Here is a 270,252-nt window from a genome sequence, read left to right as displayed (position 1 = left end):
TTGTGTTTGCAGGAGAAGATAGACCGTTTCCCTTTACGGTCACTTTAACTGAGCATCTAGGATGTGCAAGCGAGTCGGACCCTTTAAACAATGACAGCACAGCAAGAGAAAAGCTCGCTTAGAGGTTTTGAAGTGCCGGGAGCGGGGCGAGAGGAGAGGAGAGTTGGTCTCCGCAGAGGGCGTGACATGCGTGCCCAGGCGCCGCGAGGGCGGCGAGAATGCCCACGAAGGCGGGGGCATGGGGCGACCCGGGCTGGGTAATGAGGGGTAGGGAAGGCGGGCGGGGGTGATCGGGCGTGGGGGGTAGGGGGAGCCGGTCTGAGGGCAGGAGGGAATCTGGACCACGAACGAGCGTCTGCGAGCGCCGCGTGCCCGCTGTAGCTGACTCTGGAGGAAGACCGGAGCTAAGCTTGCTAAGACAAATAGGGCAGATCAGATTTGGAGAGTGCCATGCCAAGAAGTTTAGGAACGGTGAGCCGCGAAAGTTAATGTTTAAGCAGATGGGAGGTTATGAATAGATTTCTGTTTTATTGTTGTCAGACGTTTGAGGGTGTTTAATTGACAAGCACTGTCCTCCTTGCCTTATGTGTTAACTCATGATTCTCCCAACAATCCAGTGAAGTGGGTACTGTTTTCTCCTTTTAGTGAATGGAGAAATGAGGTACAGAAAAGTAATTTTCTCGTGGGCCCACAGCAGAGAAGAAGTAGGGCCAGGATTCAAAGGCACAACTTCTGATTCCAGAGCACCAACCCCTAACCACTATACCATACTTCCTCTGAATGCAGTCATAAGTAACCCTTTTAAGTCCGGGCTGCCTTGTGATCTGGTCCTATAAAGAATCACACTCAAAGTCTTGGGCCGGGGAGGCGGGGGGGCTGGGGAGAGGGGGGGCTGGGGTGGTGGGAGGTGGGGGGCAATTCAGTTCAGTTCAGTTCAGTCGCTCAGTCGTGTCCGACTCTTTGCGACCTCGTGAATCGCAGCACGCCAGGCCTCCCTGTCCATCACCAACTCCCAGAGTTCACTCAGACTCACGTCCATCGAGTAAGTGATGCCATCCAGCCATCTCATCCTCTGTCGTCCCCTTCTCCTCCTGCCCCCAATCCTTCCCAGCATCAGAGTCTTTTCCAATGAGTCAACTCTTCGCATGAGGTGGCCAAAGTACTGGAGTTTCAGCTTTAGCATCATTCCTTCCAAAGAAATTTTAAAGCAATATAGATCCCTACCTCACACTCTTAAGGTATCAAAGAGGGAATACACATAGTGTAGACCAAATTTCCTAAAATTTCGTTTTCCTCATCTTATTTTCAGTTTCTTTCATATGCCTAGCTCATCTCCTGTCCCCAACTCTCTGAAACCTAACCATGCCTCTCCCACCTACTCATTCATCTAAACTTCCTTTTGAGAGGTCATTCTCTTCCTTTTAAGAAGGAATTCTTATTATTCTTTACAGCTCCTGTTTCTCAAGTTTTTACTCTCGCTGATTAATGCCTGAACTTCATGATATGTTCAAAGAGAACTTGGAATAGGAAGATGGCTGGAAACAAAGAAAAGAAAGCTATGAATATTTATGTACTGATTTTTTTTTTTTTTTTTGGTTACATACATACCATGTGCTTTTAACTGTTTTGGTTATATATTTTTTATCTGAAACAATACTGGAAAAGTTGGGATAGAGCAATGAGTTTTTCATAAAACATTAAATATTTAGTTTAAAGAACTGTACTTTATTCTGAGAGTTTAGTGTTAAAATGTCCTAGCTTTTATAAATGATGCTTTTAAGTAAATGGTAGTTCGTTTTTGTTTTGTTTTAATGTCCTTATAGCAAATGACTAAGGGTAAAATTAAAAGTTGCAAACCCAATGTTGATACTCAGATTTTAAAAAACCCAAACTGGTGTATGATATTTGAAAGTCTGAAAACCTCTGAACTAAGGGAAAGATGAAGGCAAAATGTTAAGACAAAAGAGATTACAAGTGATAACTGCTTGCTTAGATAAGGAGCTTCAGGATGGTGGGACACGTCTGTATTAGTTTCCTAAGACTGCTGTAATGAAGTACCACAAACCATGTGGATTAAAACCACAGAAAGGTGCTGTCTCACACTTCTGGGGTCTAGAAATCTAAGGTATCAGCAGGGACATAATCCCTCTGAAACCTGTAGGGAAGGATTCTTCCTTGCCTCTTTCTAACCTCTGGTAGTCACTCTCAATCATAGACCTTCCTTGGTTTGTAGCCACATCACTCCAACTTCTGCCTCCATCCTCATATGGTGTCCTCCCTGTGTCTGTGTCTCTTTTCCTTTTCTTAGAAGTTCATCAGTCATATCACATTAAGGCCCACTTGCTGACCTCATCTTAACCTGTTTACAGCTGCAAAGACCTTGTGTTCAAATGTCACAATCACAGCTATTGGGCGTTAGAACTTCAGCATATCTTTTTGGGGGACACATTTCAATATATGACAAGATGCTTAATCCACTATGAAGGATATTTTAACAGAGTACCTATGACTCAGCTCAGCTCTGCTTAAGTGAGAAGTCTAGAATAGGTCCCCAGTTCTCAAGAAAGCTACCTTCAATCTTTGAAACTTTAAGAATGCAAGTTGCCATCTAGGAGAAGAGTGTAGAAAGGGAAGAGTGAGGCAGAATAGCACCCTAAAGAAACCAACTTCTAAGTGATAAAGACAGAGGAGGCTCTCATGAACGAAATGGGGAATAAATAGCCAGAGAAGTCAAAAGGGAACTGGGTGAGGGCGACGTCAAAGAAGCCGCAGGCAAAGGGGCTTTCACAGAGCGGAAGTGGTTATCAAAGCCAAGAGCCATAGAGAGGTCAGATAAGAAAAAGACCAAGAAGCAGCATCTGCTGAATTTGCAGACTAAGAGGTTATTAATGGCCTAGATTAAAATACTTAGTGGAGTGGGAGGAGGGAAGCCACAGAAGATCGAAGAATGAATAACAAGTGAGGCTGCACAGATAACATGTATACTTTACTTCTTACACAGACTTGCCCCTGAAAGGAAAGAAAAAACAGTGGCTGGAGGGGAGGAATGGCTGGGTACAGAGCAAGCTATTCTTATTCTTTTCCAGGGATGAAACTTGAACATGATTGTGGTCCTGAGGAAGAATTCAGATGAAAAGGTTAGAGATGTCTTAGTCGGTTCAGGCTACTGTAGCACTATAGGCTGGATGGTTTCTAAACAACCCACATTTATTTCTCACAGTTCTTGAGGCTGGAAGGTCTGGGTGCCAGCATGGTCAGATTCTGATGAAGACTTCTCTTGCAAGTTTCACACTGCTGACCTCTCACTGCTCCCAGAGGGAGCTCTCTGGGATCTCTTATAAGGGCATTAATTCCATTCATGAGGGCCCCACCTTCATGACCTTAGATCAAGAGCAGAAGTTCTACATCCTAACACCATCACTTTGGGGTGTGAGGATTTCAACATTTGAATTTGGACAGGGATACAAACATTTCAGTTCAGTTCAGTCCCTCAGTTGTATCCAATCAGTCCCTCAGTTGTATCCGACTCTTTGCGACTGTATGGACTGCAGCATGCCAGGCTTCCCTGTCCATCACTGACTCCCAGAGCTTGCTTAAACTCATGTCCATCGAGTTGGTAATGTCGTCCAACCATCTCATCCTTTATTTCCCGCTTCTCCTTCTGCCTTCAATCTTTCCCAGCATCAGGGTCTTTTCCAGTGAGTCAGTTCTTTGTATCAGGTGGCCAAAGTATTGGAGCTTCAGCTTCAACACCCATCCTTCTAATGAATATTCATGACCGATTTCCTTTAGGATGGACTGGTTGGATCTCCTTGCAGTCCAAGGGACTCTCAAGAGTCTTCTCCAACACCACAGTTCAAAAGCATCAATTCTTCGGTGCTCAGCTTTCTTTATAGTCCAACTCTCACATCCATACATGACTACTGGAAAAACCATAGCCTTGACTAGACAGACCTTTGTTGGCAGAGTAATGTCTCTGCTGTCTAGGTCGGTTGTAACTTTTCTTCCAAGGTATAAGCATCTTTTAATTTCATGGCTGCAGTCACCATCTGCAGTGATTTGGAGTCCAAAAAAGTACTCTATCACTGTTTCCACTGTTTCCCCATCTATTTGCCATGAAGTGACTATGAAGAAAGCTGTGCGCTGAACAATTGATGCTTTTGAACTGTGGTGTTGGAGAAGACTCTTGAGAGTCCCTTGGACTGCAAGGAGATCCAACCAGTCCATCCTAAAGGAAATCGGTCATGAATATTCATTGGAAGGACTGATGTTAAAGCTGAAATGTCAATATTTTCTCCACCTGATGTGAAGAACTGACTCATTTGAAAAGACCTTGATGCTGGGAAAGATTGAAGGCAGAAGGAGAAGGGGACGACAGAGGATGAGATGGCTGGATGGCATCACCGACTATGGACGTGTGTTTGAGTGAATTCCAGGAGTTGGTGATGGACAGGGAGGCCTGGAGTGCTGCAATTCATGGGGTCGCAAAGTGTCGGTGAGCAAATGAACTGAACTTAACTGAACTGAACTGATGGGACCAGATGCCATGATCTTCGTTTTCTGAATGTTGAGCTTTAAGCCAACTTTTTCACTCTCCTCTTTCACTTTCATCATGAGGCTCTTTAGTTCTTCACTTTCTGCCATAAGGGTGGTGTCATCTGCGTATCTGAGGTTATTGATATTTCTCCTGGCAATCTTAATTCCAGCTTGTGCTTCATCCAGCCCAGCCTTACAGCCTTGACGTACTCCTTTCCTTATTTGGAACGAGTCTGTTGTTCCATGTCCAGTCCTAACTTTGCTTCCTGACCTGCATACAGATTTCTCAGGAGGTAGGTCAGGTGGTCTGGTATTTCCATTACTTGAAGAATTTTCCAGTTTGTGGTGATCCACCACACTCAAAGGTTTTGGCATAGTCAATAAAGCAGAAATAGATGTTTTTCTGGAACTCTCTTGCTTTTTCCATGATCCACCAGATGTTGGCAATTTGATCTCTGGTTCCTCTGCCTTTTCTAAAACCAGCTTGAATATCTGGAAGTTCACGGTTCACGTACTGTTGAAGCCTGGCTTAGAGAATTTTGAGCATTACTTTACTAACGTGTGAGATGAATGCAATTGCATGGTAGTTTGAGCATTTTTTGGCATTGCCTTTCTTTGGGATTGGAATTAAAACTGATCTTTTCCAGTCCTATGGCCACTCCTGAGTTTTCCAAACTTGCTCGTATATTGAGTGCAGCACTTTGACAGCATCATCTGTTAGGATTTGAAATAGCTCAGCTGGAATTCCATCACCTCCACTAGCTTTGTTTGTAGTGATGCTTCCTAAGGCCCACTTGACTTCATATTCCAGGATGTCTGGCTCTGGGTGAGTGATAGTACCATCGTGATTATCTGGGTCTTGAAGATCTTTTTTGTATAGTTTTTCTGTATATTCTTGCCACCTCTTCTTAGTATCTTCTGCTTCTGTTAGGTCCATACCATTTCTGTCCTTTATTGAGCCCATCTTTACATGAAATGTTCCTTGGAAAAATGATAGTTTTGACTACATGGACGTTTGTTGGCAAAGTAATGTCTCTGCTTTGTAATATGCTGTCTAGGTTTGTAATAGCTTTTCTTCCAAGAAGCAAGCATCTTTTAATATCATGGCTACAGTCACCATCTGCAGTGAATTTGGAGCCTTTTAAACACAAGCGTTTAATCATAGCAAAAGAGTATGTCATTTGGAAATGCTCTCTCTTACAAGTAGCATAATATCCAACACAGTGTAGCTAAATGATATGACAATTATCTTGCACAAGAAATCTGGGGTAGGTAAGTCTAAGGTTAGCTTAGCAGTTTAACAGTGTTACAGTTCCAGGTGGCAGCTCTGAATTTCTCTCAACCTTTCCTTTGTGGTTAAAAGAAGGTTGTTGTAGCTTTGGACATTGTGTCCGCACACAACCAATGCCCAAAGGCATGACATAGGAAGACATCCAGGACAAGGAATAGAACTCTCATTTTACAAGGAGGAAAAGCATCTTACTCAGAAACCACCCAGCATACCTGCCATTAGGTTTCATTGGCCAGAACTGGGGCATTTGGTATATTAACATTACATTAGCTGGGGACTTCCCTACTGGTCCAGTGGTTAAGAATGCGCCTACCAGTGCGGGGGACACAGGTTCAGTCCTGGTCTGGGAAGACTCCACATGCCACAACTACGCTGGTTCGCCACAACTACTGGTCCTAGTGCTGCAGTAGAGTCTGTGTTCTGCAGCAAGGGAAGCCCAAGCACTGCAGTGGAGACTAGCTCCTGATCACCACAGCCAGAGAAGGCCCGAGTGCAACAATGAAGACCCAGCACAACATCTTCAAAGTGCAAAAAGAAATCTATAAATTTGGAATTCTAAAAAGACTTGAAGATTGAAAGAACAATAATAATAGTTATGTGGTCTCAGTCGAAGTATTTTCTTTGGGCTTCAAATTCTCTGTCTGTAAAATGGGAATGATGACAGCATCTATTTCTTAAGGTTATTTTGAAGATCAAATGAGATAATACATGTAAAGTACAGGCTGTGCTTGCATTGTAAGAGAGTGTAGTTCCGTGAAAATGACCACAGAAGTTGAAACCCTGCAAAGAGATCTTAGGCCATCCTGGTGGCTCAGACAGTAAAGAATCTGCCTGCAACCAGGAGGCCAATCTCCAACCAGGAGACCCAGGTTGGATCCGTGGGTCAGGAAGATCCTTTGGAGCAGGGAAGTGCTACCCACTCCAGTATTCTTGTCTGTAGAATTCCATAGACAGAGGAACCTGGTGGGCTACAGTCCATGAGTAGCATAGAGTCGGACATGGCTGAGTGACTATCATTATCACTTCTATCAAAGAAGTCTTAATTCTCAGTGGGAAAAACTACAGTTGTTCTGTTCTTGATCTTTAAAAATGTTTGTCAAAATATTTAAAGTTCTCTTGCTGTTGGTTTTAACTGTCTAAAGAAATGAAAGAATAGTAGACTTCGTATTTATTTGTTCTACTGTAATTTAAAACAGTGGACCCATTGAAGATGAAAATTAAATGTTTTGGGTTGGTTTTGTGGCATTTTTTTTTGGTACAAAACTTAACGAAGAGTTGAAGTTTTTTGGTATAAAACTTACCAAAGTTTTTTTGTTGTTGTTGTTGTTGGTATGAAACTGAGCAGTGCTTGCGTTCTTGTAATATAACATACTGTAAGGAGTAAGCATCTATTCTGTGCCTTAGAGAATGATCATATTCCTTTCTAAGTTTGGATCAGTTTCCCATATTCTATCCTTAACACTTTCAGCATCATGAAATACCTTAGAGAGTTTCTTTAATGTGAATTTTTTTTGCCTGTGTCAATCCCTCTGGAACATCTCCACCCTCATCACAACAACTTTCCTTATTTATGTTTTTAAAATCACCTTTACTCAATTTTTCTGGCTGCATAGCTAGCGTTGAATAGTGACAGTATCATCCCACAGCAGCTATTTCTTCTCTACCTCTGTTTACCTTTGATGTGAGTTTCACTCCCACCATTATCATTTGTTTGTTGTTTGCTTTGGCTTTGTTGGGTCTTCGTTGCTGCTTGCAGGCTTTCTCCAGTTGTGATGAGTTGGGGCTACTCTCTAGTTGGGGTGCGTGGGCTTCTCATTGCAGTGTCTTCTCTTGTTGTGGAGCACAGGCTGTAGGTGGGTGGGCTCAGTAGTTGCAGCTTGCAGGCTCTGGAGTGCTGATTCAGTAGTTGTGTTGCACGGTGTGGCACAGGGGGCTTGGTTGCCCCGAAGCCTGCAGAATATTAGTTTCCGGACCAGGGATCGAACCTGCATCCCTTGCATTGGCAGATGGATTCTTAACCCCTGGGCTGTCAGGTAAGTCCCCATTTTTATCTCTTTTGCTAGCTTTTTTTGTTGGCCAATTCTATTATCTGTTTTTATAGATGTCACATAAGTTTATCACTGGGAATTAAGGAAGCAATACAACTACATGCTTTGCTATCTGTACATAAATTGAATAACAACAGCCCAGTGACCAATCACTTATAGATTGTAAGAGAAGTGACATGATTGGTCACAAAATCATGCTGTTAACAGCATAATAATTTTGTGGACTGAAAAGCTAGCAGCAAAGTTTATACTTATCCAGTTACTCACAGTTGGTATACTGTGGTAACAGTTTTGAACTGTGTTGTAGGGGGACTGATGTTATTAAACTATACTGAAATGTGTAGTTTTTGTACATGGTGCCTGAAATGTATGCTGACACCGTGCACAACAAGGAAAGTTCTGTGCTTAAGCAGTGCCTGGCATGTGGTCAGCATGTGGTACATAATAGATTGTTTCATTTCTATCATTTTCATTACATTACTACTGTTTCTACTCATCCTGAGCTATAGGACAGAGGGTGGGGCTGGTGCTGAGAGGCAGCAGACAGTGCAGTATTTTCAGTTAAGAGTGTAAAATTGCCATGTCCAAGGGACACCTTAATCTCAATCGAGGACTCAGGCCAAGGGCTTATTGGCAGCAGTCTGAACCTGGGGTTTGAGGAGCACCAGCAGGTGGGCAGAGCTCAACAGCAGAGAGCGTGGGCAGGCACTGTTCCCACCATGAAGGAGGCAGATGGTGTTTGAGAGGTCTGCTCCCAGATCACAGGGCTCCAACAATGGCTAGAGCAGCAGCCAAGGCATGGAGAGGGAGGGCACTGGCAGGATCAACACAGGACTCCAGGCTAGAGAGAGGCTACACCAATGACTAGAGCAGGGAACTGGCACAGAAGCCAAGGAGGAAAAGCAGTCATCTCATGGGGGAGAAGGGGACCCCAGCATGCTAAGAGTCAAGCATAGGAGTGATTGACGCAGCTAAGGGAGTGGCAGAGAAGAGACAGCAAGTCTGAGCTCCAGACAAGGAGATGACCCATGACTGAGCCCCCATCAGCCAGGGAGAGGGAATTGAAACCCTCAGAGTCGTATTTTCTGCCCCCATGCAGCTGATCTTGGAGCCCAGCCCCAGGAGACCAAGGCAGTAAATAGAGCTCATTAGCCGGTCCCTGGAGAAGGCAATGGCACCCCACTCCAGTATTCTTGCCTGGAAAATCCCATGGATGGAGGAGCCTAGTAGGCTGTAGTCCATGGGGTCGCTAAGAGTCGGACACGACTGAAGCAACTTAGCAGCAGCAGCAGCAGCCTGTCCCAGGGCAGTAAGTCAGTGCTACTGCCAATGCTGCTGCTCCCTTTCCTTCCAGTCATGTTTATCAGCTTTTATAGACTTTATCTTACCAACTTATATACAAAGTAAAACATTCAGCTAAGGCAGGCCCATTGGGTAAAAAATGATAAACATTTGGCTTTCAACCAATAAGAAATAAACATGGAATAATAATAACTCAGATAATTGGAGTTGTGTCGACTCATGACAGCACAAATGGAAAATGCATATAGATCACACAGGGCTGGCATTCAAGCAAGTAACTGAAACCTGACCAGAGCAACTTAACTGGATCCAGGTTTATCTTCCTCACATGGTTATATGCTCCATAAATAGCTCAGGCTGCTATGGTGACTCCCAGAGCCATCAGGACTGAGGCTCCTCCTGTGTTCTTTCCTGTTGTTCTTGTTTGGTCGCTAAGTCATGTCCAACCCTCTGCAGAACCTGTGGACTGTAGCCTGCCTGGCTTCTCAGGCATGGGATTTCCCAGGCAAGAATACTGGAGTGGATTACCCTTTCCTTCTCCAGGGATCTTTCCAACCAGAAATCAATCCTGTGTCTCCCAAGTCTCCTGCATTGGCAGGTGGATTCTTTACTGCTGAACCACCAGGGAAGCCCCATTCTTGCTCAGTCCAGTTCTGTTTAGTTCCTCAGTCCTGTCTGACTCTTTGCGACCCCATGGACTGCAGCACGCCAGGCCTCCCTGTCCATCACCAACTCCCAGATCTTGCTCAAGCTCATGTCCATTGAGTCAGTGATGCCATCCAACCATCTCATTCTCTGTCGACCGCTTCTCCTTCTGCCTTCAATCTTTCCCAGCATCAGGGTCTTTTCCAATGAGTCAGTTCTTTGTATTAGGTGGCCAAAGTATTGGAGCTTCAGCTTCAGCATCAGTCCTTCCAGTAGGTATTTAGGACTGATCTCCTTTAGGATGGACTGGTTGGATCTCCTTGCAGTCCAAGGGACTCTCAAGAGCCTTCTCCAGCACCACAGTTCAAAAGCATCAATTCTTCAGTGCTCAGCCTTCTTTATGGTCCAACTCTCACATCTGTATACTTTTGCTCTGTCCTTCTTAATTATCATGTTCAGGACCACTGAATCACGCAATGGCAGGTCACAGATATTTTCCATTTGCTTGTTTGGATCTATACTCCTCTTTAACTTGCTCAGTGCCCTGAGATTGACCTAAATGTATTGCATCACCTCAACTCTCCAGGTCTCTGGTGTCCAGTTGGGTTTGGCCAATGGAAGTCACTACCCACAGAAAATTGTAAGGTTGGGGTAATGAACCTCCTCATCCCTTTCTTGGGGTGAACAGAGGCTGCTCCTCTCAGGCAGCCCTTCCCCGCAGCTGTTTTCTCTTGGTCCTGGTAACCACTCCCTTCTCGTGCCCACAGAACTGGAAATGCTCCCTGCATCGCTAACCCCAGGCTACAGCCTTGACTCTTAACTATGTTTCCTAACACCGACTACACCTTTTCAAATAGTGCCTGTTTTCCAAGTCTCCACCATCAGCCCATTGGAGTGAGCCGTGTGTGTCCTGTTGGGACCCTGACTGATTCAACATGGTGGTCTCTGCACATACCCAGCAGGGCCATAGGCAGCAGCACAGGGTGGTCCTTTCAGCCACAGGGTGTTGAGATGGCTACTCCACCTCCAGGCTCCAAGGTTGGATTTCAGACAGGAGGAAAGGGCAAAAGGCACCAAACGGCTCTTTGCCAGGAAAACAGTAGCTTTCCAGGAAGTCCCAGACAGCCGACTTCAGCTCACATGCTGCTCTGGCCGCAGGACCTTGGAGGAGGTATGAGTACTTTTCACTGGACAATCGCCACTTCAAATGAGTGTTTCTATCAGTTGGCCAAAAAGTTCCTTCAGTTTTTAAGTAAAAATGAAAGACACATTTTTCATTTTCCCCAAGAACTTTATTGAACAACATATTCTGTGTAGGTTTGTTCCACTCCCTTCTGCCATTTTTAGGCAAGTTCATAATTCTATCTTCCCAAAACTTTTTATATTTGAAAGGAAGAAGCCGAGAGGTTACTAAGTAATACCAGGCTATCAATGTTGGCAACAGCGTATAACAAATGTGGACTTTAAAACAAAGTCTCCACTAACTCACTGTTACAATGTCTTTCTTTTGTTCATACTTTGAAGTGTCTTCCTGCAACAACACTAATAATAGCTTATATCCTAACCCTAGCCCTTAGTGCTTTACATGCGTGATGTTTTTTAACCCTCACAAGAAGCTTCTTCATCTTAGAGATGAGGAAACTGAAAGTGGGCTTTTCAGGAATGTGTAAATATAACGCCTGAGTTGACACCTAGATTTCTGTCAGTCTCCAGAACCCAGGCTGGTAACCACTGCACTTCTCAGGGTGCTCCTATATCCTGCATCTCTTTCTATTCTTATTTCTTCCACAGAGGAGAATCTATGCATCCAGTGTGGAAATCCAGGTCATAGATAATAAGCCTCTTGCATCCTCAGAACATGGCCCAGCAGAAATAAAGGAGAATCTGCAGTTGGAGGCAGTAAGGGATCAGGGAGAAAGTGTACCAAGAACAATGATAGAGAGATTTGGCTCCATATGGAAGTTAGTATGATCAACAAGCAGGGTCTATGAACCAACATGATCATTATTCTGTTTCTGAGTCCCCTTCTTGGGTGCTTTGTTCTCATACTCTCTGAACCTCCTTATTCACCACCTCTTCCACTGGGTCAGGCATTTTGCTAAGTGGATGAGAGATAGGAAGGAGAGAAAAACCCAGCCTTTGGAGAAAACTGGACTGGGCAGGTGTGGAGCTTGGAGCTTCTGAAATGGCAGTGGCCAGCCCTGAGCCAGGAAATGTTGGTATTTTGTTCATGTAGTTGCAGTGAGGGTTGGAGCAAGAGTACTTAGCACACAGTACCCCAAGCTATCACCCAGAACCTTCTGGCTTCCTGCAGGTGATCAATATATAAAATGTATCTTTGCTGCAACCTAAGATAAATATCTTACAATCACAGCTGTTAGCTGAAACATTGAGGAGAGTTGTGGTTTAAAACAGGTTCCTGGAAGTAAAGAGAGAAGAGGACTAGCATGAAGTCGAGTCTGCTCCAAAGAAAGGTGGCACACTTGCTGGTGATGTAAAGGCTCTTTGTTGTTTACTTACTAACTCCTGTCTGACTCCTTTGCAGCCTCATGGACTGTAGCCCACCAGGCTCCTCAGTCCATGGAATTTTCCAGGCAAGAATACTAGAGCAGATTGCCATTTTCTACTCCAGGGGATCTTCCCAACCCAGGGATCGAACCCGGGTCCTGTGTTTCCTGCATTGGCAGGCAGATTCTTACTGCTGAGACACCAGGGAGGCCCTAGGATAGGGTAGACAAGAGAATGACACAGGGCTGCCAGTCATTCTCTACAGTGCTTCTGAAGGATGACCTTGTTGGCTTTTTTTTTTTTTTTTGGCCATGCCATGCTGCCTTCAGGATCTTAGTTCCCTGGGCCTTTGGTGGTGAAGATGCTGAGTCCCAACCTCTGGACTGCCTGGTAATTCACTTGAAGGATGACCAAGTGAGGAAATAATTATGCATACAATTTAACCCCAGAGTTGCTGCCCCAAATCCTAGTATTTGAAACACTTCTCAAGTAAGAAACAGTTGCAAAGCGCTGAACAGAAATTCCAGTTCCTGCTTCATTACTATATTGCTGTGGGAACTTGGACTTTAACTTGCTCAAAGGCTCAGCTTGCTCATTTGCAGACTGGGGCAAAAAACATCTGTTCAACTTACCTAACAAGAATGTTATACAGATAAAACAAAATAGAAGATATCAAAATGCTTTGTTAATGTTCAAAGTTCTATACAAATATACAAATATACAAATATACAAATATACAAATCTATACAAATAGATCTGGTCTGCAAGTTCAAGTCTGAAACCAGCCCGCACTAAATCCTTCAGAGCCACAGTGTTCATTACAGTAGCCACTAGCAACACTGGCTATGAGAACTTAAAATGTGACTAATGCCACTGAGGAACTGAATTTTAAATTGTACCTAGTCTTAATCAATTTCAGTTGAAAAACTGATTCATGATCCAGTGACTGGAAAAGTTTGAAGTGTGTTTGGAGCAACCTGAGCCTGCAAATCTGTTTTTTAAATCATAAATTTTATAAAATCTAAATACATATCAGTTGTTTCTGATGAAATTTAGTGTTGGAATTGAGACATGCTGCAAATGTAAAAGACACACCAGATTTTAAAGGCTTCATACAAAACAAAAAGTGTGAAATGTCTTGTTAATAAGTTTTCTGCCAATGAAATGTTGAAATAGTATTTTTAATATATTGAGTTAAATAAAATTTATCATTAAAATTAATTTGACCTCTTTGTGTTTTTCTTTTTTGTGAAGGATTTTTTAGATGCTTTATTTTTAAATTGGAGGATAACTGCATTACAATGTTATGTTAGTTTCTGCTTTGCAACAGTGTGAATCAGCTGTATGTACACATAGATCCCCTCCCTCTTAGACCTCCCTTCCACTCCCCCATCACGTGCCACCCCTCTGGGTCATCATAGAGCACCAGGCTGAGCTCCCTGTGCTGTGCACACAGCAGCTTCCCTCCAGCTAGCTATCTTACATATGGTAGTGTATATGCGTCAGTGCTGTTCTCTCAATTTGTCCCACCTTTCCCTTCGCCCATTATGTCCACAAGTCCATTCTCTGCGTCGGCATCTCTGTTCCTGCACTGCAAATAGGTTCATCAGTACTATTTTTCTAGACTCCACATATATGCGTTATTATACAATATTTGTTTTTCTCTGACTTACTTCACTATCCTTTTTTAAACTAAGAGCTTTTATTTTTTAATTATTGGAAGATCACGGCTTTACAATATTGTGTTAGTTTCTGCTACACATCAACATGAATCAGCCATAGGTATACATATGTCCCCTCCCTCCTGAACCTCCTTCCCACCTCCCATCCTATCCCACCCCTCTAGGTTGTCAGAGTACCAGGTTTGAGCTCCCTGTTTAATACAGCAATTCCCTTTGGCCATCTTTTGTACATATGGTAATGTGTATTTTTCGTTCTTACTCTTTCGGTTTGTCCCTCCTCCACCTTCCCCCACTGTATTAACGCACATATATGGAATCTAGAAAGATAGCACTGATGAACCTATTTGCAGGACAGCAGTGGAGACGCCAACACAGAGAAGAGACTTGTGGACACAATATTTTTCTTAAAGCGACTATTGGAAAATTTTAAATGGCAATGTGGCTTGCATTATATTTCTGTTGGGCAATATCATTTTAGATGGAGGCAGTGAGCAGAGGCAGACTCATTTCCTTGTAGGAACTAGGGAGAGAAGCCACTGCTGAATACATTCCACGATCCCAGGCAAAGTGCTGGCACGGTTTCCTGGGTTTCTGAGAATAAATGGCAGGAACACAGAACAGCACATAACTGGGTGGGGCTGATGCACTGCCTGATTCCTTTCCATGTTCAGGCACAAAACACACCATCTAGAAACTTTCTGTCACTATCATTGCCTTGGCAGAGGATACCACAGTTGTTATCTGGGTGTTGACTTGGACACGAATGCATTCTAATGACAAGGGCATTTCAGGTGAAGCTAGTGGCCATGAAGACAGTCTTAAAATTGGTATGCACTTAACTTCTTCACTTTCGCCCTCTCAACATGTACCTGAGCCCCAATGTGTGGTGGAAATTCACCCTCCAAGCATTTGCTTTTTTCCGGTTTTGAATCTTTACCTCCAAAGCAGCCTTGTTTTCAAAATGATTTGCGGGCTGCCGGAGGAGGCTGCAAAAGGAAGTCTGGCCCGTCGGAGCCAGCCAGCCAAGCACATCTGGAAGTGGTTTCAGAGGCCTCCTCACTCGGCCAGCACAGCGCCTGGATTCCCAGCTGCTTGGAGCAGGGGTGGAAGAAACCCGACCCGCTCCAAAGTCGACGCAAGCAAGGGAGGTACAGTGGGGGAGCAGGACTCTCTTGGAAACGGAATATTGGCCTCGAGGCTCTCCAGCCTTTTGAGATTTCCAATGGGATTTTAGAAGCAGCTGAAGCACCATGAAGGGCAGTACCCTGGGGCCAGCTACGATTTGAACGCTCTGCCCTGCAGCTCTTTGGACGGAGGAACCCAGAATCCTGATCTCACCGCTCACCAGGTAAACAGAAATTTACAACAGGGTGACAGCCTGTCTATTTCACTCTGGCCTGCTGGCAGCTGTCCTTCATTTTGCTGTAGACGCAAGAAAGTAGATCTGAGGTGGACTGTCCCATGCAAACCACCTTCAGGCGCCCCCAGCTGATGTTTGTAGCATGCCAGCGGAATCTGCTTCATTTTTTTGCCATTGCCGCAAATCCAAAATAGTGTGCAAGTTTTTCACATCCTGCATTGCTTTTCCAGACCTGGATTTATCTCCATCTCCCTACCCGCCAAAGAGTGTTGATTTACTGTTTTCCTCATATTTTCAGTGTGGAAATCATCGGTTAGCTAGGACTTGATAAATGCTAGCATTTAAGACAGGTATGTTTCTGAGCCACAAAAGATTTAACTGAGTTATGAATCTTGTTTTCGGAATCCATCCTAGGAAGCTGTTCTGAGGGCTCCAAGCACCGCCCCACTTCCCCCGCAAAGAACTAGCAATCATATGAAATCTAAATAAGGCTTATTGTAAATACAGTAGTCATAGTGTTCAGGCTGAAAAATGCTTTTTAATGTTCAAAAAATGTCCTCTTATGTTCACTTTATGAGCAAGAATAATACATTGGCTAAGCCTGATAAAAACTGATGAGTAACTTATGACATAACTTAAGAAGGGATACTTAATATAAGAGGAAAAGGAAAAGAAGAAAATATGATATCCAAACATCTGAATGTGCTGTGGAAAAGGCAGTCCCTAGCTGTTTGGCCCTGTGCAGCCAAATTTCCCAAGCGACATTGGTTTGTTTGTCTTTTCCTCCGAATGTTTTGGTGTTGCATCCATACACGGAATGCTTTTGCATGCTGCATGATGGAATTCTGGGTCTCTATCTAACTCAGAGCTGTGCAGGGCAGTGGTGAGAACATGGGCTCTGGGGTCTGACTCACAGAGATGAGTCTTTGCACTGCCACTTAGAAGCTTTGACTCTGGGTGACTCTTCCTATTTGTAAAATAGGAATTAAGGGACATCATATGTGTGAATGTGTTGTGTGCTCAGTCTCTCAGTTGTGTCCGACTCTTTGTGGTCCCACACACTGTCCATGTTCCTCTGTTTGTAGAATTTTCCAGGCAAGAATATATTCCAGGGATTCCCTGACCCAGGGATTGAACCCATGTCTCCAGAGTCTCCTGCACTGGCAGTCGCTCAGTCATGTCTGACTCTTTGCGACTTCATGGACTGTAGCCCGCCAGGCTACTCTGTCCATGGGATTCTCCAGGCAAGAATACTGCAGTTGGTAGTCATTCCCTTCTCTAGGGGATCTTCCCAACCCAGGCATCAAATCCAGGTCTCCTGCATTGCAGGCAGATTCTTTACCAGCTGAGCCATCAGGGAAGCACCAAGGCTTTGCCAAGTGACAAGTGACTACCACTTTTACTTTACTGTGTCTGGAAGGGCATAATGCAGGATCAGCAGAGTACTGAGCCCTCAGGGAGGGAGGGAAGCTTCTCTAGTGGTGCATCTCTAGTGATGATGATGCTGGGGGCAGGGAAAGTGACCACACATCCTGCACTGGGCCATAGCCCCACTTTGGATACACGGTTCCCCCTAATAGCCCAGTCACCAGACGTTCCTCACATCCACCCAAGTTGTCTCTCCAGGGCCCGACGTTCTTCCTTCTCTTCAAACACCTCTCCTTCTTTTTTCCACTCTGCCTCTCTTTAGTTCTCCTGCCTCTTCCCTTGATGAGAGAAAGATGTGCTCACCAAGCCACAGCCTTCACCATTTCATTCCTAGTTCCCAGGGAGCTTGATTCTAAAGACTTCTTTTATTTCAGCATCTGCCAAAGAATGTTCCAAAGAAGATAGTCCCATGAGGAAAATATGTTCTGTGAGCCATATCCTCCTCTCAGCACGCTCAAGTCGTGATGGCATTCTAAAAGTCCTAAGAAGTTCCACAGAAATCTGCTTCTTTGTTTAACACTGCAGGTCCCAGTTGATGCCGAGCCATTTTATCACATCACATAGCTTAACATGTTATTACTCTGCAATATACTATTTTTTTAATTTAATTTTTATTTTTGGGCCATGCCACATGGCATGTGGGATCTTAGTTCCTTGACCAGGTATTGAACTTGTGCCCCCTGCAATGGACACTTGGAGCGTTAACCCCTGGACTTCCAGGGAAGCTTGCAATATCTTCTTCTGCCCACACCTGTTTTTATCTTGGTTCCTCTTATGGATGTCCTACTTGCTACCTCTCCTGGAGAACACCCAAGATGATTGGTCATACGTAACATATTGATATGTACAAAGTCTGGCCTAAGGTGGGCAGCAGGAATCAGCAAATGTTCGTTGCAAAGGGCCATATAAGGGGCTTTGCAGGCCAGGTGGTCTCCATCATGATGGCTCTGTTCTGCGGAAGTAGTGTGGAATTGGCCATGGAAAAAACTTCAAACATCAACATCAAAGAAAAAGCCTGGCTATGTTCCCACAAAACATTATTTAGAAAAAAACAAACAGTGATGGCCAGGATCTGGCTGTAGTTTGTCGACACCTGATCTAAGGCCATGTTGTAAAAGAATGCTTGAATCCAATGCAGGAGAAAGCAGGATGGGTCCTCTGCAAAATGAAGACTTCCCTATCCTGTGTATTTTGGTGGATCTGGAGTAAGACCTTCATGCTCCGGCAAAACATAAAAGGGCCAGAGGTGTTTTGTTGAAGGTCAAATTCCTGAGTCCTGGTTTTGTCCTTTTTCTTCTCTTCAAGTGAACCCATGCTCCTGTCCTGTTGATGATTCTGTAGCCTGCCTGGTTTAAGCTGAAGTGCCCTACTGACTGTGTTTTATGCACCTATGAACTCCAGAGTCGAGTCTTATAGAATTCTGTAAAATCACAGATCTTCTTGGCAGTTCTCTTGACCTCTCTGAGATTCAGTTTCCTGGAATAAACTAGGAAGAATAACCTTATAGGGTTGTTGTGGGAATCAAATTAATTTACATGCAAAGGTCTTAGAACAATGTTTGGTTCATGGAAATTACTATGTAAATAATTATCTTTGTAATGCATTATTTCATCTAATCTGCAAAACAGTCCCATTTCACAGATCGGGTTTTGTAAATTGCCCAAGATTACACAGTAAGAAATGAGGCAGAACCAGGATTCAAAGTCACAAAGCCTGTGTTGTTTCCACTCAGGTATATGCTCTGCTGGATTTAAGTCATTCAAAAGTACATTTTAGGAGCCCTCACTTTTATCTTCCTTTTGATTCCCAGATCCTTTCCCATTACTCTTTACCTGAACCCATGGCAGACATTATTAATCAATCACAGTGCTCTCTTTCTCTTTCTTTCTTCCTTCTTTTCTCTCTCTCTCTTTCTTTCTTTTACTGAGTCTGGTGATGGCTTTAGACGCCATCTCCATTTATCAATTCTGAAAGCTCCTACCAACTGATTAGAGTTGGCATGTAAAATAAAACTTACGGGCTCTGATTTTTGGAATACTTTTCTGGAGTCCTTCCCAGTTTTGCCTTTTCTTCCAAGGCAGAGCTAATCCCCTTAGCAACTGCCAGGTCTCAAAACATTCTTTCCAGATTTGGCCGCAGCCCCAAAGTCTGGCATCTGGTAAACAACTCCCCATGCAAGATCCTCCTTGCCACCATTCAGGGCCTTTCCTAAGGATTCCCTCTTTCCAACACTGACTGTGAGGTGACACCCCAGCTGCCTCTTTCTTGCCATCCTGTAGTCAGGCCTATGGGCTCTGAATGTTCAAGGCTTGACTGTTACTATAGAGAAACCACAACACAGAAGTCACTCAGCCTAGGAGAGCTTACAGAGGTGCAGAGGATACAGTTCTGGGCATCCTTGTTGTGAAGGTAAGAGAAAGGCCAAGAATAAAAGCAGAGGGCTTGGGTCTTCTTCCTGGCCTTTCTCTTATTTTTCTTAGGTGTGATAATGGTGTTGTGATTATACAGGAGGATGTCCTTGTCCTTAAGAGATGCATGATGAAGTATTTAGGGCTGAAGATGTGTGTGTGTGTGTGCGTGTGTGTGTGTGTGTGTATGTGTGTGTAAGGAGGGAGGCGGGAAGTGGGGAGAAAGAGAGAAAGGAAAGATGGCAACATGTTACCAATTGGTGAATTTGGTGTAGGGTATATGAAAATTCATTCTTTCAGCTTTTTGTAGACTTGAAATGTTTCAAGTGATAAAGAAAAGGAAAATCAAACAAAAAATAAGGATACTAAAGCTGAGTGTATGTTTCCAATTAATTTGATATAATTATTAAACAATAAAGATAGTCACTGTGACAGCTGTACCAGTGATAGATTGGGGAAGGGGAGGGAGCAGAGATTCCAGATGTAGAAGTCTAGGCGGGAAGTTCCTGCAGAGTTAATGAGTGAGATGAGGCAGGAGAGAAAGGAGAGGGGTTAAGAAACACGAGGTGAAGCTGTCAGAATCAGAGGTTGGTTGGATAAGGGATTGGGAGGAAGCAGAGGAGGATGCCCAGAGAACACCAAAGGAGCTTCTGTGGGGCAGCTGCTGATTTCAGGTGAGAACAGATGATGTTTGATGTTCTTGTGCAGCTTCCTGGAGGAGAGGGCCACTTGCTTATCCCTCCCTCTAGGAGGAAATATTTTTGAGAGTTTATATCTCTGGTCACTTGTACTGGGCATATGGCAATGAACAAAAACAGACAAAATACCCTACATCTATGGAACTTGTAGCCTATCGTTGGATGTTGGTGGTTTAGTTGCTAAGTCGGTGTCCAACTTTTGTGACCCCATGGACTATAGCCTGCCAGGCTCCTCTGTCCATGCGATTCTACAGGCAAGAATACTGGAGTGGGTTGCCATTTCCTTCTCCAGGGGATCTTTCTGACCCAGGAATCAAACTCAGATCTCCTGCATTGCAGGCAGATTCTTTATCAACTGAGCTACGAGGGAATCCCCTGCTGTTGGCAGCAGACAGACAATAAGCCAGTGAAAAATGGGCAGCATGTTGGATGGTGGTCATTGCTGAGAAGAATATAGACTTCCCTGGCAGGCCAGTGGTTAAGACTCTGTGCTCCCAATGCAGGGGGCATTCAATCCCTGATTGGGGAAATAAGAAGTAATACATGTATTGCTGGGGTTAGGGGGTTTTTGCCTGAGTCTGAGCAAAGTGAAGAAGTGGGCCATGTGGATATCTGGGAGGAGTGTTCTGGGTGAAGGGAACATCATTCCAGGTGCCAGGAGTGTAAGGGGCTCTGAGGCAGAAGAGTGTCTGGCAAGGAGGGCAGTGTGATCGGGTGAGATCTTATAGGACACTGTATGGACTTCAGCTTCTACTCCAAGAGAAATAGAGAGGCCTCGGAGAATTCTGAACAGAAATCTAATATAAAAAATAATCAATTGAAGGGGGACAAAGACCGTATCATCTTGTCAAAGGATAATGTTGATCAGGCCAGGGCGAAGACAGTACAGGTGATGATGCTGATTAGGCCAGGGTGAAGGCAGTACAGGTGGTGAAGATTCTGGATGTATTTTGAAGGTGGAACTGACAGGCTTTGTTGTCAATCCATCTGTAGGGAAGGAGAAACAGAGGAGTCAGGGACAAAACCAAGCTTATTTTCATGAGCAATTATAAGAATGGAGTTGGGAAAGATGATGGTGGGGAAACATCAGGAGCTAAGATTTCGACATGAGGATGCCTCCAAGTGGAGATGCCCAGAGACACTTGGCTTTAGGAGTCTGGAGTCCACATGAGAGAAATGGGCTGCAGGCAGTAATTTGGGAGTAATTAGCATGTAAATGGTATCTCAAGCCAGGAGGGGCTTCCCAGGTGTGAGGTGGTAAGGAATCCACCTGCCAATGCAGGAGACGTAGGAGATGCAGTTTCAATTCCTGGGTTGGGAAGATCCTCTGGAGAAGGAAATGGCAACCCACTCCAGTATTCTTGCCTGGGGAATCCCTTGGACAGAGGAGCCTGGTGAACTTACAGTCCACGGGGTTGCAAAGACTCGGACAAAACTGAGCTACTGAGCATGCATGCATTCAATCCAGGAAACAGGGTGAGACTGCCTAAGGCAAGAGTTTAGAGAGAGAAGAAATAAAAAATTGAGTCTTGAGTTGTTCCACCATTTAGAAGTTCTGGAGATGAGGGAATAGCCGAAGAATCTGAGAATGAGTGATCACACAGTGGGTGGGAAAGCAGGCAAGTGTGGGGTTCCATAGGCTACACACAGGATGTGTGTAGAGTGGGAGAGAGCTGGCAGGTGGTCTGCACGGCCATGCAACAGGTCCTCTTCCATGTAGGAATGAGTCTTGTGATGCATTGCCTTGCTGGCAGGGGCCATATTAGCTCAGAAGAGCTCTCTCAGCCTCTGCCCCAGTTTCTCTTGGCCCCAGATCTCTGCTTCTTACTCTGTGTCTTCTTAAGGTATCCTGCAGCCGTTCCCTCTAGCTCTCGTCCCTGATCTCTCCCATTGTTCTTCTACCCCTTTACACTTCTGCTCCCTCTGCCAAATCCACACCATCAGCTCCTCTCTAAAAGATGCAAACATCTCTTGGGCACCTACTTAATTAGAACGCTTTGGCCTGCAAGTATTGGAAACACCACTTTACAGCAGCTTAAATGGAATATGCCACCATCAGAGATGAGATGAAATTGTAAAGAGAGGGAGAAAGATGCCAATCAGGCGTACTGAATCTCTATAACAATCTCATATTCTTTTTAAAAAGTAAACAAAAGAAGTTTTTTCTTGGAAACCTTCTCAAGAACTCCTCTCAGCCTTGCATTTCAAAATCACCTTAGAAGTTTTCCTATAAGAATTTGTTTCAGGAATTCCCTTCCTTGGCTCACCACTGCTGTGCCTTGCAGTTAGATGTGCCATATCAGGTTTCTGAAGCCTCTTATTTTATCTCAAACAGAGTTTAGAGTTGACAACATGCTGGACAGGAAAAGATACCACCCTTTTCAGATGTATGACCTCAGTAGTTAGAGTAACCGAGCACTCAGGGGAAAGTGGACCAACTTCCCTGGGAGCTGTGAATTTCATCAACACACATTGACATCTGTTACCTGGAGCCCACCTCCCCTGCCTTTGGCGTAGCCAAAATAGCTCTTCTAGAGTCCTGTGGTTAAAGAGCATCAGCTTTGAAGTCAGAAAGCCCTAATTTCAAATCCCTGTCACACCATTTATATACTAGCTGCGTGATTTTGAGCAAGTCACTCTCTCTAAGTCACAGTTTCCTCGTTTGAAAAATGGAATTAGTGATATATCCATCTGAGTTTATTCATAAGAATTAAAAAAGATAATAATGTACCTAAATGGTCAACATAGATCTGGGTGCAAATTAAGCTCTGTAAATGGTACCTGTTATTATCGTCTGGCCCCTGCAAGCTTCTCTCTAAATGTGCATACTGTTTTGGTTACAAGGAATGCATTTGTAAGGATCCTTGTTTGCAAGAAACGGAACGTCATTTCAAAGCTGTTTAAGGAAAAGACAGGAATTTACTGGGTTGGCTGACTGGGATATCCAGGGAGGAGCTGGCCTCAGGAATTCAGAGCCCAGAGCCTTCTGGCCTCCCTCTCATTCTCTCCCGTGGTGCTAGATGGTCTTTGGAATGGAACAGATATGTGGTCAAAGACCATGTTAGGTTGACAACGCCTCAAAAAGTTAGCTTAACACATATCATCTAGAATAGTAGGTGGATAAAAAGTACCTGAAACCAGTCTCAGAACAATCATAAATAATGTGCTTTTTGACTCAATTCTTCCCCAAGTTCATGAGGAGAAAAGGAAAAGGGCCATTGCCAATGCACTCAGAGCTCCTCGGTGTGCAGTCTGAACCCCGGGAAAATGAAAGAGGCATTGTAGCCAGTTGTTTACAGTGAATTAAAGGCTTGAATCAAATCCCTGTTGAAGCATTTCCCCAGATCACTGCCAACAAGTTCTCAAAACACTTTGGTTCATAAGGAATCCCTGGAGTACTATGATACCTTGCCTTTCCTGATTTCATCCCTTGGGGTGTCTCTGTCATGTTGCTAATTCCTAAAGGTTAATAATCTTTGTTTGCCAACTGTTACCTCTGGTCAAATATCAAGTTCAGAAGTTCCTTAGAAGGAGAAAAATTAAGAAGCATCAATTTAATTTTAAAATAAACTTTGAGTTTTCAAGACAAATTGTTATTTATGGCAAATTAGCTATTTTTCTTTCTCTTCTTTTTTTTTTTTTTAAGATAAATGAAATCAGTTTTCAGCTCTTGGAAAATGCCACAAAGAAATGATTGAATATGTGACAAATTTTAATTTTAGGTTTCCAAGCTAAAATGAATTTTAAAATCTAAAATTCTAATGATTATACTTCATGTTTTTTCATCTAACTTACCCTGCTATCTTCTGCTTCTCTTAATGCCCACTGCTTCTTCTAATGAACATATAAGATATTATGATAATCATATAGATAAATGGGGAACTGGGACAACCGGGAAGCAGAGTTATAAGAGGTATATTTTGAGAGCAGAGAGTTTGTTAGCTCTCTTGAATTTTCAGAGCACAGATAAAATACTCCAGAATATTGTGCAAAGATAGAATGGATTTGGGGAAATGTTTGGTTGAAACTTTTTAATGATATATCAGCCCTTTTCCTGTCTCCTTAAGTCTGGTGCTACTTGGAAAATGTTGAATCTTTATTTGATGATATAAGTTACTTTTTAGCCACTGATTGCTATCCAGATCTATAATTCTTGTAAAACGCATAGGAGAGAATAAGAAATCTTCTTTAGAACACATGTCATCCTTTAGATTCAAACTCCTTGACAAATTAAACATTAAAGAAAAAAAATCAATTCGAGGGAAAGGATAGTCTTCTCAACAAATGGTCCCAGAGCAACTGGACATTTATATGATTAAAAATGAAGTTTCACCTATACCTCATGCCATATAAAAAAAAAAAGACTCAAAATGGAAATATAAAACTATAAAACTCTCAGAAGGAAATGCAGGGGAAACTCATCATGACCTTGAGTTAGACTAAAGTTCTCAGATATGACATTGAAAGCATGACATGAAAAAGAAAAAAACTGATGAAATGGACATCATCAATATTGAAAACTTTTGCTTTGCAAAATTTGTTATTAGAAGATTGAAAAGAAGAGCCATCTGCTGGAGGAAAGTATTTGCAAATCACATATCTAAGAAAAGACTTGTATCCAGAATATGTAAAGAACTCTCAAAACTCAAAAATAAGAAAGGGACTTTCTTGGTGGTCCAGTGGTTAGGACCCTGTACTTTCAATGCAGGGGGGTGTGAGTTCAATCCCTGGTCAGGGAACTAAGATCCCTCATGCCACAGAGTGTGGCCAAAAAAATCAAAAGGAACAAATTATGGATACATACAACAGCAAGTATGAATCCCAAATGTCTCTTGCTAAGCAAAAGAAGAGTTTCAGGGACTTCCCTGGTGGTACAGTGGATGGGAATCCATCTGTCAATGCAGGGGACACAGGTTTGATCCCTGGTCTGGGAAGATTACGCATGCCGTGGAGCAACTAAGCCAGTACACCACAATTACTGAACCTGTGTTCTAGAGCCTGAGAGTGGCAACCACTGAGCCCTTGTGCCCTAAAGCCTGTGTTCCGCAACCAGAGAAGCCACTGCATTGAGAAGCCCACACACTGCCACTAGAGAGTAGCCCCCGATTGCCACAACTAGAAAAAAGCCCACTCAGCAGCAAAGACCCAGCACAGCCAAAAATAACTAACTAAAGAAGAGTCTCAAAAGACTGTAAAGTGTGTGATTCCATTCATATGATGTTCTGGACGTGGCAAAACTATAGGGACAGAGACTAGATCAGGGGTTACCAGGGGCTAGGTGTCAGGTTGAGTCCATCTGCGAGAGGGCAATGCAGGGGAATTCCTTGGAGGTGCTGGAATTGTTCTTTATTGCATTTGCTGGGATTATCACAAGAATTTCTGCATGTGTTAAGAATCACAGAATGGTACAACTAGAAAAGTGAATTTTACTATAAGTAAAAATTTAAACATGAAAAAAAAATCAACAAATCAAATTTTGAAGCTGATCTGATATGCCTTTAATCACTGACATGTCACAAGAAGGAAGTCTTTTTTTTTTAAAAAAAAGCAAGTATACTGAATTTTATTATATGTCACCGGTTGTGTTTCCCTGAGTGAAGCGCTCTTTCTAATTATGGAAGTTGACAATAGGAAATTTATGGAAATCTAGGACACTACAAAGAAATGACCTTGTCAACATATTTCAAGTATCTTGGCAGAATAGTTCTTATAAGGCCAATTCTTTATTCTTTGAAGAGGTAGTTGCCTCTCCTGTTAAAAGAAATTGTTCCTGTAATATATCTAGCTGATAGATGGCTTGGAATTTGCTATGCATTTGTCTCAAGCAAAAGAAGTAAGAAGTTGTTCTGGGAGAAGATAAGGATGGTTGATGATGTGACAGCCACTCTTTGTTGTGTGTGTGTGTGCGTGCGCACGTGTGCGCATGTGTGTTTAGCTTCTCTTGTACTTAACTATTTATTTGACTGAGTAGATAATGCGTTTATGTCATTCAACATTCTAGGGGTGCCAAGGCTTCTGTTTAACAGTCAGAACAGACCAGTGGGACATCAGTGTTGCCCATTTTAATTGATTGGTGTTGAGAGCCATATTGGTTATTTAGTAAGTCCTGTAAGATTACCAAGTGAAAAGTCTCCTTCTGTTTGTGTCCTGGGCCCTTTTTTATTTTCTATAATGTTCAGTGGAGAGGCAGGTGTTTCAACACTGGTCTATATGAAGTTGTGAAAAGACAGATATTGTACTTACTCCTGGCAGTGTACAGCTATGAAAAACAGGCAAATCCTATCCCAGATCAGTCTCTGGCATGCCTTCAGCCTTCCTTTGAGGGCTTTCTTTTTCATTTGTGCTCCTCACCCCTGGCAGTCACCTTGAGAATCAACCTGCTCCTCTCCTACTGTTTGCCTGGGACACTTTCTCATTCTGCAGTGCACAACAGGCCACCCCCGAGTTCCTCCCCAGCCCACCCCCATTCCCTGCCACACACACACACACACACACACACACACACACACTCTGTGAGTCTGGGGCTACAAAAAGCTACAGCACAAACCTGGCAAATCTTCCCAAAGAAGCAATTTTACTAGATGAAGTGAAACATTAAAAACGTCAGTTTTCTCTGACACCTTAACCTAGCTGTCCATTGAATCAGCCCCAGAAATTCTGTAATCTTTAACCTAAAATGTGCAGATGCTTAAAGTGTCCATAGATACATTTCATTTTCTCAGGCACTTAGATGAGAAAAAATGAATCTTTAATTTCACTAATCTCTCCTTAAAATTGAGCATTTCCTTCCCTTGTGAATATAGGCAACAAATCACAAAAATTGTGGTACCTGTGACTTCATTATCAGTATAAATCAGATGTTTTCATATTACATTACACTTGTTACAAATATCTCACATTTTTAAAAGTTCGTCACTACCTCAAGTTACAGTAAGTATTCTACCTGCTAATATTCCTTGTTATTTAATAAAGAAGTGTGTTTGTTGGTAGATCACAAATATGTTTTTTTCCCCCAATATTCTGATGGCTTGCTTTAAAATTTTATCATTGATTTTCTTTGTAACAAAATGTACCTTTTAAGCTTTTAAAGATATTCTGGGAAGAGATCTGTAGGATTCACCAAACTTCTGAGATATTTGTGTCAAAAAAGGTTAAGATTCTAGCCATCTACCATTGATTTGGCGATTCAGAGGAAATTAACTCTCCTTTCCCTGATGCAATATTCCCTCCAAACTTTATACCAGTCCTTGACGGCTTCCATTCTCCTGTCCAATACCCACAGAGCTTTATAGATCAGTTGCTTCTCTCTCCCACCCTCCATGTTCAAAATAAAGAACATGCCCTCTTCCCTTGATTCCTCTCAAATACAGCAACATGTGTCTTTAGATTCATGGGAAAAGCAGTGTGGAGGCAGGGTGGGGATTAGAAGGTGCAGAGCATGGCAGAGGCTGCAGACTGAGTATTGAAAATTCCAGTTCTTTGAAAGTCCTGAGAGCCCATCTGTACAGGGAAAGAAGTTCTTTTTGTTGCTGTTAATTTATTTTTTAATTGAAGGATAATTGCTTTACAGAATTTTTTGTTTTCTGTCAAACATCAACATGAATCAGCCATAGGTATACATATATCCCCTCCCTTTTGAACCTCACTCCCATCTCCCTCCCCACCCCACCCCTCTAGGTTGATACAGAGCCCCTGTTTGAGTTTCCTGAGCCATACAGCAAATTCCCGTTGGCTATCTATTTTACATATGGTAATGTAACTTTTCCGTGTTACTCTTCCCATACTTCTCACCCTCTCCTCCCCTCTCCCCATGTCCATAAGTCTATTCTCTATGTCTGTTTCTTCATTGCTGCCCTGTAAATAAATTTTTCAGTACCATTTTTCTAGATTCCATATATATATATATATGTATATGTGTGTTAGAATACAATATTTATCTTTCTTTTTCTGATTCACTTCACTCTGTATAACAGGTTCTAGATTCATTCATCCACCTCATCAGAACTAACTCAAATGCATTCCTGAGGCCTGGCGTGCTGTGATTCATAGGGTTGCAAAGAGTCAGACACCACTGAGCTACTGAACTGAACTGAACTGAATATTCCATTGTGTATATGTACCACAACTTCTTTATCCATTCATCCGTCAGTGGACATCTAGGTTGCTTCCATGTTCTGGCTATTGTAAATAGTGCTGCAATGAACAATGGGATACATATGTCTTTTTCAATTTTAGTTTCCTCAGGGTATATGCCTAGGAGTGGGATTGCTGGGTCATATGGTGGTTTTATTCCTGGTTTTTAAAAAATCTCCATACCGTCTTCCATAGTGGCTGTATCAGTTTACACTCCCACCAACAGTGCAAGAGCGTTCCCTTTTCTCCACACCCTCTCCAGCACTTATTGTTTGTAGATTTTTTGATGATGGCCATTCTGACTGGTGTGAGATGACATCTCATTGCGGTTTTGATTTGCATTTCTCTAATAATGAGCAATGTTGAGCATCTTTTCATGTGTTTGTTAGCCATCTCTGTGTCTTCTTTGGAGAAATGTCTGTTTAGGTCTTTTCCCCACTTTTTGATTGGGTTGTTTGTTTTCCTGGTATTGAGTTGTATGAGCTGCTTGTATATTTTGGAAATTAATCCTTTGTCAGTTGTTTCATTTGCTATTATTTCTTCCCATTCTGAGGGTTGTCTTTTCACCTTGCTTATAGTGTCATTTGCTGTGCAGAAGCTTTTAAGTTTAATCAGGTCCCACTTGTTTACTTTTGTTTTTATTTCCATCACTCTAGGAGGTGGGTAATAGAGGATCTTGCTTTGATTTATGTCATCGAGTGTTTTGCCTACGTTTTCCTCTAAGAGTTTTATAGTTTCTGGTCTTACATTTAGTTCTTTAGTCCATTTTGAGTTTATCTTTGTGTATGGTGTTAGGAAGTGTTCTAATTTCATTCTTTTACATGTAGCTGTCCAGTTTTCCCATCACCATTTATTGAAGAGGCTGTCTTTGCCCCATTGTGTATTCTTGCCTCCCTTGTCAAAAATAAGGTACCCATAGGTGCATGGATTTATTTCTGGGCTTTCTATCTTGTTCCATTGGTCTATATTGTTGTTTTTGTGCCAGTATCATACTGTTTTGATGACTGTAGCTTTGTAGTATAATCTGAAGTCAGGAAGGTTGATTCCTCCAGTTCCATTCTTCTTTCTCAAAACTGCTTTGGCTATTTGGGGTCTTTTGTGTTTCCATATGAATTGTAAAATTTTTTGTTCTAGTTCTGTGAAAAATGCCATTGGTAATTTGATCACATTGAATCTGTAGATTGCATTTGATAGTATAGTCATTTTCACAATATTGACTCTTCCTACCCAGGAAGATTGACTATCTCTCTGTTTATGTCATCTTTCATTTCTTTCATCAGTGTCTTATCATTTTCTGTATAAAGTTCTTTTGTCTCCTTAGGTAAGTTTATTCCTAGATATTTAATTCTTTTTGTTGCGTGGTGAATGCAATTGATTCCTTCATTTCTCTTTCTGATTTTTCATTGTTAGTGTATAGAAATGCAAGTGATTTATGTGTATTGCTTTTGTATTCTGCAACTTTGCTGAATTCACTGAGTAGCTCTAGCAATTTTCTGATACTATCTTTAGGGTTTTCTATGTACATCTGCAAACAGTGAGAGCTTTACTTCTTCTTTTCTGATCTAGATTCCTTTTATTTCTTTTTCTTCTCTGATTGCTGTAGCTAGGACTTCTAGAACTATGTTGAATAATAGTGGTGGAAGTGGATACCCTTATCTTGTTCCTGATCTTAGGGGGAATGCTTTCAGTTTTTCACCATTGAGAATAATGTTTGCTGTAGGCTTATCATATATGGCCTTTACTATGTTGAGGTAGGTTCCTTCTATGCCCATTTTTTGCAGAGTTTTCTTGAGAAATCTGTATGCAGGTCAGCAAGCAACAGTTAGAAATGGACATGGAACAACAGACTGGTTCCAAATAGGAAAAGGAGTACGTCAAGGCTGTATATTGTCACCCTGCTTATTTAACTTCTATGCAGAGTACATCATGAGAAATGCTGGACTGGAAGAAACACAAGCTGGAATCAAGATTGCTGGGAGAAATATCAACAACCTCAGATATGCAGATGACACCACCCTTATGGCAGAAAGTGAAGAGGAACTAAAAAGCCTCTTGATGAAAGTGAAAGTGGAAAGTGAAAAAGTTGGCTTAAAGCTCAACATTCAGAAAATGAAGATCATGGCATCTGGTCCCATCACTTCATGGGAAATAGATGGGGAAACAGTGGAAACAGTGTCAGACTTTATTTTTTTGGGCTCCAAAATCACTGCAGATGGTGATTACAGCCATGAAATTAAAAGATGTTTACTCCTTGGAAGGAAAGTTATGAGCAACCTAGATAGCATATGCAAAAGCAGAGACATTACTTTGCCAACAAAGGTCCATCTAGTCAAGGCTATGGTTTTTCCAGTGGTCATGTATGGATGTGAGAGTTGGACTGTGAAGAAGGCTGAGTGCTGAAGAATTGATGCTTTTGAACTGTGGTGTTGGAGAAGACTCTTGAGAGTCCCTTGGACTGCAAGGAGATCCAACCAGTCCATTCTGAAGATCAGCCCTGGGATTTCTTTGGAAGGAAGGATGCTAAAGCTGAAACTCCAGTACTTTGGCCACCTCATGTGAAGAGTTGACTCATTGGAAAAGACTCTGATGCTGGGAGGGATCGGGGGCAGGAAGAAAAGGGGACGACAGAGGATGAGATGGCTGGATGGCATCACTGACTCGATGGACGTGAGTCTGAGTGAACTCCAGGAGTTGGTGATGGACAGGGAGGCCTGGCGTGCTGCGATTTACGGGGTCGCAAAGAGTCGGACACGACTGAGCGACTGAAGTGAACTGAATCATAAATGGGTGCTGAATTTTGTCAAAGGCTTTTTCTGCATCTATTGAGATGATCATATGGTTTTTATCTTTCAATTTGTTAATATAATGTAACACATTGATTGATTTGTGTATATTGAAGAATCCTTGCATCCCTGTAATAAACCCAACTTGATCATGGTGTATGAGCTTTTTGATGTGTTGCTGAATTCTGTTTGCTAAAATTTTGTTGAGGATTTTTGCATCTATGTTCATCAGTGATATTGGCCTGTAGTTTTCTTATTTTGTGTTGTCTTTGTCTGGTTTTAGTATCAGGGTGATGGTGGCCTCATAGAATGAGTTTGGAAGTGTTCCTCTGCAATTTTTTGAAAGAGACTTAGAAGGATAGGCATTAGCCCTTCTCTAAATGTTTGATTAAATTCTCCTGTGAAACCATCTGGTCCTGTGCTTTTGCTTTTTGGGAGATTTTTGATCACAGCTTCAATTTCAGTGCTTGTACTTGGGTTGTTCATAATTTTTATTTCTTCCTGGTTCAGTCTTGGAAGATTGAACTTATATAAGAATCTGTCCATTTCTTCCAGGTTTTCCATTTTATTGTCATATAGTTGTTCATAATAGTCTCATAATCCTTTAAATTTCTGCATTGTCTGTTGTAACCTCTTCTTTTTCATTTCTAATTTTGTTGATTTCATTCCTCTCTCTTTTGTTCTTGATGAGTCTGGCTAAGGGTTTGTCAATTTTGTTTATCTTCTCAAAGAAATAGCTTTTAGTTTTATTAATCTTTACTATTATTTCTTTCATTTCTTTTTCATTTATTTCTGCTTGGATCTTTATGATTTTCCTTCCATTAATTTTGGGGTTTTTTTTTTCTTCTTTTTCCAGTTGTTTTAGGTATAAAGTTAGGTTGTCTATTTGATGTTTTTCTTGTTTCTTGAGGTAGGATTGTATTGCTATACACTTCCCTCTTAGAACTGCTTTTGCTGCATCCCATAGGTTTTGAGTTGTGTTTTCATTGTCATTTGTTTCTAGAAATTTTTTGATTTCCCTTTTGATTTCTTCAGTAACCTGTTGGTTATTTAGAAATGTGTTGTTTAGTAAGTTCTAATGGGTGGTTGACAGCTCCTGTCCCAGGACCTTTCTCCACCTTACATGCTGTTCTTCTGGGGCTGTGGCCAAACCACCAGATTCCAGCTCATCATTTACTCTTAGCTTTCTTCTTCTCTTACCTCTATCCATTCATCTATGCATAGAAAACCTGGATTTCACAATGAAAAGTTTTCTTCCCAAAAAGAGCTCTTCTGACAATGAAAGGAACTATTTTTTCAGATATTTTTGTAACAGTTGACATGAATTTAAAGGTAAAGCAAGAAACTTGTTAGATATTTTCAACTCACTGTGGATGACTTTGAGTGTCTGCTTTCCTTTATCATAAGAATCTCTGTGGGAATGTTTGAAAAACATTACTTTAGGGATTTAAGGAAGACAAAGGTGGATGAAGGGGGCTACATGCACTTAAAATAAAATCCATACTCCTTTACTGACCCCCACAGTTTGTCTTCAGCCTCTTCTGGTCAGTCTTTCCCTTAGTCCGCTATGTTCCAGCTACACTGAGCCTCTTGTGATACTTAGGATCCTCAGCCCCAGGGCCTTTGCACTTGCTGTTCCCTTTGCCTGGTATGCTCTTCTGCATTCTCTCCACTGGCTCCTGCTCTTTCTCCTGATCAAATGTCATCTCCTCAAGGCTTTTCCTGATTTGTCTTCAAGATGCTTCCCTACCTCTATTCATCTTTATTACAGCAGCTCTGTTGTTTCCTTTATGTCTAATTATTTCAGTCATAATCTACTGATAAGTATTTTGTTTGTTACATTTTAATATCTGTTTTTCCCACTGAATATAGCTTCATGATGTTAGGGACCAGGACTAGTTTGTTCATTATTGCATCCCCAGGACATAGCACAGTGCTGGACTTTTAGTAGGATCTCAGTAAATGTTTACTGAATGAATGATTGAATGGGGTGTAAAGTGTACTCCTCTAAGGATGGTTCTGTTTTCTTACTGTTTCTTAAAGATGTAGGAGCATCCTTATCAAAGGAAGGAAGTTATGATAGCAGAGGAAAAGGCATGGAATTTATAGTTTATATCAAGGAAACTTTCTTATGTGACATTTCTTTTAGTTAGTGCCATCTGACCTGCTAACCCAGGGAACTCACATGGCTGTTCTTTCTTTCTTTCTTTCTTTAGTTATTTATTTGGAGGCTAATTGCTTTACAATATTGTGGTGGTTTTTGCCATACATTGACATGAATCAGCCATGGGTGTACATGTGTCCCCCATCCTGAACCCTCCTCCCACCTCCCTCCCCATCCCATCCCTCAGGGTCATCCCAGTAAACCGGCCCAAGCGCCCTGTCTCATGCATCGAACCTGGACTGGCAATCTATTTCACATATGGTAATATACATGTTTCAATGCTATTCTCTCAAATCATCCCACCCTTGCCTTCTCCCACAAAGCCCAAAAGTCTGTTCTTTACCTCTGTGTCTCTTTTGCTGTCTCACATATAGGGTTATTGTTACCATCTTTCTAAATTCCACTATATGCATTAATATACTTATTGCTGTTTTTCTTTCTGACTTATTTCACTCTGTATAATAGGCTCCAGTTTCACTCATCTCATTGCTGCTGCTGCTGCTGCTAAGTCGCTTCAGTCGTGTCCGACTCTGTGCAACCCCAGAGACAGCAGCCCACCAGACTCCCCTGTCCCTGGGATTCTCCAGGCAAGAACACTGGAGTGGGTTGCCATTTCCTTCTCCAATGCAGGAAAGTGAACAGTGAAAGTGAAGTCACTCAGTCTTGTCCGACTCTTCACGACCCCATGGACTGCAGCCTACCAGGCTCCTCCATCCATGGGATTTTCCAGGCAAGAGTACTGGAGTGGGGTGCCATTGCCTTCTCCGATCCACCTCATTAGAACTAGTTCAAATGCATTCTTTTTAATAGCTGAGTAATACATTGTGTATATGTACCACAGCTTCTTGAAGAAGGTAAAAGATTCCCATTGGGGGCTTTTTGCACATTTTGTACAACCAGAGAAATCAATCTGAAGAGGTGAGATCTACATTCATGAAATAGTTTCCAAAATTCTAAATTCAGAACAGTTAAGAATGATTATAAAATTTGCCATATATCAAACAGTCAAAGACATAGTCCTTAATAATTGTATTATGACTTTCGGGTTGATTATCTCTTAAACAAAATTTTATTCTTTAATCCACAGGTCACAGTTTTTATCCACGTGAACCCACATGGCTTTGTTACGAAAAAGTAAGATTACAAACTTTGGAAAGTTATGATTTAAAATAGATATTTTGGAGGACTGTTTTGATGCTGGGTCTTCTTCTGTGTCTTCTTTTATTTATTTATTTTTGAATTTTCTTTGATTTTCATGGATAGTTTTCCAAAGGCAATTCTTAGCATTATCATAGGAGGATGATTTCTGTAGAAAGTTAAGTGTTTTGCTCAGGGGTAGATTTTTCATGAGAGTGGTCTGATGGTTCTATAAAAGTTGCAAATATGGTTTATTTTCTCATTTTAAATAAATATTCATGTTTGTGTCTAATTTGTAATTTGTCTTCTTATTCTTAAAGAGTCATCTCAAATTATTTAATCTTATGACACCATTAAAACCTGGATTTGCCTCTGATTTTATATCCATTTGTTTGTGAATCTAGTGGGAAAATAATAACCTAGTTGTGTTACTGTTACCCTCAGAGTAGAGCTGCCCAATGTAGCAGATAAAAAGATGAAATATCCAGTTAGACTTGAATTTCTAATAAACTATGAATAATTTTTTAGTGTAAGTATATCCCCAATACTGAATGGGATATACTTATACTAAAAAAGGGTCAGATGGTAGAGGCATTGGGCTGCTTCCCCAAACTGGCTGTGGGATGGGAATGTTAATCAGTTGTATTGACAAACTCTAAATTTTGTCTCTTGTCTTCTGCTTCTCTGTATTTCTGTTTTAAACTGAGTATAGTACCTGCTTGTCTCTGTCTGAATCTGATAACCCAGAAAGGCAGAGAGGAGATGGTGGGTGTCAGTAAGGCAGAACAACTGAGCTTTAGGAGGTAGCTCTGAAAGGCATCCATGAAGACTGTCCAACTCCTTCCTTTTCCAAATGTGAAGACAAATGCCTAGAGGCCAGAAAATAGATCAGTATGAAGCCAATAAATGAATATCTTGATGCACAAAAATAGTAAATGATAATACATAAGAGTTTTAAAGTCTTTATTGGGCCTTCATGGGCTTTGTTAACTCTCAAAACACCTCTGAAAGGTAATGATTATTATTACAATCCCCATTTAGCAGATGAGCAAACTGAGGCTCAGGGAGGTTAAGTAATCTGTACATCAGACTGCCTGGGAAGAGCCCTGTCTCTTCTTAAACTACACCTGACATCCTTGAGTATCATCAGTATCGTAGATTAACCCTTTACTCCAAATGCTGTCTGCTTAGAGAAAGGTTCTAGATCTGTACTGACATACTGTGTATGTCAGAAATGTCAGGGAGCACATGTGTTCACACTGGCTATTCTAAACTTAATCCACAATTTCAGTTTGACAGGTTAGACTTGAACATGTTTCTATCTTTATTTCAGTTAACCAGGTGTTGCTGTTCCTTCTGATTGTGACCCTCTGTGGGATTCTGTATAAGAAAGTTCATAAGGGGACCATGCTCAGGAATGAAGCAGGTATGAAAAGTGATGCAAGCCAATCACAAAAAGATGAATACTGTGTGATTCCACTAATATGAGACAGAATAGTCAAATTCATGATGACAGAAAACACAGTGATGACTGCCAGGAGCTGAGTGGGTGGGGGAGGGAATTAGTGTTTACTGGGTATAGAGTTTCTGTTTTACAAGATGAAAAGTGTTATGGGGATGGATGATACTGATGGTTGTACAACAGTTGTGAATGTATTTAATACCATTGAACTGTACACTTGAAAATGGTTAAGATGGTAAGATTTTTTTGTAATATATTTATTTGGCTACACCAGATCTTAATTGCAACATGTGAATTCTTAGTTGAGGAATGTGGGATCAAGTTCCCTGACCAGGGATCAAACCCCCAGCCCCCTGCATTGGGCGAACAGAGTCTTAGCCACTGGACCATCAGGGAAGTCCAAGATGGTAAATTTCATGTTGCATATTTTACCACAGTAAAAATGAATATAGAAAAGAATGAAGCAGGTAAGCAGGCACGTAGTCTACCAAGAAGACATACCTAATTGGGACTTCCCTGGCCCAGTGGCCAAGACTCTGAGCTTCCAAATGCAGGGGGCCTGGGTTCAATCCCTGGTCAGGGAACTAGATCCCACATGCCACAACTAAGAGTTTGCATGCCATAACTGATGATGAGCTAAATGAGTGGGATGGGGGAGGCAGTGGAAGGGAGGTCCAAGAGGGGATACATGTATACATGTATACATATAGCTGATTTGCTTTATGGTACAGCAGAAGCTAACACTGAAAAACAGTTATACTCCAATAAATAATAATAATAAAATTTAGACTCTGCATGCCACAACGAAGACCCAGGACAGCTAAATAAAGGAATGAATGAGATGAAATACTTAAGGACACAATTTTAGTCTTTTCAATAGGTGGGTTCAGAGACAAGCAAAAATTTGGTCAGTTTCCCAGGACTTGTTTGTAGAAAACCCACCAAGACTAACATTTTAGTTGTGTTCTAGAGTTATTACTCCTACTCAAACTTTAACACTTATAAGAACCACACAGAGGGTGTGTTAAAACACACTCCTGGCCCCAAGTTTGTTTGTTTGTTTCTTGTTTTTTTTTCCCCAATCTATCTTTTTAAAATTAATTAATTTATTTTTGGCTGTGCTGGGTCTTCGCTGCTGTGCAGGCTTTTCTCTAGTTGCAGAGAGCAGGGGCTGCTTTTCGTTAAGTGCGGTGGCTTCTCTTGTTGCAGAGTGAGGGCTCTGTGCTGGCGTCAGTAGTTGTGGTTTGAGGGCTCTAGAGCACAGGCTCAATAGCTGTGGCGCATAGGCTTAGTTGTACCATGGCCTGTGGGATCTTCCTGGACCAGGGATCAAACCTACGTCTCCTGCATTGGCAGGTGGGTTCTTTATCACCCACCCACCAGGGAAACACCATTTGTCACTTTTTAATCAGCAAAAATAGCCTCATTTAGGGCTTTCCAGGTGATGCTAGTGGTAAAGAATCTGCCTGCCAATACAGGAGATGCAAGAAATCGCTGGGTCAGGAAGATCCCCTGCAGAAGGAAATGGCACCCTACTCCTGTATTCTTGCCTGGAAAATTCCGTGGGCAGAGGAGCCTGGCAGACTACAGTCCTTGGGGTTGCAAAAAGTTGGACATGAGTGACTGAACACGCAAATGGCCTCATTTAACTTAATACTAGGGGGTTAGGGCTTCAGCATCATGCATTTTAGGGATATACAATTCAGTCCACAATAGTATGGAAAGAATGACTCAGTAAATTGCTTTGAGAAAGAGAGAAGGTCATATAAGGCCAAATGTTTTCGAACTTCAAGCTCTTTACTCCTCACATTTCATTTCCTGCCCACAGGCCAACACATTCAGCTGGCTGATGCCACTGCAAACTCCTTTCTCCATGGAAAGAAATGAGTTGCTTTTATAATAGCTGTTAAAAGAATTGTGGTCCACTGGAGAAGGGAATGGCAAACCACTTCAGTATTCTTGCCTTGAGAACCCCATGAACAGTATGAAAAAGCAAAATGATAGGATACTGAAAGAGGAACTCCCCAGGTCAGTAGGTGCCCAATATGCTACTGGAGATCAGTGGAGAAATAACTCCAGAAAGAATGAAGGGATGGAGCCAAAGCAAAAATAATACCCAGCTGTGGATGTGACTGGTGATAGAAGCAAGGTCCGATGCTGTAAAGAGCAGTATTGCATAGGAACCTGGAATGTCAGGTCCATGAATCAAGGCAAATTGGAAGTGGTCAAATAAGAGATGGAAAGAGTGAATGTCGACATTCTAGGAATCAGCGAACTAAAATAGACTGGAATGGGTGAATTTAACTCAGATGACCATTATATCTACTACTGCGGGCAGGAATCCCTCAGAAGAAATGGAGTAGCCATCATGGTCAACAAAAGAGTCCAAAATGCAGTACTTGGATGCAATCTCAAAAACGACAGAATGATCTGTGTTCGTTTTCAAGGCAAACCATTCAATATCACAGTAATCCAAGTCTATGCCCCAACCAGTAACGCTGAAGAAGCTGAAGTTGAACAGTTCTATGAAGACCTACATGACCTTTTAGAACTAACACCCAAAAAAGATGTCCTTTTCATTATAGGGGACTGGAATGCAAAAGTAGGAAGTCAAGAAATACCTGGAGTAACAGGCAAATTTGGCCTTGGAATACGGAATGAAGCAGGGCAAAGACTAATAGAGTTTTGCCAAGAAAATGCACTGGTCATAACAAATACCCTCTTCCAACAACACAAGAGAAGACTCTACACATGGACATCACCAGATGGTCAACACTGAAATCAGATTGATTATATTCTTTGCAGCCAAAGGTAGAGAAGCTCTATACAGTCAGCAAAAACAAGACCAGGAGCTGACTGTGGCTCAGATCATGAACTCCTTATTGGCAAATTCAGACTGAAATTGAAGAAAGTAGGGAAAACCACTAGACCATTCAGGTATGACCTAAATCAAATCCCTTATGATTATACAGTGGAAGTGAGAAATAGATTTAAGGGCCTAGATAGAGTACCTGATGAACTATGGAATGAAGTTCATGACATTGTACAGGAGACAGGGATCAAGACCATACCCATGGAAAAGAAATGCAAAAAAGCAAAATGGCTGTCTGGGGAGGCCTTACAAATAGCTGTGAAAAGAAGAGAAGCGAAAAGCAAAGGAGAAAAGGAAAGATATAAGCATCTGAATGCAGAGTTCCAAAGAATAGCAAGAAGAGATAAGAAAGCCTTCTTCAGCGATCAATGCAAAGAAATAGAGGAAAACAACAGAATGGGAAAGCTAGGGATCTCTTCAAGAAAATCAGAGATACCAAAGGAACATTTCGTGCAAAGATGAGCTTGATAAAGGACAGAAATGGTATGGACCTAACAGAAGCAGAAGATATTAAGAAGGGGTGGCAAGAATACACAGAAGAACTGTACAAAAAAGATCTTCATGACCAAGATAATCACGATGGTGTGATCACTCACCTAGAGCCAGACATCCTGGAATGTGAAGTCAAGTGGGCCTTAGAAAGCATCACTATGAACAAAGTTAGGGGAGGTGATGGGATTCCAGTGGAGCTATTTCAAATCCTGAAAGATGATGCTGTGAAAGTGCTGCACTCAATATGCCAGCAAATTTGGAAAACTCAGCAGTGTCCACAGCACTGGAAAAGGTCAGTTTTCATTCCAATCCCAAAGAAAGGCAATGCCAAAGAATGCTCAAATTACCACACAATTGCACTCATCTCACACGCTAGTAAAGTAGTGCTTAAAATTCTCCAAGCCAGGTTTCAGCAATATGTGAACCGTGAATTTCCTGATGTTCCAGCTGGTTTTAGAAAAGGCAGAGGAACCAGAGATCAAATTGCCAACATCTGCTGGATCATGGAAAAAGCAAGAGAGTTCCAGAAAAGCATCTATTTCTGCTTTATTGACTATGCCAAAGCCTTTGACTGTGTGGATCACAATGAACAGTGGAAAATTCTGAAAGAGATGGGAATACCAGACCACCTGACCTGCCTCTTGAGAAACCTGTATGCAGGTCAGGAAGCAACAGTTAGAACTGGACATGGAACAACAGACTGGTTCCAAATAGGAAAAGGAGTACGTCAAGGCTGTATATTGTCACCCTGCTTAACTTATATGCAGAGTACATCACGAGAAACGCTGGAGTGGAAGAAACACAAGCTGGAATCAAGATTGCCGGGAGAAATATCAATAACCTCAGATATGCAGATGACACCACCCTTATGGCAGAAAGTGAAGAGGAACTAAAAAGCCTCTTGATGAAGGTGAAGGTGGAGAGTGAAAAAGTTGGCTTAAAGCTCAACATTCAGAAAACGAAGATCATGGCATCTGGTCCCATCACTTCATGGGAAATAGATGGGGAAACAGTGGAAACAGTGGCTGATTTTATTTTTTTGGGCTCCAAAATCACTGCAGATGATGACTGCAGCCATGAAATTAAAAGATGTTTACTCCTTGGAAGGAAAGTTATGACCAACCTAGATAGCATATTGAAAAGCAGAGACATTACTTTGCCAACAAAGGTCCATCTAGTCAAGGCTATGGTTTTTCCTGTGGTCATGTATGAATGTGAGAGTTGGACTGTGAAGAAGGCTGAGCGCTGAAGAATTGATGCTTTTGAACTGTGGTGTTGGAGAAGACTCTTGAGAGTCCCTTGGACTGCAAGGAGATCCAACCAGTCCATTCTGAAGATCAGCCCTGGGATTTCTTTGGAAGGAAGGATGCTAAAGCTGAAACTCCAGTACTTTGGCCACCTCATGTGAAGAGTTGACTCATTGGAAAAGACTCTGATGCTGGGAGGGATTGGGGGCAGGAGGAGAAGGAGACGACAGAGGATGAGATGGCTGGATGGCATCACTGACTTGATGGACGTGAGCCTGAGTGAACTCCAGGAGTTGGTGATGGACAGGGAGGCCTGGCATGCTGCGATTCATGGGGTCGCAAAGAGTCGGACATGACTGAGCGACTGAACTGAACTGAAAAGAACTGTTAGAAAGCACATATCCTGACTATTTAATTGGCCATACATTTATATGTGATAAAGTGTTTGGACCACATAAATTTATCCAGTAGCACATTTTTATCCCATTCAGTGTTAAAATTTTAAAAAGCAATCGGTGCTATGAAATACTGCCCAAAAGAACACAATGTTGGCATTGAAAGATGGATATCTGTGGTATGTTATATGAAAAAAGCAAGTTACAGAGACTATGAAAGTATGATTTCATTTTGGTTTTAAAATAATTCATCAAATTTCATGTAATATTTATGCAGTGTGTAGTTTACATGCTTTGGGTGTACATTAAGAAGGGTTTGAGAGACACACACCCACCTGGCAGAAGGTCTGCCTTTGAAATGGAGGCTGAGAGGGCTGCAGAAAACGATCACCATTTACTGGATTCTCTTCTGTTTGGGCTGGAGTTTTTCGAGAAGTGCGTGTTGATTTTTTAATAGACTTTACTTTTTAGGGCAGTTTTAGGTTCACAGCAAAACTGAGCAGAAGGTACAGAGACTTCTCCCATTCCTCCTTCCACCACACATACACACACAGACAAACACATACATACACACACACATACGCACTGCCTCCCCCACTATTAACATCTTGCACCAGAGTGGTACATGTATTACATTCCATGGACTTACATTAACACATCATTATCACCAGTGTCCATAGTTAATTTCTTTCTTTCTTTCTTCTTCTTTTTTTTGGTCATACTACGAGGCATGCAGGATCTTTGTTCCCTGACCAGGCAACAAACCCCTTGCAGTGGAAGCTCTGAGTCCTAAGCACTGAACTTTTGGGGAATCCCCACCAGTGTTCACATTAGGGTTTACCCCTGGTGTTATTCATTCTACAGGTTTTGAGAAATTGATAATGACACTTATCTACTATCATAGAATATAGAATAGTTTCACTCAACCACTTAACCAGTGGACCACCAGGGAAATCCCCACATTCTTTTTAAAGGCAAACACAATCGTTGCACATATACTGACACCAACATCTCACTGGTCAACACTTAGTCACTTAAAGCTGCAAGGGAGTCTAGAAAAATAGTGGTTGGCTACGTGCCAGCTAAATTTCCAATGTTCTGAGAGAAGGAAAGTTGGATATTGGAGAATGATGGACAGTCCCTTCCCCACTGTGTGTCTTCCCCCTGGAGTGGGAAAGACAAGCCGGACTGTGAAATTCCTTCATGTTCCAAGACTCTGCTTCTGATGTTTCCAGATGATGACTCTGAGACCCCGGAGGAGATGGAGGATGAAATTCCGGTGGTGATCTGTGCAGCAGCAGGCAGGATGGGCGCTGCCATGGCCGCCATCAACAGCATCTACAGCAACACTGATGCCAACATCTTGTTTTATGTAGTTGGGCTCCGGAACACTCTGTCCCGAATACGGTAATATGTGTACTGTAGACTCTGGAGTTTTCTACTTCCTTTTTTTTTTTTAAATCAACTTGGTTTTTTTTTTTTGGTTGCTATTTTTGTAGCAATAATATAATAACTTTTTTTGTAGTTATTTTGAGCCCAGGTTGCTCATGGGCTTTCTGTAGTTGCTGCGAGCAGAGGCTACTTTTTGTTGTGGTGGCTTCTCTTGTGGCTGAGCACGGGCTCCAGCTGTGCAGGCTCAGTAGTCACAGCACGTAGGCTCAGTGGTTGTGGCACACAGAGTTAGTTGCTCTGGGACATGTGGAATCTTCCCAGATCAGAGATCAAAACTGTGTCCCCTGCATTGGCAGCTGGATTCTTATCCACTGCACCACCAGGGAAGTCCCTCTACTTCCTTTTAATTGTTCTTATCTTTCCTTATATGGATTCTCTTCTTTCTTGGGTTTGATAAATGTCCTTCAAATTAATGAGAGGATAACCTGAGGTTTACCTGATGGCCTGACAAATGTGTTGCCTGGCTAAGGAAATTTCAGCAAAGCCTCATTAATCTGGTAGGGCAGTGCATTGTTCTACAGAAGAGAATTATTTAATGCATGAAGGAAACCCAATCCTTAAGCCATTTACAAGAGTCTTTTTTCTCAAAGTTTCTCTTTTCTCTGCTTTTCTTAACCTGAGAGGCTATTAATGTAATCATCTAATATAGCTCAGAACCATCATTAATTATAATTCATAAACTGCAAAGTGACTTCTTTCCTATCACACACCATACTAAACCATAAATTGGAGTTGGATTTATAAGAAATAAACAGGAGATAAAATTCTAAATGTATTACTAAATTGCAGGATAGTTGTATAATTTTGGTATGGAGAGTGACTCCCAGACCTCAGGGGGAAAAATGGACAGATTTGACTGCTAATATTAAAAAAATGTTAACTGGTGAAAAACACTGAGTAAAACTGATCACACAACTGATTAGGAAAACTGTCTTCAACATGTATTGTAGAAAAAGGATTACTATCCAAAATGTATAAAGAATTCTTACCAAAAAAATTTTAAAAGACAAGCATATAGTAGAAAAATGAGCACAGAATGCAGACAATTCACAGAACAAAAAGCTATAAATGGCCAGCAAACACGAAAAGATGTTCCATGTTACTAGTAGGGAAAAACAAATTAAAACGATGACATATAGTTGTCCACTCATCAGGATGGTAAATCTAAATAGGACAGCACCATCCTGTGCAGGAAAATAGACATGCTTATTCCTTGTTTGCACAATGCACATTTCATTAATTACTAAAGCATTTTGAGAGGACAGTATGGAAATATCTAATAGAATGGCATTGTATATGTATTTTGATTCACCATTCCATTTCAACAGCTGGGAATATGTACTACAGAAATTCTAGTACATACTACCAAAATATACATACAACAATGTTAATTTCAGCATTACATGAAATAATAAAAAAAATTGCTAAGTGCTTAAATGTCCATCAATGGAATATTTAAATGAACTATGGAATATGATCCAGCTATTAACAAAGAAAGAAGGCATAGAAGATCCCCAAGGCATATTATTAAGTGGAAAATACAAGTTGCAGTACTCCTCATATACTGACCTACTTTATGAATGTCTTAATTCATTTGAATTGCTGTAACCAAATGCCACAGTCTGGATGGTTTGGCTTAAAAACAGGAGAACTTTACTTCTCAAGTTCTGGAGACCAAGAAGCCCAAGATCTAGGGGCCAGCAGATTCATGTCTGGTTAGGGCTCACCTCCTGGCTCATAGCAGGCTGCCTTCTTGCTGTGTTCTCACATGGGGAAGGGATAAGAGAGGTTCACCAGGGTCTCTTTTATAGGAGTACTAACCTCATTCATGGGGGCTCCACCCTCAAGACCTAATCACCTCCTAAAGCCACACCTCCAAATACCACCACACTTGGGATTAGGTTTCAGCATACAAATATGTGGAGGACACAGCATTCAATCTGAAGCAATGAAATGAAAAGCCCCAAACTATAAATGTGTACATGTACATGTATGTATTTCTGTAAGAAAAAAAAAAAGACCCAGAAATACCCCCCCAGCTGTAAAAAGTAATTATTTTTAAGGAGGATGAAAGAAATAGAGAGAACAGTGATGAAGAGAAGTTCAAGGTATTTTAAGTGTTGTTTCCATCATTTATAAGGAGAATGTATTCATGTTTGATTTTTATGATCAGATTTTTTTTTAACAGCACCACAGGAGGTACTAAGATATAAAACACAATTGCTCTTTATCTAAACGGTCCTTGGTTGCTGTGGGTTTTTCTGTCTCATTTCTGATTCTTCTTATCATTTATTATTTCAGATTGTTCACTTCAGTTCAGTTCAGTTCAGTCACTCAGTCATGTCCAACTCTTTGCGACCCCATGAATTGCAGCACCCCAGGCCTCCCTGTCCATCACCAACTCCCAGAGTTCACTCAAACTCATGTCCATCAAGTCGGTGAAGCCATCCAGCCATCTCATTCTCTGTTGTCCCCTTCTCCTCCTGCCCCCAATCCCTCCCAGCATCAGAGTCTTTTCCAATGAGTCAACTCTTCACATGAGGTGGCCAAAGTATTGGAGTTTCAGCTTTAGCATCCTTCCTTCCAAAGAAATCCCAGGGCTGATCTCCTTCAGAATGGACTGGTTGGATCTCCTTGCAGTCCAAGGGACTCTCAAGAGTCTTCTCCAACACCACAGTTCAAAAGCGTCAATTCTTCGGCACTCAGCTTTCTTCACAGTCCAACTTTCACATCCATGCATGACCACTGGAAAAACCATAGCCTTGACTAGATGGACCTTTGTTGGCAAAGTAATGTCTCTGCTTTTCAATATGCTATCTAGGTTGGTCATAACTTTTCCTCCAAGGAGTAAGAGTCTTTTAATTTCATGGCTGCAATCACCATCTGCAGTGATTTTGGAGCCCCCCCAAAAAATAAAGTCTGACACTGTTTCCACTGTTTTCCCATCTATTTCCCATGAAGTGATGGCACATTGTTAACAGCTCTTTAATTATCTGTGGGTATGAAAACCAGGCTTCCCAGGTGGCTCAGAGGGTATAGAATCACTTGCAATGCAGGAGAGATTCGACTGAAACGCTGCAATGCAGTAGGTTTGATCCCTGAGTCAGGAAGATCCCCTGGAGGAGGACATGGCAACCCATTCCAGTATTCTTGCTTGGAGAATCCCATGGATGGAGGAGCCTGGCAGGCTACAATCCATGGGGTCATTAAGAGTTGGACATGACTGAAGTGACTGAGCACAAGCATGCACACGTGAAAACCAGATAACCAAACCCCAAACCAGATCACCAAATTCTTCTTATCACTTACTGTTGCAGATTGTTCACTTAGCCTGTTGTTAACAGCTCTTTAATTATCTGTGGGTGTGAATACCAGATAACCAAACCAGAAGGATGGCATGTGTAATAGGAGTGAGGGTTTGTACTTGAACCAGAGGAAGGCGGTAACTACAGGGCTTCATGACGTTTAAGCAGGGGCTGTTTCTCAGCTCTTGGTTGTCATCTCCACCACCCCATTTTAAAATGTTTGGAAAATTCTTTTTTTTGCCATATAACACACAACAGAGAATTGTATAAACCCCACGTACAGCTTAATGATCATCTTTGTGGGATCCTTTGGTAAACACGCCCCTATAACACCAATGCTTGGCATGGCCATTCTGATGGTGTTCAGGGATATTGAATTGTGGTTTTAATTTGAGGTTCCTTGATTTCTAATAAGGTTGAGCCCTTTTTTCCCACATGTTTCCTTACCATTTCGATGTACTTGTTCAAATGTCTGGTCTATTTTTCTGTTGGTTGTCTCTTTTTTTCTTGTTTATATGATTTTTTCCTCCCTAGCTTTATTGAGATATATTTGATATTTAACATTGTATAAATGACTGATTTTTATGTTTCAAAATTTTCAGGTCTAAATTTTGTTTGGAAGAGTGAATCCTTCTGTCGATTTTTAAAAAGAATTTTATTTATTTATTTAGTTGTGGCCTTCATTGCTTTGTGTGGACTTTTCTCTAGTTGCGGGGAGTGGAAAAGACTCTTTGTTGCGGTGCATGGGCTTCTCATTGCAGTGTCTTCTCTTATTGTGGAACATGGGCTCAGGTCGCACAGGCTTCAGTAGCTGCGGCACATGGGCTCAGTAGTTGCAGTTCCCTGGCTCTAGAGCACTGGCTCTGTAGTTGTGGCACACGGGCTTAGATGCTCTTCGGCATGTGGGATCTTCCTGGACCAGGGATCAAACCTGTGTCTCCTGCCTTGGCAGGTGGATTCTTTTACCACCGAGCCACTAGGGAAACCCCTCTTGTTGATTTTTAATCAGCAAAAATGTTACCATGTGTGGTTTTAAAATGTGTGGCCCACATGAAAAATAAAATTGGAAATTTAATTTTGAAATCATTTCTATGAAGAATCGTGTTACAAATTGGATAAACGCTAGGCAGAATTTCTGTAAGACGGAGCACACATAAGCGGAGAGGGTGGAGAAGAGGAGATGAAGGTGGGGAGGAAAGACAGATGAGTGAAAGATAAAGGTAAATTTAGGTCATCCTTGGAGTCCAAACAGCAGAGTAAACACGATCCAGTCAAAGGATGCCCTGCCTCCTTACAGGGCTCTTACCCCATGGCAAAGAGAACACCAACAACTACAGATGCTGCTTTATAAGAAAGGAGGAACACTGGGACTTCCCTGGTGGTCCAGTGGCTAAGAATTGGCCTTCCAATGCAGAGGACGTGGGTTTGATCCCTGGCTGGGGAACTAAAATCCCACATGCTGTTGAGCAACCAAACCTGCGTGCTGCAACCAAGACCCAAGGCAGTCTAAATAAATAAATAGTTTTTTGTTTTGTTTTTTAAAAGAAGGAACGCTTATTGTTCTTCCAGTTTCCTGCAGAGATATTATAAGGCTCTGGGGAGATATTTGGTTATTACTATTTTGCTTCATTTCCTTTGCAAAAGGAGTTATGTGAATGAAAAAAAAAAAAAAGATTCAAAACTGAACCAGATGGGGGAAAAAATCAGAAGGATTTATAGACTAGAATTGGCTAAGGCTACACACGCTGCATTTTTAATTTTCTAAGGAGGCAAGACATTGACTCCAAGGCAATAGGTGTGTTGAGGCAAGGTCGGAGGTGTGCGCTAGATGTTGTTCTTTGTTTTTGTTATCTCTTTAGGAAATGGATCGAACATTCTAAACTGAGAGAAATAAACTTTAAAATTGTGGAATTCAACCCTGTGGTCCTTAAAGGAAAGATCAGACCGGACTCCTCAAGGCCTGAGCTGCTCCAGCCTGTGAGTAGGGATTACACATGTAGGATATGGTTCTTGGTGAGATGCTTATTCAGGGTAGAGGGCCAGCCACTGGGGTGCACATGAAATGTTTCTGAAGCCTCGCAGTGTTAGATCTCCACCAAACTCTGCTTTGACCATTTATAAAGCATCTGTTGCAGAAAGGATGTAAGATGGTTTACATAATGAAGCTACATTATGAAGTTTACATAATGAAGCTATGAAAGAAGAAATGAAGCATAAGAAAATGTAGCATCCTTTTATATGTGTAAATATACCTAAGGGGTGGTTGGGGTGCCAAGTAGTGAGACCAGAAAAATATATTCCCCACCCATTGCCAGTGGTGTGTACTGTGACTGGACATTACATTTAGCTCAGAGTATCCTAGCAACTAAGGGAAAACTGTAACAAGATTGGGTATTTACTTCACAGTATTGACTAATATTTTCAGGCAACACCAACTTTTCCCCTGGCACTAGCAATCTTAAAGTGTTTCACTGCAAGAGTTCTTACAAGAAGGACACTTTCCTGAATAAAAAGTGGTGTTTTGATGGCAGGTTTACAGAAAATTCAGCTTCCTTCTATGTATGATTATTCTTTAAATACATCCTTGAAAATTTACTAAATTCTAAGTCTTCTAATGATACGATCTTTTCCAAATTCCAGATATTTATTATCAAGAGTGCTCACTGAGTTCGCATTTTGCATTATACATTATTATAGCTTCCCACATGATGCTAGTGGTAAAGAATCTGCTTGCCAGTGCAGGAGATGCAAGAGTCCTGAGTTCGATCCCTGGGTCAGGAAGATCCCCTGGAGGAAGAAATGGCAACCCACTCCAGTATTCTTGACTGGAGAATCCTATGGACAGAGGAGCCTGGCAGGCTATGGTCCACAGAGTTGCAAAGAGTTGGACACAACTAAGCAACTGAGCACAGTACATTAAAATATTAAGACACCCATCCTCAGCCCATGCATCTCTGGCTTTTCTCTGGTTCAAGGAGCTAAGACATTGAGCCTGTGTGTGTGATGTGATGATGTGAGGGATGATGCGTGTGTGTGTGTGTGTGTGTTTAAGGCTGTTTCAGTTGACCAGTGTCAAATTACTGAGTATAGAGAAAGGCTGGCAATTTGTGGCCAGAAAGGTTAATATACTCTGTGACTTCCACTGTAGCAGTTCACAGTGATGAAAATAGTGACAGTCTCAGCAGTGGGGGCGGAGGTTGGATCTAGAAGAACCTCTGATGGGTGCTGATTTCAGTCCCAGGGCCCCAAGTAAACTGGGCACTAGGAAGCTCAGGCAGGCCTCTCTGCAGTCTCTGTTTTATTCTGCTCCAAACCTAGAGCTGAGCCATGGTCACGGTCAAAGCTGACCCATGAGCACCCCTATTATACACTGGAACTTCTGTCTCTTCCTCACCATTACTTCTTTTCTTGTTTTAACAGCTGAACTTTGTTCGATTTTATCTCCCTCTGCTTATCCACCAACACGAGAAAGTCATCTATTTGGATGATGATGTAATCGTCCAAGGTATACTCGCCGATGCCAAGAATACTCAGAAAAGGAGCAGCTGATAAGTAGAATGCCCATCTCTGTTCAATTTTGAAATATCTAGTGGCTCAGTGATTTTCATGGCTCATTAAATTTGGTGGTATTATAAAAAATCAGAGAATATTTTGAAAACAAAGGTTGATATTCACTTTCTGGGACAATCGACTTTCTGAGAGCCACTCCCTGTCAAAGTCTGTAATAGGTACCCTGCAACCCTGAAACACAGAGGGATAAAGCCTCACTGATGATGTTACTAGAAGCAAGCTAAACTGTAGTGTTAAATGCTGTCTTCTCTCTTTCCCACATGCGAAATAAGATGAGCATTGGTCAAGTGCCTACAAAGCCACAGAAATAAAGAAATCTGACCAATGCAGATCGGAGCTCATTATTAAGTGGCTTTTCATATGATATGAGCTATTCTTTTCAAGCAAAATGCCAAACCACTTGAAACCACAGATTACATACTTTTCCTCCACAGTAAAATCGGGGATTGTTTATGCTCTAAGCTCTATCTAGTCCTGGAATGAGTGCTATACTATTGTAACTCCTGGTGTTTGTTAATTCAGGGGACATACAAGAGCTGTATGATACCACCTTGGCCCTGGGCCACGCAGCAGCTTTCTCCGACGACTGCGATCTGCCCTCCTCCCAGGACATACACAGACTCGTGGGGCTGCAGGTGGGCACCCGTCTTGGGAATCCTACTTTCACTCCTTCTCCTCCTAGCATCTCAGAGCAAGTGTCATTGTTACCTTTGAGAAGCCGGCCAGTCGGGCAGGACTGATGGGCAGCACACAGCCAGGAGTCTGGGTTGCCCATTCACATCCCAGTTCTGCTCCCAGTGACTCTGGGTCAAGTTACTTAACTTCTGCAAGTCCTTTCCTTATCTGGAACATGGCAACCATAGCACCTACTTGGTCGTGTTTGTGGGTTGTGATGAAATAACATGATGTCAAAGTGTCCACTAAATGCTCCAGAAATGATGGTTGTTACTTAAGTCACTTGTAACCACACTCTATGGCAGAGACTGGTGTTTTCTCTAAAAGATACTCACTGAAACTTTGGTTCTGTTTTCAGAGTTTTGACTGTCTCTCCCCCCATCCCCTTTCAGTAGAGGAAAAATATTGACTTTGTTCCAAGGTAAAGAGTTCCTTACCCTTGTAGAAATGAAGGAAGTCAAACCCAGACGTAACACTGAAATCAAAAGAATGGCTTTAAAATACAAGATGCTATTATAAATTGAATGCTGTTCTTCAAAAAAAAAAAAAAAATCCAGGAAATAATGACATATGTGTGACATTAAAGTGTGACACATTTTAAGGGCTAGACCCTGGGCCCAGACCTGCCTGTCAAAATCTTGGCTCCATCACTCAGTAGTTTTGTGACCTTGGGCAAGTTACTTAACCAGTCGTTTTCTCCCTCATTTGTCAAAAGTGGTAATAATAGAACTTGCTGGTAGGGTTATTGGGAGAGTTAACTTAGTTAATACATGTAAGTTATTGCATGCACCTAATGAGCTAGTGTGTGAAGTTCTTAGAACGGTGTCTGCACGTAGGAAAGTGCTCAGATAGTTCCATTATGTCCAGGTCTTTTGAGCATCCTGTGAGGCAGATTATGGCAGCCTCTGTGGGTGAAATAGTGTGTTTTGCCTCATGTTACTTTCACTCAACAACCAGTTATGGAGTGCTTGCTATGTGCCTGACACTGATTTAGGTGCTAGTAACACGGAGAAGGCAATGGCAACCCACTCCAGTACTCTTGCCTGGAAAATCCCATGGACGGAGGAGCCTGGTAGGCTGCAGTCCATGGGGTCGCGAAGAGTCAGACACGACTGAGAGACTTCACTTTCACTTTTCATTTTCATGCATTGGAGAAGGAAATGGCAATCCACTCCAGTGTTCTTGCCTGGAGAATCCCAGGGACGGGGGAGCCTGGTGGGCTGCCGTCTATGGGGTCGCACAGAGTCGGACACGACTGAAGTGACTTGGCAGCAACACAGTAACAAAACTAAAATTTGTGCCTTTGTGTAGCTTCCATTCTAGTGGGAAGAGATGGTCAGCAAACAAGTAAAATATTGAACAGAGAATAAGTAAGAGGAGGTGGGGTTGAAATTTAAGCTGGGTGATCAGGGAAGTCTTTGTGGAGACGGTGTTTCTGAGCCTACACCTGAAAGACTTGAGGCAACTATCTTCACAGATATTTAGGGGAAGCCATTCCAGGAGAGGTAACAGCAAATGTGCAAGCAGGGGAGTATTTGGTATATTAAAGGAACAAGGAGGTCAGGGTGGCAGAGGGGTCACATGGGAGGGTAATAGAAGATGGAGAGGTAATGGGGACAAGGGCAGATGGTGGAAGGCATGGCAGGCATTTTAGGGAGTTTGGGATCTACTCTGAATGAGAGGGGAAGCCACTGGATGGGCTTTGAGCAGAGGAGTAACACTGAGACAGAGCAGGTTGAGAAAGGTGGAAGCAGGACACAGGTTGGGAGGATCTGGCAGAAATCCAGTGAGTGGTAATGATGGTCTGGACCAGGAAGGTAGGAGAGACGGTAAGAAGTGGTTGGCTTCTGGGGAATCCCCTGGCAGTGCAGTGGTTAGGACTCCTTGCTCTCACTGCTAAGGGCCCGGCTTTGATCCCTGGTGAGGGAACTAAGATCCCACAAGCCACATGGCAATATCCCACAAGCCATATGGTGCGGCCAAAAAAAAGAAAAAAGTTGTTGGCTTCTGAATATATTTTGGAAGATGGGACCACAGGGTTGCTGAGATCTATATGGAAAGTGAGTGAGGAGGAGGAGTCTAGGATGACCTTGTGACCCTAAGTTTTCTAACTGGAAGGATGGAGCGGCCACCAAGGTAGGGCAGGTTGTAGCAGAGCAGGTTTGGGATAGGACTGGGATCAGTTTGGGGCTCTAAGGAGACCTGCCTTACTAAGCAACCAGACAGACGAATTGAATTGGCAGATATAGTGGAGCTGGAAACCCAGAGAGGTCCCGGATGTCTGCCTGGAGAGATTTAGAGCCAGATGACGCTGTTGAGGGAGTTTGTGCTGGAGAGATGAGCAGATGCCAGTAGGGGCACCCAGCTTTTAGAGGTTGGGGAACCAAGAGAAAACTGGGAAAGCACTGGAGGAAGTGGCCAGTGCCCAGGAGGAAGCCCAGGTACTGCCTAATGGTTTCAAGAAAGTGGTTATTTTCCAGAAACAAAAGATTCCTTGGTCAAAAGCATGTGTATCCTTTTCCTTTATAGAACACATATATGGGCTATCTGGACTACCGGAAGAAGACGATAAAAGACCTTGGCATCAGCCCCAGCACTTGCTCTTTCAATCCTGGTGTGATTGTTGCCAACATGACAGAATGGAAGCACCAGCGGATCACCAAACAGTTGGAGAAATGGATGCAAAAAAATGTGGAGTATGTGTGGGCCTCTATTATTTTTTCCATGCTTAGGAACAACATTATTCCATTAATTTTCTATGCATAGCTCAGGGGTTAGAAATCTGAGGTTAGGTTTTCTTACAGAGGCACTGTTGAGAAAAAAAGGGATCAGTGGATGAAAAAGCTATTCTCAAGTGATATGTCAGAGGCAGTGAGATCCTGTGCAATCCCTTATTAATATAAACATTTTCTAATGTTGTTAAATAATGTGATTTTAAATCTTCTCCCAGAATGCCAGTGAACCTTTTCAACCACAAATCATTTATCTTAGTAGAGCTTCTCCTTACACAGATTTAAGAATTATTTTATAAAGTCGACTTTTTAAAGGTTGAATTTATTAAATCATTTTTCATTATCGAAATTTTAAGAGATAATAAAAATAACACAACCGCTGTTATCATGGCAGTGTATATCCTGTCCATCTTTTAAATCTGGATACTTTTAATATTATCATAACCTTGAATTTGTGAGTAAAGTCATTCTAAATAATGTAGGATCAGAAGTTGGGATCTTCAATGTTTGCTATAAAAAAGCCTGAGAAGTAAAATGGCAAAATACTGACATTCTGTGAATCAAGGTAAAGCATATAGGAGTTCATGGTATTCTTACAATTTTGGGTAGGTTTAACAACTTTCAAAATAAAAAGTTGGAGAAAAATCAAAGCCCATAGGCTTATTATACAGTGAGGGATTGTCTTGTGCATGCTGAGTTGTTAAGTCATGTCTGACTCTTTGCAACCCCAGTGATCTGTAGCCCACCAGGTTGCTCTGTCCATGAGATTTCCCAGGGAAGAATACTGGAGTGGGTTGTCCTTTCCTTCTCCAAGGGATCTTCCTGACCCAGGGGTTGAACTCATGTCTCCTTTTTGGCAGGCGGATTCTTTACCACTGTGCCAAACCTTTTAAACTAATTAGATTCTACTTCATCTGAGTCTGTGGGACTCCAGGCCAACTGTTGCTTTTCTATTCTGTTTCTTAGGGAAAATCTCTACAGCAGCTCGCTGGGAGGAGGGGTAGCCACCTCCCCAATGCTGATTGTGTTTCATGGGAAATACTCCACCATCAACCCCCTATGGCACATAAGGCACCTGGGTAAGTATTTTAGAACACCAGGTACATTTTATAGATGCGGTGAGGATCAAGGTGAGGCGAGTGTGACATTATACCAGCTTCCTCAATTCAAATCCTCCAGGTGACCTGAGATCTCACCTGGGACACATTATTTAACCTTCACTGCTCAGATTCTGCAACTGCAGCTGATAAAAAATGACCTGAGAGATGTTTCTAGGAAAAGCGCTTCAGGAAAAGCAACTGGAATCATGCTTAGCATATAGTATGTGCTCAATAAACACGAACTTTTGTTGAGATACAATGTTCACTGGCAGAACTTTTCCACATACCTTTATTGCTCTCTTGCAGTAACCTATAGTGGACAGAACCAAATGAATTAGCATAATAGTTGATGAATTTAGATAGCTGGCAATTTATCTTTTTTTTGGCTGTGCTGGGTGTTTGTTGCAGGGCACGGGCGTTCTCTAGTTGTGGCGTGTGGGCCTCTCATTTGCATGGCTTACCTTGTTCCAGAGCATGAACTCTAGAGCACGGGCTCAGTAATTGCAGTTAGTGGGTTTAGTTATTACCATGAGGCATGTGGGATCGTAGTTTCCTGACCAGGGATCAAACCTGTGACCCTTGCATTGCCAGGCAGATTCTTAACCACTGGACCACAAGGCAAGTTCTGTAATTTATCTTTTAGGAAAAAACTGCTTGCTGACTGTATACTATGTGAGTCCCTCAAGTCTTTTATTCACTCTTCACTACAGGAGCACAGGCTCTGGGGTATGGACTGGAATCCCAACTTTGCTATTATCTAAGACCTTAGGGAAGTTACTCAAGCCCTCTGTGCCTTAGTTTCTTCATGTGTAAATGGAAGCTAATGTAACCTTATTAAGTTTTTACAAGGATTAAATTACCTAGTATGTGTAAACTGCTTAGAACAGAGCCTGACACAGAAGACATTCACATTCTTTCAAATGTATGGCCGCACCCATTTGCCAAACCCACTGGGCCAGACCTGTTTAGAAATTAAGAAAGGTTCTGAAATTTTAAAAGGTAATGTGCATATACTTACATTATGCAATACACTGAAGGGGTTCTAGATGTTGCTGCCAAAAAAGTTATTAAAAAGCCTTTCGCTTTCAAACATTAGAGGATTGATTAGTTTAGAATTGGAGACAATGGATTGTGGGCACACACTGCCAAGCCCTGGGCTAGGCTCTGGGGGTTGATGTGAACATCACTTCTCTCAGAACAATCCTGCAAGATGGCGTGTCTCCTACTGTCCCTTGTAAAAGGGAGGTCACACAGAACTGTGGAAACTGCATGGCTGTCTCCTCTTTATGATGCTACATAAATAGTTCCTGTCTCCTCACTAGTATCACCCCTGATTTTCCTGAACATCTGTATGCATAGAAGAGTGATATGGGGACATTGAGGACACTAATATTTCATTTGATTTGCTTTATAATGCTGGGCTCACTGTTAGGTCAAGTGGTGATGAGTGTGGAGAAAATCCCATCAAAGTAGAATAGCTATAAAATATGTGTAGGAACAGTGATGTGGAGCTTAGACTGGGTTAGAGAAGTTAATGATCTTGGAAAAGAGACTCAGAATTACATTTTACAAACTACCTAATTTACTGACAAGCAGGAAGGGACAGAACCTTCTAAGGGAGAGGAGTCATCTTTTCTTATAGAACAGAGCCTGCATCTGTGCTGAAGGTTTTGGAATTGGGGGTGGTCTGCAAAGTAAAGCTACACAGAAATCATTTGAAAAATGATTTCATTTTAGAATGTTTTAGAGCAGTAAGCAGTATTAACATTAATGGCTATTAAGTTTGGGTCTAAACAGTTAAGGCTTAAGGTTTTACAAATTTATGAAACTTAGTGAAAAGCAAAGCTGCAAGTCCCTACAGAGTCCTTCGGTTGTGGGGCTGAGACTTGGTCTTCTGCTTCCTGGAGATGACCCCATGTGAAGTCTCCACTCTCCAAATGAGCATTTCCTGTGTAGATTCTGCTACATGATAATTATTCCAATGATGCTACTATAGCCCGAACACCTAGCTCCTCTTCTGCAACTTCCTACACAACTATGTTTATGAATAACAGAAGAAAGGTTTAGGGTTTTTCCCCCCTTACATCATACGTTAAAGCTATAATATTCTAGCTATTCATCCTCTCTTGCCTCAATGGACTTTTAGTTGTTTGAAAATATCACATTCTCTTTCATAGAAAGAAAATGTAACACAACAGAGGATATTTTTTAAAAATTTACATTCACAAGATCTTACTATACTTCTGGAAGATACACTCAAAATATCCTGCCACAATAACAATATCAGGGTTATGCATAGTCTCTAAGCAGTTACTTATGAAGGGAAGAATATTCAAATAGAGACAGTTGTTTGATAAAAGCAGATCTTATTCTCAGGCACATTTTATAGGATAAAAATGAGACTGCTTAAAAGAAAATGCTGCCATATTAATGACAGAAATGCAGAGAAAGAACTCCTGTGAACTCTGGGCAGGAGGGAAATGATGTAAATTCTTTGGGGGATAATTTGACACCCCCTCATCAAAATTTAAAAGACACAGACCCTTCAATCTAACAATTCCATCTACAAGATTTTATCCTACAGATACATCTGTATAGACATGCATAGAAGGCTGTTTACTGTAGCAATCTTTGTAACAACTTAGCAATCTTTGTAACAACTTTTGCCTGTGAAGGGACACAGCCTAAATGTCCTCCATAAGGAACTCAGTAAATAATCATATCCATTCTATGCAATTATTAAAAATGATTCAGTGACTTCACATGTGCTGCTGTGGAAAGTTTTCCAAGATAGTAATTTTCAACACGCAAGGTACAGTCCTATGGAAATCTAATAACAATGTATGAGATAGAAAATTTTAAATATATTTGTATAGGATATATACACATAGAAATCTATTAAATTATTAATGACATCATTCAAGATGCTATTTTTTCTGTACTTGATAAAATATTCTCAGAGAAATGTTAATATGTCTCACTATGATTATGTATTTTTTTCTTTTCCCTTATATTTCTTCTGATTTTTGCTTTATGTATCTTTGTTGTTAGGTGTCTAATGGTTTATGAAGTCTATTTTCTTTGTGAATTGTACCTTTTATCATAAAAATATTCATCTTTGAAAAAAAAGGCAAGGTACAAAAATACACACACAGGTATACAGGTAGAACATTACTGGAAGAATTTCACGAGAAACTCTTAACAGTTGTTTCTTTGAAAATCAGGGTTGGGGTAAATTCTTCATTGTATACCCATCAATTTATCCCATTTTTTTTTTTTAACAATGAACTTGTCTTCAATTTTTAATATAAAATTTTACTTTTCTAACGAATCTATTATTGTCCCCTAATCAAGGCTGGAATCCAGATACCAGATATTCAGAGCATTTTCTGCAGGAGGCAAAACTACTCCACTGGAATGGAAGACATAAACCGTGGGACTTCCCGAGTGTCCACAATGACTTATGGGAGAGCTGGTTTGTTCCTGACCCGGCAGGGATATTTAAACTCCACCACCCCAACAGCTGATATAACTTGACATTTAAAATATTTCCTGTACAAATATGTGGAACTGTCCATTTGTAGCCTATTATACCATTGTTCTTTGTGAACAGAACCTGATACAAATGATCCACAAAAACAAAAAACCCTACTGTGTACAAATAGTACCTTGAACCCTATAGGTATTGATTTAGTTCTTTAAATATGTGACAATTATAGAAGATTATGTGAGTGAAATATATTATTGCAAAGAAATAAACCCAGCTGCTGCTGCTGCTAAGTCACTTCAGTCGTGTCCGACTCTGTGCGACCCCAGAGATGGCAGCCCACCAGGCTCCCCCCGCCCTGGAACTCTCCAGGCAAGAACACTGGAGTGGGTTGCCATTTCCTTCTCCAATGCAGGAAAGTGAAAAGTGAAAGGGAAGTCGCTCAGTTGTGTCTGACCCTCAGCAACCCCATGGACTGCAGCCTACCAGGCTCCTCCGTCCATGGGATTTTCCAGGCAAGAGTACTGGAGTGGGGTGCCATTGCCTTCTCCGAAACCCAGCTAGGTTTCAGCAATTTGCTTATTAACTCTGAATGAAAATTACAGCCATAAATTTAAAAAATTTCTAAATGTATTTTTTACATGTAGGTATTTTTTTAATGAGTTGCCAATATTGTCTTCTGTAGAACAATATATTCTATTTAAAACAGGAATGTCTAAAAAAATAAAATATTCATAGACTTTTAATGATTTTCATAATCTATTATTCTACATGCTAAATATAATAGCAGGTAAACTGATCTCAGATTAACAAGGGAAAGAAAATCAGAGTCTTGCTACAGAAAACACTGCAACTTAAGGATAATCATTCTCAATATTTTTTATTGTAAAAAACAATCAGACTTTCAAATGAATTTTAAAACTTTTTCAATATTATTTAATGAAAGAGTCTCATATTCTCATGTATAGTGTATATCAACATGTACTATTCGTCTGTCATATTTAATGAAAAACACCATTATTGTATGCTTGGAAAAATCCTTAAACCCATTCTCTAGTGAGTGTCCATCATAATTTAAAGAATATTTTCTCCACTCAAAAAACAAACAAACAAAAATCTATGTAAAGATTACAATCATTAAAAACCAAAGCAATACCTAGTTACATGCTTTACATATCCCATGAAAAAATAATTAAATTGTTCCTAATCCCTGATGCAAGGCACGTAAAAGCACCCACACAAAACATCCATGTAAACGGCAATACAGTACATGATTTAAATAACATGAATGACTTTTACATGGCTTGACCTAAAGGAAAAATAAAATCCATCATGGCTACAGCTAAAAACCATGTTAAAATTCACAAGAATTTGTATCTCTTATTATAAAAAGAACAGGCTATATAATCTTTTAGAAAAAAAAAAAACTTCATAAATATTTTCATATTGAGAAACAACATGCTCCCTGGGTAAGAATAAAATCAGAATATTCAGATGTGACCAGGAGTAAATGCAAGCGGCATTTCTGAATACCCAGCTTTGATATCCACCAGGCCTAGTAGTCAGGACTATTTGTAGCACCATGGAATATGCATTAGAAAATCACAAAAGTACATTACTTCAAACTAACCTTGACATGAGGTTCACTTAGTCCACAGTAACAAACAGCAATGATGCAGATAATTGTTTTAAAATTACTGGCTTACTTGATTTATCTAGCAAGAAAAATTCTGTATTATTTATTTTAGTACATCTCATGTACATAAAGCACCAGTTTAAATAAGATTATCAAACAACCTCCAGCCTCTTGTTACTCAACCTGGAAGTTCATTTCTCATCATTTCTATGTTACATGCTAAAAGTCAAGGAGGATAAAATTAGAATGGTGGTAGATACTGAGAGAGAAGTTCAGTCTCCTTCCTATCAAATGTTATGTCTCTCAAGTAAAACACAGATGAAGTAGTGAAGTTTAAAAGGTTTTCTGCATTCTCTGGAACTTACCATCTCAGCAGAATAGTTTCTTCCTACAAGAGGATCAGCAGATGGGGGTGAGAGGACCAAAGGCAGGACTCACGCCCCGGCAGGTAAGGCTGGGTTAACCTTGCTGCTGCAAGGCCACACTCTGTATTTCTACTGCAAACAACCTCACAAATGCTCACCACTGGTAAAGCAAGGAGGCCTGAGTGTGAACACAACTCAGGAAGCCCATTAAACACTGTGAAAAACTACCAGATGAGACTCCACCAAGGGTTAACCTCACAGATGAAAATCAGCACACTTGCCTCTTTACCAGCAGGAATCTTATTAGCAGCATGCCCTTCTTAGGCATGAAAAGGGAGAATGGTGCATCTAAGTTTACGCACAGTTCATAGTCAAGTGTCAAGATGCAGACTCTTGCATTTTTAAATTACAGGTTAAAAGTGACTCCCAAAAGAAAATTAATTTCTTCATAAATGAAATACAGTTTTATAAAAAAGCTGGAATGATGGTTAATTCAAATATAAAAACTCATATACAGAAAAACCCCTTTTCCTTCCAAACTACTTAGGTCCGTACAGTTGACTTCACTGTACCTTGATCACAACACCCGAATAAAATACAAATAAAATGCTTCAGCTAGCAAACCGAGGGCCACTTGACAACTGCATTAAAACTGCAGCATTTAAGCAGGGCTGAAAAACACCATCCTTAAACGTGGTTTCCTTCTTGTTCTTGCGTCCCACAGTGATTACTAAATGAAGGGATCTGGTCTGTAAACGACTGGGTCATCCACTGTCCATTCGGAATGTCACTGAAAGTTGATTCTCCATTGTCAGCAGCTGGGATGGGGGTGTGGGAGGGAGGAGAAGAACATTACTCTATTTAAAAGCTTTAAGTGATATAATTAGGAGATTTTAACAGTCTATTATAGGAGAGTTGCTACTAAAATAGCTAAGCAAGCTTCTTGAATACAACTTAAATTTCTATTCTAAGATACAGGACTGATAAATTCTTGTTATTCAAGGAGGGAAATGCACCAAGGAGGACTTCGAGTCCGTAACTTCAAGTAAATGAGCTGTAAAAGCCTGTGTAGTTGAACATCAAATAACCATCGAATTTTCACTCTAAATCACTAAATAGACTTGTTAAAGATTTTTTTTTTGATGTGGACCATTTTTAAAGTCTTTATTAAATTTGTTACAATATTGCTTCTATTTTGGTTTCCTAGCTGCAAGGCATGTGGGATCTTAGCTCCCCAACCAGGGCTCGAACTCAGGCCCTCTGTACTGTAAGGGGATATCCTAACCACGGGACTACCAGGGAAGTCCCCCAGTCACTAAATAGATTTTTGTATTTCTATTCCCATTCTTCAGTAATTAACTCTCTCTTAAAACAAACAAACAAAAAACCCTCTTTCCCTGAATCCTGGCAAAACCAAGTCTTTGAAAGGAACAAGCAAGGGGGAGGGGACATACCCAGCCCATTTGAAGAGAATCCGCAAGGTTCACCAAGGCAGGGGTTTTCATTGTAAGCACCACCATACGCTGCTTCATAACCCGGGTCGTATTTTTCTTCCTTCACAGCCATCTTCTTTGCATCCTCTGTGAGGAGGGTAAGAGGGATTTAAAACTGACTTTATGTAACAATTTTGAAGATAGCCTTATTCAGCAATTATCAAGAATAAATCTTTTTCTTGAATTTCACATCCACGGAAACAACTTTCACATTAAACTCTTTTTAACATTAACAAAATAAACTCCTAAGAACTGTAAAAGCCTATGAGGTTTAATTTTAGGTGACCTACACTCCTGCTTGGCTTCTCAGCATGTGTAGGAACACTCATATTAGACTGGAAGCCCTTGATAAAAGGAGATTTTATAAGTGACTAACACTTGTTATCAGAACACTCTGGCTGCCAATAAATCATTTTCTTTTCTACTGCTTTTAAACTCACAACATACTTTCTATAAGGTAGATTTACATGACGTGAACAACAGGACTGATTAACGGTAACGCACCTTGGGCGAGCTGTAGGTCAAATGTATATTGCACTTCTTGAACGTCTGTGTTTCGTTCAATGCCTTTCAACTGGTCTCTTAAGTCCTTCAGCTTAATGTAGTAATGTACTTTGTCCTGGGCGCGAGGAAACTGCGCACATCTTGCACTGGATGATGGCATCACATAGCAGAGCTAGAATCATAACATTTTACAGTTACAGAAATCTTATAATGCTACTGAATCCACTCATATTGAGATTAGCTGCTAAGTCACTTCAGTCGTGTCCGACTCTGTGCGACCCCAGAGACAGCAGCCCACCAGACTCCCCCGTCCCTGGGATTCTCCAGGCAAGAACACTGGGGTGGGTTGCCATTTGCTTCTCCAATGCATGAAAGTGAAAAGTGAAAGTGAAGTCGCTCAGTCGTGTCCGACCCTCAGTGACCCCATGGACTGCAGCCTTCCAGGCTCCTCCATCCATGGGATCTTCCAGGCAAGAGTACTGGAGTGGGGTGCCATCGCCTTCTCCGTATTGAGATTAGAAACCTTCTTTTTCTTTGGATCAATAACTTGATACTTACCACATATCAATATATGCAAAATCAGTAACAGCAGTTGTGTTTGAGTTCAAATTTCTAATATTTACTTATTACAAAGTCAATAAATCAAAACCAATGAGTCTTTTCCCCCTCAGTGTTTGTACAAAAGGGCATATAATTATACAATGAAAAGTCTTTCCTCCTAATTATGTTTCTATCCACCTAGTTCTTCCCAAAGGCAATCTACACTGCTAGTTCCAGAGATAGTCCATTAATTTAGAATCAAATTAAAAAAAGAAAAAAACACACAAATGGTAACATGCTGTACTCCCTGTCCTGCACCCTGCTTTTTCACTCAACAATGTCTCTCAGAGGTAACTCTGTATCAGGTATCTACATCAGAATAAGTTCCCTTTTTTATAGCTGTGTAGTAGTTTCATAATTTATTTAACCAGCATCTACCTATGGGCATTTAGGCTGTTTCCAATCTTTTAATATTATCAACTGTAGTGAAAAACCTTGTACATATTTAAATTTGAATATATGTGACTGTAACTGTTGGATAAATTTCTAGAAATGGAATAGCCAGAAAGCAGGATATTTATCATTTTGGATGATGGTGACAAATTGTCCTTCATAGAGTATATCAAAATATATATCTTATATATAAAAGAGTGAGACTGCTCAACCATGGACTTTCCGGTTGCAATTTTTTGTACTTTTTAAATTGGCCTCTATACCATGTATTATAGAAAAAAACCCCAAACCATTATTGACTTATTTTGTTTTGCTTATGCAGTATTTAGAAAAGCCTGATTCAGAGGTACAAATGCTACCAGGTTTTTGTAATAGCACATTTTTCCCATCTCAAGACAGCCTTCAATTAAAGTGATCCAGAAACTTGAAAAAGCAGATGTTTTTCAAAGCTGGATCACTAACATCATCAATACCTATGAATATTTCATGATAAAGAGTAAATTTTATAAGACAAATGCACTCATAGATGATTCATTGTAGGAGCCAAAGCTACCTATCTCGATATGATTCCGATTCACTTATTATTGCACTACTGTGATCACACGTCCCAAGAGATATACCAAGGCTCCTCTGGCATTTCAGGGACAATAATGCTCTTTCTACAGGAAGGAGTGAATCATCTCTGAAATTTTACCCAAGGAGACAAGGGTACGCCTTTATTTAAAGAGTGATCAGTGCTACAACCTACTTTAACAATTACACATTTACTAGTTAAAAACAGAAGAAATTACAAACGAAGTTAAAATATATACTGGCGGCAGAAACTGTATTCCGAGGTCTCCACAGAAACTTGTTGGCACATTGGCTTATCATTTAAAAAATCATCTACAGCACAGAAGTCTGTGTGTGTGTATTTTTATTTCAGAAGTTGTAAACAAAACTTAAAACTATATTTAAGAAGCAAAATTTGAACCAAATGTCTGCAGAAAGTCCACAGAAATTTACATAGAGTTTTAAAACCAATGTGTTATTGTATGATGCCCTTATGTATAAGGACAACAGCACCAAATGCCAGTCAGGTTGGCAGGATGCCTGTCTGCGACTGGACTGTTCTGTTTTTATGGCTCTAATGTGAGACTGGGCCAAGATACACCAACAAAGGGTGATAAGCAGCTTCACTGATCAGGACTGTGTCTATATTTACATGTTTGTTTCACAACTGAATAAGGGCTAACCTACTGGCATTTGGCAAGAACATCCTGTTAAATGTATTTTGAATGCAGCATGTGAGCAACCTCCTCTCAATATTTTGGCCAAATAATGTAACTAATGTAATGTTATAAAGGCATTTATCTGACAAATGTTTCTTTTTCTAATGTAACTGTAAAAGTATCTGAATTAATCTGCAACTATTAGTTCAAGTTACTATGCAGATATTATTCCACAAAATACAGTGCTTTTTTTTTTTTTAATGGCAAAAATTACAATTGGACAGAACAAATAAAAAGGGAAAACCAGCTAGAAAAATTTGTATTTATCTGATTTACAAATGCAGTTTTAAGGACTTACAGTTTCTGTATCTGGGATCTTATGGGGTTGAAGTCCAAACTCTAAGTTCTTAACCTTTACGCCAAAAACTTCCTTACTAAAAATTTCGTAAATACCTAAAATGAAATACAAATATATTTACATTGCCCATAATGTTAATCAAAGAAAAAAGATAAAATTTAAAAGTAAATCTTACATTTTCCATTAAACACTGCTATTCGTGGCTGATATTTCTGTAATTTCTGCACTAGAATACGTCCTCCTTCACGAAATTCTTTACTAAAATTGAATTAAAAAGTAGTCAAAATATAAATATGGCAGTATTTATAATGTGCTAAATTCAGACAGCTTTCAATAAAAGAGCAAATCATAAAACTGCTATCCTCAGCTTGAACTAGTTAGATACCTAGCATGCTCCTGGAGTGTGTACAGCACAAGTATGGCCAAGGTACCAACCTATCAAACCGAATGTTCCATAATCACCTGGAAAGATCCTTGCTGCCTGGTGTTGTCCTTTCCACCATATTGGTAAATCCAATACCATATTTCCCTGGTAGAGTGTGATCATCCATGTGACTCAGTTGGACCTCACTCAGCCCTGACATAAATAGGCACTTCCCTGTGAACAAGAGAGTTTAATTTAGAAAAAGTTCAGTTTATTTCTGTAAGTCAAAGGTTTTTCTGCCTCATGAATTATGTGGGTCTATTCTCGAAATTAAAAAAAAAGAAAAACGATTTAGTATATTTAAAAAATTATAACACAGGTCAAATACCATACCAAGCAGTTTTATGTGCTGGGTACTACTAAGTCCTTCATATGGATTATTTCATTTAATCATCATAGCTATCTTATGAGATATCACTATTATTTATCTCTTTTTAATAGGGGGTCGAAGGAAACGCTTGTTGAGTATACAGCCAGGCAGCGTAGTAAACTCTGAAATTGTTTAGCTTTTTAACAACTGGAAGTAACACCACCTGCCCCTGGAAAACCCCAAACAGATGAAATATACACCAGTGACTCAGGGCTTCAGACATACTGACAGAGGAGAAAATAAAAAGTGAAATATCTCTAGAAATTTTTTTTTTTCAAATAATGGAGACAACATGTTATTAGTTCTAAAAATATATTACTATCATTTGTCCTAAAAGTGTTTTTCTTTTCTTTTTTCTTGGCTGCACTGCATACATGTAGGATCTTAGTTCCCTGACCATGGACTGAACCTATGGCCCCTGCAGTGTAAGTGCTGAGTCACTGGACTGCCAGGGAAGTCCCCTGTCCTAGAAGTTTTTAAATGCTGCACTAAGATAATCAGCTAGTGTTTCCTGATAATCTGTTGCACTCCTGATTGTCTGTTCAGATCAGATCAGATCAGTCGCTCAGTCGTGTCCGACTCTTCGCGACCCCATAAATCGCATAAGATGATTTATATATAAGATAATACAACAGGAGTTATACTTGGTTTTAAAGCTCACTCTAAAAGTATGAGGGTCTTAAATATTAATTTCTGCTTGATGGAAATTATCCATAGAGAATGTCTACAATCAGAGCATTTCTTAACTACTACAACTTGATGGCCAATGTATTTCATTTCTCCTAATTAATAAGATGAGTAGAACTCTGGAAAGGTATTAAGTTTTGTGTCTGCATTGGCATGATTACTGTTAATATTCTGTAGATAACAACCAAGAAAAGAAAAAATTGTTTTAAAAAAAGATAGTAAAACTCACTGAAAACAAACAAAAGAGAAAGTATTCCTTTCCATATCCCTCCACTCTTATAAACCAAAATGTTAAGTGTCAGAGGATTTCACACCTTTCATTTTTTTGTACACATACATTGAAAAGATATATGTATACTTACTCAACCAGTTTCTTTTTAAAAACATATTTTGGTTTAAAAAAAACAAACAGACAAACCCAAACTATTAACAAGGACATCTAGTTTAAAAGTAAAATAGTAAAAGAAGGTTAAGCACTTACAAAAATGGTTTCCAGGCCCAGGGTAGTGATGCCCTTTGTAAGCAGCCATCAGTCCTGGATTTATGCCAATCTACAAAACAAAATGTTTATATATTTTAGTCTTGAAAAGTAGGCTTATGTCTTAGGGCTTCTGTGGAGGAGTGGTGAATTGATTAAAATAAAAATTTAATCCAGCATCATAAGCTTTATCATCTACTCTTGACCTGAACAAAGCATTCCATTTTGAGGAAAGAGATTTCCTTTATATTAAAGTTTTGCTTTTTTTTTTCCTTTGTGGCTGCGTTGTGTGGCTTGGGGAATGTTCCCTGACCAGAGACTAACCCTGGGCCCTGATAGTGAAGGCCTGGAATCCTAACCACGAGACCAGTGGGGAACTCCTTGCTGTTGCTTTCAAAAATCAGTTTGAGTCCCTTATATCCCCAGCACCCTCACTCCCAACTGTCCTGGAACAATCAATCAACCAGAGCTCATGTCCAGCTTAAGTCTATTTCTCAGCTCCCGAAAAGCAGCTGACTCTACATCACCTACATAGTTGTCTACATGCTGATGTTTCCTACAGTTACTGACAAAAATCAAAGTTCAGAATCAGTGTTATCATTCATGGAGAAACCACAGTGTCATGCAACCTAAGTGATTCATGTGGATCATTTTGTGTAATTGCCAGAGGATCCACTCCATCCTATCATCACACCTGCTTCATCAACGAGCAAATTAAGTGTTCAGGAAGGCTAAAGCTTGTCCATGGTCATACACCCACATAGCAACATCTGAAACCAGACAGCCTTGCCCTAGAGCCCACCATCTTAAACACACCCATATGATACAACCTGAAGAAGGTGACACCATTTACCACCATAAGGATTCTCAGAAACGGTTCTTTTCAGCAAAATGCTTTTTGCAAGGATATGGTTAAGTTACGTTAATCCACCAATGCTACTTATAAACCCAAAGGAGGACAAAATCCTTACAATTACAATGTCCAGATTGAAGGTCAAAATGTCTGGTAGAGTCTTGGTCAGAAGTTCAGCTTCTGAAACACCATTGAAACGGTCCACTTTTCTTTTCACTTTAAATGTGTCTGTAATTTTTTCTTGCTTTTCTTTTGACTTTGTGGACTTGCCAGATTTTTTGGCCTCAGCAGGTTCTGGGGGCTCCACTGGCGTTTTTGGTTCTGTTGTTTTGGGTTTTCTTTTCCTTCCTTTTGGAGGAGTCTCTGAAACACAATGATTTCCAGGATATAGCTGCAGAAAACCTTAACTTACAAACTTTATGCAGCTTTCCCAGAAAAGTCACCCATCAACATCCTTAGCTTTCTCTTCTATTTCACGACATCACTCTCCTCTGTAACGTCTCCCCCTTCCGTCACTGGAGAACTGGGTCTATGTGGTCCCAACCCCACCTTCCTTCCTCTGCTGGCAGTTCTTGGGATGAGAGATCCTTAACAATCACAGATTGATTTTCCATACACTCTTACCTGGCATCATGGCTTCTCCAGGGACACAAAGTAGCTACATACCATTTATAAGAATTCTAAATGTAAATACGTAAATAACTAAATGAACAAATAGAAAAACAGGGAGGAGCAGAAACATTTTAACTCAGTTTCCCTGTAATTTCCAGCAGAAGAAAACTTCAAATGGTTTGCGGGCTTCTTTCCCCTGAACTGAGTGTATACTCTGTTCTTCACACAGTCAAGGAGGTGAATTGAGAGATGCCAGGGATGAACTCTCTGGGCTGGCAGTGTTTGTCTAAAGGTAAGACTAGGACTCTGATCTCAGGACCTTAAACAGTTTGTCAACCCTGGCCCTGCTGACATCTTAGGTGGAATAATTTAGCAACAGTGGCCTCTACTCACTAGATGCCAGCAGCATCCTGCCAGTCATGATGACCAAGTGTCTCCAGACAATGCCATAAGCCCCTCAGGGGAAAATTACCCGTGGACAAGAACCAGTGACATAAAATTATCCAACAAGAAGCCTTGCCATTTTACTCACAACTCCCCTAATACGGCTCTTCATCTCTCAGGCCCCCACCCTATTCCACTATTATTTGGCGTTTTCTCATCTGAGCCTTCCATCCATCCTCTTTTCTGTTCACATTGCTTCAGCCACTGCCTGTGCCAAGGGATCCACCTCCATCAGCTTGTAGCTGTCCTAGTGCTTCCTGCCCAGAAAAACAGAGGAGGTGGAGGCAGGGGGACCTTCAACGCAGTGGACTTACACGTGCTCTGCAACCATAAATGGAAACTCAGCACTCTCCTCACACCACACTGATGCACGGGGGAAATCATTACCCTCTCCCCACCATCCACTGCTTAATCTGTCCTTCTCTTCCAACTCTCTGTCTTGGTGAATGGTACCTCCTTCTTCCAACTGCCTGGGAGTGACTTTTAGACTCCTCTATCTTCCTCATCCCCCTGCATGAAATCCATTAACATGGCCATACCTCCAAGTTCTGCCCTGCTCTCTACCATCTTATTTTATTTACATTTTTAGATATATATTTTACATATCTCTGTTACAGTCTATTCTCTAGAATATTCAAATGTCAGTCTATTTATTAAGTCACTCTCTGTTTCCATTCTGTCTATAGCTTCCTATTGCCTTCAGAATAGAACACACATTCTTTAGGTTAAACAAGCCTTGCTTGCCCCCTATCTAGACTCTTCTCTCAGTACTTCTTTGCTCCACTCCAGTCTCCAATGACAGAGAATTAGGTTTTTCAACCATGTCATGCTTCCTCACATCTATAGTTTGATGCATGCCACTCCCTCAGCCTGGAACTTTCCTCCTCCCATTCTTCCTGTACTGCTCCCTCACCCTTGAACTTCAGAGCTCCATGAAGCTGCCTCTGAGCCTCAGTCCGAGTTAGGTGCCAGCCCCACAGCATCCTGTATTCCTCTTCACCACTTGGAGTGCTGAGGAGTTTCACATTCACTTTTATTTTCTCCTATGAGATGATTTGAGGGCAGAAGTGATGTTCTTTTATACCCCCAAACCTATCAGAGTGCCTGAAACCTAGTAAGTACTTAAAAAGTAGATTAAATTTTTTAACACAAAAACAGAGTTAAAATTCATCATTAAACCCTTTCTTAAATAAGTTGGCTGATGCCATGGCAATTTTCCAAACTATCCTGGCGAAACTACCTCGTGTGGGTTCCTGAGCAGGTGCTGGGGCGGGAACTTCGGCTGGCATTTCTTGTGCGTTTATAACTGCCATGTCAGGAGCTTCAGTCATCATTTGTTGGAGTGGAAATGTATAAAAAGCTTGAGCTTGCTGAAGAGAATAGCTGAAAGAACAATTAAGGATAAGACAGGAAGACAAAATTACCCAAATGTAAGTTTAAATGATCTGCTCTTAAAAACCCCCAGGATTCAATCATTTCTAACCAGATTATAGAATTTATTTAGAGTTGACAACAGGAGCAAAGAGAGGTGGAAGATCTATCCCCCTATATATGTTTACCCAGTCTTCACCTGGTGCCTACCAACCAACTGTAATGAACTCTTACACACTGATGTGTCATCAGTAAAACTTACCAGGCCTGTTAGGCAAGCCTATACTTTCCCTGAAATGAGATCATGGGAATTTTCCGGCAGAGCTGAAAGGCCACGAACTCATACAGAGTTGAAATATCCACAAAAATAATTTGTATTCCTACCTTCAGTATCTAATTCTCTTGTCACAGAAATCCTCTGCAATGTAACCTTTTTATGTTCAGCTTTATTGAGATATACTTGATACGTTGCAACATTGTTTAGGTTTAATGTGTACAACAGTGCTGACCTGACACACATATACTACAAAATGATCACCTCCAAAGCCTTAGCCAACACTTCCACCAGGGCACCTAATTATCATTTCTTTTTTGTGGTGAGAACGTTTCAAATCTGCTCTCAGCAGCTTTCAAGTGCATCCCTCAGGATCATCGGCTAGAATCACCACGCTGTACCATCTAGATCCCCAGAACCTGTCAATCTTATAACTTGAGCTTTGTGCCCTTTGACCACCATCTCCCCATCCTACCCCCCATCTGTTTTTTAATGGTCGCTGGATTTTTTGCCATTAAATGAGGGTTAGAAATATATCTTTCTATAAATATCTGTGAATTTATGGGAAAGACCACTCTAAACTTCTCTTCTGAACACAATTTAAACGCTGTTTAAAGTGTTTTGTTCAGTGTAAGGAACACAGGCCTTCACAATACTGCCAAAAAGTATTTCTGGGGGCTATAAATTACTACTGCAAGCTGTTGCTATCAGCACAGAGCTAGGGAAGTAAACACACGTTTTATGAAACTCGAGTGACAGCTGATGCCAAAAAATGCCATTAAACATGCAGAAGGAAGAAAAGCACTAGGAAATAAAATGAGTAACGACGTTTACCATTTGCAGAGAAAAGCCATGTTTTCTCTGACAAGCTACTCTACTTAATGGCTTTCTCTTCCTGTAACGTGTGGAGAAAGAAAACAGGGTGCTCAGAAAGCAGAGGTTAAAAAGGCGAACTTAAAAAAAAAGGGCAAACTAGTACATTGTAAACGGGTGAGCTTCACAACATGTAAATCATATCTTAATAAAATGCTTTTTGTTTTTTTAAAAAGGCAAACCAAAACATTTCCAGAAGGAACTTAAATGGGCCATGCAGACACAGGGTCACAGAATGTTGGCGGAGTAGCCAGGCTAGAGCACTGGATACTGAAACAAAGACTGGGGCCCAAACTCAAGGGACAAACCACTGGAGAAGCATTTTAGCTTCAAGCTATCTCTAAGGGGTAAGATGGTAAAGAAAAGGTGAAAAATTAGTGAGAACGATATTAAACTATCTTAAAAGAGTTTTATTTCCTTAAATATAGTTTTCGATTTATACAAAAAATAAAGACAATACGGTGATTTAGTACACTACAGAACATCAACATGAGAATACTATGCAGTTACAAAAATTAAGTTTATTAATATTTAAAAGCACAGAGAATGTTTAATATAAAGTGGAAAAGAATATAAAACGGCATTGTGAGCCAAGGCTGCATGTAGAGAAAGCATGTAGGAAAGGACTAGAAATTAAGATGTAAAATTAAAAAGAAGCGAAGGGCTTAAACCTTGCCTGGCACGAAGTCAAATGTCCTTTTTGTTCACACTTTTCTTTAGTAACACTCACAGCACTTTTGGATGAACCAGTTGTTCCATGTTAAAGACTCAGATATTCTAATGAGGAGCTAGATATAGCTGAGTTAGTCGAGCGATCTCGTGTGGCTGCTCTCTGGAAATTCTAGTAAGATATAACGTGATTTTTGATTGTGGCCAGTAACAGGGTCCTGAGACGCCAAGAGCCCCATTCAGCTTGAATATATAAAAGAACACTCCTGTGGTCATGGTGAGTGAGTGGCCAAAAGCGTGTGGGAAGGTCTGTTCTTAGCTTGTCACAGTGTCATCAGGACGGCGTCTCACTCTCCCCCATGTTTACTGTTACGGCTCTGAGTTTCACCCATCTGTCCCATTTTGAGTACTTCACAAAAATCCACTACTAAAATATATAACAGACAAGGCAATGGCAATCCACTCCAGTACTCTTGCCTGGAAAATCCCATGGACGGAGGAGCCTGGTAGGCGGCAGTCGATGGGGTCGCTAAGAGTCGGACACGACTGAGCGACTTCACTTTCACTTTTCAATTTCATGCATTGGAGAAGGAAATGGCAACCCACTCCAGTGTTCTTGCCTGGAGAATCCCAGGCTGCCATCTATGGGGTTGCACGGAGTCGGACATGACTGAAGCGACTTAGCAGCAGCAGCAGCAGCAAAATATATAAATCAGGGAAACAACGTTCACATTACAAAAGGGTTGTGAACTTAAAAAATGTCCAAAATGTGGCTCCGTTAGCATACTATCAGATCATTAAATTCTGAGGTTCAAAAACTGAAAATCGAAGTTTTAGATGTCAACTGGCTGACAAAAAAGTAAAAAAATAAGAGAAAATGTGGTCTTATTTTAGAGATGTGTATCAATTTAGGAAAAAAAATTCAGAAACTTGTCTATAATATAGATGTGTCCCTCAATTGTTCTAAAATTATCCCTGGCACTTTATCATAAGATGAATTAGAAAGGAAATAGAGAAGACTATGGATAATAGAATGTGTAAGTTCTGAGGAAATAGACTCTTTCTGAGCATTTGATTTAGCTTGATCATCTTCACAGCTTCCTAACAATAGCTGGAACAAAAGGAAAGAGGGTGGCCTACAACATTCTTACTACTTGGCAGAAGACGGCATTCCACATGTACGAAAACCTTCATGAACTGCAATTCTGGATAATTTCATTCCTATTATCTGATAAAGGTTAAGTTTGGAAGCAGCATGAACCTATTTCAAACTTAATGTGGATATAATTCCTAAATACATTTGCTGTGTATATAAACATAGGATAACTGCCCCTTCGTATCAGAATTCTGCAGTGTTTATAACAATACTTTTCTCTGTGTGAGAGACAGCAGAAGAGGCGCAGTTAGTTAAGCCATTCATCCTCTCAGGACCTCCCTTCCCTCCCCATGAAAATGAGGGGGAGATTTCTGTGATTTCCACATATAAGGAGAAAGTGCAGGAAATAGGACCAAATCTGTCCAGACTCAGAAGAGGCCCTGAAACATTGTAATTTTCTGTAATTCCCTGATATCCAACTCAAGAGCATGACAAATGATTTTACTTCCCTGTTGACTTGTCCCCTTATCATCTATGTCTGTCCTCAGGATGATGGTTTTGCACCTCTCCCCTTTGCCTGCAGTTAACCCTCTACTCTCTCCTAGCTTCCACAGAACACCCTCTTCACTTGAACAGTGCTCAAAGGACTGGTTTTCTACCACTGTCTGAAATTTGATGAACTGTGCATTTTTGAACTGTCTTTCTCAAAATACACACAAACACACATACAAACACACACAGTCGATTAAGTAAGGAGTCCAGTTAATTTGGATTTTGCTGTATTTCAAAAACTTAACACTTGGAGGTTTCTCTAAGATGAGTAACTTCTTTAATCCTCAGTCATTTTCCACTGTTCTAAAGATGTAAGTTGAAGATGTAAGTTCAATGGGAAGGGAGGTGGGAGGGGGGTTCAGGATGGGGAATACGTGTATACCCGTGGCAGATTTATGCTGATGTATGGCAAAACCAACACAATATTGTAAAGTAATTAACCTCCAATCAAAATAAGTTTATATTTTAAAAAAATAATAAAAGTCATTAAATTGAACATTTAAAGCTGGTTAAAATAATAAAATTTATTTTTAATGTATAATGAAATTTTAAAAAAAGATGTAAGTTGCTTTTTCCCTAAATATATTTGTCTTAGTCCCTTCAGGTTGCTATACAAAACACCACAGATTGAGTGGCTTATAAACAACAAATATCTGTGTCTCACAGTTCTGGGGGTTGGAAAGTTCAAGTTCAAAGTGCTGGCAGACTCAGTGTCTGGAGAGTACCTGCTTTCTGGCTCATTTTAGGTTGCCTTCTTGCTGTGTCCTCACATGGCAGAAGGGGTGAGGGGTCTCTCTGGGACCTCTTTCACTACTCCCGTTTAGGTGGGCTTGGGCCTCATGGCCTCATCACCTCCAAAAGACCCCATCTCCCAATGTTCACACTGGGGCTTAGAGATTTCAACATAAGAATTCTGGATAGACACAAACAACACAGCAACATTTTATTACCTTCATTTAAACAAGCATATAAACACTGAACACTTACAAAATATCAATGTTGAATAAACTAACTGCTCAACCAAAAGGGACTATTACATAAATTATGATGAAATACTATCCTAGCTATCTAAAAGACTACAAAGCTGAGAGCCAAAGAATTGATGCTTTTGAACTGTGGTGTTGGAGAAGACTCTTGAGAGTCCCTTGGACTGCAAGGAGATCCAACCAGTCCATCCTAAAGGAAATCAGCCCAGAATATTCACTGGAAGGACTGATGCTGAAGCTGAAAATCCAATACTTTGGCCACCTGATGCAAAGAACTGACTCCCTGGAAAAGACCCTGATGCTGAGAAAGATTGAAGGGGGGAGAAGGGGACGACAGAGGATGAGATGGTTGGATGGCATCACTGACTCAATGAGTTTGAGTAAACTCTGGGACTTGGTGATGGACAGGGAAGCCTGGTGCGCTGCAGCCCATGGGGTTGCAAAGAGTCAGACATGACTGAGCGACTGAACTGAACTAAAATATCTAAAGTCTACATTCATTGCTAAGTGGGAATGTGTGCATTCACCATGCATTACGGGGTACTTGCTGTGCAGAGTCTATTTAGATACTGTGGACTTAAAAACAGAACAAGCCAGAACCCCCAATTTATTGAACTCTTCTGCATACAGCATAATTTCAAGTTTCCTCACTATATGATCATTTTTCTGGAGCTTAAGATAAAATAAAAATGCTCCATAGCCTCATTGACCTGAAACTGAGAAGAGTGATCAAATTCTTCATTCTGGAGACACATAACAAAATCCATTACATTAGCTTTCCTGGTACCCACATTATACTGTTGATTAGTACTGAGTTTACCATCAGTGAAAACTGCCCTTCACTGCTGCTCCCTCATCTCACACTAAAAGATGCTTCACATTCTAGTCAGTTGGGACTAACCTGGATTCTGACTCAGTCTATCAATTCCAGAAACCCCTCCCAGAGTTGGGTCACTCAAATATGTTATCAGCATGCCATTACCACCTCAAAGCTGTTAAACTGTGAAAAGCTGGGGTAGGAGGACTACACGGCACATCAGTATAGACCTCTCTTCCGTCTGCCTTTGATTCTCGGTAGTAAAGCAGTTTTGATTTCACCCCATATGACCACTATTGCCAACATGTGCTGGATCATCGAAAAAGCAAGAGAGTTCCAGAAAAACATCTATTTATGCTTTATTGACTATGCCAAAGCCTTTGACTGTGTGGATCACAATAAACTGTAGAAAATTTTGAAAGAGACAGGCATATCAGACCACCTGACCTGCCTCTTGAGAAACCTGTATGCAGGTCAGGAAGCAACAGTTGGAACTGGACATGGAACAACAGACTGGTTCCAAATAGGAAAAGGAGTACGTCAAGGCTGTATATTGTCACCCTGCTTATTTAACTTCTATGCAGAGTACATCATGAGAAACGCTGGGCTGGAAGAAGCACAAGTTGGAGTCAAGATTGCCGGGAGAAATATCAATAACCTCAGATATGCAGATGACACCACCCTTATGGCAGAAAGGGAAGAGGAACTAAAAAGCCTCTTGATGAAAGTGAAAGAGGAGAGTGAAAAAGTTGGCTTAAAGCTCAACATTCAGAAAAGTAAGATCATGGCATCTGGTCCCATCACTTCATGGCAAATAGATGGGGAAACAGTGGAAACAGTGGCTGACTTTATTTTTTGGGGCTCCAAAATCACTGCAGATTGTGATTGCAGCCATGAAATTAAAAGATGCTAACTCCTTGGAAGCAAAGTTATGACCAACCTAGACAGCATATTAAAAAGCAGAGAGACATTACTTTGCCAACAAAGGTCCATCTAGTCAAGGCTATGGTTTTTCCAATAGTCATGTATGGATGTGAGAGTTGGACTATAAAGAAAGCTGAGCACCGAAGAATTGATGCTTTTGAACTGTGGTGTTGGAGAAGACTCTTGAGAGTCCCTTGGACTGCAAGGAGATCCAACCAGTTCATCCTAAAGGAGATCAGTCCTGGGTGTTCATTGGAGGGACTGATGTTGAAGCTGAAACTCCAATATTTTGGCCACCTGATGCGAAGAGCTGACTCATCTGAAAAGATCCTGATGCTGGGAAAGGTGGAGGGCAGGAGGAGAAGATGACAGAGAATGAGATGGTTGGATGGCATCACCGACTCAATGGACATGGGTTTGGGTGAACTCTGGGAGTTGGTAATGGACAGGGAGGCCTGGTATGCTGCGGTTCATGGGGTTGCAAAGGGTTGGACACGACTGAGTGACTGAACTGAACTGAATATGACCACCACCATTCCATCCTCATCTTCCCACAAGAGGCAGTGGAATTAGACTTTGAAGTTACACTGCCTGGATTCAAACTTCAGGTCTGCCACTAACTAACCCTGTAGGCAGGTTCCTTAACCTTTTCACATTCTCGCTTCCACATCTGTAAAATAGGAAGAAAAGCACCTAATTTATTGATTTTGAGGATTAAATTAGTTAACACATATAGAACACTTAAAACAGAGACTGGTAGGGAATTCCCTGGTGGTCCAGTGGTTTGAACTCAGCTTCAACTGCCGATGGCAAAGGCTGGGGAACTAAGATCCCATGAGCCATGTGACCCAAAACAAAAAAGCAAACAAAATCCCCAAACAGTGCCTGGTATATAATACATTTGTCATAACAAAAACGGAGGAAACAGGAGATGATGAAATATTTTAGGTACTCCTGTCATCTCCTTCTGATGCTATCTAACCTAGTATCGTTATCAAAAGGGGAAAGAACCTAGCTGGGTAGGTCTTGCTTTATTCAACTCACATTTTTGCCTAATGATCAGTATCCTTTTAAATATGCTCAATAACCACTGAGAAATAAAAATTTTACTAAGGTTCAAAGTCAATAAATTCCATGGTAGAGTCTACTTTTGGAAAATAAAAGGGACCCATGTGTTTATATTTGGGCTTAAGGCCCCTCCGCTGTTTTCTGCAGATTCTTAAAGAATGTTGTAATCTTGTCTCTCACTTGAAATACAACTGATTTGGGCCAGGAAACATGATTTCTGCTAGAGCAGCTGAAACTTCTCTTAAATGCCCTCATTGATCTTGAGGTTTACATCTCTCTTACAGACATCCATTTGCCATTTTCCATCTACACTCAATTTTCTTAACATGAAAAGAAAAATCAAAATCAGAACTAAGTGCTTATGTTTTCTGTCATCTAATAACATGTCAGTGAACTAGGAAGAAAACCCAAACCTCTACACTAATGAAGAGTCTTAGTCTCTTTAGCATTTCTAGAAAGTTCCAATCTCATTTGAAGGTTAATCGTTCCTGTCTGTATTCTCAGTGGTCTGTTTCACACCTTTCCAGTTATTGATTCAGCATCCTACTTCCCATCTCTGGTAAATCTCTTTTTCATGCTTGAGCTCATTAGAAACATACACGGGTCCTCTTCTTCCTTTTCTTCTCTCTTGTTAGTACTTTTTAAGACTCTTGAACTCTCTTCTCATTCTTAAAAAAAAAGGGTCTACATCTGTAAGATGTAGTTTTTTGAAATTAATCTCTTCCAAAATAAAAAGGAAATTAACTATACCAAACATTCCATGATGAGCACAAAGTCAAGGATGACAAAGCACTACTTTCTCAGGATTACCAGGGGCCTGAGTCATTTCAGAATCCCCAACAAAATACTCCTTAGAGTATTAACACAGAGTTACCCATACTTCCCAAAGTGAAAATATTAAGTCAGAATAAAAAATGGTCTATAACCCAATGGATTCAGTTAAGACCAAATAGAAGTCAGACAGTTTTGAGTTAAACATTGTACCAGAGAAACCTATTACTTTGCTGTAAGACACTCCCCGTGTGCATTCTAGAACCTACACAATGGCCAACTGGACTCTGCCATTTTTTTTTAAGGTGCTTGAGCATACAGATTTTGGTGTCTCCGAATGGCCTGGAACAAATCTATGGATATAAGAGAGATGACTGCAATCTATTTGATGGTAGGCGTTTACCCAGGTTTCAATTCTGATCTGAATGAAGATTATGAAGACAGGAGAGATTTCCACAAGTTTTATTTGTAAAGTTCTTTAGGGAAAGAAATGGAGTTCTTTATTTCAGGATTTGATTCATGTGAGGATGAAGTCTGCACTTTATCTCCTTCCCTAAACTCTAAGACAATCTCTGTTGGTTACTAAAGCACTTCCCTTCCACCTAACACTGACTCACAGCATGTCAGAACCAGATTCCACAGACACTCTATTTTACAGACATCAACAGGCCCAGAGAACTTCAGTGTCTTCCCCAAGTTTAGAGCCCCAAATCAGGATAATTCTTAATGAGGTCTAACAGTATTGTATTCTGATGTAAACTTTTTTTTCCTTTATTCTTAGTTTTTCATTTGGCTTTCCATCAGAGGTTCCAATTTCGAAATCTCTGCTTTTGCAAAAGTCCCTACGCACCTCACACTCCCCAAAGGGCACATGACAAGTAAATACTTAAGATCGTCCCCAAGACCACTAGAACACAATTTTAGACAACTTATTGGAACTGTTATTCCTAGTTTAAGAATTCAAGAGCTCTAGAATGGCAACGTTATCCACCTCGTGCCCCTTAGGTACACCGTTGAGGAAGAAAGCCACAGTAAACCTACAACTCTGAGATGAAAACTCCTAGAGTGATGCATAAAGTCTACAGAGAGACTTCCCTGTAGCACAAACGGTAAAGAACCTGCCTGCCATGCAGGAAACCAGAGTTCGATTCCTGGGTTGGGAAGTTCCTCTGGAGAAGGGAATGGCAATCGCAAAGAGTCGGACACGACTGAGCGACACACACACACACACACACACGCGCGCGCGCGCGCGCACACACACACACACACAGTGATACACGTGACACTTCATCCTTACAGCTGTGCATGATAATGGAGGGTGAAGGAAATGTAGCGGAGAAAGGTATCCGGGAAGAAACATTAATTGGAGACTGCAGGTTGCTTACGACCACATTTTAATGTCAGCTAGGTGTCTGGAAGGACTTGGGTAAAAAGTGGCCTAAGCAGGCCTTCAGTGCGCATGCGCGGCCCGGACCTTGCTACAGGGACCACACGGCCTTAAGGAACCCCGGCGTGCGTGCGCGTGTGTGCGCGTGTGTGCGCGCGCGCGCGCCCGCGGCCTGCCCCGCGGCGAGGGGCGCGGGGGGAGGGGCGGTGTTCCGCCCCGGCCTTACCTGCCCGCGTTCTCTGTTTCCATTCCCTGCTGCCGCTCGCGCGCGCAGCTACTCAGGCCCGCAACCCAGCGACTCTGTAGTACCGCGGCGCACGAATGGCGGTACGGTAGTAACCAGACACTCGGACTCGATTGCTGGCAGAACTCGGACGGTGGCTGGTGCATAGGCTCCTCCCCCAAGCTTCCAATTCCCCCTCCCCCACTAGGCCAGCCCCACCCTCAGCGCTGCCCTTCCGTCTGCTCAGAGCCAAATCCCACGCCCTGTGGTTATCACGTGATGCCCAGCCATCCAGTTACGTTCGCGCTCCTCTCGTTGGTTCTTCTGGTTGCCAGTTGGCCTTTCGGGAAGGGTGGAGGATAAAAAGTCTGGGAGGGGAAGCACTCTGCTGACGTAAGCTTTTGTCCTGCCTGACTGTTCGGTGATGCCCGGGTAGGGGGGTGCTTGCGAGTTGAAGTCCTCGGCGCTGTTTAGGTGCGGCTTTTATGCTTGTTAGAACTATCCGGGCTTTTCCATCCATCATTTTATTATGATTAAAAAAGTGCTTTGCATTAATTACCAAGTAATTACTGTGATGTAAGAAAAAGAAGCGACTTTACAGTCAGAAAACGTGGGACTCCTGGGCACTGTACCATATTGGGTCTCAATATGTGAAATGACGGTGATTGTAAAAGGGTTTTGTAAAATGAAACTTTACCTGAGCTGTTCTCTGCTTTACTTCCATTGTATAGAAATATAAAAGTTCGAAGTCTATGAGAGTAGATGGCATTCAAGTATGACTTCCTCCTTTCAACCTTCTGGGCTAACCCTTCATTTCTTGATGACTTTGCCCCTCGTGTTTGTTTCATTAGTTCTCAAGTTATCACTGGTTTTTGTATAAGGACTTCATTAACTCTGCATGAAAATAGGCTTTGCTGTTTCTCTAGTTTGCATGATGGGAGACTTGGCTGCTGTATTAGCTTTCCATAGGTTATGCTGTCGTACTAGATGAGTCCAAAATCTCAGTGGTTTACAGCAGGGTTTTTGTCACTCATTGATTAATATACGAGCTGGGAAATGGTGGAAGCTCTGCTGTTTCTGTCTTCTTCATTCTAGGGTTCAGAAAAGGGCTTTCATGAGTAAATACAGAAATTTTGATTTGTATTATGAATTGCTTAAGTGAAACTTCGAACATTTTTAAACTCTTCAGAACTTACATGAATATTCTGCTTATTGGTAGATAATCACTCAGAATCTGAGTTATGGGCGGTATTCAGTGACTATCTGTTGAGTGACTAAAACAGCAACAGCCCATCCTCTTTTTCTCTCTGGGTTTGCTAACTGTTCTGGAGAAGGTTTAAAGCAACATCTCTTAAGGTATTCTTGTATTTTTTTTTTTGGCTGCCACAGCATGTGGGATCTTATCTCCCCCATGGGGATGGAACCTATACCCCCTGCAGTGGGAATGCGAGTCCTAACTTGTAAACCACCAGGAAGTTTCCCATCCTGAATATATTTGTAAATGTCTGAATTAGGTGAGAATATTGTGGAAATTAAGTAGAAGTGCAGGTTTTTAATGGGAAGCTCAAGAAGTAGGAAGCTATCATCTTGTATAGGAATCATCTCTGATGCTGGCAGGCAGGGCTAGCTTTATGGGTGTGTGATCTGTGTGGTTGAATTTATTGTTGTCTAGCTGCTAAGTTGTGACCAGCTCTTTTATGACCCCATGGACTGTAGCCGGCCAGGCTCCTCTATCCACGAGATTTTCCAGGCAAGAACACTAGAGTGGGTTGCCATTTCCTTCTTCAGGAGATCTTCCTGAGCCAGGGATTGAACCCATTAGCATTAGCAGGTGGATTCTTTACCACTGAGCCACTAGGGAGGCCCGAATAGTTGAATAGGGCCCCATAATTGACTTAACTGTTCTGCTACTGACATCTTGAAATTATTCATTTAACAGGGGCCTGCATTTTTACTTTGAACTGAGGTTTACAAATTATTACTTGACCCTGTTGACAGGTGTTAAAGAGGAAGATTAAATGTGCAGTGTCGCTGTGGAATAGGGGGGGTCTTGCAGGGTGAATGGGTACTAAAGACAGCAGTTATATTGATAACAGTGGTAATGATGATGGTAGAACTTACAGCAGCATACGTTTACTGACTGTACTGTGCACTGCTTTAAGTGCTTTCTGTGTATTAATCCTTAAAATTCTCAGGAGGAAACTCTTGAACAGATGTCACAGGTCAAATTTGAAGGCTATCAGGCTGAAGAACAGGAAGAGCCAAGGCTCCAGTTCAAATCTGAAGGCCATCTTCTTGAGAATTCCTTCTTGCTCTGTTCAAGCCATCAACTGATTGAATAAGGCCCACTCACATTATGGAAAGAAATCTGCTTTGTTAAAGTTGTAGGATAAAAGATCAATATAGGACAATCAGTTGTACTCCATATACTACCAACAAATCATCAGAAAAACACCATTCACAATAATACCAAAAATATGAAATACTTAGGGATAAATCTGGTAAAAAACATTTCCCCAAAATTAAAAAAATATTGCTGAGATAAATTAAGTAAGACCGAAATAAGTGGAGAGATACGTTGTATTCATAGATCAGAAGACAATATTGTCAAGATGATTACAGATTCAATATTATGACAATCAAAATCATTACAGCCTTTATTGTAGAAATTGAGATGATTCTAAGTCATACAGAAACTCAAAGATCTAGAATAACCAAAACATTCTTTATAAAGAAAGAACTGTATAATATCACTTATACGTGTAATCTAAAAAAAATAGAACAAAATAGTGAATATAGCAAAAAGAAAAAACTGGAGGACTACACTACCTGGTTTTTATTATAAGGCAACAGTAATCAAGATAGTGTGGTATCACAATGGAAAAAGATAGAGTGCAGAAAGACACATACATAGAGAATTAATCAGATTTTCCACAAAGGTACAAAGGCAATTCCGTGGAGAAAGCATTAGCGTCTTTTCAGCAAATGGTGCTAGAACAACTGGACAGCCGTATGCATACAGGCTTCCCAGGTGGCTCAGTGGTGATCTGCCTGCAGTGCAAAAGACTCTGGTTTGAACCCTGGGTCGGGAAGATCCCCTGGAGGAGGGCACTGCCACCCACTCCAGTTTTCTTGCCTAGAAAATCTCACAGACAGAGGAGCCTGGTGGGCTACAGTCCATGGGGTCGCAAAGAGTTGGACAGGACTGGAGTGACTAAGCACACACATGCAAACAGAACAAAACTTGGGCCCACACCTCGCACCATACAAAATGTTTTGCTCAAAATGGATCATAGACCTACTGTAAATCCTAAATCTATAAAACTTCTAGGAGAAAATACAAGAGAAAATCTATGACCTTGGGTTGAATTTCTTAGATATAACAGCAAAGCATGACCCATTAAAGAGAAAAATGGAAATGGGACTTCATTAAAATTTAAAACTTCTGCTTTTCAAAAGGTTATTAAGAAAAGTCAAAGTATAGACTGGGAAAAAGTATTTGTAGATCAGATCCATCTTATAGCTCCAATACTATAAGTACACTATTAGTTTATAATATTACAATATTTTGGCCACTTGATGCAAAGAACTGACTCAATGGAAAAGACCTGATGTTGGGAAAGATTGAAGGCAGGAGGAGAACGGGACGACAGAGAATAAGATGGTTGGATGGCATCACTGACTTGATGCACATGAGTTTGAGCAAGCTCCGGGAGTTGGTGTTGGACAGGGTAGCCTGGCGTGCTGCAGACCATGGGGTTGCAGAGTCGGACAGGACTGAGCAACTGAAGTGAAGTGATCCATAATGTATAAAGAAGATTCAAAACTCATAATTTAAAAAACCCAATTTTAAAATGTGCAAAAGACTTGAACTTACACTTCCCCAAATGGTTCTCAGCATGATTATTCATGAGATACCATTACCCACCTATTAGAATATCTAAAATTTGAAAAGAGTGCTACACTGTATTGAAGAGTATGTGGAGAAACTAGAACTCTCATACACTGTTGATGGGAATGTACAATCATATAACTACTTTGGAAAACAGTTTGGCAATTTCTTAAAAAGTTAAGCTACATACCCAGGAGAAGGCAATGGCATCCCACTCCAGTACTCTTGCCTGGAAAATCCCATGGATGGAGGAGCCAAGAAGGCTGCAGTCCATGGGGTCGCTGAGGGTCAGACACGACTGTGCGACTTCACTTTCACTTTTCACTTTCCTGCATTGGAGAAGGAAATGGCAACCCACTCCAGTGTTCTTGCCTGGAGAATCCCAGGGACGGGGGAGCCTGGTGGGCTGCCGTCTATGGGGTCGCACAGAGTCGGACACGACTGAAGTGACTTAGCAACAACAACAACATACCCACCTTGGCTGCAGCCATTCTACACCTAGGAATGTATGCAAAAAGTGGAAACATATATTCATAGATCTGTACACGTTTTTCTGGCACTCTTCACTGTTCAGAGCAGTTTTTATTCATTTTAGCCCCAAACTGGAAACAACCCACATGCCCACCAAAGGTGAATGGATAAGCCAATCGTCGTATAAACATGCTCAGCAATACAAAAGAGTCAACTGATACATGCAACAGTGTGGATGAATCTCAAAATAATTGTGCTGCATGAAATAAGCCAGGCCAAAAATAGTACATTCTGTATGACTCCATTTCTTTAACATTCTGGAAAGTGCAAACAAGTCTGTAGTGACAGAAAATAAGATCAACTGTTTCCTAAGAAATGAGGCTGTGTGGGCAGAATTAGAAGTGCAAAGAAACTTTTAAAGGTGGCGGATGTGTTCATAATCTTGATCCTCGTAATGGTTTCACAGGTGTACAAGTATGTCAGATCTCATCGAAATTGTATACTTTAAATACGTGCAGTTTATGGAATGTCAAATATACCACCATAAACTTGTTTTTAAAAATGTGACTGTATCATGATATATATTATACATAGAAGGTTGTTTGGATTGTCTTTCATTAACCTTTTGCTTAATGAAACAAAACACAATCTTTTGTTTTACTTGAAATTTACTTGATTTATAGTGTTGTGTTAGTTTCAGGTGTACAGCAAACTGATTCAGATAAACTCAAATATATAGAATATATATTCTTTTTCAGAATCTTTCCCATTATAGGTTATTACAAGATATTGAATATAGTTCCCTGGGGTATACAGTAGGACAGTAGGTCCCTGCTGTTTATCTATTTTATGTATAGTAGTGTCTGTTAATCCCAAACTCCCAATTTATCCGTCCTTCCCACCCCTTTCCTCTTTTGGTAACCATAAGTTTGTTTACTTTGTCTGCAAAACACAATCTTAAAAACACATAGGCTGAATGTTGATTTCATTCTTCCATTTTTCCAGTGGCAGCACAGCACAATGTCATAGCTGTCTGGGTGTGGCTCTGTTTCAGGTAACAAACGATGTGCAGGGTAAGGGAGTTAGAGGAGGTAAGGTTCGGAAAAAGAACGAGAGGGGCACTGTACAAGAACAGATCACCTTTAATGAGGTGAGATTAGTGAGCTGCTGCACTAACCCAAGAAATGAGTAAGTATACATAGGCATATATGTGGACATTTACTGTCTTAAGGGGGCCTGTTCTTCTCCAAGGTTGTTCGGGCTAGTTATCTCTTAACCGGCTGGGGCAAGGAATTCTGGAGATCAGCCAGAGACTGGGACCGGCTGGGAGCTGGGTGTAATCAACCTTAATGTCCATTTTTTTCCCTTCCGGTGAGAGAGTTCTGTTTTGCATAGAATGGTGGGGAGGACCCAGAGGGGAGTTTTAACTCCAGGCTATTTTGAGCGTGTAACTTTCCTTCACAGGGAACATGAGAGAATGCTTTTTAACTTCATTTGCTCCAGAGTGGCCTCATCTAAGCACGCATGGCTCAGTATGCGATTCTCCACCCGCTGGTGAAAGGTAGAAACGGGAGCAACCTCCTTTGTGCGTGGGAAAGCACACACGATGCAACAATCCAGCCAGAGCTCAGCTCAAGACTCGACATCTGCAAGGAAAATTCATTTGTAAAGAAAATGATGAGAGCGCCCAGATCCTGGGGTCCCGGGGGGTGGGGGAGGGGGCGGGGGTGGGGAGAGAAGGCGCATGCTCAGGCCGAAAGCCCCACTTCCGTCCGGGTTACGTTCCCGCGCCGGCAGTGACACCGCTTTCCGGTCCGGCGCAGCTCTTATCCCCCGCACTTTCGGTCCGGCCCGCGGCCACCCGTCCGGCTCCCCAGCGCCCTTCCGCCGTCCTCTGACCCGCTGCCGAGCGCCCGTGCAGCAGGCGGTATAGTCTCCCCCGGGGCACACGTGTAGGCTGGGCAGTGCGGTCTGTAGTCCCTCTCCTCCCTGGAGTTCCAGGGGCGCGGCAAACCATCTGGTGCGGAACCACCCCCTGCGGCCTTCCGCTCGCTCGGCTAGGGCCGCCTTTGAACGCCGAAGGACGGGTCCCCACACTCCGAACCTGTGGAGGGCTGGTCTTCCGCCTCTAGGGGGCGTTCGTGCGCCCAGCGCCCTCTTCATAATTGAAGTCCCAGGTGTTTTGACTCCGCAGCTGCGCTGCAGTCGGGCTCGTTTCCTCTCACGGCTTATTCAGGACCTTCTAACACCGGCTGCTTTCCCTCCCCGTCCAGCTCTGCGAAGATGCCCGCGGGTGTGTCTTGGTCGTCTTACCTGAAAATGTTCGCTGCCAGCCTCCTGGCCATGTGCGCCGGCGCCGAGGTGGTGCATAGGTACTACCGACCAGACCTGGTGAGTGCCGGAGAGTCCTTGCGCCTCGCTTCTGGACCACTTCATTTTCACAGCGGCAAAGTTCAGTTCAGTGGCTCAGTCATGTCCAACTCTTTGCGACCCCATGGACTGCTGCATTCAGTCTTCCCGAATGCCCATCACTAACTCCAGGAGCTTGCTCAAACTCATGTCCATCAAGTGGTGATGCCATCCAACCATCTCATCCTCTGTCATCCCCTTCTCCTCCTACCTTCAATCTTTCCCAGCATTAGGGTCTTTTCCAGTGAGTGAGTTCTTTGCATCAGGTGGCCAGTGTATCGGAGTTTCAGCTTCAGCATCAGTCCTTCCTAATAAATATTCAGGACTGATTTCCTTTAGGATTGACTGATCTCCTTGCAGTCTAAGGGACTCTCAAGAGTCTTCTCCAGCACCACAGTTCGAAAGCATCAATTCTTTGGTGCTCAGCTTTCTTTATAGTCCAACTCTCACATCCATACATGACTATTGGAAAAACCATAGCTTTGACCAGACAGACCTTTGTCAGCAAAGTTATGTCTCTGCTTTTTAATATGCTGGCTAGGTTGGTCATAGCTTTTCTTCCAAGGAGCAAGTGTCTTAATTTCATGGCTGCAGTCACTATCTGCAGTGATTTTGGAGCCCAAGAAAATAAAGTCTGTCACTGTTTCCATTGTTTCCCCATCTGTTTGCCATGAAGTAATGGGACTGGATACCATAATCTGAGTTGTTTGAATGTTGAGCTTTAAGCCAACTTTTTCGCTCTCCTCTTTCACTTTCATCTCTCCTCACTTTCGCTCTCCTCTTTGCTTTCTGCTGTAAGGGTGGTGTCCTCTGCGTATCTGAGGTTATTGATGTTTCTCCCGGCAGTCTTGATTCCAGTTTGTGCTTCAGCCCTGCATTTCACATGTTGTACTCTGCGTATGAGTTAAATAAGCGGGGTGACAATATCCAGCCTTGACATATTCCTTTCCCAATTTGGAACCAGTCCATTGTTCCATGCCTGGTTCTAACTGTTGCTTCTTGACCTGCATACAGATTTCTTAGGAGGCAGGTCAGGTGGTCTGGTATTCCCATGTCTTGAAGAATTTTCCACAGTTTGTTGTGATCCACACAGTCAAAGGTTTTGGCATAGTCAATAAAGCAGAAGTCAATGTTTTTCTGGAACTCATTTGCTTTTTCTATGATCCAGTGGATGTTGGCAATTTGATGTCTGGTTCCTCTGCCTTTTCTAAATCCAGCTTGAATATCTGGAAGTTCTCGGTTCATGTACTGTTGAAGCCTGGCTTGGAGAATTTTGAGCATTTCTAGCATGTGAGATGAGTGCAATTGTGCGGTAGTTTAAACACTCTTTGGCATTGCCTTTCTTTGGGATTGGAATGAAAACTGACCTTTTCCAATCCTGTGGCCCCTGCTAAGTTTTCCAAATTTGCTGACATATTGAGTGCAGCACTTTCACAGCGTCATCTTTTAGGATTTGAAATAGCTCAGCTGGAATTCCATCACCTCCACTAGCTTTGTTCGTAGTGATGTTTCCTAAGGCCCACTTGACTTCGGACTCCAGGATGTGTGGCTCTAGGTGAGTGATCACACCACTGTGGTTATCTGAGTCATTAAGATATTTTTTGTATAGTTCTTTTGTGTATTCTTGCCACCTCTTCTTAATATCTTCTGCTTCTGTTAGGTCCGTACCATTTCTGTCCTTTATTGAGCCCATCTTTGCATGAAATGTTCCCTTGGTAGCTCTTAATTTTCTTGAAGAGATCTGTAGTCTTTCCCATTCTATTGTTTTCCTCTCTTTTTTTGTGTTGATCACTTAGGAAGGCTTTCTTATCTCTCCTTGCTATTCTTTGGAACTCTGCAAAAGTGATGTTGAAATTAGGATTGCATCTGCCTGGGGCCTAAAACCTTACAGTGGCATCTCGTGGCCATTAGAGCAATACATGGCCTGCTCTTAAAACAGTCTACGCAGTTTTGAGGTTTTACTGGGTCTGTCACTTGCCTGCCACTGACCTTATCTTCTCCTCTTTCTTTGTTCCCTCTGTTGCAGCCACACACACTTCCTTGCTGTTTCTCCAATTCATCAAGCCTGTCCTTACCTCAGGGTCCTGCTTTTTTTCTTCTTGGAATGCCTTTTTTTCCCCCAGATTTTGTTTTGGTTTACTTCTTCAGAACTTTAAAGTCTCTGCTCAGATCTGATCTCCTCCAGCAATGAGTGTTCTTTGTATGGCCCCCAAAGAATTCCCCAAAGAATTCCATCGTAGTCCTTCGTTTCGGATAGAGCACTTGTCACAATTTGCAGTAATCTTATTCATTTGTCTCTTTACTTGTTCTTTGTTTCTTCCACTAGAGTATAATTTCCAGGGCGGGGAGGCTGTGCCTGTCTGGTTTGCTCTCCTGTCTCAATCATCTAGAAAAGATCTTAGAGTGTAGTAGATGCCCAGTGAATATTTGTTGAGTGAAGGAATGAATGTAGGCCTTCAAAGGAGGGAGGAATTTAATAAGCATTCTTTGGATTAGAACTGACAACTAGAGATACTTCTGAGGAGTTACGGTCCTGGGCAGATGAAGGCAAGGAAGTACAGTGCAAATAACTACAGGAATGTGCTTGGTGTTTTATGCTATGGATGTGAATGGGCTTCCCTGGTGGCTCAGTGGTAAAGAATCCACCTGCCGTGCAGGAGATACAGGAGACCTGGGTTGGGAGGATTCCCTAGAGGAGGGCATGGCAACCTACTCCAGTATTCTTACCTGGAGAGTTCCATGGACCAAGGAGCCTGGTGGGTTACAGTCCATAAGGTTGCAAAGAGTTGGACACGACTGAAAGCAACTTAGTATAGCACACAGACTAAAAGGGAAAACCTCCCCCACTGACGACTCCCTGTCTCCAGTCTACTCCCCAGTTAACTGCCATTTGTTGGTTGGCATATTCTTCCAGATTTACACACACACACAGAGTTTGTGGGGTGCTTTTTCCTCATATAAAGATAAACTCATATACATGTTTCTCTGTGGATTCCTTGTTTTGGTTAACGACTGTATGGATAGATTTGTTTATATTGATAGCTTTTTTTCTTTCTGGTCATTGAATAGTATTTCATAATATAGATATTCCATATATTATTTACTCAATTCTCTGTGGACATTTAGTTGGTATCTAGGTTTTGTGCAAACAATGCGGCAGTAGCTCTTTCTTACCACTTTAGACGGCTTCTCTTGAATTTTAGGGAATCATCAAGGATAGTTAGTAAAGGGGTAAGAACCTTCCACAGAAATGCAGTTTGTTTGATCTTTAGCTTGTGCAGGAATAGACATCAAACAGGTTTCACAAAGAGAGGAATGCCTGGGAATTAACCCCTCATTCTCCCATCTTGTCAGCGAGAACGTTCAAGGGTTGTTACCAGCAGCTGCCTGGACCTTGGGAGGAGGTGGCATGGGACAGAAATCTCTAGAAGGGGCATATTGACATGTCCCAGGCCACCTCATCCTGACTGGGTGGTGACATCAGCAGTGGGGGACCTCTGTAGGGACTTGATGGCCAGGGCTGGCAGGCTGTGTATAGGAGGCTGTTGGCTTTGCTGACACCTAAGGGATTTATGTTCTTTTATCTGTGTCTGTTGGCATTGTTCCAGCAGTTATTGTCACTGTTGTAACTATCACCAGCCTTTGCAGTAGGCTTTCAGCCTATACAGCTAGAAGTCGGGGTGCATTTCAGAGCAGAGGAGACCAGGAGGGCTGCCTGGGGCTTGTGCTCAGTGCTGTCTTAGGGCAGAAGCTCTAAGGCAGTTGTCCCTGAGCTCCAGGCTTTGGACCGGTACCTCCTGTCAGATCAGCAGCAGCATTCGATTAAGAAATTAAGTGCACAATAAATATAATGTGCTGAAATCATCCCGAAATCATCTCCCCCACCCCCCACCCCTGAGCTGTGGAAAAATTGTCTTCTACACAATCAGTCCCTGGTGCCAGAAAGGTTTGGGACTGCTGCTTTAAGGGGACCTTTTCCTAATCATCCAGTCCAGGAGCAGATTCAAAGACTCAAGGCAGTGTTCTGTCCTGGAATTGAGTGTTTTCTCCTCAGGCTTCCCTTTTGCATTTCCTTCTCCCCGGCATTACTTTACTTGTTCTGTTTTTCTTAACTTGTCATCTGTTTACTATTGGAGGCATAGTAGGTCAAAAGACAGTCTCTGGACTCATTTTAAAGCACTGTTTTTTTTTGTTGTTGATCATAATTTTTTTTCATCCTGAGTCATTTTAAGTAAAGTGCACTTTAGACATTTTGAATTTTACATTTCTGAATTAAAATATTGAAAGCCTTTCTCTACACCACTTACTATGATATTTTCTTTTTTTGACATCTTAATTAATTTTGTTTTGGAGTGTAGCCAGTTAACAATGTGATAGTTTCAGGTGGACAGCAGAGGGACTCAACCATACATCTACATGTATCCATTCTCCCCCAAACCCCTCTCCCATCAGGGCTGCCATATACTATTGAGCAGAGTTCCTTGTTAAAGCATTTATTTTTGGCTGTCTCCAGAAATAGCCATATATACAAAGACTGCTATTTAGGACCTGTGCCAACATTCCTAACTTTTGATGCCAAAATCATATTAAAATTGGTTATGTATTTCTATGTAAATAAGTGCTTTATTTTAATCAAAGTTGAATTGTCACTTTAGCCAAACAGTGGAAACAATCCAAATAAATATCCATTAATTGGTGCGTGGATAAATAAATGGATACATTTATTTGTATCCATGTAAATAAATGGATACATGGTGAGTGGATAAATAAATAAATACAATGGAGTTATTTTTTGGTCCTAAAAGGAAGTATTGATATAGGTGACAATATGGATGAATCTTGGAAACATGCTAAGTGAAAAAAACTAGTCATGAAAGACCACATGTTGTGTGATACATTTATATGAAATGTTCAGAAGAGGCGTGCCTATAGACAGGGCAGTGGCTTGATGATGGTGGTGGTGGTGCGAGGGTTGTGTGGAAATGCGGACAGCTGCTAATGGGTTTGGGGTTTCTTTTTGGGGTGATGAAATGTTCTCTAAATTTATTATAGTGGTGGATGTGCAACTTTGTGGCTATACCAAAGGTATTGAATATTTAAATAGGTGGTATTTAAACGATACTATGGGCTTCCCTGGTGGCTCAGAGGTTAAAGCGTCTGCCTGCAATGCAGGAGACCTAAGTTCGATCCCTGGGTCGGGAAGATCCCCTGGAGAAGGAAATGGCAACCCACTCCAGTATTCTTGCCTGGAGAATCCCATGGATGGAGGAGCCCGGTGGGCTACAGTCCACGGGGTCGCAAAGAGTTGGACACAACTGAGCAACTTCACTTTCACTTAACGATACAATACCAATATTTAAACCATACCATGGTTTGTGAATTGTCTTACTAAAGCTGTTACCAATTTGAGAAGTCACTTTTCTTGAAGGCAGTGTTGTAATTTTTTTTGCCTACTGCTTTATGCTTTGCACATAGTAGGCACTGTTTCTTAACAAAGGAATTGATTCCTGATACCTGTTTTCTGGCTAGGCGTGTTAGAGAGGTCAGTAAATAGTGCAGGAAAGAATTTCCCAGTGTGGGAAACCTTGTTCAAATTTGTGGCCTGTCAATTAATATTGATGCAAACTTTCTGTGAGTCCTTTAGTACTTAAGCTGTAGCCATGCTGATAGCTGTTAACAGAGGGCTAGAAAGTAACTTAGGTCAACAGCAGGTCCTCATAATATTTATCATTGAGTGGCAGGGGGCTTTTGTTCTTTTTTACTTTTTACTTTCTTTGATGTTTTTCAGGTCACATTCACAGTGTAAAAAAGCACGGTTATCTGTATATTTTGTTTTTGTATTTTATAGAGAATACCTGAAATTCCACCCAAACCTGGAGAACTTAAAACAGAGCTTTTGGGACTGAAAGAAAGACAACAGGAACATCAAAATTCAACTGTGCCAAGAACTCTGTGAATGAGAATTAAATATGTATTTTTAGAATTTAATGAATGAAATTGTTTGTGTTTAAGCACCTAATACAAACTGCAAGAGGAAGTGCTCAGTAGATTTAACTGATTTAGTTATGGCTTGACCAGGTAATCTTGAAAACTGCCAGTTTATATCATCAGCTTCTGTAGTTTGATAGATACCCAGAGTGTAGTTACAGTCTCTTGCCCTTATAATTTTGGCTTATTTCTCTGAATAAGCTTGACTGTAATGGCAAATGTGGATTGTAAATTAACTATAATAAAAGTGACATTGACCATATGTGCTTAGTGAGAGGTTAGTATTTCTAGGGTTTGGATTCTTTTGGAGTAAGTTTAGATTTACAGGAAAACTGCCAAGACAGCACAGTTCCCAAATCCCTCTGCATTTCCATGAATGCCCTCATGTAACATGACCATGGTACAGATCACACATGCCAGAACTAGGTCTGATTCTGGATTTCCCCAGCTTTCATCTATCCAGGCTACTATGACATTTAGTTGCCATGTCTCCTTAGTCTCCTCCTATGAGGCTTCTTTCCCTGGTTTTGTTCACATATTCTAGGTTAGGCTGAGTTTTTGAATACCACCAGAGGTGAAGTGCCCTCCTTCACATGTCAGGGGGTACATGACATCACTGGCTGATACAAACCTCGAACACTTGGTTATTAGGGTAGCATCTGCCAAGGTTCTCTGCTCTAGAGTTACTGTTTCCTGCTTTCCACACTCTAGAAGACAGTCATTAAATCCAGCCCACGTTCAAAAAGGAAAGGAGGATTCAGCTCCACTTCCTGGAAGGGGGAGCATCTACATGTACTATTTGGAATTCTGTAAAGAAGAGTATGTCCCTTCTTTCTATGAGTGATTTTTAAGAATTTTAAAAGCCACTTTTCTTAAGTATGCATTACTTTTCTAAGAAGAAAACTCAGGACACAGGATCTAAGAACTACTTTATTTTGTATCTATGAGATGATGGACGTTCACTACTTGTACCATTTCCTGATGTATGTAAGTCAAGACATTATGCTGTATATCACCAAAAAACTGCAAGAAAAATCAAGTATCAGGGAGCTCTATACAATGAATTATAAAAAGACAAGCAAGACATTGGATATTTGGGACCTTTTTTATTTTTATACACATGACAAGATTTTACACCAAGAATAGTCAGTTAAATAGTACAAATTTACATTCATGAGGAATGTTAAAAAAAATTCAACTAAAAACCCCACTTCTTCCTGTGACCACAATCCCAACATTTTACAGTGCAGAGGAGAAGGGGGCTGAGGGCATGGGGGTGGGGGACACATCCAAAACAAGTCTCTCCCAAAAGAAATAAACTTCACATTCCCTCTCCACACAGCATCCAAATGGGAAGAGTATAATTTACAGTTCATCTTTTTCAGCTGTAGATTTCTGTGAAAACAGAAAAATCAGAATACATTAAAAATCAGCACAACAAACCTTTGCTCACCAAAGGTTCATGTATGGTAAAAATGGAAATAGATCCAGCCTATTTCCATTATCGGATCTATAGGCTAGAATCTTAGCTTGCTAATCTGCAAAATAACCTAGAACCCATAAGATCAATAGTCCCTGAACAATCAAAAATTTAGAATCGGTTAATGTTACTGTAAGGCAGAAGCAAGTGGCAGAGAACATGGAAGCACAGTAGACTAAGGAGTAATCTGCTTAAAAACACCTCAAGAATGGGTGGCGAGGGCTTCCCTGGTGGTTCAGGAATAAAGAATCCATTTGCCAAGGCAGGAGACACGGGTTTGATTTCTGAGCTGGGAGTATCCCACGTGCCACAGAGCAGCTGAGCCACAACTGTCGAGTCTGTGCTTTGGAGCCTGGCAGCCCTAGCTACTGAGGGCATGTGCTGCAACTACTGAAGCCCCTGCTCTGAAACAAGAGGAGCCACCGCGATGAGGAGAGTAAGCGCCTGCTCTCCAAAGCCAGAGAAAGTCCGCACAGCAGCAAAACCCAGCACAGCCAACAAAAAGATTAAAATAAAGTTGCAGCCGCCAGTCCCTGCCTCCCTAGGCTCCTTGCCTATTTAAAAATAGAATGGATGGCTAAACTAAGGAAGTAAAGGCAGTGGGGAGGATCAAAATACACATTTAAATTGATTTGTTCCAGCTTTTGAATTTGATATTAGATGCCTATTTCTTGACTTTGGCAATAGTTCTGACTTTCAAGAACTAAAAATGCAAGTCCCCCTCTTGGTTTGCTCTACCTCTGCTGTTTCTTGTTCTTCCTCGTCTGTTCCTGCGTCCATCTCTTCCTCTTCATCTTGCTCTGTGTCTTCTGCGGTGTCCTCTGTTGTTTCCTCGGGTTCTTCTTCGGGTTCTTCTTCAACCTAAGGGCAACATTTATGAGCCCATAATGCATCAAACACCTTGGCTCTGTGTTCATTCTGTTCATTTAAATGTGTAAGATCATAATTAACTTCAATTCAGTTAATTCTGTTAACTACAAAACTATAGAGGAAACCCTGTAATTAGAGTTAACAGTCAAGCTAACAAAGGGAGACAGGCAAAAAAAGAAAATGGATGCGAAAGGGGAAATTTCTCATTCATTTTTAGCACAGAGCCTGATACCGGGACTCAAACATTCAGTAAGTTACATCAAACCTTTGCATCAGGGTCGATGTTTAAGCTGAGGCGAAGCATTCTTTCTATTCTGTCTCCATATGCTTTAGTGTCTGGCAAAAGATATCCTGACCGCAGTGTTGCTGTTTCAAACAAAACCACAGCAAGATCTGAAACAGTTTTGTCATCTTCATCTTCCTGAAATGGAAGGAGTCACACACTTTATTAATACTAAAGGGTCCAAAGAAGTCAAATTAAAAAGAGGAGTAAGGCCGTGATACTGCTCACCTTAACTCTTCGAAGCATGTCTCTGATTAGTGGGTGTCTGGGGTTAATTTCAAATGTTTTCTTCTGGCTGGCATAATAACTGTTACAGAGTAGAAATGAACGTTAACAAATAGATCAAATTTGAGGGTCCATACATTTCCCACATTCTAGTATAACTTACATAATTACAGATAACTTTTAAAAAATCAAGACATGCTTATATATTGTTAAATCACGCTTTCCCTTTTAAAGGGCAATGTGCATGGTTAGATCAAATAGTACAATAAAGAACTACTTTATTTACTAATGAATCCCAAGTGCCTTTTGTTGAGTGGATGAACTGATTTAATGTCCTGTTCATCCCCTCTTAATGCAATCACTATCATAATTGCAGCTGTGTCTCCCCAGAGTTCTGGAACAGAACAGGCTCTGGGTGCTGCTTAAGTAACACCTTCTTCATGATGCTTCAACCAATATGGTTCCAAGAAAAATGGCACTTTTCACTAAGCTCGGCTGCAATGCATTATGGGTATACCATCATCATTGTTAGCATCCTACCTGTCCTCCATGACTGCTCTCCTTCCTGCAGTTGCAGGCTGAGGACAGGAAGGAACCTTTCTCCCTACATCTTGGCATACCTATCATACACACAGGGCTTACAGAATTATGCCTTGATTTCTCAATCCTGACTAGTCTGAACATTGCAAAAGAGTAGTGATGTCTACTGTGCAGCATCAGTATATAGACACAGTAGGTGCTCAAATGTTTGTTGGATAGAAGGTACCATCCTGTTAATAAATGACTGAGAAGATGGACTTAAATGGCTACTGTACTGTTGCAATGGAATATAAGCAGAAACCCATTTTCCACCTGACATTTACAATCTAGCCAAGGTACAAGACAAATAAAACAGCACTTTGGCATCTGATTTTATAAATATTATACACTTGAGCCATGCTAATTATGAAATATAGGTATATTTTAAATGGAGTTTAGGGATTGAGACAATGTAAACTACACTTCGGATAGAAGAATCCTTAAGCTACGGTTGGGGAAAAAAAGTGTGACAATAGGTAGCTAGTTAGAAGACAGTCCAGGTAGAAGAGAGAATAAAAGCAAGGAAGAAGTCATTTTCAAAACTACGGTTGTTACATTAAAATATAAACCTGAAATACACATTTCTTAAAAATAAAGGGTACCAAAGACCTAGTGTACCTCCAGTACTTGGTCCTTGAGTTCAATTGCTGGTTGTGCATCTTCTACCCTGTATTTAGTGGAGAATACCACTTGGGGTAGAAGGGGTAATTAAAAAGGATTTAACTCATTTAAGAAATGTAACTGTCCTTAACTTCATCTTTAACTATTATCTGAAAATGTAAAGGCAGTCCAGATACAAGCAGAAAACCTAATGCTGAAAGACATTATATGTAACAGATCAAGAAAATTTCCATCTGTATATAAAATACTAAATATAAATCACAAGTGCAAGACCTTTTCTTTAGTAAATCTAATCATTTTGTCAACTTCTCTATAATGGAGAGTGGTAGACACTTAAAACCCATTAGTTCTTTGTGTAGAAGCTGTGTTATCTTCTAATGGGAGGCTGGGCGAGAGCTTACATCCTGGCAGGGCCTTCCCTGAGGATGCTTACTTGGTTGAGATGTCCTTGCCTGTCTGGTATGCCTGGGCTTTCATGATCCTCTCCATGTTGCCAGACCACCCGTACTGGCTGGCTACCAGAGCACACGGAGACTCTGTCAGGCGCTGAGACACCACAGCCTTCTCGATCTTTGGAGGAGAAAGCGAAAGTTAGTTATCTCTAAATATCAACAATAAAGGTCGTCAAGTAATTGCATTTCAACTCCTTAAGGACTCATCACTTAAGATCACAAACAGGCAGTTCAGAAAAGTACCTCTTATTCAGATTCTTAGGAAAACTGTCATTTCATAACTGAATTTCTTAGTCAGAAATACTTAAACTTTCAAAAACATATACAACTTAAGTTTAACCTGTAAAAATTTAAGCTATTGTAAAGACAATATTAAATTATGAAAAACTTTCAGTTACAAAGAAAAAAAAAGTACCTACATACAGAATAATTACTTATCCCTGTAATTCTTCAGTTCATCAATTTTAAGCTTGTCCTCCCAATAATGTAACAATATTAAGTGTTCTGTATAACTTTTAATGACTACAAAAGTAACCAGTTACAAAGTTTAATTTGCTAACAAAACAATTTTTTAAAACACAGATGCTAAAATTTTCAGTGTTTCTAATTTCTAGAATACCTTGTCCTTGAGGGCTTTATCTTTCATCCAGTTTAGCAGAGGCTCAAATTCTTTCTCAACTGCTTCACGACTCTCCTTACTTTTCTCACTTTCATCAAACTTCACTCCTTCTTTGGCAACATTCTGGAACCTCTTCCCGTCGAACTCGGGAAGAGCCTGAATGCAGTATTCGTCCACAGGTTCTGTGAGATAAATCACTTCATAGCCCTTTTTCAGAAGTCGCTCAACAAAGGGAGAAGATTCGGCCTACAAAATTAAAAGAAATAACACAAATTTCCAGTTTGGCCTTAGTATGTTTTCTTCATCCAAGTAGGTACATTTATAGAGTACCAACAATCCCATTTTATGGGTAGGGAATTAAGAGATGCAGAGAATACAAATGACTTTTCTTCCTGTCAGTAACTGACCAGGTCTCAGAACTATTTCAGTTTACAAATTTTCCTTTTTTTCTCTCTCAAGAGTTGGCTATAAATCAGTCCCTAGCTACACAGCAGACCAGTCGAAGTTCTCTCACCTCTTTCCTGCTGGCCCCAGCCATGAAGTAGATTTTGTCCTGCTTCTCCTTCATTCTTTCCACATACTGGTCTAGACTAGTCATGTCACTTGGATGGTGAGAAGACTGGAATCTAAGAAGTTTGGCAAGACGTGTTCGATTTGAGTGATCTTCTATCACACCAAGCTTGATGTTGGTACCAAATTCTTTCCAAAAAGTATCATTGTATTTCTCATCAGCAATCTTCTTGATCATGTCCAGAGTTTTACGGACAAGCTTCTTTCTAATCACCTAAACAAAATGACAGAATAACTCATTAGAGAACTTCCTCACAAACTTTTGAGAACCTACACTATGTAAGGTAGCAGGGGAGTAGTGGAGAAAGATACAAAGACACTGGTATTTACCAAGGGGGGCAGGGAATGGCCAAGTATTCCTGTGTCAGACTGAATGGAAACTTAAGTTGTCACTGGCAACAGTTACAAGATTGCTTTCATGTTTATATTCTAACTTTAGACCAGATAGTACATATATATGGGTGCTCACTGGACAGCTCTTTCAACTTCTATGTTTGAACATTTGGATTGGAGAAGGAAATGGCAATCCACTCCAGTGTTCTTGCCTGGAGAATCCCATGGATGCAGGAGCCTGGTAGGCTGCAGTCTATGGGGTCGCTAAGGGTCGGACACGACTGAAGCGACTTCACTTTACTTACCTTAAGCAGTTTATGTTGCTGAAGTGTCTCACGGGAAACATTCAAGGGGAGATCATCCGAGTCCACCTGCAGACAGCAAAAGTTCAACAAGCAATACAAACGTCAGAGAAAAACAAAACCAACCGACCAAAAAAAGCCCAATTTAAGACCCCCACTCTACTCCCCTCTTCCCCCAATAACCTCCAGATACTTACAACACCCTTGACAAAATTCAGGTACTTGGGCATCATATCATGGAAGTCGTCTGTGATGAATACTCGGCGCACATACAGCTAAAGTGGAGACCAAAAAAACAAAGGTCACTTTCTGGAAATCATGCTTCCAAATTTTAAACTCAGTTTATACTATTTAAAAACTCACCTTAATGTAATCACTCTTCTTGGATCCATATTCATCAAACAGACCACGTGGGGCAGATGTGGGTACGAATAAAATTGACTTGAAGGTAACTTCCCCTTCAGCAGTAAAGTGGATATATGCCATGGGGTCATCGCTTTCCTAGAAAGTTGGTATCTTGGGTCATTCAAAAGGCACATGGAAAAGGCAGTGCAAAGGCTAAGCAACATAGGGTGTGGTACACATGCAGTTTAACAGTCAACTAACAAAAAAGTTCCTTTACCAAATAAGTGAAGGGGAGAGGAAGGCAAAGAGGGAAGAAGAAACAGTTAAGACTGCACTTCTAACTGGCTGGACATGGCTATTCTGATGTGGCTGTCAACAGTTCTCTATTGCCTACCCCTGGGAAGGATGGCTGAGTCTAGGTTCTACACACATGAGAGGATAGGACAGGAAAACCACCATCCTGTCTAAATGACAAAATGACATAAGAAATTTTGTGAGTGTACTGTTCAGCTAAAAAAGCATTCAGCAACAGATTTCTTCCAAGAAACTTGGACTGCAGCAGTGGATCCAAGAGGTATATAAGAACAGAAAATTCCTATATTATCCATACTGAGCACCTGAAATGTAGCTAGTCCACAGTGAGATGTGTTGGTCAGTGTAAGACATACACCAGACTTTGATAATGTAGCACCAACAAATATCCCACAAAAACCCCCAATCAAACAAAAAAACCAAAAAGGACCAATTTTTTGTATTGATTACCTGTTGAAATACTATTGGAATACTGGGTTAAAAAAACATAGACTATTAAAAGTTAACTTGGCCTGTTTCAATTTTTTTTTTAATGTAGCCTCTAAAAGACTAAAATCACACACTGCTCACATATTTCTAATATAGCTGTTAAGATGTAAGTACCTCTATATATGCTAGGATTTTAGGTTACATGAGAATGAAAAAGGAGGCAGAACCAAGGGAAAGTTTTTAGAGGTAAAGCTTAAAGGTAGTTGGATGTTAACGTAAGGGAAACAAAGGTTAAGTAACAAATCAGCAGATAGAATAAAGAATACAGAACAATCAGAGTCCAGTAGCAAGATCTAGACCAGGGGTTGGCAAACTCTGGGTGCCACTCACAAGAAATTTCATCAGGACACAACCTCATCATATACTGTCTATGGCTGCTTTCAAACTATGGATAGGAGAGTTCTGACATGTCACAGATCCTATAGTTCATGAGCTTAAAATATTTACTAGCTGACCCTTTCATTAAAGGTCTGCTGATTCCTGATCTAGGCTAAAAATACAGATTAGAGAACCCCGAGAAGGAGCTGGAGCCTGAATCCACAACAGTGGTTAAGACTGCATGATGGACACAGTTTTCTCTAGCCATGCTAAGTTCATTAAATTGTTCTATTTGTACAAAATGCTGTTTGAGAAAACATTAACTTGAAACCATCTTAGTCAAAGCTAGTTTTGGATTCTAAGAGTTATAAGAAATGATCAGTAAAAAAAAAAAAAAGCAAGACAACAGATTTAGTCATCATTTCTAGGCATGGCCTCAAAATAAATGTTTGATGTTGTAAACAAGCCTTTAAGATTATGGTAAAGGACATTCAATAGCATGATTTTATGCCTTACAGGTTCTGTAGCAAAAATCAAGCATCTATTGACGTAGGTGGTTCTTAATTTTTTTTGTAGCATAGAGCCTTGGTGATCTAGTCTAGAAGCCTATAGATTCCATCTCAGAGTAAAGTTTTTAATGCATAATATAAAACACACAGGATTAAAAAGGAAACTGGTTGTGCTGAAATAGTTATAAACCTGTGTTTAAACCTATTTTTGATATAGGGATGTTTTCTTATCACATTATTTTAAAATAACATTTACCTTTGAAAATGATTTGTAGAAAGCTTTGTATTCATCCTCCTCTACTTCTTTCGATGGTCTCTGCCATATGGGTTTGATATCGTTCATCAGTTCCCAATCCCAGACAGTTTTTTCAACCTGAAGTTACAGTATTTGATTAGTTTCTCCTAAGTTACACCAATGGTATCAATAGTTATAGTACAGTAACTACAGCTTTAGAACATTTCAAAATAATATAGGGTATCTCTATTGTAATATGGTTCCTGCCAAATGGATCAAAATTTTTTTTAAAGGGCTTCTCTGGTGGTCCAGTGGTTAAGAATCTGCCTTGCAATTCAAGGGACACTGGTTTGATCCTGGTCTGGGAAGATCCCACACACCATGAAGCAACTAAGCCTGGGCTCCACAACTGAGACCCATAACAGCCAAATAAATAAATAAATATTCAAAATTTAAAAATAAATTTTTTTAAGTATCTCTCTAAATATTTAAGACTGATATTTAATACAAGAAAGGCAAATGGTTGTAATAATTGGTAACAATCCAATTAAGATTTTTTTTCAGTTATTTTTAACTAGCTAAAATGTTATTTCTTGAATATATGTTTTGAGGTTAGAAGGATATACATATTATGTATTTCTATTTCATGACTTACAGAAATCCAACATCTTATATATTTCTCACAATTCACCATTACTTCTACCTACTCTGCTACCTGAGCAGACCAGAATTAATTTAATTAATTTAATTATAATTCATATCTATGTGACAAAAGAAGATGCAAAAAGATTTCAAGATTTTAAAATTCAAGACTTATCATAAGCCACCAGTCCTGGGCAATACATAAAAGTCAGAGAATAATTCATAAAAATGATCTGCGTTTGCTACTTAAAACTTTCTAAGGAGAGAAAACGCACACAAACAGCTTGGATTTTAAAAGCTGGGCCTGCAGACAAGGCCTTGAGAAAAGATCATGAAGAACTGAAGCTTAAATCAGTCTGTGCATATCCAGGTTTCTGTGTTTTTTCTAATATAATCTAAAAAATATTTTCCACCTTTGTTCTCCCATCTCCCCTGCCTTGGTTTTACCGAGATACAATTGAGATCATTACTATATGAGTTGCAGGTGTACCACATAAAGGTTTACACATATTGTGAAAATAATGACCACAGTAAGCTAACCTCCATCATCTCATACAGATGAGAATAAAAGAATAAACAATTTTAAGAAATGGACCAAAAGAAAAAATCTCCTTATAATGAGAACTCTCAGGAATTAAGACTCTTACAGCTTTTCCATACATTCCAGAGCAGTGCTGGCCCCACCACACTGTCTCTTGTGTCCCTGGTGCTCGTTTATAACTGGAAGGCTGTAGCCTCTGACCACCTTCCTCCAACCCAAACCCCTCTCCTGCATCAAGAAATCTTACCCCTTTTTCTAGGAATCTGGTACCTTATAACCTAAACAATATTTTAAGTAGGAGGATGAACCGGGCTTACTTTTTTAGTTTTTGGTTTCTTTTCGTCTTCCTCTTCTTCTACTGCAGCTTCATCATCAGATTCTTCTTTATCTTCTTTTGCTGCTTCTTCTTCTTCGGCAGGTTCCTCAACCGTTTCAGTCTGTTTATGTAGAAAATAGAATGATGGTTAAGCTAATGTTTCATAATTCTTGATTTTATCTATAAGATATGAAAAAAAATTACAGCTCAAAAAAATAGTCTTCAGTAAGAAAATACTGAGTATCCTGCATTAGAAGAACCAGATTTAACCTTCATTCTTTATGTGTTAAATATTTAAATATGTCCAAGGTAATATACATATATAAATTTTATTCATATAAATTTACCTTGCTGCTCCATACATAAATAGGAAAGTTTATGAACTGTGAATATTTTTTCACGAGGTTTTTAATTGTATCCAATTCAAGGTAATCAGATGCTTCTTCTTTTAAAACAAGGCTGCAAGGAAAATAAGACATTTAGAGACACGTCATTATTTAAAAGTTCTGACATATAAATTTGTGTAAATATTCATTTGATTATAATAGCCAACTGTGCATAACCCACAAAGCCCCCATCATTCATGTTAAGAACTCTTATCACCAATAAAGGTTTGTGAGCTAAATGTACCAAATATGGGTATAGTAAAAGGAAGAATCTTTCTTGCACTCCCTCAAGTGGAAAACAGTCTTCATTATAAGCAAAAAATGAAAAGGTTTCCAATCTCCTCAATGTGCTGGATTTTTTTTCATTTGAAGAACAGAAATCTTAAGCTAGCCGAAGGTGGGAAGTCTGCAATATTCTGGAGAAAAGTTGAATCATACGCACTCTGCTAGCTTCCCTAGAAATCAACTGATTACATACTATAGACAGTTAACCCCTAATAAAAACACGTTCCTTAAGAAAAAGCTAGAGGGCATCTCTGATGGCTCAGCAGTAAAGAATTCACATGCCAATGCAATAGTCATGGTTTTGATCCCTGATCCAGGAAGATCCCACATGCCATGGAACAACTAAGCCTGTACATCACAACTATTGATCCTGCGCTCTAGAGCCTGGGCGCTGCAACTACTGAGCCCACGTGCCCTAGAGCCCATATTCTACAAGAGAAGCCACTGCAGTGAGAAGCCCACGCACCATGACTAGAGTAGACCCTGTTCACTGCAACTACAGAAAAGCCTGCGCAGCAACAAAGAGCCAGCACAGTCAAAAATAAATAAATGAATTTATTTAAAATAATAGCTAGAACATTAATCTGAACTACTGTTTATTTGCACTAAACAAAAAGGAGCCACCCACCTGTTACATGTGACTATTTGTTAATAGTTAAAAGTCAGTTATAGTCAGTTATAAATAGTTATAGTCGTAACAGTTAAAGTCAGTTCTTTAGTTAAATCGCCACATTCCAAGTCAACAGTCACATGTGGCAAGTGGCTGCCATACTGGACAGAGTAGTGAAAGACCATGTCTACCACAGAAAGTTCTATCAGGAACAGCACTGGCTGAGATAATAACTACAGTACCAAAAACTGAAGCACTGCTGCTTCTTCTTCCTTACCACCCTTGCTGCAAACTTCTCCTCCACCCACCAAAAATAACAGCCACATCATACTCTCAAACACAGTGGGTAGCCCATATCTTGATGTCTGTGCTCCCAATAGAAATGGATAATGTTGTATCCATGGTCCCCTCCTTGCCTCAAAAAGCGTATAGTTTAGGAGGAGTTTCCAGCAAGTACACAGTACATGATGACCCAGCCTAGTGAGGGGACTAAACTCTGGTCTCGGAGTATACATACTAGTGATCCTAGGTTGGTACCAAGTTGCATCAGTTTTGGATGCAAATTGAAGCTGATGATTAGACATCTTAGTCAGGTATTCAAGAGGCAATTAGATATATAAGCTTAGAACCCAGTAGCAAGATCTAGACCAGGGGTTGGCAAACTCTGGTTGCCACTCACAAGAAATTTCATCAGGACACAACCTCATCATATACTGTCTATGGCCGCTTTCAAACTATGGATAGGAGAGTTCTGACATGAGAAATCTCATGATCCTATAGTTCATGAGCTTAAAATATTTACTAGCTGACCCTTTAACTAAAAGTCTGCTGACTCCTGATCTTGGCTAAGAATATAGATTAGAGAAGCCCGAGAAGGAACTGGAGCCTGAATCCACAACAGTGGTTAAGACTGCATGATGGACACAGGACACAGAGGGCTAAAACTGAACTTCTGAAGAAAAGAGACTATCAACATTTAAGAAACAGGCAAAGGAAATTTAAAAAAATGATGCTAGGTACTGAGTGGATTGTTTTAAGGAGTGAGCAGTAAAATGCAAATTCTGTAGAAAACACAAAAGAAAAACTCAAAAAAAAAAAAAAAAAAAGAAAGAGAGACACTATTGCTGGGGATCACAGCAACTAAAATAAGACCGAATCCACTGGATTTAGCAACAAGGAATACTGGTAATTTATTTCCATGGAAAAGTGGTGGATAAAGTCAAAATACCGTGGGCTGAGGGGGGAACAGAAGGTGAAATAGCAGCAAAGGCAAGTCTGCTTTTTCGAAACGCCCAACAGTAGATAGGAAAGAAAACGAGAGAGCACGTGCCTGACAGCAGAAAGGTGCATCACCTGCCTGCCCCTCCTCCCAGAGAGACTTCAATACGTTTACATTTTGATGGCAAAGAGGAAGGTGTTCAGGAAAGGCTGACTTTAAAAGATGCAGTAGTACTTAATTCTCTCATCTCTGAGGAGATGGCATGAGAGACAACAGATGAGAAGCAGTGACTAGCTTTAGGGAGAAATGCAGAAGATAGAATAAGCAGGAGGGGCAGAAGCCATTTTATGTTAGCATTTACAAGATGCTGATTTCATGATCTCATTTATTCTTCACTAAATCTCTCATAAGTGGTGGCTCACTAGGGCTAAGAACAGGAGTAGGGAGCAAACACTCGTCTGACAGCCTCTACTTTACTGGCCCAGTATTAAGATGAAGTAACATGTAGGTAGGGCAAGATCTTGAACTTGCTACTTCCTTGCCTTTGCTCTTTTCCCTTTGGCCATTCTAGACTTTCAGTTCCTCAAATGTGCCTCTGAAACTGTCCAACGTGCAGTGCTTGCTGCCTAGAACATCTGAACCTAACTCAAAACCATTTCAGAAAGACCTTCTGATAAGGGGGTTGTCCCTTAGCTTCGTTTCTGGCATTTGCCATTCTGAAATTATTTCTTGTGTTTTCTTTCTTAGTTGAATGAGCCATGTGAAAGGAGGAACAGCCACTGTCTTATTCTCCACTGTAGCCCTAAACTCTAGCAGTTAATAGACATTCAAGCAAGTATCCACTGAGTGAATTGGTGGGGTAGGCCTTGAAGAAAAAAGGCAATTTTGCCCAAGGAAAGGAGAACCTGTTGTAAAGTTTCGTTTACTGACCAACCATCCATACTACTTCATGAAAACTGTCCTGATGACCCTTATCCATTCATACAAATATCTGCCAGTCACACATTAGCCACTGGGAATGGAGTATCAACAAAATGTTTGCTCATGTGGAACTTCTATCTAGACATCTCACCTGTCTCTTAGCAACACAAGACACAAACACCTCTTGGGACATCATTTTCTGTCTTTCTAGTTAAGAGATGTGATTTACCTGTATTCTCCTACCACCTAACAGAGAGGGCACTTGGGTATAACTATCAGTGATGCCTCCTAAAGAGATCAGGATATGTGAATGTTAATAACAAAGGGAGGGAAAGGTAAGTTTACAATGAAAAATTAGTAAAAATACTAAAATGCAGTTGTCTAGTTTTTATTAAAGGAAAATTTGTGACAGTGAAGGCAAAAAATGTCTTCTGGGATGAAGAAAATGTTGAAATGATAAGATATATGTTTGTTTCCTACTTGCATATTTAAAAATCAGTTATACTGAGACAATTTTAAACTGAATTAAGAAAAAAAGGAAAAAGCAGGGCTGTGGGCACATTTTCACTTGGCAGAACTGGGTAAGTCAACTGACTTCTAAATTGGAATTTCTTTATCTCTATGATGGAGATAAAAAAACAAAAGCAAGAAAGCTGTCCTGTCTCCTGTCTGCTTCACACTTCACAGTGCTGTAAGCACCAGGAGATAACTGGGCCTAAGATCTGCCTTGTTTACACCAACAATAGTTACTGGCTTGGGATTTCCCTGGAGGCCCAGTGATTAAGACTCCAAGCTTCTACTGAAGGGGATGCAGGTTTGAACCCTGGTTGGGGGCAGGAGGAAAAGGGGACGACAGAGGATGATGGCTGGATGGCATCACTGACTCGGTGGATTTAAGTCTGAGTGAACCCCAGGAGTTGGTGATGGACAGGAAGGCCTGGCGTGCTGCGATTCATGGGGTTGCAAGGAGTCGGACACGACTGAGACTGAACTGAATTGGGGAACTCAGATCAGATCCCACACGTCTTGGGGCAACTAAGTAACTAGAGAGCCCATGCACTGCAACAAGAGAAGCCCATTCATGGCAACCACTGAGCCCATGTGCTTGAGAGACGGTGCTCCACAATAAGAGAAGCCCTTGTAACTCAATGCAGCCCCTCCCGGCCCCACAAAGGTGGTGACTTAAAATTCCACTTCAAATTCGATGACTTGTAACTATCCTCAGTCATGTCTGACCCTTTGCAACCCCATGGACTGTAGCCTGCCCGGTTCCTCAGTCCATGGGATTCTCCAGGCAAGAATACTGGAGTGGGTAGCCATTCCCTCTCCAGGGGATATTCCCAACCCAGGGATTGAACAAGGGTCTCAGCATTGCAGGCAGATTCTTTACCATCTGAGCCACCAGACAAGATCTAACTATCCTCCAGTGAGACATTTTCTTCCAGAGAACTTTCATAACTCTCTTTCAGGTCCTTTATCTGTACCTCTTCTCTCTAACCTGCCCCCAACCCTAGTTACAATCTTGAATATTTTCAACGGTTACCCAGGTTACTGAGAGTCTCTTCTCAACCGCCCCTGCCACCCTCCATACCACCTTCAGAAAACTTTAAAAACTTCATTACAATTTCAATGAGTAACTGCCACTGCCTGAAATGCATTCCTTGAATCTTGTGAACACATTGTATTGCCAAGCCCTTATCCACGATGCTCCACAGACTGCCACCACTTTTCTGAGTCCTGCTTCCCTGGAAAACCTGGACAAGCCACCTGTCTGTGAGTCCTCTGACGCGCCTTCAGCTGGAAGAGCTAACCCTTCCTACTTGATGCCCTCCATCGACAGCAGCCACCATAACTCTGGGTCTGGTCCTTAGCAAGGTCTCAAAATACTTAACATGATGAGAACTGGTCTCACATTCCTCATTTTTACAGGCAAAGAAATTAAGGTCCAGAATAGGCCATTGGCTCAGAGAGCTAGAATTGGAGAGTCAAGAGCCTGGCTATGGCTATTAATTCTCATTACAAGTGAGTAATACTCACGTAATGGTTGTTCCCCGTCCGAGAGTGTTTCCTCTGGGGTCAGCGATTACAGAAAATTCATTGGAGTCGGACTCCCAGATGTGTTGCGTGTCATTGTTGTGTTTCGACGTGACAATAACTTTATCTGCCACAAGGAAGGCAGAATAGAAACCAACACCAAACTGACCGATCAGTTCCGATGTTGACTGGCCATCTTCTTGTGCCTCAGTCATTTTGTTTAAAAACTCGCTTGTTCCAGACTTGGCTATGGTGCCAAGGTTTTTCACCAACTCCTCCCGGGTCATTCCTACACCAGTGTCTGTGACATGCAGCAGGTTCTTCTCCTTGTCACACTAAAACCAAGAACAAGACAATTACACTTGCTTAATACTCACAATATGGAAAGGAAATACTCAGCTATATACTGAGAAGCTATCAGTTTTGAAGCACATCAATCCAATGCAGGAAAAAAACTGAACTCCTTCCCTCCTCCAGATAGTATTTTATGGTCTTTTCAAAAAGCGCACATCTTAAGTACAAACATCTTTCTTTATAGAGAAGAATTTTAAGTTTAGTGTATTTGATAAAATATCGATCAATGTAAGAAGGCAAGGACCAGTCTAAATGTCAATGGGCAGAGATAGACCTAAACAGAACAAGTTATTTAAGGGGAAAAACAAAAAAATCAAGAAAAATAAAATTTTATGTTTTCTCTATTTCATTGATAGAAGATAAAAGGATCTGAAACTTAAATGACTTATGTCTTTTCTGTCTTTGTAATCTGTGGGGATCAATGTTCTTCACTAAATATTCCCGGCTCTCTGCCTTCCGGAAATATTACCGGAATATATTTCCCTCACTGATAGTTGGTTAAGGCCATGTGACAAGTTCTGGCTAATGAGTTACAAGTGGGAGTCAAAAGCATGGCTTTCAGGGTGGAGCCTTTAACTGGTATGAGACCCTCCAAGCTTTCTTTGCACCATGACAACCAGCTATACGCCAGATGGCAGCTGCTCCATCAGCCTGTGTCCTAGGGTGAGGATGATGCAAAGCAGAGGCCCCAAGGCAGCCTGTGATTAATGACTTAAAGCCAGGGGTTGGCAAACTTTTTCTGGAAAAGGACCAGAGAGTATCTTAGGCTTTATAGGCCGTACGGCCTCTGTCAAAAGCAGTCACAGATAATTCACAAATGGGCATGGCTACGTTCCAATAAAACTTTATCTATAAAAACAGGCAGCAGGTTGGATTTGGCCCACAGGCCATATTTGACTGACCCCTGATTTAAGTCCCTGACAGTTGGTAATTAACTGTTACTGCCCCTAACCTAGTCTACCTTGACTGACAATGGATTCCCTATCTCTAAGAGTTCTTTCCACTTTAAAATTGTTCTAAGCTTACCTTAATTTTAACCGTCAACTCCTCATTTCCAGCAAGAGCATTTTCATCAGTCAGTGATATTAGTCTTATCTTATCTAAAGCATCAGAAGCATTTGAAATCAGTTCTCGCAGGAAAATCTAAATGGAAGCCAGATTTAACACACACTTCAATTAGCCTCAAAATACATGACATCAAACTTAACGTCAAATTCATTTCTCCTCTGTACTCTGAAAAAACTCTCTTTAAGGACTAGAGAGTATTATGGTATAAGGGTGGCTTTACTCTCTTGCTAAAAGGAGATACAGTTCTTTACACAAAGAACTGGAACAACTATATAGAACACTTGAACTGATCAGAGTAGTTACTACTCTATTTCCCTTCTTAGTGACCTTAATGTATTCAATACTTAGACTCAGTTTGTATGAATGTCCTTAAGACTCACAACTATTCAGCAAGCCATGAACACAAGTGGAGGGGAAAGGGAGAACGAAGAGAAAATGTCTCTCCCCCTTCCCACAAATACAAATAGGTATCTAGTAGCCATTCGTGCACATGCTGGGTCTTTAAACTTTGACAACTGTTTGTGTAAGCATATTAACTATTGGCTTCCCTGGTGGTTCAGTGGTAAAGAAATCTGCCTCCAAGGCAGGAGTTACAGGTGTGATTCCTCGGTCAGGAAGATTCCCTGGAGAAGGAAATGGCAACCCACTCCAGTATTTTTGCTTGGGAAATCCCATGGACAGAGGAGCCTGGTAGGCTACAGTCCATGGGGTCACAAAGAGTCACACATGGCTTAGGGACTACACAACTAAACAGCAACAAAGCACATTAACTGTGAAAGTCATCAAGTTAGCTACCATACAGAAACAAAATAACATCATAACCACAGGCTGCTTACCTCTTTATTTTTATACAATGAATTGATGATGAGTTTCATCATTCTGTTAACTTCAGCTTGGAAGGCAAACTTTTCTGATTTCTCTCTAAGTTCTCTTATTTGGGATGCATTTAATCCATCCAACTGAATAGCTTCTTCCTCTCTGAGGAAAAAAATTTGATCAACTAATATTGCATTACTTAGTTCCCTCCAAAAATACAGCATCTGTGATGAAAGCACAATGGTCTTAAAGGTTGAAAGGGTAAAAAGGAAACCTTTATATTACCAGTCTACCATCTCACTATTATTTTTCCACAATGATAGGTTACTTTTAATACCAAGCTGGAAACACTCTATGCTTAAAATTGTCAGAAAAGTGAACCCAACTTTCCTCTATTATAAAGCAAAGTCACACACATTTCTGTTCCCTCACATGGGACACATGCCAGGGAAATTCTGGTTTCTAAGGCTCTACAAAGTTTTAAGTCCTAAAAGGCTGAATGAAAACATTGCTCAACAGACGTAAATCTTTTTAATTACAAAGTGTACACACTTACTGAGCATACAACCAAAGTCTTTTCTAAGATCTTAGCAAGGCTATAGTGCTAGTATTCTGAAATAGTTACCAAAATAGTTTCCAAGGGAATTAATTCATCTTATTCTGACCAGTCATTCTTAGGGGCAAAGTCAGGAGATACTATGCATGCACACAGTTGCTACCTCTAATGTCTTTATTTTTCACCTATTTAAATTCAGAGTACTTCTGGGCCTTTGGAGAAGAGATACAAAGAAGCTACAGCCTTCCAGGTTCCCAAGGGGTTATATGTATAGGTTCAGAAGAACACAAACCTCTGTACTACTTCATCATCTGTCCTTGAGCCTTCTCTACTTTTACCCAGATCTTCTTCCACTGTCCCATCCACATCCACTTCGTCGTCAGCCCGCACTGACCCTAAAGGAAGATTTAACATCAGAAAACTCTCACACATCGTTGCTTCATGTACTTCTCATGAAGTACCAAGATGGAACAAGGCCAGGGTAGGGGTTGCAAAATTCACTTGGTAAATATTGGAGCCGGCGATGGAAGAATGGATCCACTGGTTTAAATAACCGATGTAAACCCAAGTCGGCATATTTCTTATTTCAATTCAGACAGTGAGGTCCCTCAGGAGATTTTTAAATACGGAGGTGTCCATCACCTCTAAAAGGGTAGCCCCGGGATCCTTTATAAATACTGTTTAGCCGACTTGATACCAGGTCCTTTCTACATTCACACGTGTTGCGCGCAGGCCGAGACAAGGCCTCCAAACTGACCATGCCAAAACTTAGGCCTTCAATATCACAGGTCAGAAAGCACAAAGTGTTTGTGCAACCTCTACCCAGGAGAACTGAAATTGGCCCCAGGGGCCTGAGAAAGGGAAGAGATAATAAATTTTAGGACCTTAAGGAGCTAGAGTAAAAGTGAATCAAACCGCTGACACTGCCGGTCTGCTGCCCCAGGGCCCCACGCTCCACAGCCCAACAGCTAAGAAAGGAAACTCGCGTTGGCGAGGAGACTAGGGGCGGGGGGTGGGGGTGGGGGTGCACTCAAACTCTGATGATCAAAGGTTGCGGCGTCTGACAAAAGTCCTCCGGAAAAGGCACAAGTGATGCTCTTGGGGGGGCGCGAGCCCGAGGGAGGCCCCACCCCGAGGAGGCTGAGACTGCTAGGAGCGGACACCAGATCTTACGGGATTTAAACGACTCCAGTCCCCTTTTATGCTTCCAGAAGGTGACAGAAAAGGAAATCCCCCCAACCTCTTTCGAGGAAGAGCGATGGACACCCCCATTGGCCCAAACCCTAACCCTGTTATCCCCTCCTCCCAGGCTCAACGCCCCCAGAACCTTCGAGAAGAGGCCGCGCTTGAGGAGAGGGGGGCGTCCCGGGGTGCCCTCTCCTCCAGGACCACTCACCGAAGGTCAGCAGGACGCAGCAGAGGCCCAGCACCCACAGGGCCCTCATGGCGCACGGCCGGTGAGTCTCAAGTCCCCTTTGAGCTCAGGAGCCGCCTCCGCCCCCTCCTACGCCGGAGTTCCGAGGCTTACACCTCAAGCCGCGCGATCCGCCCACTACCCCCCGAGAGGGTCCGGCCGCTTTTCACCCCCACTTCTCGCGGGCGGGGGACGGGAAACACGAACCCACCAATCGTACCGCACCACGCACCCGCTGTACCCAATGGGGACTCGTGGGGGGGACCGCAGTTCACCAATCGGAGCTGTCCAGGTGCGGTGCCCGATGCCCGAAGCGTGGCTCCTCCCGATTGGCCAGTCCTGGCCCCTTTTCTCCAATCAAATGGTTCCGCGGGCCCCTCTCACTCGGAACCGCCCCTTTACTTGGGTTCTTCTGGCCTCTAAGGGAAACCGTCCAATGAACGTCAGCACAGAACTCATCCCCACTTGTGGGGAGGTCGCGCGGAACCACTTCCGGATCCTAGAGCGCGTTTATTCCGTGCCCAGGGGAAGCGGTAGCCATGGCAACGAGTTCTCCACCTTTTCCGTGTCCACGCGTGGGGTCACGTTGGGAATGATTCCAGAGCGACTTTTCGCAGTCAGCTTTCTGTTTGACAGTGCTTCTCAGTAAAGAGACACACGTGAGAGGTTGAAAATACCCCGAAGCGCTTTTCCATGCGAGTGACGAAGAACTACAGTTCCCAGCATGCAACGTACTAGAGAGGAAACTCCGTAGCGCATGCTGGGAATCGTAGTCTTTGGTCAGCTGCGTAGTTTGGCTCTTCCTTCTGCAGTTCTACCCCCGTGTCTTTGCGGGAGCTTGCGCCGGGTGTTGTGGAATTTACCCGTCGTTCCCATTGCCGTAGAGGTCTGTACGTATTCCAGACTCTCCAGTGTACATCTTTTAGAAGCGGGCCTAGAAAGCCCCCAAGGCCTTGGCCGAGACCCCTCCGTGATCTGGGGGGCGGCCTCTCTGAGTCTGGCCCCAGCCTCGTGCTCGTTCGCGAGCCTTTTCCGAATCTGCCTTCCCGTGCGTCACTTGGGCAGCCGGAATCCCTTTTACGTCTGCTCCTTTCACGACCGGAATCCCAGGCCTCCAGATTCGATTTCCAGAAGAGAGTAGCGGGGCTCCCTCCACCTTCCCTTGAAGGAAATTGCGAGCCATTTTAATGCCCCGACTCCCTCATGAAGTTCAAAGGCGGTGACCCGGTGGTCCCAGAGTCCCTGCTGTGAGTCAGGTGGAGAGCATGGTAGTAAAGTCCAGTCTAGCACAAAAAAGAAGAAACACTTTCAGTTTGACGTGCAGGAGGATACACCTGCAGATCTTTGAAAGCAAAACCTGTGGGGCTGCAAATGAGAGAGGGAGTACAGCTTTGTAACTTCGTAGAAGTACAGAAAGACCAGGTGTCTTTCGTGTGAGGGAAGTCCCTCACCCTAAGCTTGCGCCTTGGAAAATATTTTCTCTGTCTCTTTAACCTAATCTTTACATAACCCCCCGCCCTGACTCGCACCCCAGTTTCTGATAAAAACACTGCCTTCCTTACTGCTTTCTACAGGGTAATTGAACTTCGAATTTGTTTTCAGATCATCATCCGAATTCCTGAAGGCAAGGTTTCAATGACAGGTTATCATATTTATTTATAACTTCCCCTATTTAGGTTTGCCAGTCTTAAATCTGTGGTCAGCACTTACCCATTGTGGTGGTGCTTCATTTACATCTGCCTCAATTACCTGTCTTTGTCGTTAGTAAGAAAAGTTTAGCTTACAAAGCTTTTGTCGTGCTTCTGTGCTTGCATCTTTTTTTTTTTTTTAAGAGTATACTAGGGTATGAATTACATTCATAAATCTCAGTATTTGTGTTTTGTGTGTTTCAACTCTTGTTTATTTTTTGCTTTTAGAAAAAGATGACTGCCCTGACTTTTCTGCATTTCATAACTTTGCTTCACCTTTTTCTCTAGTTCTGAACAAGTAAGCAACCAATTCTGAAATTGCAAACTCCATCTTAACTGCTCAGTGGTGGGTCACTTGTGCTGCACCTGGAGGAAACTGAGAGTGAGATGGGCCCTCCAAAATAGATCCATTGCTTGTGGGCACATGTTTCTGCAAACAATGAATGCACAAGACAGTCAGAACACAAGACAGAGTGGTGGAAAAAGATGGTTGGCTGTTGTCAGGCTCAACTCTGTCCCTTTAAGACATGATTCATGGCTGTGCACCCTGTCCAAGGGATGGGCAGCTTACCCTGTTTCCAGCCTCTCTGTTTCTCCCCTGTGGTCTCCACCTCTCCTGCCACTTGACCCATGATTGATCCTCAGGTCTTGTCCTGGCCTAGCTTCTCCAGAACTTACACTTCAGGTTCTTATTAAGCTCCTGACCTTTGGATCTGAGTCCTTTCCTTCCTAATTTTAGTTTTTCCCTTTTGACAGTGTCCACGAATACTACTGGAAAGGCTACCATTGTTGTTTGTGTTATTGTTACTGTTGCTGTTGTTAAGCTTTTTCTTGAGCACAGTTAACTCCACTAGATAGCACCTTCCTTTGCGGTTGAACTTGGGAGAGAAAAACCAGACACACACTGGGGTGTCATTAGGAACAATGGATAGCTCACCTGGTTGACAGGGGTCATCTACTGCTGAGTCAGGGAGGATGCAGACTGGGGAGATGAAGACAGGATAGCAGTTGGCATCTGAGAGCACTGATGTGTGGAGCTGAGCTCCAGGGTGAATTTCTCGGTTCATTTTTTGGTTCACTCTTTCATTTATTAATTCAGCAGTGTTGGAGATCTGGTATGTCCCTAGGATTATGCAAAGTGCTGGCAGTATAAGGGAGAGCAATATAGATATGGTCTCTGTGCAGAACTTGAAGAAATATTACCGTCATCAGTGCATGCATCTTATTTAAACTGAAGCAAAGATATAAAAGAATGCAAAAGAATGTGAGGGAATTTTGAGGCGTGGTGATGGAAATGCTCTTGATCTTGATTTTCGTGGTGATTGGAACTCATCAAACTGTAAACTTTGAAAAGAGTGAATTTTGTCATATGTTAATTATACCTCAATCCAAAAACGCTAATAGCAACTATTAATTTAAAGAACAACAACAAAGAAAAACCCAAAACAAAGAACACTAAAACCCATTTCAGTAGGAAGCAGGAACCAGACAAAGATGCCCCCAGTTGTCAGTATTGTCCCACACTGTGTAAAAGTGTCTGAGACAAAAAAATGAAGTGGGGCTTCCTGCGTAGCTCAGTTGGTAAAACATCTGCCTGCAATCCAGGAGACCTGGGTTCAATTCCTGGGTTGGGATGGCAACCCACTCCAGTATTCTTTCTTGCCTGGAGAATCCCATGGACAGAGGAGCCTGGTGGGCTGCAATTCATAGCATTAATTTTAGAACAGTTGTGGGCTTTCACTTTAAAATTCCTTCTCACTGGTGAAATAATTGCCTATCCGAAAATTCAAGAGGCTCTAGCTAGGGGGAAAATAAGCATCAATAGACTTACCCTAATCTTGCAAAGTCTCTTGGACTGCAAGGATATCCAACCAGTCCATTCTGAAGATCAGCCCTGGGATTTCTTTGGAAGGAATGATGCTAAAGCTGAAACTCCAGTACTTTGGCCACCTCATACAAAGAGTTGACTCATTGGAAAAGACTCTGATGCTGGGAGGGGTTGGGGGCAGGAGGAGAAGGGGACGACAGAGGATGAGATGGCTGGATGGCATCACTGACTCGATGGACGTGAGTCTCAGTGAACTCTGGGAGTTGGTGATGGACAGGGAGGCCTGGCGTGCTGCGATTCACGGGGTCGCAAAAAGTCGGACACAACTGAGCGGCTGAACTGAACTGAACTGAATCTTGCAGAAAACACAGAAATGGAAATTCTAACACCTTCATTCATATTAGAGACTAAAACCTTAAAATACTTAGGAATAAGCTTCAAAGACATAGTTCCAACATAAAGAAAACTGTAAAATCTTATTGAAGAATATAAAACGAATGGAGAAGTTGCGTCTGGTGCCATAACCTATAGGGTATTATTGCTGTGTAACAAATTACCCCCAAACTGTAGTTTAAAGAAATAAGCATGGATTATCTTCACAGTATCTATTGTGGGGAATGTAGGAGTGCTTAGTTGGGTAGTCCTGGTTCTGGGTCTCTCATGAAGCTGCAATCAGGATGTCAGCATCTGCTGCTGACATCAAAGGCTTGGCTGGGACTGGAGAACCTGCTCCGTGATGACTCACTCACATAGGTATTTACCAGAGTTTTCAGTTCCTCACTGCTTGGCCCTCTCCCTTAGGCTGCTTGAGTGTGCTCACAGTATGGTAGCTGGCTTTCCCCAGAGTGAGTGATCCACATCAGAAACAAGGCAGAAGCTGTGATAACTCATAACTAACCCCAGAAATTACACACTGTCATTTCTACAATTAACTCTACTTAGTGAAAGAGGCAATTATATAAAGAGGTGAATACCAGGAGTCAGAAATCACTGGGGCCAGTGTTAGAAGCTGTTAGAAGCTGGCTGTTACCATACCCTAGCTGCAAGAGAAGCTGAGAAAGGTTCTAGCTGGCATCTTCAGCTTCTTTTGTGAGTAATGGGCTCATGAAAGGGGGAGGGGGCGGGGGCAAGGGCAAGAGCCAGAAGTGGGGATTTCCCCCCAAATAGGAAGGGGATTCAAATGCTGCACAATGAAAAAGGATGATACATATCCACTACATGTTTGAATAGACAAACAGAACAGTGTAGGTAAAGAGAGAATCCAGAGATAAATTGTTTCAATTTAATACATGATAAAATAGATGTTTCAGTTTAGAGGAGAAAGGATGGTTTGTTTTATAAACGATGCTGGCCTTGACTGGTTATCCATGTAAAGAAAAATAAAGTTGACTCCTATCTTATACCATATAAAATAGAAATCCAACTTAGGAGAAAATAAGAAAGGCTGTGAGTACATAGTAGGAATGGGGGAGACCTCCTTAACTAAGATTGAGCATCCATTTTTAAAGGGGTCGCAAAGAGTCTACCACGACTTAGAAAAATTAAATTGAAATTGAATCCTTACAGACAAATAGAATAAATTCTTAACATTGAAATGCTTGATAAAAATAAATGAGTTGTGTTTAAAGGGTTTTAATACTGATAAATATCACTCTAGGAAAGCTGTACCAGTTTACATTCCCACCAAATTATGTTTTAAGAATAAAAAGCTTTAAAAAAGAAAAAGTGCAGCTTGGGGCTGTCAAACTAAAATTACTAAAGTTAGATGCTGTGATCATGAAGGGTGGGGGTGGGGGCATGTTATTTATATATAGAAATTTCTAAAAAAAAAAAAATTTCTAAGCCTAAGCATATTAAGAGAAATTTCTGGAAAAAATAAAAAGCAGAGGAAATTTTCACCAGTTTGTAAATAGTCTCATAACTTCTAGTTCTAAATTGCAGTGATAAATAGAGTAATACTACTTTGAGGCTACTTTATCACAAAATTTGAAGTCAAACATTTGCTGTAGAGGTAATGTTAACACTGACAACAGCAGTAGGAATAGCAAACATTGATTGAGGACTTTATATATACCTTGCAGATTCTAAAATGTAAACTAAGCAGTGATGATTTGCTTAACAAATCTGTTGGGAAGGCTGTTCCTTCCTCCATTCCCTCTCTCCCTCCCTCTTTGTCTCTTCATTTCTTTTTGGAAATAAGAACAGCGAATTTATTGAAGAGATGGTGAAGCAGTTCATAGAGTGGAAGGAAAAGCTAGACACCAGGCCTCAGGATCAACAGGATACCCAGGGCAGTAATGTTCATCTAGGGCACTGGAACAGGAGTCCTCATCCCTTACTAGGGCATGTGCTTTCTTAATAAGTTCATTTTTGCGATGTTAAAGAAAACAAAATTTTTTTTTTTTTTAAGAAAACAAAATTTTAAAAAAATGTTTATTAGTTGGCTATTATGCAGAGTCTCATTTAATCCTGCTATATCGGATGTGGTCATTGTTTTCAAACTCACAGCTGCAAGAGCTACCGTCAGAGTGAGATCTTGGGGGAGTTTATGTCACTCCAGAGCCCACACTCAACCTCTGTATCCCCAACAATGTGGAAGGTGCCACTCTAATGCCACTTGCTGCTATCAAGTAGGCCAGGGACAGATATTAAATAGCTTTGGTTCTCTGGCGCAGTTGTCGGGCTCTTTCCATTCTGTTTTAGTCTTCCTGATTATGCCAAGAGAAAGTCAGTTTGTCTTAAATCGCTCTCTGATAAGCACGTATTAGTCTACCTTTTCCATAACAAGAGGAATGTATCTAATAGAATTTATTCAATGCTGTTTGCTATTTAAAATTTTTTTTAACTTTTTTTATTTTGTATTGGGGTATAACCAACTAACAATGATGTGATAGTTTCAAATGGACAGCGGAGGGATTCAGTCATACATATACATGTGTCCATTCTCCCCCAAACTCCCCACCCACACAGGCTGCCAGGTAACATTGAGCAGAGTTCCCTGTGCTGTACAGTAGGTCCTTATTGGTTATCCATTTTAAATATAGCAGCACTGTTTGGTTTTTAATGCACTATTTTTATGGCTACTATCTATTTTTGACAAGTGATAAGGGTTTTGCACTTTATAGTAATCATGAAAAGTTTGTAGTTAATGTTTTTTTTTGCTTACACTGTTTTAAAGTAAAATAAAAAAATCATATCCTACTTTTATCTTTCCACTCCAAGATAACTTCTTCTTCTACTTCTGTCCACCTCCCCACTCCTGTCCCCATTAATCCTCTATTTCTACAAAAACTGGGAAGGTTCTTTATTAGCAGTTGTGGAGTTATTAACATTATTACTTGGCCATACCACAGGGATCTTAGTTCCCTGACCAGGAATCGAACTTGGGCCATCTGCACTGGAAAAATGAAGTCTTAGCTACTGGACCACCAGGGAAGTCCTAGTCCTCAGATTTTTAAAGAATCAGCTCTATTTTTGGTCTAATTTATATAAAATGCACCCATTTTAAGTGGTCAGTTGGTAAATTTTGATGAATGCCTACACCTAATTACCACTATGATTATGATAGAAAACATTCCCAGTGCTGTAAAGAGTTCTCTTCCCAGTTATTTTCTCCCCATCCTCTACCAGGCAACTAATGGTCTATTTTCTGTCACCATTCGCTGTGTTTTGTGGGTTTTTTTTTTTTTTTTTTTTTGCTTTTCTCTTTGACTCATGAGTTATTCAGAAATGTATTATTTAATTTCCAAAACTTGTCAGTTTTTCAGGTATCTTTCTGTCATCAGTTTCAAATTTAATTCCATTGGGGTTAGAGAACAGAATTTATATGATTTTAGTTCTTTCAGATTTGTTAGAGTATTGGTTTATGACCTAGGATGGACTTCAGCACACTTATTGCTTAAAAGGCCAGATAGAAAATATTTCAGGCTTTGTGGGCCAAATAATCTCTATCATGACTACTCAGCTCTGCTGTTGTAATATTAAATACTCACTATAAGTGAAAGTGGCTGAGTTCCAGTAAAATGTTCTTTATAAAAACAGGGAACAGGTAGGCCTTGGCCTTTAGGCTGCATTTTGCTGAACTTTGGCCTGGAAGCTGGTTCATTTTGGTGATTGTTCTGTGTGCACGCTAGAAAAATCTGTATTCTGCTGCTTTTGGGTGAAATGTTCAAAATCAATTTGCTTGATAGTGTTTTTCAGATCTTCTACATCTTTGCTGATTATCTGACTACTTAAACTATCGATTACTTCAGAGACAAGTTTTAAAATCTGTAACTTGTGTTATGGGTTTGTCTAGTTCTCCTGTCATTTCTACCAGTTTTGCTTTGTGTGTTTTAAAACTCTGTTGTTAGGTGCATGCATACTTAGGATTATTGTACTTTCTTCATGGACTACTTTGTCATTATGTAATGTCACTTTCTATTACCAGTGACACTTGTTCTGAAGTCTACTTTTTCTGATGATAACTCCCTTAGTTTACTTCTCTCTAGGATCACACACTTTCTACTGCCTGATGTATAATATCTGAAAATAGCTAATTAATATGTTTTGTCCAGTTTTCTAATTTTTTGAAGGGGGTAGGTAAGTCTTGTCCCTGTTATTTATCATGGCTGGAAGCAGAAGCCCACAACTTTCTTTTTTAATATATATATATATATAGCTTGCCATCAGTGACAAGTTATATCATTTGTGAAGACCATTTAGTTTGCTTTCTTTCTTTTTCTATTTTTTTCTATCATAAACAATGCAATGAACACCTAACAGTTGTAGTTTTTCACTATTTTGATTAGTTCCTTGGAGTTATATCATTTGTGAAGACCATTTAGTTTGCTTTCTTTCTTTTTCTATTTTTTTCTATCATAAACAATGCAATGAACACCTAACAGTTGTAGTTTTTCACTATTTTGATTAGTTCCTTGGAGTGATTCCCAGAAAGTAGTAATATATTTTGAAGTATATTGCTATTTACTTTCCAAACATACTTTCTAATAGCTTTCCAGAATTACCAGTTTACAATTCCATAAGTATACATAAGGTATAAATTTCACCAATATTTAGATTGTTATTGTTGTTCAGTCACTAAGCTGTGTCCAACTCTTTGGGACTCCATGGTTTCGATAGCTATACTTTCAAATATCTGTATCATTGATTATCTGTATAATAATATACAGCTATTTGATATCTGTATCAAATATCTGTATCATTTTAGATTTCTTTGAATTCTAGAAAGGTTAAATATGCTTTTATATATATTCTTGTATTTTTTTTAACTTATTTGTATCTTTTGCTTGTATATCTACTAGGATGTCAGTATTTTTCTTAGAATAAAGATAAATTTATTTGTGGCAAATATTTTTTACAGTCCATTGTTTGCCTTTACGTCTTTTAAAAATGTGGTTATTATTTGTACATCTTTTGTGATTTCTTCTATAGCTTAAAAGTTTTGGAAATCTTTTCCCAGTTTGATTAATATTTAATTATGTTTTCATTTAAAAATTATACTAAATTCTTTTGTTCAACAAATATTCACCTGTCACCTACTCTGAGCCAGTCCTTATGCTGGCTGTTTGGGGCCTGGTAGAGACCAAGATATAAATTACCTCTGATCACTTGGAAATAGGAAAAGATGGATATTTTCAAGTAATGATAATCTAATTCTAGCCTCCTAAATGGCAGGCAAAAAGTCTTTTAATAAAGTGCTCATGATGCCTCTTCAGTTATCTTTTAGATTTTGTTTGTGTGAGATTAATTGTTTCTAATTGTCACCTACTTATTACAGTATCATTTATTGTATAGGTGTTTTCTATGCATTGATCTATGGTATCTTCAAGACCTAGAGTCTTATCCATATAATATGGAGGCAGTATAATGTATGTGTCCTGGAGTCAGGCTGACTTGTGTTTAGATCCTGGCTCTTCACTTACTAGCCAAGTGACTTTGGACATGTTGCTTATCCTGTCTGAACTTTTGTTTCTTCATCAGTGAAGCGGAGTGGTAATATTATCTATTGTATGATTATTGTTACAATTAAATGCAAAAGGGTTAACACTTTTTCCAAAGATAATGCATTATTATATTCTTGTCAGGTGATCTTGATGGAAAACTGCCCTATTCATGATAACACGGTATGTTTCTCTATAGGTGAAAGCAACAAACAGTGAAGCAGCATTTGGTAAGGAAATGAGTTGCATCAAGAAAAAGCTCATAAAACTAGGTACTTTTCATTGAATCTTTTGCTTCTGAGCAAGATGCAAGCATATCTACCTCATTGTTGGAGGGTGTGTGTTTTTCCATTAGCTCAGTGGAATTGAATTACCAATGCATGTAGGTGAATGCAATGTTGTAAGAGCCCGCACAACTTGAGATAGAAATAATCACAGTACTCCATGAAGTTCTTAGATCCAGACTTCCTTGCCTCTCAGATGCCAGGTGCATTATTGGTCTTGGGCCTTATTATATTGCTATTTTAATTTATTCCTCTTTCCTGACCTCAACTTCATAACAATTTTCATTCTTGCTTCTGGTCATGGGTCTTGGCTTATTCTGTTGCTAGGTATGCTAGGCTCCTTTTCTGCATTTGCCTTCCTTTTCACACTTTAGCAAGTTCCCTTGCATAGATTCCAAATTAACAGGGAGGGGCAGAAGGAACACTGGAAAAGTAGGATGGGGGATGCTGAGGCAAACAGGGAGAACTGTATTCAGTGCCCACTTACCACCTGTGGATCTCAGCTCTTCAGCAAAAGCTTTGGGGAAACAGAGGTTCAATGAACTTCCTGGAATCCTAAAAAGAATTTCTTTTTTCTTTTTCAGTCCTGACTTAAACTCGATTGTTTTTCAAGTCTGATCTGTGCATTGTTTGGCATCAATCACATTATAGTATCTATAAGAAGAAGACATTCTGGGGAAAGATTTCAATATGTTTATAGCAAACATAATTAGGAGAAAGTTGTAGAAGCAGAGGAGGTTGGTGGCTGCACCAGAACAAAAATTGTTCCGTTTTAAGGGTTATATCATCTCTGAGCAAAGTGAAATGAAGGCAAATGAGAGTGAAGACAGGTCTGCCCAATTCCTTTTAAAGCCGCAGAAACCCATTCAGCCTTACATCTGCTCGACTCTGGGTGATTTTGAAGAAGAGAGAGACTTTTTGGCAAGCTATATCTTCCCTCAGCTGAATGAACTCTGCAATTCCCGGGGCACGTATTTCAAAGCTGTGGACCTGAGGTGGTCAGGGTTGGAGGCCCAAGTACCCTCACTCTCCAATCTGTTTAGACAGCATTTTTGTCTCCAGTCACAACACCTGAAGCTCTGTCTTGACTACGTGAACAGCTGCTTTCCTTTTTTCATCTGCTTGCTGGGTCAAACATACGGGGACTTTCTCCGTAACTACTCACCTGTCATGTTCTCCAAGGCAACTGACTTGTCAAGTTTATCCAGAGTGGAACAGAATCTCTATGTTGCTGCAAAAAACGGTTATCCTTGGGTCCTGGAGTATCCCACCTGCAGTCTGATGGAGTTAGAGGTCATCCAAGCAGCATTTCTGAATGAGTCTCAATTTCAGTATTTTTACTTTAGGAGGGGAACCATGCCGCTGAAGACTTGGGATGAGGAAAAAGAGGAGATGCTGTCTTCGGGTTGTCCGACTGACGATGAGGAGAGATTAAAGATCGGAATGCTGAAGGCCAAGATTATTAGCAAAGGGCTCCCTGTCAGGTTGTATAGAGATCTCCATGAGTTGGGTGAGCTGATTCTCAAGGACTGGTTGGTCGTGATAGAGAAACTTTGCCCAGCCACTGTAATGACGGAAAATACAGGTTAGTAAATATGGAGATAGCTAAGTCTACTGTCATAGGGTCATGTGTTTTGTGTGTCTTCCTTGTGAACGGAATTTTAAAATGGTTGAAATGTTATTTATGCATTTAAAATTGTTAGCATATTCCCGTAACATTCACTTCATATGAAGATTTTTGAAACTGAGAATAAGAGTAAATAGTAGGTCATGGAAGACGATTTAGGAAGTCAAGGAGCTTGGGGAAGACCTAAAATGTTTGGCAGTTAATGTGTAGATCCAGAGCAGAGGTTCTAGACCAAGGCTGATTTTACCCCCAGGGGACTTCTGGTTACATCTGAAGACATTTTTGGTGTCACAGTTGGGGGTGTGCTACTGGTATCTACCAGGTGGAGGTCAGGGTCACTGTTACATCCTCCAGTGCACAGAACTGCCCCTCATAATAAAGAATTTTTCAATTGCAAATGTCAATAATGCCAAGGTTGAGAAACCCTAATCTAAAGGGAAGAGAACTTTTATTGTCAGGTGATTTTTGCATGTTATCACTTTTAATCTTTAAGATTTAGACCTGCAAGGTAGATGCTATAATTGCTGTTTTACAGATGAACCAATGAAAGCTGTGTAGCAGTTAAGTGACTTACCTAATGTCACTTCACCAGTGAGGGATCATTCTAGAATTTGAACCCAGGTCCTTCTGACTTCAAAACAATGCTCATTTGCTTTCACCCTTACTACTCATGGAGTCAGTAATCCATGGACTGGTAGTCTCAGCATCACCTAGGAACTTGCTAGAAATGCATTCTGGGTCTATTGAATTAGAATTTGCATTTTAATAAAGATGACAGGTGAGTTGCATATGCATCAAAGTTTGAAAAGCACTACCTGACATCATATTGAAATGATTATAGTTATTTTGAAAGCAGTGTCTTGTAGACACGTACAGATTAAAAACGGAAGAACACCATCAGAATAGGGTGGAGATTCTTCACCTAGAATCTAGAATAGATTCTTCACCTAGAATAGACTTTGGGAGGGATCTGCGATGCCATGAAATTATATGAAAAATAGAATGTTTTAATGCATATGTGTGTTTGGTGGACGTAGGAAGACATCGATCAAAGGAAGACACTGTCTTTGATCAAAAAGGTTTAATGACACAAAAAAGATTATGAATTACCATTGTAAGGGCCCAAGTAGTGTGGGAATGCGGAATGAGGATGGTGCATTCTCACATGCTTTAGGGACCAGGCAGGCAGAGTCCTTGTAATATGATAGGGAGCGGATCTGTGGTCAGCTGAATAGGAGGGAGTTGACCTACCTAAAGTCATTCACATTCATTGTTGGGGGTGAGATGTGAAATCCCACCTGTGCTGGTCAAACTAGACTCCACCTACAAACCAAATCATTTTGGGGTCCTAGAAAAGAATATTGTATCGATCATTACTCTGGGTTGCAAATGACTTACAATGGCTTCAAGAGAAAGAATTTATTAGTTTATATAACTTGAAAGCCTAGGGATAGGTCTTGTTCAGCTCAAGCTGCATCCACTTGCTCAAAGGAGGATTCCAGGCCCTTGTTTCTCACTGTTTCTCTGATGGCTCTGCTGTCCTCCTGCTGCCTCAGTTCTTTGGCTTCTCCATTATGGAGGGAAGATGGCTGTAGTAGCTCCAGGTTCGAGTCCAGCAGTAAATGACTCAAAGTCCTACCATTAAGTCTTTCTGTTCCTGATTAGCGGGACTTGGACTATATGCTTGTATCTGACTCAATCACTGGTATTGTGATTGATGTGATATGACTCTCTGATTTGGCTAATCCTGGGTCCTGTGCCACCTCTGGAGGTGCAGGGAGTCAGACCCACTACATTAACATGAATTGAGAGTTGAGACAAGGTGGGACCTGAAATGATAGTCTGTAGCTCAATAGGGTGTTGAGCAGTGCCAAAATATCTTCAGTATTCACTACAGCCTTGGAGTTTTAGAATGTCCAAAGACAGACATGTTCTCAGATCCAAGATTTTTCAGTTTCTAGCTGTGTGACCTTGGGAAAATGACATAATATTGGTAAGCCTAGATTTCTTCTGATTTCTGGTTAGCATTAATCACCTTGTGAGTAATAACGTATATTAAGCACCGAAATGGAGAAGGCAGTGGCAACCCACTCCAGTACTCTTGCCTGGAAAATCCCATGGACAGAGGAGCCTGGTAGGCTGCAGTCCATGGAGTCGCTAAGAGTCGGACACAACTGAGCGACTTCACTTTGACTTTTCACTTTCATGCATTGGAGAAGGAAATGGCAACCCACCCCAGTGTTCTTGCCTGGAGAATCCCAGGGACAGGAGAGCCTGGTGGGCTGCCATCTGTGGGGTCACACAGAGTCGGACACGACTGAAGCGACTTAGCAGCAGCAGCAGCAAGCACCCGAAAACAGTGCCTGACATATATTATGCTAATGGGTGAATCATGAAAAAAATGAGTCCTGGGAGAATATAGTATATATTTTACTAAAGCCTGAAGTATAGTTAATAATGATATTTTTTGACTAGTCTCAGTGTGAACTGCATCCGTCAGTTAATGTTTACTAACATGTTCAAGAATTAAACCTTTCTGTGTATTTGGGTGAGAGACAAATTGTTTCTCTATAGTTTTCTCCTTAGTCTTTGATGTTGGTTACTATTGAAAGGTTAGTTTGTTTTAGACTTTAGTTTTAAATATGTAATATATGGACTACATGTCTGCAGTAGAAGGTACAGAATGGGTGAACTATTAAAAAATCTTTAGAATAGAAGGATAAATTATTTTTCTTTTGGATCTTCAGTACCCTTTAATTGCCCACATAGTTCCAAAATCTCATAGCTGGGGTAAAAATAGGCCATATGGGTAGCTGATGGTTATCATAAGGCAGTCACACTCTTGACTTTTAGAAGCACTTCTGAGGTCCTTAGAGTTAACTGAGACTGGTGAGTGAGGTTCATGGTGAGCTAAAGAGACCCATTAGGTTGTGGGATCGTCTCCAATTCTCTCTAAGATCTTGAAATTTGCAGCTGACCTTGGCCAAACTGTTGGTCCTCTAGGTCTGTTCCGGCCCTTACCTGAACCAGAGGGCAGCCCAGTTAACTATGGAAGTATAAGATGTCTTGAGACCTTACCAGGTTAAACCAGAGATGTTCATTCTCCTGCCTCATTTAAAAAACAACCCATTCCCAAACTCTGGAAGATGTAGGTATCTCTAGAGATGGGGGTACATTTTGGCAGTCCAGAATGCCTTGGCTTTAACAATGAGTTTAGAAACACATTAAATTGAAGCCAGAAGGAATCTCAGAGATCCAGTTGTCTGGCTGCCACTTATTTTACCTGAGAGTTTAAGGGACTTGCCCAATGGCAGAGTTGAAACTGTACTCATGGTTATCATTGTATTAGGGCATCTTATCCTAAAAATACACCCCACTCCCTCCCCCAACCATTGCCCTGGATAGAAACACATATGCCATGAGATTGAATTAGGTAACTTATACTTAGCTAACAATCTAAAAATACAAGAGGATATATGTAGCAAATCCAGTTTTTTTTTTTCTTTTGCCCTGTTCATTGTGAGATCATGAAATAACTTGGAATCCTAAGTAGGATTTCAGATACAAGTAGCATTGCTTGCCTGTAGCTTCCTTGCATTACAACGTAGAGTGGGTTATGAAATATTGTGCTAACATAGAAAGATGGTGGTAGGGACACAGAACACTTCCCTGGGCATTCATAATAACCATGTGAAATGGAAAATGCTAAACTACAAATCTAAGACATTAAAATATATCTTTTTGTCTCTAAAGACTTTAAGCACAACTTTGAACGTTTCTATCATGAAGAGTTCACTGAGAAGTGCAAGGAAGTGTTTGTTATTTCCAAGGAGTCTAGCAGGATCTTTGAAATCTTGGAAAGATTTGCCTTAAAGGATATGGAATCTGATTTTAACAGTCCTGCAGCAGGCTCCAGCTTAGACTCTGTTCTCAGGTACGACGTCAAGAAATCCCAAGCAAAGCAGTCTGACTTTAGTGAATAGACTCCTCCAATTTGGAATATCTTCCTTCCCTCCCCCTTTCTGCCCCTGCCTGTAAGACAGGCTTCCTAAAAAAGCCACCCCCGGGTTAGAATCTCCTCATCAGAACTCACTCTGCAACTGCTAAATTTTCCTGACTGTTTCAGTTCTTTCTTCCAGTCTCCTCAAGAAGATTATAAACCCTGGAGGACAGAGAGCTCGCCTTCTGTTTTAATCCCATAGTCCGAAGTTTGTCTAAGTTATTCCTGACAATGATGAAATGATTTTAAGGAGAAAAAGTTGGATTAGGAAACATGACTAATGCATCTGTACAGTATTGCATAATTTACAAAGAACTTCCACATACATCATCAGCTCGTTATTAAGATATTCAGCCAACACTTGTTAATGGCTGACTATGGGCCATAGCAAGGAATTGAGTTACCTTACCCAAAGTTTGCACTCCTTCACTTTTTTCAGTGTTCTCTTCATTCAGACAAAGAAGCCACCTGCAATGCAGGAGACCCTGGTTTGATTTCTTGGAAGGGAAGATCCCCTGGAGAAGGGAAAGGCTACCCACTTCAGTATTCTGGCCTGGAGAATTCCATGGACTGTATAGTCCATGGGGTCACAAAGAGTCAGACACGACTGAGTGACTTTCACTTCACTTCACCCAAAGTTTGCACTCCTTCACTTTTTCTCAGTATCCTCTTCATTCAGACCCCCATATCTTTTCCTTTTCTGGGTGGTGACGTATTCTCTTCACCACCCACAGGCATGAAAAGGCTGGGGCATGAAGAAAGCTGGGTTGTCTGTGGTGTCCTTCCCAGTTTCAACCCTAGAAATAGGGAGGTTCCTTGGACTGTTTTATTTCTTCTATTCTCATCCTCAAGTTCTTACCATAGGTATCATTTATTCTGTGAGGGTTTCAGGATTTGAGATAAACCCACGGTGGCTCAGGGCTATGCTCCACTGTCTCTGCCCCAGTCTCACCACCCACTATGACTGCAGAGCTACTAACATTCTTATGGTTCCGGGAACCCATGCCAAGAGGAAGACAGTTTATTTGGTTAAAACAGCATGGTGCTCGGGGGACTTCCCTGGTGGTCCAGTGGCTAAGACTGTGCAACAAGACAAGTTATACTGTGCTCACGCCAGTTCAGAGAAGTCATTTATTCCTTATTACAAGCCAAAACACCCCCATGGAGCAGCTGGCTACTGCTCAGAGAGTCACTGACAACTGTGGTCATTTTGTTGCATTTCTAATGTCATGGTCATCAGGATTATGGGAATCCTTGGCGTATGAGTGTTTTGATTTTTTATTCTCTCTCCTGATGGTGCAGAGTCTCCCTTCCAGGATCTTTGGGCAGGTGGGGCCCTTGACATAACCCCAGGTTCATGTTGGACAACCCTAGAGTCTATGGTAGTTGGAGGAGCCTTCCAAGGTTACCATCTTTCCACTCTCCTAATTTTATACAGGACAGAGCCGAACCCAGAGAGAGAATGTCTTGTTTGGAAGCAAGTGAGTTCACAGTGGAGAGACTGGAATTTCTTTTAACTTTTAAAAGATTGGAATATAATTGCTTTATAATGTTGTGTTAGTTTCTGCTGTACAATGAAATGAATCAGCTATATGTGTACATCCCTGGAGAAAGAAATGGCAACCTGCTCCAGTATTCTTACCTGGGAAATCCCATGGACAGAGGAGCCTGGCGGGCTATAGTTCATGGAGTTGCAAAGAGCTGGACATGACTGAACACACATGCAATATATATACATGTATTCCCTCCCTCATGAAGCTCCCTCCCAGAGAGACTAGAATTTCATCTCTCTTAGAGACAGATGTATGCAGGAAAAATTTCCCTCCCTCCCTCTTTTTGGGTAGTTATTCTTGACTACATTTCCCCCGTTTGTTTTTCAGAATAAATCCTCTTCCAGCTTACAAGTCTATTTTGCTGTTGTCTGGAGAACGTGGTTGTGGCAAGTCCACTCTACTTGCCAACTGGGTGAACTATTTCAAGACGAAATACCCGAACATGGTGCTGATCCCTCATTTTGTGGGCAGCACCTGTGAAAGCAGTGACATCATGTCCGTGATCCATTACTTCATCACAGAATTGCAGTACAAACACTATGGTAATGGAATTAGACTTTGAAATTCATTCAGAAAAATTTTGTTTAAAAGTGATCATTCTGTCTTCTGCCCACGAGGCTATTTTTCTCTTGTTCCAATCTAAACCCTTATATAGTCTTGCCTATGTATCCGCCCACCTCTTCTGCTCTCAGAATTGTTTCTTTTCTTCCTTTCTTTCTTCTTTCCTTCCCCAAATGTGAACTGAGTGCCTTATATGCCAGTGGGGATACAACCGTGAAAAAAGTGAACAGAATACGTTAGCCTCATGGGGTTTTCCTGTTATTGGAGAGCAAAGGGGACAAAGAGTTAATGACTAAAAAATATAGAATGTTTGGAAGAGGTTAAGTTCTATGAAGAAAAATAAATCAGAGAAAGAAAGTAGGCAGTGTGTATGTGTAAGGATTTTAGGACTTTAAAGGTATCGTCTGGGCAAGCTTCACTGAGGAAGGGACATTTGAATAAATACTTGAAAGAGGGAGCCAGGCAGATTATCTCAGGGAGAACATTCCGGTCAATGGGAACAGTTGCAAGGGCTCCAAGGCAGGATGTGCCTCTCAGCTATTGCTCAGGTTCAGTTCAGTTCAGTTCAGTCACTCAGTCGTGTCTGACTCTTTGCGACCCTGTGGACTGCAGCAGGCCAGGCCTCCCTGTCCATCACCAACTCCCAGAGTTCACTCAAACTCATGTCCATTGAGTCAGTGATGCCATCCAACCATCTCATCCTCTGTTGCCCCCTTCTCCTCCCACCTTCAATCTTTCCAAGCATCAGAATTTTTTCAAATGAGTCAGTTCTTCACATCAGGTGGCCAAAATATTAGAGTTTCAGCTTCAACATCAGTCCTTCCAATGAACACCCAGGACTGATTTCCTTTAGGATGGACTGGTTGGATCTCCTTGCAGTCCAAGGGGCTCTCAGGAGTCTTCTCCAACACCACAGTTCAAAAGCATCAATTCTTCAGTGCTCAGCTTTCTTTATAGTCCAACTCTCACATCCATACATGACCACTGGAAAAACCATAGCCTTGACTAGACGGACCTTTGTTGGCAAAGTAATGTCTCTGCTTCTTAATATGCTGTCTAGGTTGGTCATAATTTTCCTTCCAAGGAGTAAGCAGCTTTTAATATCATGGCTGCAGTCACCATCTGCAGTGGTTTTGGAGCCCCCCCAAAAGAGTCTGCGACTGTTTCCACTGTTTCCCCGTCTATTTGCCTTGAAGTGATGGGACCAGATGCCATGATCTTAGTTTTTTGAATGTTGAGCTTTAAGCCAACTTTTCACTCTCCTCTTTTACTTTCATCAAGAGGCTGCCATAGTTCTTCGTTTTCAGCTATTGCTCCTCCCGGTCAGTTCAGTAGCTCTCTACTAAGCATGTTTACTCACTCATTCATTACAAAGTATTTATTGGTTGCCTGTTCTGTGCCTGTCATTGGTTTGGGTTCTGGGGACATAACACTGAGTCTGGCAAACAAGATCATGACTCCCATAGGTCTAATGTTCTGTTGAGAAAGGCAGATAGCCAATAATCAAGAGATGTTTCAAATAATGATGAATGCCACACAGAGTGGTGTGCTGAGACGATGGGCTGGCTGTTGAGGTTGAGTGGTCATGAACTGTATCTCTGTATTAGTTGGAATGACTTTGGCTGCTGTTTATACATCCCATTTCAGTGGCTTCTCGAAGTTTATTTCTAGCTCGTGTTTGTGTTAGTCACTCAGTCGTGTCTGATTCTTTGAGACTCCCATGGACTGTAGTCTGCCAGGCTCCTCTGTCCATGGGATTCTCTAGGCAAGAATACTGGAGTGGGTTGCTAGTCCCTTCTCCAAGGAATCTTCCCAACCCAGGGATCGAACCCAGGTCTCCTGCACTGCAGGCAGATTCTTTACCATCTGAGCCATTTCTAGCTCATGCAACAGTTCAGTTCAGGGTTCCTAGTTAGAGAACGAGTGGCTTTTTCCCACGTGGTGATTTGGGGCCGCAGGCTCTTTCCATCTTGAGGCTGTGTCATCTTCTAGGGCCTCAGTCATCTGCTTTTGGCTAGAGGAAGAGGAAATCGAGTGGAAAAGGCACACCTTTCCTTAAAAGTCTCAGCCAGGTTGTGACATGAGTCACTTCCACCCTCATTCTTTTGGCAAGAAGTCAGCCACCCTAGGCTCCCATGGCCACAATGGGAAGGAGTCAGGTAGGAATAGAAAGCTACCCTCACCGTCTTTAAGAGGGAGCATAAACTTTCACAGGACAGGCGGCCATCTCTGCTACACTCTTGGGAGATCTCACAGACAAGAAGGAGCCAGCCATGAGGAGATCAGAACATTCCAGACAGAAGGGACAACTAAGGTCCCTAAGCTGGAAACAAAGTGGAGTGAGTCAGAAAGGGAAGGAGGCAGTGTGTCCACACTCTGGTGGGGGATGAGGGGAGTGCTACCAGACGAAGCAGGATAAGATAGAGGATGCGCCACTTTGTATCTGAGTTTTGTAGAACAGGATCTTGGGTTAGATTCTCTTGTGTGCAGTGGGAGGCCAGTGGAGGATTTTGAGCAGGGAACTGGCATGATTTGGTTGGTATTTGTCAAAGCTCAAAATCGTCTCCTGTGTAGAAATAGGTGTGGGGGAGTCAGCATGGTGGCAGTGACACTTGTTAGAGGCTATCACAGTGGTCCAAGTGGGAAGAGGTGATAGCTTGGGGGAGCGGAGGAGCAAGGGGATGGATGGGAGCACACTGAGGAATTGAATGTGAGAACTGAAGGACAGGGAGAGATTACGGATTCTCCTAGTTTTCGGCTTAAGGAAACTAGGTGGACAGTCAGGGTGGTTCACTGAAATGGGACAACGTTGATGGGGCAGCAGGTTTCGAGGGTAATCAAGAATTCTGCTTTGGTCAGGAGAGATTGAAGATGCAAGGCTTACGTGGACAGAGAGAACAATCCTATGGGATCCACCTCTGTTCTAGGAGAAGCTGGGGAGCCCGATGGCTTCTATTAGCTGTGAGACCTGGGCGAGTTATTTAACTCTCTCTGGCTCAGTTTTCCCATTTGTGAAATATAGATAGGAAGGAAAAAGATGTCTTGTAGGTAGTTGAGAGGATGAACTAAGATAAAGTCTGAGAAACAAAGACACTTAACACAATGCTTGGCATATAGTGCTGTGCTGTGCTTGGTTTCTCAATCATGTCTGACTCTTTGTGACCCCATGGACTGTAGCCCGTCAGGCTCCTCTGTCTATGGGGATTCTTCAGGCAAGAATACTGGACTGGGTTGCCATGCCCTCCTCCAGGGGCTCTTCTGATTGCAGGGATCGAACCAAGGTCTCCTGTACTGCAGGTGGATTCTTTACCATTTGAGTCACCAGGGAAGCTCAAGAATACTGGAGTGGGTAGCCTATCCCTTCTCCAGGGGATCTTCCCAACCCAGAAATTGAACCGGGGTCTCCTGCTTTTCAGGCAGATTCTTTACTGGCTGAGCTACCAGGGAAACCGCAGCACCAACAGATATTAGATATTATTATCATCATTAGGTGCCTTCTGTGTATTTGCATGTTTGTATGTGTCTGACCCTTCCTGCTTTGGAGACTTCATCCTTTCTCACCCAGGGCTTGTACCCACATGAGCCTCTGGGTACTGAGCGAGTGTCGGGGCCCTGGGGGAGTTTTGATAGGTGTAGATCATCTCTGGATGAAGGGACAAATATGTGTTCCCTTCTGCGTGTGTGTGTGTAGGTGTGTCTGTGAGTAAATAAAGTGATCACGTGGGTGTGAGTTTTTAGTGGCTGCATTTCTCAGAGTGTGCTAAGTGGGTAAAGTCAAAATCAGTAGCAGCAGGTGTGTCTGATTATAAGTGAAAGCGACTAGTACCACTCAGGCTCATCCCAAAGGTGTTCATTCTGGCAAGGCTGATGATTAGATGCTCAACTGTACACATGCAATTATGATTTTATTCCCCAAATAAATTGCTGTTTTCTTGAGTATCTTTTTAGGTATGGAAAGCGCCTAATAAAAACAGCTGCTGTCTTTCAAACAAACAAATCTTTAAGCTGACAAAGCAGAATAAATTCATTAACAGCCTGTGAACACTTGACAGTCAGGCACCACCTCTCCTTGTTAATGGGAAGGCAGTGGTTCTGGACTTGGCCCGCCCGGATTTTCAGTTCTGGCTCCACTATTTACTAGCTCTGTGATCTTAGGCAGTTCACTTAAGCAATCTGTGCCTCAGTTTCTCATCTCTAAAATGGGGATGGGAATAATAGTACCTACAGAAAGCTGTGTCAGGGTTAACAGATGATACATGTAAAGAACTTAAATGGGTCCTTGGCATAGTTTGCTGTTATTGCTTTTGTTATTATTCCTTTGAGCTGAACTGGAGAAAGAAGCAGGGAGTGGGGGACAGCTGAGGGAAACAAGAAAGTCCTATTCATTATCTAAACTAAGGGGTGCAAGGATGGAAAGCAAGAGAGTTGGTAGCTGTTCTCCAGTGTCTCCATGGTAAAGAATCCACCTGCAGCGCAGGAGATGTGGGTTCAATTCCTGGGTCAGGAAGATCCCCTGGAGAAGGAAATGGCAACCCACTCTAGTATTCTTGCCTGGAAAATCCCACGGACAGGGGAGCCTGGCAGGCTACAGTCCGTGGGGTCGCAGAGAGTCAAACATGACTGAGCACGCATGCATGCTACACGGAAGCTCAGGGGAAGCCAGGATGAGCAGGGCTGGCTGGCTCCAGCATCGTTTAGCATCACCGCCTTGGCTTGGAAGCTGGCTTTCACCTGAGGGAGGTGGACGTGGGAAGAGGAGGAGCCACTGCTGAGAGCACAGACAGGCCTGAGAGGTCACATGAAGATGCAGGCAGAGAGCATTTTCTTGTACCCAACTCAGCTGTCCGCAGCTGCAGCGCCTGTGTGGGCTGTGAGCCCTGCCCTCCCTCCCCATCATGGGGACGCTAAAACTCCCCTGGGTGAAGCTGACATTTCTGCTCCTCTGTCCCCACCCCTGCTGGCCAGGATATAGCGATCTAGCAGAGGAGAACTGCCCACCCGTGGCCAAGTATCTGACCCAAGTGCCCTTGCCTGCTAGGCAGCTGCAGCTGACGTCCCCCTCATGACAGGCTTCATAGAAGGTCAGAGAAGAGCCTCCGCCTTTCCTCTTTTCATGTTTCCTCACTGTATTACTCCAGACCCTAGCAGCAGCCCTAACTAACAAGGAGCTCCTTTTATCAAAGGCTTTCTGGGGGCCAGATGCTGTGCTGAGGGCTTCATCAACATCTCATTGTTTTTCCCCAAGAGGTCTGTCTTGATGTTAGCACAGTTATGCTTCTGTGTAATACAGTTACTCTCCCTGCTTGGACAAAATAGAGTAAATTTTTTAAAAATTAATGAATTTTTGGCTGTGCTGAGTCTTCGTTGCTGCCCCAGGGATTTCTCTAGTTGTGGGGAGCAGGAGCTATTCTCTAGTTGCAACGTATGGGCTTCTAATTGCGGTGGCTTCTCTTGTTGCAGAGCACAGGCTCTAGGCACTTGGGCTTTAGTGGTTGTAGCACGTGGGCTCAGTATTGCGGCTCAAAGGCTCTAGAGCACAGCCTCAGTAGTTGGGGCGCATGGGCTTAGTTGCTCCAAGGCATGTGGGATCTTCCCGGATCAGGGATCGAACCTGTGTCCCCTGCATTGGCAGGTGGATTCTTAAATAGATTAAATCTTCATATACTTAAGAAACTTAATCCAGTCCAGTTTCTTTGCATAACTTGATTTCTAGATCCTAACAGGTCTTAATTTATTTGAAAAATATTAGTTTTGAAAATTAAAAGCAAGGCAGAAATTGTATGTCCCAAAGTGCTCTTAGAATATTAGGTAGGTGACTACCATTTTGGGTTGCTGCTAGTGTGTCACTTAATCACATCCTGCAAGTTGGTCCTCTCAAATTACTTCCTTTAGTCTTTGCTGATTCATAACTTAATTCTTCCTAGTAATTTCCAGAATCCAAGGTTTGGAGTCCATTACTAAGGGTAGAGTTATTTAGGATCAGTTGTGTTAGGTTTAAAATGAGCCAGGACCAAAGAAACTAGGTGGTGGGTGGGAGATATTGTGTGTGTGTGTGTGTGTGTGTGCATGCACTCACACAGCTGGACCCCCAGAGTGGTGGCTGTGACCTCTAAACAGGAACTGATCTTAAGGCGGTGCAGAAACTTCACAGATCACATAGCCTGACTTCTCTTTCTTCCCATCCAGTTCTTTGTAACATGATCAATTTTTGCATTTTGGAAAGTGAGAGTAGCGCTTTGGATCATACATAATATTTTTTATATAAAATCCTGAAAATATGTAGGAGACACATGGTGGTAAATATCATTACCTCTTTAGGGTTGAATATTTTGAGACTGCTCATCACACATATGGCCTTCCCAGGTGGCTCAGTGGTAAAGCGCCCGCCTGCCAATTCAAGAGACACAGGATACTTGAGTTCGATCCCTGGGTCGAGAAGATCCCCTGGAGAAGGGAATGGCAACCCACTCGAGCATTCTTGCCTGGAAAATCCTGTGGACAGAGGACCTTGGCGGGCAGTCCATGGAGTCACAAAGAGTCAGACAAGACTGAGTGGCTGAGCATGCACACACCATCCTACACCATCTGTATGTGTCATACAGCTGTGGGTAGCACTCCTTGTTCCCAACCCCTTCTGCTTCCCCAACCCATTAACATATACCTAATTTGAGCACATTTCTATGCTGTAGGTACCCAGCTTGAAACTGATATTCTCAATGAAGATGCAAATATCTTGGCCTTTTCACTTCTTGTAGACGTATTCATTGCTTCCATCAATGTAAAGCCATGTATACTTGTACTGGACGGAATTGAAGAATTGGCTGGTATATATGGGATTTCAGGAGAGAAGGTAATCTCTTTTCAAAATAATATCCATTTTATTATTATTTAATAAAAAGAAAACCCCTTAATTAATTTTTTTGAACTTTTTATTTTGTATTGGGATATAGCCAATTAACAATGTTGTAATAATTTCAGGTGAACAGAGAAGGGACTCAGCCATACATATACATGGAGCCATTCTCCTCTAAACCCCCCTCTCCTCCAGGCTGCCACATAATATTGAGTGGAGTTCTATGTGCTATACAGTAGGTCCTTGTTGGAAAACGGCTTGATTTAGAATGTACACAATACCATTCCCTTGCATTGCATATCTATAGTTATAGGCAATGCTGCTTCTAGTTACTTCTGAATATTTTACGAAACAAATACATAACACAACAAGCCAGGCATTATTCTAGAAACTTTAGAGATATTTACATTGAATTCTCACAGCAATCCTTGATAGACTGGGATCATCATCCCTATTTATATAAATGGGATTGGACTTGGAGATATTAGACAACTTGCTGAAGGTCCTAAGGTGATGGTGGACTTGGAATTCAAGCATGGGAAGCCTGGTTCTAGAAACTGGCCATTACTGCTGCACAGTTCTGCCCTGCTAGTTTATACTTCAATCAAACATTTATCGGGCCCCTATTATATTCTTTAGCTTGTATATTTTGATTTGCCTTATCTATACTTAATTTTTCATATATCAAATTCTATCAATTGTTTGCTACCTTTAGTTTTTCTTCTGTTTGACATGATATTGGATCAATGGCACCTCCAATGCTTTTTAGTATTAGTCATTACTTTGTGAAGCATTTTCTATAAAACTTATACATGCATAATTATAAATTGTGTAATTCATGTATATTTCTCATAGAACATATAAAAAAGAAGAAGAAAATAGAAAATTAAATATCCTCACAGCCTCACCATTGTTAAACCTTCTTTTTTCTATGGATAGCTGTATACACATACATACGCTTATATAAGTGAAGTTATATACCATATTATTTTGTAATCTGCTTTTTAATTCAGTACATGGTGACCACCATACATCCAACAAATAATTATTGACCGCTTACCATGGGAAAAGCACTGTAAGCAGACAGACATAGTCTAAGAAATAGAGCTTTCATTCTAGCAGGGAATGGCAGATATTAGTAATATCATCACATAAATAAATATAAAATTACATCTGTGCTAAGTGCTGGCAGAGATCAGTATGTAGTATTGTGAAGGCCTCTAACGAAAGCATTTGACCTTTGGAAAAGGCTTCCTGGAAGAGGGGAACAGGGAGAGCTCTTCAGGAGGAGGGACTGTCAGGCAATTCCTAAGGCATCAGTGCAGTGGTGAGGAGCCAGCCCCTGCAGCCAGACCCTTAGTTTGAATCCCAGCTCTGCTGCTTACCCTCGTAATGAATTTGATAAAATGTTTAGGCCCTCTGTGCTTCAGTTTCCTCCTCGGCCTTTCTGGAGGGTTGTTAGGGGGACTGAATGAGTTAATGAAATAAAATTATACCTAGGATTTAATTTATAGGGGGATAACTGAGTTGATGTCATGGAGAAACCAATGGCATTGAAAGAATTATTTATGATTTACAGTTTTGGAGAGAAGACATGCCTTGTCATGCAGGGCTCTGGGGGGAAATATTAGGGTGTCAGAAGGCAGAAGACAGGAGCTCGGGGCCAAAGCAATGACTGACACTAAAAAGCATTAGAGGTGCCATTGATCCAGTATCCCTTTAAACAGAAGAAAAACTAAAGATAGCAACCAATCAATGGGATTTGATATATGGAAAAATCAGTATAGATAAGGCAGATCAGAATATACAACAAAATTACTTTGGGGGTTTTCATGGGAAAGGCAAGGCAGGGCAGAGGACACAGTCTCGGATTGCTAGTTTGAATCATTCTAGTGGACTTTGGGGCCTGGGGCTTTCCCTCACTGTCTGGCACCTGACCCTTGGATGACTTAGGGCAGAGGAAGTACTGGCTTGGTGAGCAAGTTGAATAAGAAGGTGAGTCGGGGTGTGGTTGGTCATGGGTTGGCTTGTCTGCACACAGAAGGTATGTTTCACGCAATCTGCCCACCGCTCCCAGGAATTGGCTGGCCTTGGGAGGAGCAATTTCCCTGGATCTGTAAATTCCCCCGAGAGATGTGGAAACAACGTAAGATACAGAAGATTTTAAAAATGTAAGTAACCAGTGCAGTTGGTCCACACTCAACACAGTGCCCGGCTCAGAGTAAGCAGTCAGGATATGAGAGCTGCTGCTGCTGCTAGGTCACTTCAGTTGTGTCCGACTCTGTGCGACCCCATAGACAGCAGCCCACCAGGCTCCCCCATCCCTGGGATTCTCCAGGCAAGAACACTGGAGTGGGTTGCCATTTCTGTCTCCAATGCATGAAATTGAAAAGTGAAAGTGAAGTCACTCAGTCGTGTCCGACTCTTAACGACCCCATGGACTGCAGCCCACCAGGCTCCTCCGTTCGTGGGATTTTCCAGGCAAGAGTACTGGAGTGGGGTGCCATTGCCTTCTCCATGAGAGTTGCTATTATTAGGCAAAGAGGGATGGGAAAGGCTGTTTGTTAAAGGAATCAAGAAAGATTTTATTAGGTGTTCCTTTTATTCCAAATGAAACCATTTAATTTATGATAGTATTGCTACCCAAAGTGACAGTTCTTCAGCACAGGATAGTATCTTCTTTTTCAGTTGAATGTTTCAATTTGTACTCTGGCCATCACTGTAGGTCATTCTTCAGAAGTCTATGATTTTGTTAAAGTACTTACTTGTAGGAACCTCTTCAGAGTCTGCATTTGTACTGTCAAATCCCTAATGGAGAGGTGAATCTGTCAATATGGAGTGTGAATTGGTATTGTCTTAGCACCATATTGCTTGCTATCCAAGTTACTGTTAATAACTGGAACCTCAATCCTTACCCTATACTTTCTTACTATATTCCACTGAATCTATTAAAAATTAAAAAAATTGAAATATAGTTGATTTACAATGTGTTAGTTTCAGGTGTACAACAAAGTGATTCAGTTATACATATATATGTATATTCTTTTCTGCATCCTCTTCCATTTTAGGTTATTACAAGATATTGAGTATAGTTCCCTGTGCTATACAGTAGGTCCTTGTTAGTTATCCATTTTATATGTAGTGGTGTGTATATTTTAATCCCAAACTCCTAATTTATCCCTCCCTCCTTCCTCCTTGGTAACTGTAAGTATATTTTCTATATCTTGTCTGTTTCTGTTTTATAAATCAGTTTATTTGTTTCTTTTTTAAAATTCCAGTTATTAGTGATATCATATTTTGTTTCTTTTTCTCTCTGATTTACTTCACTTAGTATGACAGTCTCTAGGTCCATCCAGGTTGCTGCAAATGACTTTTTTTCACTCTGTCGATGAGTGACTAATATCCCATTGTACATATGTACCACATCTTCTTTATCCTTGTATTTGTTGATGGACTTTAGGTTGCTTCCATGTCTTGGCTATTGTAAACAGTGCTGCTGTGAACACTGGGGGGCGTATATCTTTTTGAATTATGTTTTTCTCTAGATATATGCTCAGTAGTGGGGGGGCAGGATCATGTGGTAGCTCTATTTTTCGATTTTTAAAGAACCTCCATACTGTTCTCCATAGTGGAGAGGGGTTCCTCCAGCATAGGAGGGTTCCTTTTTCTCCACCACCTACACCAGCAAAGTAGTTTTAAAGTTGTGAAGTTTTCAACCGTCTTTGACTCTTTTCATCAGGTGAAAGATATCTCCTGGCTGCCAGGCTCACTGTCTCCTCACTGCAAGTTGATCGTGAGCACCGTCTCCTCCAGCCTGTCCTACAAGTCGCTGTGTGCCCGCCCTGACGTGAGGACAGTGGAGCTCGTCAGCGCAGTGGACAAAGAAGCCCAGCTACACATCTTTAGGGAGTATCTCTCTTTTACCAGTAGAGACCCCTTCCGACAGAGCAGATACAGCTTGAGGAAAAAGACAAACCTGAGTCCTTTAAAGCTCACAATCCTGGCAAATGAATACCAAGAATGCAGAATCTACCGAAACGAGTTCCAGTGCCTGAAGGAGTACTTGGGGGTGGCCTCGATTCAGGAGCTCTGGGCGTTGATTCTGAAACGCTGGGTTGAAGACTATAGTTGGACTTTGAAACAAAAAAAGGCAAATTCTGACACTGTGGCTTCAGGAGAAGGTAGGCATAAAGCAGTATTAACCACCTGGTCTGAGTCCACAGGGAGGAAGATCCCTCCCCACCCCCCCACCCCCACCCCACACCTGCCTTCGTCTCCAGGGAGGAAGGTTGAGGGAGAGGATTGTCAGAGAAAGTACAGTTCGCCCAGTTTAATTTGAATTTCAGATAAACAACAAATAATCTTTTAGTATATCCCAGATATTGCATGGGAAATATACTAAAAATTATTTAAACTACAGATAAGTAACAAATAATCTTGTATATAAGTATATCCCAAATATTGCTTGGAATATACTTATGCCAAAAATGGATTTATTGTTTACCTGAATTCAGATGTAGCTAGAGGCTCTATATTTTTATTTGCTAAATCTGGCAGCCCCACCCAGGGAGCTCTGTGTGTTGATCATAAGGAGAAATACATTAAGCACAGATTTTAGTCACATTTCTCAGAGGTCTAAGAAATGAGCCTTTATGATTTCTGTGATTCAATTTAATCTCTCTTTTGAGTCTACAGTCCCACTGATGGCAGAATCTAGGTTAATTCTGGTTAAGCTCATCCGTTTACTGTATTTTCAGTCGATTCAGGATTTTTTCAACCGTGTGAGGGTTTGTGTCCTTGCCGTGACCCCACTGGGGTGAGCTCAGATCTGAAGGCCTTGGTGCTGGGTCACCTTGGTTGTCATCCATCCCCGCTGTCTTCCACTGAGGTGGTCGTGGCTCCAGATGGTCCATGGACACTGACGTGCCCTGTTTTTGGCATCCTCGGGCATGCCTGTGTTCCCATCTGCTCTGGGGCGGTTCCATCTATGCCACCATCTGCTGCCACGTGCCCTCATCCTCATGGGCATCGTCGGCTCACTCCTTCCCTCTGCTTAAGCCTCCAGTCTTGTGGGTATCTACGTGCCCGACAGAGAACGTGGTCGTGCACTGCGCCACTCAGAGGTCCGGGGCCTATAGGTCTCCCCCGGTGTCCCCATTAGCCATTTCTCCTCCCCACTTCTTCCTGTGGCACTGGGAAATCTGTAGAGCTTTTGGAAGCTCAGGTCCTCTCTCTCATCTAGTCTCAGATGCATCCAGAGGCCGGTCTGTCTCTGCTCCAAGCTGGTTTTCTTCACAGGGAGGGCTCTGGCCCCTGTTCAGAAACCCACTTGAGCAACTTTATTGCTTTCTTTTCTCTCTTTCTTTTTTAAATCAATTTTTATTGGAGTATAGTTGCTTTACAATGTTGTGATAGTTTCTACTGTACAACAAAATGAATCAGCCATACATATATTCTCGCCCTTTTGGACTTTCTTCCCATTCAGGTCACCACAGAGCACTGAGTTCCCTGTGCCAAACAGTAGGTTCTCATTAGTCATCTATATATACATAGTATCAATAATTTATGTCAATCCCAAACTCCCACTTCCTCCCACCTACCTCCCTTTCCCTGTTGGCATCCACACATTTGTTCTCTATGACTGTGTGTCTGTTTTGCAAATTTTGCTGAACTTAGGAAGGTGTTAAAAGAGAGGCAGAGAGATCATCTAGAAAAATGAAATAGGTGATCTGTCTCTTTTTTAACACTTTTTTGAATTCAGCAAAATCTCTTTTCTTCCTGGGTGGGAAAAAAATGTCCTCTTTGCATCTTCCTGTAATTGTCTGAGGCTCTTTGTGGTTAAAAAAAAATTATTCCAAGAGTTGGCCAGGAATCTGTGGTTCAATATTCAACAATCAGGCTTTCAAAAACCCAAGTTTATTCTCACAAGCCATGGGCTCTACTATGAGCCTCAAAAGTCTCTTGAAACTTGAGTTTTTCTCTCTTCATTTCTGCTGTGACAGCTGTCTTTTAAGTGAATTAGAACGGAGCAGGGATGGGGAGGTGGAGCTCTGAGAGAGAAGCAGAAGATACTGGGAATGAAAGGCACATTGTTTGTTGCTCCAGCATATTATCCCGTACCTCCCCCCCACCCTTTTTTTTGCTCTAGAGCTTGCATTTCTGCAGAGAAAGTTAACTTCAAGTTTAGTGTGCCCTCCCTGACCCGCACAGAGGTGAAAACAAGGTCTCTGTCCCACAGGAAGAATCAAACAAAACTGCCCACAGCTGTGCCCTTGGCTAGACCCATGTCTCCAGGATTGTGCAGGAAAGCCTGGGTCCTCCCCACCCCGCACCCCATAGGGACTGTTCCTTTTATAGGCAATTTTCCTCCTCCCAGTGCTGTCTGCTAACCCGACTCAGGCCCGCCAAGTTCAACCACAGGTCCGGGAGAGCTTAGTTGAACTGGGGCAAACCTCAGAGGAAGTTTGTGCACATCAGTCTGAACAACTGCCTCTGCTGAAAGGATGCAGGCATCTGGGGCCTCATTCCCCAGTCCTAGCATAAGAAATCCATTTCGAATGGTAGACCTTGCTCTCATTTCTCTCCGTGGTCTTAAGGATCTCTTTAGAGTTGGTTGATCCAGTGGGAGATCCTACTACGGTGGAAACATCTAGGGGGTCAGGTGAGTAACAGGTGGCTGGCTTGTGTGGTGTGTATGAATTTGCAGTAGGCAGCAGCCAGACAGAAAAGCCTCTCATACCTGTACATGCAAATCTGATGTTGGAAATCTTTAAAGACTGCTCAGGGGAAATGCTAAGTGTCAGAACTGGCAAGCTTGCCACTTGGTAACCGTAGCTGACACGGATGGATTCGTTGTGACAATGTAGGTAATAATTCAATGGTCAAGAACGTGGATTCTGTAGCCACACCGTCTGCATTCAAATCCCAGTTCTGCACTGGTTTCTGTGTGACATGGGCTAAGTTACTTAACCTCTCTGGGCTTCATTTTTCTTATTTGTAAGATGGGGCAGTTATAGTATCTACCTAAAGGATGATGGAAAGAAATGAGTTGGTTGATCACACAACATGTAGAATGATGCCTGGCATGTGTGAGCCCTCCTTTGTCACCATCATCAGTGTGTTGTCTGCACAGGGTTGGACGGCTGGGTGTCTGACACCCTGTGTCTGCTGAGCATCTCGCATTGTGGGCTGGCCGAAGACGAGATATACCAGCTCTTGGACATGCTGGGCTACAAGGGGCATTACAAAGTGACCACGTTGCACTGGGCTGCCTTCCGCAATGCCACCAGACACTGGCTCCAGGAGAAGCCCAATGGCCTCCTGTACTTCCGGCACCAGTCCCTGCGAAGTGCCGTGGAACACAAGCTGCTGGGTAAGGCTCGAATCTGTGCAGACACCTGCTGGCTAAGGGGAGGTGAGAGTCGCATCCAAGGGAAAGTTATAGCTGGGATTTCTTGAGTAGAAATGAGTCTATAAATATGCATTAAAATGGTTGTATAAATTAAGATTTGTATGTGGCTGTAACAGAGACATGATTTCAATGGCTTAATATACCAGGGTTTATTCTCTCATTTGAAAGACTTCTGGAGGTCAGCAGTCCAAGCCTATGCTGTTGCTCTTCAGAGTCATCTGGAGCCCAGCTCCTTCCCTGTCCCTGATCTGTTACACTGGTTTACATTCTCAAGGTTACCTCATGTTCATGACTACTGGAAATAGTATGGCTGCTGGAGCTCCAGCCATCATATTTCAAACAATAGGAAGGACAGGGGCTGGTGTGGGAGAAGGGCTTGCATTTCCTTTTAAGGAGTTTTCCTAGAAGTTTTCCACCAACATTTTCACTTAAGTCTCTTTGACCCGTGACTTCGTCATTTGGCCATAGCTAGTTACATGGAGTCGCAAAGAGTCGGACACAACTGAGCGACTAAGCACAGCACACAGTTACAAGGGAATTTGGGGACAGAGGTTTCAACTGGGTGTATTGCTCCCCTCAACCAAAGTGGGACTCTGTCACTAAGAAAGATGAGGGAAATGGATTTAGGGTGGAATTAGCAGTCTATGCCTTTGTTCTGAAATAAAATTCTTATCCCCTCCTGAAGAGAACTGCAGATCTGAATCGGAGAAACAGCAGTCACAGAACCTTACCTGGAGTCAGAGCACTCTCTGAGCATCGCTCACACAGGGGACCTCACGTCTCAGGACTTTAAAACCCTTTAAATGACAGCCTCTGGCAAGATTCTAAGCTTAAATTTCCTTTCCAGTTTACTGTGTTCTCTCTTACTTTTTTTTTTTCAAAAAGCCCACATGAATCCTTTTTATTTTTCCCCTCCCACATTGACATCATTCCCACCATCTCTTAAGTTACATAAGGCAGAGAAGAGCAGGGTGAGGAATGAGGATGTTCTCGGATATAGTGTCAGCTTTTCTATTCACTCCATTTTATGATGGTTTACAAGGCTCTCAATCTGATCAAGAACAGTAACATTCTTGGAGGCCTAGGGATTGAAGGGGCATGGTGTTACTGGTAAAATTGTGGGTTCATGCTGTACTCCTCTGTAACATGAGCCCCAAATAAAGCACTGCTGGCACTATTCACTGTGGTTAGAACTGCAAGTTTGCTTGCTTCAGAATCAGGCTGTGAATACTAGTTTTTGTTAGAAGCACCAGGAATTGTAGTTTCAATAATTCACTTCCATGCAGCCTTGGCATAAGAAGCAAGCCCATTCCTAAAGGATGAAAAACATCCCAAAGCCTGGAGCTATAGCATTTGTCTGCTGTGATATTTTGGTGAAGGGCTACGTTTTTACGTCTTTTGTCCAGATGTCATGTCAGTCATTTTGAGGCAAACTGGTCTCTTAGACACATATACCTGCAGGCTGCTTTTGTTTGAAATTAATACTCTGCCTCTTATTGAGTGGTGCTTGTGGCTAATTCTGCCCATGAGTTGTGAGTGCTGACTGGCCATGTTCAAGATGGCGACTGCTCCATCCATCCTGGGTTGAGGAGATCCACCTGGATTTGGGGTTCCAGCCAACATGCGGTGGACATGATTAACCTTTGCTCTTTTAAGCCACTGAGAATTGGGGGGATGTTCATCCACACAGTGAAATCTAGCCTTAGCTGTGTTGGACTCTTTGTGAACGCATGAACTATACAGACCACCAGGCTCCTCTGTCCATGGGATTTTCTGGGCAAGAATACTGGAACGGGTTGCCATTTCCTTCTCCAGGGGATCTTCTGGACCCAGCAGTCAAACCTGTGTCTCTTGGGTCTCCTGAACTGGCAGGCGGATTCTTTACCACTGTGCCACCTGGGGGGCCCGTAAGAGACAATGTAAGTGTCAGCCAGTTAGTCTGTCTATGAGAACTACACTGAACTTTGTAACACAGATGATCCCGTGGTCAAGCCATTCCTCACATCCCACATGTAATTGGAAGAGCACTGACATTAAGTCAGAAGGTTTGAATCCTTCTATATTTAGAAGTGTCAATGAAAAATTAATCAGTCGATCTAAGAAAGAATTGAAAAATTTTATTCAAGTCAAATTTGAGGATTAAAACCCGGAAAGAGCATCTCAGAAGACTCTGAGAACTGTTCCACCTGTTCAGTTCAGTTCAGTCACTCAGTCGTATCCGACTCTGTGACCCCATGGACTGCAGCACACCAGACTTCCCAGTCCGTCACCAGGCACAGTTATATAAGTTTTTTGAAACAAAGTGCTATACATCAAATGTGATTTTGATGTATAGCATCAAATACATAAAAATACATAAAAAATGTATTTTTTTATTAGAGTATAATTTCTTTACAATCTGAAGCTCCAATATTTTGGCCACTTGATGGGAGAAAGTGACTCATTGGAAAAGACCCTGATGCTGGAAAAGGTTGAAGGCAAGAGGAGAAGGGGATGTCAGAGGATGAGATGGTTGGATGGCATCACCAACTTATTGGACATGAGTTTGAGCAAGCTCAAGGAGATGGTGAAGGAGAGGGAAGCCTGGCGTGCTGCAGTCCATGGGGCCATAAAGAGTCGGACATGACTGAACTGCTGTATAACAAAATGAATCAGCTATACATATACATATATCCCCTCCCTCTTGAACTTCCCTCCCACCCACCCCCATCCCACCTCTCTCGGTCATCACAGAGCACTGAGCTGAGCTCCCTGTGCTGTATAGCAGCTTCCCACTAGCTATCTATTTTACACATGGTAATGGGTATATGGGCTTCCCAGGATGGGCTTCCCAAGTGGCTCAGTTGTAGAAAAATCCACCTGCCAACGCTGGAGACTCAGGAGATGCAGGTTCAATCCTTGGGTCAGGCAGATCCTCTGGAGGAGTAAACGCCAATCTACTCTAGTATTCTTGTCTGTAAAGTCTCATGGACAGAGGAACCTGGCGGGCTTCAGTTGATAGGGTCACAAAGAATCGGGCACAACTGAGCGACTGAGCACAAGCATGACTGTAATATTAACATGTCAGTGCTACTCTCCCAATTCGTCCCACCATCCACTTCCTGCTCTGTGTCTACATGTCTGCTCTATACATCTGTATCTCTCTTCCTGCCCTGCAAACAGGTTCATCCGTACCATTTTTCTAGATTCTGCATATATGCGTAAATGGGTGCTGTGCTAAGTTGCTTCAGCCGTGTCCAACTCTTTGCAACCCTATGGACTATAGCCCATCAGGCTCCTCTGTCCGTGGGATTCTCCAGGCAAGAATATTGGAGTGGTATCAAAAGACATATTATTGACAGTTTACATAATCCAGATCTAAGCACCATTGTGGTGGGCCATGTGACCCCTTTACAAGATCAGGAAGGAATGTTATCTTTTAAGGAGCTGTCTTGTTGATGCCAGGAGAATGTTGAGCAGGTTTTCCTGCCGATGGGGGAGGTCTGGTTGGTGCATAATGCAGACACACTATGCACAGAGCAGGGAGAGAGGAGGCCTGAGGGTAGAGAACTTTTGTGTTTAAATTTTCCTTGTCTTGCCATAAAATATGAATTTTATTTCACCCAGATCATGTGCTGACCAGGGACAAGCCACTTGGTCTCTCTGATTTCAAACAGGTTTTGTTTATTATATGGGAACTGTATTAGCAAGGGTTGTCTCTCTCTCTTTTTTTTTTTGCCATGCTTCACAGCATGCGGGATCTTCATTCCCTGACCATGGACCGAATCTGTGTGCCCTGGAGTGGAAGCACAGAGTCTTAACCACTGAACCATGAGGGAAGTCCCTAGCCAGGGCTCTCCAGAGAAACAGCACCAACAGTAGACAGATAGAGTTATAGAAAGAGATTTGTTAGGAAGGCTTGGCTCATGCTATCGTGGAGGCTGAGAAGTCCTGTTATCTGCCATCTACAAGCTAGAGGCCCAGGAGAGCCCCTGGTACATACAGTTAGAGTCCAAGTTCAAAGGCCTGAGAACCAGGGGAGTCAGTGGTATAAATCCCAGTCAGAGAATGAAGGTCTGAGAACCAGGACTGCTGAGATCTGAGGGCAGGAGATATTCTAGAGAGAGCAAATTGTGCAGGCCCGCATCCCAGTTGCTTTGGTGTGAAGACTGGCCATCTTTTTTATTCAGTCTACCGATTCAAACGCTAATCTCTTCCAGAAACACCCTCACAGTACAAACCCAGAGATAAAGTTTCACCAGCTATCTGGACTCCTCTTCGCCCTGTCAGTGAACATGTAAAATTCACCAGCACAGGGGTTTCCACATCCTCCTCAAGAGATTATTCTGTAAAAGAGTAAAATTAAATGCAATGTTTGATAGGAAAACATTTTGTGCACTTTACACATTGCGTTTAACACTCCAAATCTTGGACTCAGGGTGGCATTTGTCCTAGTTTTCATTTTCTCTCATTCTCCATGCCACTTTCCCAATTTCCTACCCACAAAAATGCCTTCTCCACACCCTGTGTGGGAGGGGAGTCATCTTCCAGGGGTCTTTTAAGCACCACACATGCCATCTAGGCACATCAGCACATTTTAGACCAGCTAGCATGGCATCTCTTCAAGTGGGTAGAAGACCTAGAATTCATTTCACAAGAAATGCAGGATGATAACTTGAACAATGGGCTTCTTTTTTTGGTTACATTTCTTCTGAAGAGCTGGGCTTGGTGTGTCGTCCAGCTGTGTGTCTCATTTATCTTGCAAGAAAAAGTGTCAAGCAGAAAATTAAAAATACTTCTGCTTCAGTTTTCAAGGCTATATATCACCGAGACTGAACTAAACAAAACCGTTTTGTTTTTAAGAAGCTTGTTTATGGGGGGTATGATCTATTGGAACCCTTTCTATTTGGAAACTCAGTATCATAATCTTGACTCAAACATCCAATTTGCAATTAATTTGCTTGGCTACCCCTTGCCCTATGTGAGCTGCAGGCAGGAGATTAACTTCTCCAAAAATGCATGCCCTCTAATATTTCAAAGTGCTTATTTAAGCGGTAACCATGGTATACATTTAAAACTGCAAAGTAGGTTACAAATATTTCCTTGGGGGAGGGGGAAGACTCAACATGAAAAGTCAACATGCTCACAGAGTTTCTCAAAAGCTAGGTCAGTGATCATAGCTGTAACTAATTCTTTGGTAAACTCTTAATTGCCTTATAAGAGGATACATTTGTGATGTTGCAGTTTTTTTTTCCCCAGATACTTTGACTTTTTTTGTCTGAATATGGCCACCGAACTGTTATCTGTTTGCTATAGTGTTTTCACAGTCTTAAAAAGTCAGATTCATTCTACTGTAACTGATTTATATTTTGTTAAAAAAATTGAAGTATAGTTGATTTACTTCATAAATAATTGTTAATTTCTGCTGTACAGCAGAGTGACTCTGTAACTGATTTGTGAATAGGTGTCATCACTCCCGTCAGAGAGAGCAGTCCATATAGCTTCCAGGACCCAACGAATCACAAGAAAACACATTTCCACCGAATTTTGGTCAAATACTTCCAAAGGCAAACTGATTTCTGGAGAGTGTATCAGGAGCTTCCCTGGCACTTGAAGATGAGCGGCTGCTGGGAGGATCTGAGCAGCTTCCTCTCAAGTCCCAGGTGAGTCTCGTTTTGATGTTACATTTGGCAGATTTCTCTCTTCCTTTTGCTAAGCCCTGCACTGAGGTACGGAGAAGGCAATGGCAACCCACTCCAGTACTCTTGCCTGGAAAACCCCTGGGCAGAGGAGCCTGGTGGGCTGCAGTCCATGGGGTCTCGAAGAGTCGGACATGACTGAGCGACTTCACTTTCACTTTTCACTTTCATGCACTGGAGAAGGAAATGGCAACCCACTCCAGTGTTCTTGCCTGGAGAATCCCAGGGATGGGGGAGCCTGGTGGGCTGCTGTCTATGGGGTCGCACAGAGTCAGACACAACTGAAATGACTTAGCAGCAGTAGCAGCACTAAGGTACCATAATGCTCTTGAGCAAGACACACCCATTCATATATATTCATTCAACACCAGTTCATTCATTCAGATGGGACCATCATTTGATCTACTTCTATGGCCTGTGGATCCCTGGGGTTGCCCCATCTGGCTCTGCAGAGGGTTCTTTTCCTCTCTCAACTTCCCTGGATTCCCCTCAAAGTTAAGAGGCTTCCGAGGAGAGGAGGACCTGGAGTTGAGCAAGGATGAAGCCTAGACTGTGCTCTCCTGCTGGGCCCTCATGCCTCCTTCCCTTGTTTCTTTCCTTCTCTTCCCCTCCACCCCACTTCCTTCCGTCCCTCCCCTTTCTCCTTGTCCCCCTTGCACATTCATTCAGCAGACATCTCTCACTGACCCCTGCTGTCTCCCAGGCTGTTCCAGGCCCTGGGAATTCAGGAGTGAAGGAGCTATGGCTCTCCTTCTAGAAGGGAAGGTGTGGAGCCAGAGAATTGCTATCAATGGTGGGAAATGCTTCACACAGACCTAGGTGAGCTCAGAAGAGGGAGGGGCTGGCTCTGCTGGCAGATTCACGGAGCCTGGCCTGAGGAGGGGCCAGAGGACTGGCATTGGCTTCAGCTGGTTTATCTGGTGACCTACTAAAGTCACATTAGTGAAGAAGTTTACAGAGAGGCTAATGGGATGTGGTAAACAGAACAGCTGCCTTGAAGGCATAAAATACTAAAACAACCTCCACTAATACGTTGTGTTACAAGCATCACTGACTTTATAACAAAGACCCAAAGCCCGAGCTTCTGGACAAGGCTGCACCTCATCCACTACTGGAATGTATTATCAGAAATGGGATATGATGCTACTGAAGCCTATTTGCTCACAGCGGCCAAGATCAAAGCAGATCAGTGCCAGAAAATGAAGAAGAGATGTACGCTCTCAGGTACAGTGAGTACCAATGTCTCCATGGTCCATTCTGCTGGGCTGTAGTGTGGCCCAGGGTTACTGTTCTGTATTCACACATCATTCTGATCAACTCACCAGACCTCGGAGCCCTTCTCCCCACCACTTAAACCCACAGTTCTGAAGATAGGCAGAGTTAGTATGAAATTGGAAATGGCTCCTCTTTGTTGTCTTGTGGTGGCTATTTCTCCAAGCGTTAGTCGTGTTCTTTCTCTCTACTTTCTCATGGCTTTAGCCACACCCCTGACACCTTCCTTTTTTATCTGTGTTTGGAGTTGTGACCTTTTGTAGTATCAGGGTCCATGCCCCCTTTCCCGAGAGCTGCTAATAATTTTGTTGCTTGACCAATGGCTTTCCTGAATGACCAGTGCAAATTAAAGAGATGCAAAGCCTAAACTGTTTCAGATTGACCTGCTTCAAGCTTGCCCTCTATAGTTCCTCTGTCTACTGATGTTACCACTAATCTATCCATCACTCAGTGCTGGAAACATGCAATTGTTGTCAAGTGTGGCCTCAGTCCACACTGGGACAGTTCTTCTTTGACTTTCTGTCTATTGACTTGGGTTTAGACAACACTTTGGTTAATTTTTTTTTATTTTGCTATCCACAGTAGGCCCCTCTCGTCTCTCTCTCTCTCTCACTCTCTCATCCTTTATTTCCTGGCTTATTAAACAGTAATAACCTTCATACATGCTTTCAGCAAATAGTAACTGTGTGCCTTCCCTGGGACATGGACTCACAGGGCACTGCTGACATAGCAGCGAACAAGGCAAATGAGTTCAGAACGAGTTCAAAAGAACGAATCCCTGCTCTAAAAAAACCCCGTGGGGTTTATCATCTAGTGATCATAAGACCAAATTTTGAGCATTTCTCATATGCCAGGCTATAAGTTTAATATACTGTATGTATTATTTTAATTCTCATAAGACCTTTATAATACTATTAATATTTTTCTTGAAGTTAAGGGAACTGAGCCTTAGACAGGGTGAGGTAGGTCTCGGATAGCTAGGAATGGATTGGGGAGTTGCGTGCGTGCCTGCTAAATCGCTTTGGCCATGTCTGACTCTGTGTGACCCCATGGACTGTAGCCTGCCAGGCTCCTCAGTGGATGGGATTCTCCAGGCAAGAATACTGGAGTGGGTTGCCATGCCCTCCTCTAGGGAATCTTCCCAACCCAAGGATCAAACCTGCGGCTCCTGCATTGCAGGTGGAATCCTTACCCCTGAGCCACCAGGATTGGGGCAATACTCTATCTTCTTTTGTCCTTAGACATCTAGATTTTATTCTTATGACCGTGTATGATTTATATAATTTTGAAATTTGTCTGATCCACTCATCCTCCATGTGGAAGGTAAATAGGCTACTTATACTTTTGACCCCGACCTGCTTCTGGTAGGTTCCTTAAAAAGTGAGAGTTTTCTAAGAGTGCCCAGTGGCTTTAGTTTGATTGAGAGCGGAAGACATCTCTCCTGCCTCCACCAGGCTGTCTGTCCATTAAGGAGCGCCGGCCCGGCTTCTTCGTTATCCCTCCCTCTCGTGTGGTTTGGCTCCCCCTGGTGGCTCCGATGAGAACAAGACACCTGATTTCTTGGGTTGGTGGAACGATGTGCAGTCCTGAGTTTGGGACTCACTTCTTGGCTGATGCTTCCTGGTCGCGCTACGGTACCCAGCGGCGCTGGCTGGGAAAGCTGCATCTCTGATTGATGGGCTGGAAGAGAGGTCTTTGACTCAAAAAGACAACTTTTATAGTCAGGTCAGTTTTTATAGGTTCCCTTTGACATGATACTTTGGGTTTTGGCTGGAGTCCTGAGTCACATCAAAGTAAAGAAAACCTGTTTCTGGCTGCCGTCACATTTTAGGACAGTGCCAAAGGCAGGAAGACATGGCAGAAGGAAGAGTCCCAGCCTGGCTCCATCTTGACCACTAGATGGCTGGATGCCCTCCAGGTGGTGGCTGTGGTGGGGTTGAGGAGAGTCATATGTTTTTAAATTTAAAGGGCGGGTTTTAGGGCAAAGGGTAAATGCATTACATTACTGGATCTTGTCAGAAGTTTGTAGTAAATGGGAGAACATCAGCTTGTCATGACAAATGTGTGAAGCTTTGACCTTGATACCTTCAGAATCTCTAAATATTTTGTGGGCCAAAATAGCTCTACAGAAAAATTTAAAGTATAAAAGATACAATTTGCTATGGCCATAGAAAATATGAAATATCTAAGAATAAATTTAATAAGAAATCTGCAAATCTTTATTTTTATAAACAACTTCAGAATTACAGAAAATAAGATTTCAGTTTGTAGGGAGATATACCATATTCTAGGATAGGACAACTCAGTGTTATAAAGCTATTAATTCTTCCCCAATTGATTTATAGACATAAGATGTGTGAGTGTGTGCACGCTCAGTCATGTCCGACTCTTTGCGACCCCATGGACTGTAGCCCACCACGCTCCTCTATCCTTGGGATTTTCCAGGCAAGAATACTGGAATGGCCATTTCCTCCTCCAGGGGATCTTCCTGACGCAGGCATATAGACATAAGATGATTTTATCTAAAATCCCAATGGGATGAAGTCATTTTTGAATTTTCAAAATGATTCCGCAGTTTTTGGAGAAAAAATATACAAGAATAAGAGCTTAAAATAATGAGGGCAATTTGAATGTCAAGTTATTTAAACATATTGTGAAGCAATAATAGTTTTTAAAATACTACTGGGAGCAAAAATAGCTCAGTGGAAGAAAATAGAAAGCTCAGATTCAGTTGCAGATGTAAAAAATATAGTAAATGATAGATGCTTTTCAAATTAGATGGATTATGGAATAAATAGTGTTGTGATAATGATACACTATTTGGTAAAAAGTTGTTATCTGAAATATTGCACCAAAATAAACTCCAGGAGGATTAGAATTAAATATAAGAAAGTGAGGTTTTATATAAAGAAAACTATACACTATAAGAAAATGTAGATGAGTCTAAGCAAGAAAGCAAAAGGGTAACTCATGAAAGAGAAGATAATTGATAAATCTGCCAACATAAACACATGAAGTTTCTATGTGTAAAATAACACAAATCAACTCTGAGGAGAGCAGAAACACAACTACAAGTGCCAACTGGGAAAAATATTTGTAACATATACAACAGGCAAAGGATTAATATTTCTAATATGTAAAAATGCTTTTAAAATCAATAAGAAAATGATGAACACTTCAATAAAAATACAGAAAATCATGAACAGATCATCCAAAGAATGTTTTCAGTCCTTGTCTGACTTACTTGTTAGCATCAGTGGATACTTTTGACCTGGTCCTCCTCTAGTAAACATTCTGGTCTTGGTTTTATTGGTAATACATCCCCTGGTTCATCTTCCATCTGTCTGGCTACAGCTTTTCTGTTTCTTCTGTTCGTTCCTCCTCTTCTTCCTGGCTCCCAACTGTTAGAATTCCTTAAAGCTCTTTTCCTCTCATTGTTATTTTCACCGTAGGAATATTATCTGTGTCCATGGCTTTCGTGATTGTTCATATGCACATGACTCACAGATTTACTTGCCCAGCTACACTTATCCTCTGAGTCCCAAATCCATCTATCCAGCTACCTACTTAATTCCACTTGGCTGATGCCTTCAAAGCTCCTCAAACCCAACACATCTAAAACTGAACTCATGAACGTCTCTCCAAAACAGGATCTGTTTCAGGGGCTGTCTCTCAATTTACCACGTGGGAGTAATCCTGACACTTATCTCTCCTTTTCCTCTCCCCAAATGCATTTTATTATTGAGTCCTGGCAATTTTTACTTCTTAAATGTTTCTCAAACATGTCCACCTCTACCACTACTGCCTTTCTCTAAGCTGTCAGGAATCCTATTCACAATTGTGATTCGAATATGCATTTAAGTTTCCTTTCATGGCTTGACACTTCATTTCTTTTTAATGCTGAATATTCCAGGGTACAAATGTACCACGGTTTACCTGTTCACTTATTGAAGGACAAACATTTGCTATACACATTTGCATGCAAGTTTTTAAATCAGTTGAGTAAATACCTAGAAACATGATTGCTGGATTCATGATAAGACCGTGTTTACCTTTGTAAGAAACTGCCAGCCTCACTAGCAATGAATGAGTTTCTGTTTTTCTGTATCCTTGCTAGTATTTGGTATGTCAATTTTTAAATTTTAGACATTCTAATAAGTATGTGGTGATACCTTCCATTGTTGTTTTAATTTGCAATTACCTAATGACAATGTTGAACATCTTTACATGTCTTATTGTTGAGTTTGAGTTTTTTGTATATTTTGGATAGAAATCTTTTATCAGATATATATTTTATTAAAACATATATTTTATCCACAAATATGTGGCTTGTTTTTTCAGTCTCTTAATAGTACTTTTCACAGAGAAGAAGTTTTAAATTTTAATAAAGTCTAACAATGTTTTTTCATGAATTGTGCTTTTGATGTTGTGTTTAAAGTCATCACCAAATCCGAGGTTACATGGCCTTTCTTCAGCATTTCCTTCTAAATGTTTTCTAATATTTCATTTTATATTTAGGTCTGTTATCCATTTTGAGTAATTTTTTGTGAAAAGTGTAATGTCTGTGTCTAGATTAATTTCTTTTTACACATGGATGTTCAATTTTTCCAGCACCATTTGTTGATTATCTCTATTGAATTGTTTCTGCTACTTTGTCAAAAGTTGGTTGGACATCTATAGAAGATTTTTAATGGGATTGCATTGAATCTATTGGTCAAATATCTTAACAGTGTTGAGTATTCCAATCCATCAACATGGTATATCTATTTTTCGCCCAGTCATGTCTGACTCTTTGCAACCCCATGGACTGTAGCCTACCAGGCTACTCCGTCCATGGGATTTTCCAGGCAAGAGTACTGGAGTGGATTGCTATTTCCTTCCTCAGGGGATCTTCCCAACCCAGGGATCGAACCTGGGTCTCCTGCATTGCAGGCAGATGCTTTACTGTCTGAGCCACCAGGGAAGCCCAAATGAAAGTGAAAGCTGCTTAGTCCTGTCCAACTCTTTATGACTCCATGGATTATACCGTCCAGGGAGTTCTCCAGGCCAGAATACTGGAGTGAGTAGCTTTTTCCCTTCTCCAGGGGATCGTCCCAACCCAGGAATCAAACTGGAGTCTCCTGCATTGCGGGCAGATTCTTTACCAACTGAGCTATTAGGGAAGCTGCATCTATTTATTTAGATTTTATTTAATATCTTTGATCAGAATTTAGTAGTAGTATGCATATAGATTATATACATATTTTGTTAGATTTATACCTAAGTACTTCATTTTTGGTGTGCTAGTATGTTTTAAATGTCTAATTCCCATTGTTCATTGCTGTTTCATAAGAGAGCAATGACTTTTGAATATTAATCTTGTATCCTATAACCTTGCTATAATTGCTTTCTAGTTCCAGAAGTTTTTTTTAAATAACAACTAAGTATGGATGTGAGATTTGGACTGTGAAGAAAGCTGAGCACTGAAGAATTGATGCTTTTGAACTGTGGTGTTGGAGAAGACTCTTGAGAGTCCCTTGGACTGCAAGGAGATCCAACCAGTCCATTCTAAAGGAGATCAGTCCTGGGTGTTCTTTGGAAGGACTGATGCTAAAGCTGAAACTCCAATACTTTGGCCACTTCATGTAAAGAGTTGACTCATTGGAAAAGACTCTAATGCTGGGAGGGACTGGGGGCAGGAGAAGGGGACGACAGAGGATGAGATGGCTGGATGGCATCACCGACTCGATGGACATGAGTTTGAGTGAACTCCGGGAGCTGGTGATGGACAGGGAGGCCTGGCGTGCTGCGATTCATGGGGTCGCAGAGTTGGACACGACTGAGCAACTGAACTGAACTGAACTGAATGTGTATATCTTTTATTTCCTTTTCCTATCTTATTGCACTAGCTGGGACTCTCAGGATGCTGTTGAAGTTAGAGGGGTCATGTTAACCTCAGGTCTACAATGGGATCACTCTAATGAGTGATCACTCTAGAGTGATCACTCTAGAGGATCACCTCTCCCTTGGCCTGTTGTAACAGCCTCCTAACTGGTCTTCCTACTTCCATTTTTTGTTTTTTATTGGAGTATAATTGCTTTATAATGTTGTCAGTCTCTGCAGTGATGAGAATCAGCTATTTATATACCTACATCCCCTCCCCTTCGACCTCCCAACCCCCCATCCCTACTTTCACTGTTGTTCCTACAAAATCAATTGTCTGCATAGTCGTCAAGATGAGTTTTTAGGAACGTAAACCAGATCATGTCACGTTGCAGATTAAGAAAATTCCACTGGCCTGCTGTTGAACTTATACAAAAATCTAAACACCTCACTTTAGCCTACACTGCCTGGTACAGCCTGGCCCCCGTGTGCCTGGGTAGCATCCTTTCGTATGATTCTTCCCCTTGGCCTCAGGATGCCAGCCTCCTTGGCCTTTCTGTCCTTCAAGTACATTCTGCCTTTGGGCCTTGGCATCAGCTGTTCCCTCTGCCAGGAATGTTCTTCCCTCTGCCTGGAATGTTCCTCCCACTCATTGTAGCGCCGGTTCTTTCTGGTTCTTTAGATCTCAGCCGCAGCGTCACCGTCTCAGGGTGGCCTTCGAGTTGAACATTGTACGTGGTCATTCTCTGTTGTGTTAGCGTGTTTGAATTCTTGGCATAACTATCACAGCTGCCAGAGTTTGCCTTGTTTCCTCTTTTAATCCTGAATCTCTGTTCCCCTCTCCCCTCTCACCCTTTCAGCTGCTGCAATAGAACTCCTGGAGAGTAGGGCTCTCCTCTCTCCTGTTCACTGCTGTATCTCCAGTGCCTGGAATAGCACCAAGCACGATGGAGATGCTAAATAGTACCTTAGTGATGGACAGCATCCTTCCCAACCCGAGCTCTTGACGGGAACCTGGACTCAGTAGCCCCCTGGAGTGTGTAAGAGGCCCACTTGTGGGCAGGATCTCATCCCTTAGTTGTGTCCACACTACTCTTTTCTTTTTTTTCCCCTTTTAAAAAAAATGGTCTTATTTTAGTGGATGGAGGCAGGTGATTTATAATTTTCTTTTTTTATTGACTGTGCTGGGTCCTTGCTGCACAGCTTTGCTCTAGTTTTGGTGAGCAGGGGCTACGCTCTAGTTGCAGTGCATGGCTTCTCCTTGAGGCGGCTTCTCTTGTTGCTGCTGCTGCTGCTGCTAAGTCGCTTCAGTCTTAGCGGACTCTTAGCGGACACGTCTATGGGGACTCGTGCCGTCCCCATACATGGCAGACCACCAGGCTCCCCTGTCCCTGAGATTCTCCAGGCAAGAACACTGGAGTGGGTTCTAGAGCACAGGCTTGGTAGTTGTGGCACCCAGGCTTAGTTGCTCCATGACATGAGGGATTTTCCCGGATCAGAGATCAGACCTATGTCTGCTGCATTGGCAGGCAGATTCTTTACCACTGAGTAAATCACCAGGGACGGAAAAGGCAGTGGCACCCCACTCCAGTACTCTTGCCTGGAAAATCCCATGGACGGAGGAACCTGGAAGTCTGCAGTCCATGGGGTTGCTAAGAGTCGGACACGACTGAGCGACTTCACTTTCACTTTTCACTTTCATGCATTGGAGAAGGAAATGGCAACCCACTCCTGGAGAATCTCAGGGACAGGGGAGCCTAGTGGTCTGCCATCTATGGGGACGGCATGAGTCCCCATAGACATGTCCACTAAGAGTCTGCTAAGACTGAAGCGACTTAGCAGCAGCAGCAGCAGCAGCAAATCACCAGGGCAGCCCCCACACTGCCCTTTTCTGTCCGTTCTGAGCAGCTACTTCTGGTTCTTAGGGTTCCCCCATCACTTAGCTGAACCCCTCAGTTCTCTTACGCACCTCAGGCCACTTTGCTCAGATAACCACTGCAGACAGGCGTCTTGGACTCCGGCCCTCAGCACTCTTTCTCCCCTGGCTCTGTTTAGTTTTGCTCCCCAGCCTGAGGTACCAGAGCTGTGGTTCAGAGGCTCCTGGAGGCCGCCCAATGCTGAGGCCTACACCCTTGTTTGCTTTGCTTGGTGTTCAGAGCCTGGAATGCTGCCTGACATGTTGATGCTCACAGAACATTTATTCTGTGCATGAATGAGGATCCACCAAAAAGTTGGCAGAAAGCAAGCAAGAGGATACCCAAGGTTTGGGTGGCCAACAGTTTGTCCAGAGAAACAGATGAGGAATAAGAATATATTTATTTTAGCCTTTGGGGTTGGCCCATCCCAGGTCTTTGGAGTGTACTATCCATTGACTGTTTAATAAAAGATCTGTCTGTTTGCAAAAAAGAATTTATTTGTTCCATACACATTAGGCACAACAGTTTGAAATGTAACAAATGGACAAATGTAGCATTTAGATACTGGAATGTTTGAAAAGAGAATTTCTGACTCTTTGCTACCATGTATGTGAGTCTTCAAATTCAAAAATTCTGTATTTTTTTCATTTGTATATGATAAGGTATGGAATAGGAAATGGCAACCCACCAGTATTCTTGCCTGGAAAGTTCCATGGACAGAGGAGCCTGGTGGCCTACAGTCCATGAGGTCACAAAAGGGTTAGACACGACTGAATGACTAAGCACATGATAAGGTGTAACTGTGCGTGAGCACACGCGCGTGCACTCACACACATACACACACACACGCACACACACGTATGCTCCCTATTTTGTTCTTCTAGCATTTTGTTCTTTCTGCTAAAGCCAGTAATTCAAGACATTTGCAACAGAGGGCAGAATTGTGTAAGAAATTTAAATGCCTTTTATTTATTGCCCGAAAATCACTCCCGAATACAAATGGCAACAACATATGGATTGAGCTATAGAAATACTCTTTTTTGACTCCTTGGTTTTCAAAATTTACTTATGGAAGTTAGTCAAAGGCCTTGACTTATTTTTCATGCGGTAGTTTAAGATACTCAGTAATATATGTAAACTTTAATATTAATAAAAGCAGGTGTGCTGATCCTTTGAGAGAAAAACAGTGAAATAGAGATAAGTATTTAATGTTTAACTCTTTCATCAAGATTAAATGATAGGCATTCTTTGTTCCTCTCCAAATATGCTTTAGGATTATTGACTTTTCTTTCTATTCTAGTGTTGGAATGCAGGCTTTTTAAGGTTACTGCTGCTGACAAATGCCGATTAATATTCTTTATTGCAAGATTTCTGAAGCTTCTGGGCAAGACCAGTGAAGCGGAAGAGTTATTCTTGAGCATTGAGAACATGTTACTGCAGGTAAATTGGGAAATAATTTTTAAAATCCTCTACTGTATTTATGTTAGATATTTTCAGGTATCATTTATCTTTGTTCACTTACAATTTCATCCACAAAGAGATGAAGTAATGAATAATAAAAAATCATTACTTATGTTGATCAGTGAAGAATCTTTGATTTTAATCTGTGCCCCAAACTGTGTATTAGTGATGACAAGCAATAAATAGATGGGAGGTACGACTGAATGAATGAATACCCCTAGGTGTCATTTTGGAGAAGAGGAATGTAAAAAACAAGGGGTGAAGTGAGTAGTGATTGAAATAAACTAATAAAATACTGGTTAAAGAGTTGGTTATACTTTTCAGGAAGATGTTGGGGAAGGTTGATTATCTTGTTCCTATTATTGATTTACATTTCTCAAAATAGAAACTTTTGGGCTTGTTGAACACAATGAAACTTTCACTCATAACATAAAACTATAACTGTTCTTAGGATGACATTTAATGGCCCTTTAGAAACTATTTACCAGTTGTAGTAGTTTTTGGACCAAGGGTAGTATAACCCAAGACAAAGCTATTTTTGCTTGAAAACAAAGGCCTTCACCTTCTCATAAAGGTCTATCTGTGTCCCATCAACACACATCTTTCTAAAAGGAATTCCATCTAAAGAGATGCGTAAGACTCTAGATCTGCAAGCCCCTTTATTGCAGAGGCCGTGCTTATTTATCTTCCATGCTGTATTACAACCGCTTCAGTGCTTAGTAAATGTGACAAATGAATCAATGAGCTAACTTGAATTTGCAATACTTTGTGTCCTTAGAAGGTAGCATTGGAGTAGTGCAGGAGCCTGGGCTATTTACAGACTGACCCAAATTTAAAGTGCTTTGGCACTTAATGCTGTGCAACTTTGGCAAGAATGTGAACCTCTGACTCAGAGTTCTTCATTGTTGAGGGTTCTGAGATCTGTCTCCTGAGCTGTTAACAGGGTGAAATAAGCAGGTGCACAAAGCACTTCTCACAATGTGTGCACATAATGAGGTCTTAAGCTCTTTTTATTACCTTCCATGGGTTAAAAAGTAACCGAGGCCTAGGCTACAGATAATGCGTTTGATTTGAGCTATCTCGACCTCTCTTGCATTTTGACAGAGTAGAGTCCAGTGATTCTCTGATATCTTATGATTATGGAATTCCCCCTGCAGCAAATTTTTTTCGTCATGAGGTCTAAGTTTTCATCACTGACGTGTCTTCTTGGAAAGCACCAATTATGTTATTAGGTCATCACTGAGGGCCTGATTTCAGCCTTTCTCTCAGTCAGTCACGTATTCATTCACTCAGTCAGTCGCTCACTCACCCACTCACTCATTTTCTCACTCAGTCCTCCATTTACTCATTCATCCAGTCATTGCCTTATTTATTCACTGAGCCATTTGCTAATTCATCCACTCACTCACTCGTTCCCTCATTCATTCAGTCATCTATCCACTTAGCCAGTCACTTATTTACTCACTCATTCTCTCATTTGGCCATTCATTTATTCATTCACCTGGTCACTCAGACATTCACTCAGCAAACCTTCACTGAGGGTCTTGCCCAGCCTGAGCTCTGTGCTGGGGGTTGGGATGATAGCAGCAGGTGAGGCAGACACAGTTTCTACCCTCATAGAGCTCCTAGTCTAGCTAGAAGTCACTGCCAGCATTTCCATCAGTGATGAAGCATAACCTGTGGAGTAGGTGGGGTGAAGGGAGGCGGTGGCTGCTCAGGAAGTGTGACAAAGCTGAGACATTCAGAGAGGATTTCCCACTTCAGAGCACTCCTTTCGGAGGCATCAATCTTATGATTTTATTCTCAAAATATTTTTGCAACAGTGCTTTAGGACTAACTACCACGGAGACGAAAAGAATTATTTTTAGGCTCTGAAGGCATTTCCAAAAGAGAAGTTCTAAAACTATTTTTGGCAATAACAACTTCTTTGAAACATGTGCTGAATATTTTTGAGGGGAAAGAGCTTGTTATTTGTGCTATATACATTCTGTACCACACCACTTTTGTAATTTCTTTCGATTAGGTTATTTTAAAATCTGATGCAAGCGTCTTCCACTGGGAGACAGCTTTGTTTCTGAAGGAAGATTGGCGATGTTAAAGACATTTTTGGTGGTCACAACCTGCGAGGGGTGGTTGCTAATGGCACCCAGTGAGTAGAGGCCAGGGATGCTCTACACGTTTTACACTGCCCAGACCAGCCTGCCCCTCAGCTCACACCCACCCAGAGCAAAGTATTATATAGCACAGAAATCAATAGTGCTAAAGCTGAGAAACCCTGATTTAAAGTAGTAAGTATGCTTACTAAAAAACTAAGTCTCATGACCCTCTCTTTAGTACTTACCAGTAGGTGCACTGGGCCACAGGAAAACTAAAGGATGCTTGTGTGAAGGGGCCTCTGTTTGTGCATCAGAGGCTCACTTGTTAAGAAAAAGTGCAGAGCAGAGCTTTGGAGACAGGCTAGTCTGTGTTGGACACCCTTGTTCTCCTATTTGCTAGCCATGTGAACTCGGGTGATTGATGTAACCTCACTGAGCCTCAGCTTCCCTGCCTGTAAGAGAGAAGTAATAATCCCCATTTCCTAGGGTTTCTGTAAATATCCACTGAAGTCATGAATGGTGAGAGTTTCGCTTGGTCAGGGCTCCATAGGTGGTAGCCAGTACAGACCATGGCCCAAGAATGCTTCACAATCACTGTGCAGATCAACAAATGTTTACTGAATACCCACAAACCACAAGGCTCAATTCTTGCGCATGGGGTCTCTGCCCTCAAGAAGCAGATGGTCTGGAGCAAGAGGGAAATAAAAGGCATGTCTTCATAAAGAAGATGCTGACGGTATATAGCTGCATTTGACCAATTAGTATTTCTGGCAATGTGGTTGGGGAGAAAGGACCACCATGGCCTGGTGGTGTGTTGGGAGCTGTCATTCTCCCTGGGATACGGGGTTCTGCCCCACTCAGACTGATTGAAAACATGGCCATGACATGGGGAGAAACCAAGGAAACCCTGAGGATTTGCGTCTGGTTGATGGACTTGGGGGAATTCAAAGAGGAAGCTGGTTTTGGAGGGACGATGATGAATTTTTAAAATTTACACTGCTGAGTCTGCAGTTCAGGAAAGATATCCAGGTGGAGTGTCAAGCCAGCTGGGAAATGCAGGATTGGAAATCTGGAAAGAGACTGGAGAGATGTCTACATACATGTGGATGCTGAAACCACGGGAGGAAACAGGATCTCTGATTGACAGTAGGAACTGGTTACTGGGAAATTACTTACCCTTAAAAGGAGGAAAGGGAAAGAACCTGTACAGGAGTGAGATATTGGAAGAGAATCAGGACAGCCTTGTTCCCCCAAATCAAAGAGGGAGTGGCTGATAGCATCAGTTGCTGCTTAGAGGTCTGGATAAATGAGGACTGAAAGAAGGACCCTGGGCCTGGTGATTGAAGGTCAGTGGTAACCCCTGAGATAGAAGGGGGGTGTGGTGGGAAGAACCATTCTGCAGAGCTTAAGAGGTGAATGTGTGGTAATGAAATGGGAATGTGCATGTATTGATACCCATTTGAGAAGTGTCAGTAAAAGGTAAAAGATGAACAATCAGGATATTACCAGGTTCAGGTTAGGTTTGATCAGGTTAGGTTTGATATGTATTTGTGTGGAGCAGGAAATGACCCAGAGAGAGGGGTGGACTGGAGATGCTGGTGGGGACATGGTGAGGAGGACTTGACTCCCAAGAGCTAGGGAAGGAGCAGGCCCTTGGTAAGGAGGTTGGGTATCTCTTCCTCTGGAATAGACAGGAAGGAAGAAAATGGGTGAAAGCACTGCTAATTTTAAATTGAAAAGAAAAGGGAAGTGAGGTATACCAGAGACTGTAATTTCCCAATATCTGGCCCCCCTTTCATAGTAAGTTATGTCCCAACCCTCCTCATCAAATGACGGGAAAGAAGACTACATTTTCTATCATCCGTTGAAGCAAGATATGAGTACCTACCTAAGTTTTGGCTGATGGGATTTAAATCGAGGTGCTGAGGATAACTTCTGAGAAGTTTCCATGAAGTGAAGGGTGTGGCTTTCCTTTCCTCTTTTCTCCTTGCTGCTGTTTGGATTGTGGATGTGATGGCTGGAGATGGAGCAGCCATTTTAGACCAAGAGGCATCCTTGGGAATGGAGGTCAGGCAAGGTCAAACAGTGAGATAAGAGAAACCATGTCTCTGACATTATGGTGTGTCATCCACTTCCTGATGGTTGCATTAGAGAGAAATCAAGCCACTGTTAATATGGGTTTTCTGTTACTTGTACCCAGTCATAATCTTAATCAATATCTGAGGGCAATCTTTCAGAGTAGTCTTGATCTCAGTAAAGTCAGCATGCAGGCCATCTTAAAGTGGAGGATGGACAGTGTGAACATTAGGGCTGAGATCTAGGATGGCTGCTGAGAAGGGGGGCACTTTGAAAGATACCCATGAGGGAATGTAAAAGACTACAGGTCTATGTGCCCAGGGACTCCACACCACTCACAGCTGCCTTCAGGACTGAGGTCAGTATTTCAGAGTAGGTGTAACCTGTTTGAAGGACACTTACTGGAAAGCTCTGGGTTAAGCCGCAGAAGGTAACTTTCAATTGGTACAGGAGAGCAGAAAGAATTCCCATGATGGAGACAGGCTCAGTCAGTGAGTACATTTCAGTACAGCATGAAGTATTACATAACCATTGATAATGCTACTGCTGTCTATTTGAATAGGACCTATTAATTGCCAAACATATTCACAGATACTCTTGTTAATATAAAGTCTTCTGAAATGAGATATTAATAATAAGATAACTCATCACTAGCTCTAAAAAAGATTATAACCAACTAGTGTATTCTTAAGAGAAGGCAATGGCACCCCGCTCCAGTACTCTTGCCTGGAAAATCTCATGGACAGAGGATCCTGGTGGGCTGCGGTCCATGCTAAGGGTTGGACACGACTGAGCGACTTCACTTTCACTTTTCACTTTCCTGCATTGGAGAAGGAAATGGCAACCCACTCCAGTGTTCTTGCCTGGAGAATCCCAGGGACGGGGGAGCCTGGTGGGCTGCTGTCTATGGGGTCGCACAGAGTCGGACACGACTGATGTGACTTAGCAGCAGCAGCAGCAGCAGTGTATTCTTATGTATTGATAAGGTTTTGATAGAGGTTTGATTTACGGTAATGAAATTTAAGTATCCCTGAAATAAACATGCTAAACCAGGAAGGAGAATTGAAGTTCATGTCTTTAAGCAAAAATGTATCAAACATGAAGTTAGCAGGGACTTCCCTAGTGGTCCAGGGGTTAAGAATCTGCCTTGCAATGCAGGGTATGTGGGTTTGATCCCTGGTCAAGAAAGTAAGATTCCACTTGCCCAGAGCAACTAAGACCATGCACCACAACTAGAGAGTCCGTGTGCTGCAACGCAAGACTCTACATGCTGCAACTAAGAGCCAATTCAGCCAAAAAAAAAAAAAAACAAAACCCAAAAACATAAACAAAAAAACCCAAACCAAACAAAACCCTATAAAGTTAGCAGATCTCTGGTCACAATTGAATTCAAGAGTCATGCAGATGGTGATTTTAGGTGTTCGATTGAATTTTAGATAACACCTCCTCCGTGAGCTTTAATAGATGTGAGACATCACCATGTTATTCTCACCTTCAAAAAAAATTACCATTAACTAACAACTTGTGAAAACATGTTCCAAAGCTTAGTTTTGGTTTGCAGTGTCTCCCCATAAATGTGTCACTGTAATAATCACTCCGTAAGTATTTATAATTCCCCGAGACCTGCTGTGAAGTGTGCCATCTTTTGCGAATTCACTATGCAATGAGCTTTCTCCGGCAGGTATCTGGTGGCTGTGCCTGGTCTAATGCTGTGTCCCCTCACGAGTGTGTTCTCTTTCCTTGTGTGTAGAGTCAGTCCATGACCAAAATGCTTCCCAGAGTACAGAATGCTATTGGGGAGCTCTGTCTGGAAGTAGGGATGACTCAGGAAGGCTTCCAGTATTTCCAGAAAGCGTGGTTCAACCTGCTGGAATTTTCATCCAGAAATTTAAAAGACAACCAGGACTTGGTGAAGCAAAAAGGTAGGGTGGGCACATGGAGAGGGCATCACTTCTTCTGGTTCAGAGTCAGACTCCTGGGCTCTTACAAACCATGAAGACAGGGAACCGGGCATGCGAGCTGTGTTTGCTTGATTTTTTGGTGGGCATGTGAGGGTTGACCCTGAGCACTCCTCCTTTGACAGACCATCCTTTTGGCATGTGGGAGGCTGTTGTGACACACCTCATACTGCTTTGAGCACTAAGGGGACCACTGGCTGTGAAGCCAGCCTTTCTGTGTTCACATCCCACCTCTCCACTTACTGTCCTTTTGCTCTTATTTAATTTATCTATTATTTTTATTTTTAGGCTCTATGCTTTTATTTACTTGTTAAGTTTGTTTTTATATTTTGACTCTCAGACTTAAATTGAAGAAAGTAGGGAAAACCACTACACCATTCAGGTATGACCTAAATCAAATCCCTTATGATTACGCAGTGGAAGTGGGAAATAGATTTAAGGGACTAAATCTGATAGACAGAGTGCCTGATGAACTATGGACGGAGGTTCGTGACATTGTACAGGAGACAGGGATCAAGACCATCCCCAAGAAAAAGAAATGCAAAAAAGCAAAATGGCTGTCTGAGGAGGCCTTACAAATAGCTGTGAAAAGAAGAGAAGTGAAAAACAAAGGAGAAAAGAAAAGATATACCCATTTGAATGCAGAGTTCCAAAGAATAGCAAGGAGAGATAAGAAGTTTTCCTCAATGATCAGTGCAAAGAAATAGAGGAAAACAATAGAATGGGAAAGACTAGAGATCTCTTCAAGAAAATTAGAGATACCAAGGGAACATTTCACGCAAAGATGGGCTCCATAAAGGACAGAAACGGTATGGGCCCAACAGAAGCAGAAGATATTAAAAAGAGGAGGTGAGAATACATAGAACTGTACAAAAAAGATTTTCACGACCCAGATAATCACGATGCTGTGATCACTCACCTAGAGCCAGACATCCTGGAATGCGATGTCAAGTGAGCCTTAGGAAGTATCAATACGAACAAAGCTAGTGGAGGTGATGGAATTCCAGTTGAGCTATTTCAAATCCTAAAAGATAATGCTGTGAAAGTGCTGCACTCAATATGCCAGCAAATTTGGAAAACTCAGCAGTGGCCACAGGACTGGGAAAGGTCCATTTTCATTCCAATCCCAAAGAAAGGCAATGCCAAAGAATGCTCAAACTACCGCAATTGTACTCATCGCACACGCTAGCAAAGTAATGCTCAAAAGTCTCCAAGCCAGGCTTCAGCAATATGTGAACCATGAACTTCAAGATGTTCCAGCTGGATTTAGAAAAGGCAGAGGAACCAGAGATCAAATTGCCAACATCCGCTGGATCATCGAAAAAGCAAGAGAGTTCCAGAAAAACATCTATTTATGCTTTATTGACTATGCCAAAGCCTTTGACTGTGTGGGTCACAACGAATTGTGGAAAATTCTGAAAGAGATGGGAATACCAGACCACTTGACCTGCCTCTTGAGAAACCTATATGCAGGTCAGGAAGCAACAGTTAGAACTGGACATGGAACAACAGACTGGTTCCAAATAGGAAAAGGAGTACATCAAGGCTGTATATTGTCACCCTGCTTATTTAACTTTATTGCAGAGTACATCATGAGAAATGTTGGACTGGAAGAAGCACAAGCTGGAATCAAGATTGCTGGGAAAAATATCAATAACGTCAGATATGCAGATGACACCACCCTTATGGCAGAAAGTGAAGAAGAACCAAAGAGCGTCATGATGAAAGTGAAGGAGGAGAGTGAAAAAGTTTGCTTAAATCTCAATATTCAGAAAACTAAGATCATGGGACCCGGTCCCATCACTTCATGGCAAATAGATGGGGAAACAGTGTCAGACTTTATTTATTTGGGCTCCAAAATCACTACAGATGGTGACTGCAGCCATGACATTAAAAGATGCTTACTCCTTGGAAGGAAAGTTATGACCAACCTAGACAGCATATTAAAAAGTAGAGATATTACTTTGCCAACAAAGGTCCATCTAGTCAAAGCTATGGTTTTTCCAATAGTCATGTATGTATGTGAGAGTTGGACTATAAAGAAAGCTGAGCGCCAAAGAATTGATGCTTTTTTTTTTTTTTTAAACTTTACAATATTGTATTAGTTTTGCCAAATATCGAAATGAATCCACCACAGGTATACCTGTGTTCCCCATCCTGAACCCTCCTCCCTCCTCCCTCCCCATACCCTCCCTCTGGGTCATCCCAGTGCACCAGCCCCAAGCATCCAGTATCGTGCATCGAACCTGGACTGGCAACTCGTTTCATATATGATATTCTACATGTTTCAATGCCATTCTCCAAAATCTCCCCACCCTCTCCCTCTCCAACAGAGTCCATAAGACTGATCTATACATCAGTGTCTCTTTTGCTGTCTCGTACACAGGGTTATTGTTACCATCTTTCTAAATTCCATATATATGTGTTAGTATACTGTATTGGTGTTTTTCTTTCTGGCTTACTTCACTCTATCATAGGTTCCAGTTTCATCCACCTCATTAGAACTGATTCAAATGTATTCTTTTTAATGGCTGAGTAATACTCCATTGTGTATATGTACCACAGCTTTCTTATCCATTCATCTGCTGATGGGCATCTAGGTTGCTTCCATGTCCTGGCTATTATAAACAGTGCTGCGATGAACATTGGGGTACACGTGTGTCTTTCCCTTCTGGTTTCCTCAGTGTGTATGCCCAGCAGTGGGATTGCTGGATCATAAGGCAGTTCTATTTCCAGTTTTTTAAGGAATCTCCACACTGTTCTTCATAGTGGCTGTACTAATTTGCATTCCCACCAACAGTGTAAGAGAATTCCCTTTTCTCCACACCCTCTCCAGCATTTATTGCTTGTAGACTTTTGGATCACAGCCATTCTGACTGGCGTGAAATGGTACCTCATAGTGGTTTTGATTTGCATTTCTCTGATAATGGGTGATGTTGAGCATCTTTTCATGTGTTTGTTAGCCATCTGTATGTCTTCTTTGGAGAAATGTCTATTTAGTTCTTTGGCCCATTTTTTGATTGGGTCATTTATTTTTCTGGAGTTGAGCTGTAGGAGTTGCTTGTATATTTTTGAGATTAGTTGTTTGTCAGTTGCTTCATTTGCTATTATTTTCTCCCATTCTGAAGGCTGCCTTTTCACCTTACTAATAGTTTCCTTTGTTGTGCAGAAGCTTTTAATTTTAATTAGGTCCCATTTGTTTATTTTTGTTTGTATTTCCAATATTCTGGGAGGTGGGTCATAGAGGATCCTGCTGTGATGTATGTCGAAGAGTGTTTTGCCTATGTTCTCCTCTAGGAGTTTTATAGTTTCTGGTCTTACGTTGAGATCTTTAATCCATTTGTGTATAGTGTTAGAAAGTGTTCTAGTTTCATTCTTTTACAAGTGGTTGACCAGTTTTCCCAGCACCACTTGTTAAAGAGATTGTCTTTAATCCATTGTATATTCAGGCTCTATTACAAAGCCACAGTTATCAAGACAGTATGGTACTGGCAAAAAGACAGAAATATTGATCAATGGAACAAAATAGAAAGCCCAGAGATAAATCCACGCACATATGGACACCTTATCTTTGACAAAGGAGGCAAGAATTGATGCTTTTGAACTGTGGTGTTGGAGAAGAGTCTTAAGAGTCCCTTGGACTGCAAGGAGATCCAACCAGTCCATCCTAAAGGAGATCAGTCCTGAGTGTTCATTGGAAGGATTGATGTTGAAGCTGAAACTCCAATACTTTGGCCACCTGATGCGAAGAGCTGACTCATTTGAAAAGACTCTGATGCTGGGAAAGGTTTACAATCAGACAAGGAATAAGGACTCTAGACTTATGTCGTGTTTAAATAGCTATGTCAATTAGCTTCTGTTGTATAGCAAACCACCCTGAAACTCAACAGGTCAAAAACCAACAACCGCTTGTTGTTGCCCGTGTGTATGGGCCACCAAGCGGATCCCCTTCGTCCGGGCTGGGCTCATGCAAGCTTCTGCAACCCAGCTGGCAGGGCCAGTGGGCTCCAACTCTCAGAACACCTCACCCTGATGTCTGGTGGCAACAGGGTTCTGGGCACGAACTGCTCATCGTTCAGGAAATAGCCCAGTCCTGCTCCCCTGGGGGCCCGCAGAATTCCAAGAGTGAGAGCACATGTTTACGCCTCAACTGAGAACTGGGACAGCACCCTTTTACTCTGCATGTGGTTGGTCACAGCAAGTCGCCAGGCTTCAGTCTGGGGCCAAGAAAGAGACTCTGACCTCCTCATGGGAGGAGGTGCAGGGTGGCATTGCCAAGGGGAGAGTTGGGTACGGGTTGGCGTGGAGAATTGCAGATGTCTTCACAGTCTGATGTAAGATTTAAGGTCACCTTGGGAAAGTTACTTACCCTCTCTGCATTTCACCTGTAAATCCACCTTGACAGTAATAGTTAACATTCGTTTCGTGCTTACCAAGCACAAAGCACTTCATGTTGATGATCTCTTTTGTCTTCTGGTATACCTCCTGTGATATATATATATATATATATATATATATATATATATATACACACACACACACAGTTACTCCCATTTCACAGATGAGGAAACTGAAGGTCAGAGAGATGAAATAAAGTACGTCAGCTCCCAGCGCTGGCACCTCTGGTGCCAGGAGTCTGAGAGGCCTATCTGACTACTTATCTGGGCCTATCTGGCCCTAAGACCTGTCTGCACAACTCATTGCTGCGCAGAATCTCTTCTAGTGTTGGCCTTTATAAAGCTCTAATGCTCCACATGTAGAGGCTGGCTTCTAAGTCATCATCCTAATGCAGGCAGGCCTGGTTTCAGGCATGCTGGGACCTTGGTGAGCGGAGGAAAGCCATGTGGAAACCAGTGAGAGAGTCATTTCCTAGGCAGGTTGATAGGAAATCTAGGGGTCCCCAAGGAGAGAGGGGTCTGGAATTCTCAAGGAGGAAGAAAGGACAAACTTTTTTTCTTTCTCCACATTCCTTAGGATTGTATAACAATAATGTATCCTGCCTAAGGACAGTCTTTGGATTCAACCTTCTGTTATCTTAAAATGTTAATTATGGGAGTAGACCTGGTCTTTACAAGGATGTATCTTGCCTGAGGACCGTGTTATCTTAAAATGTAAATTATGGGAGTAGGTCTGATGAGGTCTTTACAACCTCCAGATATTCTTTGGATTATATAACTTCATTGTTAACACTAGTAAGTGGGTACTCTTTCTGCCCCCTTCTGATGCCTATGTCAGAAGCTTTCTCTATCTCCTTTATACTTTAATAAAACTTTATTACACAAAAGCTCTGAGCGATCAAGCCTCGTCTCTGGCCCCGGATTGAATTCTTCTCCTCCGGGGGCCAAGAATCCTGGTGTATTCGCGTGATTCAACAACAACCTTTCACCAGGGATACTTCTGTGGGTTCTGGGACTGGCCTCCTAGAGCCAGTTGGGCAACGAATGGAGTGCTATTGATGATGGGAAGCTTTTTTGATAATTTAATGGTAATCTTTTATAGTTAAAGCTGAATTCCATAGTATAGGGAGTTAAATCTGCCTTGTTTACTGCTAGCAATGCCCTAATAACACCTTCTGGAAGCATAATTATAGTTTTATCTCTTTGCATAATAGAGTGTGGGCTTCCCTGGTGGCTCAGATGGTTAAGCGGTAAAGCATCTATCTGCAGTGTGGGAGACCCGGGTTCGATCCCTGGGTCGGGAAGGTGGCCTGGAGAAGGAAATGGCAACCCACTCCAGTACTCTTGCCTGGAAAATTCCATGGATGGAGGAGCCTGGTAGGCTACAGTCCATGGGGTCGCAGAGTCGGACATGATTGAGCGACTTCACTTCAGTATTACAGAGTGTGGCTTGGAAAACCGTGGACTTCCCTGGTGGCTCAGCTGGTAAAGAATCTGCATGCAATGTGGGACACCTGGATTTGATCTCTGGGTTGGGAAGATTGCCTGGAGAAGTGAATGGCGGCCCACTCCAGTATTCTAGCCTGGAGAATTCCATGGACTGTATAGTTCATGGGGTCACAAAGAGTTGGACATGACTGAGTGACTTTCATTTCCACTTTGGAAAACCATAAAACCTTCTACTTTTTAGAAGTCTCTTATTGTTAGCATATCTAACTCAAAATAACTAGCAAAATCTTAGGCCTTTGCAAAGGGTACATTTGATGTGTATCTAGGTACAGCACATTATTTATTAATTAGGTTTATGGGGCTTATTCATGTGTTTCTGTCATAAGGCTGTAATGTTTTGTTGTTCCTTATTCAAGCCTGTACCAGCTGCCTTTTGTAGAACTCAGTTACCACGATGATAGTTGGTCTTACCACATCCATATTCTCTATTTCTGACCTGTTCATTTGTAAAATAGACTCTAATTCGGTTTCAATCTATTGTCTTTGTTCCTTGGCCCCATAACTGCTGCCCACATACAAAATTTGTTACTTGAAAACCAAGTCCTGTGCAATGTAGATCAGTAATTGATTTATTAAGAAAAAAACCCAACTATTGGCAGCGATGAAGAAATGCTACCAAATGCTCTGCCTAGTGACATCTTAACTCTTCTGTAGGAAAAAGCCTGGAGCATCATCTTCTTTGCCAAAATTTATTCCCTGCAGGCAGAGTACTGAACAACCTGGCAAAGTCAGCATCTGAGGAGTACTTAAAAGAAAACCATATTTTGCAATGTGCTACCGAAATTTCCAGCTTACTGGACAGCAATCCCTGCGACCAGGCCACCATGAAATACACTGAAGGTGTTCTAACGTAAGCATGTGTTTTTCTTGAAAACTGTCTTAGTTTTCTGTACTAGCTGTTATTGTTACAATTAATCTACTTAATCCATACTTGCCCATCCATGTCCCACCTGACTGACTGGGTTAAGAAAGGCTGAATTTTAGCATTTCTATCCTCGGGTTCAGTATTCTCAACCATGGGCAATTTTTTCCCCCTGGAACCTTTGGCAAAGGTCTGGAGACATGTTAGCTTGTCATGACTGGGGGCATTGCTCCTGGCAGCTAGCGGGTACAGGCCAGGAATGCTACTAAACATTATACACTGCACAGGACCCTCCACAACAAACTGTCCAACCCTAAAGGTCAATAGTAGAGATGTGGATGAACCTAGAGTCTGTCATACAAAGTGGAGTAAGTCAGAAAGAGAAAAACCAAATATTGAATGTTAATGCACATATATGGGATCTGGAAGATGGTAGAGAGGAACCTGTTTGCAGGGCAGCAGTGGAGATGCAGATGTGGAGAATGGACTTGTGGACACAGTTCGGGAAGGAGAGGGTGGGATGAGTCGAGAGAGTGCATTCATATATGTATACACTAGCAGGTGTGAAATAGATAGCTAGTGGGAACCTGCAGTTTTGCACAGGGAGCTCAGCTCGGTGCTCTGTGATGACCTAGACTGATGGGATTGGGGTGGTGGTGGAAGAGAGGCTTGAGAGGAAGGAGGAAAATAGTGTCCCAGTGTCTCATGATGTATGCACATCTTATCAATCACTTTGAAAGCCTCAAATCTCTGCTGATACAAACTATTGTGCTGTTTTGTGTCTTGAATACAAAGGACGTTTATGAGATTTGGTTTTGGAAGCACAACAAAGGTAGCCAACATGTATCGTGCCCGGTAAGTCACACACGTGTGCATTTTGTTTTCAGATTTGCTGCTGGAAACGCTTGTCTTGCAAAAATGAAACTTCAGGAATGCTTAAATATCAGGAGAAATTTGTTTGGTGAGAAAAGCATCCTAGTCGGAGAAATTATGGAATTTTTAGCAGATTTACTGTTTTTCCCACTGAGACACAGTGAAAGGTAAGTTTTTATGAAATGTTTCAAGTCATGTGTCTCCTTCCCCCCGCCCCCCTAAAAAAAGCCCACGTTTGGCAGGGAGATCTGTACTCACTCATAGGGGTATCTCACTTCTTTGGCTCCAGCCTTGTCCAGAAAATGAGAGACTCACCAGGCCTGAGATTTCGCCCTGATCTATTTGTTAGGACACTGAGCATCATGAATTTGAAAGGCACTCTTAGCTCACAAACCATGTAGAGGTTTTGGCAGGAGGAAAAGTAAAAAGGAGTACGGGGTCACACTCCCAGTATCACTCCTGGGTCTTGTGAGGAAAGGGGTTGTGCTTGAGGCCTCTGTGGAGTGTGGGTCTGTAGCATCATGCCTGCTGGTCTGTTTTGTGCAAGAGCCTGCTGCTGTCTCAGGCTGCGCTGTCCTGATACCCCTCCTCGCTGGGGAAGACCTCTTGCTCTCTTGCCATGTGTGGGGCTTTCCTCAGCTCCCCACACAAGGCACTGCTAAAGCTGTATTCATAGAACTTGTTAAAGAAAGGTAGGGCAGCCTTTATTCAGACCTTTCATGAGAGGCATATGGACCCCCGAAGTGGGGTTCTGCAGTTGAGACAGACAGGACTCAGCTCTGAATCAAGAAGGATTGGGTGGAGGAGGGGGGTGATCCATAGTGGATGGACAGTTACTAAGAGGAGACATGAAGGGCGGGGTGGGGGTAGACTCTGGGTAAACTGATCTAACAGGATTCTTGCTAAGGCAGGTCGGGGGGAGCAGAGGTCACTGTGGGACAGTGAGGGTGAGGAATCGGAGAAGGACGGTAATCAGATATCAAGCAGGGCTGACCTGACTGAGCAGGATCCTCGCTGAAGCCGGACAAGGCAGAGATGAACACAGAAGCCCAGAAGTTGAGGTCCAGTTGGGAACTGCTCAGGAGAGCCTGCGTAGAGTTTGGTCAGGAGACTGTCAGCACCTGTGTTTTAAAGCAGGTTGTAGCTATCACCCTCAGGGTCCAATTCCTGTTAGGACCTGCCAGGCAAGACCACGTCTTCCTTTGACAGGCTGGTGTGAGCGAAGGTTCTCTGTGAGTGCACAGAGAGTCCATCACACCCTTCCTTCGGCCTGGCCTGCACCGTTTCACACACAGGTGAGCTGACTGAAGGGTCAGGGATGCTCTAAGTGAAATTATAAAGTTTTGAGGTTTTGCTTTTGCAGCCTCTCCCTCTCCTCCCTATTCCCTGCCTTGCCTTTCACTTTCCGCTGTCTGCCATCCTGGAGAGCATGTTACTTACACCAGGGAGAGGACCTCTTCTGGCTTTTGCTCCCAAGAAGAATATGACATGAGTCATCTCTGGCATTGAACTGCAGATCACTATTAACCCTTTCCAAGAGTGGTGTGAATGCTCAATAGTGTCTGACTGTCTGCGACCCTATGGACTGCAGCCTGCCAGGTTCCTTTGTCCATGGGATTTCCCAGGCAAGAATACTAGAGTGAGTAGCCATTCCCTCCTCCAGGGGATCTTCCTGACCCAGGGATTTTGTGTCTCCTACATCTCCTGCATTGGCAGGTGGATTCTTTACCAGTGAGCCACCTGGGAAGCCCTTTCCAAGAGTATTTACCTTTCAAAGAGTAGTCCCTAATGGGAAAATGCTGGACAGCCCAGCAAGCTGGCTCAGTGCTCTGTGATGACCTAAAAGGAGAGAATTGGGGTGAGGGGTGGGGAGGCTCATGGGGGAGGGGAGAGATGTATACACATAACTGATTCACTTTCTTGTCAGCAGAAACTAACACAACATTGTAAAGCAATTATCCTCCAATAAACAACAAAAAAAGACTAGCTCCAATAAAGGTGCTTCTAAGAGTCGTTACCAGTGCTCTATAGCAGTGCTGAAATGTTGGGCTCTGGGGTTCAGTTGCCTGGGTTCAAATTTTGTTTCTACCGCCTGGTAACAGTGAGAACCTGGGCACATACTTAACGTGTTGGTGTCTCATTCATCTCCTTGTTGGTTAAATGAGAGCAGTGACAGTCTCTTCCTCGCAGAACGATGCTGAGAACTGAGAGATCCTCTGTGTGAAGTGCTGAGCAGAATGCCTGGCACACTGAAAGAGTTGATAAATTGAGTTCTTAGTATTATTATTTTGCTCCCCAGCAGGGAATTTTTGAGGCACTTGACACCACATAAACCTCCTTTTGTTCCTCTTAAGACCAGGACTGCGAGTAGAGAACAGGCCTTTCTTTAGAGAAGCAAAAGGCTTGACAGTAGAACCATTGCCTCGTAAAAGAGAAATCTAAACACGTAGCATACTGACTGAGTCATCGCTAGGCCTGGGCTGCCCCATCTCAAATCCAGGGCTGGCGGCTCGTGACTCACGGGACCCTGAACCCTGCTGCTGTTCCACGCGCGTGGCCTCTGCGTTGGAGGAGCTGACCATACTTGGTATCCTTCTTTCCAGACGTCATTGTCAATGGTCAACCTTCTGAAACTACCGAGAAGCCTTTTTCCTTGCTGAAGGTTGTCCTCAGGTGACCTCATTTTCCACATTGATTAAGACCAGGAAATATTTTGCAGTGGGACTCAGCTCACCTCTCAGACATATGGAGATCCTGTCTCCTGCTGGCCAGGGGCTCTTGAAACAGCTCTCATGCCCTACAGAAATAATCCGAGGGTCCTGAGGGCCCTGGGGAGTGGGGATAGGTAGGGATGGATACATGAGGTCAAATCACAGAGTTAAAAGTAATCTCCTATACCCCAGGAAGGAGAAAGATGAACAAAGGGTCATAAGAGAAACAGGGATGTATTCTCAGTGAAGTCAATGTCATTGCTGTCTCTCAACTTTGAATCCATTCAGCAGCAGCCGTCTTTTCATTGTGTGCCCTCCACAGACAAGTGTCTCCACTGCCTCACTTCCTGTTGATGTCATTCACCTTCTCCCTCCACCCAGCTCTGTTTTGTCCATCCTTATGAATGTCATCAGGAACATCCTAGTTCTGTGTCTTTGCACTTTGATCTTGAGGGTCCTCTGCTCTGGGAGCGTTTGACAGCATCAGTCATTCCTGAAACTGTGCTCTCCTGGTTTCTGAGCTACCCTCCATCATGGCCATCTTCTCTGATGACACCTTCTCGGCTTCTCTTGTGGGTTTTCTCTTTCTTTCCCAACTCTCGACCAGATGGCAGTGTTCTCTTGGGTTCAGTTCTTGAACTCTGCATGTCTCAGTCACAGTGCCCCAGCCTTGCCTGTGCCTCGGGCTGCAGCCAGCATTCAGTAAGGCGATGGCTTCTTGTCTCTGTCTCTTCAGACCTCCATCATCAGCTGCACACATGTGCATCCATTGGCCCTCTCCCTTCGGGTAGCCAGCATATTAGGGCAGTTCAGAGTGAACATTATCAACAGTGAACACATCCACCCCCTCTCCATGAGAAAATGCATCTTCTCCCATGTCACCCAGTGCAGACCCCAGGGCAGCATCTTAATGATTCATCTGGGTGATATTTATTATAATCAGTCACCATGCTAAACACACTCCATACATTTTCTCACTTAATCCTCACCACAGGTCTGTTATCCTCATTGAGAACATGAGAAAACCAAGGTTTAGGAGCCTTGATGCCTAACCACTGTGTCACTGCCAAGCCCGCCTGACTTCAGAGCTCTAGCTCCTAACCTCGTCATCCTACTGCCCAAGAGGATGTCAGGGCTCCTGGCACCAGGCCCACTACCTTCCATGTGATGCCAAGACTTAGCAGGTCTCCTGTCACATCTGTGGCCACTGCATTAGCTCAGACCCTCATCATTCTTTGTCTGGACCAACTGGTCTCACTGCATAAATTGTCATCTGCTACTTCACTTGCACCCAGGTGAAGTTTCTAACAAGCAAATTTAATCATATCACTCTTTAAAAAAAAATTATTTATTATTTATTATTTATTAAGCTGTGCTGGGTCTTATTTGCAGCATGCAGGATCTTTAGTTGCAGCATGTGGGATCTAGTTCCCTGACCAGAGGTCGAACCTGGGCTTCTGCATTAGGAGCACAGAGACTTAGCCACTGGACCACCAGGGAAGTCCCTGAACCACGTCAGTCTTAATGAAAATGCTTCAATATTGAAGTCCCAAACTCCTAGGTTCACACTCAGTACTCTTAACAAGTGGTTGGTCCTGTGTTTCACTCTCCAATCTCTCCTTCTGCCTGGGGACACTCTCTGAGGGCAGAGGTTAGTCTTCCTTATCTTTGCACCTGGGGCCCAGCACCAGCATTCCATGAATGTTTGTTGGATACATGGATGAACGCCATGCTTCTTCGATGCAAAACTTTGATTAAATTTCTCTTTTCTAGATTCCAAAGGAAGCAAGCAATTGAATATTATAAACAAGTGATAAAAATAAAGGAAAATGCGGGCACTCTGGCCAACTCCTCACTCGTAAGGAATCAACTGAGCATTAGCCTAAGTGATACCTTGTGTAAATTAGGTAATTGCTTTGACATATTTCTATTAGAAGCAGATGACTTTTCCCTCCATCTCACTTGCATACTTTGCTTATTTTTAAACAGTCTTCATCTCTGAAGTCAGCAACTCCTGTTCCGTATTATTTTCAACTTTCTCTCTCTGTCTCTCTCTCTCTCTCTCTTTTTTTTTTGCTGCTTATTTACTTTCCCTCATTAAATAAGTGTCTTAGTCTGTTGCTATAACAGAATAGACTGGGTGGGTTAAACAACAGAATTTTATTTCTCATAGTTCTGGAGCCTTGGAAGTCCAAGATCAAGGTGTCAGCAGATTAAATGTCTGGTGAGTGCCTATCTTGGGCTTCTCAGGTGGCACAGTGGTAAAGAATCTGTCTGCCAATGTAGGTGATGTGGGTTTGATCCCTGGGTGGGGAAGAGTCTCTGGAGTAGGAAATGGCAACCCACTTCACTATTCTTGCCTGGAAAATTCTGTGGACAGAGGAGCCTGGTGGGCTGCTTTCCATGGGGTTGCAAACAGTTGGACAGGATTGAGCAACTGAGCTCAAGGCCTATCTACTGGTTCAGAGACAGCTGTTTTCTTGGCAGGCCCTCACATAGTGGAAGAAAGAGCCCGAGAGCTCTCTGGAGGTCTCTTTTATAACGGCACTAATCCCATTCATGCAAAGATGTGCACAATAAGGGACAGAAATGGTATGACCTAACAGGAGCAGAACATATTAAGAAGAGGTGGCAAGAATACATAGACCTATACAAAAAAGATCTTCATAACCCAGATAGTCACAATGGTGTGATCACTCACCTAGTGAGAGCCAGACATCCTGGAATGTGAAGTCAAGGGGGCCTTAGGCAGCATCACTACAAACAAAGCTAGTGGAGGTGATGGAATTCCAGTTGAGCTATTTCAAATCCTAAAAGATGATGCTGTGAAAGTGCTGTACTCAATATGCCAGCAAATTTGGAAAACTCAGCAGTGGCCACAGGACTGAAAGAGGTCAGTTTTCATTTTAATCCTTAAGAAAGGCAATGCCAAAAAATGTTCAAACTACCACACAATTGCACTCATCTCACATGCTAGTAAAGTAATGCTCAAAATTTTCCAAGCCAGGCTTCAACAGTATATGAACTGTGAACCTCCAGGTGTTCAAGCTGGATTTAGAAAAGGCAGAGGAACCAGAGATCAAATTGCCAACATCAACAAATGACCCCATGAACTGTACCCCACCAGGCTCCTCCGTCTATGGGATTTTCCAGGCAAGAATACTGGAGTGGGTTGCCATGTTCTCCTCCAGGGGATCTTCCTGACCCAGGGATCGAACCTCTGTCTCTTTTGTCTCCTGCACTGGCAGGTGGTTTCTTAACTGCTAGCACCCTGTGGGAAGCCCTACTAGCTCAGTTAGGTGGAATTTACTTACATTTTAAGGGCCACTGTTGAAGAACTGAGAGCCTCTGAGACAAAGGGCCTGTTTTCCAGGCTCTGCTGTTGCCAGAGACAAGGGTAACAGGACCACATCTTTTACTGCCTCAGTACTTATTGCATTCAGTAGCCCATTCCCATGTTTTGGAAATAGTCACATGTTGAATTCTGTCATCTTCCTACAGCATCACCACCAAACCTGGGAATGGAGGAGAATGGGAGTTGAATTGGAGGCTGCAAATGCTGGTTGGTAGTCAGCTGGAGACAGGCCAGCGCAGGAGGGTGGGCTGGGGGGAATCAGGGATGTGATTCCCATAGACAGCACTTGCCAACGTTTGTGCCTCCAAGGAGTAGGTTCACTTAGAGAGAGGGTTCAATGATGGTCAAATAGATATCTCTTTGCCCTTGGGCAGCTTTGTTGATTTCTTCTAGCAGGCTGCACTAGAAATTGCAGTTTCTGTAAATGCCACAACTAGAAAAATTGTGAAACACTCTCAGAGCTCTGAAATCTCATCGCCACAGGACAGTCTACTTCAGCTTTAAACAGTTGTTTTCAACACAGGCTGGTTTTGACCCTCAGGACAAAAAAGCTGGAGAAATGTTTGATGTCATGGCTAGGGGTGGAGAGTGTTAGTCATTTAGTCAGTGGAGGCCGGAGTGGTTGCTAAACATCATGCGTGCCCAGAAAAGTGCCCCCACAGTGAAAATTATCCAGTCCAAGGTGTGAATAGTGCTGAGACAAAGAAACCCTGATCTAAACCAGCCACTTTCCCCAGCAGGTACGATTGGCATCCATATTACAATAAAACAGGATTGCTTTCAGCCTAGTCATTTACTGACAAAAAAGGCTTAAAATTCTTGATATCTGCAGGGAAAGAATATTTTCTGTTTTCACTCTGTAGATTTAGGAATGAGTGTGCCCATGTGTGTGTGTATACTTTTTTTTTTCAGGTAAGGGTTTCCATGCTGAGTACATGAAAGAAAGATTTATGTTTGTAAAGAGAAAATGCAGATGCAAATCTAGAGAATGTTAGTGGGAGAGGAACTAGTTTACCTGATCTGGTTGCCTATGTTTTGTTCTCAGTTTTGGTGACTTGTCTATGATGAAAATATAATGTATTCATTTGCTTTCTGATAACAGGGCCTCTGTGGAGAAGGCAATGGCAACCCACTCCAGTACTCTTGCCTGGAAAATCCCATGGATGGAGGAGCCTGGTAGGCTGCAGTCCATGGGGTCGCTAAGAGTCGGACACGACTGAGAGACTTCACTCTCACTTTTCACTTTCGTGCATTGGAGAAGGAAATGGCAACCCACTCCAGTGTTCTTGCCTGGAGAATCCCAGGGACGGGAGAGCCTGGTGGGCTGCTGTCTATGGGGTTGCACAGAGTTGGGCATGACTGAAGCAACTTAGCGGCAGCAGCAACAGGGCCTCTGTAATGGAAGTTGTCATATTTGGTGATGTCTTAAATAAGTCTTCATGGTATGTTTCAGTTCTGCAGTCCAGAACCATTCAGTGTGGTTCAGTGTGGTTCCGAGGAAGTATTTTTCTGTAAGGAGCACTTTCTCGCCATCATTTTATTATTTTTCTCTCCCACTGGTGATTGAAGTTGATTCCTTTTGCAGAAGGCCTGCTCCAGGCTTACAGGAACACTGTGGGTGGTTAGGTCAGCTGTCAAGGCAGGATTCTTGTGCTTTTGTTGCAGTCCCTCATGGTGAGAGCTGATGTGTATCTTCAGTACAAGAGGAGGAGGACCTTGGGAGGGAAATAGACTGTTTATAGAGACCTTGGAATCATTTGTTCTTTGACATATTTTTGGTTTTCCTACGTGGAGGTAGAAAAACTTTTCCTCCATCCTCTCAGGGTCCCTGGCTGAGCTTGAAAATTAAATTGAAAAGACTGACTTTCGCCACCCTAATTCCACCTGACTCTGTGGGCAGAAATTTGAGAGCCTATTTTGTTAAGAAATATTGTCTTCAACAGGCTTTTGTCAGAGGCCCAGGATCTCTAAATTGCAGCTTTTGGACCTAGTAAGGAGCCTTGGATGATAGAATTCCACGTTTGTCACCAAAACTCTAAAGGAGAAAAATTTTTTTTCCTTTACCCTCCTAGGTTCTCCTGCTGGGGCCCTGTAAAATTAGCCTCAGCAAAGATTGATTGAGGTGAAGTGAACTGAAAGTTGTTCAGTTGTGTCTGACTCTTTGCGACCCCATGGACTGTACAGTCCATGGAATTCTCCAGGCCAGAATACTGGCGTGGGTAGCCATTCCCTTCTTCAGTGGATCTTCCCAACCCAGGGATTGGACCCCGGTCTCCTGCATTGCAGGAAGATTCTTTACCAGCTGAGCCACCAGGGAAGCTAAAAGATTGATTAACAAGAGAAAAATCAAACAGAAGTTTATTTGTGTGTGCATCACACTTGCACACACACTCAGGAATGACAACTCCAAGAGGTGGCTTGAACTTGCGATCTGTGTACTAACTTAGGGGAGAGGGAGGCGGGGAAAGGGCACTCATGGGAGGGCAGATGACTCTTTGGAAGCATAAATAGACCCTTAGGAGAATAGATGATATGGCAGTTTGTGACAATGTCTGGCTGGGTGTGGTGCTGGCTTCCTGTTGCCCCAGGGAGGGGACTTACAGCACTTGAGTCCTTGTGACAGGCTCTGGTTTCAGGCACAGAAGGGATCCTAGGAACTCAAATAACTCGGCTCATAATATGTCTCATGTCAGCATGGCCTACTTTGGGGTGGCATAGTGTGATCCCCTTGAGAAAGTGAAAGTGTTAGTCGCTCAGTTGTGTCTGACTCTGTGACCCTTTGAACCATAGTCCACCAGGCTCCTCTATCCATGAAATTCTGTAGGCAACAATACTGGAGTGGGTAGCTGTTCCCTTCTCCATGAGTTCTTCCCAACCCAGGGATCAAACCTGGATCTCCTGCATTGCAGGCAGATACTTTACCATCTGGAGCCATCAGGGAAGCCCCAGTGATCCCCTTGATCTACCTTTAATGAAAAAAGCCTATCTACAGGGAGTGTGCCCAAGGGACTCCATAAAATAAGAAGGAAGCCAGAGCCACATGTGGCTGGGATTCATCACTAGTCATTTTTAAAGAAGTCAAGAGGCCTCTGTAGTAAAAGTGTTACTGAACATTAGTCATCAAAGCAATCCTCTTTAAGAGTTGTTTCATTGAGGAAAAAAGAGAACTATGGTATATGATGCTTTCTTGTATGCCAAGTCGCTTCAGTTGTGTCCGACTCTTTGAGACCCCCATGGACTGTAGCCCACTAGGCTCCTCTATCCAAGCATGAAGCCAGGCTTGGCTTCAGACATCACCTGGCAAGTGGTGGAAGGTGAGAAATCTGCCTAGATACCAAGGGTGATCAGGTTGGAGGAGGGCTAAACTTACTTAGCAGGATTCTTCCTGATTGGAAGAATTGGACTCTATAGAGATGAACATAGAAGCCCCAAAGTCAAGCCTACTTGAAAAAGCTCAGAGAGCCTGAGTAGAGTTTGGCCAGTGAGATTGTTAGATGACAATCTCTGTTTTAATTCCTGGAGACAGAGCAGTGAGAAGGACAGGTAGACCCACACTATCTTCACTGAGCTCACATTGAGGCCAACAAGCTGTCACACAACTATTAATAAATACAAGACTGTTTAGCTGCAATTGTGGAAAATGCCACAATAGAGATGGCGGTTGGATAGCTAAACACACAATGGTTGGGCTACAATTTGGCAAAGTGCTATCATGGCAAAGTACAAGTGCTAATGGGGGACCTCGATCTGTTAGATGGAGGGGCATGGGTGGAGGGTGCTTCTTAGGAAGTGATGCTGAAACTGAATCTGGAGGAGGAGGACTTGCTTGGTAAGTGGTGGGAAGGGAAAGGAGTCATCTAGATAGTGAGGACAGAATTTGCAAATTGGGAAGGAACAAAAAGGACCAATGGGGCTGGGATGCAGAAACTAATGTAGAGGGGAGAGGGTGCACTAGGGGGATACCAGAGAGGTGTCACAGGCCCTGAGGGCTGGGTCAGTGACTTGGGATGTTGCCTTAGGAGCTGCAGGGTTTTTGCAAAGCCAGGGAGTATTAGGAACCTAGAGTCCTGCATTCCTCCAGCATCGTCATCACCAGAGATTTCTCACACAAGATGCTCAAATCGTCTTATATGTCCAGTGTCATGAAGGAGCTCAAAGAACCCATTTTTAACCCCATTTCTATTTCTGTGAGTATTTTGACCTTTCAAACAGACTGTGAACTGCCAGGGGCAAGAGTCTTGTCATTTATTCCTTGTATCTTCAAAGCATCAGAAAGAGTACTAGCTGTGTGGGTCTATCACTGTGCTCTTATCAGTACAGGAAGTGTGAGGGAAGTGGATAGACAGCTTCTTTCTGGGGGGTTACACAATTTGCCTGGCTTTCCTATAGAAGTGATGGCTCTGCTCCAGGATAACAACATTAAAAGAAGTGACTGTAATTATATTTTAGCCTATTGAGAACAATAATCTTTAGGGGACATTTTAGATATCAGTTTGGATTATAGATTAATGATGATAATTACTAGCTTGAAAGTCTTGGCACCTGCATCTTCCTTAGTCTTTTATTACATTTAATCAATGTATAGGCTACAGTATAATCTTCCAAGGGGTATAAAAATAGTGGGCATCCAGCAATGATCATTCATGTTTTAATTATGCTCATGACAATTTTATACATGAGATTATACTGAGCACATATTGGAAAAGAAATTGGCTTCCCGGGTGGCAGTAGTGGTAAGGAACCCACATGCCAATGTAGGAGACATAAGAGACACAGATTCTGTTCCTGGGTTGGGAAGATTCCCTGGAGGAGGAAATGGTAACCCACCCCAGTATTCTTGTCTGGGAAATCCCATGGACAGGGGAACCTGGCGGGCTACAGTCCATAGGGTCGCAGAAAGTTGGACAAGACTGTGACTAAGCATGCAAATGACATAGTAAAACGGTGGGTTCCTGAGAGGGTGATAATCCTCAGGTTTATTTCTTCTTCTGATCACATTTTCATGAGGCACTTATTCAAAAATGAAATCTCTTTATGTTCAATATTTCTTTTATAGCTCTTCTCCTCTCCACTTTGATCCAGTTTCAAGAACAAACCTTAATCTCCTAAAACTGCTAGTCCTAGACACTTAAGACAAACCCGGACATGGAGAGAGGGTTTTTGTGATTGTTTTCTGCCACCTTTGACACAGAACAATCTTTTTTTCTTCAATTCTTCTTCTCTTACAAATGTTTACATCCACATATTGAGAAATCACTTCAGTGGGAGGAAAAAACAACTGTGGCTTTCATGTTCCATTCTGTCCTAATGAGTGTTGTATATGGAATTGTGTATTTTGGATGAAGTATGGTAGATGAACATTCTGTTACTCCCCTCTCTCTGGGAATCTTTTACAGAAGAAATGCCAAGTATCTCAGTCATACTTGGAAGAGCTTAAACAAAGGCGCTAGTGGGTGACTTTCAATGGGGTGAGTCAGTCCTCTTTTCCTCATTTGATTTTAAAATGCTTGGCTCAGCCAGAGTCCCCTTCTTGCTAGCAGGAGGTCCCTGAATCCGACAAACTTTACATTTTCATTTTAACTTAAACATATACATGTAATTCTTTGCCTCAACTTTAAAATTTGAAGTTAGATCTTTGTTTTTAATGGGTCCTCTGATTGGAATTGAATGTCATATCTCTCAAAATGCCTCATCCACAGTTTTTAGTTTGGGTTTCTGGAGGATGAGAACTTCAGGCAGTTATGATACTTCTGGGCAGGATCCTTTCAATGGTTGACTTTTTCTGCCTTCAATCTTTTACGGTTTTCTTGTTCATAATTCCAAAACATTCAGACTATTTTTCATAGAAAACAGCTCTCTTTCACTTCACAGTCTTATGTTACTAGTGTGTACCATACTTAGGTCAATTACCAAAATTAGACTAACAAATAAGGGTAATACCACCTTTACGGCAGAAAGTGAAGAGGAACTAAAGACCCTCTTGATGAAGGTGAAACAGGAGAGTGAAAAGGCTGGCTCAACGTTCAGAAAACTAAGATCATGGTTTCTGGTCCCATCACTTCATGGCAAATAGGTGGGAAACAATGGAAAAGGTGACAAACTTTCTTTTCTGAGGCTCCAAAATCACTGTGGATGGTGACTGCATCCATGAAACAAAAAGATGCTTGCTCCTTGGAAGAAAAGCTATGACCAACCTAGACAGCATATTAAAAAGCAGAATTAGTAGAAGGAAAGAAATCATAAAGATCCGAGCAGAAATAAATGAAAAAGAAATGAAAGAAACAATAGTAAAGATGAATAAAACTCTAAAAGCTGGTTCTTTGAGAAGATAAACAAAATTGACAAATCCTTAGTCAGACTCATCAAGAAAAAAAGAGAGAAGAATCAAATCAACAAAATTAGAAATGAAAAAAGAGAGGGTACAACAGACAGTGCAGAAATACAAAGGATTATAAGAGACTATTGTGAACAACTATATGGCAATAAAATAGATAACCTGGAAGAAATGGATAGATTCTTAGAAAAGTTCAATCTTTCAAGACTGAACCAGGAAGAAATATAAATTATGAACAACTCTGAAATTGAAGCTGTGATCAAAAATCTCCAACACAAAAGTACAGGACCAGATGGCTTCACAGGAGAATTCTTTTAAACATTTAGAGAAGAGCTAATGCCTATCCTTCTAAAACTCTTTCAAAAAATTGCAGAAGAAGGAACACTTCCAAACTATGAGGCCACCATCACCCTGATACCAAAACCAGACAAACACAACACAGAAAAAGAAAACTACAGCCCAGTATCACTGATGAACATAGACGCAACAAAATTTTAGCAAATAGAATTCAGCAACACATCAAAAAACCCATGATCAATTTGGGTTTATTCAGGGATGCAGGGATTCTTCAATATATGAAAATAAATCAATGTGATACACCATATTAACAAATTGAAAGATGAAAACCATATGGTCATCTCAATAGATGCAGAAAAAGCCTTTGACAAAATTCAGCACCCATTTATGTTTAAAACTCTTCAAAAAATGGGCATAGAAGGAACCTATCTCAACTGAGTAAAGGCCATATTTGATAAGCCTACAGCAAGCATTATTCTCAATGGTGAAAAACTGAAAGCGTTCCCACTAAGATCAGGAACAGGAGAAGAGTGTCCACTTTTGCCACTGTTATTCAACATAGTTCTGGAAGTCCTAGCTACAGCAATCAGAGAAGAAAAAGAAATAAAAGGAATCCAGATTGGAAAAGAAGTAAAGCTCTCACTGTTTGCAGATGACACGATACTGTATATAGAAGACCTTAAAGATAGTATCAGAAAATTGCTAGAGCTAATCAGTGAATTAGCAACGTTGCAGGATACAAAATCAATACACAGAAATCACTTGCATTTCTATAAACTAACAATGAAAAATCAGAAAGAGCAATTAAGGAATCAATCCCATTCACCATTGTAACAAAAACAATTAAATATCTAGGAATAAACTTACCTAAAGAGACAAAAGAACTGTACACAGAAAATTATAAGATACTAATGAAAGAAATCAAAGATGACATAAACAGATGGAGAGATAGTCCATGTTCCTGGGTAGGAAGAATCAATATTGTGAAAATGACTATACTACCAAATGCAATCTACAGATTCAATGTGATCCCTATCAAATTACCAACGGCATTTTTCACAGAACTAGAACAAAAAATTTCACAACTCATATAGAAACACAAAAGACCCCAAATAGCCAAAGCAGTCTTGATAAGGAAGAATGGAGCTGGGGGAATCAAGCTTCCTGACTTCAGATTATACTACAAAGTTACAGTCATCAAGACAGTGTGGTACTGGCACAAAAACAGAAATATAGGCCAATGGAACAAGATAGAAAGCCCAGAAATAAGCCCATGCATTTATGGGCTATTTTTGACAAAGGAGGCAAGAATATACAATGGGGCAAAGACAGCCTCTTCAATAAATGGTGCTGGGAAAACTGGACAGCTACATGTAAAAGAATGAAATTAGAACACTTCCTAACACAATACACACAGATAAACTCAAAATGGATTAAAGACCTAAATGTAAGACCAGAAACTATAAAACTCTTAGAAGAAAACATAGGCAGAACACTCAATGACATAAATCAAAGCAAGATCCTCTACCACCCACCTCCTAGAGTAATGGAAATAAAAACAAAAATAAACAAGTGGGACCTGATTAAACTTAAAAGCTTTTGCATAGCAAAGGAAACTATAAGCAAGGTGAAAAGACAACTCTCAGAATGGGAGAAAATAATAGCAAGTGAAACAACTGACAAAGGATTAATTTCCAAAATATACAAGCAGCTCATACAACTCAATACCAGAAAAACAAACAACCCAATCAAAAAGTGGGAAAAAGACCTAAACAGACATTTCTCCAAAGAAGACATACAGAAGGCTAACACATGAAAAGATGCTCAACATCGTTCTTTAATAGAGAAAGGCAAATCAAAAGTACAATGAGATATCACCTCACACCAGTCAGAATGGCCCTCATCATAAAGTCTACAGACAATAAATGCTGGAGAGGGTGTGGAGAAAAGGGAACATTCTTGCACTGTTGGTGGGAATGTAAACTGATACAGCCACTATGAAAGACAGTATAGAGATTCCTTAAAAAACTAGGAATAAAACCACCATATGACCCAGCAATCCCACTCCTAGGCATATACCCTGAGGAAACCAAAATTGAATGAGACATATGTATCCCATTATTCATTGCAGCACTATTTACAATAGCTAGAACATGGAAGCAACCTAGATATCCATCAACAGATGAATGGATAAAGAAGTTGTGGTATATAGACACAATGCAATATTACTCAGCCATAAAAAGGAACATATTTGAGTCAGTTCTAATGAGGTAGATGAACCTAGAACCTATTATACAGAGTGAGGTGAGTCAGAAAGAGAACAATAAATACCGTATTCTAACACACATATATGGAATCTAGAAAAATGGTACTGAAGAATTTATTTACAGGGCAGCAGTGGAGAAACAGACATAGAGAATAGATTTATGGACATGGAGAGAGGTAAGGAGAGGGTGAGATGTATAGGAAGAGTAACATGGAAACTTACATTACCATATGTAAAATAGATAGCCAATGGGAATTTGCTATATGGCTCAGGAAACTCAAACAGGTGCTCTGTATCAACCTAGAGGGGTGGGATGGGGAGGGAGATGGGAGGGAGGTTCAAAAGGGAGGTGATATATGTATACCTATGGCTGATTCATATTGAGGTTTGACAAAACAGCAAAATTCTATAAAGCAATTATCCTTCAATTAAAAAAAAAAAAAAAAAAGGCAGAGACATTACTTTGCCGGCAAAGGTCCGTCTAGTCAAAGGTATGGTTTTTCCAGTGGTCATGTATGGATGTGAGAGTTGGGCCATAAAGAAAACTGAGTGCCGAAGAACTGATGGTTTTGAACTGTGGTGTTGGAGAAGACTCTTGAGAGTTCCTTGGACAGCAAGGAGATCCAACCAGTCCATCCTAAAGGAGATCAGTCCTGGGTGTTCATTGGAAGGACTGATGCTGAAGCTGAAACTCCAATACTTTGGCCACGTGATGCGAAGAACTGACTCATTGGAAAAGATGTGATGCTGGGAAAGAACAAAGGCAGGAGGAGAAGGGGAGGACAGAGGATGAGATGGTTGGATGGCGTCAATGACTCAATGGAAATGAGTTTCAGCAAGCTCTGGGAGTTTCTGATGGACAGAGAAGCCTGGTATGCTGCAGTCCATGGGGTTGCAAAGAGTTGGACATGACTGAGCAACTGAAGTGAACTGACTTAACAAATGCAGTTGAGTCCTGTTTATGTTAGAATTGCACAGTTAGGAGCAGAAGCATGCTAGCACAGTGGAGATGAGCCCCGTAGGTGCAGGCTTTTAATGTGTCCTGGGCATCGAGTGGAAAGTCCTACAGAGGAAATAGAGGGCCCTTGGTTAATCCAGCAATCCAGTTTATGTCTGTTAGCAGAGCTTCTTTTTTACATGTTATATATGTTGAATGATTTTTAACATTATTGTTATACAGTACAATAACATATTATATACTATACAATACAATGGTTGTATATTTGTAAATGCTCTTGGTTGCAAGAGAATGTCAAATATCCCTTATAAGCTTAAACTTTTAAACCTGAAACGGACTCTAGATATGACTCAGCAATTTTAAAGCTGAGGAAATAGAAGATATTTCATATGACTTATCCCAATACAGCTTATCAGAGCATCTTATCAGTTAGATATTATTGTAGAATCCTCGAGGCTCAGAAAGACCAAGTGACATTCCAGAACTTTGCAGCTAGTAAGCAGTAGACTTATTACTTGGAACCCAGGCACCTGACCTGAAATTCTGAACTCTTTCTACTGTTTTTGGGGTCTGGGAGTTTGTGGTCTTATGGGGAAGAATCTTACCTATTTTTAAAAAGTATTTATTTATTTTTATTTATTTGGCTGTGCTGGGTCTTAGTTGTGGCATGTGGGATCTATTTCCTTGACCATAGATTGAACCCCACCCCCTTGCATTGGGAGCCTGGAGTCTTAGTCACTGAACCACCACAGAAGTCCCTAGATTTTGCATTTTAGATCCAGCACTCTCGAGGCTGAATAGAGGATGGAATTGATCAAGAGGAGAATGGAAACTCTCCTGTGTTCACTAAGAGAGGGCCAAGATAAATAGAAAAGCGTGTATTTGTGATTTAGTAGGTAAATCCTACAGGGCTCAGTGCCTGATGTGGTATATAGCAGGTGAGGGAAAGGGACTAGTCAGAGGCCTTCTCCAGTTTATGGCTATATCCATGGCCAGTGCAGCTGGGTGGCTGGAGCTGTGGGCATTCCAAGGCAGGAAGCACAAAGTTGAGAGGTGGAATGGGAGCCACGATGAGCTAATTTGGGGCCTGTTGAACTTGAATCTCTTATCTGAATGGAGATGTTCAGTAGGCAGAATATGGTGCTTAGAAGCTAGCAGACTGAAATGGAGAAAAACCTTTAGAAGTCCTTAGTACACAGGTGATGGGCAAACCCTGTAGAAGAGTTGAAAGAGCCAAGAAGAATATAAGACAAGAAGATGGCAGGAGACAGAACTTAGGAGATGGGCCAAAGAGACGGAAGAAAATGGTGGAGGAGTAAGACAGAGAGATCACCAGCCTCCCCACAGATACATCAAAAACTCAAGATATGGAATAACTTCTACAAAACAACCTTTAGGTGACAGCAGAAGACCCCAGGCCTTCAGGGGGGCAAGCTAGGCTCCCTGGGATGAGAAAACCACAAAATTCTGTAAAGCAATTATCTTTCAATTAAAAAAATAAAGTGGAAAAAAAAGAAAGGGGCTGAGGAAAGTGTTGTAGCGAGAAGTGAGGAATGGCTCTAGAGGTAGCAGAGAATCAGTAAAATCATGGATGCCAAGAAAGGAGGGGGCTGAGAACTGACCACCAGATCTAAGACACACCATTGCATTTAGCAGCAGAATGGTCATGCTGCTGCTGCTACTGCTACTAAGTTGCTTCAGTCGTGTCCGACTATGTGCAACCCCATAGACGGCAGCCCACCAGGCTCCCCTGTCCCTGGGATTCTCCAGGCAAGAATACTGGAGTGGGTTGCCATTTCCTTCTCCAATGCATGAAAGTGAAAAGTGAAAGTGAAGTTGCTCAGTCGTGTCCGACCCTCAGTGACCCCATGGACTGCAGCCTTCCAGGCTCCTCCATCCATGGGATTTTCCAGGCAAGAGTACTGGAGTGGGGTGCCATTGCCTTCTCCAAGAATGGTCATAGGGAACCATAAATTTTGGTAGAGTGATAGGAACAAAAGCTGTGTAAAAGAGAACAATGCATCTGTTCCTTCTCCCCAGAGATAGGGTCTGCAGAGGCCCAGCCCCTTGAATTGGTAGAGTGAGTTCCCTCTGTACTTGGGGCAGAAGATAGAGGGCGCTGCCCGCCATCTGCTTCCAGGTCCCTCTGAGCAGACTAGCCAGTGGCTTTAGTGGGGAGGGTAAAGGGAAAGATCCACTCCCCTCCCCCACCCCCACATCCCCATAACTTTTTATTGTTTTCTAGAGGGTGGAAACGGAGAAGGCAATGGCACCCCACTCCAGTACTCTTGCCTGGAAGCGACTTAGCAGCAGCAGCAGCATAGGGTGGAAATACAGTGCAAGGAAACATCCCATTGCAAGCTTTTATTACTTCATTTGGGACAATGATCGACAACTTTTCCCCTCCCTAGTCTGTTTATAGACACACATTTATTGAAAGGAGGAGTCAACAAGCTTCATTTCTCAAATGGAAAGACTTCTAACAAACTTTAGTCATACTTACATGGGCCCAACTGTGCCTAGTCATACTTATGAAACAAAAGGAACGTTTAAACAGAGAACCTTGAAATCCTGCATAATTCTCCTTTTTCTTCTGGATAGAGAATATAGGCTGTGATTGTTTCCACTTCTTAACTATTTGCTCCAAGCACAGTGGGGAAGCTCGTTGGTGGGCAGGGTCCATAGGCTGTACTCATTCAGGGAAAACTTCCTGAGGCTCTCCACAAACCCCTGCAATTTCGCTTGTTACCTGGTGACAGCAACCTAAATTATAGTTGTGTGCCCTGGGGAGGAAATGAACACAGGACTGGCAGTATAAAAATCTACCTATTCAGTTAGTTCAGTTTAGTTCAGTTGCTCAGTCGTGTCCGACTCTTTGCGACCCCATGAATCGCAGCAACGCCAGGCCTCCCTGTCCATCACCAACTCCTGGAGTTCACTCAGACTCACGTCCATCTAGTCAGTGATGCCATCCAGCCATATGAAGCAAGAGGAACAGGCTTAAATTTCAGTAGACTAAAGGTTAGAAGAAGTTGTACCTTAGAAGATTACTTAAAAAGACAGAGGACTGCCTTTGGAGAAGGTATCTTACTTTCTTTTTCCAGAGGAAATACTAAAGATGTATTTCCAGAGGAAATACTAAAATAATAATGATGCCACTTTATTTTTTACTATTAAGCACTGAAAAAAAGGCGGGGGAACTAGGAAAATTTATTGTTTAAAATACAAGAACAGATTCTCAAGGAAGCTAGGTCCTAGGACCTTCCGTCACTCCCATCCCCAATTCACTCTCCCTTGGAAACAGGGCAGATGTGGCTGGGAGGTACGCAGTGGAAAAGGTAACGGATGCTTCCTTCCTGGTTGTGGTTTTACAGAAAATCTCCTAAGGAACCAATGTGAGAGGGAGAAGAATGTTCTCTTTTCCCTTTTCTAGAAGTTATGGTCCTTGGATCTCGGGACCTGGGTTTAAATCCCAGTTCTGCTATTTTCTGAGCTTGTGGACACGAGCTCTCTGAGTCTCAATTGTCTAATGGCAGAAAGAGGATGATCATCTCTGCCCACAGGGTTATTCTGAAGACTTAATGAGACGCTGTATGTAAAACGACCAACAGAGTCTGCAATGAAAGTTAGGTTCCCTCCCCATCCAGAATGAAAAATTTTAAAAATTAATAAATTAGTTAATTCGGCTGTCCTGAGTCTTAGTTGCAGCAGTTGGGGTCTTCCATCTTTGCAGTGGCAATGCAAACTCTTAGTTGTGGCATGTGGAATCTAGTTTCCTGACCAGAGATCGAATCTGGACCCCTTACATTGAGGACCTGGAGTCTTAGCCGCTGGACCACGAGGGAGGTCCCCAGAATGGAAATTTGAAGTAGGCAGGAGGTTCAGTGACCTCTTTAGTATGCAGATGAACTCATCCCGGTCTTTCTTCTTACTTGGATTGAAAGGACTGACCAAGCTGGATAGTGCTGTCCAGTTGGTACCACCCCTGGGGGAAGATGGGGTGAACTGTGGTTGGGCCTGAGCTAAGAATGTCCACTCCTGGCAACTACTCTGCTTGCTGCCAGAAAGAGATAGGTTGCATTTAAAAAAGTTCTGAGGTCAAAGCTGTTGATACAGGTCCAGATGGGTCATAAGGGTAAAGGGGCCTGAGGAGCCAAGGTGTGTGGCCAAAAGGGAGTGTGGGGAGCACAGGCATGAAAGAGTGTGTCAGGGGCATCAGCAGCTGGTCTGGGGGACAGTTTCAACCTCCCAGCAAGTCAGAACCTCTTAAAGGGCCTTCGGGCAGAAGGAACAGTCTGCGTGCTGGTTATCAGCATCTGCAGGAACTCTAGGAATGAGTTCTTGCTCAGCTGCCAGCACCTGAGACATTCTGGCTCTGTGCTTTTCTACTTGACCTTTTAAGGCGTGTTCAGGCCTAGGTGGTGCTAGTGGTAAAGAACCTGCCTGCCAATGCAGGAGACGGAAGAGATGCAGGTTTGATCCCTGGGTTGGGAAGACCACCTGGAGAAGGGCATGGCACCTCACTCCAGTATTCTTGCCTAGAGAAACCCATGAACAGAGGAACCTGGCAGGCTATAGTCAGTAGGGTTGCAAAGAGTCGGACAGGATTGAAGCAATTTAGCACTCACGCACGCATGGCCAAAACAACGTGGTCATCCTGAGCAGGGAAATTTGCAAGTGCTTTCTGCTGAGCTTTGTTGGGGCAACTGAGAACCTCATAGAGGGTCATGAAAATAATTCCCAAAGAAGAAAAATAGCCATTGATTGCTAAGTGGAGCCAACAGCTGAAACTCCCTATTAGCGGCAGAAGCACTGTAAGATCTGTGCTATGACCCCTGCAGCAGAGCTACAGAGAGAACCTCTCTGCAGACAGAGTCACAGTGCAGATATGCAGAAGGTCAGTCCAGGAGTGGGGAAGAGGGGGCCTCACATAGAGTCAGGGGCATGGGCTGGTGGATGAGGCTGCCCCAATGTCTGTCCATTTGACCACAAACCGGAGTGAATGACTAGACCTGTTCAGTTTTCTCATCTTTAAAAGCCAGTGACATGCACAAAATATTCTTTGAAAGAACACCTGTTTTTGGAGAAGACTGCACAGATGGGGACCAAGATGGGAGAGATGCTTTTTATTTCACATCTTTATACGTTTTCAGCTTTGAATCCTGTGGATGTGTGTCCTGTTAAAGAGAGTGTTAATGTTAGTGTTAGCTGCTCAGTCGTGTCTGACTCTTTGCGACCCCATGGACTGCAGCCCACCAGGCTCCTCTGTCCATGAGATTTTCCAGGCAAGGATACTGGAGTGGATTGCCATTTCCTTCTCTGGGGGATCTTCCCACCCCAGGGATCGAACCTGGGTCTCTTGCACTGCAGGCAGATTCTTTACCGACTGAGCTACATTAATAATGACAAAAAAAAAGACAAGTGATGATAGTTTGTACCTTATAGGATTACACACACTGGATAGATGGTAATTACATAAATTGCAGTGTTTATTGTTATTAGTATTAATACAGGGATGCGGGCTAGGCCATCTGTCAGTATTTTTTACCCTTAAATACTCAATAGTCTTGTATTGGGTTTCCCTGGTGACTCAGACAGTAAAGAATCTGCCTGCAATGCAGGAGACCTGGGTTTGATCGCTGGGTCAGGGAGATCCCCTGGAGAGGGGAATGGCTATCCATTCCAGTATTCTTGCTTGGAGAATTATTTGGATAGAAGAGCCTGGCAGGCTACAGTGCATGGGGTCTCAAAGAGTCAGACATGACTAAGTGACTAACACTTTTTCACTTTCAGTCTCTTATCAAGTATCCAGATAAGGCAACTCACTGCAGTATTCTGGCCTGGAAGAATTCCATGGACAGAGCCTAGTGGGCTACAGTCCATGGGATGACAAAGAGTCAGACACAACTGAGTGACTTTCACTTATGTAGGGAAATGTCCTATTCTCAGAAGACACATGCTGAAGTATTTAGAAATAAAAATGCTGAAGTATTTAGAATAAAAATGTGCCCTACAGGCACTGGCCTTACATTATGTTTGTAATCAACAATATCAATTTAGCCCCTTAAAAGCAGTCTTGTAAATGGGTAAAATGAATAAATGAGCACCACTTGCAAACTGACTAATTTTTTTTTTTTACTTTTCACATATTTTAGAGAATTATATTAATTGTTGACAATGGCAGAGGGCACTGTGTAATGAACACCTACATACTCTTCATCTGTGATCACTAATTGTTAACATTCTGGTCACATTTGTATTTTTCCTTTCACACACACACAAATATATATGTATTTTCTGGATTATTTGAAAGTTAGTTACAGATGTGACATTTTTATTTCTAAATACTTCAGCATGTGTCTTCTGAGAATAGGACATTCCCATACATAAGTAAAAGTCACTCAGTTGTGTCTGACTCTGTGATCCCATGGACTGTAGCCCACTAGGCTCTGTCCATGGAATTCTCCAGGCCAGAATACTGCAGTGGGTTGCCTTTCCCTTTTCCAGGGGATCTTCCCAGCCCAGGGATCAAAGCCAGGTCTCCCGCATGCTGGTGGATCCTTTACTGTCTGAGCCACCAGGGAAGTTCTTGCTTGCTTAGTGGCTCAGTCCTGTCCTACTCTTCCAAGACCCTTTGGACTGTAGCCCGCCAGACTCTTCTGTCCATAGGACTTTTAAGGCAAGGATACTGGTGTGGGGTGCCATTTCTTTCTCCAGGGGATCTTCCTGACCCAGGGATTGAACCTGCATCTCCTGTGTCACCTGTATTGCAGGCAGATTCTTTACCTGCTGAGCCACTGGGAATTATCAAACACAGGAAATTTAACCATTACACAAGACTGTTATCTTACTTACAGTTCATATGCAAATATTCCAGAGTGTCCCATTAAATGTTCCTTATAGCTGTTTACTTTTTGATCCAGAATTCTGTTGAGGATCTTCCATTGCATTTGGTTGCCTTCTTTAGTTAAGAACATTTTAGTAGGACTTGTTTTGCCTTTCATTGACATTGATATCTTTGAAGAGCCTAGGTCAGTTTTTACCCTCCCCTCCCTGTCCCATATGTCTTGAATTTGTATCTGATTGTTTTCTGATATTAGACTCAGGTTAAACGTTTTTGGCAAAAATACTACAATAGGTAATGTTCCAGTGCCACTTTTAAGAATACTTTTTATTCCCTTTAAATGTTTGAAGCCAGGAGTCTTTTAAAAATTTCTAATATTCTCATTTTCAAATATCTAGCAGGTCAGTTACTGGTAAGTGACTCCTGTCATCAAGTCATGATGGAGGCTGTGGGCTATTTGTACAAATCACTTGATTTAAGGGCCACCTACCTCGGATATTCTCATTCATCGATCCCTGGGATCCTACAGTGAGTTTCTGTTCTGTGTCTCAACAAGAAGTATACTTCAGGTTATTCTTGTCCTGTAAATGACCTCTTGACAACTTTCATTCCTTTGCAGCCTTCTAAGGGAAATTGAGCGGACTCGGGGTAGGAGATATTGGCCTCAAGGTTTGAGCCAGCAGTCTTCTGAAGGTCCTAGGCATGGCGCCTCATTTTTGGAGCACTTGCTTAAATTAAACTATCACAGTGCTCAGAGTTCAGACACGGTGAGCTCAGCAATGTGCACCAAAGCAGATAAGCTACAGGGGGCTAAAAGCTTGGACTTGGTGGCTGAGACAATTTCAGATAAATCAAAACATGCTTCAGGACAAGGAAAAAAGCTCTTGAGACCCATTGTTTCCATTTCGGCTGTGGAAAAGACTCGGAAGACACAGAGTAATGTTGGAATATGGAATGGCCCGGAAAAAGCAGCAGTGAAGAAAAAGAAAGATTATTCCTCTAAAACTTTACCTTTGGGTAAAATGGATGGTGTAGTAAAGCTTTCATGGCAACGGATTTTGTCAGCTAAAAGTGAGAGTGAAAAAGGCCTAATTAATGCAAATTACCAGCATCCCCTGGTAGAGTCTCTTAGCGCAAATAATCCCTGGAAATCTGTATCTGAGCTCATCTCAGAGAAGTGGCTTTTTCATAGCCCAGATTACAGTTCAGTTTCTCACAAGTGTTTTTTGCAGAGAAGATCTCAGTTTGAAACAAAGTTAATGGAAGACCTCAAATGATACTAATAAAGATTTTCATGGGCTCTTCTGTGTAACTTTTTTCTACTTGTCATTATTTAGAATTCTTCGATGAGATATTTTCTGGTGATAATCAAGGTCGGGGATTTTATTTTTATTTTTTAGCCCCTTGAAATATTGTAACTGACTGTAGCTAAAAAGAACACTTTTTAAGTCATTCATATTTCTGTGGTAAGTAGAAAACTGTTGATATCACAGGGTTCCATATCTAAAAATATGTGGAGATAATGTTTCTAAAGTTCTAATTGTGTTACTTTTACTATCATTTGTCTATGAATTTATGAATTAATGTTTCATGTACACAAAATTTATAATTGCTGTCACTGCATCTCTTAAGTAACATAAGGAAAGACATAAATTGGAATAAACTAAAACCATAAAGTTAGTTTAAAGTACTAGAGTCCACAGATTTGATACCTTATCTATCTTAAACATTTTAATTGCCTCTCATTTTATCGGTGATTTGTAAGATATTACCTGTTAACTGCTGAGGATTAATTATTGACTTCCTTCTTGCTTATCACCCAGCGAAATCCTACCTATTACATTAGGAATCCAAGTGAAAGAATGGGCTTAGCTGTGCGACTTTAACAGCACTATTGCACTTAACCTCAGTTTCATCACTTAGAAGATGGGAGAAATTATAGTGCCAACTTTTTAGGATTTCTGAGAGGACTGCATGAGAAAATGCACATTGCAAGCCTTCAGTGAATAGTAATTACTGTCTGTCACGGTCTAGCCCAGAGCCCACCTTTTCCCATGAAAACAATTGATCCCCTCAGCCCACAACTTAAGCATACAGGAATGCTTTGGGTTATTTGTCTTAAATCGTGCCCCACCTATGTCACAGGTGGTAGTGTGGTCTGCTTTGCACTGCACTGAAACCCCGGGTAGCTCGGCGAGCCCTCGCAGTCCAGGGATTCTCAGTTGGGTTCTGGGTGGGCCGCATCAGACTTTCCCGCAGGGGCCAAGTCTGATTCAGTCGACACTGAAACGTCGTGTCGTGAGGTTTACTGTTTATTTGGCTTTGGTGGAACCGTAACGCACACAACAGGTGCAGACTTGTAGGTCTGAGAGAAGACCCATCCACCGCGCCGTGCGAGCGTTTGCTGGAGCAGGGGGACTGGTGTCCCGAGGGCTTCCCTCGCGAGCCAGAAATCTTGTGTGTTGGGGGGCGGGGGGCACTGGCCTGCCAGGCTATGCAGCGGGGGGGGGGGGGGGGGTGTCCGTCAGGCGCATCGGCCTACGTGTGGGACCTGGGCCCAGATGCTGGCTCCTCGGTGGCACCGGAAGGATCCAAGCCAGGGACGCGGGACCTCCCAGACCCGTCCCCACGATCCAGGGGAGGTCCAGGCCGTGGAGGTCATAAATGCAGAGAGGTCGCCTCCTGGAGTCAGGGCCAGAGGCGCGCTGTCAGTACAGCCAGGGTCGGGGGACAGTCACAGGAAGGTGCTGCGGGGTCGGCATGAGGCGCCGGGATCCCGACTCGTGGTCCAGGGCCAGCAAAGAGTCACTCCATTTCATGTGACCTCGGCTGATGGGACGTTCACGCTACCGCACAGCCACCTCTGCGCGTCACACGATCAAGAAGTGACTGTAGCATGTTTCGCTAGTGGTCTCGGGTGTCTGGAAGCTGCTGCCCTGCCTGGCGAAATACGTCCTGCCCCAGGACACCCCACCCAGGCCCCGCCCCAGCCCGCCCCTCCAGGACTTCGCCCCACCCAGGTCCCGGCCCGGCCCTCCAGGACTCCGGCCCGCCCCTTCAGGACTCCGCCCCAACTGAGGCCCCGCCCCGCGGCGGCCGGAGGGGCGGGCCGCGCCGCCACGTGCTCAGACGCAGGGACCGCCCGCCCGCTGGGCAGAGCGCCGGCGGAGCACCGGCCTTGAGGCGCCGCTCGCGGCCGGGCGGCGGCAGGCATGGCCACGGCGGCGGTAACAGCGGCGGCTCGTGGAGCCGGTGCAAGGGCAGTGACCGCCCTGCGGGATGGTTGCCGGACTGCGGCCCGGGGGCGGTCGCTCACGGGCCCCACACGGCCCTTGTGCACAGCACCTGGGACCGCCCCGGACATGAAGCGCTACCTATGGGAGCGCTACCGGGAGGCGAAGAGGAGCACGGAAGGTGAGTGGGGTTGCGGCCCCCGAGCCCTCTGGACGTGTGGGGTCCCTCTCCGCCGGGCTGGGGCGCCAGGTACCGTCCCACGCGGCCATCCGGGAAGCCGGCACCCTCGGACCCGCGAGGTCCGCTGCTGACCGCCAGACCCCACCTCCGCATCCTCACCCTCGGTCGTCCCCAACCTCAACCGCGGGCGACAACGCCTCTGCAGTGCGATTCTGGGAAACGCGGAAAAACGCGCCTGCAGAGAAACTTTACAACTCTTGCCTTTCTCCTGTCGAGAAAGCCTCTTTATAAATTCCTGAGATTTTTTAGCCAGAAATCCACATCGAAAGCGCTTTGGACCCTCCTGGGGGGTTCCACGCACATCTTTTGGGAGACGGTCACCGCCACGCATCGTTAGGTATTGTTATTAATAAACAGCAATAATAGTAACCGCCGGAGTCCGGCAGGCGGCGAGTTACCCTGGATTCCGGCTGCTGGGCAGGTGCCCAGGGTCCGGAGGCTGGTTTATCTTCTTTGTTTTAGAGGATAGGGTAAGATTTGCCGTACTTGTAATAAGAGGGATCCAGGTTGGGAGTGTCCCGAGTTATCTACTAACTTCAGCGAGGAGGTGTTCCAGGGCGTGACCTCTTTGTGGTCAGAAAATGAACAGAAAATGAGCTTGATTTGATTGTTGGTAAGGGAAACACGGATAATAGAAAGAGGACCCAGTAAATACTAATATCAGACACATAAATTGTGTCCCGGAATTCTTCCCCATACCTAGGAAGGAGGTGCCACATCCTCATCCTATAGATGAGAGAGGCCAGACTCAAGTTTAAGAAACCTGGCCAAGGTGCGGTCTTCATCTTGAGTCTGTCTCAGCCCCACAGCCATTGTCCTGTTTCCCGCCTGCCTTGCAGTAGCAGCTCATCATTTGGGAACTGGTGTAAAGGGCCAATGATAATCCATGCGTGCTGCTTTTTCAGGGAGGATTTAGAATAGAAATTTTTGTACTCATATTTTGTGTGTGTGTGTGTTGGGGCGGGGGGATGTGTGCTAGTGGAGATGGCAGAGAGAGGGAGAAAATATTTAGTGGAGAGAACATTTTGTAGAATCACATTTTCCATCTTTTGTCCAGAAGTCATGAAAGAACACAAGATAATTTTCTGAGGGAACTCAAAGTGACCAGCAGTGCAAAATTCTGTGAAATAGGGTTTGTTGTCTTAGTTTTCCTTTGCTCAGAGTTTAATTTTGCATGGATTTTTGAGTTGGTGTGGGTGGCAAGAAGATTGGCTTTTGAGACATTGAGAATTGCAGATCTTAAGTGAAAGGAATATAAAAGATCATCAAGCCTGATGGGTAGGCAAGACTTTTTAATTGAAGTTTTCAGTTGCGATAATTGTATCCTGTGCAGTTGTAAGAATTAATACAGGGAGATCTAGCATAACCTTTAACCTGTTTCTCCCACTGGCAACATTTTGCAAAATAACAGCACAGTATCACAACCAGTGTATCAACATTGATACAACCCACAGATCTTATTCAGAATCTCCTAGTTTTACTCTACTTATGAGTGTGTATTTCGTTCTACACAGTTTTATCACATGCAGGTTCGTGTATTCAGCATGGGTCAAGATATGGAACAGTTCACTACAAGGTTGCTCCTAGTTTTTGATCATGACAGATAAATAAAGCTCCTGTAAACCTTTGTGTACAGGTTTTTGTGTGAACACGTTTTCATTTCTCTAAATGCCATTGTTTGGTTGAATGGCCGTTGTGTGTTTTATATGACACTGCTGCTGCTAAGTCGCTTCAGTCGTGTCCGACTCTGTACGACCCCATAGATGGCAGCCCACCAGGCTCCGCTGTCCCTGGGATTCTCCAGGCAAGAACACTGGAGTGGGTTGCCATTTCCTTCTCCAGTGCATGAAAGGAAAAGTGAAAGTGAAGTTGCCCAGTCATGTCCGGCTCTTTGCAATCCCATGGACTGCAGCCTACCAGGCTCCTCTGTCCATGGGATTTTCCAGGCAAGAGTACTGGAGTGGGGTGCCATTGCCTTCTCTGTTATGTGACACTACAGGCAAAATTTTTGCCATTCCGATTTTACAGACAAGGTTTGCTGCTGTAGATTGTGACTCTGGGGACATCACAAAGCTCCAGTTTCCTTATCTGTAAAATGGGGATGGATGCTGGTTGTGCCCACACCAGAGGGCTGTGGTGAGGAATGAGCGGGTCCATCATGAAAGGTATTTAGAACAGTGCCTGGTGAATGAAATTCCCTGGCAGCTTAGCTGGTAAAGAATCCACCTGCAATGCAGGAGACCCTGGGTTGATTCCTGGGTTGGGAAGATCCTCTAGAGAAGGGATAGCCTACCCACTCCAGTATCTTGGGCTTCCCTGGTGGCTCATCTGGTAAAGAATCTGCTTGGGGAAACTGAGGTCAGAGAAAAGGAACTTAACACCAGAGCTAACAAATCTCAAAATCTCCTCAAGTTGACCTACTCCAGATCCCCTGGGATTATCCCACACCAAAGCCCAACTCTGGCCTGAATCTGATCTTTATCACTCAATCCTCCAGCTCTCATTTGCCAGTGAAAGTTGCTCAGTCGTGTCTGACTCTTTGTGACCCCATGGACTATACAGTCCATGGAATTCTCCAAGCCAGAATACTAGAGGGGGTAGCTGTTGCCTTCTCCAGGGGATCTCAACCCAGGGATTGAACCCAGGTCTCCTGCAAAGCAGGCAGATTCTTTACCAGCTGAGAAGCCCAGGAATACTGGAGTGGGGATAAAGCAAGGATTTTTAGAGTAGGCTTGGCAGACACTCAGGGGATAGTAGCTCTTGTGGCTAGTTAGTAAATAACTCAGTCTTAGTCATGCTTAGTAAACTGTGGAGATGGGCTAGTTAGCACTAGGGTCTATGTCTCCTTTTGTTTAGCGGAGCACCATATGCGGCGTTGAACAAGTCACCTAATCTCTTTAGTCGTCTTTCTGTAGAATGAGGCCGCTGGAGTAAATAATATGTGAGCTTTTTCAGTGTTACAGGTCTGTGAATCAATATTCAGGGTCCTGTCTTCACCTCCCAGCACGTGCCCACGTGGTCCCTGTCTCACCACAGAGGACACAGGGACTTTCTTCCTTCACCCTGTCTGGGTCTGCATCACCACTTTAGCTGAAGTCTGTACATGTGCCCAACCTGCATTCATTCACCAAGCATTTGTATTCACCAGACATTTATTACGCAGGTAGCAGTGGGCTTAGGGCTTCCCTGGTGGCTCAGAGGTAAAGCCTCTGCCTGCAGGGAAACCTGGGTTTGATCCCTGGGTCAGGAAGATCCCCTGGAGAAGGAAATGGCAACCCACTCCAGTACTCTTTCCTGGAAAATTCCGTTGGCTACAATCCATGGGGTTGCAAAGAGTCGGACACGTCTGAGCGACTTCACTTTTACTTTTTACTTTCAGTGGGCTTAAAAGCTATTGATTTCATAGATGGACAGGACTGAGTGGGAGGGGCCCTTAGGGGCTGAGCACCTGCTGGGGCCAAGGGAGGAGGACCCAATTTGTACGGATGGGGAAGTTGGTAAACAGATAAGTGTCGGTCCAGCTTGTGGAAGATATTAATAAATAACCGGCCCCAGAGGATATGCAGGAAATGCTTGACACTGTGTGTGTATAGAAGTAAAGACTCAGAGGAGATACTGATGTTCATACAAAAACCTACCCCCTGATCCCCCCATTCCCCTAGTTTACTAGAGGACAAAATTTTATTTTCTCCCTTCCTGATTATTGCTTTCTGGTGTTTGATCTCTTGCCTTAATTGGAAAATCCTTTCAGGTGTCTTCTCTTTGAAGAGACTCCCAGAATGAAGCCTGCTTGGGGAGGAGATGATTTTTACCCTTAGTTTTACTCTTTCTCTCCCACCCTCCTTTTTCCCCCCAAATTAAAAAAGACTATTGTTTAGATCGGTTTTAGATTTACAGGAAAATTGCATGTTTCTGTAAACCCCATGACTATGGGATGGTGATATTGCGATTTTTTAAAATCAGAAATATGGCGCAGAGCTTCTGAACCCTTGGAATTTCCTAAGTACACAGATGGATAAAGGTATCCTTTGTTATATTAATTAGGTGACTTTTGGAGTACTCCTAGGCAACCAAGGAGGGGGGCCTGGTTGCCAGGGGGACCTAGCCCTGTGATTGGAGACTTAGCACTTGTGTCTTCTAGTCCCCCTACTCCTCCGGGAGGGAGAGGGGCTGGAGAATGAATGGATCACCAGTGGCCAATGATTCAATCATTGCCCTTGTAATGAAGACTCCATAAATGCCTGTGTAATGAAGACGACTCCAAAAATGTCTCCATAAAAACCCAGAAGGACAGGTTCTGAGGGCTTCTGGGTGACAAATGTATCTAAAAGATTCTGCACCCAATTCAGATATGCGTTTTTCCCCAGGCCACCAATTCTTGGACACATCTGAGTGTCCTTCCACACAGATCACTCCTGACACCTGCTGGGGAAACCGTCGGATCCTCCAAGGGTTCAGTCCTACAGGACTGCCATGGAGATTCACGTGGGGAGAGTGGTACATCCATTGAGGACATGGAAATTCCTTGTGCTGTCTACGAACTTTGCCCTGTGCATCTCTTCCATCGGGCTTTGCCTGGGTTGTATCCCTTTATAGTAAACCAGCGATCTAGAAAGTAAAATGTTTCCCTGAGGTCTGTGAGCCACTCTAGTCAATTACTTGAACCTGAGGAGTAGTCAGTGGACCCTCCCATCTATCGCCGGCCTGTCAGAGGCGCAGGTGACCACCAGCACTGGTGATTGAAGTTGGGCTGGGGTGGTCTTGTAGGACTGAGCCTTTAACCTATAGGGTCTGACGCTCTCTGCAGGAGGTGTCAGAAGTGAGTTGTCTTGTAGGACACCCTGTTGTGTCCATGCATTAGTGGCCTGGGGAAAAAACTCACACCTGAGTTGGGTATAAAATGAGTACATTTGTCACAGTTAACCAATACTGATCCATGGTCAGTATGTATCAGTGTTAAGCAAAGTCCCTGTTTAGTTGAGAATTCCTTAATGTTTAAGCTAGTTTCCTTTTCTCCACCAGGATCCCATCCAGAATAGCACACTGCATTTACTTACCATGTCTCCTTGGGCCCCTCTTGGCTGTGGCAGTGGCTCAGTTTCCCTGTTTACCATCACCTTGACAGTTTTGAGGAATACTGGTCACATACCTTGTAGAATGTCCCTCACTTGGAATTTGTTCCTTTTTTTATTTAAACTTGAGATTTCTGGACATGTAATAGTTATGTATCTGAAGTCAAACTCAGCCTGAAGAAAAGGTTCTTTGTTTTGTTAGGAAAAGAAATGCTAGTTCATTTCCTTTTTGGTTACCTCTAGCAAAAATTTCCTATAGAATTATGGCTCTCACCTGGAGTAAGGGAGGGGGGATTTTGACTCCCAGTGGATGTTTGGCAGTTTCAGAAGACATTTCTAATTGTCGAAACTGGGAGAAAGAGGGTGAGGTTGGCCTCCGGCTGGGGTCGGGGAGGGGGAGTGGGGAGGCCAGAGATGCTGCTAAACATCCTACAAAGTATAGTACACCCTCCCCCAGGAACCATCAAGCTCCAGGTTTCAATAGTGCCAAGATTGAGAAACCTTGTCCTAAAATGGTGAAAGTCTGAGAAATCACTGTGTGACTGTAATTTAAAGATATGAATATACCTGTGTGTGGTCTGTTATTTTCAGTTATTTATATGTTGTGTGTGACTTCTTTGAACTTAAGCCTGGGTGTCCCTGTGTGCTGATCAGATAATTATCCTGTCCTGTTAGGTACAGGATGGAACGTTCCTGTGCCTTCAAGAGAAGTTACTCCAGCTGTACAGTTGGGTAGCCTGGTGGATTTTCCCCCTGCAGAGGTCATCTCAGAACTTGGTTTATTTAGAATGTTTGGCTACTTGGCCAGGGCTACTAAGGATATTAAGTTGTGGAAAGAAGTGTGGGGATTAGTATAAAGTGTTAGAAGAAGCTCTTCAGTTCAGTTCAGTAGCTCAGTCCTGTCCAACTCTTTTCGACCCCATGAATTGCAGCACGCCAGGCCTCCCTGTCCATCACCAACTCCTGGAGTTTACCCAAACTCACGTTCATCGAGTCGGTGATGCCATCCAGCCATCTCATCCTCTGTCATCCCCTTCTCCTGCCCCCAATCCTTCCCAGCATCAGGGTCTTTTCCAATGAGTCAACTCTTCTCATGAAGTGGCCAAAGTATTGGAGTTTCAGCTTCAGCATCAGTCCTTCCAGTGAACACTCAGGACTGGTCTCCTTTAGGATGGACTGGTTGGATATCTTTGCACTCCAGGGGACCCTCAAGAGTCTTCTCCAACACCACAGTTCAAAAGCATCCATTCTTTGGTGCTCAGTTTTCTTCACAGTCCAACTCTCACATCTATACATGACTAATGGGAAAACCATAGCCTTGACTAGATGGACCTTTGTTGGCACAGTAATGTCTCTGCTTTTTAATATGCTATCTAGGTTGGTCATAACTTTCCTTCCAAGGAGTAAAGCGTCTTTGAATTTCATGGCTGCAATCACCGTCTGCAGTGATTTTGGAGCCCCCCAAAATAAAGTCAGCCACTGTTTCCACTGTTTCCCCATCTATTTCCCATGAAGTGATGGGACCAGATGCCATGATCATAGTTTTCTGAATGTTGAGCTTTAAGCCAACTTTTTCACTCTCCTCTTTCACTTTCATCAAAAGGCTCTTTAGTTCTTCACTTTCTGCCATAAGGGTGGTGTCATCTGCATATCTGAGGTTATTGATATTTCTCCCGGCAATCTTGATTCCAGCTTGTGCTTCTTCCAGCCCAGAGTTTCTCATGATGTACTCTGCATATAAGTTAAATAAGCAGGGTGACAATATACAGCCTTGACGTACTCCTTTTCCTATTTGGAACCAATCTGTTGTTCCATGTCTAGTTCTAGCTGTTGCTTCCTGACCTGCATATAGGTTTCTCAAGAGGCAGGTCAGGTGTCTGGTATTCCCATCTCTTGAAGAATTTTCCACAGTTTATTGTGATCCACACAGTCAAAGGCTTTGGCATAGTCAAGAAAGCAGAAATAGATGTTTTTCTGGAACTCTCTTGCTTTTTCGATGATCCAGTGGATGTTGGCAATTTGATCTCCGGTTCCTCTGCCTTTTCTAAAACCAGCTTGAACATCTGGAAGTTCATGGTTCATGTATTGCTGAAGCCTGGCTTGGAGAATTTTGAGCATTACTTTACTAGCATGTGAGATGAGTCCAATTGTGCGGTAGTTTGAGCATTCTCTGGCATTGCCTTTCTTTGGGATTGGAATGAAAATGGACCTTTCCCAGTCCTGTGGCCACTGCTGAGTTTTCCAAATTTGCTGGCATATTGAGTGCAGCACTTTCACAGCATCATCTTCCAGGATTTGAAATAGCTCAACTGGAATTCCATCACCTCCACTAGCTTTGTTCATAGTGATGCTTTCTAAGGCCCACTTGACTTCACATTCCAGGATGTCTGGCTCTAGGTGAGTGATCACACCATCGTGATCATCTGGGTCGTGAAGATCTTTTTTGTACAGTGTATTCTTGCCACCTCTTCTTAATATCTTCTGCTTCTGTTAGGTCCATACCATTTCTGTCTTTTATCGAGCACATCTTTGCATGAAATATTCCCTTGGTATTTCTAATTTCTTGAAGAGATCTCTAGTTTTTTCCATTCTGTTGTTTTCCTCTATTTCTGAGCTCTTAAAGGGTATCAAAGGATTTATTCAGAGTTCTTGGTTGATGTTTAGTGAGGACTGTGTGTAGCTCAATGGTGTAAGCTTAGTGTGTATAGAATAAGCACAAAATGCCAATCCTTCCCTGGAGGAACTTCAGTGGGTTAAAGAGATACCTGTAAGATAATTGAAACATTAGGCCAGTGATTCTCAGACTGGGTTCCACCGTCTCCTGAGAGATGTGATTAAAGAAATGTGCAAAATGTGTGTTAAAGGAGCTTCTTTACAGATAGGCTTATCAGAACTAGTGAATCAGAGCCTTTAAAATTCATGACGCTCCAAGAAGGAGGATGAAGGTTTAGTACTTCCCAAGTGAATCTTACCATAGTACTCCCTTTTTGGAGGTAATGGTCCAAAATAGAAGTTCTAAAGAATACTTTAGGGGGTGAAAGGAGATAAAATACAAAATGGAGATAAAAATAACTTTATTGCCATTCTTCGAAGGTCAGTAGAATTAAACGTATTTATTGTTTCGGTAGTTCTCAGACTTGATGGGCATACCAGAATCATGTGGGAGCTCAGTTAAAAATGGAGATTTCGAGGCCCTAGCCCCAGGTATTCTGATTCAGAAGGTGTGGAGCCAGGGAATCTGTATTTTTACAAACTGGGTTTGGAAACCAATCCTTAGCTGAGCTCTTGAAGACAAGCGCAAACACAGACATGCTCTGCATTTTAAAGTTCGTTTGGGTTCTGGCTTTCAGCATTTTGGTAGACTAGATGTTGTTGATGGTCTCAGAACCCTTTCGGTACAGGATGTTGCTGTTGTTCAGTTGCTCGGTTGTGTCTGACTCTTTTGCGACCCTGTGGACTATAGTCTGCCAGGCTCCTCTGTCGAGATATCCCAGGCAGGAATACTGGAGTGGGTTGCCATTTCCTTCTCCAGGGGATCTTCCCAACCCAGGGATCGAACCTGTATCTCCTGCTTTGGCAGGTGGGTTCTTTACCACTGAGCTGCCAGGGAAGCCCATGGTTCAGGACACTGACATGCAATGAAAAATACAAAGAACATTATTTGCATGTACAGCTGAGCTCTGAGAAACTGAAGAGAAATCACAGGGACTAAAGATGAAGATTGATGAGCAGTCCTGAAGGTGTTATGGTTTGGGGAGCACTTGTTGGGTTTTATTGGCTGTGCCTGCTGAGAGAGAGTGTGTATACAGACACATGTACACTGAAATGCCTGTAAATTCTCTCCTGCTGGGAGGACACACACAGTCTGAAACTGTTCAGTAAATCTGGGACCTACAGGGAGCTACCTTCCATGCAGAGACAACCAGGAAATATGTCAGTCTTGTTTTCTGCTCTATACTTGCCCCTCTGTAGGTGAGGGTGTCCTGAAAGTCTCCCCATGACCTTGTACTCATAGGCTAGTCCTCACATGGGTTTGAGTTTGAATTTATTCTGCTTGGGTGGTCTGCTTGTGTAACTTCAAGATGAGAAATTAACTAAAAGTGGTCCCAGGGTGATAGCCTCCTGGGATTCCTGATGGAAGCAAATATAAACTCTTCTGGATGAATAGAACTTCACACCAGGTCCCAAGGAAGAACAAAGGAATTGACTGACCTGTAAGTAAATTTAAACACATTGACAATACAGAAATCAGTCCAAAAGAGAGCAGGAGAAGAGGTGAAAGAAACTGAGAAAAAGCAGCAAATAGCATGAACGATGTTAGTGGACGTAGTTCCAAATATATTAGTGATCATGATAAACTCAGATGAACAGATCATCAGATCAGATGTGAGAAACACAATCTAGCTAGATGCTGTTTGCAAGAGAGCCATCCTGAAAAAAGATGTAGAAGAGGTTCATGTTTAATGAAATGGGATAAGACGTCTTGGGCGAATGAGAACCAAAGAAAACCAGCAAGTGTGACTATCAGACAGCTGCAGAAGTGGCATTGAAAGGAAATAATGTTAACTATGGGAAGAACTGCAAATTACAGTTCACAGACCAAATCTCGCCTCCTGTTTTTGTGTATTATGTTTTATCAGAACACAGCCACACCCATTTGTTTCCCTGTATGTACTTTTTGGCTCCTTTTGTGCTGCGATATCGGAGTTGTGCAGATACAACAGAGACTTTAGGCTCCACGGCCCGCAGTGTTTACTGACTGAGCCTTCAGGGAAAATGTATGTTGACTCCTGAACTAAAGCTGTGCTTGTTTATCAATATGGATGAGTCTCCCCAAAATAAGACTGAGTGGAAAAAAAGCAAGTTGCAGATGAGTACTAATTATGAAAGGTTTGGAAATACTTAAGAGATACTTGTAGGGGTACACATGTACGTGGTCAAAGTCTAAAGAAACGGAAGAAGGGTGATAAGCACCTAATTCAGGGTAGTGGTTACCTCCTTGGCAGGAGGGGAATGCAGTGAGGGCTTAGAGGGTTTATTTCCTAAGCTGCATGGGGGCCTAACAGAAGGCAACTGGAATATCTGTGTGTTCTGCATTCAGTCTGCTGCAATGTCACAGGTCTGTTAAGCCTCTGGGAAACTGTATTCTAATGAGAGAATGAGCAAAAAAAGGTAAATCATGTCTTGACGTGGGTTTGATCCGTGGGTCAGGAAGATCCCCTAGAGAAGGGAATGGCCACCCACTCCAGTATTCTCGCCTGCAGAATCCCATGGACAGAGGAGCCTGGCGGGTCGCAAAGAGCTGGACACGACTGAGGGACTGAGCACACACAGCACAAGGCGGTTGGGGGACGTGGGTGTGGTTTGTTTTATTTTTATACCTTTCTTGTATCTTAGAAAAATAGCATGATACAGTCTTAAGAAATCTTTTGTTAAGGCGTGTGATATTAATGATCCTTGGCTACAGGAAAAAGTAGCAAAAGGGCTTAAGGGAGAAACGTGTCGCATCATTTTCACATCTTCAGGTAGGAAAGAGTTCCTAAGATAGGAGAGAGCCAGAGAGCCTTCTGGAGGTCATGGAGCCCAGGCCTCTGCTTCGAGAAGAAATCCCTTTTCCATCGCCCTCGCTGGTGGCCACCTGGCATCTGCTTGAGTTTGCCATGTGATCCCAATGCTGCCAGTATTTATTTCGGATGGCCTGAGTCACAGAGAGTATGTAACTCCAGTTCCCCTTCCATATGATCGCTGCCTAAATGGGAAGATGGTGATCGTGCATCACCCTAGCCCTCCCCTTTGACTTGATTATTTGGGACGCTTGTTCACACGTACTCGAATTTCTCGACATCCCTTGTTGATCCTTGGTCCTGACCGCAAGAGGCCGCGTGTGGTTTGACTGGAGAGAAGCAGTGCATGGTGTATGGAAGGCACTGATAGCTCCTTTCTTCTATTTCCTCTGTGCTTTGATGAAGATTTCATGATAGCTTGCCTAGGATTTGATCTTTTTATATGATTAATATTCTTTTTCTAATATTTTCCCTTGAAACACATGTACTTTTCTTTTGAACAGTTTTTTAAATTAAATGACTTTGAAGATTATGTTGTCATTAAACCATTACTCTATATAATTTTATTTCAAGTACCGTTGCATATAATTTTATATTTGGGACTTCAGGAAGCATGATGGATATTTATGGAGCCATCAGAATTACAGGTATTACTTACGAAGTAATAAGGTGTAAATTTTGGTGGGAGTAGTATAAATGTCATGTGTATTATTAATTATTCAGATGATTAATTCTATTTGTCATGAATTACTTTTCCCTGGAGATAGTGCAGAATACCTAAAGTCATGGAAAAATGAAAGCTTCTTTGGAGATGAATAGATGCAGTAGAAGGACTTCTGAATTGCCCCCCTCTGCAGGCCCGCCCAGCCTCATGTTAAGTTCCTCTTGTCTCTACCCGTCAGCGTGATATTTCCTGGTCTCCCACCTCTGCCTGGGATGTTGCTTACTACAGAGCTTGTGCTTTATTATTATTTTTTAATATTCCCCACACAGTGCCCTGTACAGTGTCTGGCACATAGTGGGTGTGGAGTAAGTGCTGATTGAAAAATTTCCTGAGTGCTTAGTAAGTGAGAGAACCAGTTTACAAACATGTTACATACTGGGTGATCCCATTTATATGAAGTTCTAGAAAATGCAAGTGAATCTGACCAGAAGAAGAATAGCAGGGGACAGAAGGAGAAGTGGGATTCAGAAAGGTGGGGGAGAAATGTTTGAGGATGTTGGATATATACTTATTATCTTATTTTGATGATGGCTTCATTGTGGTTTATGTGTGTCAAGCCTCATCACACTGTATGCTCTGTGTGCAATTTATTATATTTCATTTGTGACTCAGTAAAAGTATATAATAAAGACAGGGAATTCCCTGGCAGTCTAGTGGTTAGTACTCTCTGCTCCACCGTCGAGGGCCCAGGTTCAATCCCTGATCAGGGGACTAAGATCTCATAAGCCGCGGGGCCAAAAGAAAAAGCTGTATAGTAAAGACAGAGAAATAAGGGAAGGACTCTGGTTTAGCCTGGCTTTCGGCAAGTACCCCCTACTCCTGGAGATGGGACCCTAGACGTGGCCCAGTACAAGTCAAGTGGTTTAGTCTGAATAACTGCGGCTGGTGGGATGCGGCAGAGTCCCAGAAGAGCCCAGAATGTGTGTGTTTAGAGGTGGGGAAGGGACATTTCTTAGCTAAGGGTTAGGGCTTGCTGGGCAGGGAACCCCATAGATGTTCACCTTCATAGTGGAAAGGATGCCCAGGACACTTTGTCTTGTCTTGGCATCTTTTATTGGGCTGTCGCAGGAGTAAAAGTGATGCACAACTGAATGGTTAGTGGAGATACTGGAGAAAGTTTCTGGCAAAAGATAGTTGTTTTTATTTTTTATTTTATTAGACATTTGTTAACTTGAAGTGTAGTTGTTTTACAGGGTTATGTTGATTCAGTTCAGTTCAGTTGCTCAGTCGTGTCTGACTCTTTGCGACCCCATGAATTGCAGCACGCCAGGCCTCCCTGTCTATCACCAACTCCCAGAGTTCACTCAGACTCATGTCCATCGAGTCAGTGATGCCATCCAGCCATCTCATCCTCTGTCGTCCCCTTCTCCTCCTGCCCCCAATCCCTCCCAGCATCAGGGTCTTTTCCAATGAGTCAACTCTTCACATGAGGTGGCCAAAGTACTGGAGTTTCAGCTTTAGCATCATTCCTTCCAAAGAAATCCCAGGGCTGATCTCCTTCAGAATGGACTGGTTGGATCTCCTTGCAGTCCAAGGGACTCTCAAGAGTCTTCTCCAACACCACAGTTCAAAAGCATCAATTCTTCGGCTCTTGAGAAATTTGTATGCAGGTCAGGAAGCAACAGTTAGAACTGGACATGGAAAAACAGACTGGTTCCAAATAGGAAAAGGAGTATGTCAAAGATGTATATTGTCACCATGCTTATTTAACTTAAATGCAGAGTACATCATGAGAAATGCTGGGCTGGAAGAAGCACAAGCTGGAATCAAGATTGCCAGGAGAAATATCAATAACCTCAGATATGCAGATGACACCACCCTTATGGCAGAAAGTGAAGAGGAACTAAAAAGCCTCTTGATGAAGTTAGAGGAGAATGAAAAAGTTGGCTAAAAGCTCAACATTCAGAAAACGAAGATCATGGCATCTGGTCCCATCACTTCATGGGAAATAGATGGGGAAACAGTGGAAACAGTGTCAGACTTTATTTTTTTCCAAAATCACTGCAGATGGTGACTGCAGCCATGAAATTAAAAGACGCTTACTCCTTGGAAGAAAAGTTATGACCAACCTAGATAGCATATTGAAAAACAGAGACATTACTTTGCCAAAAAAGGTCCGTCTAGTCAAGGCCATGGTTTTTCCAGTGGTCATGTATGTTGATTTCTGTTGTGCAAAAAAATGATTCAGTTATGCATATATACATTCTTTTTCTAAACATTCTTCTCCATTATTGTTAATCATAGGATATTTAATACAGTTCCCTGTCCTTACTGCAGGACCTTGTTACTGTAACCATCTGCTAACCACAACCTCCCACTCCATCCCTTCCTCCCCCCCTGCCCCCTCTATTGCAACCACCGTCTCTTCTGTGTCTGTGAGTCTGTTTCTGTTCCGTGGATAGATTTGTTTGTGTTGTATTTTAGATTCTCTGTGTAAGTGATATCATGTGGTATTTGTTTTTCTCACTTACTTCACTTAGGAATCTCTCATTGCATCCAAATTGCTGCAAATGGCATTATTTTGTTCTTTTTTATGGCCAAGTAGTGTTTCTTTATATAGAGGTGCCGCATCTTACTCATCCATTCGTCTGTCTGTGGACACTTAGGTTGCCTCCATGTCTTGGCTGTTGTGAATAGTGCTGTTATGAACAGAGGGGTACGTGTATCTATTTGAATTATAGTTTTTGTTTTTTCTGGATGTATGCCCATGAGTGAGTTTGCTGGATCATAAGGTAAATCTTTTTTTAGTTTTCTAAGGAACCTCCATACTGTTTTCCATAGTTATGGCACCAACTTCCATTCCCACCAACAGGATAGGAGGGCTCCCTTTTCTCCACACCCTCTCCAGCATTTGTTACTTGTAGACTTTTTGATGATGGTCATTCTGACCAGTGTGAGATGGTACCTCATTGGAGTTTTGATTTGTATTTCTCCAATATTAGCGATGTTGAGCATCTTTTTACATGCCTGTTGACCATCTGTATAAAAATGGTTGTTTTAAAATCTCTAAAGACTAATAGTATTGTGCTCTTATGAATTGTCTGATTGCAGGTCATACTTGCCATGCAATTTTATTTCTCTGACTGTAATTATCAACAGTTCAGTTCACTTACTCAGTCGTGTCTGACTCTTTGCGACCCTATGGACTGTAGCACACCAGGCTTCCCTGTCCATCACCAATTCCTGGAGTTTACTCAAACTCATGTCCATTGAGTCAGTGATGCCATCCAACCATCTCATCCTCTGTTGTCCCCTTCTCCTCCTGCCTTCAGTCTTTCCTAGCATCAGGGTCTTTTCAAATGAATCAGTTCTTCACATCAGGTGGCCAAAGTATCAACAGAAAGTACATTAAGTGAACACATATCAAGCAACATTTGTTGACAGGAAAGCATATTCTAAAGGTACTTGTGAAACTTGTGTTGTGGTCATATTGTTCCCTAACATATTAGTTACACCAGAACAAATTAACATTTTTCAGAGAATGTGAAATTGTCAGTGGCAGAACTGATTGGCCTTTCCCAAGTCTTACTTGTCAGAAGGAAGTTGTAATGTGGTGGTTTGCTAAGAGAAAATCACCTATCGTGGGGGTTGCCTTTTTCTTGTTATTTTAAATTGGCATTTGTAGATGAGAAGTTTAAGAGTTTATAATTTGGGTATGGAACCTTGAGTTCATTTGTGGAAACATTTGGGGGAGATGTAAATACTGTTTCATGTTAGAAACAAAAAGTCCCTTCACTTTTTAAAATGTGTTTTCAATCTGTATGTATAGTTTTAAAAGAAATTTTGAACCCTTGTTTTCAATCTACCTGTGAACGTTAAAAGAATTTGAAGCTGTGTTAAGTAAATACGAACTAATTTGTAATTGATTTTGAATATTTATGAATATTCATGAAATATAGGAGTATTATGAAATATAAACTGAAGTTAAGATTTGAGAAAACAAATATTTAAAATTTGCCCTCACTTTCGTCGATGGAGAAGCATCGAGATATGTTGCAAGCAGTGAATTATGACCCCAAGCTGGTAATCTTGTTTCATCTTCATTTTCCTGCTGTAAAGTGAGGATAACTAGTGTCTCATGTTAAGTGGGTCCATGTATATGCTTCACACGGTGCCTGTTGTTGCTAAGTCATGTCTGACTGTTTTGCGACCCCCATTGACTTGGCCTGCTAGGCTCCTCTGTCCATGGGATTCTCTAGGCAAGAATACTGGAGTGGGTTGTCATTTCCTCTTCCACGGCATCTTCCTGACCCAGGGATTGAACCTGGGTCTTCTGCATTGGCAGGCGGATTCTTTACTACTCAGCCACCAGGGAAGTCCATATGGTACCTGGCACGTTGTAACATATGCATTAAATCATCTCTGGATTATTTGTGCTGCGCTGCTAAGTCACTTCAGTCATGTCTGACTCTGTACGACCCCATAGACGGCAGCCCACCAGGCTCCCCCGTCCCTGGGATTCTCCAGGCAAGAACACTGGAGTGGGTTGCCATTTCCTTCTCCAATGTGTGAAAGTGAAAAGTGAAAGTGAAGTCGTTCAGTCGTGTCCGACTCTTCATGACCCCATGGACTGCAGCCCACCAGGCTCCTCCGTCCGTGGGATTTTCCAGGCAAGAGTACTGGAGTGGGGTGCCATTGCCTTCTCCGGGATTATTTGTAATACTTAATAAATATAAATCCTATGTCAATAGTTGTAAATACAATGTAAATGCTGTGTAAATAGTTGTGAGTACAGTGTGAAGGCTATGCATATAGTTTCTGACATGTGGCAAATTCAAGTTTTGCTTTTTGGGACTTTCTGGAATTTTTCCTTTTGGGGATATTTTCTATGTGCATTTGGTTGTATTTGTGAAGGTGGAACCTAAGGATTTGGAAGACTGACTGTAAATGGGGAAAAATGGAGACTTTCCTTCTGTTTTTTGAAGCTCTAAAATTCTCCACGAAAAAAGTTGTTTCTTTTTCCCACTTTGCTTCTTCCTTTTCTTCCTAAGAGACTTCATATCTTTATATTCTTTTTTGTTAAATTTTTTTTTAGGCGACCAGCTTGATGTCTAGGATATATTCCAAAAAGAAAAACTAATTAGTTATAGAAAAATGTCATCTTAATGTCTCTAGGATTCTGGATTTTGCATTACCAAAAAATTGAACTTCAAGGATTTTCAAATGCATTTCAGCTTTTCTCTTTGAACGTTTTCGTGTTGCCATGTGTGGTTCCTGAGTTCAGGTATCTGAGATGTGTATGTTTGGGCCTCCAAGTAGAGTATGTTTTCTTCCAAGTTTTGCTTTTTTAATATAACTGCAGTGAAATCTTTCATATAAATCTTTGGCAGTATCTCTGAATATGTCCTTAGCATGCATTCCTAGAAGGAGAATTACTAGGTCAAAGGGTATGAATATTTTTAAAAGGCTCTTGGTACTTATCACCAGCCTTCTTTCCAGAAAGGTTGAACCAACTTATATTCTCAAACAGCAAGGAATGAGGCTGCCTAGTCTTAGCACCAATACCCACTCTGTGTTCTGTCATTAAAAACAAAAAGAAACCACATACAAATAACAACAGCAGTCTTATCAGAGAAAAGTTGCATCCTAGTTTTGTTTAACCAAGCAACACATGCTTATTATAGGAAAAAAATGTTGAAATAAAGACACTAAAACCATTTGTAATCCCTTTTCAGAGAGAGCGGCTCATAACTATCCAATTGTTTTAATTTGCTCTTTAAAAAATAATTGAAATGGTTGAGCATTTATGTTTATAAGCCATTTAATTTCCTTCTTAAAAAATTTATTTATTTTTAATTGATGCATAATTGCTTTGCAGTTTGGTTTGTTTTCTGCCACGCACCAACATGAATTAGCCATGGGTATACATGTCCCCTCCCTCTTGGACCTCCTCCCCACCTCCCACCCTTTGCCACCCTTGTAGACTGTAGCAGAGCCCTGGTTTGAGTTTCATGAGGCATACAGCAGATTTCCACTATTTTTCGTGTGTTACTGTATACGCTTCCGTGCGACTCTCTCCATTTGTCTTACTCTCTCCTTCCTCCCCACGGCCCATGTCCATAAGTCTGTTCTTTATGTCTGCATCTCCATAATTTCCCTTCCTGTAAGAGAGAGACTCTTCTCTTTTTATTTTTTGGATTTGTATGACTTCTTATTACCCTTAGGATATTAGTCGTCTGCTGTTTATCTTTTTGTCTAATGTAACCCTTCCCTGTTTTTGATACACAGATGTTTACAATTTTTATACTGTAAATCTGTTGATATTTTTCTTTTGTGATTTATTCTATTGCTTTTACATTGGGAAGTTATGTTCTGTTCTTAGATGAAATAAATAGTAATCCATATGTTTTCCCTACCTTTTTAATGGTTAAAAAAAACCATAACTCATTCACATGGTGTTAGTTTTACAGCATAGCGTGAAAGAGAATCTTACTTAACATCCTTCCCATACAGCATAGCAGTGTTTGTTTAGTTAGGCAAAGAGACAGAATATTATTCAAGCTGGTATTCAGTTACAGTATGTTCTGGAAAACACAGATTAGTAGATGGCCCATCTTGTTGAAAATAGGGCATGTGAAGGAGGATTTCAGATTGGGAAGACAGATAAAAGTCTAAGTGGGGACTGCCTTTGATGCCACGTCAAAAGTTGAAATTTGTAGGCAGTAAGAAGTTTGAGAACCTGAATATCCTTGAAATGAACCTTTAGTTAGGAGTCCTTCAGCTACAGGCAATATTAAAAAAATAAAAAAGCCTGAGTCAAACTGATTTAATTACAAGGGAAACTTGGAAAGATATTTTGTGGGTTGGTTCAGCTTCAAGTGTGACTTGTTCCAAGTTCAGATAATGTGGTCGGGTGGCTTCTCTCTGTCTCTTGACCTTGCTCTCTTTCCCACTGGCCTCTTTTTTAGGTTCCTAGAGGTGACCTCCTCATATCTCCAGATTTATATCCTCTTAGGTCCATGTTTGGGAAAAACGAATGTTTCTTTCTTGAAATTCCCTTATAAATCCAGAAATTTTCGTGATTGGACTCAGTTGGTTCCCTGTGGCTTTAGGGTACATTTGAAGATGTTTGGCTAGAGGGTGTTCTGTGGCTGTCCCAGATGAATCCATGTTGGTAACTCTGGGGATCTCTTTGACCAGGTCTGGATCACGTATTTCCTCTTAGAGTCAGAAACAGAACCTCCCCAAGACCACACAGTCTGAATGCTGGGCTTGGGGTAGTTTCTCAGGAAAATTGAGCATACTGGAGAAATAGAAGGTATGTCAGCCAGGTTAGGCTCAGTCGTGCTGCAGTGACCAGTGATGCCGGAAATCTCAGTGGCTTAATATAGGCAGCTGTAACCACGGTTTATTTCTCTCTCCTGTGCTGTTTTCTGGAGCCTCAGGCTCCTCTCCAGGGCAGTTGTGCTCCATGTGGTGACCTCGCCTGCCGGGCCTGTCGGTCTCCTCCATCCCCTGCTGCATGTGTCATGGAAGCCTTGCGCATGGCTCTGTGATAGATGGAGTGGGGGAGGGAGCGTGCTGTGATCTGGAAGTGATGTGCCTTACGTCTGCCCACAGCCCGTTGGCCAGAGCAGAAGTTGGTGGCCAGGATAAGGGGTGAAGAGAGGATTGTAATCCCCAAGTGCCTGGAAGGAGAGAATGTGAGTGAGCACGAGGTGGCCCAGCCACACTGGGTGACACAGAAGGCCAGGGCACCCTGTCACCACCCACCACAGGCTCCCTGGAGGACCTCAGTTGGTTCAGCTCATCCCTTATGCCCCTCCTCCTGATTTTATCTGACTTGTTCCTGGGACAGTGCTGAGAACAGGAAATGGATCCCTTCAGAGCTTCCCAGGGTTGTGTCCCCAAGGGCTGAGGGACAGTCATGCTGCCTTTCTGAGGACATTATGAATATTTCTTGACGTGACTCAGGCCATAGATTTCTACTCAGCACTGTCCACATACGCTGCTCTGTTAGACTGGAGACCTTTTAAGAAGAGTCATCGTGCATTTCTGAACATCACAGGGTTCAGAAAAGTACCATCATGAAGTACTTGGCAAAGATTGTATTTCCTAAACTTAGATATTTATACAGTTTAACAATATTTCCTTAAATAGGTAGAAAATGTCTGACTTCTGTACCTAAGTTCTGATTTCATTCATTTTCTCTGTCAGTAGTAAAGATAAAATTAAGGCAAGGGAAGAATTCTTCTGTGGTGATCTTACAAACAAGAAAACCAGGACCCCAAACAACAGAAAATGCTGCAGTGGCTGTGAAAGACAGTATGATGGTTCCTCAAAAAATTACAATCCAGTTTACCATATGCCAGCAATTCCACTTCTGGATATATACCCTCAAGAAGTGAAAGCAGGGGCTCAAAGAGATATTTGTCCACACATGTGCATAGCAGCGTTATTCACAATAGCCAATGGGTGGAAGCAGTCTAAATGTCCTTCAGTGGGTGAATGGGTAAACAAAATGTGGATAGACATAAAATGGAATATTACATAGGCTTAAAAAGGAGTAAACTTCTGACCCATGCCCCAACATGAATGCATCTTGAAGATATTATGCTAAATAAAATAAGCCAGCCCCAAAAGACAGCTGCTCTATGATTCTCCTTATATGAGTCACATTCCTAGAGACAGAATGTAGAACGGTGATTGCCAGGGGCTGGGGGAGGAAGAATGGGGAGTTAGTGTTGAACGAGTGTGGAGTTTCAGTTTTGCAAGATGAAAGAGTTCTGGAGATGGGTGGTGGTGATGGTCTCACAGCAGTGTGAATCACCTTAGTGCCACTGTGCTGTACACTGAAATGGTTAAAATGGTAAATTTTATGTTATGCTTTTTTTACCACCATAAAAATAAGCAAAAACAGAGTCTCAGAAAGCTGACAGATGACTCCTGTAGGTGGTCCACTGGGTGTCCCAGTGCTCCATGGGATGAGCAAGTGGGTGACCTGTGAGTGTGCGGGGGTTGCCCAGCTTGCTGCCTTGCCCGAGGAAAGGCAGTCACCTCCCGGTTCAGGGTGGCTGCCTTGAAACTTGGCTATGGTTGGGGCTTTGGGCAGAGTGACAGAACTGTCTCTCCACATCTTTGTCCTCGTTGTGGCATCTTGCTCTTATTATCCATTGAGTGCAAAAGAAATTCGCTCTCTTAATTCGTACCCACTCTTGTCTCTGCTTTGGGCAAGTACATAACTGACTCGTCAAGGGCCCTTCTGTTTATATTTGGAGTCCACAGTTTAGACAGACCGTTTCTCTCTGTCTGAGTGGTTGGCATTCTTTGCTTTTGCCTTGTAATGACTTGAATTAATTCTTAGCACTTTCTTGAAGTGGTTGCATGGGGTGTTGAGCTCCTTTTAAGCTACTGATGTTCCTGGTGTTTATTTCAAGTGATGACTAATTAAACACGCACGCTTTCTGGTGATGTTCATGTGATGGCTACACCGCGGGCTTTCCCGCCAGTGGAGAATTCATTCCTGGGCAGCCCCTGGAGATGTGCTGACTGTCAGCACCGTGTTCCAGCATAGTCGTGTTTCCTTGAGGGCCTTGCATACTCTTCTCAGGTAGCAGAAAGGGGGAAAGATTTTCCTGCCAGCACCAGTTCTAAATAGAAACTTCTAATGGCAGCAGGCTGTGAGAACTTCCCTTGGAAAGGTCATTTGTGAAAGAGGAGCTTTTGGTCATTCTGTAAGTGATCCTGTTTCACTGACTTCGTTCGGACAGTGACATGCAGTCCTATTCGGAAAGTGACATTCTGGGCAGTGACCTGTTGATGATGGCCAGATGCTCTTCGATGTTGGATGCTGAAGAGCCACTGGTTTCTCCCTTCCTCAGGATTAGTTCCTGTGAACTCTCTGCCTTCAAGTTTCTTAAAATGTGTTTCCTGTCTTCAGATGAATCTTATATGTAAAAAAGAAAAACAAGACCAGGGTTATTATCTCATTGATTTTGACAAAAGAAACTAATGAAGAAATGAAATCGTTGGTGAATCTTGACTGTGATTTTCAGTAGACTCAGTCATATCTAGGTTGTCAATGGGAGAGAAATTCATTCATTCGTTCATTCCTTCATTTGCTGTCTTTGATCTGGATATGCTGTGTGGGGATGTGAAGGCTTGGTTTTAAAGTTAGTGTAATGTGGCATCTTTCTTGGTGACCATGAATAGGCTTCGGAGTCAAGCTCCCTGAAGTTTTCCACAAGGTTTGTGTTTGTGTTTTTCTGAGGGGTGAGAATTCTATGGCTTCTGTTAGGTTCTCAAAGGGATCCAACCCCGCCGGTGTTAAGGAGCCTTCTGAAATGCTCAGAATATGTCACTGTGGCTCATATGGCCCCCTAATTAGAGTTGTCATCCTGTGAAAGTAAGTACTTTTTGGATATTTCAGGTGGCTCTTTAAAAGTGGATAATGTGAGAAAAAGGTGAGCAGAGGGAAGGAGGGAACACTGTAGACTCTGTGGTAAACATTAAAATGATGAAAGATTGACTCCACTTTATTTAGAAAATAAATACTTGCTTCTCAAATGCTTGTTGACTCCCCTAATCTTGCAGAAGAGCATCAAGAGTATAGATTCTGAAGCCAGACTTCCCAGGTTCAAATCCTACCTCTGCCATTTAGTGGCTGTGTGTCCTTTGGTGAATTGTATAATTTCTGTGTGTCTCTAATGTTTTCCTACATCAGATGGAGATGATAGAGCTTTTGCTTGCTAAGGTTGTCACAAGGATTAAATGAGGTGATACAAAGTGCTTCTGAGTATGTAATACATGGTAAGAAAGAAAAAGAAAGAAAGTTAAGTCGCTCAGTCATGTCCAGCTCTTTGCGATCTCTTGGACTGTAGCCTGCCAGGTGCCTCTATCTGTGGAATCCTCCAGGCAAGAATATTGGAGTGGGTTGCCATCACCTTCTCCAAGGAATCTTCCCAACCCAGGGATCAAACTCAGGTCTCCCGCACTGCAGGCAGATCCTTTGCCATCTGAGCTACCAGGGAAGCCCCTAATACATGGTTAAGATCTTAGTAAATATAAGGCCTTAATAAGTGTTAGCTCTTATGATGGAGTCAGAAGTGGTTCTTGTTAATGTAAAGAGTAGTAGAATACACACAGTTCAATTCATTCATAAGATGTGGCCAGTTCACTTTCTGTGTGCGTGTGTTGGTGGTTTTGTATCTATTTCCATGAAGTCACCTGTCTTCAGCATTTGTCTATTGATGAACTGCTTCAGGTAAATTTTTGGTGCACAAGCATTGTAAAAAGTGAGAGAATGCTGTCCCATATCCTTTTAGCAAAATGGGATGGTCTGTGTGCTTGTCACAGAATGTTGCATAAGGAGGTTCTTTGTGTTAAATAACTACTTGTGAAATGACTGGATGACAATATCATATTTCATTGTCTTTAAAAATATAGTATGCAGCCTCTGATCCTAAATTTCATCTGGGATGTGGTTATTGAAGACTCATAGTCTGTTTCACTTATGTGATTAATTTCTCCATCATTACTAGACTCTAGAGAGTTGCTTTCTATATCTTTGTATTCATCTTTTGACTCATCTGATAATTGTGAAGTGCTTTCTTCTGACAGGTTTATGCTTTTTGCCACTCTGGGTGGAAAATAGAATTCCACACAGTGAATTCTCAACTGTGTTTCATGAAAGCTAAGGAAATGACAGCAAAGATGGTATCTTCAGACTTCTTTGATATACTTTCCTGAAAATGATGCGATACTTCAGGCAGGGCGATGAGGAAACTGAAGGGTGATGTTGTAGTGATAATTTCTTTTACTTTTGCAATATCTTGGCCAAGTTCTTGTCATTCTCTTGCTTTCTTGTGTATGTGTACGCTCAGTTGCTCAGTTGTGTCTGACACTGTGACCCCATGGACAGGCCCTCAGGCTCCTCTGTCCATGGAATTTTCCAGTCTAGAATACTGGGGTGGGTTTCCATTTCTTTCTCCAGGGAATCTTCCCAACCCAGGGATTGAATGCATGTCTTCTGCATTGGCAAGCAGATTAAAAATCATGGTTGGGAATAATTGAGGGATAATGATGAAATAGGCTTTCCAGGTGGCTCACTTGTGAGGAATCCTCCTGTCAATGCAGGAGACACAAGTTCAATCTCTGGGTTGGGAAGATCCCCTGGAGAAGGAAGTGGCAACCCACTCCAGTATTCTTGCCTGGAAAATCCCATGGACAAAGAAGCCTGCAGTATAGTCCAGGAGGTTGCAAAAAGTCAGACATGACTAAGCGACTGAGTACACACCCACCCGCACCTTCCTTACTTACAGTGGTGAAATGATTCCTGCGATGGTAAAATAGCAAAATGTTTCAAGATGTTGGAAAATAAAATCACTGACCTCCCATCTTGCATCTTAGATTTTTAAAAGGGTGTGGTGAACTCATGAAAGTTGTATAGCAAGATGAGTTTTTGAAAAACCTGCAAGAAAGAATACAAGTCATGAAATAGCAATCCTTACAAATAGAAGTGCTTAAAACAGGAACTCGAAACTAACATTGAATCCAGGGGACCCTGATGGTATCCTGGGGTTAATTACATTTCTAATAATCTATCTGGAGGAAATCACCAGAAAGGCAAAGGTGAACATCTGAAGGTACTTATTACTGTGGGTTTTTTTTTTTTTTGCTTTTGTTTCTTAAATAGGAAAAGTCATAGATGTGTATGAGTAAAAGGCTGATTTGGAGCAATATACCAGTCGTATATGATGGTTTAAAGTTATATTCTCAGAAACTCTGCATGATAGAACACATTATGATAGAATATTAGAGTGGAGTACAAAGATGTGTGTACAGTGTGAGGTCACCTATGTACACTGTATACATAGAACAATATCAGTAGCAAATACATACAATGTTTTTTCTGGATGATATATGATGGGTGATACTTAATTATCTACATGGTTCTCTATCTTCTAAAATCTGTAACTGGCATATATTCTTTTATAAACAAAAACAAATCTTTTTGTGATGTCGAAGCAAATTATTTTTTATAACAGTCTTATTAGGATGTCATGTACCTACCATACAATTCACTCACTCAGTTTCCCATTCAGTGGGTTTTAGTGTCATCAAAGCCACTGTTTAGCCATCACCACAATCAACTTTAAAACATTTTCATCACCCCCCAAAGAAACTCTATGCCCATTAGCATTCACTCTGTTTCTCTCCATCCTGCCAGTTCTAGGCAACCACTCAATCTAGTTTCTGTCTCAAGGGGTTTGTCTGTTCTAGACATTTCATTTAAATCGAGTCCTACAGTGTGCAACTCTTTGTGACTGGCTTCTTTCACTTAGCATCATGTTTTCAAGGTAAAGCTAATTACTCTTGTGCTGTAATTTACTCATTTTGTTTACGTCATGCTAACTTTTATTTATCATAGGGTGTAACGTCTTTTCTCCCCCTTTACTTCTAGAACTGGTTCCTTCGATTATGAACAACTTGTTAAATCCAGATGCCATCTTCTCAAACAATGAGATGAGCCTGTCAGACATTGAAATCTATGGCTTTGATTATGACTACACCTTGGTGTTTTATTCAAAACACCTCCACACACTGATATTTAATGCTGCTCGGGACCTTCTCATCAACGAACACCGGGTAAGAGCACAGGGACTTCCAGTCTCCCCGCCCGCCCCCCGTGGGGATTTGAGCTGACCTGGCCTCATGCCCGGCACAGTAGATGTTACTTAGTAAATTGTTGCTGAATGTATGAGTAGATGTGGTTCCATTCCAAATGACTATCTGGAAAATAGTTTTTTTTAAAAAATACTTTTTTGAGTTATGATTGACATGTAAAAAGCTATATATATTTACACATATATACACATACATATGTATATACACACACATATATATAAAGGTCATTGAGTTTTGGGATAAGTGTATAAATCACCATCAAGGTCATAAACTATCCATCACTTACCTAAGTTTCCTCCTGCTCCCTTTATTGTTATTGTTGGGTGTATGCATGTGTGTGTGGTGCAGTGCTTAGCTAAGATACACCCATTTAGCAAATTCCAAGTATAGAATACAATATTGTTAGCTCTAGGTACTATGCTGTATAATAGATCTCCAGAACTTATTTATCTTGCCTAACTGAAACTTTGTACCTGGAAGGTAGTTGTATGTTTAAAAAAATCTTTAGATGTCTCTGATAGAAGACTGTACCAAGTTACTCATTAGTGGAGATTCAGCCGTGGTCATTTGCACTATGCTGTCTCACAGAGCAAGTGACACAGGTCCTCCCAAAGTCTGATGAAGGGGCAGCCTGTTAATTTCTGGTTAGAAGGAATTCTTCAAATCATGGGCAGTGTTCTGCCCTCATCACTGAACTGAATTGCATTCTTAGATAAGGAATATTTGAATGTCTTCTGATGCTTAGTATTGCTGAGAGCTTATAATAAAGAAGGAAGAAAGAAACACTCTAAACTGAACGTGGTTTTCTCTAGTCTAGTTGGAATACATTTCAGGAACCAGGATGAGAAGCATCTTCAGAGGTCGTCTGGACCAGGGCCCTTTGAAAACGCCCCACAGCATTCCAAGAGAGGTGACTGGAGGGCATCCCTCCCAGAGGTGTTCTGAACTTGGGGAGTTCTTCCACTGACACCTGCTTTTTCCTTCATTTTTCCCTTCACACATTCCTTCATCCTTTACTCAGTGTCTCTTCTGTGCTGAGCTCTCATGGAGCAGGCAGGGTGAAGGTGAGTAGGACACAGGTGCTGCCCTTGGAGAACCAGCAGTCTATTGGAGGTGTCTGTCCTGTGGGCAGCTAAATTATGAAGCCTCCATCTGGTGGTTTTCCCTACTTTCTTCAATTTAAGTCTGAATTTGGTAGTAAGGAGTTCATGATCTGAGCCACAGTCAGCTCCTGGTCTTGTTTTTGTTGACTGTATGAGCTTCTCCATCTTTGGCTGCAAAGAATATAATCAATCTGATTTCGGTGTTGACCATCTGGTGATGTCCATGTGTAGAGTCTTCTCTTGTGTTGTTAGAAGAGGGTGTTTGCTATGACCAGTGCATTTTCTTGGCAAAACTCTATTAGTCTTTGCCCTGCTTCATTCCGTATTCCAAGGCCAAATTTGCCTGTTACTCCAGGTGTTTCTTGACTTCCTACTTTTGCATTCCAGTCCCCTATAATGAAAAGGATATCTTTTGGGTGTTCTAAAAGGTCTTGTAGGTCTTCATAGAACCGTTCAACTTCAGCTTCTTCAGTGTTACTGGTTGGGGCATAGACTTGGATTACTGTGATATTGAATGGTTTGCCTTGGAAACGAACAGAAGTCATTCTGTCGTTTTTGAGATTGCATCCAAGTACTGAATTATGGACTCTCTTGTTGACCATGATGGCTACTCCATTTCTTCTGAGGGATTCCTGCCCGCAGTAGTAGATATAATGGTCATCTGAGTTAAATTCACCCATTCCAGTCCATTTTAGTTTGCTGATTCCTAGAATGTCGACATTCACTCTTGCCATCTCTTGTTTGACCACTTCCAATTTGCCTTGATTCATGGACCTGACATTCCAGGTTCCTATGCAGTATTGCTCTTTACAGCATCGGACCTTGCTTCTATCACCAGTCACATCCACAGCTGGGTATTGTTTTTGCTTTGGCTCCATCCCTTCATTCTTTCTGGAGTTATTTCTCCACTGATCTCCAGTAGCATATTGGGCACCTACTGACCTGCCTCTTGAGAAATCTGTATGCAGGTCAGGAAGCAACAGTTAGAACTGGACATGGAATAACAGACTGGTTCCAAATAGGAAAAGGAGTACGTCAAGGCTGTATATTGTCACCCTGCTTATTTAACTTATATGCAGAGTACATCATGAGAAACGCTGGACTGGAAGAAACACAAGCTGGAATCAAGATTGCCAGGAGAAATATCAATAACCTCAGATATGCAGATGACACCATCCTTATGGCAGAAAGTGAAGAGGAACTAAAAAGCCTCTTGATGAAAGTGAAAGAGGGGAGTAAAAAAGTTGGCTTAAAGCTCAACATTCAGAAAATGAAGATCATGTCATCTGGTCCCATCACTTCATGGCAAATAGATGGGGAAACAGTGGAAACAGTGTCAGACTTTATTTTTTTGGGCTCCAAAATCACTGCAGGTGGTGACTGCAGCCATGAAATTAAAAGACGCTTACTCCTTGGAAGGAAAGTTATGTCCAACCTAGATAGCATATTAAAAAGCAGAGACATTACTTTGCCAACAAAGGTCCATCTAGTCAAGGCTATGGTTTTTCCAGGGGTCATGTATGGATGTGAGAGTTGGACTGTGAAGAAGGCTGAGTGCCGAAGAATTGATGCTTTTGAACTGTGGTGTTGGAGAAGACTCTTGAGAGTCCCTTGGACTGCAAGGAGATCCAACCAGTCCATTCTGAAGGAGATCAGCCCTGGGATTTCTTTGGAAGGAATGATGCTAAAGCTGAAACTCCAGTACTTTAGCCACCTCATGCGAAGAGTTGACTCATTGGAAAAGACTCTGATGCTGGGAGGGACTAGGGGCAGAAGGAGAAGGGGACGACAGAGGATGAGATGACTGGATGGCATCACTGACTCAATGGACGTGAGTCTGAGTGAACTCCAGGAGTTGGTGATGGACAGGGAGGCCTGGCGTGCTGTGATTCATGGGGTCGCAAAGAGTCAGACACAACTGAGCGACTGAACTGAACTGAACCACCTGGTGGAGCCCTATAGACATCTGAACAGAGAGCTAGACCTGTGTGGAGGATGGTTTGAACAGTTTTCTCTGCCCGAGAGAATTTCTCTGCAGGAATTCCTCCTGCCTGAGGAAAGAGCCAAGAAGGTGACATTTCAGTGGAGTCTGGAAGGAGTTTATCCACAGAGGTGGGCTGGGGATGAGCAAGGGTGGACATGAGTAGCCTAGAAACCTAAATCATGAACACGAATGTTTTCTACCTGACTATTTGAGTCACGGGCTGGGTGTTATAATGGACTGTTATGCCCTCCGGTCTTCTCTTTTCCCAGTTGGATTATTCTTGGTTTTCCCAGCCATTCCCCTTTGACCTCCTTTCTTTTTCATCACTTTGTGTGTCCTCTGGTTTATCCCCCTCAAGTATGAGGCTCCGAACTGAAGCTGTTCCTGCAGGTGGGGTCTGACTAGTGTGGAACAGGGGGTGACCATCGGCTTCCTGGTTCTGGATAGCAGACCTTCAGTACTGTTGTTAAAGGGTCCATAAGTTCTGGGTCCTTGCCATTTGATGCAGTGTATTTCCTGATTCCCCTCAGCTTTTGGCTGTCAGTGGGATTAATAAGAAACTCATCCGTCCTTATTCACAATGCAGAAATGGTGCTTGCCCAAAGTAACATTCCCTCACCCACCAGGCTCTCTTTAGTTATGGCCACTTGATCAGAGGTAAACTCATCTAGCTACTCTTCACCCAGCTGCATGTCTCCATTTGTTCAAGAGATTCCCTTCTCTTCGATCTAACCTACGGACCTTTCCCTTGACTTTGAGGATGGCAGCAGAGTAAGAGTGAGGTAGTCCTGCCCTTGCTGGCCTGTCTGCCAGCTCGCCCCACCATCTCCCCACCTCCCTGCCAGAGAGTCTTGCACTCCGAGCTGAAGGGGTCTTGCACCATAGCTGGTGTTTGAATTCTAGGTCGTCTGCAGTGTTTGCTGTGACATTACGTATAAAACTTATTAAAAAAAAATAAAATATCATTGCTGTGATATTACTTATAAAATGAAAGTCATTATGCTAACAGCACCCCGTCTGTTCATTGTCTGCTCGGTGCCAAAAGCACAGGCTCTGGAGCCTGACTTCTGGATTTTGAATCCTGGCTTTTACTACTTATCCTTTAGGTAGTCTTGAGTAACAGACTTAATGCTTCTGGGCCTAGTATTGTCCTCTGTGAAATGGTCACAGCAGTAGTACTTTCCTCACAATGTTATTGTCATAATTAAAGGAGTTGATTTATGTGAAGTGCCTGGCACATAGAAAACACTCATTAAAGGTTAACTATTACTACTGTTATTAGCTGTTGTTACTGTTATTGCTAATCTGCGTGACAGCCCTGCAGACAGATAGTGTCTCTGTTTTACAGTTGAGCAAACTGAGACTTACAGAGTCCAGCTAGTAGTTCAAAGCCACAAGACAAGAAAGAAGGCAGAACCAGAATTTGAACTTACAAAAAAAAATTCATTAATTTATTTATTTCTTGGCCAAACCACATGGCGTGTAGAATCTTAGTTCCCCAACTGGGGATCAAATCTGTGCCCCCTGCATTGGAAGGGTGGAGTCTTAACCACTGGGCCACCAGGGAAGTCCTCGAATTTGAACTTCAATCTGTCTGTTTGCAAGGCACAGATGCTGTCTTCTGTTTACATTGGCCTTTGTGGGATTAGTAACACCTTTTCTTTCTATCCTATGGGTTTATTGTTCAGATAAAAATAAAATATTCATGAAGATTAAAAATTTATGAACTTTGAGGGCAAAGAGAGATGAAATAAAGGAAAGAAAGGTATACTCATTCTGATTGGAAAAGCTTCTTGATTTAAGATAGTTGAAATTTCATTCCCATTATGTCTGTTTGTTGCTTTAATAAAAGAAGTATGTCCTAACACTAATTATATCAGACATATTAATAGAGGCAATTATGCTTATGCAAATTTTTCTCTGGTTTTGGATCTGAAATGATTCTTCCACGATGCTGTTGGAAGCACTGAGTGTGGTTCCATTTTTTTTTTTTTCTGCTAAAGACTAAAAGTACTTGAGAAGATGAGAGACATCTGCTTTTGAGATGCACAGTAATAGAGCAGCAAGTTTGCAATTTAGCATCTTCCCTAAAAGCAGATGTGAATGTTCCAGCCTCTTCATAATTATCCATTCTCTCGTCTTTTGTTAAAAGAGAGTGAGAGTTTTTTTTAAAGATTTATTTATTTTTTCGGCTGTGGTGGGTCTTCATTGCTGCATGCAGGCTCTCTGTCCCTGCAGTGAGCGGGGCGGATGGGGTGGTTGGGGTGGGGTGGGGTGGGGTGGGCGGGGGAGGGCTACTCTTCGTGGTGGTACGCAGGCTTCCCATTGCAGTGACTTCTCTTGTTGTGGAGCACGGACTCTAGGGTGCAGGCTTCAGTAATTGTGGCTTCATGGCACGTGGAATCTTCCCGAACCAGGGATGACTCTTAATCTCCCTTCGGGTGCTGCACTGTATGAGAGGAAGTTAGTCTCTGCAGCTGTGAGCTCTCTTTTCACTCATTCAGAAGAATATTCAATGGAAATATGTCCTGCCTCCATCCACTTCTCACCTCCTGCGCTGCCTCCACCCTGGTCTACGCCACCATCACCTCCCACCCGATGGTGCAGTAGCCTTAAACTAGGCCCCTTGCTTCCATTCATGCCCCTTAGTTTGTTCTCCATTCGGCAGCAAGAGTGAACCTTTAAACACTAGTCATTTCACTTTTGGACTCAGAATCCCCCCGAGCCTTCCCATCACGCTTGGAGTGACACTGAAGGCCTCCAATGCTCCTGGACCCTGGCTTCCTCACCCGCCTCGCCTCCTCCCACCTGCTTTCACTGCGCTCCAACCACAGCAGGCACCTGGCTACTCCTTGAACCGCCACACACGCTCCTACCTTTGGGCCTCTGTGCTTTCCGGTTCCTCTGGTGGAATGTCCTGCCTGGCTCCGGGTAGCCTGAAGCCTTGCTCTTTATTTTTTTTTTTCCACCAGATTTCCAAACCCTTTACTTACCACTATGAAGCACTGTACAAATGTTGATTTGTTTTGCCTGCCCACCATAGGATGGAAACTTCTTAGGGGCAGAGATGGTGTCAGTTTTAAAAATTTTTTTTTGATATATTGTTATTGTTTTAATTTTTTTGGCCATGCGGCACGGCATACAGGATGTTAGTTCCCTGACCAGGGATCGAACCCATGCCCCCTGTGGCAGAAGTTCAGAGTCTTAACCACTGGACCGCAAGGGAAGTCCTGATGGTGTCAGTTTTGTTCACTACTGCATTCCTAGGCCTTGGCACAAAGTACATGCTCAGTAAACACTTGACATACTCGTTGAATTCCACCTGTTAAGAGAGTATCATGATGCAGGTAGTTTTGTCCTGGCTTCATATTCTGTGTGGATCTTGGAGAACTTTGTTTCTATACGCTTTTGCTCTCCTCTAATTAGACTCATAATTTAGGTTACTTTAAATATCAAACTGAGACCTCTGAAAAGCAGATATATCATATTTATAGGCATTGGGACCTCAGGAACTCAAAGGCAGTGTTGTAATGTGGAGGTTCGCAGCTCTTTCCAGAGCTCCGTGATTGATTATCCAGGAAGGGGGCCATGTGGACAGGCTACAGAATTTTAGAAATTATGCACGGGGAATTGCTGGGTTTCTCTGCAGCATTTTAGTATTAACTTTACTTAAAGCTGTAAAGGACAGTTCTGTAGCATTTTAAGGGGAAACTTTGATCTTTGCCTGCACACACTAGCCTGTCCAGATTGCATTCAGAATGAGAACAAATCTAGGAACTGAAGGAAACCCAGACAAAGCCCAAATCAGAAGATTTTTAATAAAACCCCAAGTAAAGGTCTTTTATTGTTTATAGTTCTTCTGCTGTCAGGGACACCAGTCATTTTCATGACACGTTGGGTGAGTCATGTTTTTCTGGCTGGTAGGCACTTTCTAAGCTCTATGAGTCCAGAAAATCTAGCCATAGGTCATTGGAGAAATGTGTCACTTCCTGGCTGATGGGAGCGTCTTTGACTTCCTCGACTAGATGTTACTGTTAACAGTGTTCCCAACCAGAGTTTCCGTGTATGTGTGTCTGTGTGTGAAGTGTATTAGTAAAAATGAAGGACCATACACTGTGTGCAAGATTCTTGGAAACGCCCAGGAGTGGAAATAGCATTGAGTGATTTCTTGGCACATGTGAAGGGTGTTAGATAAATGAGCTCAAATGTGACATTTGACTCAGCGCTCCCTGCAGTTTGGCTGGAATTACTCATTGCTTGTGGGTCAGCCTGGTGATTCCAGGAGGTGTTCTCGCACACGCGTGACCTTGGCTGTGCACGAGGAGATGGCAGTGCAGTCACGCAGAGGGGCTGCTGTGCTGGTTGATGGTTGTCTAGGCTTTTACATAAGCAGATTCCATCATGATTGGGAGATCGTGGGGACACAGCCTCCCTGGACTCAGGAGTGGATATTCTGGCTGGTAGGTCCATGTTCTGAGCACAGGGGCAGTGGGGAGACCCTGACCCCCGTGCCCCTCCACATCCCTGCTGTGTGGCCTGGGCCAGGTTGTCTCATCAGAAGTCTCTGAGGTCCCTTCTGTTAAATGGGCATGGTGGGGCCTGCTACCAGTGGGGTCACTGGTATTCTACTTCTGAGATCTGGGGAGAGAGGAAAGTAGTGGATAAAGAAGGGGCTGGAAAAAAAAAAAAAAGAAGGGGCTGGGATTTTTGTGTAGTGGGAGGGACAAGTTTATGACTAGGAAATAGCAGGGGAGCCAGGCCACGCGTTCTGAACCAGCATTGGAGCCATAACAGGGAACCATGTGCTGAGAGAGGGTGTCTCTGGCCCCAGGGGGAGGAAGGCTGTATGGATGGCCAAGGGATTCCTGCAGCTGAGGGGAGAATATAAGACTGGGGACGTTGGGGGGCTGAGGCCTTCCCTGTGTGTGGGCAGATAAAGAGGAGGGGGCTCTGTGGCCCAGAGGCACTTGGCCTGAAGCAGGAGGCCAGCTGCGGTCCATCTTTTCTGACCACAGCTTCCTACCCAGGTGCACCAGCCTCCTCAACCTCCGAACAAAGGCCAAGTGTGAATGCTATCTTGACCTCGACCTTAGTACATCGTTAGCTAAAACCAGTTCCTTTCTTCCTTCTTAGTATCCCGTGGAAATCAGGAAGTATGAGTATGACCCAAACTTTGCAATTCGTGGACTGCATTATGACGTGCAGCGGGTAGGTGTAATTCTCATGTTTTTCTACAGTTTAGCACGTTCGGGAATAAAATGTATTCTTGGTGCTTTTCTTTGCTGCATGCATAAATTGATTTGAAATTATATTCTCTGGGGCTGCAGAACTAAATTATCCAAAACACTTTTGGATGAAGTCTTTTTCAGGAGACTGTATATTGGAAGAGCATGAATGCATTTAGCCTCTGGGCAATACTACTTATGTCCAAATAGTCAATTTCGATGTTTTGAGGAGGAGCTGGTTGTCATAGTTTTTTTTTTTGAAGACAGGTCATTTCCTTAATGGGCTGCACAGTGCTTTAATTAGCAAGCAAACCTTTCAAAAACATACAGTGTGTTTCTTTGTGTATGATGACTTAATGTTGATAGGATTCACAGTGACACCTGGAACTTTCCTTAAATGTGCAATTTGTGGTGCGTTAATTTACCTGCATGTGCTTGTGTTTTTGAAGGCGGTCTTGATGAAGATAGATGCTTTTCATTATATCCAGCTGGGAACCGTCTACAGGTAAGAGTAGGAGCAGGTAAATTTAACCCCTTCCCCCTCAAGTAAGCAAAGTGCTTTGGCTTTCAAGACTCCCTGACTGTTTAGTGTTGGGTGGCTGCAGTGTGTATCTGTAAAGCATTCATTCATTTGCCCACTGCATCCGTCATTCAGGAACATTGATCGGGCCACTACCGTGTTAGATGCTAATGGTTTGGCTTGTGAGGATGTCCTCAAGGGGCTTGGAATGTAGGTGGGAATCCACACAAGGAAACCAGTGCGTGCAGTCCACAGTGACCCAGGCTACGATGGCTGTGTGCTCAGGCCACTGGGGGCCACTTTGGAGGACTCTGGGGAGGGCGAGCTCTCCAGAGGCGATGGTGGCCCCCTGAGTGAGGGTCCTGCAGAGGAGGTGGGGGAGGATGGTGGGGGCAGGTTGTTCCCACCGTGATAGTTGAGTAGTTTGAACATTGTCTCTTTTCTTCCTGTTTATTAGAATTAGTAGAAGTACTGAGCTCAGTGAGAGATCTTTGTAACTTTGAAATAAAGGGTTTTGCCTTTTCTAATTCTCAAATTTGGGGATGCTGTTGAGGATTGTGGTTTGTGTGTGTGTGTATATAGGTATGTGAAAGTGAAAGTGTTAGTCACTCAGTCGTGTCTGGCTGTTTGTGACCCCATGTACTGTAGCCCACAAGGCTCCTCTGTCCATGGGATTCTCCAGGCTAGAATACTGGAGTGGGTAGCCTTTCCCTTCTCCAGCGGATCGTCCCAACCCAGGGATCAAACCCAGGATTCCAACATTGAAGGCAGGTTCTTTACCATATGTATAAATATTTATACATTTATACATATGTATAAATATTTGGTATTTTCTTTCTGTTCCTAAATAATGTGCTCATACTTCTGTTTCCTAACTTATTAATTCTGGACATTGTCCCTGCTGTGAGGACTGAGGACTTGGCCCTCCCGCACATGCAGCCCTGTCTCCAGCCTCATTTTCCTAACCTCATTACGATCCCTTTCTGCTTGCTTCACCATCTTGTTTGCATTATGATTCCACAGGTCGTGTTCATTCTTAAGCAAGTAGTGCACTGTTTTCTTTCTTGTGCAGCATTTGGTTTTTCCTAGGTTTAATAATAACCTCAGTTTTTATTTGCTTAGTTTCCTATGTAGCTATCTAGTTTTTTCCCTAAATGTTCCTTCACAGATATCAAGCAGGCATTTATTTCCCCACAACTCAAATGTTTTACATAATCTCTCAGTTACTTTTTTTTTTTTTGACTACTGCCTCCTACTCTGATCTGCTCTGATTGCTCATCCAGGGACTTCAGTTTGCTACTTTTTCTGTTTCCTGGCTCTCATCTCTTCCTCTTTCTAACTTTACTCCCTCATTTTGCTAGAGCACATCCTACAGTAGCTTCCTGGTGCCTCTTATGGCTGAGTCTTTCTGGGGATCTGTGGTGGTTCATGAGTTCCTCTCTTTGGGGTCCCATTGCAGGCTCTGTTCTCAATGTTGTTGAGTCAGGGGCCTCCTTTTACCAACTGTTTTCCAAAAACATGTTGAAATGTCTTATGTGCTGATGTCTTTGCTCTCATTTCCTTTGACCTTTTGAGCAATTTATCTTTTACTGTCATTTTAATGGTGTTTCAAGAGGGAGAAGAGGTGGTGGTGACGATGCAAATAATAAATAGCAACTCAACAATGTTGAGTTTTGCAGAGCAACAGATACTGCCGTAAGGGTTTTGAGTTAACTCATTTGATCCTCAAAATAATCTTATAAGGTAGGTACTGCTATTGGTCCCAGAGATGTTAATCAGTAACTTGCCCAAGGCCACACGGAAGTAGAATTCAGACCCAGACAGTCTGGCTCCTGACTGTGCTCTTGGGCCATGTGCAGCGTTTCTGAATGTCTGAGGGTTACCTGGTAGTCTTCAGCGGATCTTTCGAATCTGTCTGCCATCTGCTTTTGGACTCAGACACTTACCCCTTCTCTCCTGGGCTCCTGTGGTTTTTTGCAGCACAGCCCACAGACTGGACGTTTTGCTAGACTGATTTACCTAAAGCATTGCCTTCAATAACCCCCTTGTCTCTTCTGAATCCTGGATGGCTCCCCATTGTCTAAGAAATAGAGCCCAGATCTCTTAAATATTCCATCAACCTTCTCTAAACAAACCCTTAGCTTTCTCCTCTTCCATACACAGCTCCTTCACTTCCTTGATTGGTTAAAACTCTTGGTTGCAAGTGACTGAGACACAACTCAAGCTGGCATAAACAAAAACCCAGTCTGGACTCACTAATGGTGTAGTCCAGGGACAGATCTGGTTGCAGGTGTAGCCGGCTCCAGAGGCCCAAATGGTTGTTGTCAGTGCTCTTTCTGTCTCTTGACACTCCTCCTGTCTGGGTTTGCTCACAGCAGGCACCTCCACGTGGTGAACCCTGGCAGTACCAGGCTTCCACCCTCAGCTCCAGGTCAAGCAGAGAAAGGGAGTTATTCTTTCTAACAGTTTCAGCCAGTCTCAGAGGGAGTGGATGCCAGATTTGTGCAAATAGCAGATAAATACCTTTCCTCTGAGTTCTCCTTTTCACTGCTCTGCATCTGTGCAGGCTGGCATTCTTCCAGGATGCGGTTTTCCTTCCTTTCTGCTTCTTGAAATCTCACTCATCCTTCTGCATGGCTGACAGGTGGCAAGGCTTCTCCTCACCCTCTCAGCTTGACATGGTCTTTCTTTCCTCTCTTCTGGGCCACACCATCCTGTGGCTCCTAATTACCTTGTTCCTTCTTCTCCAGATAAATTGTCTATTATGTTAGAGGTATGGATTGGACTAGGTAGGAGGGGCCACTGAGGCATTTAAAGGGGAAGGAGTGCTCAGGTTGAGGTCCTGGGAAGATCGCTGGGGCCTCAGTGCTGAGAAGGGGGTGTGGCGGCTGAGGCAGCAGGGGTGCGCGTGTGGCTCTGGAGTCACACTTCCTGAGTGTGAACCCTACCCCTGCTGCTCTCTAAAATGGGCATGATTCCAACACCCACCTCAGGGCGGCTGGTTGTTTGGACTAGAGCAGGCTTGGAACATCATGTGCGCTAAGTTGCTTCAGTGATGTCTGACCCTTTGCGACCCTGTGCACTGTAGCCTACCAGACTCCTCTGTCCATGGGATTCTCCAGGCAAGGGTACTGGAGTAGGTTGCCATTTCCTCCTCCAGGGGATCTTCCTGACTCAGGAATCGAGCCTGTGTCTTTTACAGCTCCTGCATTGGCAGGCGAGTTCTTTCCCAGCGGCACCTGGGAAAATGTCCCTTTCCTCCTCTCAGCCCTCTGAAGGGATAATGAGTGAGCAGAAGGAGGGGAAGAGCGCTCACACCTCAGCCTCGCTCCCCTCTGAGCCCCGTGCCCTTGCGTCCCCCTCCACTGGGTGGCTTTCAGGTTGCATGTGGGCTGTGCACGTGAGCACTGCTGGGCCGAGGGGGAGACTGACTTCCCACCACAGGCCTGTTTAGCACCCACATTTTAAGTCTCTTTAGGAATCTGGTGAAAAGCTAGGGTTGTTCCCACCGTAGCCATAGTGCGGAACCTGGATGGCGCTTCTCATGCACTGGGTGCCGTTCTCTTTATAGCAACTCATTTAATCTTCTCAGCAGCACCAGGAATTGGGTACTGGTTTTGCTGCTCATTTAAAAAATGACACTAAGACCCAAAGAGGTTAAATTACTTGTTCCTCGTCCAGGTAATCCCTTAGCAGTTGAGGGAGCTGGGATTTGAACCCAGGGCAGACTCGTTCAGATCTGTGCTCCTACCCTGTATTTCTCAGAAACACACGGGGTGTGTAAAGTAGTTTTCATTGTGACTTCAGCTCTGGTTTAGGCCACATGCAGGTGCAGTTGACTGTCCATCTGAGCCCGGCTCCAGCAGCTCTGTGTGTTGTGGGTACTGCCTGCAGCAGAATTCAGCTGAGTGTGGCCCACTGAGTTCAGTGCATCTTTTGAGCTGATACTTGGTTATGTGGACCTTAAAGCTGTGGTTTGTGTGGCCACATGCCTGGACATGTGTCCTGGAGGTGGCAGTGGCTGCTGAAGGACTGGAAGTGTCCTCGTGTGGGGAAGGAAAGGTAATTCACCCGGCAGAGTTCCTTTTCACTGTGTTGAGTCTCTTTCTAGGTGTTAGATCCTTTAGAGTGTGTACTGCTTACTGCTGCTGCTTTAGCCAGAGTGGTTTCCAGGGTCACTGTCTAGAAGAAGCTGGTGTGGTCCTGGTGTCTTATCTGATTTCTGGAGCAAAGATGGAAGGGAAGCACAGTGCTTTTTTGTTTTCAAAGGCCAGTAGTTGTTTCAAGTTAATCAAGATCGGACGCAAAACATCAGTGAATCTCCTTGGATATTTTAAAAAGTAAAACAAGAGTGGAGAATGGAGGAAAGAGGCCGAGATGATGTTTTCATTAAAGTTACATGTCAAATATAAATTATGTTTTATATGTACTTTAATATTGACCAGTGATTTTGTGTGATAAGCTGTATGAGTAACTGAAATTCGAGCTGAGTTATTTTTACACCGACTGTAGCACGGCCTGGTATTGCCGTCATTCATTCTGTGGTTTCCTCACCACTGGTGTCTGTTTCTCTGGTGCCTTCTCCTTAGAGAAGGGGGCGGGGAGCAGACGTTTCCCTTCACAGTGCTCTAGAGGCGATTCCAGGGGAGGACGTCTGAGACCATTAAGTTGCAGGTGAAAGCACCTGCTCGCAGCACAGGCGCCAGAGGCAGGGGTAGAATCTGGGCCACTCACGCCATAGTGTTTGTTCCCTCTGTTCGGATGAGCTGGATTCATTTACAGATTCTGGTGCAGCCCGCAGAAGCAGGCCGGTGGTGCATGTTACCTCTGCTTTTTACAGATGGGGAACCTGGCCCTCACTGTGATACAGCATTTGGGATCATTCCGTGCTAGAGCATCCCGTGCTGTAGATCATTCCGTGTCCGGCATCCTGACCGTGGGGGTTAGTCAGCCTGAGCCTGCTGCCTGACTCTGCGTCAGCACTGATCTTCTTAGGGTAGAGCGTCAGAGGGCAGGAGAGTGATGGGGACAGACCAGCCTCTCTCCCTAACGTAGTTAAAACATTAAAAAAAAACCCACCCGAAGCAAGTCATTAGGAGACCGTGTGCCTTGTTAAAGGAGGCAGTGTGATGTGGTGGTTGCAGAGCCCAGGAGCCAGTCCTGACCCAGCACTTTCTACTTTGGTGACCTGGAGCAGGATCTGTGACCTTTCTGTGCTTTGGTGGCTTCTGCTGGAAATTGGGAAGAATAATAGTGCCTCACTCCTAAGACTGCTGAGAATGAAGTGACTGTGTGGAATTCACTTCTGGCATTCAGTGGGTACCATGTGGTGTCAGCTACTGTCTTTCCTGCTCTCATTTCCAGCAGAACAATAGTAGTAGTAATAGTAGCAGCACCATGCCTGTTATTTGTAGCAGTTACCAGTGGCACCACCTCCTGCTTCCTTGTGACAACAGCGTCTTGCACCTCAGTTGAAAAATTTCAGCAGTCACTGGAGGTCTGAATATCGCTGCTGTCTGTCTCTAATTGATGCTAACTGCCCTGCCTGTGATTTTCCCAGAGGCCTCAGTGTGGTCCCCGATGAGGAGGTCATTGAAATGTACGAGGGTTCCCACGTGCCTTTGGAACAGATGAGCGACTTTTATGGGAAGGTAATGAGAAATTATTTATTTAAAGTAACTTATCTTTTTCCTTTATGAAATGTGGCCTGGTAGCTTTAGGATCTTAAACTACTAGACTCTTTGCTCACAAGGACTCAAGAAGGCAATTGAGGTTGTGTTTTGAGAGACCCTCAATTTGAGATAGGTGAGTATGTTCGAGTCGCTCTGGGTTCTTTCATGGTTCTCCTTTCTCGACCCTTCCTCCCTACCTGCTGAAGGCTCTTTGCACCTTCCTTGTAGCCCTCCCCCATTTGCCACCACCTTCCCAGGCGTGTCCCCACTCTCTGGAGGAGTCACTGGGGTCATCACTGTAGCAGCTGCTGCCTCCCCTGAGATTAAGAGCAGGCAGCACACTGCTCTGTGCCTAAGGGAGGCCTCTGCCTTTCTAACTTTTGTGGTCCTCTTTGCCTTAGAATTTTTGCTTCTTGTCCTGTTAGATGCAGTCTCTTATTTGTGTTACCAAAATGCAAGGAAGATGCCTAGCCACCTGGTAAACTTAGTCTTATAAATCGCAAGTGTTCAGGGAAAGGCTCTTTTCCAAGCTCCCATGTGGGCTTTTGACGGGGTGGGAGTGGTGGTGCTCAAATTCAGGAGAGTTAGTGGCTTTTTGTGTCATTCACATGGGCAAAAATCAATTTACTGCCTTTCCTCTGTGTATGATGAAAGAGTGTGAGCTGAAAATTGGATGGAACCCAAAGGAGAACAGAAAGGGAAGGCTGGCTAGACTTTTGAGGGGAAGTCAGGGCATTTCCTTGGAAAGCCCATTTGCACTTAGAGTGAGACATCAGCTCTGCCATGAAGGACAAGAAACAGGGTGAACTTTTTTACTTTTTTATTAGAGTTTTTCTTTCCTTGTGGGGAGGGAGCCAGATGTTGATGACCAGGATCCCCCGGGTGGATGTAAAGTCTGCTGTGGTGTTGGCTCCCTTGCTAAAGCCTCCCTCCCTGTCTGCAGAGTTCCGGAAACACCATGAAGCAGTTCATGGACATCTTCTCCCTGCCCGAGATGACCCTGCTGTCCTGTGTGAACGAGTACTTTCTGAAGAACAACATCGACTATGAACCTGTGCACCTGTACAAAGACGTCAAGGTTGTGTGGACATGGGGGGGTCACCATGCTGCACCTCTTCCAGCTCCTCAGAAGTAATAGAATCTCTGGCTTCCATTGTCAGCTGGGTGTTTGAGATCGTCCTTTGTCTCGAATCTCTTTTATTTGCCATTTAACCTTGGAAATCCTAAGAAAGGGGTTAGGAGAATTAGAAATGAGTCAAATTGTTTGTTAAAAGAAGAGGGTCCTTGTTACCTAGATTTCTGTGTGCATATACATACCCACATCATTTAAATAATTTTGTATTTATGTATTTTAATTTATGTTCACATTTACCTGTGTTTATAGATGCATTCTTTAAGCTGTCTGAGCTTTTTTTAGTACTTAAAAATGTGTTTATATATTGCTTATTTAATATATATTTTTAATGCATATTTCTAAGCATCTTTGTATATATAAAATTTAAATATCTGTATTTTTAAAAGGGGCTTCCCAGGTGGTGGACTGATAAAAAATCCACCTGCCAACACAGGAGGCTCAAGATTTGAGGGTTAAATCCCTGGGTCAGGACAATCCCCTGGAGAATGAAATGGCAACCTGCTCCGGTATTCTTGCCTGGAAAATGCCATGGACAGACTTGTGGGCTACAGTCCATGGGGTCCCAAAGAGTTGGACGTGACTGAGTGACTGAGCATGCAGACTTTTAGAAGATCTGTATATACATACTACAGTGTTTTTATTATGTGTTCATGGGTAGGTTTAAATATTGACTGCCTCAAATCATGGGTTTTAGAAAATACAGGGTGAATTACAGTTTCTCAATACCAGTTTGGTATTGTTTTAGCTAAATTTAAATATTTAATTTCCATTCTCTGTTTAGGCTCACACAGATACTTTATCTTTAAGAAGTTTTAAGAATTACTGGAGTTATGTAACGCTTAGCATTCATGAGGAAAGTTGTTTACTACAAAGTTCAGTTTTTACTATGAAGTGTTAACTACCTCTACATTTGTGTATTCAGGCACTATGTTCTGTGTTCAGGTACTGTGTTCCAGGCAGTATTTTTCTGAATGCTATATGCCTATTAATTAATCAAATCCTTACAAGAATGCCATGAGATATCATCGCCTTCATTTTACACATAGAGAAATTGAGGCACAGAAAGGCTGAGTAAGTCGCCCAAGGACATCCAGTTAGTAAGTAGCAGAGCCTGGATTTCAGGCCAGGAAGCTGCACTTCGGCTTGCTCTTAACCACTGCCTTCTGCCAATGTGCCGTTGAAACAGGCCTCTGCCGGAAGGTAATTGAGGTTGAGTTTACAATCAGGAGATGCTTGTTCCTGACAGTAAGCACCTATCAGTTTTCCAAGGTTTTGTGGTTGTTGTTTAGTCACTAAGTCATGTCTGACTCTTTTGCAACCTCATGAGTTGTAGCCCACCAGGCTCCTCTCTCCATGGGATTTCTTATGGCCCAGTTTTTCCTGCAGCCCAGTCCTCTGCTACAGGCTCCAGAAAGTTTCGATGTGCTTCCAGGAATGCCCACCTATGTAGTAGACCTGCTCAGAGCCCCCCTGAGAGCAGGGCTGTGCTTTGACACGTGCCAGGCATCAGGCTGCCGCTCTGCCAGGCTCTTCCTTGTGTCTGCCTGCTGGATCAAAGCTCTGCCTGCGTTCTGAGCTCCTTGACAGCTCCTTGCCTTTTGGTAGCACTGAAGAGAGGAGGATCCTATCCGACTGGTCTCTGCCTCTTTTTTTAGGGCACAGAATCTGTTGTTGGGGTCCAGAGAAGGGTGCAAAGAGGAAAGCAGCAGTCCTTCCTTTTGTCGGGTGACCTGAAATTACCTGGTCCTCATTTGGCATATAAATGACTGTTCATCCTGTGGGACTTCATTCAGAATTGTTCACATAAATTGCCTCCTCCAAGTGACTCTTTTGAAAATTGCACTGGAACCTGCTGCTATCACCATGGAAACTTAAGTTTCTTCCTGCCCATGATAAATGGACCAGAATGTAGATTTCATTTAGTGCCTTGGTTGCCAGGCTCTGCAGACAGACATTATCCTACATGACCTTTCGCTTGTCCTCTCACTCAGACTATCCTAGTTATACTCAGACCGATTAAAAACCTATCTTTTGACAGGATTCAATTCGGGACGTGCACACCAAAGGAATCATGTACAGAGCAATTGAAGCAGATATTGGTATGTACCAGATGTTATGTACATAACAAAAGATCAGCATTTCCTTTTGTTGTATAATTTTGTAGGCATATCACTCCAGGTGCTGAGCAGGGTCTGTAGCTCTTCTTTAAAAAAGAAAAAAATTTATTTTTGGCTATGCTGGGTCTTCATTGCTGTGTTCAGTCTTTCTCTAGCTGTGGCGAGTGGAGGCTACTCTGGTTGGGGTTCGACGGCTTCTCATTGCAGCGTCTTCTTGTTGTGGAGCAAGGGCTGTAAAGCACCCAAGATTCAGTGTGGCTCACGGGCTCTAGAGCGCAGGCTCAGTAGTTGTAGCACATGGGCTGAGTTGCTCTGTGGCATGGGGGATTTTAGCTCCCAGACCAGGGATCGAACCTGTGTCTCCTGCGTTGGCCGGCAGATTCCTAACCACTGGACCACCAGGGAAGCCCCCGAAGTACTTCTTCTGCGTGCAGTGCAGGGACCTTGCCTCCTTGCACCTCACATGTCTCCCTCCCCTTTGTCTCAGAAGTTGACATAATCCTGACTCTAGAGGAGCAGGCAGTGACAGCCACTTAAGTTTTTCCCACTTAGACTGAAGAGGCAAGGTCTTGGTTACTGATTCACTGGGCACCAGTATACCGACTTGAACCAGGCTTCTTGAAGGCCCCAGACGGTGCTGGATCCATCTGCCCCCCTTAGGAAGTGCTTGCAGATTGGCTGACTTCACCCTGAAACCCTGTGTGCATTTTCCTCTTGCTCTTTAGAAAAGTACATCTGCTACGCTGAGCAGACCCGTGCGGTGTTGGCCAAGCTGGCTGATCATGGCAAGAAGATGTTTCTTATCACCAACAGCCCCAGTAGCTTTGTGTAAGTTCTGTGTTTCCTGCCTAGTTTCTGGCTCACTTCCGATGTTCTGTGTATTTAAATAGTGGAAAATTTGAAAGAAAAAATCGCAAGAATAGTTAATCCCTTCAATGTTAGGCTAACCTGGCTGCCATGTTGTTCTAGGGACAAAGGGATGAGGTATATTGTTGGAAAAGACTGGAGGGACCTGTTTGATGTGGTCATTGTTCAGGCTGAGAAGCCCAACTTCTTTAACGATAAGCGGCGGTAAGTGTCTGTCTTTTTAGAGACCAGATTTTATTCATCTGATGCTCTGAATACTGAACTGTGTCTTGGTGATATTGTGATAATGTGTCTTGGTGAAATACAATTGGAAAGTCACAAGCATCTGACATTATAGCTTTTGATACTTAACAAACCTCCTAACAAGTAATTGGAATAAAGGTAGGATGAGTATGTACATAGCAGATAGCTTATTATTGAAACAGTTCTCGATTTAACTCAGGCTAGTCAGTCCTATGAGTCAGTCTTTAAGAAAATGATGGACAGCAGTTAGAATCCAAACTTAACATCACATAGTAAATTAGATCTCTCTCTGTGGATGCATTGTGAAGTGTAACAAAATAGCAACAACAAACCACCTGGTGAGTAGCTCCTTAAATAGAACTCTAAATGGTGCACTAAGTGTCCTTAGATTTTGCAAAACTTCTCTGCAACACAGGTTTTGCATCAAATGGAGTAAATCTCTACCCAGACTTAGATAAAGACTTTCTGCCATGGTAGCTTTGGGAAATAGAGGCATGGGAGTTTGGGTTGCACTCTTAGCATTTAGTGGTGGGTGGGGTGAGGGTAGGGTCAAGTGTTCTAAAATGTCTTTTTAACATCCTGGACTGACCTGTTCACCAAGAGTGTATTAGTCGCTCAGTTGTGTCCAGCTCTTTGTGACGCATGGACTGTAGCTCAGTCTGCCACGATCCTCTGTCCATGGAGTTTTCCAGGCAAGAATACTGGAGTGCGTAGCCATCCCCTTCGCCTAGGGATCTTCCAAGTCAGAAACAAACATAGGTCTCCCACATTGCAGGCAGATTCTCCACCATCTGAGCCACCAGGGAAGTCATCGTCCCCAAATGTCAGTGGCATTGCGAGGTACTGCACTGGGATTATAAGAATGATTCATATTTTTGTAGTAATGGCCCACATTTGAAACACTTTTACCTACATTTCTCTGTCCTGCAATAGGTAACCATGCAGTCTTCCCTGCTCTGCTAGGTGATTTATTTTTTAACAGTAACACTATATCCATGATGGGATGTGTCTTTTTTCTTTTTTCTGTTTTCAAGATCTTTTTGATGTGGACCAATTTGAAGATCTTTTTTGAATTTGTATTGCTTCTGTTTTATGTTTTGGTTTTTGGCTGCAAGGCACGTGGGAACTTAGTTTCCTGAGCAGGGCTCGAACCTGTACCCTCTTCATCGGAAGGCAAAAATCTCAACCACTGGACTGCCAGGGAAGTTCCTATGCTAGGTGATTTAAAGCTTGATAATTCGGTGTCCTGTAGTCAGTGTTGAGTGGATTAAATTCCTCTTGTGATGCTAAATTCCAGTTTCCTGAGTGTCACAGTGACTCCTGGAAGAAAAGGCAAAACCAGGAACCATGTGCAGAGACTGAGAATTTAAGAGAATGTTCAATCTGTACGTTTTAGAGTTAGATGTAGATGTGCCTGTAGCTGTAATCACTGCCTGGCTGCTTGGTCACTGATAAAATGCTCTCTGGCCTTTTCTTTTTGGATCTCAGGGAGGTGGTCAGGGGAAGGACCTCATCTCCCCTTTCACCATGGACCTCCCTCCTGTGTCATGTTTATGCACAGTGGCAGGATGATGTCTTAGATTATTAGATTTTCCCTGGAGGAACCCAGCACGGCTCACTCACTCTCACTCTAGATGTCTGGATTAAAAATCCTCTCCCTGTATTCATCCTTCTGTTATTTATGATGATGAAGGTGAAGGAACATCCATATGAGAGGATAGTATGCAGTCATTAAAAATGAGGTTTTTTTTTTTAAAGGCAGTGAACATATCTCCTGACTGTAAAAAATGATGTATGAATCACATGGGAAATTGCTCACAGCCTTGGAGAAGAGAAGATACATAGCAGTATCCAGAAATGATCCTCATTTTATATTCATAAAAAAGAGAAAGATACATAAAGACCAAAAGATATGGACTGAACTCATGTGTTTCTACCTGGGTACTGGAATTATGGATGATTTTCTTTTTCTTTATTGTATTTGTCTACATTTTCCAGATGTTTTTTGCAGTGAGTTTATATTTTTCTCACCAGAAAAGCAGTTCAAATAAGTATTACCTAAATAAAGAAAAAGGACAAATAAACCTTGTGTTTTTTTTGGAGTAGCACACCCAGGTTGAGGAATGAGGCCTTTGTTCTGTTTTTCCTATTTTCCATCATAAAATAATATGCCCGATTCTCTGATGTGTCTTATATCTAGACTGGCTGCATTTCAAATGCAAAGCTGGATGAATGTAATAAGCAGTATTTCTATAAGCTTTATTTTTGGTAAAATGTTGTCTGCATGGTTGAATAAGGTTGGAAAATCTGGGTTAAAGAAAGTTTCTTTGTAGGAGGGCTTTTCAGAACCACCAGTAACTTTTAAAGAGGGACATGTCTAGGGCACAGTGTTTTCCAGATTCATCTGACTCTGGCGTTAGTTTTTCACTAGCCCTTTCTGGGTCCCGTGGTCTGCAGCATGGGATGTTTTGCACCAGGCTGGGGAACGTGGTGGTGGGGTTTGGTTTGGGTTGTGGGGCTCGTTTCTCTCTCCGGGGAGTAACCGTGGAGTCTTTCATCCAGCACACAGCCTGCACTGCCACCACACATGGTAACGTTTCCTGTTTCTGTTGTTAGACCTTTCCGAAAAGTGAATGAGAAAGGTGTCTTACTCTGGGATAAGATCTACAAACTGCAGAAAGGCCAGATTTACAAGCAGGTATCTCGTGACCCGTCTGTCCTCTTAGTCACTGTGCTTTATGATCAGTTATAAGGATGTCACAGCTGGCATTCACTGAGGCTCACGTAGTCGGCACAGTCCTGGGGGCTCTGCTTGAATTGACTGTTTGTAACTTGGTGGCAAAATTTAAGCTTAAGTCAATGTATTTTCAATGTGCTCTGTGTGAATTAACTCAGAATTGAGCAGCTTTTAAAAAAATTTTTTTTTAAGCATTTTTTCTGTAGGATATAAAATTTAGAATGCCAGTAGTAAAATGGAAGTTTCTCTTTAAGAAGTGTTTAATCACATGGCGTTTTGCCCCAATTAGTAATTATTTCCTGATGAACTGTGTTTCAGGTACAGTTTTGATATATTTTGGTTTCACATAAAGCTCTCCCATGTCGAGTAAATGATTGAATCGCTGTCCATTTTTGTGTTACTGAAATTAGTTTTTAAAATTTTATCCTTTAAACATTTTATATTTGTATAATATTTATAACATAAAATTACAGAAGAGCATGATATAGTTTTTTTTGAACTGTGTAGTACATTCCTTGTATTATATACTGTCCAACTGGCTTATACCTGTTGTATATGTAACAGACTGATGGATTTGGCACTAAGTATATTTTCTAGGCCTGAAAGATTAGCTTGGATACAGCCATTCCCCATCTAGGAAGCTAGGGGAAGAAAATGATTAAGATGTAGCTAGCTGAAGAAAACTATTAAGAGGTAGCTAAAGCTTTGCTAAAGAATGTTTATCATGATGTTACTTACAAAATAGGTAGGAAGGTAAATGTCTAGTATCAGATAATTGATGAAACGAATCATGGGTGGGTCTCAGCTGCTGAAATTACATGGCAGGCGAATACTTATTGACATGGTCAATAAATTACAGAATATTAAATGTAAAAAAAAGATCCTTAAGAAGGTATACAATATGAATCCCTCCTGAAAAGTGCATTTGACTTAGAAGAAAGGGCTCAAAGATTTCACATAAATGTTTTTTATCTTAATATTTCGATACTTAAACTGTAAAAGCAAAAATATTTTAAGTTTAAAAAAAAAGTAGATATCTTGGGCCATGGGGTGTACAGGCCTTTTATCTGTCATATAATGCAATATAACACCTGTATTTTTCTGTTATTGCAGGGCAATTTATATGAATTTTTGAAGCTTACTGGATGGAGGGGCTCCAAAGTGTTGTATTTTGGTGACCACATATATAGTGACCTGGCGGTGAGAAATCTTATTTCCTATTTCTTTGTTGGGTACAGTGTTAGGCCCACTTATTGAGGAGTTTATTTATTATTTAAGACTATTTTCATGCTTTCATAAAAGTGAGGACTGGGCCACATTTCTTGCTGCTTTTTCTTTAATTTCTCATATTTTACCAAACCAAATGAATCAGAGTCATGAAGTAGAGGAATTTTGGGAAAATGATGGAAATTAACAATTTACTCAGGTTATCAGAAAAAAATCTTTACTCAGAAAAAAGTCTTTCCATTTAAAAAGGTCGGAAATAAATGACAGTGTTTTTTCCTTTTCCTTTCTTTATTAAGCATCAGAAACATACAAATGGTTTGTAAAAGCTTGTAAACATCAGTCTGGGTTTCTTTTGTCTGATAGCATTTTGAAAGAGTACAAAATGTAAAAAGTACAATAGCTATTTCTAGGAAATGGCTAGTAGGTGAAAATGAGGCTTTCATGCCCTTTGGAATGACTGGAGTGTCTCAGGACTTGAATTATGACTTAATTTATAATTGGCACAGGAGTGAGTGAGTCACACTTATTACCACCCTTGGTTCCTTGTGGAATGAATATATATATATATATTTATATATAAATAAAATTCATTTATACGAAGAGTGAAATACGTGACTGTATACAAAAGTGCTTAGTAAAGTAGAAACCTAAAGTGCTCCTGTCAGGATGCTGGCACTCCCAGGATGTCCGACCAAGTGCCATGGCGTCACAAGACATAGCTCTTGCTGTGTGGTCTGTGGGCCTTGAGGAGATAACTGTGACCCTGGAGGCATGTGGGTGCTTGGCCCCGTGAGGTCCCCCGCACAGAGACAGGTCCTAGTGCCGTGCGAAGCTTCACACTGCAGTTGTTTGTCCAGTGTTGTCCCCGTGACATTGGCATCACCCGGGAACTTGCTCAAACTGCACATTCTTGGCCTCACCCCGGACTTACCGAGTTATAAAGAAGCTCTGGGGTTGGGGCCCAGCCATCAGTGTTGTTCTCAGCTTTCCACGCTAAAACTTGATGTCACAGTGTTGCTGGCCTCATGGAATGAGTTGTTTCGTCTTCCTCAGTTTTTGGAAGAGTTTGAGAAGGATTGGTGTTCATTCTTTTATGTTTAATAGTGAAGCCATCCAGTTCTGGACTTTTCACTGTTGGAAGGTTTTTGATTCCTGATTCAGTCTTCTTCCTAGTAAGAGGTCTGTTCAGATCTACTAATTCTTCATGATTCAGTCTTGGTAGGTTGTGTGTTTCTAGGAATTTGTCCATTTCATCTAGATTATTCAAGTTGTTGGCATACAGTAGTTTACAGTCCTCTTTTATAATCTTTTTTTTTAATCTGTAGAATTGGTGGTAATGTCAGCACTTACATTTCTGATTTTAGTAATTTGAGTCTTCTTGTTTTCTTATCAAACTTGATGGTTTTTCAGTTTTGTTGAATTTTTTTTTGAAAAACCAATTCTTAGTTTTATTGATTTTTCTCTGTTTTTTTTATATTCTCTATTTTATTTATTTCTGCTCCGATCTTTACCATTTCTTTTTGTGCGGCTAGCTTTCAGTTTAGTTTGTTCTTTTTCTAGTTCTTTTAGGTTTAAAGTTAAGTTGTTGTTTTGAGATCTTTGTTTTTCAATCTAAATAGCTAGAGGTGTTAATTTTCATTTTAGTCTTGCTTTTTTTGTATCCCATAAACTTGGGTATGTTGTGTTTGCATTTTAACTTGTCCCAAGTTTTCTAATTTTCCGTGTGATTTCTCTTTTGACCCATTGGTTGTTGAAGAGTGTGTCTTTTAATTTCCACATATTTCTGAATTTTTCAGTTTCTCCTTTTGCTATTGATGTCTAGTTTCATTCTTAGTGATAAGAAAAGATACTTCATATGATTTCAGTCTTCTAAAATTAATCAAGACTTGTTTTGTGGCCTAAAATACAGCTGCTGCTGGAGAATGCTCCATGTGCATTTGAGAAAAATATTGTATTCTACTTTTGTTGGGTGGAGTGTTCTAATTGATCTGTGGTGGTGTTCAGGTCCTGTATTTCTTGTTCTTCTGTCTCCTATTTTTATCCATTATAGAAAGTGGGCTACTGATGTTTCCTATTATTATTGTAAAGCTGTCTCTTGTTCCCTTCAGTTCTGTTAATGTTCGCGTCATATATTTTGGACCTCTGATGTTTGGTTCATATGTGCTTTTAATTGTTATATATTTTTGGTGAATTGATCCTTTTAACATGATGTAATGTCATTCTTTGTGTCTTGTAACTATTTTTGACCCAAAGTCTGTTTTGCCTGATACTAGGATAGCCACTTTTGTTTTGGTTACAATTTGTGTGGAATGTCTTTTTTAGTCTTTTCACTTTCAACTCTGTGTGTTCTTAGATCTAAAATAAATTGTCTTGTAGACAGCATATATTTGGATCCATCCTGGAGTGATCAGACCAGAATTGATTAATGTGTCAGAGATTATGTGGGCAATGAATATTACCCGTCAAAGGAATCCCTTGAGAATGTAGATGCTTCCAATGTTGCTGCAGTTTCTCAAAATAAATTTAGATGCCCCCTTTGGGATATATTTGAGAGCCAGCTTGAGGCACTGGAGAAAATTAATTTCATTATCATTAATTCATTGTCATGTACTTTAGTCTTAGGAGTGTGCCAGTTGACTTTTTACCTATTGTCAGAAATAAGATCCATCTTGAAAAGTTTGCCACCACTGGGAATATTTAGAAAACTGTGCTGTATGTAGGGTTTCATATATTTTAGGAGAAAGAGAATTATTGAAAGATTTAAAGAAATTCAACCATGGAAGAAGATAGGCATCCTTAGGACTTGTAGAGCAGGGATTCTAGCTTTAGGGGAGTAACCAGAGTGAATTTTCAAAATAGTAAACTATATACCACTTCTGTCCTTAAAAGCGCTCTCCTTAGAAGTATCCCTTTCTCCCTTAGAGTAAACGCCTGGCTTCCTGCAGTTGCTGTGCTCAAGCTCTGTCTCCCCAACCTCTCCTCCCCTCTGAAGGCACCTCCTGCCTCTGCCCTCTCTCCTTCTCTGCCCTAGGTTCCTTGCCTTGCTGTTTCTTAGCACACCCTGCTCCCAGCATGTTCCTGCCCCGGGATCTTTGCACTTGACCTTTTTCCAGCCAGAATTTTTCTCTTCCCATACATTTACGTACTTTTACTGCTTGAATGTCCCTTTGTTAGCCTGGCCTTCTTACTCTCTATAAAATGGTAACTCCTTATTTTGCTTGATTTTCGTCCATTGTGTTTCTTACCACCTGCCATTGTGTATTGGCTTGCTTATTTTTTTTTTGGTCCGTATTTCCCATGAGAGCAGAGGTTTGTTATTTTTGTTCACTATTTTATTCTCAGTTTCTAGCACAGGGCCTGGCAAACAGTAGTATTTAATAAATGTTTGTCAAATGAGAAAATGAACAGCCATTCAGTATGGTGATTGTATATCTTAAATTTGCCAGGACATAACTTATATGAAAGAGATGGGAATACCAGACCACCTGACCTGCCTCTTGAGAAACCTGTATGCAGGTCAGGAAGCAACAGTTAGAACTGGACATGGAATAACAGACTGGTTCCAAATAGGAAAAGGAGTACATCAAGGCTGTATATTGTCACCCTGCTTATTTAACTTATATGCAGAGTACATCATGAGAAACTCTGGGCTGGAAGAAGCACAAGCTGGAATCAAGATTGCCAGGAGAAATATCAATAACCTCAGATATGCAGATGACACCACCCTTATGGCAGAAAGTGAAGAGGAACTAAAGAGCCTCTTGATGGAAGTGAAAGAAGAGAGTGAAAAAGTTGGCTTAAAGCTCAACATTCAGAAAACGAAGATCATGGTATCCAGTCCCATCACTTCATGGGAAATAGATGGGGAAACAATGGAAACAGTGGCTGACTTTATTTTTTTGGGCTCCAAAATCACTGCAGATGGTGATTGCAGCCATGAAATTAAAAGACGCTTACTCCTTGGAAGGAAAGTTATGACCAACCTAGACAGCATATTAAAAAGCAGAGACATTACTTTGCCAACAAAGGTCTGTCTAGTCAAGGCTATGGTTTTTCCAGTAGTCATGTATGGATGTGAGAGTTGGACTGTGAAGAAGGCTGAGTGCCGAAGAATTGATGCTTTTGAACTGTGGTGTTGGAGAAGACTCTTGAGAGTCCCTTGGACTGCAAGGAGATCCAACCAGTCCATTCTAAAGGAGATCAGTCCTGGGTGTTCTTTGGAAGGACTTATGCTAAAGCTGAAACTCCAGTACTTTGGCCACCTCATGCGAAGAGTTGACTCATTGGAAAAGACTCTGATGCTGGGAGGGATTGGGGGCAGGAGGAGAAGGGGACGACAGAGGATGAGATGGCTGGATGGCATCACCGACTCGATGGACAGGAGTTTGGGTGAACTTTGGGAGTTGGTGATGGACAGGGAGGCCTGGCGTGCTGCAATTCATGAGGTTGCGAAGAGTTGGACACGACTGAGCTACTGAACTGAACTTATATCAGATATTCTGGCTTATTGTCATATCACAGGAGTACAATATTTGGAATGAAGATACGATCATGTATGTTGGTTGGTCCTGAATGATCATTCCAAGTCTGAAATTTTTCATAACCCAGGAGGCCTGGCATGCCATGGATGTTCCCCAGCCTTCTGTGGGTGGATTGAATAAAAACCTTCAGAAGCATTTCAATTTACCCTCCTTCTGCCCCTGACCTAATTGTTGTTTTAGAGACCGTGGTTAACGATTCAAGATCCTATGTTTCTGTGGGGGCTGTGACTCAAGCAATTATTTCTGGAACAGAAACTTTCTTTGGAGGGGGGTGGGGAATGGCCAAAGCCTGGGGCAAAATTGGCTTTAATTAAGTGTAATTCATTGAGTTCAGCTTGGTTAATGACCAACCATTACAATTAAAATTAATTCAGTGAATGCCTGTTGTGTCTGGGAAAGGTAATGAAATGGTTTCAATTCTGTTGTGATGACTGTTGACTTTTTGTGATCTTTGCAATCAGGACTTGACCCTGAAGCATGGCTGGCGAACGGGTGCGATTATCCCCGAATTAAGATCCGAGCTCAAAACCATGAACACGGAGCAGTACATTCAAACTGTGGCCTGGCTACAGACCCTGACCGGGTTATTGGAGCAGATGCAGGTTTGGAATTCTTTTTCTCTTCTACTTTTTCTTTCTTTCTTTTTTTTTTAAGAATTATTTATTTGTTTTTGGCTCTGCTCCGTCTTCATTGCTACGTGCGGAATTTCTCTCGTTGTGGTGCACAGGCTTCTCATTGCGGTGGCTTTTCTTGTTGTGGAGCACAGGCTCTAGAATGCACAGGCTCAGTATAACTGTGGCACATGGGCCTAGTTCCTCCTCAGCATGTGGGATTTTCCTGGACCAGGGATTGAACCTGTGTCCCCTGCAGCGGCAGGTGGATTCTTAACCACTGGGCCGCCAGGGAAATCCTCCCCTACTATTTTCTTTAAGCCTGAGGTTAGTCCACTGATCAGAGTTATTTCAGATATGTTTCTGTTCAATTGTAGTCCTAAAGTATGAGGCAGAAGCTATCCTGCAGAATAACCACTGGGGTGATTTTGCCCCTGAAAGAATCTTGCCACTTTCCCTAAAGAGAATTTTAAAAATGACTGCCAAAGCCATTTGGAGAAAGTTTTGTGGGGCCCATGTGGGGAATTCCAGAGTCCTTACTTCTCCACCCAAGCCCCACTGGGAGATATTCTGTGGGTAGTGGGATTCGAGAACCTCTGCCTAGTGTTTGGGTCCAGTCCTCCTGCTGCCTTTTGCCTGCTGTGGGACTTCTCCTTTCTGGGCCTCAGTTTCCCCATCTGTGAAAGGGAATGAACACTTCAGGCCGGACACCACAGCTTGCTGGGAAGAGTCTCAGAGCAAGAATCGAGATCTCTGACTGCAGCTTCCATCTGACTTTGAAGCAGTTTGCTGGCTCACTGGAGTTCAGTGGTGGTTTTTTTTTTTTTTCTTTCTGTGAGTTACATAGCCAGTTTTAGGCAGATAGTGAGGAAAGTCATTTTGGTAATTTCCTGGCCCATGGACTATGCCCTCTGTTGCAGCTGTGACTGCCCCCCTCCCCCTTTCCCCCCCCACCCCGCCCCGCCAAGTCTCATGAGACACCTTGCTTTCTCACCTGATTTAGCTGGCCTGGCCCTCAGCGTCTCAGCGTGAGTGCTGACTCTTAGGATAAGGGGCGTGGATGCCTGCTTTCTTGGCTAACACACCTGCAGCCTCTGGCCATGGCCTGGTGCCCACAGCCTGCCAGCCTGCTTTGGAAATGGGCAGGGAACTGCCTTGCTTGGCCCAGCTGGCAGCGAGCTCAGGCAAGGATGCAGGGAGTGCCAGGCCCTCACTCCAGGGCACACACCTTCCAGGGCATGGGGCCCCGCACGTCCCCTGGGCCTTGCTTCCAGCTCGTCTTGGCTGTGTTGCTCTTTGGCTCGCCTCTGACGAGGACTGGTTCTGTTTCCCTCCCTGTGCTTGTCTGTGAGGTGTTTGTCTAAAAATAAAAGGCATGGATTCTGGGTTAATGCAGCTTCAAGTCTGTGCATAGGTCACACGTAATAATAGTTACTCTCTAGATGCCAGGCATTGTGCTGAGCGCTTGCTCTGCAACATTACTCCTCACTCGTCCCAGCTGTCCTGTGTACAATTTTCCACTTTAGAATGAGGAAACTGGGTGTCTGAGAGGTTAGGTAACATGTCCAAGGTCATAAAACAACAGAGCAAGGACTTGAACCTGGGCTGTGTGGTGCCCGAGTCCCTGCTTTGGGGCAGTGCACAGAAGTGCTGTTTTACTTGGCGGTTTAGAGCTTTCGTGTATAGCTAGAGCCCTCCCCTTAGGTGCGGTCTCTCTGTGATGCGGGCAGCTGGTCAGATACACAGATGCAGCCTGCAGGTAGATGGTTTAACTTTGGTTTCCTTTTCCAGCTTTCTGTCTGGGTGGATTCTCTAGGATGTAGAGGAAGGTGATTGATGATTAAAAAATTACCCGAATGAGCAGCATTTCTCACTGTGCTTTCTGTTCCCTTTCTCCTCTCCCCCGATCCCTGCGTTCACCTAGAAAACTATACATTATTCCAGTGATTCTGTGTCAGACGTTTCTATAGCTCCTCTTTTTCTGATAATGGGCACATAGCACATTATCTGGACACTATTTTCTGAGAAGAGAAATTGGTCCTTGAACTTGGGTGTGATTTTTTTTTTTTCCTTTTTCATTTTGGAAGCCAAAAGTGTTACCTGGAGCTGGGTCTGATGAATTAACTGGAAGTATTTAATTTTTGGATTTAAGGAAGTAGCTATAAAGAAGAATTTTTGTTCATTAGCCTTGAAGTGCCCTCCTGAGTGGTACTGTTCATGGTGGTCATGCTGGTGGATGATGTGCTGGTATTAAGTCTTTTAGGTAACCATGTTAGAGCCATAGTTAGCCCGGGTTGGACAGACTTCTGCAACAAGCTAGCTAGCCATTGTGTGAGGTCGTGCAGGTCGTACGGTCTCAGCTCCATGCTGGTAGCGTGAAAGCAGCCTTGGACAATATGTGAGCAACCAGTTGTAGCTGTATCCCTGACATTTTATTGGGGGACACTAAAATTTTAATTTCATATCATTTTTACGCATCATGAAGTTATTTTTCTTTTGAATTTTTTTCAACAACTTCAAAAGGAAAATCCATTCTTGAGCTCATTGGGATGATAGAAAGGTGGGCAGTGGGCTGGATTTGGTCTCCATTGGTACAGGTTATCAGCCTTCTGGCTAGATGGCAATAATTCTGCCCATGCAGGAGTGGGCTAGCCTGTACAGTATATTTTCATAGATTGTAGCCATAAATGGCTGAGTGAGCTAATGAACGAGAGGGGCTGAAGGTGGCTGAGGTGTCTGTAGGATCAGCTTCTGGTGTGGGCTTCTGGTTAGTCTTTTCCCGTGCCAGGTCCCCATCCTTGAGTGCATGGTATCACTTAAAGGTGAATTATAGCTAAGGAAACCCAGTGTTTGAAGTATTTTAAAGTAGGCATCAGACTCCTAAGATTGCTGTCTTACAAAGTTTGGCCTTGTAGGAGGATCCAAGCTGGAGAAGGGGTGGCTCAAGGAGAAACTGCTTTTTCTTCTAATGGAAGAGCCTTCAGCATGTTTAAAAGCTGACGGGTAGACTCCAGGGAGGAGGTTGATCACTGGGGAGAGATGGTGAACGACGAAGAAAGGGCAGGTGGGAGGGAGCCGTGGGTGGGCGTGGGTGGGCCTTGCGCGGGAGGGTGTGAGGGGAGGCTGGGCTGCGGTGCACACACCCAGAGCTCAGGTGCCCCCTGCTCGAGGGGGTGCTCCCTGGCTCAGCTCTCTGGGGCCTTCCTCCTTCGCCTGTCCCTTCAGCAGTCTTGGGCTTTGCTGGAGATGATCCCGCATCCCTGGCCCCGCCCTGTTCTGGAAAAGCTGAGCTGGAGAAGGTGCCGTAGACTTGGAGACCCAACCTGGCTCTTCATGTCTGTGTAGCCCGCCCTCGGGTAGGGGCCCTGCTGAGGGGAGAGTGGAGAGGCGCAGTCACGTGGCCTATGGCCGCTGGCTTCCCAAAGGAGAAAGCACTAGTGCACTTTGGTTATCTTGCTTCTGGTCGCTAGTCAGAGAATCCTCCTCCTGCAAGCGCAGGGAGAAGCTGCTCCTTCACACTGGACACAGGGGCCCTGATGGTGGGCCGAGAGGTGGGCAGAGGTGGGAGGAAGACTGGTGTCCCATTCTGTGCAGTGTCACACTGTTTTGTCCTGGTCTGCTTACCTGGGTGCCCCCTGCCAGGGTCCGCATCTCGTTCTCTTATATCTTCAGTATCTAGCACAGCGCTTGCCACACAGAGGTGCTGAATATGTACCTGTGTGTATATATGTATGCATATATGTATACATGTATATCCATATGTATGCATGTGTATCTGTATAGGTATGTTTGTGTGCATACGTGTGTGTGTATGTGTATTTATGTTTATATATATATGTATAAACAAATTCTCTGTGGCACCCTACAGAGTTTTGATCTAGTCTTACATTTTGTAGTGCCTCAATTCTATGGTGAGTGATTTGTTGACTTAAAATATGAGAGCTTATTGAAATCAAACTCACAGGACCTGCCTCGACACCCCCAGAAGGGACCAGTCTTCTGGTGCTCCAGTAACACACATCCAGTGGTCATTCAGAGGTGGCTGCTTCCTGCTGGTGTAGACAACAGTGGCAGGCAGGAAATCGAGATTACAAGCTCAGGGTTTTGATTTGAGTGGCAGCAGCCCGTAGCGGGTAACTTGGTCAAGCTCTTGATCTGGGCATACGTGATAAACAGAAGGGCCTTGGCTCCCATGTCAAAGCAGATGGTTTGCTCATTTGGCATTTTCCTCTGGGTCCTGAGGCTGCCCCAACCCTGCCTGGCCCCTGCAGTCACGTGCACCTCTGGCTCTGGTTCGTGTGTTCGGTTTAACCCTAGGAGGCTTGGAGAGAGACTTGTGAGATTCCATGTTAGGGTGCATACAGCTGTCATTTTCTTTTTGCCTTTTGTTCACATTTCAGTCCACCTGGAGAATTCTCCACTTTCCATCTGGTTGAGGTGTTCTGCCTTCTTGCCTTTTACAAAAACAGTTTTTTTTCTCTTAAACACTTTAAAAGGTATTAATAAAATAATATTGAGGAAAAAGATTAAGCCAATTATAACTGTTACCCTTGAACAAATTAAAGAAAAAATTTCATGTTAATTTCCAAATGCACATGTTTTTACATGCTTGAAATTTGTGGATGCACTGTTACATCTGCTGTTTCCACTCACTGATGTTTTATGTGTGTGTGTGTATAGGACATATATTTATGATATATATAAATGGGTCTGTTAGGTAGTGTGTATTAGGTATATATTTATATGTGTAACACACATGTATAACGGATACATGACACGCATATAATACACACATTTTATGTGGACATACATGTATTCCAGTTCTAGTTCAGTCACTCAGTCGTGTCCAACTCTTTGTGACCCCATGAATGGCAGCACGCCAGACCTCCCGGTCCATTACCAACTCCCGGAGTTCACTCAAACTCATGTCCATCGAGTCGGTGATGCCATCCAGTCATCTCATCCTCTTTCGTCCCCTTCTCTTCCTGCCCCCAATCCCTCCCAGCATCAGAGTCTTTTTCAATGAGTCAACTCTTCACATGAGGTGGCCAAAGTATTGGAGTTTCAGCTTCAGCATCAGTCCTTCCAATGAATACCCAGGACTGATCTCCTTTAGCATGGACTGGTTGGATCTCCTTGTAGTCCAGGGGACTCTCAAGAGTCTTCTCCAACACCACAGTTCAGAAGCATCAATTCTTCAGCACTCAGCTTTCTTCACAGTCCAACTCTCACATCCATACATGACCACTGGAAAAACCATAGCTTTGACTAGACAGACCTTTGTTGGCAAAGTAATGTCTGCTTTTTATATGCTAACTAGGTTGGTTATAACTTTCCTTCCAAGGAGTAAGCATCTTTTAATTTCATGGCTGCAATCACCATGTGCAGTGATTTTGGAGCCCCCAGAAATAAAGTCTGACACTGTTTCCACTGTTTCCCCATCTATTTTCCATGAAATGATGGGACTAGATGCCATAATCTTAGTTTTCTGAATGTTGAGCTTTAAGTCAAATTTTTCACTCTCCTCTTTCACTTTCATCAAGAGGCTCTTTAGTTCCTCTTCACTTTCTGGCATAAGGGTGGTGTCATCTGCATATCTGAGGTTATTGATATTTTTCCCTGCAATCTTGATTCCAGCTTGTGCTTCTTCCAGCCCAGCATTTCTCATGATGTACTCTGCATATAAGTTAAATAAGCAGGGTGACAATATACAGCCTTGACGTACTCCTTTCCCAATTTGGAACCAGTCTGTTCCATGTCGAGTTCTAACTGTTGTTTCTTGACCTGCATAAAGATTTCTCAAGAGGCAGGTCAGGTGGTCTGGTATTCCCTTCTTTTTCAGAATTTTCCACAGTTTATTGTGATCCACACAGTCAAAGGCTTTGGCATAGTCAAGAAAGCAGAAATATATGTTTTTCTGGAACTCTCTTGCTTTTTTGATGATCCAGTGGATGTTGGCAATTTGATCTCTGGTTCCTCTGCCTTTTCTAAAACCAGCTTGAACATCTGGAAGTTCACGGTTCACGTATTGCTGAAGCCTGGCTTAGAGAATTTTGTGCGTTACTTTACTAGCATGTGAGATGAGTGCAATTGTGCGGTAGTTTGAGCATTCTTTGGCATTGCCCTTCTTTGGGATTGGAATGAAAACTGACCTTTTCCAGTCCTGTGGCCACTGCTGAGTTTTCCAAATTTGCTGGCATATTGAGTACAGCACTTTCACAGTATAATCTTTCAGGATTTGAAATAGCCTCACTGGAATTCCATCACCTCCACTAGCTTTGTTCGTAGTGATGCTTTCTAAGGCCCACTTGACTTCACATTCCAGGATGTCTGGCTCTAGGTCAGTGATCACACCATCGTGATTATCTGGGTCGTGAAGATCTTTTTTGTATAGTTCTTCTGTGTATTCTTGCCACCTCTTCTTAATATCTTATGCTTCTGTTAGGTCTATACCATTTCTGTCCTTTATCAAGCCCGTCTTTGCATGAAATGTTCCCTTGGTATCTCTAATTTTGTCGACGAGATCTCTAGTCCTTCTCATTCTGTTGTTTTCCTCTATTTCTTTGCTTTGATCGCTGAGGAAGGCTTTCTTATCTCTCCTTGCTATTCTTTGGAACTCTGGATTCAGATGCTTATATCTTTCCTTTTCTCCTTTGCTTTTCACTTCCCTTCTTTTCACAGCTATTTTTAAGGCCTCCCCAGACAGCCATTTTGCTTTTTTGCATTTCTTTTTCTTGGGGATGGTCTTGATCCCTGTCTCCTGTACAGTGTCACGAACCTCTGTCCATAGTTCATCAGGCACTCTGTCTATCAGATCTAGTCCCTTAAATTTATTTCTCACTTTGACTGTATAACTGTAAGGGATTTAAGTCATACCTGAATGGTCTAGTGGTTTTCCCTACTTTCTTCAATTTAAGTCTGAATTTGACAATAAGGTGTTCATGATCTGAGTCACAGTCAGCTCCCGGTCTTGTTTTTGCTGACTGTATAGAGCTTCTCCATCTTTGGCTGCAAAGAATATAATCAATCTGATTTTGGTGTTGACCATCTGGTGATGTCCATGTGTAGAATCTTCTCTTGTGTTGTTGGAAGAGGGTATTTGCTATGACCAGCGTGTTCTTTTGGAAAAACTCTATTAGCCTTTGCCCTACATAATAATATATGTATTATGCTCATACAAAGCCTTTAATAATTTTTTAATATCTCTAGTTTAACAGGGACCTTGCATCCCTGTTTGCGTCATTGTATTATGTCTATGTTTGGTGAAGAAGGGCAGCAGCTGGGAAGTCTGAAAATGTATTATTTCATGCAAGTCCCTATCTCTTAGATCTGAATAAAATTCCTCCCAGAAGAACTACCTGCTAGAAAATTCTCACTACCTAATGAGTTTATTCGTATCCAGAACCTTCTCAGTAATTGGGTTGTGTCCTGCAGGTTCACAGAGATGCGGAATCACAGCTGGTTTTGCAGGAGTGGAAGAAGGAGAGGAAGGATATGAGGTAAGAGTGGCCTGTTGTGAACGGAGTGAATCCTTCACTGTGGCCCCGTGCACTCAGCCCACACGCTTTCCCCAAGGCCAGCCAGAGGTGGGACTCGAAACAGCCTTACTTAGTTGCCAGGGGTGACTGTGACCCCCAGGATCCAGAATGAGCCAGCTGCCGTTAGTGATGAGTGACATTTCCTCGAGGCAGCAGCGAGCTCCCTCCCACCTTCTGCCCACCCCTGAGTTTGTTGTCTGTCTGTCCCTCCCCGCATCCATCCCTCCTTCTGTCCCACTTAACTTCCCTCTTTGGGCAGCCAGCAGCCCAGCGTGGCCAGTGGGACAGTGTTGGAGGTGGCTGTGAACCACAGTGAATCCTTGGGGCTCCTACAGTGCTGGTGCTCATTTGTAACACTGCTGTGTTAGGTATGTGCAGTCACTCAAATCATGATGCTGATTGATGAAGAAAGCCGTCTGCTGTCAGATGGGTGTTTGTCTTAAGGGAATAGTTATTCTTGAGTTGTTTTTTCTTTTTATTAAACTATAGCTGATTTACAGTGTTGTGTTAGTTTCAAGTGTACAGCTGCAGATTCTTCTCCATTATAGGAAAGACTGAATATGTTGAACAGTGATATCAAATAGAGTTGCATGTTCTATATAGTAAGTAAATCCTCTTTGTGTATGTATTTTATATAGTAGCGTGTATCTGTTCATCTCACACTCCTAATTTATCCCTTCCCCTCTTCTTTTCCCTTTGGTACCCATAAATTTGTTTTCTCTGTCTGTGAATCTGTTTCTGTTTTGTAAATAAGTTCATTTGTTTTATTTTTTAGATTCCACATGTAAGTGATATGTGGTATTTGTCTTTCTCTGTCTGACTTCCTTCACTTAGTGTGATAACGTCTAGGTCTGCCCATGTTGCTGCAGATGACATTATTTCATTTTTTTTTTTTTTTATGGCTGAGTAGAGTCAGACACGACTGAGCGACTGAACTGAACTGAACTGAATAGTATATGTGTGTGTATGTGTATGAAAAGTGAAAGTGAGGGTGTTAGTCGCTCAGTCGTGTCCAACTCTTTGCGACCTCTTGGACTGTAGTGTGCCAGGTTCTTCTGTCCTTGGAATTCTCCAGGCAAGAATACTGGAGAGGGTAGCCATTCCCTTCTCCAGGGGATCTTCCTGACCCAGGGATTGAATCTGCGTCTCCTGCATTGCAGGGAGATTCTTTACCATCTGAGCCATGGCTTGGCTCAGAGCATTTGGCACTTAATTCAGGCTAGATGGTAAAGATTTTAAAGGAGAATTATTCTCAGGAGGCCTTGTGGACAGTTGTGCTTCCCTGTAGCAGAGGGTGCTGTGTATGTGGGCAGTGTTGATGTGGCCATTTCTGCTCTTGTGGTCCCCCCACGCCTCCTTCCCAGGCAGCACAGCTGTCTCTAAGGTTTGGAGGTAGCACTCACTGCCTGGTTCTGATCTCTGAGCAGTGGGCAGTCTGGTGGGACTGGTGTGCCTGGAAAGCAGGGAGAGTCCATTCCTCTGGGCTGCAGAAGCCACGGCTGTACTGATTTGATCCTCCTCCCTCTCAACATGTTGGTTATTGGGAGTGTATTGGTTATTATAATGGGATTATTGGTCTGAAATGTTGGGTGAGAGGGTGATGGGCATATGATGCATATATGCTTATAATTCAGGCTTCAAGGAGGTGCTTGAAGCTCTGTATTAGATGCCAGAGGTGTGCTTACATCGCTGTAATATAATGCTTAATCTCTTAGATATAAAGTACTTTCAAGTTTATGATACACTCTTATTTCTCTTACCTTATGGAGTTCTCACTATAACCTCACGAGAAGGGGGCCTTGATCTTGTTCTGTAGATGAGGGAAGTTTGGAGCCTCTGAGAATATTCTCCATTTCTGTGGACCTTCAGAAGTGGCTCTTTCACCTTCCATTTTTGTTTGGGAAATGGGGTGTGCATGTTTAGGGGCTCCCACCTTCCCTCTGGAGCCTTCAGCTGTGTTCTCTCCACTGGCCTAAGTGGGGAATGTGGTCAGAACCATTTTGATGGATGAACAGACTGTTTTCCCAATTAGAAGTCAGGGCTGCTCTAGGCTAATTTGAGTCCTATGCATATGAAGTAGGAAGTCAAGAAACATCTGGAGTAACAGGCAAATTTGGCCTTGGAGTACAGAATGAAGCAGGGCAAAGGCTAATAGAGTTTTGCCAAGAGAACTCACTGGTCATAGCAAACACCCTCTTCCGACAACACAAGAGAAGACTCTACACATGGACATCACCAGATGGTCAACACCAAAATCAGATTGATTATATTCTTTGCAGCCAAAGATGGAGAAGCTCTATACAGTCAGCAAAAACAAGACCGGGAGCTGACTGTGGCTCAGATCATGAACTCCTTATTGCCAAATTCAGACTTAAATTGAAGAAAGTAGGGAAAATCACTAGACCATTCAGGTATGACCTAAATCAAATCCCTTACGATTATACAGTGGAAATGAGAAATAGATTTAAGGGACTAGACTGATAGACAGAGTGCCTGATGAACTATGGATGGAGGTTCGTGACATTGTACAGGAGACAGGGATCAACACCATCCCCAAGAAAAAGAAATGCAAAAAGGCAAAATGGCTGTCTGAGGAGGCCTTAAAATAGCTGTGTAAAGAAAAGAACCTAAAAGCAAAGGAGAAAAGAAAAGATATACCCATTTGAGCATAGTTTCAAAGAATAGCAAGGAGAGATAAGAAAGCCTTCCTCAGTGATCAGTGCAAAGAAATAGAGGAAAACAATAGAATGGGAAAGACTAGAGATCTCTTCAAGAAAATTAGAGATACCAAGGGAACATTTCATGCAAAGATGGGCTCGATAAAGGACAGAAATGGTATGGACCTAACAGAAGCAGAAGATATTAAGAAGAGGTGGCAAGAATACACAGAAGAACTATACAAAAAAGATCTTCACAACCCAGATAATCATGATGGTGTGATCACTCACCCAGAACCAGACATCCTGGAATGCAAAGTCAAGTGGGCCTTAGGAAGCATCACTACAAACAAAGCTAGTGGAGGTGATGGAATTCCAGTTGAGCTGTTTTAAATCCTGAAAGATTATGCTGTTGAAGTGCTGCACTCAATATGCCAGCAAATTTGGAAAACTCAGCAGTGGCCACAGGACTGGAAAAGGTCAGTTTTCATTCCAGTCCCAAAGAAAGGCAATGCCAAAGAATGCTCAAACTACTGCACAATTGCACTCATCTCACATGCTAGTAAAGTAATGCTCAAAATTCTCCAAGCCAGACTTCAGCAATACGTGAACCGTGAACTTCCTGATGTTCAAGCTGGTTTTAGAAAAGGCAGAGGAACCACAGATCAAATTGCCACCATCTGTTGGATCATTGAAAAAGCACATGAGTTCCAGAAAAACATCTATTTCTGCTTTATTGACTATGCCAAAACCTTTGACAGTGTGGATCACCACAAACTGTGGAAAATTCTGAAAGAGAAGGGAATACCAGACCACCTGACCTGCCTCTTGAGAAATCTGTACGCAGGTCCGGAAACAATAGTTAGAACTGGACATGAAACAACAGACAGGTTCCAAAAACGAAAAGGAGTACGTCAAGGCTGTATACTGTCACCCTGCTTATTTAACTTATATGCAGAGTACATCATGAGAAATGCTGGGTTGGATGAAGCACAAGCTGGAATCAAGATTTTCAGGAGAAATATCAATAACCTCAGATATGCAGATGATACCACCATTATGGCAGAAAGCAAAGAACTAAAGAGCCTCTTGATAAAAGTGAAAGAGAGTGAAAAAGTTTGCTTAAAGCCTAATATTCAGAAACATGCCTAACATCATGGCATCCGGTCCCATCACTTCATGGAAAATAGATGGGGAAACAGTGGAAACAGTGGCACACTTTATTTTTTGGGGCTTCAAAATCACTGCAGCCATGAAATTAAAAGATGCTTACTCCTTGGAAGAAAAGTTATGACCAACCTAGTTAGCATATTAAAAAGCAGAGACATTACTTGCCAACAAAAGTCTGTCTGGTCAAAGCTATGGTTTTTCCAGTAGTCGTGTATAGATGTGAGAGTTGGACTATAAAGAAAGCTGAGCACCAAAGATTGATGCTTTTGAACTGTGGTGTCGGAAGAGACTCTTGAGAGTCCCTTGGACTGCAAGGAAATCCACCCAGTCCATCCTAAAGGAAATCAGTCCTGAATATTCATTGATAGGACTGATATTAAAGCTGAAACTCCAATACTTTGGCCACCTGATGTGAAGAACTGACTCATTTAAAAAGACCCTGATGCTGGGAAAGATTGAAGGTGGGAGGAGAAGGGGACCACCAAGCATAAGGTGGTTGGATGGCATCACCGACTCAATTGATGTGTTTGAGTAAATTCCGGGAGTTGGTGATGGACAGGGAGGCCTGGCGTGCTGCAGTCCATGGGGTTGCAAGAGTCCGACACGACTGAGCGACTGAACTGAAGCATATGAAACAGTGATTAAAAATTTTTTTTTATTGATGTATAGTTGATGTACAATATTATATTAGTTTCAGGTATACAACATAGTGATTCAAAATTTTTATGGATTTTGTAACTTTTTTTTTACCTTTTATATTGGAGTGTAATTAACATTGTATTAGTTTCAGATGTACAGTAAAGTGATTCATTTATATAGATATATATGTATAACTTTTTTTAATGTATCTTTAAATAAATTTGTTTTTGGCTGCACTGGGTTTTTGTTGCTATGCGCGGGCTTTCTCTAGGTGCGGTGTGCGGGCTTCTCATTGCAGTGGCTTCTCTTGTTGCAGAGCACAGGCTCTAGGAGTTGCATTGCGTGGGCTCAGTAGTTGTGGCACATGGGCTTAGTTGCCCAGCGGCATGTGGAATCTTCTCAGACCAGGGATCACAGGCACGTACCCTGCATCTGCAGGTGGATTCTTAACCACTGGATTGCCGGGAAGGTCCTACGTGTATCTCTTCTCTGTGAAACAGTGATTTTGGTGTCATCTGATGTCAGTAACTAAAAGCAGACCTTCGGGGAGTCACACTGTTGCTTTGCTCTTCTCTCGCCTCTTCAGGGAAATGACCAAAGGTTTCTTCAATGCCCAGTTTGGGAGCTTGTTCCGCACAGACCAGAACCCCACGTACTTCCTGCGGCGCCTGTCGCGGTTCGCCGACATCTACATGGCGTCCCTGAGCTGCCTGCTGAACTACGACGTCAGCCACACCTTCTACCCCCGGCGGACCCCACTGCAGCACGAGCTGCCCGCCTGGTCTGATCGGCCCCCGGCCGCCCGGCTGCCACTGCTGCAAGAGGCCCAGGCCAAGTAGCTGGCGGCCCCCAAACCCCTGGGCACCAAAAGCCAGGACCGGTGATGGCCCCACGCTGGGCAGACTCTGCGGGGATGTGAGCGTCCCTTTTGGAAATGATACAGATAGTCTTAGTGATACCTGTTTTGTACATTATGGAGGATACCCCGAAGCTCGTGGAGAAGGGAGCTCACAGCTCGCAGAGCCCGCCCTCCTATGCACGTGGGGAGGGGACAGCGGCTGGCCTCCTGTCGACACCCTATGATCAGCCTTCTTGTTTCCCAAGGTACTGTATCCAGCATCGGACTTCCTGGGATGGGGAGTCTTCTTGATGTCTGCTCTGTATTCCAGCAGGTGATGTTTTGAAACTCTTCTTAACTCTTCTGTGGAAAGTGCATGGAAAATGCTGAACACGCACAGACAGTGCTGGACCCGGTGACGTGCATCCCTGGTGAACTGCTGATGCTTTAGTGGGCACTTGGATGGTGTACCGTGGTGTCAGCAGCTGAGATGGAGCCCAGTCGGCAGCTGGTTCCCACACATCTGGTACTAGGGCTCTGGCACACTGGTGCCTCCCTTGACAGCAGACTCAGCCTCCCTGGAGGTCTTATGTGAGAAGGAACAGGAGAAGTTGCAAGTCCTTGGCCTTGATTGTCCTCAGTATCCATTTCCTGTGTCTTGCCCCACAGGGGGGAAGGACCATGGTGTCCCAAGTGGTGGGCAGGTTCACTCTTTTCTCTCAGAAAAGGAGGACAAGGAGAGAAAAGCTTCTGGTTTAATGTCCTGCCAGCAGAACAGACTGTAGAATGAGGCTGCTACATGCCAACGAGCGAGAGGAACCAGTGCGTTTGTGGTGGGTATCCCAGGACTTTATAACCCCTGACACTACCACCACACGTGTGTTGCTTGAACCTGCTCATTGGAGGATGAAAAATGAAACGAAGAAAAATGTCCTCATAACTTAGTGCCGTGTGGCGACCCCCCAGCCCCCAGGTGTTTTGCAATATTGTTAAACTGTGTGTTACCAGAAACCCTCCTCGTTGGAGGGCAGTGATTCATCAGCCGAGGAGACGGGCTTGAATCCAGCCAGAGCGAGGGAGGTGGCCCTCTCTGCTTAGCTGTCTCCCACCTTCTCCCTGTAGATCGCTTTCCTGACATGTTTATGTGTCTGTTTTGGGAATTTCTGTAGTGTCTGTGTTTAAGGTGGGAGCGGATCAAGGACATTGACGTTGAGAGAAACAGAGTTGGAAATAGCCTCACTGAGTGAGTGTTCCCATTTCTGAGGACAAGGCAAGTGGCACCTGTTCTTAAACCTGAAGGATGCAGGGGTGGAGGAAAGGGGCTTGAGGAGAGACTGCTCGCTTATTTGGCGTTTTTAATGAATTTGTGTGGAGCCAGCTGTTGAGGAAATGTGAGCTTGGCCTGCCACAGGCTACCTGCCTGAGTGCAGAAATTAGGTGACTTCTATGCTATGCTATGCTAAGTCATGCTATAGAAGTTTTTTAATGTTTAACGCTATAGTTTTTTAACGCTATAGAAGTGTTTTAATGGGACTGTTGTTGTTTAGTAGACTCTTGGCAACCCCATGAACTGTAGCCCACCAGGCTCCTCTGTCCATGGGATTTCCCAACCAGGAATACTGGAGTGGGTTGTGATTTCCTTCTCCAGGGGATCTTCCTGACCCAGGGGTCGAATGCACATCTCCTGCATTGGCAGGTGGATTCTTTACTGACTGAGCCACCAGGCATACCTGTGATCTTTTCTTATATTTAACTAAAATAGTGAAGGTGACTCTCTAGACCTAATAGGCCCAGTTGGCCTTCTTTTTTCCCTTTATTATAAACACAGGTGTCCATTCCCTTTTCAGGCTGCAGGAGGCATTTTGTTGGCTGTTTGTTAGTGCCTGGGGGTTTTAAGCATCAGAGTGCATTGGAGACTGGCATTTCAGGGGTGCAGGAGGCGCCCAGAACTGCTCAGTGTTGGGGTCCTCAGAGGATATGCTGGTGCTTTGGGCTGATAGTTTCTGCTTTGGAGAAGCTGGTTGAGGAAGTAGGTATTTTAAAACTCTTTGTAATCAGGTATTCACCGGATATATCCTACGTGCCAGTGATAGGGTGTTTTGTTTACTCAAGAAAGTTGTTACCCAACAACTCAGTACAGCTATTCTTACTGCTTTCATGTATGTCTGGGTTAGGAGACCCAAGCCTGGGGCGAGAAATACATTTTCTAGGTGTGTGAATAAGGAATTTTAATGACTTATCACCAATTAAGGTTGAGCAAGCTCCAGGATATAGTGAAGAATAGGGAAGCCTGGCATGCTGCAGTCCATGGGGTCGCAAAGAGTCAGACATGACTGAGCGACTGAACAACAACTGAAGGCCATGGCACATGACGGTATTGAAGTCTGTCTGCGGAGGACCCACTGAGCATGCGCTGGGGCCAGCGCACAGTCAGGGTCAGGACGGCCATCTCTGTATGAAGGACTGAGGGCTTCTCTTTGTCTGTGCTTGTTCATTTTAATTTGTCACTGTCATGACTCAGCTGGGATTCAGCACCCTGTACAGCATTCTGTTCCTCCTGGTTTAGCCTCTGGTGAGCCCGCTGATGAACGCATTTGGGTGCAAGGGAAGGGAGTCTATTTTCTACCACTTAAAAGATCAGTTTGGAAAGTGAGCAGAATAAAATTAGCTTGCACATTGAAAAATATTTTCCCTTTTTAGCATCAGTTAGACTGATTTTCCCAGAAGGATGTGAACAAAAATTCATAGTCCAGGGGCGGCTATCTGTGCCCCTAAGGCTCACCATAGCTGTAGCCGGTTGTCCTGGAAGGGACCTGCACAACTGTTTTTTCCAGAATCGTTTTTTTAAGTAGATGAAACCTGGCTTTTAATATGTTTTAGGAGTTTGGAGAGCTCCCACTTTCCTCCTAACATAGTCTTTAAAATTTTTTTTTCTTTTAAAAATTCCCTTCAGCTCCACTACTGCCAGCTAACATAAACCACCTGTTACTGATTCAGGCCCATCTATGACTGAATTCCTAGTTGCTTTGAAGGCATTGGTTCTCTTAATTAGTGCCAAGGAGAAATGCAAAGTCCTCTTTCCTGCTAGCTAATTTAGCTTTGGGTGAACTAAATAGCTTCCCCCGCCCCTTTTCCTCCCCAAAGGCCTCTAAAGCGGTAGAGTGTGCTAAACGTTGGAATTGGATCTACTCTGCCAAATGCTCATCTGTTGCCAAAGACCCACTTGGGGGCCCTGGTCTGGAATATGCTCTCAGACTCAGTCTGGGTAGAGGCAGGGAGGGTTCCTTGATTGCTCCATTCAACTACCACGGAGCCTGTGTTGTGCTGGCTTAGTACTGATTTCCTTTTGTACTAATTTCCTTTCTTTTCTCCGTTAGCATGTGGGAGCTAGGCTCCAAGCCTGGCTTAAGTGAAAAGTAAAGTTGCTCAGTCATGTCTGACTCTTTGCGATCCCATGGACTGTAGCCCACCAGGCTCCTCTGTCCATGGAATTTTCCAGACAGGAGTACTAGAGTGTCCGACTCTTTGCGACCCCATGGACTGTAACCCACCAGGCTCCTCTCTCCGTGGAATTTTCCAGGCAAGAGTACTAGAGTGGGTTGCCATTTCCTTCTCCAGGGGATCTTCCCAACCCAGGGATTGAACCTGGGTCCTCCCGCATTGTAGGCAGATGCTTTACCATCTGAGCCACCAGGGAAGCCCCCAAGTTTAGCTTAGCTTACCTTTAATACCCTAGTGGATGGAGGAAGAAAAAGGGAGAGAAGTTTCCCTAATGTAAGGCTCAGCACACTTTCCCTGGCAAGGACCGGACGGGAAAAACTTCGGCTTTGCAGGCCGTTTGCTGCAGCCCCTCCTCTGGGACTGGGCCTGCCTGTGGTCCAGGGCAGCCTGGCCTCTGAAGACAGGCTGCAGGCTGGATTTGGCCCTCGGGCGGTGGTTTGCTGACCCCCACATCAACAGATTGTGTGGGTGGCCATGATGAGATGATGATTTTGCTGAAAGTGTGCAGGGTGGTAAGCAACCACAGAACACAGTTGTGTGCAGCCAGTGGAAAGAAGTTCTGTAGGCAAGCTCGCACTTCCCCTAGGAGCTTCTCTCTGGACATATTCACTTATGTGGCCAGTGGTAACATACTGTGTTTCCGGCACATGGCATGATTCTCAGTTGTGTGACTGAGCGGCCAGGCTTGGCACTCATTGAATATACCTCTCGTTGTGCTCATCTGTGATTGTGTTAGTAGCGTTGTGATGGGCTTGGCTACCCTGAAGGACTTTATCCCCCAGCTGCTGTGGGGGTTGGTTGCTGCTGGCTCACTGTCTGCAGCTGTAGGTCCTCTCTGGGAGTTTCCCCCTGTTGAAGAGGCCTGCCTCAGATGAGGGTGTGGTCAGACTCCCTCCCTGGCGCAACTCTGAAGGCCCATCAGCTCCTTCCTGCCCCACCCCCCCCTTCCTTTTTCCCAGGTGTGCATCCCAAGGACAGTTCCCTGTAAACTTCCCGTGTGAGACTCCCCACCTCATGCCTGCTCTCTGGAACCGACCCACAACACTGCTCTGTACTTTTCTACACTGCAGCCTTGAACTCTGACTTAGGACACTGTTTTCTAATTATTTAGTAGAAGGACAGATGGTGCCTGTTTAATTTCAGGCATGGTAAATGCAAATTAGGTAGACTTGCTATTTATCCTGAATGTGAATTTGCTATTTATTCTAAATACTGATTTTATGTTAACATGATGTCAAACTTACTGCCAAATAAAAGTTTGAATTGTATTGTCCAGTTTACTCCCAGTCATCTGCTTTTGTGTGCTTCAGTTAGTGGCAAAAGTCATATCACATTCTAATGTACCCAAAAAAGAATATCCCTGAGTAAAGGGGCAAAAGGTTGATGGTTCCTTCCTTACCACCCTGGTCTCCCCACCCTCAGGAGAGCACACCTGCCTGTTCTCAGAGCTCGAAGACCATGTAGTGAAGCCACAGAAGGAAAATGGGTGTGAATTTGGCCTTAGGTGGCAGCAGGTGACCCACCTAGAATTTCTGTCTCTCACAGACAGTTCCCTCCTTGAGAACAAGGAGAAGACAGCGATCCACCTGTTTGTCTGCAAAGTACCGGGAGAATGGAAAATTGGAAGCAGTGTTTTAAGGGAAGAAAATATTAATACTGAATGAGGAGTGCATGTTGTGAAGTCAGTTCACTGCTGGGTTTGGATATACTTATATTTTGAAGAGCCTTTTTAAACTGTTTGAATGTGTTTAAACTTAATATCCTTGACCTCTATTGTGCTAGGACCTTCATCTCCTTCACTCCTCTCGTGGGTGCCCGTTGTTTTTCCTCTTAATCATGTGCCTTTCTGTCCCCTTGATGGTGGAGTTGGTGGACTCACTAATGAATCCGTCCCACGGTCCCCTTGGGGAGCGAGTTCCTGGAGAGCCAGCATTGCCCTATCACGGCACGTTGTCCAAGAGGAGGTGGTAAATCGTTCCTCTGCCTGAATAAATGCCCTTTCCTGGAGTTGTGAGGAAGCTTCTGAGACTCCAGGGGCTTCTGAACTTTGGACTTGGCTCAGCAAAAACCCTGATGATTTGGAACAAAGTTGTTTGGGCCGTGAGGGTGATGGAGGGGGGTCTGAGATCTGCTCATCCCAGCCTTTCCCATCTCCATTTCCCAGAGGGGGCTCCCGAGCC

The 270,252-nt window shown here is 42.6% G+C and overlaps 7 protein-coding genes and 1 long non-coding RNA gene across 22 annotated transcripts; 4 read left to right on the top strand and 4 right to left on the bottom strand.

Annotated features, from left to right (window-relative positions):
• The first annotated feature begins 15,224 nt into the window (after positions 1-15,224).
• Positions 15,225-57,209, top strand: GLT8D2 (glycosyltransferase 8 domain containing 2). 3 transcript variants are annotated; one of them, XM_086401069.1, is made up of 10 exons: positions 15,225-15,360; positions 34,074-34,120; positions 35,457-35,549; positions 41,827-41,998; positions 47,208-47,325; positions 48,769-48,853; positions 49,441-49,553; positions 52,123-52,289; positions 53,292-53,404; positions 56,780-57,209. In XM_086401069.1, the coding sequence occupies exons 2-10, from the start codon at positions 34,102-34,104 to the stop codon at positions 56,950-56,952; spliced, it is 1,053 nt and encodes a 350-aa protein (XP_086257195.1). In that variant the 5' UTR covers positions 15,225-15,360; positions 34,074-34,101; the 3' UTR covers positions 56,953-57,209. The 3 variants fall into 3 exon arrangements, with proteins under 3 accessions (XP_086257195.1, XP_086257196.1, XP_086257197.1); XM_086401070.1 differs by having other exon boundaries at positions 33,452-34,120; XM_086401071.1 differs by lacking the exon at positions 15,225-15,360 and adding an exon at positions 19,190-19,209.
• Positions 57,210-57,773: 564 nt separating this feature from the next.
• TDG (thymine DNA glycosylase) lies at positions 57,774-78,602 on the bottom strand. Its single transcript, XM_086401067.1, has 10 exons — positions 78,355-78,602; positions 68,581-68,723; positions 66,403-66,647; positions 65,435-65,504; positions 63,935-64,070; positions 63,648-63,730; positions 63,473-63,567; positions 60,911-61,082; positions 60,368-60,493; positions 57,774-59,731 (listed from the first exon to the last, which is right to left on the bottom strand). Exons 1-10 carry the CDS (start codon positions 78,516-78,518, stop codon positions 59,601-59,603), a joined length of 1,365 nt encoding a protein of 454 aa, XP_086257193.1. The 5' UTR covers positions 78,519-78,602; the 3' UTR covers positions 57,774-59,600.
• Positions 78,603-78,645: 43 nt separating this feature from the next.
• On the top strand, positions 78,646-91,373 carry UQCC6 (ubiquinol-cytochrome c reductase complex assembly factor 6). 8 transcript variants are annotated; one of them, XM_086401074.1, is made up of 5 exons: positions 78,678-78,825; positions 83,720-83,902; positions 84,179-84,275; positions 84,988-85,105; positions 90,972-91,373. In XM_086401074.1, exons 2-5 carry the CDS (start codon positions 83,899-83,901, stop codon positions 91,077-91,079), a joined length of 327 nt encoding a protein of 108 aa, XP_086257200.1. In that variant the 5' UTR covers positions 78,678-78,825; positions 83,720-83,898; the 3' UTR covers positions 91,080-91,373. The 8 variants fall into 8 exon arrangements, with proteins under 8 accessions (XP_086257205.1, XP_086257202.1, XP_086257200.1 ...); XM_086401073.1 differs by lacking the exon at positions 83,720-83,902 and adding an exon at positions 83,966-84,085 and having other exon boundaries at positions 78,725-78,825; XM_086401077.1 differs by having other exon boundaries at positions 78,747-78,825; positions 83,720-83,768.
• LOC147372342 (uncharacterized) lies at positions 80,885-82,572 on the bottom strand. The gene is made up of 2 exons (XR_015164007.1): positions 82,434-82,572; positions 80,885-81,402 (listed from the first exon to the last, which is right to left on the bottom strand). It is a non-coding gene; the product is annotated as an uncharacterized LOC147372342 (long non-coding RNA).
• On the bottom strand, positions 83,839-85,001 carry LOC147372341 (uncharacterized). The gene is made up of 2 exons (XM_086401072.1): positions 84,481-85,001; positions 83,839-84,360 (listed from the first exon to the last, which is right to left on the bottom strand). The coding sequence occupies exons 1-2, from the start codon at positions 84,875-84,877 to the stop codon at positions 84,347-84,349; spliced, it is 411 nt and encodes a 136-aa protein (XP_086257198.1). The 5' UTR covers positions 84,878-85,001; the 3' UTR covers positions 83,839-84,346.
• Positions 91,374-92,202: 829 nt separating the features above from the next.
• Positions 92,203-110,955, bottom strand: HSP90B1 (heat shock protein 90 beta family member 1). The gene is made up of 18 exons (XM_086401066.1): positions 110,798-110,955; positions 109,694-109,796; positions 108,866-109,007; positions 107,988-108,104; positions 106,611-106,942; positions 101,500-101,611; positions 101,154-101,273; positions 99,675-99,791; positions 97,809-97,946; positions 97,643-97,720; positions 97,449-97,514; positions 96,755-97,024; positions 96,241-96,486; positions 95,603-95,739; positions 93,973-94,051; positions 93,727-93,882; positions 93,330-93,452; positions 92,203-92,506 (listed from the first exon to the last, which is right to left on the bottom strand). The coding sequence occupies exons 1-18, from the start codon at positions 110,844-110,846 to the stop codon at positions 92,477-92,479; spliced, it is 2,415 nt and encodes an 804-aa protein (XP_086257192.1). The 5' UTR covers positions 110,847-110,955; the 3' UTR covers positions 92,203-92,476.
• An 8,166-nt stretch (positions 110,956-119,121) lies between these two features.
• On the top strand, positions 119,122-196,599 carry LOC147372338 (putative tetratricopeptide repeat protein 41). Of its 3 annotated transcripts, XM_086401065.1 has the most exons (15): positions 119,122-122,142; positions 125,938-126,118; positions 128,065-128,279; positions 134,988-135,148; positions 138,891-139,332; positions 142,284-142,523; positions 148,006-148,204; positions 149,286-149,464; positions 158,591-158,730; positions 164,674-164,845; positions 171,490-171,637; positions 172,537-172,689; positions 177,007-177,140; positions 195,686-195,815; positions 195,907-196,599. In XM_086401065.1, the coding sequence occupies exons 1-15, from the start codon at positions 121,362-121,364 to the stop codon at positions 196,562-196,564; spliced, it is 3,933 nt and encodes a 1,310-aa protein (XP_086257191.1). In that variant the 5' UTR covers positions 119,122-121,361; the 3' UTR covers positions 196,565-196,599. The 3 variants fall into 3 exon arrangements, 1 of the variants encoding a protein (XP_086257191.1); XR_015164005.1 differs by lacking the exon at positions 149,286-149,464; XR_015164006.1 differs by lacking the exons at positions 125,938-126,118; positions 149,286-149,464 and having other exon boundaries at positions 121,861-122,142.
• A 1,804-nt stretch (positions 196,600-198,403) lies between these two features.
• NT5DC3 (5'-nucleotidase domain containing 3) lies at positions 198,404-269,352 on the top strand. 4 transcript variants are annotated; one of them, XM_086401062.1, is made up of 14 exons: positions 198,405-198,701; positions 223,524-223,708; positions 231,968-232,042; positions 232,509-232,564; positions 238,140-238,230; positions 239,195-239,329; positions 241,425-241,485; positions 242,229-242,331; positions 242,473-242,574; positions 245,230-245,311; positions 246,464-246,550; positions 251,580-251,720; positions 259,164-259,228; positions 264,320-269,352. In XM_086401062.1, exons 1-14 carry the CDS (start codon positions 198,500-198,502, stop codon positions 264,570-264,572), a joined length of 1,638 nt encoding a protein of 545 aa, XP_086257188.1. In that variant the 5' UTR covers positions 198,405-198,499; the 3' UTR covers positions 264,573-269,352. The 4 variants fall into 4 exon arrangements, 3 of the variants coding, with proteins under 3 accessions (XP_086257188.1, XP_086257190.1, XP_086257189.1); XR_015164004.1 differs by lacking the exon at positions 245,230-245,311 and having other exon boundaries at positions 198,404-198,701; positions 264,320-265,961; XM_086401063.1 differs by lacking the exons at positions 198,405-198,701; positions 223,524-223,708 and adding an exon at positions 231,070-231,294.
• The last annotated feature ends 900 nt before the right edge of the window (positions 269,353-270,252 follow it).

This window comes from Bos grunniens, chromosome 5, assembly GCF_055505025.1.
Source record: "Bos grunniens cultivar Pamir isolate PY7600 chromosome 5, Bosgru_T2T1.0, whole genome shotgun sequence".
NCBI classification, from domain to species: Eukaryota; Metazoa; Chordata; class Mammalia; order Artiodactyla; family Bovidae; genus Bos; species Bos grunniens.
Note: the sequence above shows the minus strand (reverse complement) of the source record. Positions and strands in the feature narration are given on the sequence as shown.

Excerpts from the sequence above, each read along its gene's own strand:
- NT5DC3 (XM_086401062.1), top strand. The coding sequence starts at position 198,500 with ATGGCCACGGCGGCGGTAACAGCGGCGGCTCGTGGAGCCGGTGCAAGG. Across the intron at positions 239,330-241,424 it reads ACCTGTACAAAGACGTCAAG|GATTCAATTCGGGACGTGCA; the intron begins GTTGTGTGGACA and ends ATCTTTTGACAG. Across the intron at positions 251,721-259,163 it reads GGTTATTGGAGCAGATGCAG|GTTCACAGAGATGCGGAATC; the intron begins GTTTGGAATTCT and ends TGTGTCCTGCAG.
- HSP90B1 (XM_086401066.1), bottom strand. The coding sequence starts at position 110,846 with ATGAGGGCCCTGTGGGTGCTGGGCCTCTGCTGCGTCCTGCTGACCTTC. Across the intron at positions 97,025-97,448 it reads AGCAACATAAACTGCTTAAG|GTGATTAGAAAGAAGCTTGT; the intron begins GTAAGTAAAGTG and ends CATTTTGTTTAG. Across the intron at positions 93,453-93,726 it reads ACATCGACCCTGATGCAAAG|GTTGAAGAAGAACCCGAAGA; the intron begins GTTTGATGTAAC and ends TGTTGCCCTTAG.
- LOC147372341 (XM_086401072.1), bottom strand. The coding sequence starts at position 84,877 with ATGAAGAGGGCGCTGGGCGCACGAACGCCCCCTAGAGGCGGAAGACCA.
- GLT8D2 (XM_086401069.1), top strand. Across the intron at positions 52,290-53,291 it reads TGGATGCAAAAAAATGTGGA|GGAAAATCTCTACAGCAGCT; the intron begins GTATGTGTGGGC and ends TCTGTTTCTTAG. Across the intron at positions 53,405-56,779 it reads ATGGCACATAAGGCACCTGG|GCTGGAATCCAGATACCAGA; the intron begins GTAAGTATTTTA and ends CCCCTAATCAAG.
- TDG (XM_086401067.1), bottom strand. The coding sequence starts at position 78,518 with ATGCACCAGCCACCGTCCGAGTTCTGCCAGCAATCGAGTCCGAGTGTC. Across the intron at positions 63,731-63,934 it reads GGCAGCAAGGATCTTTCCAG|TAAAGAATTTCGTGAAGGAG; the intron begins GTGATTATGGAA and ends ATTCAATTTTAG. Across the intron at positions 59,732-60,367 it reads ATTCTCTTCAAATGGGCTGG|CTGCTGACAATGGAGAATCA; the intron begins GTATGTCCCCTC and ends CCCCCATCCCAG.
- UQCC6 (XM_086401073.1), top strand. The coding sequence starts at position 84,064 with ATGTCCATTTTTTTCCCTTCCG. Across the intron at positions 84,276-84,987 it reads TCTCCACCCGCTGGTGAAAG|CTCTGCGAAGATGCCCGCGG; the intron begins GTAGAAACGGGA and ends CTCCCCGTCCAG. Across the intron at positions 85,106-90,971 it reads GGTACTACCGACCAGACCTG|AGAATACCTGAAATTCCACC; the intron begins GTGAGTGCCGGA and ends TGTATTTTATAG.
- LOC147372338 (XM_086401065.1), top strand. The coding sequence starts at position 121,362 with ATGAAGGCAAATGAGAGTGAAGACAGGTCTGCCCAATTCCTTTTAAAG. Across the intron at positions 171,638-172,536 it reads TACACTGAAGGTGTTCTAAC|ATTTGCTGCTGGAAACGCTT; the intron begins GTAAGCATGTGT and ends TTTTGTTTTCAG. Across the intron at positions 177,141-195,685 it reads TGATACCTTGTGTAAATTAG|CAGGTCAGTTACTGGTAAGT; the intron begins GTAATTGCTTTG and ends TCAAATATCTAG.